The following is a 286,102-nucleotide window of genomic DNA, read 5'->3' on the forward strand; positions in this document are numbered from 1 at the left end:
AAAAAAAACAGCCTCATATCAATGGAGGTTCTGAGAAGACAATGGCCAAGCCAGTCAGCAGGACATCGATCCCCAACACCCAACAACCCTAATGGAGAAGAATTTCCCCGCCTCTCGCAGGGAAGCTGAGCAACATTGCCCAGTGGGAGAACAAAGGACTGGGAAGGTGTGAGGTGGAGGGTGGTGAAGCACTGGAATGGGTTCCCTAGGGAGGTGGTGGAATCTCCTTCCTTAGAGGTTTTTAAGGTCAGGCTTGACAAAGCCCTGGCTGGGATGATTTAGTTGGGGATTGGTCCTGCTTTGAGCAGGGGGTTGGACTAGATACCTCCTGAGGTCCCTTCCAACCCTGGTATTCTATGCTTCTAAGATAAGCGTTGGCTGCTGGAAGGAGTCGGGGCTCTCCTCTGGGAACTGACCAAGGGGGTCAGAAGAAGAAACAGACAGAACTGGAACAACGGGCGTCACTACAGCTTGGCTGGGCTGTGGGCTAACCAGAGTGGGCTTGGGCTATGCCTTAACCTGACGATCTCCGTGATAACCTACGGGCTTCCTAGGCTGGGTTCCTGCTGACAGCACTGGTTGAGTGTCACTGCAGTCCTGGGCGCATGAATCCCTGAAGAGCGGACAAGTCTCTGCCAGGAGTCTGGCTCAGTTGGACCCGCTGAACAGAGCTCGCAGTGTGAAAGGGGAGGGCTGGGGCCCCAGAGGATCAGTCTAAGGAGGTGGTGAGGGTGCATAACGCTCACCAGAGGAAGAGTGAGACCCCTTGGGGGTCTGGCACATTGCAGGGGCGCCTCCTAAAGACTGTTCCAAAGCTGGGATCATAGCACTGATCCTGTGGATCTGTGACACCTGTAATATTTCAATAGCCTGGTTTTTCTAGCACAAGGTCAGGCATCACTTTCATAGGCCAGAAGGGACCATTGTGATCCTCTAGTCTGACCTCCTGCGTAGCTCAGGCCAGAGACCTGCCCCCCGATAATTCCTAGAGCAGAGCTTTCAGATAAACAGCCGATCTCGATTTAAACATGCCGGTGATGGAGTATCCATCCCGGCCCTTGGTAAATGGTTCCAATGGCATGTAAGCCCTTGCTTAGAGGACAGTGCAATCCAACATCTAGGCAGGAGGCAAGCGGAGACAACTGCCTGGCGTACAACATGAACCTCTTTTACTTTTCCCGTGTCCTCCCCCCACCCCTCCCACTTCTCTGTTTCAAACACCCGTCACAAGAATGGCACTTACTGTAAAAAATCCGGCGATTTCAACATGGCGTGTTCAAACTCTGCGAAGGACAGCATGTTGTCATTGTCCAGGTCGGCCTCCTCCAGCACCTGTTGGGATGGGATGGGAGAGAGACAGACAAAGGACTTAGAGGAGAGAGAAGGATTAGCGCTGTTGTGTTTATTTTGACCCAGCGGGTGTTGTATAAGGTATGAGGCTCGAGATGAAACAATCCATCCCAGAAAGAGCGAGAACAGCACGATTGGTAACACCGTGAAACCACAGAGGATACCACGTGAACAAAGCAAATAGCAGGAACGTGGACACGTACATGGTTTGTCAGTGTGACGAGCTCTTCCTCCGGTAGGTCATCGCTGTTTAACAGTCGCTGGATGATGCTCTGCAGGTCTTCCTCGTCGATAAAGCCATTCTCGTTGAAATCTGCTGGCAAGAGCCATTTGAAAGTGTAGTGAGGAGACTAACTGGACCTGGGGTTTTGTTACGATTTGTGACGGCAGGAGGCCCGAGCTCCATGGGGCTAGGCGCTGCACAAACACGGGCCAAAACCATGTTCCCTGCCCCAAAGCGTCTAAACAGAATTTACAATGAAGATTGGTGGAAATTTTTCAATGGAAATTGTTTTTCAGTGGAAGATTGGGGCCTCATTAAATGCATTTATGTTTGAAAAGTGTCTTGCGTCTACAGAACATTTTGAATGTTCATTGAAAAACGGAATGTCCCCAAATCAAAATATCTCTATTTGGATATACTGCTGCAATGCCTCGTGGGAGTTGAAATTCAGGTGCTCGGGGACTCCATTCTCCTCTATGGGCTGGGCTCCTCTGCCAGCATACATCTCCCATGATGCAACACGTCCCCTCTCCAAGAGAAGAGGCTGTGGTGCATCATGGGAATTGTAGTCCAAACAGGGAGCCTGGCCTATAGAGAAGAAAGGGAGCATGAGGCTCCCAGGTACAGCTTCCACAAGGCATCACGGCAACATTTCAGAACTGCAATAATTTGGTCTTGAAATTTTTCACCAAAAAAATCAAAATTGATATGGGGAAAAAAATCCCATTTCCTGACCAGTCCTATTTATAGTCTAAATATTGTCCCTTTCTCTATGCTCCCTACCCCCTCCCTTTGTGGAACCTACCCTGGGCCCACCACGACTAAGAGCTCAGCGCTTGGCTGAAGTGGTGGGGCCCTGAGCAATTTCACAAGCAAAGGCAGGACTCATCCCTCCCCGCCTGTGGAATTGCTCCAGGTGGGGACCATTTTAGGAGGAGTCCGAGGTTGTGGAATTGTGGGCCTGGGCTCCAAAGATGGGGTAGAAATAGCCCTGCTGAAGCGGGAATGTGCAGGCTGGTAGCCATCCTTCCTCTCGTAACTGCTGCCCGTTGGAAATGGAAACAAGGAAGACATGCTCCTGGTCAGCACAAGGGCGCCTCTTCAGAGCCATCGGCGGCATGCGTGCGGAGGTAGTGCACTCCCCTCAGAAGGAGGCGGGGTCTGACTACAAGTGGGTGACGAGGACACAGCCAAACACCGTCAGAAAAAGATGGGTGGGGAGGAACGTTTCTGAGTCTAAGTTCCCGCCATTCTTTGCTGGAGCAACTTGTGCGTAGCGGAATCAACGTACGTTAGGCACAGAAGGCTTGCGTAGTGGATCAGGTGCTGGACTTGGTCTCGGGACACCTGCGTTTAATTCCGGGCTCAGCCACAGACATCCCGTGTGACCTTGGACAAGTCATTTAGGCTGAGATTTTTAAAAGGATTAGGCGTTGCAACGCTGAACATAGCAACTCCTAAACGCCTTTAAAAAACTGGGCCATCATCTACCCAGGGCATCAGCTCCCCATCTGTGAGGTGGTGATCACAGTCCTTCCCTACTTCACAGGAGAAAGCAAAATCCATGAATAAGTGCAAGGTGAGTAGATACAGTGGTGATGACAATATAATTAGACAGAAGTCAGTGATTTACACCCTCTAAGGATCTGGCCTAGTCCATATAGTCATAATGGCAACATCGGTGTATTTTTTTCCCTCCATCTACCACCCATGCCTAGAAATGTTGGGGCACCACTTAGGTGATACGTCATTTGGTTCACAGACAAGCCTGTTTCACACCATTTTAATGATCACAATGCCTGGTGAATATTATCTGGCATTGGTTGAAAGTGCTTTGATGTTGGCAACGGCTGGGCCGTGAATTCCACTGGGACTCCCAGGTGCTCCAGTAATACAGATAATAAATAATAATTTAGGCTAAGATTTTCCAAAGTGACAGGTAATTCTGGGTGCCTGCATGCTTACATACCCAACTGAAGACGCCGGGGTGCCCCAAGAACCTCTTAACGCCACCTGTCCAAGGGGTGCAGAGGAGTTGTAGGAATCTACAGCGGAGTCCAGCGAAGGGCAACAAAAATGATTAGGGGGCAGGAGCACATGACTTACGAGGAGAGACTGAGGGAACTGGGATAGTTTAGTCTGCGGAAGAGAAGAATGAGGGGGGGATTTGATAGCTGCTTTCAACTACCTGAAAGGGGGTTCCAAAGAGGATGGATCTAGACTGTTCTCAGTGGTACCAGATGACAGAACAAGGAGTAATGGTCTCAAGTTGAAGTGGGGGAGGTCCAGGTTGGATATTAGGAAACACTATTTCACTAGGAGGGTGGTGAAGCACTGGAATGGGTTACCTAGGGAGGTGGTGGAATCTCCTTCCTTAGAGGTTTTTAAGGTCAGGCTTGACAAAGCCCTGTCTGGGATGATTTAGTTAGGGATTAGGTCCTGCTTTGAGCAGGGGGTTGGACTAGATACCTCCTGAGGTCCCTTCCAACCCTGATATTCTATGATTCTATGAATCTCCTAATTCTGGTTGTACATTAAGGTGCATCAAAGAACATCATGTGAGGTCTCAAATGGAAGCTGGTGTCACGCTAGCCATTGATATCACTGTGCAATGTGTGTACAGATCCTATATAAGGAGCTATGTACATAGAGTGAAAATATGTTCTTAAAGTCTGCATCGAGGTATTAGGCATCAGCCAAGGTGACAAAGAGGTGATGAAAGAGGCAGTGTCTGCCATCCCATCTATCTGTTTTCATGTAAATTGAGTATTGGCTCCTTCCCAATGGGTTCCCCATAACCAGTCTGGACTGAATGCAAATGAGTGAGTGTAAGAAAGAACTCCAGAAAGAATAACAGGAAGAGAAACCCGACTGGGGAAGAGAACCTGATCTTGAGGTGCATATCAAAGGTTTGCTTGAGTATATATGGGGGGCCAAAGGAGAGGCCCAGGCACCCTTCACTGAGGGGAAAAAAGGACAGCGATTTTGCTTCATGAGAAAGGGTCTCTGTCAGATGTGGCGAGAACTTTGCATGAGAAAAGCTTCTTTAGACAAGAGTGTGACTTGTTAGTCAAGTCTGGTGTCTAGAAAGCATGGTCGGATTTTGTTTCACATGTAGCCATTTGTTTCCCATATCCTCATTCACTATCCCTTGGATCGCCAGTCTTTGATAATAAGCCTGTTTTTCTTTACACTATCAATCTATCTCAGGGCTGTGGTGAGAAGCAAAGTGCTGATCCTGAGTTGGACCTTACAGGCCAGTGTGCCCTGTTCTGCTGGCAGTTCTGTGAGTGTCCAGAGACGCTCTGAGGCCTCGAGACCCGGAGGGCACCGTTTGCGCTGCCAGAGGCTGTTGGTTTCAGGGACCTGATCCATAGCGGGCACAGAGAAGCCTGCCTCACGCGAAGGGCAGGGAGTGGGGAGGAGCTGGGGCATGTCACTGCCTGCATTTCAAAGGGCTGCTCAGCCCTGACTGAAAACCCGACCCCTTGGAGGTGGCGCACGTCGGGCACCCGAAATCACTCATTACATTTTAAAATCTTGGCCTATTTGTTCCAATGTATAAAATAGTGGCTGCTGCAGGCTTTAAGCACATGGGTTATTAAAACGCACACGTCAAAAGCTAACTCATCTGTCCCAACACCGGCGCAGTAAAACCCTGTGTCCCGGGAGCCCAGATGAAACCCTGCACGAGCTCGCCACGCACCCCGGGGACAGCTTGGCGCTTTGTTGGCTGGTTAAATCTTGCTGCTGGTGGAGTGGGACCTCTTACCGTAAATATAAAAGGCATATTCTATTTTTAGACGGGGACTAGCTTTGTCGCTGAAGACAGAGGCCATGCCTAAGACATCCTCGAACGTAAAGGTGCCGTCCGTGGAGAACACTCGGCAAATTCTGTCCCTAAAGGGATTCACCTGTGTAAAAAGAAGCGGGATTTGTTTAAATATACCCTGTTTATATATATATATATAATATACTGCAGACAATCCCCTGTCCCAGCCAACCCCTCTTTTAAAAGAATTCTTGACAGGTAGGAAACGCCAGAATTAAGGCTTCGTGGACAACTGTAATGGACTAGGTGGTACCGAGACAGTATTTTCCATACCTTTCTGCTCCTGTTTTTTTGTCCTGCACCTCAGCTTGACCCTTTGCTGAATCACAGGCCAGAGTCTGTCTTTCCAGGACTTTCCAGAAACCATTACACACAGTTAAACCTCACGGCTACTGCATGCAAAACCCTGAATGTCGGTGATTCTAGTTCCCAGTCAGCTTCAAAGGGAGAAAGACAACTTCTTAGTAACCATTTAATACACACCCAGCCCTGTAAATGGTCTTTGGAATACTTCTGGCTAACTCTTAAAGAAAAGCTATTAGATTGTAAACCTCCTGGTGTCACTCACCCAGATAGCAGCACTTTCCTGTCTTACATATATTTCAGGGCATCGTTTCAACAGAACACACTTTATCACACACACATACAGACCCATTTCTCTCTGATCTTCTCTCAGAGATGATTTATCAGTCTCTATAGTGTGGCCATAGTAGGTGCTGTGTTCTTCAGAGCTTAACTCTTTGCTGAAGCATTGGCCAGACTGCTGTCTGTTCAGAAGGCATTACACAGTGTTAAACTTCAGAGCTATTGTGTGTAAAACCATGAGAAATGGAGGGTCATAGTTCCCAGTCATTTCTTGGAGAAGCAGCAGCCACTTTCTTAGTAAATGCTCACAAAACACCTTGTAAATAAGATGAAATATGGAATACTATCAATAACTTGTAAACAAAAGCTTTCAGACAGTAAGTCTACTGGTGTTGCTTGTATCAATTCTCCCCCTTTTGTTTCTGTTTCAAACATTGACATCTAAGGTTTCCACATAACATTTTCTGTCCATCAGCTCACACGTCAAAACACATTCCCTTCTGATCTTCTTTGCAGTGTGACCGGAGTAGTGTGAACTTGAGTCACCTGGACTCGTCAGAGCTGGAGAAACGGCAGCGTCTCTCAGTCCTGTCAAACACCTCAGACCCTGGCAGCAAACCAACACTCTGGGGAGCTCCCCAGCTAGCAGCTTCCAGCCCTTGGGGCAGTAGCTGACTGGTCCTCTCAGTTGCTGGTGAAACACACGTCTGTAGCCTGTATCCAAGGTGGTGCAATGATTGGGATCAGCCTATAAAATATTGCCTGAGCATCCCTGGCCCCTCCCATGACCCAGAGTACCAAATGCTGTGGTATAAAGCATGTGGATTGCATAACCTTAACTCTGTCCACTTGTGCATTATGCTATAATCTTTGATTACATGACCACATACCATTTTTCCCACAGGAGCCCTGCCCCATTCCATGCACGGGCCGGATGAATGAAATCAGGGCTGTATAGTGAAGGAGGCTGTTGTTTGTAGGCTCCCTGACTCTCGCTGCAAAAATGGTAGATACCTCCTGAGGTCCCTTCCAACCCTGATATTCTATGATTCTATAAGACCAGCACTGTTCTTACAAAGAGAAGAGCTGTAAGACATTATCCCTCCTGGGGGGAGGGATAGCTCAGTGGTTTGAGCATTGGCCTGCTAAACCCAGCGTTGTGAGTTTAATCCTTCAGGGGGCCACTTAGGGATCTGGGGCAAAATCAGTACTTGGTCCTGCTAGTGAAGGCAGGGGGCTGGACTCGATGACCTTTCAAGGTCCCTTCCAGTTCTAGGAGATGGGATATCTCCATTAATTTAAAAAATGATGAGTTGATCATTTGTTCTGTGTCTGAACAGCACTCTGGGGCCCTGGAACCATGACTGGGCTTCCTCTAGTGTTGCCAAATTAAAACATCATGATTTCTAAGCCAAGTCTCATGAGTTTGAGGAGCCTGGTTCATGGAGGCAGAGGTGCGAGGTGCACTAGTTCTTTTAGAGCAAAACGAAGAAATGCAAAGGACAAGTGATGCTCTACTGCCATCTAGAGGGGGGAGGGACTCCCCTTTTTCAGACCAAGGAACTGCAATGGAAATCGAAACGCACATATGGTTTACAGCAATAAACATTTAATTCCCTTTTTAAGCAACAATAAAAATAGGGTTATGGTTTTCTTCCACCGGCTATACAGATAGAAGTGCTCACAAAAATGGAAAGAACTTGCTAGACCCAGAGTACTCTTGTACTGGGCCAGCAAGGTGGTCACAGCAAATAATTCAACCCCAAGTGGTAGCAGTAGGTCAAGTTACAAATCGAGCATGTCAAAAACAGTAAAAATGTTTAATGCCAGGGGATCTCTCTCACACACACAACTAGGGTTGCCAGCTTTCTGATTGCAGACAACCGAACACCCTTGCCCCGCCCCCCTGCCTGAGGCCCCGCTCCTGCCCCACTCCTTCTCTGAGGCCCCATTCCCGGTCACTCCATCCCTCCTCCCTCCGTTGCTCGCTCTCTCCCACCCTCGCTCACTCACTCATTTTCACCAGGCTGGGGCAGGGGTGTGGGAAGGGGTGAGGGCTGCGGCTGGGGGTGTGGGCTCTGGGGCGGGGCCAGGGATGAGGGGTTTGGGGTGCAGGAAGGGGCTCTGGGCTGGGAGGTGGAGCCGAGGGGTTTGGAGAGTGGGAGGGAGCTCCAGGCTGGGCAGAGGATTGTGGTACGGGAGGAGGTGTGGGGTGTGGGCTCTATGAGGGAATTGGGGTGTGGGAGGGGGCTCAGGAGTGGGGGAGGAGGTTCAGGGTGTGGGTCGGACTCTGAGTGCGGGGCGGGCTCCAAGCAGTGCTTACCTGAGGTGGCTCCCAGAAGTGATGACATGTCCCTGCGGCCCCTATGGGCCAAAGAGGATTCACATGCTGCCCTTGCCCGAAGGCACCGCCCCCACAGCTCCCATTGGCCGCAGTTCCCGGCCAATGGCAGCTGTGGAGCTGGCGCTCAGGGCAGGAGCAGCGCGTGGAGTCTCCTGGCCACTCCTGCGCCTAGGAGCTGCAGGGACATGTCGCTGCTCCCAGGAGGTGCGCAGAGCCAGGGCAGGCAGGGAGCCTGCCTTAGCCCCGCTGTGGCGCCAATCGGACTTTTAATGGCCCGGTCAGCGGTGCTGACTGGAGCCACCAGGGTCCCTTTTCGACCAGGCGTTCCGGTCGAAAACTGGAGACCTGGCAACCCTAACCCCAGGGATGAAAGTAATATTAAATTCTTACGCGGGAGCAGTGGCGGCCGGAGCCCTGGGCCCTTTTAAATCGCCAGCCCCGGGGCAGCGGCCCCTTTTGCCCTCCCCTGTCGGCGGCACGGGGAGGCAAAAGGAGGCAATGACATTAAAGCTCCAACATGGGCTGCGTACGGGCTGGTACCGGTTTCTTACCAGTGTGCCATACCGGCTCGGACCGGCTCACTTTCACCCCTGCCTAACACACACACAAATACAGTTGGGGTTTGGAGCCTATAAAATGTGTTAGATTAAGAAATAAGCAGATGTTAGGGTTTGACCTAAGATAGACTAAGAAAAGAGGAGGATGGGAAATTGTGCTTGTTAGTGGGAGCAAAAGTTAAAGCTAAGCTGGAGACAGTAACATGGGAAAACTGATGTTAGCAAGGACACGGCCCAGTTACACTATATTTGGTTGTAACTGGTTTTAGCAGGGTTTGTAATAAGTGGTTGAGGATGTGGAATGTTTTATTGAAATGCTACCTATAGTGACAGCATGGGGAGAGCCTTCGTACAGATGTTAATTTAAATAGTGTGTGATGTAAACAGCCACTAAAGAGGTGTCTGAAATGTGAATATGGTAATGGGTGGGTTTAATATGAGTTTATAATGGAGAATAAAATAAGTGGCCTTGCTAAATTAAGAGAGCTCCAATTAACATCCAAGGGTACTGTTAGGTTAGCGGGTAATAAGGCTGGTCATGCTGTTGTCAGTGGATCACCCCCTGATACTCCATTCCATCGTTCTGTGTGTGTATCATGGTAACACCAGTGGCAATGGTAACCGTAGGCCTGTTTGCTTAACTCGTCATTTTTCTTTTGAATAAAGTTGGGCTCTGCCATTCAAAGCATCATCCAGGGTCTTGCAGTCCATTCAACTGTCTGTAGCTGAGCTGAAAACCAAGTGTGGTTTATTGGGAGTGCTTAGCTTTAGCCATGTGATATTACTTGGGAACACTTAAAATGCAAGATCACAGGTTCCATCCTACAACTGCTCACGCAGGCAAAGTACATTGACTTAGAGGAGCAGCCCCACTGAGTTCAGCGGGATTACTCATGGGAGTGAAGTTACCTTCTTAAGTGTCTGCAGGGTCAGACCCTTCATTTGTAGGTAAGAACTAGGCTCTCTATCAATCCCCTCAATTGCTGGGACAACAGAGCATTTGAAATAGCAGCGATCCCAAGACCTTGTCTAGAGTGGAAAGGGTTTGCTGGCATAGCTGTCATAGAATCATAGAATATCAGGGTTGGAAGGGACCTCAGGAGATATCTAGTCCAACCCCCTGCTCAAAGCAGGACCAACACCAACTAAATCATCCCAGCCAGGGCTTTGTCAAGCCTGACCTTAAAAACCTCTAAGGAAGGAGATTCCACCACCTCCCTAGGGAACCCATTCCAGTGCTTCACCACCCTCCTAGTGAAAAGTTTTTCCTAATATCCAACCTAGACCTCCCCCACTGCAACTTGAGACCATTACTCCTTGTTCTGTCATCTGGTACCACTGAGAACAGTCTAGATCCATCCTCTTTGGAACCCCCTTTCAGGTAGTTGAAAGCAGCTATCAAATCCCCCCTCACTCTTTTCGTCTGCAGACTAAACTATCCCAGTTCCCTCAGCCTCTCCTCATAAGTCATGTGCTCCAGCCCTCTGATCATTTTTGTTGCCCTCCGCTGGACTCTTTCCAATTTTTCCACATCCTTCTTGTAGTGTGGGGCCCAAAACTGGACACAGTACTCCAGATGAGACCTCACCAATGTCAAATAGAGGGGAATGATCACATCCCTCAATCTGCTGGCAATGCCTCTACTTATACAGCCCAAAATGCCGTTAGCCTTCTTGGCAACAAGGGCACACTGTCAGCTCATATCCAGCTTCTCGTCCACTGTGACCCCTAGGTCCTTTTCTGCAGAACTGCTGCCTAGCCATTCGGTCCCTAGTCTGTAGCAGTGAATGGGAAGCTTCCTACTGGAGAGACAGTTTATATCAATTCCCCAGATTTAATATGCTCTCCTGCCAGCACCACACTTTTGCTGCTCTGTGTCTACACTAGGGCTTTTGCTGGCGTCGCTCTGTCGGTTAGGGGTGAGATTTCCAAACGGATGGAGTTATGCCAGCAAAACGTTTAAGTATAGACCAGGCATCCATCCCATTGGTCAGATTTCAAAGAGAACTCAACACAGTCTAGAAAGTGCAGCCCCAGTGGTGAGCATTTGAAAACCGGGCCCAGAAGGAAGTCCCTTTGACACTCCTTGCGGGTCCATTACCAGAATCAACCTAGTTTCTTCTGTGGTCAAATAAATCCACACCTGTCTCTTCCTTGTGCTCAGTACCTACCTCTCCAAAAGCTCGTAACTAACACGGGAACCTACATACCTAGGCAGCCTCTGTGCAATTTTGGGTGGGACTAGGGACAGCCCAGAGATGGAGCCAACCCTCTACTCAGCACTACAAACAGGATGTCTGCAAGCGGCCGGCCCTCCCAAGGGAACCTTCAGATTAGCAGCAGCAGTGCTTGGACCCTTGGGAATGCTCCCTCTCCTTCGCCTACGGGAAAAGGAGCTTAAGTCATGTTGGACTAGCCCGCACGGCAGTTCTGACCACCACTCTCAGTGGAGCAAACAAAGTCACCTGCTTTTCTCGGCCTCATTCCTGCTCTGGACTTAAAACCGTTCACTTGGCTTTCAACCCCAAACAGGTCCAAACCGAGCCAGGAGCTCCAGCTGCCGCTCAAGCCACGTCTGCCACAGCTCTGGCCATCCACCGAATGAGTTGGAGTCGGGCTGAGTTAAAGCAGAGCACGTGAGGCAGCATGGGTTAGCAGTTAGTGCAGGGGTCAGAAGATATGGGGTCTATTCCCAGTTCTGCCTGAGACTGACCCGCTGTGTGACCTTGGGCAAGTCACTTTTCCTCGGTGCCTCAGTTTCCTCCTTTGTGTCCGTCTTGCCCATTTAGACTGTAAGGGCAGGAAGTGCCTCTCACTATGCATCTGCACAGCACCTTGCACAATGGGGCCCCGATCTTGGTGCTACCAGGATAATAATAATGGGCAAGTTAAAGATAATCCATGTCTGTAATGCACAGTCCAACCTGAGCAGCGAACACATAGAGTTTAAGACCAGAAGGGACCATTGTGATCATCTGGTCTGACCTCCTGCACATCGCAGGCCACAGAACCTCGCCCACCCACTCCTGTAACAGACCCAGAACCTCTGGCTGAGTCACTGAAGTCCTCAAAACATGATTTAAAGACTTCAAGTTACAGAGAATCCATTTGCACTAGTTTAAACCTGCACGTGACCCATGCCCCATGCTGCAGAGAAAGGTGAACCCGCTCCCCCTCGTCCAAGGTCTCTGCCAATCTTACCTGGGGGAAAATTCCTTCCTGACCCTAAACATGGTGATCAGTCCCACCCTGAGCATGTGGGCAAGACTCACCAGCCGGACACCCAGGAAGGAATGCATTGTGGTAACTCAGAGCCCTCCCCATCGAGTGTCCCATCACCGGCCATTGGGGATATTTGCTGCTAGCAGTCGCAGATCGGCTCCATGCCATTGTAGGCCGTCTCATCGTACCATCCCCTCCATAAACTTATCAAGCTCAGTCTTGAATGCAGTTCGGTGTTTTGCCCCCACTGCTCCGCTTGAGAGGCTGTTCCGGAACTTCACTCCACTGATGGCTAGAAACCTTCATCTAATTTCAAGCCTAATCTTGTTGGTGGCCAGTTTATATCCATTTGTTCGTGTGCCAACACACGCACTTAATTTAAACAACTCCTCTCCCTGCCTGGTGTTTATCCCTTTGACGTATTTATAGAGAGCAGAGCTAGCGGCATCATGGAAGCACTTATTCCCTGGGGAGAAGAAAGCCAAGATGTTCAGGGATCTGAAAAGGCTTTCACACATTTTCGGCGGTGGCCCCTGTTGTGATAATTGGGCCTACAAATGTAGCCTCATTGTGAGCTGTAAGAAGTGAGAGAACGTCCATAAGATGTCACCGTAACCTATAACGACAAGTGGTGATGGCCAAGGGTACAAAAGAGAGACAGACTGAATTAGGCCAAGCAAAAAGGCCTCAAGGGTTAGAACTCAAGGGTTGTGTTACCTGGTGAACAAGAAGAGTGTGAGACCTGAAATCATGAACCAAAATGGGTGTGTTGGAAAACAGGCCTAATTGGTAGACAAAATAATGAGGGTCTGGGCTAATCCATCCATCAGTCTATTTTGGGGTCCTTAAGGATAGACAGTAGGAGAAAAATGGGCTCCTGGAGCAAGCGTCACCATCATGGGTGCCACCCTCCCACTATCTCCTGGGACCCCAGACCTCCTTCTTCCTCATCCTGAGAGATGTCTTGGCCAGGCCAGAGGGACCCAGGTGGCAATGCCACCTCCATCAGGTCCAGCAGAATCCCACCTGCTACCTGAGCTGTGAGACTGACTCGCTTGTCCCCCTCCCCGCCATGCATAGGCCCTGACTTTTAGTTTTCCCTGGGGGTGTTCCACTCCTGCCCCCACCCCGCCCCTAGCCCTGAGGCCCCACCCTCACTGCATCTCTTCCAACCCTGCTCCACCCTCTCTTCCGAGGTCCCTGCCAGCTCGCTGCTCTCCGCCCTCGCTAGGCACCTCTCCCAGCCACCAAACACCTGGTCGGTGGCATCACCAAAGAGCCGTGGCTGATGGGTGCTGAGTACCCCCTATGTTTTTTCTGGGGGTGCTTGAGCCCTGGAGCACCCGCGGAGTCAGCACCTATGCCCCCATGTGTCCTTTATCTGCCCTACTTTATTTTCCCACTTTCCTATCTTAGAAGAATCATAGAAGATTAGGGTTGGAAGACATCTCAGGAAGTCATCTAGTCCAACCCCCTGCTCAAAGCAGGACCAATTCCCAACAAAATCATCCCAGCCAGGGCTTTGTCAAGCCAGGCCTTAAAAACCTCTAAGGATGGAGATTCCACCACCTCCCTAGGTAACCCATTCCAGTGCTTCACCACCCTCCTAGTGACAAAGTTTTTCCTAATATCCAACCTAGACCTTCCCCACTGCAACTTGAGACCATTATTCCTTGTTCTGTCACCTGCTACAACTGAGAACAGCCGAGCTCCATCCTCTTTGGAACCCCCCCTTCAGGTAGTTGAAGACTGCTATCAAATCCCCCCTCACTCTCCTCTTCTGCAGACTAAATAATCCCAGTTCCCTCAGCCTCTCCTCGTAAATCATGTGCCCCAGACCCCATAATCATTTTCATTGCCCTCTGCTGGACTCTGTCCAATTTGTCCACATCCCTTCTGTAGTGGGGGGCCCAAAACTGGACGCAATACTCCAGATGTGGCCTCACCAGTGCTGAATAGAGGGGAATAAAGCACACTATTGACTCATATCCAGCTTCTCATCCACTGTGATCCCCTGGTCCTTTTCTGCAGAACTGCCGCTTAGCCAGTCGGTCCCCAGCCTGTATGGGTGCACGGGATTCTTCCATCCTATGTGCAGGACTCTGCACTTGTCCTTGTTGAACCTCATCAGATTGGCCCAGTCCTCCAGTTTGTCTAGGTCACTCTGGACCCTATCCCTACCCTCCAGCGTATCTACCTCTCCCCCCCAGTTAGTGTCATCTGCGAACTTGCTGAGAGTGCAGTCCATCCCATCATCCAGATTATTAATGAAGATGTTGAACAAAACCGGCCCCAGGACCGACCCTTGGGGCACTCCGCTTGAAACCGGCTGCCAACTAGACATGGAGCCATTGATCACTACCCGTTGAGCCCGACGATCTAGCCAGCTTTCTATCCACCTGATAGTCCATTCATCCAAGCCATACCTTTTTAACTTGCTGGCAAGAATACTGTGGGAGACCGTATCAAAAGCTTTGCTAAAGTCAAGGTATATCACTTCCACTGCTTTCTCCATATCCACAGAGCCAGTTATCTCATCCTAGAAGGCAATCAGACTGGTCAGGCATGACTTGCCCTTGGTGAATCCATGTTAACCGTTCCTAATCTGGTTTAGCCAGACAAGCCTGCATATTTTGCAGCACTGCTGTAAGCCTGTGAGCAGAGAGGCAGCTAAAAGCACTGCCCTAACCAGCCCGATGCTGGTAGAAGTTTGCCAGGATTCAGAGTGGCTGATAGAAGCCTGTGGGCTGTGTCTGTGTTTTGGCAGCAGGGAGGTTGCAGGGACAGTGCCAGAGACAGAAACGGCCTTTTCTGTCTTTGCTGTTCTTTTCTCTCCCCTTTTGTCGGTGGCTGTCTTGCTTTTCGTTTTTTGGAAATGGGATTGAACTTTACCACCGCCACCACTTTCAGCCCGTCTCAGCTAACTTCTTCCACGTTCCCCAGGCAGGACCGCTCTCTTCGGTACCTTCTAAGAGACTGTCACACAAGGGCGGGGGGTTGCTTCTAAAAGTGGGCTCCGGCTAAAGGGGAAGGGAACAAGGGATGTAGTTAACATGAAAACCTTATTTAATACTTTACATTTCAAACGCTTGAACTCTTTCTCCTTCTTTTCCTGTGTCTTTAATTAAATGGTCAAAGGCTTTTCGGTGGCATCAGGTCAGTGTGTACCAAACCGTGTTTAACGCTGTGGAATATTGGTGCGTGGCTGGGACATCTTGGACTCTGTGGGCCCCTGTATTCCATTTCTATTAGTAACACACCCCATTGTCCTGAAGAGGGCAGTGTTCCTCCTGCAAGGAACCTTTCCCGGAACTCTGCCGTAAAGACGGCATCCAAATGCTTACCCGAAAAGGGAGTGCTGCGAGCTTTTAACGGGGCAGAGGGGGGAGAAGCAACAGCCCAGCTCCCTAGCAGCATGGCTCCACTAAAGCAGATACTCCTGCTGGCTGCAGTACCCCCAGGATTCCTGTAGGGGGTGGTAGTGGAACGTTCAGCGGAAGACAATGGCGTTGTTAACAGTTTGAACCCAGGTTCGGTTCCTGGCTGAGCTACAGATTCCCGGCATGACCTTGGCCAGGTCACTAACTTTACCCTTCCCCGCAGGTCCCCATTGGTTAAGGTGTAGAACAGCACTTCCCGGTCTCAAAGGGATGGGGGCAGGGGGGATAAAATCCACGAATGAGGAGGAGATGCTCAGATATCACAGCACTGAGGGCCATATAAGCAGATAATTGACACTAATAAGAGATTGCATATAACTAAGAAATTGCGAGGCGCTCCCATACTAGGGCAATGGGGGCCCTATCGACACCGGCCAGACAGAACATTGGCTGCTACCGCAGAGGGCTGGAAGGCTGCAAGGGCTCTATCTGTTGAAAAGGCTGGAGGGGTAATCCTGGTAATTAAAACTTGTCTGTACGGAGATTTAGTGCGTGGCCAGCTGGGGTGTGAACCTGCTGTGCACTAGCCTTCCATACACGAAGGAGAAACAAACCCGGGTTCCGGACCCTCCCTTCTGACCAGGTTACAGAGCCTGGGCTCCAGCCCGAGCCCAAACGTCTGCCCGCTGCTATTTTTAACCTGGCAGTCTGAGCCCTGCGAGCCCAAGTCAGCCGCCCCGGCTCGGAGCCGTGCCACCCCTAAGTGGCCACGTTGGCCCTGCGGTCATGCACTGAAAGTGCCCTAACGTGCTTTGACGGGCTGCTGTCACGTAAATTGGTGGAAACAATTCGAAAGAGAATTACAAGACACCTAAAGGATCACAATACAAGACAACAATGAGGAGTCCGGTGGCACTTTAAAGACTAACAGACTTGGACACATGCCCAAATAAAGCTGTTAGTCTTTACGGTGCCACCGGACTCCTCGTTGTTTTTGTGGATACAGACTAACACGGCGCCCCCCTGATTCTTGATACAAGAGAGACAATAGTGTGGCTGCTGCAAGGGAAATTCTTACCTCCCTGATCTGTTAGAAGACGTTGAGCTTATCATGAAAGTAGAGGATAAAGGACAACTGGCTGATGCAATTTCTTCTATTGCGTTTGAGATAGGGTTACCATATCTAATAAATAAAAAAAGAGGACCCTCCGCGGGCCCTGGCCCCGCCCATTTCCCCACCCCTAGCCCCGCCCCAACTCCGCCCCTTCCCCGCCCTAACTCCGCCCCCTCCTCCCTCCCACTCCCAGCCACAGGAAAAGGGCTGCCCGAGCGCTACCGGCTTCACGGTTTGCCGGGCAGCCCCCAGACCCTGCGCCCCCGGCCGGCGCTTCCCCAGCACAGCTGGAGCCCGGGAGCCGAAGAGTTGGGGAGTAGCAGAGCCGCCGCGGCTGGAGGCTATGCTCCTCTTCGGCTCTGTTTAAGAGCCGGGCTGCCTGAGCGCTACCGGCTTCGGGCAGCCCCCGTGCCTCCAGACCCTGCGCCGCCGGAGCCCGGGAGGGGAAGTGTCCGGCTGGCGGCTGGGGTCCGGAGGCAAGGGGGCTGCCTGAAGCCCATAGCGCTCGGGCAGCTCCGCTCTTAAACAGAGCCGAAGAGTCAGGGGAGGAGCAGAGCCGCCATTTTCCCGGACATGTTCGGCTTTTTGGCAATTCCCCCCGGACGGGGGTTTGACTGCCGAAAAGCCGGACATGTCCGGGAAAAAGCGGACCTATGGTAACTCTAGTTTGAGAGTCTCTGACAAAGTCCCTCACAAGAGGCAAGTAAGAAAATTTAATGGTCCTGGGATGAGAGGCAAAGTATTGTCCAGGAGCAGAAACTGTCTAAGAGACAGGAAATAAAATGGTGGATTTTCCTCATGGCGAAAGGTTAGCAGCAGGGGGCTGGAAGGTTCTGTATTAGGAGCAATGATGTTTCATATGTTGTTATGCTGAAAGGTGCTAATAGCTGCTATAGGTGTGAGGGCTTGGATCCAAAGACAATCACAGACCTCATTAAAGCTAATGTATGTTTGCCAGAAGGATCAATTATGCCTCTTTCTAAGTAGCTGTAAAACCAGCTGCAAACAATCTGAGACGCCAAGCTGCGTGGGCTGAGGGGTTTCCCTGGTTGCAAACATAGGGATTGGAGGCAGGTTTGTGTGACCGTGTGTTGGAGTAAAAAGCCTGGAGAAGGAAATGTAAGCATGACTGTGAGAAGATGCAAAGAGATGGAACTTCTTGGGCACAGAGCTTGCCAGAGTGGCAGACTTGGTGATTTCTGAGTTAGGCAAAGAATGGTTACTTGCTTGACCATAACTGTGGTTCTTTGAGATGTGGTGTCCACCTGGATTCCATCCTTGGTGCACATGTGTCCCATGCTTCTGAGATCAGACTTTTTTGGTCTGCTGGGGCCAGGCCTGTGGCTTAGATGTCCTCACATCACCCTACCTTTCCTCCTCCACCAACTTCAGGGCATGAAGGGTAGAGCAGGCCCAACTATCCCTCAATTCCTTCTTACCACCCATGGCTACATAGCATGGCCTAACCACTCAAGTAGCTATCTAAGATCCTTGGCGGGGATGTACTTGGGAGGCTAGTCCATGCAACTGCCCCTGCTACCTTGGCTATGCTGCTACTGTTACTTGAGCTAATTTTGATCAAAGTTGTCTTGGAAAAGCCTACATGAGCTGCAGTCATGCCTCTTGATTCCAGTGTAGGCGTACCCTTTGGATCCGTCCTTTGTAAACAGACCGATTATGCCAAGAATACACCAGTCTCATATCACCAATGTCTCCTCCTAACAGAAACAACCCTTCAAGACTCTGACTTTTGGCTAATGGCTTGGCCAAAGGGGCAACAGTATTTATTAATGATCTGGAACAGGGAGTGAGCAGTGAAAAATGCCAGATGAACCAGTGTTATTTAAACTAGCTAAGGCTACAGAAGGCCATGAAATGCCCCAGAAGGACTGAACAGCATCAGGATATGGCTGATGAGTTTCAGAGTTGGCAAAAGGTGATGTGCATTGGAAGGAATAAATCTGAACAATTCATACAGATTAATGGGCTCTAAATTACATATAACCACTCAAAGGAAAGACCTGGGTATCGTTACAGACAGTTCAATGAAAACATCTGCTCAGCGCATGGGTGTGGTTAAAGCAGAGCAAACAAAACGTTAGTGTGAACAAAGAATGAGATAGAATGTTTTCAGTCTTCTTTCCTAACCCAATTAGAGACACGAATGAGGCGCCCTCCCGGGAAATGCCGTGTTCGCTTCTCAAACAGGACCGAGTAGTAAGCGAACGGGGGTCTAGAAACAGGTGGTAGGAGAATGACTGAAAGGCCTGGAGAGCGATCGGAAAAAGTAGAACAGTTTAGCAGACATAAGAAACATGACTGAGATAGAGCAACCGACCAATGGGGTTTGGAGTAAAGGGGTTCGGGTTCGCATTTACCACAGAACTCCTCTCCACAGAGCAAACAAAGCAGAAATGTTCAAATGCACAGAATTGAAAAGTGAAATGGGTCTTCGTTCTCACAGGGGTTGGAGGCCGTGTTGAGTCACTCCCGCTCCCCAAAGAGCACTTTCCATCCCAACAAGAAATGTTGACATGGTTTCCCCCTTTGAAGAACTGTAATGTACAGAAATGAAAAGGACTCCTAGAAGAATCATAGAAGGGTAGGATTGGGAGGGACCTCAATAGGTCGTCTAGTCCAGGCCCCTGCACTCAAGGCAGGACTACATAATAACTCGAGGAACACAGACCAGTTCAGACTAGAATGAAGGCATGCGTGTTTTTTAACAGCAAGGGTAATTAACCATTGGAACAACTTACCTAGGGCCAGGATGGATTCTCCATCACTTGAAGTCTTTGGGCACGTCTACACTTACAATGCTGCACCGATGCAGCTACACCGCTGTGGTGCTTCAATGAAACTCTCTCCCATTGGCGTAGTGAATCCACCTCCCCAGGAGGTGGTAGCTGTGCTGATGGGGGACGCAATCCCGCCAACATAGCAGTGTCGACACTGTTAGGTGGGTATAACAATGTTGCTCTGGGGTGTGAATTTTTCACGCCCCTGAGTGACGTATTTATACCAATATGGGTGTGACACTGGACCTCAAACGCACCCTGAAACCCCCATATTCACCGCTGTGATAGGATTACAATATGTTCTGGACAAAGTACATGCTGTGAGATGTCACTCAAAAAGTCTTGATCTGTTGACCGTTACTATCCTGGCAAATTGCGTGTTCTGCCATTGTATGTGACGGTATGAAGTATCGCTGCGTGTTTGTGGCTGAAACACGTGGTCAGCGGGAAACACCCAGAGCCAGCCTTTCAGTGGCAACAAAGCAGCAACTGACAAGACAGATTTACATCTAGATTGGCCAGACAGGCGTTGATGGCCCATTAAGAGGAATCCACTCTCCCAATGGCCCTCCCAGAGACTCCTCAGGGGGCACGGACGTGATGGAGGGGGGCCTCACTCCTGTGACACAGCAAGGATCTTTCTAGCAGCTGGAGGAAAGTATAAAAGAGGGACAGTGATTTGGCCTCTCTCCTCCCCCATCTCAACACCTGGAAGATTGTCGGGAAGACAAAGACTTTGAACTGGGGAGATTGGTCCCAGGCTGAGAAGGGAATTCAGCCTGCGTATTAAGAACTGAAAACGGCCTGGAACATCCAGTGGGGTGAGAAAAGCTGTTTGATTCAAATCTTGCTATTTAGACTGTGATTCTATTTTTATTTCTTATGTACCCAACTTTGACCTCTGTGCCTAACACCTCTAATCACTTAACATCTCTCTTTCTGTAGTTAAAAAACTTAGTTTAAGGTTTTATCCTTACCTGTGAGTTTGTCTAAAGTGCTTGGGGAAATTGCTCAGATTACAAAGACTGGTGCATGTCCACTTCCCTTTGCCGAAGTGGCGAACGAATGAATGAGCTCACACTGTCCAGGAGAAGGTCATGAGCTGGGTAAGATGGGACATCACTGGGGTGCAAGGCTTGGGGAGATTTGCTGGTGTCGTTCTCTGTATAATTCATGAGCGGCTTAAGAGCATTCATGCAATTTAGCCAGGGGTGTCCCTGCCTGTTGGCTGCGGGATCACAGCACCCGGATGGGGTTTTGCTGCTTGTCACTAGCACAGCATTGAGAGACAGCCCAGGTTGAAGCGTTTAAGGGGGACTCAGCGGTCTCACAGTCTAGGTTGCACTCTGGGGATCCCATCACAATAGGTCTGTAGTGTAGACCGGACCTTTCAATCTCTTTCTAAAAGATTTACTGTAGCGCAACGGGAAGTTCTGGGCTTGACACCGAATGAACGGCTGAGGTTCTCTGGCCTGTGTACTGCAGGAGGTCAGACTAGATCAGTGGTTCTCAAACGTTTGTACTGGTGCCCCCTTTCACACAGCAAGCCTCTGAGTGCGACCCCCCCCCCTTATAAACTAAAAACACTTTTTTATACATTTAACCCCATTATAAATGCTGGAGGCAAAGCGGGGCTTGGGGTGGAGGCTGACAGCTCGCAACCCCCCATGTAGGAACCTTGCAACCCTCGGAGGGGTCCCGACCCCCAGTTTGAGATCCCCTGGCCTGGATGATCGCGGTATTGCTGTTGAGGTTACCCCTGTTCTTTCGACAGACACACGTAAGAGAGGGAAAGGGAGGGGGAAGCAATGAGACAACGAGAAGCACTGTTTGCAGCAAAGCAGCTGTGAACTGTCGCTGAGGTCGGAAATGTAGCGGAGTGTGCCAGCCTCAGCCCTGCTCTCTCTCTCTCATGCTAACACTAGCATTGCCCTTGGAACGAGTTTCCCCCAGGATTGTCCTGGAGTCTCTCCAGGAATGAAAGATTAACCTTTAATGAAAGCTTATGTCATGTGATGACACCTCCAGGAAAGCGTCCAACCAAAACTGGAAACCCTATTTCCCCCTCATGGGTGGCGGGTATAACGCCTCCCCGGGCGCTGCCGCTAGAACTGGATGCGGGTTTGGCGGGGGAAGTTTTTGCTTTATTATGCCCCATGCAGGTTCCAAGGCGGCGGCGGTATGTGCTATTCAGCTTCCTGGGTTCCTCAGTCATCTCCCTGGACTCCAGAGAGATGATTGATGAACCCAGGAAGCTGAGTAGCAGATACTGCCTCTTCCGCCGCCCTGGAACCTGCATGGGGCATATCAAAAGCTCAGGTGGAGACGCTGTGATGGTGCAACTTTCCCCAGGCGGCTTGGGGGCTGGGGGAGACTCATTGCTCCAGCCGCGGGGGGGGGGGTCTCAGGTCTCTAACGGCGAGAGGGGTGGGGGGCTGGAGGTTCACACGGGGGGATCAAAGGTGGAAGGGGCAGAGGTGGAGGCCAGCCTCCCCAAAGGGGGGCTCCACCTGCCACCCATCTTCCCCCTCCTGCAATTTGTGCTTGCTTTTTTATTAGCAACATTATATGTCATGACTGTCCCCTCTTACTCACTTCATTTAGCCAGGCGTTTGCCGATCAGGCACACTCAGCCCAGGCAAAATCTCACCATTCATGACCACAAAGCCAAACGTGGTTTTATTTTAGCTTCCATTGTAGGTTGATCTTTCCCTTGAACGATTACATCTGCCCCAGATCGAAGCAACTGAAGCTAGTGGGGCTGTTCCTGGTAGCAAGCGCTGGGTCTGACACTCAGTGTTTGCAGGATTGGGTTATCAGCATTAGCAACGGAGAGAGGCAGGGGGATTTTGTGGGTATGGCACTGGGCAGAAATGTGGGTGTGATTCTTGGCTGGACCATTGACTTTTCCGACGACCTTGGGCAATTCATTTGATCTTTCAGTGCCTTAGATCTACGTGGAGAACTGGAGCCAAGGATACTAGGGACCGCAAGGGTCATCTAGCCTAACCCCCTTCAAAGATGCAGGATACTTCCTCTCTCCCACATGTTTCGGTTTAGACAATAAGCTCTTCAGGGCAGGAAATGTCACATCCTGATCTGTCCTGCACCTAGCACAAGGAGACACTGATCTCCGCTGGGAGGCCAGCCTCACAAATAAAGTGCACCATATTGTCAAACTTCAGCAGCAAAAACCAGGCAAAAGCTGAAAGTGCAGCGGCAGAAGCCTGTCTGTTTTCTGTGCACCTCTATAAAAAGCACTTTCCTACAAAGGAGAATAATTGGCCATTTCTTGACAGCACAGATATTTATGCAGAGAGCTCTGCGCTGAGTAACACAGGCTGAGAGCTGCTAGAGCCCTTGCCGTGTCTGGTGGAGAACGCCGCTTCTCCATTCTGCACACCTGCATGGTTGCTTCTTTAGTGTCTTTGCAGCAAGGGTAATGCCTGCAGCGGCAGCCTTGTGAATGGCTTACATGGAGCTTTTACCAAATACAAAATGTTCATCGGAAATGATCCATTAAAGACACTGGGTGAGACGGCCCTTGTCTCTCGTGTACTCTGAGCAGAGGCCAGGAGAAAGGCAGGAAACACGGCCCCCGGCATTTCCAGCACCCGAAATGAGTTTGTTTTGTTCCAGGGAGAGTTTTGTGCCACGCCTGACTGCTCAGGGATCTGCTGAGCACGACACAGCAAACCCTTCATGACATGTCCCTTTTGCTATCATTGTAATTAGAAAGGACTGAGTCATTCGATGTGACGCAAAGAGACGATCTGGAGTTGTTTAGTGACTGTCGCCTGAGCAAAAAAGCCACAGTATTGCAGGGACCTGTCTATACCTCAGACATCCCTTTAAAAGGCAATTAAGCAGATATTAACTAGGAGATTCACTCCTCTGGTCTGCATAAGAGGATATAAACCTACTACAAGGGCTTAAGGAGTTGCTCCTGTGTTCAATCCCTGATGGTGATGCATGTTGGGGACTAGCTCTGAACACACAACTCAGTAGCTCTGTAAGAGCTAAAGTCGGTTAACGCACCTCCCCTAGCCAGAGGGGGAGGCTAGCAAAAGCAAAGGAGACCAGTGGCTCCCACTTCGCTGCTTTGCACTCCCCTGATGGCTACTGCCTGCCAGCCCCTGGCTACATTCTGCCAAGTGCCCGAGGTGGGGGGGTCGCAGGGTGTGCAGGGCAGTTCATGGGGTTCAGGCAGCGTTAACCTGCCACCACTTTTACACAGCTCCTGCTGGTGGCTTTGCTCCCCTCCGTGTTGCGCTGTGGGAAGCCCGGGGACTGCGATATACAAAACTGGACGATATCCCTGTAAATGCTCTTCTCTCAGACAGGAGAATGAACAGCTCTGAGCTGCACACGTCTGCAGGCAGGTTGGGGGGACCTGGGTATTTCAGCCAGTGTAAAAACCCAGAGAGCGCAGTCGGGAGCTTGTCTTGTACCCATCAGAGAGAGGGTCACATGGCACACCAGAGAGAAAAAGCCAAGTCCTAAACAACCGTGCGGCATTGAGATATCCTGAAACCAGCAGCCAAAGGAATCTATCGAGTGAGAGGACAGATGTGCTGAGAGTCGGAGGAATATTCCGACCTCAGGCTGATCAATATTTTGGAGACCAGGAAACCGACCCTTTCTCTCTGACTCCAGAGTCCTGCTTGGAGTCACTTCTGTTGGAGAAATGACCCCTGCCAAACAGTAACAAAATAGAACCGATGATGTCTGGCAGAGGGAGAGGCGGGGCGGTGCCAGGGTTTACTTCAGAGAGCCAAGTTCAGTTCCCCACTCTGCCACTGACACCCTGGGTGCCCTTTGGCATGGTCCTTAGGATCTGTCTTCACTGCAGTTAGTCTGGCCTTTGACCTGGGAATTCCCTTTAACTCCTTCCCATCCACACACAAAACCCTCTGGCCTGAGTTTAGTGGGGCATTCAACCCAGGCTAGCTGGCCTGGCCAGGGGTGCCTAAGCCAGGTTCTGCTTTCATTGCGGTTGCTAACTAGGGTTGCCAATTTTGGTTGGACATATTCCTGGAGGTTTCATCACATGACAATCTTTAATTAAAGATTAATCTTTAATTCCTGGAGATTCCAGGACAATCCTGGAGGGTTGGCAACCCTATGTAACCCACCCACTTTGCAGTGAGGACAGGAAAAAATCCCAGTCCTTCCCTGGTGCCCAGAGGGGCCAGCAAGTTCTCCCACAATTCGCTCAGAACGAATCGGAGCAGCACAAAGAACCACAGGACGTTGTCCCAGGGGTCCTACCAGCACACACAGGGGAGCGCAGGGCCAGTGAGGATGCAGTCATTGGGGTAGGGCTTTGCAGTGTGTCTGTTCACCCCCAGGCTAGGCTAAGGCAGGTGCCCGGCCCCTGGGCTCACTCTGCAGTGAAGCCTATCGGTGCCTCAGTTCCCCATCTGTACAATGGGATAGTGGCACCGCGCTACCTCCCGAGGGGCTGTGAGGATAACGACAGTGCAGGGTGTGAGGGGCTGAGGTACTATGGTAACCGGGGCCAGACAAGTACCGAGATTGGGGTAACAGGGTGGTTTGCACCTCTGAGACCTACAGCCCTGGGGCCAGCCAACCTAGTTACTACGGAGGCGGCTCACCTGAGCGGGGAGCGGCTCAATCCCCTGCAAAGAGCAGCAGGGAGGGAGTCCAAAAGAAGAACAGAGCAGAGACTGAGCAGGAGGCTACCAGAGCCCCAGGGGGCTGAAGATGGCCAAGGACAGAAGACATCACATAAGGATCTGAGGGTGCAGATCTAGAACCCAGGTCTGCAGGGGCCCCGGGTCTCAAGCTCCCTCATACCACCAAGGGAGACAGACAGAGCAGCACCCCTCCAGCCCCAGAAGGTTGGGCCCCACACGACGTCCTGTTAGAATGCCCCAGGCAGGTAGGCGCCTGAGTGGCTCACACCCACTACCTAAGCCTGCAGGGTGGGCTGTGCGAGCCACCCCACAGACTCTGGGGTTGCCCTCCATCGGACCCCGCTCTTAGCCTGTCTCCTGTGATCTGCATTCAATCCCTGGTCCTGCATCCTGCTCTGCCCTGCTCCTGGTTTCTGCCTCACTCCTGGGAGCTTGCCCTCAGTTCCTGCCTCATGCCTGATCCCCACCTCCTCTCTGACTCCTGCGCCTACGCTCTGCCCTGACCACTGGCTTCCAGTCCTGGCTCATCCTCTGGCTTCTGACTCCAACTCGACTCCCGGTTCCGACCCTCAGCTTGACACCTGGCTCCGGCTCGGACCACTAGGCCTGACCGACTACGCCCCACTTCTTACCACTCCGCAGGAGCAGAAAGAGACTCAGCCAGATGGCAGGCCACTCGCAGCCCGCCAAGGCAGGGAAGAGCTACAGAGAGCAGACTCGGGGGGAGAAGAGAAGCTCCAGGACTAAGTTTTGGTTTGTGTCTTCAGTCAATAAATTAGACCCCGGGGAAAGGGGCCTTATTGGACAAAATAATAATAATAATAACAATAAAAATAATCCTGTGTGGAGTTTATTTAAGAAGCCCCTTGAAGGCAGAAACTGAGGTGGGCGGCCTACAGCACAACCTCAGGCCATGAGGTGTGTAGGTGAAGACCTGCCTGAGGACAGCTAGAAAGAGAGACCGTGGCCTTGTCTATACTTGAAGCTTTCCACTAACTATGCTGAGGGGAGGGGTTCTCCTGTTGGCATGGATAATCCGCCTCCCGGATGGGTGGTAGGTTGGCCAAGGAAAGAATTCTTCCATTGACCTAGCGCAGTCTACACCGGGGGCTAGGTCGGCAGAGCTACGTCTTTCAGGACTATGGATCCCTGAGAGATGTATCTACGCTGATGTAAGTTTTCAGGGCAGACCAGCCCCAAGACACGCTAATTCCTGCTGCTTCCCAGAGAGAAATGGGAAGGCTCACCAAGTCAAGCGACAAAGCATGTACACGGAGCTGTAAGACATCTCGGGCCGGATCCAAAACCCGGTGAGGTCAATGGAGTCTTTCCGGGGAGCACATTGGACTTTGGATCAGATCTCTAGGGAAAGAGGAGCTGAAAAAGTAATAGGAAGGAGGAAAGATCTCTCAGCCAACACTGGACAGACCATAAAGCAAACTATCACGGATGGCTGGTCTACACTGGGGTCTTACAATGGCATAGCTCTGTCTTCCAGGGGCTTGGGAGATGTAGCTAACCCCCAGTGTAGACAGTGCTAGATCAAAGGACGAATTCTTCCACTGCCTTAGCGACCTCCTCTCGGGGACACGGATCGCCTGCACCTACAGGAGAACCCTGCCCGTTGCCATAGGTTGTGTCTACACTGACACGCTACAGCTACAGCTTTTTAAGGGCAGACAAGCTCTCAGATCAGCCCCAGGACCACTGAATATGCAGCTAGAAACAGAATCCAGAGACAGACACCACGGACCCAAGCTGACTTTAAATTTCATCTCTGAAAGAGCTTGTGATCCAGATAACGATAATCACGGTTCCTACCGAGAGTAGCATTCTTCTGACACTGTGTGGGGATAACAAAGACATTTGCTGAGAATTATGTTGCATTGCAAACACCTGTACAGTCGTTTAAATCCTTGGATTTGAGGTAAATTTTGCATTCCCAGTCTCAAGGAAACGGCTTAGTAATTGAAACACGAGGACTATGTGAAATAGTCACATAAGACCTCGCTGAGTTTTTTGCCCTTTGCACAAAAAAGCCCCAAACAACCAAAAAAAACCCTCCCCTCAAACTATACATTGTGGAAAGTCAGTCAAAAAGAGGAGCTTTTTTGGGTGGGGATGGTATAATTTTCATCCCATAGTCGCCTTTTTAACAAACCCCTTAACTTCCTGAACGTATATGCCTTGCCAACTTTCTAAATAAAGATCCTTTGAATATGTTGGGCTCTACTAACAGATGAAGTTGTCAAGGAAAGAAATGCTGGTGCATAACAAATGGTGAAAATATGTCAGATGATTAATTTTGCGCCAGTTGTGAATGTTCAGTTAACAAAACTGAACTAATGATTCAATTAACAAAAACCTAGCTAGCAAACATGTGCTCTGTTTTGTGGGAAATGCTCCAGGTGTTGCAGGAAATAATACATTGAAAAGAGCATTACCAGTTTCTGAGTTATTGACAATTTGGAAGATGAGCTTGAATGCTTATGGGTCAGCGTCCTAATAGATAAAGCACAAGATTGGGTATTGGGTATAGTGGTGTCTGCTTCAGACCACCAAATCAGACTAGGGAACAGGATGGCAGGTGCATAAGGAGCTGGTCATAATACAATTTTTAGGGAACAAAATCTGCATGATCAAGGGGGACTTCAGTCTGAGCGACAGATGCTGCAGGTCTCATGCTGCCAGTACTAAGCCATCCTAGGGGGGAGCTCAGGGCTTCTGCCCTGCGGCAGGGTGGTGGGGCTAGGGCTTCTGCCCTGCAGGGATGGGGGGCGTCTCGTGGCTTCAGCCCCATGGCAGGCACCTGCTGGTGCTCGGGGCTACAGCAGGAAAGGGGAGAAGCCCAGAGCCCCAGCAGGTGTGCCCCGCAGGGCTGAAGCCCCAAGCCCTGGCAGATGCCCTTGGCTCTCAAACTTCTGAAGATTATCGTATGTGTCTTGGAGGGTCAGCAAGTTTGGTGACCCCTGATATAGAACAAATGGAGGAAAAGGGAAGTTGACAGTAACAAATATAAATCAGAAGCTAGGAATTATAGAAATTGATAAGGGAAGCAAAGGGACACATGGTGAGTTTGATGGCCAGCAGAGTTAAAGACAACAAGGAGTTTAAATATATGAGGAACAAAAAGAATCCTGACAATGGTACTGATCCATTACTAAGTGGAAATGGTAGTACTATCAATAATACTTCAGAAAAGGCAGAAATGTCCAGGACATATTTCTGTTCTGTATTTGGAAAAAGAACAGATGACGTAGTCAGATCATCTGATGATAACCCTCATTCCATTCTACTAGTATCTTGACGGAGTGTTAAACAGAAGCTAATAAAGGTAGAAATTTTTAAATCAGCAGGTCCAGATAACTTGCCTCCAAGAGTTTTCAAAGAGCTGGCTGAGACACTCCCAGACCATTGATGTTGATTTTCATTAAGTCTTGGAACACCAGGGAAGTTTCAGAAGACTGGAAGAAAGCTAATGTGCCAATATCTAAAGAGGATAAATGGGATGACCCAGACAATTATAGGCCTGTTGGTCTGACATTGACTTCGGCAAGATAATGGAGCAGCTGATACAGGACTCTATTAACAAAGAATTAAACAAAGGTAATATAATTAATGCCAATCAACATGGGTTTATAGAACATATATATTGTCAAATAGCTCAATATCTTTTTTTTTTTTTTGAGATTACAAGATAATAGTAGCAGTGTTGGTGTAATAGACATAGAGTTTGGTAAGGCATTGGACTTGGTACCACATGACATTTTGATTAAAAAACTAGAATGATACAAAAGCCACATGGCAAACTATTAAATGGGATTTAAAATTGGCTGATAGGTCTCAACATGTAATTGTGAAACAGGGAATCATCATAGAGTGGGTGTATTTCTAATAGGGACCTGCAGAGTTTTGTCCTTGGCCCTACGCAATGTAACATTTTTATCCATGATCCCGAAAGAAAAGAAAACCACCACCAAGAAGGTTTGCAGAGAACGCAAAAATTGGGGGAGTGGTAAATAATGGAGAAGACAGGTCACTGCTACAGAGCAGTGGGGGAGGGATAGCTCAGTGGTTTGAGCATTGGCCTGCTAAACCCAGGATGGTGAATTCAATCCTTGAGGGGGCCATTTAGGGATCCGGGGCAAAAAAAACTGCCTGATAGGTCCTGCTTTGAGCAGGGGGTTGGACTAGATGACCTCCTGAGGTCCCTTCTAACCCTGAGATTTTATGATTGGTACAAGCCAACAATATGTGTTTTAATATGGCTATATGTAAACATATGCATCTAGGAACAAAGACTGCAGGCCATAGCTACACCATGGGGGACTCTAACCTGGGAAGCAGTAACTCTGGAAAAAGATGTGGGCGGCCTTGTGGCTAGGCACCTGACCATGAGCTCCCAGGGCGATGCTGTCTTCAAAAGGGCTAATGCCATCCCTGGATGCATTAACAGGGGAATCTCGAGTAAGAGGAGAGAAGTTATTTTACCTCTGTATTTGGCACTGCTGTGACCGCTGTTGGAATCCTGTGTCCCATTCTGGTGTCCACCATTTAAGAAGGGTGTTGATAAATTGGAGAAGGTTCAGAGACGAGCCACAAGAATGATTAAAGGATTAGAAAACCTGCCTTCTAGTGAGACACGCAAGGAGCTCGATCTATTTAGTGTAACAAAGACGGTTAAAGGAGTGACTTGATCCCAGTCTGTAAGTACCCACTGGGGAACAAATATTTAATAATGGGCTCTTCAGTCTAGGGCATAAATTAACAGTGAGGGTAATTAAAATACCATTGGAACAAAATACCAGAGATCATGGTGGAGTCTCCATCACAGACTATTTTAAAATCAAGACTGGGTGTTTTTCTAAGGGACTTATTTTAGGGAAATTCTCTGGCCTGTGTGATACAGGAGGTCCGTCTAGATGATCACAGTGGTCCCTGGAGGCCATGGAATCTATACCCCAGAGCACAGCCTTGCAAAATCAAAATGTACCAGCCCAGACACAAAATCTATTTGCCCACCTTTACTGTAATGATGGCACCAAGGAGTTCTTTTCACAGCTGGCTGAATTTTTCAGCCTGTTGAGTAATGATTTTTTTGTATTGAAAATACAATTTTTTTATTGGAGCCTCCCTGAAAACCTTTGTCAACGTTTCTTGGGTTTTTCAGCTGGCTGGATTTGTTTGGCAATCAAAAGGTTTCTCATAAAACATCCACTCCAGGTGCTGGCAGAGCAGAGCTGTTACTCGACTCAATGAATACACACAGTCACAGTGTGCAGCCCTCCATGCAGATGACTTTAATTAAACATGTAAAAACAAAACCCACAGCAAGTACGCGACCGTGTATCTAAATACATTTATTTCTTGAATTTTAATCAAACCCGCCCAAGCAGTCATTTGATTCTTTAAGTACAACTCACTTCGTTTTTTTTTTTTACTCTCTATTCTCTGGGAAAGAGAAAAGTATTTCCTATGCCATGGACAAATGTGGGCAGTAAAGACATGTGTGTTGATATAATTAAGCATTATTGGGGTTGGGAATTCAAGATGGAGCCTTGCCATCCTGGAAGTACATCTGGGTGGGTCCTAGCAAGTGTATTTTCTGACATACTGATTTGGCCAGGTGAAAATTGCTCACCGGTTGTATTACAAAGGATATAATTTTGTTAGCATTAAAACACCTGAAGAATACAGCATCAGCCTTGAAACAAAGAAACCACAGCAGTAATTTTAAGTAGTGCTTAGCTATGCCCCAGGGGGCACTATGGACCAATTACAGATTGACCTGCCATATACTCCCGGCTCGCTCAGTGGTGGGGATTGAACCCAGAACCTTTAGTGTTAAATGCATAAGCCACCAATGCCTGAGCTAGAGAGCTCCTTCTAGGCAAGTTTTAAGGCCAGAATGTACCAGCCCAGACACAAAATCTTGTCACATTACGCTTGTCACATCTTACCTCCTGTATAACACAGGCCAGAGAGACTCACCCAGTAATTTTTGTATCAAGCCCATAACTTCTGCTTGAGCCAGAGTCAGGGCCGGCTCCAGGCACCAGCCTGGCAAGCAGGTGCTTGGGATGGCAGGTCCAGCTATTCGGCAGCAATTCGGCGGACGGTCCCTCACTCCCACTCAGAGCGAAGGATCTCCCGCCGAATTGCCGCCGCAATTCGCGATCGTGGCCTTTTTTTTTGGCTGCTTGGGGCGGCCAAAGCCCTGGAGCCGGCCCTGGCCAAAGTGTATCTTTTAGAAAGCCACCCAGCCTTGCTCTAGAGACTCCAAGCGATGGAGAATCGACGGCAGCCCTGTGCCAAGGGTTAATTAATCTCGCTGCTGAAAATTTGCACTTTTTTCTCTAGTCTGAATTTGTCTAGTTTCAGCTTCCAGAACTGGCTTTTGTTCTGCCTTTTTGGGTAGCTGACAGAGCTGCCTAGAGTCAGAAATCTCTTCCCCATTCAGGTACTTGCAGACTGTCGGGGGGGGGGGGGGGGGAAATCACCTGTTCCCCTTCTCTTGGTGAAACTAACCAGATAGAGCTTCTTAAGTCTCCCACTATGAGGTGTGATTTCCAGACTGCAGGTCATTCTTGTGGCTCTTTCCTGAATCCTTTCCAATTTCTCAAGACCCTGGTTGAAGTGTGGATAGCAGAACTGGATGCAGCGTTCCCGAACCTGGTCTCACTAAGTCCCGATCCAGAGGGAATCCCGCCTCCCTACTCCTGCTTGGAATCCCCCCGCTTATACAAGAGGAAATTCAGTCTCTCATTTAAATTAGCTTGAAGCTTTTAGCTTCTAGACTCAACCACAATTTAAACCCCATTCAGGTAGTGCAGAAGAGTCATTAATAGAGCCCTGCATGGATACAAAATTGGTATCTGCATCCAAGCCGCGACCTGCAAAAACTGTCCGCGGATGCGGATCTCTGTGGCTATAAAGTGGATATCCAGAGATTTGCAGGGCTCTACTAACAGCTCCACAGGTCGCCACACAGCAGTGCCAAGGGTTCTTATACATGTCCCAAGGTTCTTCTACAGTTCCAGCAGCCTTTTGGCCTGAGAAAACAATAGGCTGTACCAAGCCCCTGACCCCCAACTACCCCCCACTTCTCCCCAGAGACCTCCTGACCTGCCACCCGCTCCACCCCCCACCATACCTCCTTCCCTGCTCCGGGCAGGGAGGCTACAATCCTGGGCCCTCACATGCAGCGCTACCCTCCAGTTGTGCTACCTTCTGGGAGCTGAAGTTTACCTCCTCTGTCCGGTCCAAGCAAGCTGGGGACTACACCTCCCAGAATGCCCAGGGGTTTTGTCCCATATTGCAGCCTGCTGTTGTGTGATTGAGAGCACCAAGCTGCAGCCTGAGGGCCAGGTGACTCCATTCGGCTGAGTGTGTGCTGCAGAGCCCTGCGCGGATACAAACTCTGTATCTGCATCCGAGCTGCAAAAATGGCCCGCGGCTATAAAGCAGATAGCCACAGATTTGCTGTGCTCTAGTCGCTCGCTCGGAGGAGGAGCAGATGGAAGTGTCTTTACGTGGTCCAGTCATTAGAAGGAGACACAGATCCACACTGCTATTAATATGGGTTACAGATAAACAAGATGATGGATAAGTAGAGACAAGCATGAGAACACCGCCCACATGGGCTTTACTAACTACCCACGACCAATCATGATGGAAAAAAACGAAGCTATTTCCCGCATACTTCCACGTGCTGGAAACATAGGGCCATCTTCCAATCTATTTACAGTGGTAAAATTCCATTGACGCTAACCCTGATTTGCAATACCACTAAACAGTTCCTCCCTCCCCCAGGGAAGCCCACCCCCATAGTTAAGGAAGAGCCACAAAGGTGTCATGCCCTAAAAGTTGCCAGACCCTCCAAAGCCAAGAATCCTCCATTTCAGCCTGGGACTGATGGGATGATTTAGTTGGGAATTGGTCCTGCTTTGAGCAGGGGGTTGGACTAGATACCTCCTGAGGTCCCTTCCAACCCTGATATTCTATGAAAGGGTGCACCAGTGACTGGAATCAAGAGGGGGGCCTCTACTCTGGGGGGTCCGGGGAAGGAGAAGGAGGCAGTCTGAGATAGCCAGAAGGCTGTGCATTCCCCCAGTGCAGAAGGTGAAGGCTGCCGGAGAAGAGAAGAGAAAGCAGCCGCAATAGAACTGACCCACGTCTGCACTGGCGAGTCCAGCCCCCAACATAGCTCATGTGGACAAGATGAGCCGCGATTTGCATCTCTGGAACTGACTCCTGCTGGAAGCTGGCACCTTGTCTACACTAGGAAGTGGCACAGGTTGAATCAGGGCAAGTCTTCATGGCAGACGAGGTCAAGCGTGTGGCCTGGGTGGTCAGCTGGAGAAGAGGGCAGCCGATCCGGCTTCAACCCTGAGCATTTCTACTCGGTCTGTGTCTTTCTGCCCTATTCCTAGAGTGCTCAGAGCGGCTGTAGCAAAGTTGCTGGGTTGGTCAAAATGGTGACTGTCCCCCCAATGCATCCTCATTTTTCTAATTAGTATAAATCCATGTAATTAGGACATGTAAATTAGCAACCGTAATTGCTAGACAATTAGAGCAATGTCCTAGCCCGGCTGAAAGTTTAGCTCATTGTTACCCCCGGGTGGCGTGTCTAGAGGGAAAGCAGAAATCATCTTTTTCTCGTCCAATGGTCCTCCTGGGAGCCCAGCTCAGAGCCCAAGGTACCAGCCTCCCTCTTGAGCCGGGGCTCAGAACGAACAGCTGCTTCCCCGCCAGCCCCTAGCTTTGTCTAAGCCACGGAGAGAATGTAATGATCGGAGATCGTTATTACAGTGATCTGGACGTATTGTGTCCAGCACAGGCTGCTGATAATGAAGGTGTCTAGTTACACACTGGAGTGTGTGTGTGTGGCGGGGGGGAGGGGAAATCACTGGCAGCTGTTGGACAAAACCACACACACACACACACACACACACACACACACTTGGCAGGCGATGTAAAATCTCCAGCGCTCTGCTCCTGGCATGGATGCATTGCTGGGCTTACCCGGCCTCTGCACAGCTCTGATGGATGACAGCAAATGTAGGAAAGTGACCGTAAAGGTCAGAGCCAAGATTTAAGCCAGTCAATTTGAGCTGGCCAAAAAAACCCCAGGAACCTTTTCAATGACAAATGGCCTCCACTGTTAAAATAATGGGGGTTTTGTTGTTCCTTTTGCCGCTCTCTAACTTCCCTGCTTTTTTTCCTTTTCAATGACAAATGGCCTCCACTGTTAAAATAATGGGGGTTTTGTTGTTCCTTTTGCCGCTCTCTAACTTCCCTGCTTTTTTTCCTTTTCTTTTTCCCACTCTGTAACTCTTCAAAACGTTGCCAGCTTTGGGGGACACCCCTATACTGGACATGATTCTACTGAATTTAGTAGCAAGAGGGGATGGGGGGAAGTTTTGGACTTTAAAACATTTTCCAGTTGTTGAAAAGCAAAGCCAAGCCTGCAATTCTGCACAAATACTGTTCCACTTCCTCACTTCCTGTCAAAGAGTTCAAAGGTGACATTTTCCTCAAAAATTTTTTTCCTCATTTTTCAACCAAACCATTTCTGCCAGCTCCACTGGGGATTTTTTTGAGTGTCTGACCTGGGACACCTTAAATGGAAAGAAAGCTGTTCCATTCCCCCCCCCCCATCCCAAAAACATCAAACCTCCTCAAGGTGTCGCAAGCCAGACACCCAAAGATTGAGGCCTCCAAAATCATTAGGAACTAGGGGTGACATTTTCAAAAGCACCAAAGTCACTTCGCAGTCAAATTCCCAGTTTCCAAAGCCACTTAGGTACCTACGGTTATGTCTATGCTGCCACCACAGGGTGGGACTGGCCGACATCCCGAGCTAGCATTAATCACTTATTTTTAGCCAACTGCCTCCTGAGCACCCCCTTGCAGTCTGAAGTCGACTGCAGGCACCCTGCCTCAGTTTCCCTCCTCCTCAACTCAAGGCCCCTTAAATCAAACTACCAAAACAAACTCTTCTCTGGTTCAGTCTCACTCCTCTTCGGGGCTGGATTTATTAAAGTCACAAAATCAATCCCCAGATAAAGCCCACCCTCCCGGTCTTTCCAGCAGGGGTCTCCCCACCCTTCCCTACCTGAAGCCTTCCCCCTCAAGGCTCAGGGCTCCCTATGAGAGCCACTCACTCCCAGCCGCCATTCCCAGGCCTCTGCTGAGGTCACTCACTTCATCTTCACTTTGGTTGTTTCACTCCCTGACCATTCCCCTGAATCAGCCCCTCCATACCCAGCTGGTTCTACTGATTAACCTGCACGTCCCATCGCAGGGACCGCAACTGGGCTAATTGTACAGGGCTGGCCTCTAGCCCTTAAAGGGGCAGATCATCTCGTTAGAAGCCCCAAGCCTGACGTGGGCCCCCCAGGTACTATCATAATAAAGAACCGAGCCTGCTTTCTTTTTAATCATTTTGAAAATAAATATTGCCCCTGGGCTGGCATCTCAGGTGACCTCTTTGAGCACAGAGCCAGTTTTGATGTCCAAGTTAGAGAAAGGTGGGTGGGTGTTGGAAACAGCCGTGGAATAGTAGCTATCGCACAGAGATTGGAGGCTACGTGCCTGCATTGTGCCAGGCGGCAGCTCAGACAAGAAGGGGAGTAAATAGCTATATTAGTTCTCTCCTTGTCATCAAAGGCAACTCCTGGGGTCTCCCAAGCAGAGGAACAAGCCACCCCTAAAGGATCAGAGACCTGAGGTGGAGCTAGCAGTGCAAAGAGGGGGAGCGAAGGGGCATGACGTTCGTGCACTCCCACTGCACACCTTGATGCTTCCGGAGGGACCGTGCCTGCCAACTCTCTGCCTGGGGTTGTGTGGCTCTGTGCAGGGCCCGCTGCAGGTCTGTGCCGCGCCAGTGTGAACGAGCCCACCATGCGGTGTATTTCTATAGCACCAGCCATCCGACGAGCCCCACATGCTTTACAAACATCACTGAGATTAGCCTGACAACAGCCCTCTGAGGCAGGTCTCATTATCCCCCTTTTTCCAGAAGGGGAAACTGAGGCACAGAGCAGCGACATGACCCACTCATGGTCACATGAGACGTTTGTGACAGAGCCAGGAAGAGAACCCAGATTTTCCAACTCCCAGGCTCTGTTATAACTACAAGAGCCACTCGCTGCAAGGGATAGACCAGGGGTCAGCAACCTTTCAGAAGTGGTGTGCCGAGTTTTCATTTATTCACTCTAATTCAAGTTTTCGCGTGCCAGTAATACATTTTAACATTTTTAGAAGGTCTCTTTCTATAAGTCGATAATATATAACTAAACTATTGTTGTATGTAAAGTAAATAAGGTTTTTAAAATGTTTAAGAAGCTTAATTTAAAATTAAATTAAAATGCAGAGCCCCCCAGACCGGTGGCCAGGACCCGGGCAGTGTGAGTGCCACTGAAAATCAGCTCGTGTGCCACCTTTGGCACGCGTGCCATAGGTTGCCTTTCCCCTGGGATAGACCATCCCAAACTCCCATTGACCTCTGGAGGTTCTATAGATGGAGGTTCTGATGCTACTTTCCCAATGTTGGTTGCAAGTTGTTTTCTGTTCCTCATGTTTTAAAGCCAGTATGAATGGACACTCTGCAGGCTTACCTTTAATTCTGGCCAGGTGCACATCTGCTCCAATGTCAGTTTCTCCTCTCTAGGATCTTTCAGTTCTGGACACAAACTCCTGAAAGTGTTATGAATGCTGAAAAAGAAGACAGCAAATTAGAGAGAGTGACCTGGTATCCACTGAAATTAATGCTGGGTATGGCTCTGAAATGAACCGTCTCCCGTCTATGAATTGAGTCAAAAGACCCTGACGCTGGTGAGATGAGGAGTGTTAATATTTAATAAAACAGTTTGCAGTTGTCAGTGAAAGTGACAGAGCTATCTTTGAGCTCATGGTGAGGAAAGCCAGTCTAGAATCAAGATTCGGATGTTTAATGTATCATGCATTTACCTCCGTTTTAATATCTGGTGTCCCTATAAATATGATCTCTCACAATGGGGACCAGGACAAGTGACAACTGGCAATGAGCTACAGTCTTTTACCTCTGAGGCATTAGTTTGAATCCAACACTGGTCAGCAATGACCAAAAGAAGTCACCATCTCATGGCTCTTCCATGGTGCCATGGGGCGTGGCTGCCTCATCCCCCCCGCTAAGGGATCTGTGACACTGCCAGCAGTCCCTGCCTCAGTTTCCTTCACCAACATCTCCCCAGACTGGTCTGAGCTGGAGATGTGGCTTAGCCTTCCAACCAAGACAGAACAAAAAATACCTCCTTCCAGGGCAGCAAAAGTCCAAACAACAAAAAGATTCTTCTGCCCTTCGGGGCTTCTCCTAAGCCCATCCCATAGGCCCTGTTCCCAGATCCAGGCTCACAGCCTTCCCCCAAGACCCTGCCCATGCCCTATGGCTCCAGTCTCCACACCGAGCTTTTTCAGCCCTCTTTTAAGGCCCAGGCATCCATTATCTCTCATCTGACTCTCCTTAGTCTCACCCCCTTAGGCTGGGAAGCAGTGAATTAATTACGGCACAGGGGTGGCTGGCCCCATCTCCTCTCCAAGGGGCCAGTCACCCAGTAACAGAGGGCCTAGGTGAAATGAATTTGATGGGTCTTAATCCACCATACAAGTGTCCATATCCCCAAACCCACCACTGTGATTGCCATTAATTAGCAAGAGAGGCCAAGGATTAGATGGGCATGCAACCAATGAACTGCAGACCATCAGGGTAAAGTGCACAGTCAACCTGGGGAACTCCTTGCCTGAGGAGGTTGTGAAGGCTAGGACTATAACAGGGTTCAAAAGAAAACTAGATAAATTCATGGAGGTTAAGTCCATTACTGGCTATTAGCTAGGATGGGTAAGGAATGGTGTCCCTAGCTTCTGTTTATCAGAGGGTGGAGATGGATGGCAGGAGAGAGATCACTTGATCATTGCCTGTTAGGTTCACTCCCTCTGGGGCATCTGGCATTGGCCACTGTTGGCAGACAGGATGCTGGGTTGGATGGTCCCTTGGTCTCACCCAGTATGGCCATTCTTATGTTCTCAAAGCTCCTCTGTGTGGCAGGCAGCACCCACTCGGGAGCCAGTCCCAGACTGTGAAACAAACTCCCTTGGAAATGAAGGACCACTCCAAACCGGCCCATCTTCCCCTCCAAGCAGCAGGCACCTTTCTTCTCTCGTGTAACTCAGAGCAATGAGTGCTTTGAATAAAATAATCCCCCTCCCCACAAACAAACCAAACCACGGCACACAGTTCTCCCTGTGCGGGAAGAGGAGCAGATGTTAGTTGTGTCATTTAATGTATGCATGAAATGGGCTCGGATACTGGTAGTGAGGGCAGGATAAGAACCTATATTGTTACATTTGTTTCTGTGCTACCTATCCATAGTATCTAAGGGCATACGTGCAGTCGGGGGGTGCTCGGCACCAGGCCGGCCCACACTCCTCCCTTTCCCCCATGCCCTGACCCTACCCCGCCCCGCCTCTTCCTGCCCATGCTCCACCCTGTTCCGTCCTGTAGCCCATAAGCCCAGTTTGCTAGCTTGCTATATTGCATGATGTGTTTTCCTATTGGTTTGATTTACATTATTTTGTTATCATATCCTATTATTAGAATTGGGTTTGTTTAGTATGGAAAAGAGAAGACTGAGGCTAGGTCTACACTACCCGCCTGAATCGGCGGGTAGAAATCGACCTCTCAGGGATCGATTTATCGCATCCCGTCGGGACGCGACAATCGATCCCCGAATCAACGCTCTTACTCCACCAGCGGAGGTGGGAGTAAGCGCCGTCGACAGAAAGCCGCAGAAGTCGATTTTGCCGCCGTCCTCACAGCGGGGTAAGTCGGCTGCGATACGTCGAATTCAGCTACGCTATTCACGTAGCTGAATTTGCGTATCTTAAATCGACTTCCCCTTGTAGTGTAGATGTACCCTGAGAGGGGACATGATAGCAGTTTTCAGGTATCTAAAAGGGTGTCATAAGGAGGAGGGAGAAAACTTGTTCACCTTAGCCTCTAAGGATAGAACAAGAAGCAATGGGCTTAAACTGCAGCAAGGGAGGTCTAGGTTGGACATTAGGAAAAAGTTCCTAACTGTCAGGGTGGTTAAACACTGGAATAAATTGCCTAGGGAGGTTGTGGAATCTCCATCTCTGGAGATATTTAAGAGTAGGTTAGATAAATGTCTATCAGGGATGGTCTAGACAGTATTTGGTCCTGCCATGCGGGCAGGGGACTGGACTTGATGACCTCTCGAGGTCCCTTCCAGTCCTAGAATCTATGAATCTATGAATTAGTGAATCATAGTATTTCCTTGGGTTTTATATGGAATTCCAGTTTATGGTATTCATAAGAGTTATTTATGGTTATTCATAATAGTTGGCTGTAATGCAAGTAACCTACAGGCCTGTATCCTGTATGATTAGCTAGAGCAAGTTAACATAAGTGTTTGTTACCTTTGGTATAGATAAATGGCCTACTGGTCCCCTTAAATTTGGGGAATTGAATGGGGAACCAAACAAAGAACTGAATCTGTTTACCTGAGGTCTAGAGCAGACCAGTAACTGGAAGGCACAGCGCAGAACATGGAAGTCATGAGTTAGGCCAAGGGTAACAGTTTCGGGAATGAGATAATCAATACTAATACGTATGGACATATGTCATAACATGTTAAACTATAGGGTAAGTGCACCCGAAGATTTATATGGGGGAGGAAATAAGATTTGGGCATTGTAGGTTGGGCCTAGATTCCGGCAGTGGGCAGTACCGGGACCCTATGAGAGGGCAAACAATCATGCAAAGAGGTCGCTTTTTCCTATCTTCTATCAAGCGACCAGCTCAGCTTCTCAATACAGCCTAGCTACTTAACACTCGAACCTAATCCCTACCAACTTGGGAAGCCTGGACCATCAGTTCCTTGGGCCTGCCAGAGATGAGGCTGGTCCTCTGTCTCTCACTACCAGGTCTCCACGGAAGGGTGTGAGTGTGCTAGCTTAAGCAGTCTTTTAGAATAGAGCTGTTACCACCAGGGGTCATAGAATTGTATCACTACTTTGTGACTCTGTGTTTTGTAACGTTTATTCTTCTTTCATTTGTTTTAATAAAGATCTTAACAAGTTGGTATTGTCCTCAGGATAAGTGTCCTTGCCATGCACCCCGAGAGTCCTTTCACGGTATTGAACTTGCTGTGTTCTCTATCCCTGTAGTCCGAATTGGGACAAGAACCTAAAATATCTTCTGATCAGATCAGTGAGGAGCCATAATAAACTATCCCATAAATTCAGGTCAATAGTTGGCGAGCCAGCCAGGAGTCTTGAGGTGTGTGTGGCAAGAACTTTAAAAGCTCACTGAAGTAATAAAAGTCAAAGAACAAAGACTCTGTATCACAGGGCATAGCATGCTTGCGGGCATGTTAGTTCTCTCTTGACTGACTGTTTCTTGGCAGCGGTCCTGGTGGTACTTCCTCCTTTTCTTCTCTTGCAGCTTGAATGTGTAGTTAACTGTTAAATGTCTGTTTTAGTGGCTAGATATTGGGAATGTAATCTTGCAAGATAAAAAGTGATTTTAGTGGTGTTATATGCACAATAGGGGCTTTTTCGGGTTGATTATTGATTATTGATAAAGCAGTTGCATTGGGTCCAATGACCCACCCAAAATGGTGGCGGCGGAGTTGATTTATTTGCCTTGAGAGGCCACAGTAGCTCAGAACTTATACAGTTCGAGTTACCCTTTTGTCCCCTCAACTCCCCCGGGCTGCACCCTGATCCGTCTATCGTCAGTAATGCCCCACTGTTCGGTAGGTCCCTACAGGGTTTTGCCTCTCGATCAGCTAACATACGTTAGCCATCGAGGGATCTTTCCCCCACCCCTCTGGTTTTGGGACTTGTTTGAAGTTGTGTTGAGACCGGTCTTGGGTATTATTATTTTTGTAATGAAGGGATGCCTTCAGATTTAGAGTTAAGAAATAGTGTTTGTTGTTATCATGTTAAGTATTGCTTTTTTTTCTATTTTAGAGGTTAAGTAAGGTTATTCAGTGTAAAAATGAGTGAGACAGAGGTGGCAGAGCTGTAGGGGCTGCCCGCAGGATGGTTTTAGAGAACTTTGCCAAGAAGTATATTAAGGAACACGGAGGAGGTTTAGAGCAATTGAAATACAGAAAGGCTCTCTCTGAGCATTGTAACCCATGGGGTCTTGTGAGCCAGATGTTTGAGACTGAAGCAGAGAGGATGAAAAGAAAGGCTAGAGAGGTGAAAGGGGGTGGACAAAACGGTTCAACGTCTCTTAACTGTGGGATGGTGGCCGCTCCTTAGACTGGATGTACAACAGTACTGTGACAGTTGTTTGGCTTGTGCACAACCCAACCCAACTCCATGCAAAAGGAATGCACCGTTGCAATCTCAGGTGTATGAAGGACCATGGAAGGACCCTGGATGGTTTTGCAGATTGATTTCATAGGCCCTCTACTGAGGACCCAAAGAAGCAACCAATACCTCTTGGTGATTGTCAATCCTTTCTCAAAATGGGTGGAGGCCTTTCCCCTGAAAGCCAATACTGCAAAAGCCACAGCCAAGGCCCTGGTAGAACAAGTCTTCTCTCATTGGGGGATCCCTGCAAAAGTGGAATCAGACCCGGGATCGCATTTTACATGATAGTTCTTCAAAGACTGTCTTAAATTGATGGGAGTCCTGCAAAGACTACACATCCCATATAGACTACAGTCATCTGGGATGGTGGAACGAACAAATAGGTGATGTTGAGGAAACTGGATGATGCCAATGGATGCAATTGGGATTCCCTCATGCCTCTGATTCTCATGGCATTAAGGGCAACTCCTGCTGCATCCACTGATAAAACACCCTTTGAGGTTATGACAGGCAGAAATATGAGATTGCCAAAACTCTTGATCTGGCACACCAGTGGCACTCAATTGGAGGGAATCAAAATGGACACCTACCTGCAAAATCTGCAAGAACATTTCAATCAGGTCCATCTGCAGGTAGCCGCTAAATTGGGGGAATCCCGGCTTAAGGCTCAGGCCCACTTTGGCAAAAACCAAAGAGAGAATATTTGGGAGGTTGGAGATCAAGGGATGTTGTTATCTGACAAAGCGCCAGAACATGGGTTATGCAATCGATGGATCGGATACTTCCGAATCCTCGATAAACTCAGTTTGGCAGTGTACAGGATTAGAGTAACAGGAGGCAAGCGTAATAGAAATAAAATCGGCCACGCTAATAAGTTACAGCTGTAGCGATCAGCCAGGTCCCAGGAGCAGCTTGCTTCTCAGGAGCTAGGTGAACCGCCTACAAGTGGAGTGTGGCGAATTGCAACCATGAAATAGCCATTGAGATTGCTGATCTCCTATTCCTTCGTCCTGGCTCTGAGGGTAGGACTGAGCCAAAATCAAGAATTTGGGACTCGAATTTTACAAAGGATACACCAAGCTGCACAGGACCATGGTGGTCGGCGACGTTCAAACTGGCAGGTGCTCGAACATTTAAAACGCAACGCACCTCCCAAAGGAGCGGCACGAACCATCATCACCAATCAAAGCAATGAACTTACTTTAGAACTATATGCAGATTAATTGGCAAATTGTTCTGTGGACTCATTTCCATATCTTGTAAATACCACAAGTGCTAATGTGATGGTGGCTACTGTTTGGGGTTGGAAAGGAGAGGCAAAAGCCAAACCTTCACCTTCACTTGATCCAAGGTCAGAAGGGTATGAGGTAATTATGAGTTGGAGATATATACCAAGACAGGGAAAATTGGTAACAACAGTAAAACGGCGGACCAAACTAATGAACTAATGAAACAACATTGAGGATGCATGATATACCCTTACATATGACAGGCAGATATAGAGCAGAGATCTGTACAGCCTCCCATCAATTCGCTGATAATTGTATCAGGTGGAAATATATTAGGTTAATTGTTCGACCATTGAACACAGATGATCTCTTAGAAATTGTGAATTTAGGTCCTAATCTTGAGTTCACCCACCATCCCATCCAATCTGTTAAGGGAATTAGAGGGGAAGAGGTCACCTTTAAATACCAATTGGCAGGGTAATATCACTGGTTCCTTAAAGTGTCAGGTCACAGATCCGAATTTCTGTTTTACTCCAAAGCAGTTTACTTCAATTGGACATCAAGTGATTTCCCCTATTCCTGCCTTTGAAAACACTACCGTTATTTTATCTAATCCCTTTTATCAGGACTTAACTGTCCAAAACACTCCAGCATTTTTGGTATATATTCCCCCTCTGGGACTACAATTAAAACAATTATTAATTTGAAGGAAACCCCCCTCATTCAAATTACGAATGACATGGATAAGGTTAAACAAGCTATTGTCCAATTATTAGATGGGGGAGATCATGCAGTAAATGCGCCCTGGGAAGAAGCTGGATTAAAGGGATGGATTATTGTCCAAGGTATTGCAACAGGAATGATTTTCATCACTTTAGCATACATGCAACATAAGATCAACAAGTTAAAGGAAAAAGAGTAATTGTCCGTACAGCCAACAAATATCCATGCTGGTAAATATGTATCCATAATGCCTATGGTAAAAATATATCAGGAGATAGAACATTATGATGTCCTGCCTTCACCCCAAGGGGTGGAAAGTAATGTAAAACCTGTTTCCACACATCTGCTATCCACTCCCTCTTCTATGTAATGGGGGTTTTATGCAATCACCGCATCAAAGGGGGAATTTGTAGCCCATAAGGCCACTTTGCTAGCTTGCTATATTGCATAATGTGTTTTCCTATTGGTTTGATTCATATTATTTTGTTATTATATCCTATTATTAGTGAATCATAGTATTTTCTTGGGTTTTGTTTATGTGGAATTCAAGTTTATGGTATTCATAAGAGTTACTCATGGTTTTTCATAATAATTGGCTGTAATGCAAGTAACCTACAGGCAGGGGTGGATCTATGTATTTTGCCACCCCAAGCACGGCAGTCAGGCAGCCTTCAGAGGCATGCCTGCGGGAGGTCCGCCAGTCCCGCGCCTTTGGCATACCCGCTGCCGAAACCGCGGGATTGGCAGACCTCCCGCAGGCATGCCGCCGAAGGCAGCCTGACTGCCGCCCTCATGGCGACCGGCAGGCCGCCCCCCGTGGCTTGCCGCCCCAGGCATGTGCTTGGTGCGCTGGTGCCTGGAGCCGCCCCTGCCTACAGGCCTGTATCCTGTATGATTAGCTAGAGCAAGTCAGTATGAGTGTTTGTAACCTTTGGCACAGATAAATGGCTACCGGTCACCCCACTTAACTTTGAGGAATTGAATGGGGAACCGAACAAAGAACTGAATCTGTTTACCTGAGGTCTGGAGCAGACCGGTAACCGCAGGGCACACCGCAGAACATGGAAGTTGTGAGTTAGGCCAAGGGTAAGTGTTTCGGGAATGAGATAATCAATACTAATATGTATCGATATATGTCATAATATGTTAACCTATAGTGTAAGTGCACCCGAAGATTTATGTGGGTGAGGAAATAAGATTTGGGCATGGTAGGCTGGGCCTAGATTCCGGCATTGGGCAGTCCTGGGACCCTATAAGAGGGCAAAGAACCATGCAAAGAGGTCGCTTTTCCCTATCTTCTATCAAGCGACCAGCTCAGCTTCGCAATACAGCCTAGCTACTCAACACTCGAACCTAATCCCTACCAACTTGGGAGCCTGGACCATCAGTTCCTCGGGCCTGCCAGAGACAAGGCTGGTCCTCGGTCTCTCACTACCAGGTCTCCAGGGAAGGGTGTGAGTGTGCTAGCAGAAGTAGTCTTTTAGAGTAGAGATGTTACCACCAGGGGTCATAGAATTGTATCACTTCTTTGTGACTCTGTGTTTTGTAACGTTCATTCTTCTTTCATTCATTTTAATAAAGATCTTAACAAGTTGGTATTGTCCTCAGTATAAGTGTCCTTGCCATGCACCCCATAAATTCAGATCAACAGTCCCCTCCCCTGAGCGCACCCCCCTTGCTCCTCCCCCTCCCCCCAGCGCCTCCTGCATACCACTGAACAGCTGATCCGCAGTGGGCATGAGGTGCTGGGGGGAGGGGGAGGCGCTGATCTGTGGGGCTGCTGGTGGGTGCTGAGCACCCACTATTTTTTCCATGGGTGCTCCAGCCCCAGAGCACCCACGGAGTTGGCGCCTATGTCTAAGGGCTTGATCCAAAGCCCACTGAAGTCAATGGATACCCCTAAATGGAGACCCCTAAATGGTCCTAATACTTTTAATATTCTTCTCGGAGTGTCTGCCTGGTGAAGATTGAGACAAGTTCACGAGGGGTGCAGCCGCTGTCTGTGCAGACCCCACGTCTGGCTAAGGCCCCGGTTTCATTCTACAGGGCTGCGAATCCACTTTCATCACCACGAAATTCACTCCGAAGACATGACATCCACAGTCTGCCAGCAGTGATGGAGTGAAAGGAAAAAGCCTAAAGCTTCACTGACCGTACAATTTCCTCCCTTGTCAGGAACGTGAGTGCCTGCAATAAATTAGAGCTGTGTGAGGCCGGGGTACAAACCTGCGCCCTGCCTTTCATCTCCTGCACAGCAAGCTGCTGTGGGGATGCATTAGTCACCTCCAATGGGAACACTGGCACCAGGGGGACGTCAGCGAAGGCACCGGATAGTCCATGGAAAAGTGGATAGTGCCGGGAGTTGAATTAAAGGCTTAATACATTAATGGACACACAGGCACAGTCTTGACTCTCAGAAAAATCAGGGCATACAAAGCTAGAGATCCCAACGTAGCTGTAATCTAAGCCCCCTGCGTGTATAGACACGGTGCTAAACTGGGGTCACTGGCTAGACGGGAGGTCATCTTGTGGGTTACGGCACTGGACTTGGACTCAAAAGAGCTTGGGTCAATTCTTGGCTCTGCTACAGGCTTCCTGCAAGACCCTGGGCAAGTCACTTACCCGCTCTGTGCCTCAGTTTCCCCTCTGGACAACAGGGATGACAGTACTTTCCTTCCTGCTCTTTGTCTGGCTTATCTATTTAGAGCATGAGCTGTTTAGGGCAGAGGCTGTCTCTCACTATGTGACTGTTCGGAGCCCAGCGCTAGGGGGCCCCAATCTCAGCCGGCACCTCTGGGTGCGACTAGAACTCAAAAAGTAACTAACCCATTTAAATGTCCTCCTACAATAGCCTGTATGTGGGCTCACACCGCTGGGCCTTAGGCTATCCATGGGTCAGTGGGCGTTTTGCCTGAGTGAAGCCTGAATATAAGAACATAAGTAGTTGAAAGATGGTGTCACATGCCATAGTGACATTGCAAAGGGAGCCGGGTAATTTTCTGCCTCGCAGTAATTGCTGTAATCACACAGAGACATTGTAATATTTGCAGTCATCTGTAGTGGGGTTGGGGTCATCAACTCTCAAGCTTCAGGGCACAGAGTGATCAGGAAGGGGACTTTCCTTCCCCATCCCATCTACAGCATTTCACAATGGGTCAGGTGCATTATGGGAGGGGATTATTTTTTCTTTTTGCCTTTCTCTGATGCTTCATACACAGAAGATGGGACAGTGAAAATGATGGGCCACAGGCTTGGTCCAGCGCGACTGATCCTGTGTCCCTACAGTATCATACAAACACGAGTGCCTGAGTCTCTCCCCAATGCCACTGGGATGTGACGGGTGCTTTCCTGGGACGCCTGGAATGTGCAGGCAGGGGGTTTTCCTACGCAGCGATTGGAGCTCAGAGAGCGTGTGGTTCTCCCCAGATGCCCTCTGGCCCCACCCCACTCACAGGTACGCTATTCCACAGGCTTCTGGGGTCTCGGAGCCCACACTGTCGGGATCCGGGAAGAGAAAGTATTACAGCAATGATTGAATTCCCACCCTGAGGACCAAGGCTCCTGTTTCTTCCCAGGCACCGCAGCGGGACAACTGCCTCCCGCCCTGCTCCCAATCCCTCTCCCCTGCGCTCCTACCGGGATGGCAGCCTCAATCTCTTTGCCCTCGGCCCCCTGGCTGCCAGCCTGAACTCTCTACCCCCCCTCCCCAGGTTCCCTCTGTCCCGGGCCTTATTGTGCTATACCGGAGATCTCTCTCCGCAAGTTCTCAGCCTGCCAAGGCCTGTTCATTTCAGCCAGAGAACCAGGAACAGAAGACGTAGGCTGCGGGAGCGGTCCCTGGCATGGAGGAAGCTGGATGAGGCTTGGAGACCCCTACCTAAAGTGGATGGACTCCCCCCTGACACACAGCACCCTCTTGTGGCTCCATCCTTTGAGGGGTCAAACCTCAAAGGACACAGGCGCCTAACCCCCACTGAAATCAATGGGAGCGAGGCAAGGGGAGTTCGGTGCCTAAATCCCTTGGAGAATCTGGGCTTAGAGTCACTGGGGGAAGAGGACTGTGCTGAAACGGGGCACTTGGCTAAGCTCCCATTGCTGAGATTTCTGGGAGGGTCGTGAGTGTGGCCGGGGAGGGACGCTCACACTCAGCCCCGTGTCCCACATCGCCGTGGTCTGGCACGGTGGCGTCTGTGCCGGGGCCACCATGGCAGGGTGCATGGGTTGGTCCCATCAGACACTACGTCTGTGCTGCATGGAACGTGGCTTCTTGGCACTGAGATGCATCTCATCAGATGGACACTGGGGCGGTGGCCGGGCTGACGGTGCCCCACACAACAGCTGCCCTTGAAGAGAGGTGGGTGGCGCAAGGCAGAGAGCGCGAACCCCCCTGACCTGGTACTCCTCCAGCTCCTCGCGCCGCATGGACGTGCTCCAGCTCTGGCCCATGTCGCTGCCTGGGGTACAGGCGGCTTGTGTGACTGTTGGTAACCTTGGCAACCACAAAAACGAGGCCTGATTTCATGCAGTGGTTGCAGAATTGATTGGGAAGGGGCAGAGGGGATAATGGGACAGAGGGGACGGGATTAATTTGGGGGCAGAATTAATTGCTGGGCAGGGAGCCATGCAGGGGTGGGGTGATAACAGACCCCCACTTTTTTCAGACTACTTTAAACACTAACAACCCCCCCACACACTGCCTATGTAAATATCCCCCCTCTGTGGTGTGTATAAATGGCCTCTTCCAATGAGATGTGCATGTGTAATGACCCCTATAATGAAGTGTCACAGACAGACAACCCTGTATAATATATAGCCCTCTATAGTCTCTAATAACCCAGTGCAATAGATGAGATCCTCATACAGCCAGCTCTGTAATGTGTGTGTGCATTTGCATTACCGGGCCCTTGGAGAGAGTCCAGCAGCAGGACGTTTGGGTCACATTCAGTCAATGAAAAACGCCGTCCTGCTCATGAATTACAGATTCCTGGAAAAAACGAGGCTTCTCCTGAAAGCAGCAACCATTTATTGAGTCTGAACCACAGAGCCGAGGGACGTGACACCAAATACTAGCTCCTGGAGTAATCTTACTTGAAGACTGAATGCGCAAATAGATGCACCCATGGGTGGTGCATGAACCCCGAAGCCCCCCAGTCCAGCCCCTTCCACTCCCCCACCTGCCAGAGGCCTGAGTGCCCGCCCCCATGGCCAGAGGAGCCCCGGCCAAACAGCCCGCCCGCCCCTGCTGCCCTGAGTCCCAGGCCACCGGCTGGCCCGAGCACCAGCCCAATCCCCAGGCTGGCCCGAGCCGCCCCGGGCTGTTAGCTGGCCAAGCTCCGAGCTCCAGGCCTCTGGCCCGAGCTGAGCTCCTGCTGGCTTCTGGGGGAGAGTGGGAGTGAGGGTGGGGCCTCCAAATGCAGTGAGGGGGGCATGGCCTGTGTTGGGGGGGGGGGGGGACTCAGCCTCCCCTGGCCTATTATACTCACCGGCCATGGATGCACCGACTCCTAGAGTGATGGTGGATTCTCCATCAGTGACAGTTTTTAACTCGAGATTGGCTGTTTTTCTAAAAGCTCTGCTCTGGGAATTATTGTGGGGCAGGTCTCTGGTCTGTGTTATACAGGGTGTCAGACTAGACGACCACAAGGGCCCCTTCTGGCCTTGGGATCTATGAACAGGTTTGAAGAGCACAGAATGGGCCAGAGATTCCTCATGGAGCCCAGTGACTTTGGCTAAAGCCTTCAGGAAGCCCTCCAATTGTCACTTAAAATGCCAAGTGCGGGAGAATCCGCCCCATCCCTGGGTGATCTAGCCCAATGGTTAGCTACCCTCACAGTCAAACGTGTATCTAATTTCTAGTTTGAACTTTGCTCACGTCAATTCGCAGCCATTGGATCTTGTTCTGCCTTTGCCTGCTAAATCAAAGAGCCCTCTCCTCTCACATACATTCTCCCGGGATAGGTAATTATAGATTGGGATAAAGTTGCCTCTTAATCTTCTGTTCAATAAATTAAGTGGATTGAGCTTCTGTTGTCTCTCAGCACTGAAGTGCTACAAAGTACTTGTGCATCACGCCGTCGAAACCACAGATTTCAGAGTAACAGCCGTGTTAGTCTGTATCCGCAAAAAGAAGAACAGGAGTACTTGTGGCACCTTAGAGACTAACAAATTTATTAGAGCATAAGCTTTCGTGGACTACAGCCCACTTCTTCGGATGCATATAGAATGGAACATATATTGAGGAGATATATATACACACATACAGAGAGCATAAACAGGTGGGAGTTGTCTTACCAACAGAGTTGGTAAGACAACTCCCACCTGTTTATGCTCTCTGTATGTGTGTATATATATCTCCTCAATATATGTTCCATTCTATATGCATCCGAAGAAGTGGGCTGTAGTCCACGAAAGCTTATGCTCTAATAAATTTGTTAGTCTCTAAGGTGCCACAAGTACTCCTGTTCTTCTTTTTGCGAAACCACAGATGTTTTCCAGTCGGGCGGGTCTGTCTGTGACGGTGCTACTGACTGTGCTCACTTGCCCTAGCGTTGTCATTGCAATCAACGCATTGACTGCTTGCCAAGGCTCGAATGTGCTGTTCTGAAAGACCTTGCTGGTCAGTCGTATGGTGTCCAGAGATCCTCAGATGGCAGGGGCATTGGTGCTTACACCCTTTCTGCTCCTTAGCCTTTGCAACAAGGACTCTGCGAGGTGGAAGGGTCCCAGAGCTCAGGCTCCAGCCCAAACCTGACTGTCTACACGGCAGTTAAACAGCCCCTTAGCCCAAGCCCTACGAGCCTGTCAGCTGGTACGGGCCAGTCTTGGCTGTTTACTGCAGTGTAGATGTGCCCTGTGGAAAATCACAGCAGCAAGATGGAGTTTGGAGCCACATGGGCAAGTCACATGTCCATGCATGACTCAGTTTGCAGGCGGCAGCCACTGCTCACGTGCCACCTTGAACGTTCCCAGGAAGGTTCCTCAGATGTGGATTGGAGTCTCCCAAGGTCCACTGTCAGTTAAGTGTTCCTTGATTGGGCATTTACTCAGAATAGTCTCTTCTCTAGAGGCTGACCAAATGCTTCACTGAGGCTACTCAAACACATTGAGATACAAATCCATCGCCAATAGTCATAACTTCAAATACAAAAATGATACACACATACAGACAGCATATTCATAACCCGGAAATTACAACCTTTTCATAGACACCGCCCTTGACCTCCTTTGTACAAGTTTTGGTGCAACCATAGGACCTTGGTTGCAACAAGGATCTATCCAGTCACAGTTCACGTCAATAACGTCACACACCCTAAGCAGTCAGCTTGCAGTGCACGGGCTGTAACTGGCACGTGGATGCAGTAATAGGGCAAAGGGACATACGGGAGGGCAGGATTCAAACCTAGTGCTCTTCTTTGGGCAGTGGGACCATGGCAGGGGCGTGGCCTCCAGGGCTCACACACCCCGCAATGACTCTATAGCTCACCCCCTTCTCCTTGGCATCTCCCCCTGGCTAGCTTTATGGGCATCTAAAAGCTAGCCATGGGGACGCTGCGTGTCCCAAGGCCCAGCTCCTTTTGTGCATTCAGGCCGGAGGGGGCGTCGACGCTAGAAAGGCTTCCGCTGCGTGGCACCGGCATAGCGCTGTAGTGTAGACGCTCCCTGCGGTGACGCAAGCGGTTTTTCCATTGACGCCATTAATCCGCCTCTCCGAGAGGTGGGGAGCAAGGTAGACAGAAGAATTTTTCCAGCAACCGATCCCCATCTACACTGGGGAGGAGGCAGACCTAATTGCAGGGTTCAAGCTGCACCATTTTCCCCAGCCGTGAATGCCTTAGCTAAGTCGATCTAATTTTTAAGGGTAGACCAGGCCTTAGGACTTCTTACAGCACAGGAGCGCCAGAATGGGGGGGCTAGGGCCCACCACTTTTTACCAGCCATAAGGGCAAGCAGGGGAGGGGGGGTTGAGAAGAGCAAGTGGTGGGTGGGGTCTTGGGGGGAAGAGGCGCACGGGAACAGGTCCTCAGGAGAAGGTATGGTGTGAGGGTGGGGGCTCAGGGAGAAGTGCCAGTGTGGGGCGGAGCTCTGGGGCGAAGGGGCAGGGTAGAGGCAAGGCCTCGGGGGAGGGGAGGGAAGGGGTGGGGACTTGGGCAGAAAGGACGGTTCAGGGGGCGGGGCCATGGTTCGCACGCCGGTGCTTCCCCTCACTTTTAGAAAGCTTCCACCACCCCTGCTACAGCGTCCATCGCTTTAATATCCAAAGGCCTGATCCAGATTCCCCTGGAGTCAACACAACACCATGTACGGACCCCCTGATTCCATCCTATGCGCATCCCCGCCCAGAGCTCTCCCTAGGAACCTCCTTGCCAATATCACCTGTGCTGCAGATGCGGAGAACCGTGCGTTTCCAGGCACACCGGATAAGAAATCGATGTCACAAATGGAGAATGGAAAACCAAACGTTGTCCTGAATAGAGTCGATGCCATCTGAGAGGAACTGATGAATGGAGCTTTAGGGCCACCGATATCCTAACACAGAAATCATGACACGCAATTATGTGTACTGGAGCTAAGAGGGACTAGCCATCCAAACGGTCATCGGGAAGAACTGCACGGAAAACAGCCCAATTTGAAGGGGATGGATAGGATTCAGAGAGCTTAGCGAGGGGGCAGATGGCTTTGTCTCTGGACGTAGGGAAACATTTGCACTCTTAAAGGGCTAGATCACCTCTAGCAGGGAGAAAATTAAGGTGGGGGCAGACAATAACATTTGCGAGGCTCCCTTTGCCGAGCTTCAGCCTTCAGGGAGCAGGGAGGGGCAGGGTTTGCAGCCCCCTCCTCCAATTGGAATGACCAGGGGGGCTGATCCCCAGAAGCCTGGATCTCAGCAGGGGAGCCACAGGTGCCAAAGACCACGCATGCTGAGATCACATGACTCCACGGCCCATGCTGGGCACTTCCACAGCGGGGCAACTCTGCTGGCCAACCAGCCGCTGCCCTGGGAACCTGCTTGGAGGGCCACACACGTCGGCTGCCCTTGAGCAAAGGAAGGCATCGCTCTATCAAATCCGTCCACCGCCCCCATCATTGCGTAGCTCAGTGCAGGTTGGGAAGAGGATCTGCAGACCACTTTGCCCCTTTCCTTGTAACCTTCCTTCCAGAGACAAATGCACCTGGCCTGCTGGGCCTCAGTGTTTCCTGCTTCCCTGGATCCTTGAAAATCTCCTTCACCATTTACCTTCAGAGACGCTCTTCCTGTGCCCCGCCCCGTCACGAGACCCTGGCCTCAGCTCCGATGTTACAGAGCTTCCATCCCAGACCCGGATCATCCAGCTTCCCTCCAGAGCTAACGCAGAGCAGAAGTTTTCCATGCATTAAGCCCCTCGAGGGATTAGTTGTTGCTCTCTGTTTCATGTTCAAAGGTAGGGTTACCATATCTATTAAATAAAAAAAGAGGACCCTCCACGGGCCCTGGCCCTGCCCATTTCCCCAGCCCCAGTCCCGCCCCAACTCCGCCCCTTCCCCGCCCTAACTCCGCCCCCTCCTCCCTCCCACTCCTAGCCACGGGGAAAGGGCTGCCCGAGCGCTACCGGCTTCACGGTTTGCCGGGCAGCCCCCAAACCCTGCGCCCCCGGCCGGCGCTTCCCCAGCGCAGCTGGAGCCCGGGAGGGGAAGCGCCCAGCTGGGGGCGAAGGGTCTGGAGGCTGCCCGGCAAACCGTGAAGCCGGTAGCGCTTGGGCTTCAGGCAGCCCCCTTGCCTCCGGACCCTGCGCCCCCCAGCCGGGCACTTCCCCTCCCGGGCTCCGGCGGCGTAGGGTCCAGAGGTATGGGGGCTGCCCAAAGCCCGTAGCGCTCGGCTCTTAAACAGAGCCGAAGAGTCGGGGAGGAGCAGAGCCGCCGCGGCTGGAGGCTCTGCTCCTCCCCTGACTCTTCGGCTCTGTTTAAGAGCCGAGCTGCCCCAGCGCTACTGGCTTCGGGCAGCCCCCATGCCTCCGGACCCTGCGCCGCCGGAGCCCGGGAGGGGAAGTGCCCGGCCGGTGGCTGGGGTCCGAAGGCAAGGGGGCTGCTTGAAGCCGGTAGCGCTGGGGCAGCTCGGCTCTTAAACAGAGCCGAAGAGTCAGGGGAGGAGCAGAGCCGCCATTTTCCCGACATGTTCGGCTTTTTGGCAATTCCCCCCGGACGGAGGTTTGAGTGCCGAAAAGCCAGACATGTCCGGGAAAAAGAGGACATATGGTAACCCTATTCAAAGGGCAGGTCTCTCCGTTCCTCTGTGTCCATCTCCTTTCAGGACTCTTCAGCTCTGAACCGACTGTTCCCTTCTCTGGCGGCAAGCCCCTGCCTTCGGCTTCACACAGAGAGGTCGTTTGGTAGAGGAAGGCAACGTCTGTTGATTGTCACATGCCGGGCTGTCCACGAGGCAGTGTGAGGAACACCAGCTGACCCGTGGGAATGGGAATTGGGAACAGTGGAGGGCCATTAAAAAAACGAAAGGGGTGATTTCTTCTACTCTTGGAAATATCCTTGCTTTCCAGTAGGTGGCCCCCCCGAGACACTCTTTGGGGATGGTGCTGGTATTTATTCAGTCCTGTCCTTCTTTCTGTCCAGTATAGGTTTGGGGTGGGGGGTGGGACGGACCATTCATGCAGCTGTTCACACCCACCTAAATGCCCTGGGCTCGGCCCTTTGCTGTGAACTTGAACATTACTGGGTTGATGTTCCAGTTAGCAGGGGCCTTGAGAGATGGGAACGGAGGAGAAATATCCCATGAAAAACCTTGAGTGAGAAGTGGAGACTGAGGGATCGTGCGAAAGAAGAAGAGGGAAACTGAAAAAAAGGAGCATGGGGCTTGGGGGAGAGGAGAGAAAAATCCAAAGGGTGCAAAGAGAATGGCAAAAGGAGCAGACAGATTTTTTCCTCTCTCCCTCTAAGGGAACAGCAGCAATAGAGGAATCCTGATTCACCTCCCTTGAAGTCACCGGTGCTTCCCCCAGGATGAAGTTAGTGCACTGTACATGGCATATACAGGGTTTGGGAGAACGACAGAATAGATGATCCAGTAGTTTGGGACTCGAGAGAGCTGGGTTCAAGTCTCTGCTCTTCCATAGACTTCCTGTGTGACCCTGGAAAAGTCTCCCAGGCATTCTATGCCTCAGTTTCCCCATGTGTACAATGAGGCTGATTGCCCTGCCTCATAGGGGGGCTGTGAGGCTAAATACATTAAAAAAGGTAAGGTGTTTAGATGCTACAGTGATCAGGGGCCATAGATCTTGTCCACACAACATAAGATCTAGCTAGTCTCATTTGTTTTTAAATTTGGGAGAGGAGATGGGTTTACACTACAGAAAAGACAGGTTTGCAGATTTGCATTAGCTTTGTCCATTTGTCTGTCTATGTAACTTAGGCATGTCTACAGCAGCCATCAACACAGGCCTCCAGAAACCATGGCGATGGACACTACATGGGAGCCTGGATGAAGAAATGTAACAACCCATCACCACAGGTCATCAGCGAGCTTGGAAGGACCATCAGCACCGCACCACAGACCTCCATTACTTGAGTTGTTAAAGGAGTAATTCCATTAATTGGTAGCAGTAGTAGGTTGTTATCCACTATCTGGTTCAGCCACTAGAAGAGGCACAGCACTGTCCCGTAACTCCAGAAGACAGTAGTTTAGATTCCCATAGGCGACATCATAGGCAAAGCTGGGGCTACAGGTTTAGTGACCCCAGGGCAGAGTTAGGTGCTTCACAGCATCCTGCACCCTGTCCTTTTAAAACAGCCCCACAAATGAACAATGTTTTTTTAAAGCAGGGAGAAAGAATCCAACACTGCCTGGTCGCGGCAGGATGGGACAGGGAGCCTGGGCATTGCCCGACCCTCCAGCTCACGGCTGCGCTGCTGCGCTGGCCATCTGCATCCCAGCAAGCGGGCGGCAGGGACATAAGGAGCATTTTGCTAGAGCGGGCACGCTGGCCGGAGGGATCTGCAGGGTAGCAGGGATGGACCCAGCTGCACATTCCCAGGGGACTTGTTTGCCCCCGAGCCCAGCAGTGCGTGCCAATTCTTCATGCCCACCGGCGGGATCATCGTCCACCCGCCCGGCACACCTAAGCCCTGGCACACAGTGCGAGGCGGTGGAGAGGTGAGTGTGGCAATGTGGTAGGGAAGAAGGCGCTCGGAGGTGGGGTTTCCATTACATACCCCTGGCCTTTGGCGGAGGGAAGCCCGACTACCTTTGCTTTTTGGCTCTTAGCGCAGCAGGATGTTCTTGGCCTGTCCTGTCCTGTTTGGTAACGAAGCTCAGAGCTGGGGGGTTTAAAGTCCGCAAAGGTGTGCGGTTCCTTGGGGTGAGTCACACCTTCATCGCCTCTTGGCCGGACTACAGCGACACCACAGACCGGCGCACAAAGACTTCAGCCCTAAAACTTGTCTCCTCAGCAACACAGGGCTAACGCCCGCACATCACACCTGTCCTCTGCTCTCTAGGCCGGCTTCCCAGAGAAGAGCGAACCAGGGTCTCAGTCCTTCTCTTCGAGCTGTTCCGTGGTCTGGGCCCAGAGTATCTACAACAGCCTAAAGCTCCAGGCTGAAGCATGTGGTCAATAGCTCCGCTCATCTGGCATAACTGGTCTCTCAGCAATCAGGGTAAAGCTCGTTTGTGCAGGAGACAGAATTTCCTCAAGGGCTAGCCCAAGTCTGCGGAATAAAAATCCCAAAACGTGATCATCCACAGTCCACCACATATCCTCTCCTCAGGGGGAGAAGTGCAAGAGAACAAAGAGAACAAACACGAGACAGATGTTGGTCACGTTATTTAATGCCCTGCTGGAAGGCACTCAGTTACCAGTGATGAGTGTGGTATAAGAACCTATATAGAATATAACATAAAACAGTACAATCCTTTCTGGCTTAGATTGGCCTGTCACAGCTGTTACCTGAACTCTGGATGTTGTCATGACATATGGAATAACTGTCCAACTCAAACAACTACAAACTATAGCCACACACAAACAGGCTTCTACACAGCTTGAGTCCCAACTTTGTCTGTGTTGTTTACCAAGAACCACACCCTCCCTGAAGCTTTGTACACAGAGACCCCTAGTGACTGAATAATGTACTGCAAGTGAATATATTACACATGTACTGCACCTGGGCAAAATTTATGTCTACAGTGTGCTTGTCAGGGGAGCTGGGTGGGGAATTTAGACTCCATCCTAGGACAATGCTCAGAGCCTGCTGGATGCATCTCTCCAGTCTCTTTGGTTCTAATCTAGCCCGCCTGCATCATCACAATTACAAGACATGAATAGCTGGTGAAATTGTCATTAACAACAACAACAACAACAACAAAAATCACTCCCTGGGAAGCCCAAGTTCAAATCCTGCCTGAGACCAAAGCTAAAATGAATGGGATCCCAAAAGGACCCCCTCACAGAGCCATCCCCAAATTGAATAGGGCTCACAGCCTGGAGTCAAGAGAGGCCCTAGACAGGCCAAAGGGAATGTTTCAGGCCAGAGCTAAACGATAGGAAAAGCCCTATTGAATTATCCAGTCCCTCTGCCTGGCCAATGCAGAATTGTCCCCTGCAGTGTGGGCGTCAACATCTCAGATGCATTGGCGGAGCTGTGGAGTCCTGTTGCAGGGTGGCCACTTATTGCCTCTCAAGCGCCCCCTTGTGGATGGAGGTTGCTCTACAGCACCCTGCCTCTGTGGCCATCCCATCTCTTTGGGGGCCCTTTAAGGGCTCACAGTTCCCCAAGTTAATCAAACAACCCCCAGAAGGGATCCCATGTATTCAGTCCTCAGGAGGCCGGGGTCAGTCTCTGGCTCCCAGCAGCCTTTCAACACAAAACACAAACGTATACAGTCTTCACTCCAGGTTCAGCTGGGCATGGCCCCCTCCTCCCTGAGAATCTGTCTGTCTGTCTGTCAATCTCTCTCCTGCTTCTTGGGCAGGGTCTCCCCCAGGCCCTGCTGCCTGGAGTGCTTTCTCCTGCATTCTGCAGTCTCAGCTACTCTCCCCTCCCCTTGGCCTGGGATCACTTGATTCCCTTGAGGTGGGGCTCCTCATGCAATCCGGGCTGGCTTAGCCCCAAACTCTCCAGCCAAAGGACAAGCTACCCTGGTAAGGTCCTAAGGAGTGCAGTGATGGGACACGGGGTGCCGGTGGAATTGAGGTTCATCAGCTGTGGCAGAAGGGGCTAGTTACTGTCTTTCTCCCTTGCCAGTTCTGCTGATGGTGCCATTCATGGGAAAAGAAACTTGGAATGGATCAGATATGTTGAGCTGGCCAGCTAGCATGGCCCTCACTTACATCCAGTACAAAGCATGGATGGAGAAAGGTACAGTGAGCGTTGTCCATCTCAGAGGCGGCTGACACATTATAATTCTGCATGGCTTTTTCACTGAGCCTCCATGCGTGAAGGGATCTGAAAATTCTCCTGATTAGATTTTTTGTTGTACAGATATACAGAAACTGAAACCATATGGCAGAGCGGAAAGAAATGACAGCTTCCCCGAGATGTTTTCATCCAGGAGACGAAAACAGTTTGGATCTATTTCCCCTCCCTCCTCCAATTTAGTAATAAAGCAATTAGAGTTTTCTCTTTATGAAAGAGGCACTTGAGGAAGTGGCAGAGAGAAGAGGCCATTCATGCCTGTAGACACTCATATTTAGATGCTGTTGTTGCTTTTAGAGCTAGGTAAATTGCAAGAGAATAAAAGGAAAACATGCAAGATGCATTTCTTTTCTCAATGATTGCTATGAATTCATCCAACAGAGAAACATTAAAAACTGGCTTGATTTTCCCCAGGTGCGGAGGGAGGTATGGGAGCTCAGAATCTCTGAAAAAATCGGATCAAATAATGACTCATTGCTTCAGTGATCACCAGAAATGACTCAATGCTTCTCATTGTTTGGGTCTCCCCACGGGGGCCGCTGTTTTTCCTGGGCGGCTGCTCTGCCGTATTTCACTGGGATAAACCCCGATTCCAAGTAGCAGACTGGGGGGTCTGTTTTCATTGCCCAGTTGTTGAAGAAGCCAGCTCTCCAAAGAGAAAGAACTAAGCATGTTATCCACCTACCCCAGCAGGTCCAAAGGCAAGTCAACCAAACTGCACAGCCAGTGGGTATGGAAGGGTGCTGGTAAGATGCTTGCAGAGGCGGATTTACAGTGAAACACAGGGTGCCCTGGCACAGGGCCCCCCAACGACAGGGAGCCTCAGGGTCTGGCAGCTGTGGGGGCAGAAGCTTGGTCCTACCGTCTCCTGGGGCTCCTGCTATAGGCTCCGCCCACACTAGGGCCGGCTCTAGGCACCAGCAAAACAAGCTGGTGCTTGGGGCGGCACATTTTTAGGGGCGGCATGGCCGGCGCCAGAAGGCTGCCCCTAAAAATGTGCCCCGGCCGCCCTAGCTCACCTCCACCGCTGCTGCTGCCACAGCGCGCGAAATAGCTGATTCCCGCGCCGCTACTCGCCCTCCCTCCCAGGCTCTCAAACCTGGGAGGGAGGGGGAGATCCCGAGCGGCCGCGGCGCGCGAAACGGCTGTTTCGCACGCCGCTGCTCCCCCTCCCTCCCAGACTTGAGAGCCTGGGGGGAGGAGGCAGGGCTAGGGATTTGGGGAAGGGGCGGAGTTGAGGCGGGGCAGGGGGTGGGGTAATTAAAGAAGGGGGGGGGCGGCCAAAATTGTTTTTGCTTTGGGCGGCAAAAATCCTAGAGCCGGCCCTGGCCCACACCCACCTCTTCCCCGAGCGCGCCACGTTCCCGCCCCTCCCAGCACTTCCCCCACTGCCAAACAGCTGTTTGCCAGCGCTCCGGTCGCTCCGGGAGGGATGGGGAGGGGCTGGGACGCAGCGTGCTCACGGGAGGAGGTGGCGAAGAGGTGGGGGCGGGGCCTTGGGGAAGAGGGTGGAAATGGGGCAGGGCAGAGCAAAGGCGGGGCCCCCTCACTCCCCCTACACATGCCCCCTCCTGCCGTGAGCCGCTCAGGGCAGCGGCTGGGAGCACCCCCACAACCCCAGCCCCCTATCCTGACTCCTGCACCGCCCTCACACGCCCCCAGCCCCCTGCCCTCCCTGACTCATGCACTCCCCACATCCCCCCCACCCTGAGCACCAAATGGGAGCTCCTGCACCCCCGCCCCACATTCCCACCTGCACCCTTCGCACCAACAGGAGCTGCCCCAGGTAAGCGCTCCACATCTTCAACCAACTGCCCCAACCCCGAGCCCCCTCCTGCATCCTAAGTCCTGGCCAGACCCTGCACCCCAACCCCCAGCCTGCTCCTGCACCCTAACTTCCTCCCAGACCCCGCACCCCAATGTTTTTTTACATTTTTTTTATAAAGCGCTCTTATCCAAAGTGCTTTGCAATAGTTAGCTAATGGTACAAACGATATTTGGAAAGATCTTTAAGTGGTCCACCGAGACCCTCAGCGATTTGCATGTGGTCTGTGGAAAAATCAGTTAGACGACAAGAACAATCAAGGTACCTCACTTCATTTTCATTTACTTCCTATTACTTATAGCAGGAGGAGGAAGAAAAAAGAATGAAAAAAGGGGCGGGGGGGGGGAGATAAGAGAACATTCTTTTTCTTGGCTGGGTCCCAAGGAGGGGCCCCAAAAATGAAGCTGAGTATAGGGCCCCACTAACTCTAAATCCGCCACTGGATGCTTGACTGGCATCTGTCACTCAAAGGAGGTTAAAAGTCACTGATGTAGCACAGAACAGGTCACTCAGCTACTCTGCAGTTCTGGGGGGAGTGGGGCAGTGTGGATCAAGCTGTAGAAACACGACACACACCCCCCCACTCGCTGCCTTCTATGTATTTTGGTTCCAGTCCTGCTGGAGATTAATCTGTTCGCTTCCTGCGTCCGTTGCAAAATCGGGTTATGAAATGTCACCGCAGTGTCGTCCCTTCTTTTACATTATTATGATTTCAAAACTCACCGGCATGAGATCCCTTAATCCACTCGCTACCGCAGCGAGCCGGATTAATGACGTCTCAGGCAGATGTTCCTTGCCAGTCCTGCCGGAGGGTTTATTAAACCTCTGTCATAGCAGAGTTTGGTTTTTCCCCTTTTTCTTGGCAATCAGCCCCTGACATTCTGGCTGGCTCACTGCTCCCTTGACATGACGAGAGGCAGGGGCTAATGATCTGGGAATTCCCAAATTCTAATCCCAGCTCCTCCGCCACTAACTCGGCCACGGGCAAGTCACTTTGCTCACAAGTTTCAAAAGCTGCTGCTCATTTTGTATGCCTGCTTGTTTGGGTGGCCCCAGGGCCTGGCGTGCAAAGCGGCTAAAGCCAATGGGATCTGCAAGCAGGTTGGGATGGAAGGTGCTGACTTTATTCTTTATGGGCCAGATTTTCAGCAGAGCTCTACATGCTGGGCGGAGCAGCAGGGATGGCACGGACCAGTTCTGCCAGCTCTCAATCAGCCAGATATTGCCCCAGGCCAGCACTGGCCAGTTAAGGCAGCATTAAGTCCCTTTTGCCCCATGGGAGCGTGAGGAGAGGGAGCAAGGAGACCTGCCCTCTCGCACGGCCCATGTAACCCAGCCATGGCTGCATTCCCTATGCTCAGCGGGAGTGCAGGAGGCATTCTGCTGCTCCCCGCTCTTTGCCCTGGAGCAAGGGGGCCCCGCACTGCAGGGCGGTGCAGTCTACTCCTTGCGCAGTGCTTCGAGGCTGCCGTGACAGCTGCTTTAGAAAGACCCTTCTGCAGCCAGGCAGAGATCTTGGCGCTGTTTGGATCCCACCGCTGGCTACTGCAGCTGCGCCCCTCCTCCCTGCAAGCTAACGGCGCTTTCCGACCGCGCGAACGCACAGTCTTTGTGGATCATTCAGAGCGACCCATATTAGCTGGGCGAAAAATAACTGCCCAGTGTGGAAATGCTTTTCTAGGCCTCCCCTTTCTGCTTGGCTAGCGCCACGCGGCGTCCAAAAGCAGCGTCACTCGGGCTCTGCCTGACCCACGCTGTATTGGAAACTGCTGTCCCAGGAGCAGACTAGCGGTGCCATGGTGACTCCCAGGGGATGTCTACACTGTGATCAGACACCCGCGGCTGGCCCGGGCCAGCTGACTCGGGCTCATGGGCCTCGGGCTAAGGGGCTGTGTAATTGCGGGGTAGACGTTTGGACTCAGGCTGGACCCCGCAAGGTGGGAGGGTCCCAGAGCTCGGGCTGCAACCGGAGCTTGAATGTCAATGCTGCAATTAACCAGCCCCTTAGCCCAACCCGCACAAGTCAGCTGGCACGGGCCAGCCGCGGGTTGGTTTTCAACTGCAGTGTGAACATCCCCTGAGAGTCACACTTCATTCCCTGTTTACGGGGCACCAAAGATCCACTTTGCTGTCCCCTTGTACCGGGGCCAATCAACGCGCCTGCATTCTCCCCACCTGTGAGGTGACAGGGCTTCTCCGCGCTGAGAAATGCAGATTGGAGAAAACAATCCCAACGACACAGACGCCGTGACCGGGGCTCAATGAGCTGTCACCATTTACGAAAGAGATCTTGGCGTCATTGTGGATGGAAGGGGACTGTTGCCCCCTTACTAACACTCAGGGGGGGTGTTTTGGTGGCTAGCTCCCAGCACTAAAAGGGGAGGGGTCGATGGGAAATCAGGAGCCTGAGACTGACTGTCCCCAGGAACAATGGGGAGAGGCCAATGCTCCAGATCAGCCTGATTGACAGGATGGGCAGCTAATCAGGGAGTCAGGAGGCCGGGGGGGTCCCGTCCATGTGAACTGGAATGGCCTGGGTCAGACAGAGTGGGGCCGAGCTAAGGAGAGAGCAGGGGCCCGAGCTGGGCTGGGGAGCAGAGCTGCAGCCCCAAAGCCAGAGCACGGCCCAGAGAGAGCAGAGCTGCCCTGGGGGCAGAGCTGCAGCAACCGGAGCCAGAGGGGCCAGACAAGCAGCCCAGGGAGCTGGAGGCAGAGCAGTAGCAGCTGTGCTGAGGCCGAGTGGAGCTGGAGCTGGAGCCGGAGCTGGGGCTGGAGCCGTCCGGAGCCGGGTGCGGTGAGCAGCTGGGGAGAGGAGGGGGACCCTGGGCAGTGGGCCCAGCGCAGGGAGACACCTCAGCCAAGAGGCTCTGCAGGCCAGACTCGGAGGGGGATTGTAACCCTGTCAGGGCGGGGGCGACGCTGGGAAGAAGGGTCCTGCCACCTAGAGCCTGAGAGCGTGTGACCACCACCCGAGCAAGTGTCCAACCCGCAGCATACCTGCAGCACAGCCAGGGCCTGAGAAGGAGCCTGGGACCTACAAGGAACAGACTGCGAAGTGCCCTGACGTTCCAGAGACACTGGTTATGATGTTCCCTGCCACAGAGCAGGGTGACGTGTTTTCCTTTAACTTTTCCCATTTTTCCTTATTCTTTTTTTAAATTAATTGTTAATTAAACAACTTGTATTTGCTTTAAATTGTATGAAATGATCCGTGGGTCAGGGAGGTGCCCAGTGCAGAGAGAGTACCCCGGAGTGGGGACACTCTAGCCCCTGTCCTGGGTGACCACAGCAGGGTTGGGGGTCGAGCCCCTCAGGAATCCTGGGCCCAGCCTTGTCGGGGTTTACGAGGACTCTGCCAGACAGGAGAGTGGAAGGGGAGCCCTCAAGGGCAGGGAGGCCTCTGGGTAAAGGAAGTGGGAGCGAGGACTCGGATCCTTTCGCTAGCCCACTTCACCGGGGTAGTGCAGAAGCCAGGAAAGTTCCCCACAATAGCGGGACCATTCCCCCGCTTACATGGATAGTTCTCTGCAAACAGCTGCTCGATGTGCAGCGGCAGGCAAAAAAATGAACAGAATGTTAGGAAAGGGATAGAGAATAAGACAGAAAAATATCACAGTGCCACTATATAAATCCTTCCTGCACCCACACCTTGATTACTGTGTCCAGGTCTGGTTGCCCATCTCCAGAAGGATATAATGAAACCAGAAAAGGTTCAGAGAAGGGCAACAAAGATAATCAAGGATACGGAGTGGCTTCCATCTCAGGAGAGACTAAAAAGATGAGGGTTGTTCTGCTTAGAAAAAAAAATGACAAAGGGGGTATCTGATTGAATCATGAACGTTGTGGAAAAAGTGAATAGAGAAGTGTTATTTACCCTTTCCCATCATACAAAAACTAGGACAAAATTAAGAGGCAGCAGGTTTAATACAAACAAGAGGAGGTGTTTTTTCACACCAGTTAACCTGTGGAACTCATTGCCTTGGGATGTTGTGATGGCCAAAAGTATATCTGGGTTAAAAAGAGAAGTGGGTAAGTTCCTGGAGGATAGGTCTGTCAGTGGCTATCAGCAAGGTGGTCAGGGATGTAAGCCTATGCTCAGGGAGACCTTAAACCTCTCTTTGCAAGAAGCCAGGAGGGGAAGACAGAGGTGAGACTTTCCAAAATTGCCGTGTTCTGTGCACTCTCCTGGAAGCTCTGGCACCGGCCACTGTCGGCAGACAGGATACTGGGCTAGATGGACCATTGGTCTGACCCAATCTGGCGGCTCTTGTGTTCCCCCCAGCTCAACAAGCGCTCACTGCCATGGCTAGTTGCTTTTAAGTAGGTTATTTGTCCAAACATAAGCACATAAACAGACAAAACCAGTTCCTCGGCTCACCCTTTGTCCTAGGATTCCCCGGCCAGGGGTCTCCGGTAATCCTGCTTCTTGCAGTATCCCTGTGCCAGCCAGCTCCCTTCTCACAGCCGGTTCTCATGCAGCCAGCTCTGTTCCCCTTCCAGGGCACAGGCCCCAGAGCTACGGCTCTGAGCCCCTAGCCCCTCGTTCCAGGGAACTCCTCACCAGAGTGAGCTCCATGCCTCTGAGGTTCCTCTCCCCTGGCATAGCCTGCCTCGATCACGCCTCCTCTTCCTGCCCTTTCAGAGGCCTTTAGAGCCCCAGGGGCACCCCGCCTCTTAAATTGGCTCAGTTGGGCCCACTTGCTGTGACCCAGAAGAGCTGGTCCTGCTCCCCTGTGACAGTCATGACATCAAGCATTGTACCAGGCTGCTATTAACGCCTTCAGTCCCTTCAGCCCGCCCGTGCTCAGACAGCACCTCCTCTGGTCAGCGGGGTTCGCTGCAGCCCTGGGAGGAACTACAAGCCCCAGCGTGACCGTTCTTAAAGGGTCCCAGCCTTAGCATGGGACTGGCTGACCCCGGGCTGCAAGGGGTATACTCTGTGTTTCTTCTTCTTTGCTTTTTGCGGCTTGTTTCCTTGAAAATCAAAGCTTGGTTTATTGCAACTCCAGTTCGCTCCCAGAAGTCCTCCTCTGCAGTTCTGCCTAACACACAGGAGGGGCAGGGTTTTTTTTAAAGACGAGCTGATGCATTGTGGAAAACACTGCAACTTTCTAGGCGCAAATACCCCCCCTTTCTGCCCTGTGTGTTACTCAGACAAACCCACTGACACCTGCTACATTTTCCTCCCCACAGATAGCGCTTGGGGCAGGAGCAGCATAACCAGCCGGCACAGGGTTGAGGCATCATCAGATGTGAGATATGCCGCAGGAGATGGAGGCTTTAAGGAAACAAAGGATCAGATCCCGGTCCCAGCCACACAGCGGGGTAAATCCAGGAAAGTACAACGTTATTGCTATTTGCACTTGTGTTAGAGGCTCACGCAGAGGCCGGCGAGGCCGCGGCTGAAATCGGGGGCCCGTTGTGTTAGGCGCTGTACAGGCCTGGGCTACACGTAAAAGCTTTGCTGGCATAGTGATGTCGGTGAGGGGTGTGAAAAAATCACACCCCTCACTGACATAGCTGGGCACATGACAGCCCTAGTGAGGACACAGTTATCCCAGCTAGAAAGTCCTTTTGCCAGTAGAGCTTATTACCTTTGGGGGACTGGGACAAGCAACGTCTCCATTAGGTGGGTTTGCTGGTTGCGCTAGACTGATGTATTTATACTGGCAAATCCTTTCTAGTGTCAACACAGCCTGGGACAGTCCCTGGCCCAAAGCACTGACAATCTAAAGCAGTGGTCCTCAGCCTGTTTGCCATTGTGAGTCGCAGATGCAGCTCTCTATGTGTGGTGTGGGTCGCATCCACACAATATACATACTACCTGTATGGCCCTGAGGATGGCAGGTGGGCCGCAAGTGGCCTGCGGGCCCCGGGTTGAGAACCCCTGATCTAAAGTGACAAGACAAAGGAGGAAAGAGGAAACAGACAGCGAGAGGGATTTGAAGGGCCCAAGGTCACAAACAGGTCACTGGAGAGCACCCAGGTCTCCTGGATCCCAGTCCAGTGCCTTACCCATGAGCTCAGACTGCCTCCCTTGATATCAACAGAGCTGTTCTGAGTCTACTCCAGTGTCCCTAGGGTCAGACTCTGGCCCAGTGACACAATGCAGTAACCTCCCTTTGCACAGAGTCACAACGTGCTCTCCAGGGGGGATCAAGTTGTGAATTAAGGAAGAGAGAAAAGTTTTGGGGTGAGGTTTCCAGTACGTCTACACTGCAATAAAAGACCCGCGGCAGCGAGTCTCAGAGCCCAGGTCTGCTGACTCGGGCTAATCATATCCATGTAGACATTTGGGTTCAGGCTGGATCCTGGGCTCTGAGACCCTTCCCCCACCCCCAGGTTTCAGAACGTGGGCTCCAGGCTGAGCCCAAATATGCACACTGCTCTTTAACCCTGTAGCAGGGGCCTCAGTCGGTTGACCCAGGCTCTGAGACTCGCTGCTGTGGGTTTGTTATTGCGTGTAGACCTGCCCTTAGTGGTACCGTCGGGAGTGTGACACCGGGTGTGAGGTGGGATGCGTGAGCAGAGGCGGTAACTCTGAGGGCAGCGATGCGGACTGAGGCCTGAGTGACCCCTGTGGCGCTGGGATGGGAGGTCAGAGGGATGGGGCAGGGACGTGAGCTGGGCGGTGAAGTCAGTGCGTGGGGTGAGCAGGCTGCAGCAGGTTACAAGGGGTGAGAGAGCAGAGAGGCGGGGTGCAGATCGGAGCAGCAAAGTGAGTGGATGGATGGGACAGGTGATCGGAGCCCAGGGTGATGGGCACGGGACCAGAGTCAGCACAGCAGGTCAGAGGAGTCGATCCTGTTGCAAACACCCTTCATGCAACTGGAGGAGAGAAATACAGCAGCTGATGCATCTCCCTTGTTTTCCATGGAGTGTCGCCCACCTACTCCGTCACCAGTGGGGGACCTGGCCCAGCCCGGCTGCCCTCCACACAGCCCTGCTTGTCATCCGGAAGCAGCCCAGCCCGGTCCTTGCAAGGTGAAGAGGGCAGGGCCGGTGCAACCCATTAGGTGACCTAGGCAGTCGCCTAGGGCACTCGCATTTGGGGGGCAGCATTTCGGGTCCTTTGGCAGCGACCGCAGCGGCCGGATCTTCGGCCACCTCGGTCGTCATCAGCATTTAGGCGGAGGGAGCTGGGGCAGGGGGGTGCGGGGAGAGCCACCTGCAGCAAGTACGGGGGGGGGGCGGCACGCAGGGGAACTCCCCGCCGCAGCTCACCTCTGCTCCGCCTCCTCCCCTGAGCACGCCGCCCCCGCTCGGCTTCTCTCCCTCCCAGACTTGCGGCGCCAAACAGCTGATTGGCACCGCAAGCCTAGGAGGCGGGAGAAGTGGAGCGGCAACGGTGTGCTCGGGGAGGAAGCGGAGCAGAGGTGAGCTGGAGTGGGGAGCTGCTGCACGGTTCCCCGGGCCGGGGGAAGCTGCCGCGAGGGGGACGCCTCAGGGCGGAGGGGGGGAGCTGCTGCAGGGGGGGCGACCTAGGGCGGAGGGGGGGGCGGAGAGCTGCCACAGGGCTCGAGGGGGGGGCGCAAGGTGGAAGTTTCGTCTAGGGTGTGAAACATCCTTGCACCCACCCTGGAAGAGGGTACTTCAAAAGTTCATTGTTCGAGTCTCCCCGAGAGCCGACTCCTTAGCAGGGCTGCCCTCTTCAGCTCTCCAGGTGTTAACAAGATCTCACTTCCAGAAATCAGCCGCAGTGTGACAATATCTCTGGATGGTGCCACTGGAGGAGACGTTAGCGTCACAGCAGGAGGCATTACTAGATATAAAAACACCCCTTTCCAGGAACGCCTCGGCAGCAGACTTTCCACCAGCCAAGGCGAAAACCTACGCTCATTAACGCTCAGTGCACTCCTCTATGCAGGGGGCCCCGACACATGCCCAGTACAATCTTCCCCAGGCATCGTTCGCTCTTTCTAGCTGTCAAGTGCATGACTCCGATGGCCTGCCCAGAACCCTGGCCTGGATTCAGACCAGTAAGGCAAAGCACTGAAAAGCTGCCCAGCCTGTTGTCAATTTCCTAAGCTAGTCAATTGGGCTCAGAGCCGTCCCTTGGGGAGGGCAAAACGGGATGACTGCCCCGGGCCCCGCGCTTTGGGTGCTCCCGCGCTTTGATAAAATCAGGACTGTCCCGATATTTACCCCTTTGTCCCGCGTCCCGACTGATGTACAATCGGGACGCCATTTGTCCCGATATTCAGAGGAGGAGGCGGGAGGGCAAGCGGGGTGAGGCGGCGAATGGGGAGGCGAGCAGCAGGCGGGAGGGGGGTGAGGAGGCAGACAGGTGGGAAGACGGCGAGCAGGAGAGCGGTGGTCGGGCGGATGGGGGGAAGCATGCCAGACAGACGGTGCAGAGACTAGTGGGGAGACAAGCGGCGGGCAGGTAGGTGGGGTGAGGAGGTGAGCGGCGGTCGGGCGGCCGGGGTGAGGAGGTCAGCGGCGGCTGGACGGGCGGGTAGGCGAGGTGAGGAGGTGAGTGGCGGCCGAGCGGGTAAGTGGGGTGAGGAGGTGAGCGGCGGCCGGCTGGGCGGGAGCTCTGGGCAGACAGTGAGGAGACTAGCGGGGAGGTGAATGGCGGCTGGGCAGTTCCCCCGCTTTGCCCCAGGCCCCCTGAATCCTCTGGGCGGCCCTGCCCTCTAGGGACGGCCCAGGGCCTACTCCGCTTTTGCTATGAGGATGCCTAGAAAGTGCAATCAAGGGCACTGAGTTACCTACTACTCTTGAGTTATATGCTGCCCTTACATGGTCACTTTGAATAGTGCTGGAAAGAGGATGCATAGCTTGCTCCTATACCTGCCTGCTTGCCTGCACTTCAAAGTGGAATGCACAAGCAGGGGTGCTGCTAAGGATATAGCTTGCACTTGATAGATGCCTTCCCCAATGGCAGATCCTGTTCCCCAGAAGTTACTCAGACTCGTATCAGCCATACCCCTGTACATCATTCAAGAAGCGTGTCTCGGCCTGGCCGCAGGTGCACAGCGTCCAGCCACTTTGGAAATATTCCCAGAGAGATTTCTCTGCTCGAGCGGCTTCTCTCGCCTGTTTCATTGCTGTCACCCTGTATCCTACGGGGAGAGCGGTGCGGGTGGAGATCAAGGAACTAAGCTTAAACTCTCCTGCCAGTGTAATTCAATTAAGCTTCTTAATAAAGCCGGGTGTTGTTTTTCTAATTCCCCTCCAGACTCTCTAATGCTATTACCCCAAACACAGCCCCGTTTAAATAGCTTATTATTGATTGGCTTGGAAAGCCAGTTCACTGCATACAGCAGACACACCGCGCCGGCTCGGAAGGAACGAGAGGATGGTGGCTGGCATCTTGTACATACAGAGATTCGATTCAAAGCGGCTTTTGAAACTGCGAGGGGCCGACTCCAGCTCCCATCGATATCACGGACATCTTCAGCGGCTCTCAGATCAGGCCCTAAGAGAGGTCAAGGCCACGTTTACACTGAGATTTTAGCCAACAGTGCAAAGGCCAAGCGTACAGACGGTTTACCCCAGTGCAACGTCTCCCGGTGGAAACTGCTCTGCCCTCGTGTAAATCGTGTCTGCGCTAGGTGGCAAACATCCCAGTGCAGACAGGGCCTGAGGGATGGTTCAGTTCTAGCTTCAGGTCAGTGGGGCGACCTGTGTCACTGTCTGAACAAAGGGGTCGCAGGCACAGGAGGGGTGGAGCATTGGCATCGCTCAGCGTAATCATCCACCTGGCCCAGTGCCCTGTCTCTGAGAGTGGCAGCACCAGCTGCTTCGAATGAAGATGCAAAAACTCTGCAGCAGACAGATGGGGGATAATCTGCCCTCCAACATTGCACTGGAAGGGACCTCAAGAGGTCATTTCCTCCAGTCCCCTGCCCTCAAGGCAGGACTGAATATTATCTAGACCAGGGGTAGGCAAACTACGGCCCGTGGGACCATCCTGCCTGGCCTCTGAGCTCCTGGCCTGGAAGGCTAGCCCCCGGCCTCTCCCCCGCAGCCTCAGCTCGCTCCACCGCCGGCGCAATGCTCTGGGCGGCGGGCCTGTGAGCTCCTGGGGCAGCGCAGCTGCAGAGCCCGGCCTGACCCAGTGCTCTGTGCTGTGCGGTGGCGGGGCCCGGCTCCAGCCGCCACCAGTCACCGGTGTGCCAGGCAGCGCAGTAAAGGGGCATGGAGCGGGGGGGGGGTTGGATAGAGGGCAGGGGAGTTCGGGGTGGTGGTGAGGAGGCGGGGGTGTGGATGGGGGCGGGGCGGTTGGGGGGAGGGAACAGGGGGTTGAATGGGGGCAGGGGTCCAAAGGGGGAAGTCAGGAAGGAGGGGGGGTTGGATGGGGCAGCAGGGGGCAGTCAGGGCAGGGGTTCCGGGGGCAGTCAGGGGACAGGGAGAAGGGGTGGTTGGATGGGGCAGGGGCACTGGGGGGACCGTCAGGAATGAGAGGAGGGGTTGGATGGGGCGGCGGAGTCCGGGGGCGGTCAGGGGACAGGGAGTGGGGGAGTGGGGATGGGGCAGGGAACCGGGGGGTGGGAGCATCAGGGAACAAGGGGGTTGGATGGGGCAGGAGTCCGGAGAGGGGCAGATAGGAGGTGGGGGCTGGGCCACAACCCACTCCCCTAACCGGCCCTCCATACAATTTCCAAAACCCAATGCAGCCCTCAGGCCAAAAAGTTTGCCCGCCCCTGATCTAGACCATCCCTGACAGCTGTTTGTCCAACCTGTTCTTAAAGACCCTCCGACGCCATAGATTCCACAAGCTCCCTAAGTAATGTGTTCCACGACTCCCTGCATCACCTTCTCAGTGGGGTTTTGAACCAGTGGATCTCTGGCCCTCTGACGATGCCTCCACGCACAGTGCCCCAAGGAACACCTGCAGCCCGCCCCGGCACAGCAGGAACGTGGCATTTTGGCTGTATTTTACGTCTCACGCATTAGTTGCTTTCTTGCTATTTTTAGCAGTCTTGTCGATGGCAGCCTCTGTATTGCTGGTGAGTTTGGGGTCATCTTCGGCTTAGGTATAAAAGCAGGAAACTACCCCAGAAAAACTACCAAAAAACAGGCCCTGCTAAGCATGGGATCTGTCCTCCCTTGGGTATTTGCATTCCTAGGGGGTTTGTGCCAACGGCTGCTCCATGAACACACAGACCCCTTGTCTAGAGACAAGCACACAGTATATAAGGGGCACAAAATTTGCAATGCCAAGTGCCACGCAACTTTTGCATATAAGTGGATTATTTGTAATCTAATAGGAACTTTGTACACAACCATAATAGCTGCCTGGACTTGTATCTGGCTTGACAAAGCCCTGGTTGGGATGATTTAGTTGGGGCTGGTCCTGCTTTGAGCAGGGGGTTGGACTAGATACCTCCTGAGGTCTCTTCCAACCCTGATATTCTATGATTCTATGATCTCCGACAGAGCTTGAAATCACCAGCTCTAAAAGCCAGCAAGTGGGCCGCGTTGTCCTCGCTCTAATCCCAGGGAGAGAGCCAGCAGAGGAGACATTCTAGGACTTTGCAGGAAACACATGGGCCTCAGGTTGCACTTTTGTATCTCTCGATATGTAGACAGGGCCAAATGTATCACTGGGGTAAGCAGCCAACTCCATTGATATCAATGCAGTTACACTTGGTGACCTCAGCCAGAAATTTGCCCCACTATGTTCGGAGTACAGAGATGGCAGCGGGAAAAACCCACTAAAACAGCAACAAAAATCAATGACTCCAAAGTAATAAAATGAATTCTAAATTGCTGATTGACATTTTCACCCCAGCGTCTTCAATTCAGCCATAGGCCTCGCGTCTAGATGAAAGCTTTGACTATAAAGCAACCGTGTCTCCCCCTGATCCCTGATGACTTGGCTCAAGCCTTGAAGCATGACGCTGGAAATCCTCTAGTTAGTTAGCATTAACTATTACCGCTCAGTGTGGATAGTTCTGTGATGGGGTGTCGATCCCACCCTGGATTGACAGGGGTTAAGGTGTCCAGGTAGCCAATTAACTCCACAGGCTGCACCTGGAGGAGGAGCCAGCGAGCAGGCAGTTAATTAAAAGCAGGCTTAGCTGGGCAGGAACAGGTGGGGCCTATAAAGCCAGGGAGCTGGTGACAGAAAGAGGCTGCTGCTAGGACAGGCAACAGGAAGGCAGGCAGCAGTCACTCCCCAGGAAGAGGGAGGACAGTTTGGAGCTGATACGCCCAGAGAAAGCGCGTGGGGAGCAGAAGTGCAAGAAGCATCCAGGGAAGGAGCGGTGAGGGTGGAGAGAGGAAAGTTCAGAACTGCTGAGTTGAGGGTCCTTGGACAGGAACCCAGAGATGCGGGTGGGCAGCCGAGGCGTGGCGTAGACGTGAGGCAGTGAATGGGAAGACTGGCTAGGACAGCTGCTAGACTATCTCAGGGACGGGGAACGCTGAGGGGCCCAGCTGCCGGGCTAAGTCACAAAGGAGATGCTGAGAGTCCTGGAGCAAGAGAGGAGCTGCAGACCAAAGGGTGAGGCGCAGTGAGAGCATGCAACCCGTGGACGGGGGTATCTACCTCAGGAGCTAATCCCCAGAGTGACCAGGAGGAGGCACCAGACCAGCGATGAGTGGTGCGCCCCATGACAAGTCCCTTTATGAATCTTGCAAAGCTTTTGGCCTCAACAGGCGGCCTCGGAGGACCAGCCCCACATGAGAGCGGGTGGCAGGGGGGCTCGGAGGACCAGCCCCGCACACGGAGGCAGAAGGGGGGGCTCAGACCAGCCCCACGCGCAGAGTGGGAAGGGGGCTGCTGGGTGGGCTTCGAGGACCAGCCCCACACATGGGGGGCTCGGACCAGCCCTGCGCGTGGGGGGGAAGCAGGTCAAGGGGAGGAGAGGAGTCGCAGGAGAGCAGAAGGAGGGGGGGCTTGGAGGACCAGCCCCCCATGGGGCAGTGGGGGTCACGGACCAGCCCCACGCGTGGCGGGGCGGGGAGCACAGGCGGCGGTGGGGGACTCAGGCAGGCCCCGGGTGCCAGTGGGGAGGGGGACCTCAGTCTGGCCCTGCATGGGCAGCAGGATCTCCAGTGGAGTGTGTGGTATCCTACATTCCCCGTTGGCTGGCAGAAGGGAGACGAGGGGCATGGCCAGGTGCTCCTGGCTGTGCCAATCCCCAGCTGTGGTTTTGGCTGCAGGCGGCAAGGACAGCAGAGAGCAGTGCCAGGCCCCAGCTGGGAGCGGGGGGGCGGGGGGGAAACACCCAAAATCCTCCCTTAGCTAGGGTGACCAGACAGCAAATGTGAACAATCAGGACGGGTGGGGAGTAATAGGAGCCTATATAAAAAAAAAAAAAAAGACCCAAAAACCGGGACTGTCCCTATAAAATCGGGACATCTGGTCACCCTACCCTTAGCTTCCCTAAGTGACCGCGTCGACCTCGACGGGGAGAAGGTCAGCGTGTGGCCCCGTCCCAGCTCCCTCCCCAAGGGGCGAGGCTGGGGCGGGGGTCGGCTCAGCGCCGTTGTTAGGATCTAGAACTTGCCGTTACAGGGGCCTGGGCCACTGATGGCTCCACGTCGCCGCCGGGCAGCCAGCGGAGACAGCAGCCAACAACTCCCGGGGGTGGCCAAGCCCCACAGGAAGTCCTGCCCGAAGACCCCGGAGCGACAGAGCCCTGCGGCCAGATGGCTATTTAAACCAGGACGTTGGCCCGGGCCATGGCACTGTCTGGGCAAGAGCAAACTCCGGCTTGCTACAGACTGTCTTGCTCCAGGCTCCTGCCTTTGACCCAGACCTGGCTTGACCTTGGTACCTGTCTCCTGACTCGGCTTGGTAACCAGTTCCGACTTCAGCCCAGGGGATGCTACTCGCCCCCTGCTGGGACCCGCTCCCTTCCACAGGGACCTGGTTGGCTTGGCTTAGCCTCCGGCGTTCCTGTGTCTCTGGACCATGGTGACAGAGATGAAACCGTGTGGGAAGCGGCAGGCCGTGCCGCCTCAGGCCGGCTGCTCTCCCCCGGGGAATGGGGGTGGGGGAGGTGCTGCAGAGCTTGGATGCACCACGCTGAGAGGGCTGGTTCTGTGACTCAGTGCTCCGGCGTGGCACTGCTAACTCGGAGATCTCCTCCTCCAGCTCCGGGGGCTCCCCCCACATGACAACGGACTCTCTTGTGCACCGGCGGAGCTTCCCAGCCACATCCTGCCACTGCGCCGTTCACCTTCAAACCCCTCCTTTCCACACCTCTGCTGTGGGGCCCGCCAAACACTCGGCCACGGCCCGGCGGCCGGGCGCTGAGACGGCTGCTTTATTGCACGGTTCCTCATGGCCACTGGTACCTCAGGACCCCAGGCCGAAGTGCATCTCTGATGCTGGCCAACACCAGCTGCTTCAGAGGCATGTGCAAGAAATTGTGCAATAGCAGATGTGGGATATGCTCTTTGGGGCTTATAGGGCCTGCGACAATGGGGTCCTGACCTCATAGGGCTGCCTAGGTGCTGCTGCAGCATGAGGCTAAAATAACCCCCACATACACCCAACATGGGGTGTCATTACACCAGCCCTCGTTCTGGAGCAGCGGGGCAATATATGTCATCTCTGCAAGGATGCTGCTTATCCCAGAATCTGAACGCGGGCAGGGGAAACCTGACACTTCAGAGGAAGATCGATCTATCTATCTATTCAGGGCTGGAGCACCCAGGGGGGAAAAATGGTGGGCACTGAGCACCCACCGGCAGCACCCCTATCAGCACATTCCCCCAGCGCCTCCTGCCCGCCGCCGGCCCCTGCCGATCAGCGCCTCCCAGTGCCTCCCACCCACTGCAGTCAGCTGTTTCGCGGCGTGCAGGAGGCTGGGAGGGAGGGGGAGGAGCAGGGATGTAGCATGCGCTCGGGGGAGGGGGCAGAACTGGGTAGGAAGTGGCAGGGGCCTTGGGGGAAGGGGTGGAGTGGGGTTGTGGCCTGGGGCAGAGCCGGGGATCGAGCTCACTCCCGGCACTTTGGAAAGTCGGTGCCTGTGTAAGAAGGCACTGCTATCTGGAATCTTAGACTAAAAGAGGAAAATTCACAAAGAAATCGCTGGGCCTAGGGCCCCTCTCCCCCCCCTTCCGACTTTCTAACACAATCTACTAGCTTCTGAGGACAATTAAACAGTCTTTTATTTTATTTATTGAAAGAACACAGCACATGCTCTGCTTAAGTGATTACACATCTTGTGAACACAACTGAGCCAGCCAAATGTCTTGATTACAAATTGGGAAGCAAGATTTTGCTAAGCACGGTCGATAAGATAATGAGTGACAAAGGGGGTAAGAGATGCTCAGATGCAAAGTCTCTCTGTGATTTTGGGATTCCTAGGAGTCAGCAATGATGGTGCATATGTCACTAATAGTGATGAATATGGCATGGTTAATAAGTGCTTGAATACTTATGGATCAATGTCCTATCAGCTAAAGCACAAGATGGGATACTGGTTTCTGCTACACTAGTGAACAGAAAGATAAGCTCCTTATTCACCTGTCTATAATGTACAGGGAATAAAGCCTGCATGATCAAGGGGGACTTCAGTCTGAGCGACAGATGCCGTAGATTTCATGTTGCCAGTACTAAAATATCCTTGCAATTTCTACCCATATAGATGACAATTTCCTAACTCAAAAAATGTTGCAGTCAAATGGGGGAATTCTATATTAGACCTTATCCTAACAGATAAAGAGGCACTGATCACAGAACTAAAAGTTACTGGTAGCTTAGGTACAAGTGATCATGATTTGATCACATTTATAATGTGCAAGCGGAATAAAGTCCAGACCAGTAATATATATACCTGGTGCTTTATTCAGCCAGTTTTATAAAAGTGAAAATAATTTAGCCAAATCAGTTAGGAGGAACAACTTAATCAGAAAAAAATGTGAATGATAACTGGGAATATTTAAGAACACCTTCCTAGATGCCAAAAACACCACAATCCCATAACTGAGGAAGAAATCTGTACTGGTTAAAAAACCAACCTGTTTAGAGGAGAAGTGAAGGCAGCTGTAAAAAAAAAAATTAGATATATAATATAACAAATGGAAGACAGGGAAAGTTGATAGTAATTAATATAAATCAGAAGCTAGGAATTGTAGGAAGTTGATAAGGGAAGCAAAATGACACAAGGAGAACTTTATGGACAGCAGAGTTAAGGACAATAAAAAGGAGTATTTAAAATATATGAGACAAAAAGAATGCTGACAAAGGTACTGGTCCACTACTAGATGGAAATGATAGGATTATCAATAATAATGCAGATTAGGCAAAACTGTTCATTAAATATTTGTTTTCTATCTGGGGGAAAAAACACATAATGCAGTCTTGTCATATGGTGATTGGTAACAACTCTTTCTATTCCACTAGTATATCTGGAGATGGTTAAACAGTAGCTACTAAAGTTAGACATTTTAAAATCAACAGTTCCAGATAACTTGAATCCAAGAATTTTTAAAGAGCTGGCTGGGGAGCTCACTGGACTATTAATGTTGATTTTTCAATAAGTCTTGCAGCACTGGGGAAGTTCCAGAAGACTGGAAGAAAGCTAATGTTGTGCCAATTTTTAGTCAGCCTGACATCACTCCCAGACAAAATAATGGAGCAGCTGATATGGGACTCGATTAATAAAGAACTAAAGGAGGTAATGTAATTACTGCAAATCAACATGGGTTTATGGAAAATAGATCCTGTCAAAATAACTTTGTCTTTCTTTTATGAGATTACAAGGTTGGTTGAATAGTAATAGTGTTGAATTGATATAATATACTGAGACTTCAGTAAGGTGTTTAATGTGGTACTGCACAACACTAATTTAAAAACCTAGAATGATATTCAATTAATATGGCACACATTAAATGCATTCAAAACTGACTAACTGATAGGGGAATTGCCATCAAGCAGGTCTGCTTCCAGTGGGGTCCTGCAGGGAACAGTCTTTTGGCCCTGTGCTATTTAACATCTTTATCAATGATGTGGAAGAAAACATAAAATCACCACTGATGAAGTTTGCAGACGACCCAAAACTTGGAGGGGTGGTAAGTAAAGAAGAGGACAGGGCACTGATTCAGAGTGAGCTAGATCGCTTAAAAAGCAACAGAGGGTCCTGTGGCACCTTTGAGACTAACAGAAGTATTGGGAGCATAAGCTTTCGTGGGTAAGAACCTCATTTCTTCAGATGCAAGTAATGGAAATCTCCAGAGGCAGGTATAAATCAGTGTGGAGATAACGAGGTTAGTTCAACCAGGGAGGGTGAGGTGCTCTGCTAGCAGTTGAAGTGTGAACACCAAGGGAGGAGAAACTGTTTCTGTAGTTGGATAGCCATTCACAGTCTTTGTTTAATCCTGAACTAGATCGCTTAGTTAACTGCGCACAAGCGAGCAAACAATATGCATTTTAATATGGCTACATGTAAATGTATACATCTGGGAACAAAGAATGCAGGTCATACTTACACGATGGGAGACACGCAAGCTCAGCTCTGTTCTCTAGTGCCCATGTATCATTAAACAGGGCCTGAGTCTACACTGCCCCATGCCTGGTGTTGTCATTTACCCCGGCGCCAATTGGATGTAAAGCACGACTGGATCCGAGTTCTCCGCTCGCACCAATGGCACCATGTAACACCCACATTGGACTGGCCAAGCTAAAAGGCAGATAAGAATGAGGCCCTTTGAATGCCACAGCTCAGCTGTGATGCAGAGCTCCATCCTTAAATCGATTCGTTTGTTCGCAGCTGCCTTGGCTTACATGGAAGCCCCGCAGTATAAAATCCTGTATCGCTCTCAGCTCATGCTGAGATGGCTCCTCCACATGAAACGCCTTGATTAGGATTCTGTTTGCCATAATTGTAATGCTGCGGGTGATTTCCTCAGATGTGGTGGACATATCCTATTACTGTTAATTACCAGAAGGATATCCGCCAACACACTGAACAGACAGCAGGTTTGTCTCCAGCCTGGGAGGTACAAATTGGAGAGAGTCCAGTGGAGGGCAACAAAAATTATTAGGGGCCTGGGGCACATGACTTCTGAGGAGAGGAGGAGGGAACTGGGCTTATTTGGTCTGCAGAAGAGAAGAATGAGACGGGATTTGATAGCAGCCTTCAACGACCTGAAGGGGGGTCCCAAAGTGGATGGAGCTCGGCTGTTCTCAGTGGTGGCAGATTACAGAACAAGGAGCAATGGTCTCAAGTTGCAGTGGGGGAGGTCTAGGTTGGATATTAGGAAACACTATTTCACTAGGAGGGTGGTGAAGCACTGGAATGGGTTCCCTAGGGAGGTGGTGGAATCTCCTTCCTTAGCGGTTTTTAAGGCCCGGCTTGACAAAGCCCTGGCTGGGTTCTGCTTTGAGCAGGGGGTTGGACTAAATGACCCCCTGAGGTCTCTTCCAACCCTAATCTTCTATGATTCCATGAAATGCTTGTATTTGGTGTCTGATTCAGTGAGCAGAGCCTGTTTGCACTAACCCAATAAGTCACTTGCTGACAGCAAGACTGGTACGAGCAGCTGATTGGAAATCCACATGACATTTAGAACATCCTTGTTATGGAAAAACGGACTCCCTTTAAAAGATCATTACCTTGCAATCCGGCGCATTTTGGGGTCATGCTGAGAAAGATGACAGAGGCAAATTCATCTGGGGCCTGTTCTAAACCCTAGTGAAGTCAGTGAAAAGATTCCTGTTGACTTTGATGGGCGTTAGTTAACTGGGAAGAAATAAAACCTGATTTGGGACTGGCTTCACAAATTAAAACAGCCAGTTTGGTTTGCTATGATCCAGAGGGCCATGATGTGTTTTTGCAAACACATTTGGTTGGCTGCCAAGTTAAAATATATGTAATCTGTGTTCGACCCCAGTGGTTAGTCAGTTTTAGGGTCTTGCAGGTTGTTTCCATTCAGGGGAGAAACTGGTGATGGAGTCACGTATCTGATGCAATCCGGTTTATTTTCAAAGAATGTACAAAGTCCTGTTTCCCTGAACACAGGAGGAATCAAGCAGCAGGAGACAGTTTCTTTGTTCCTAATCCAAGCCTCTTTCAGCTAGCACTCTGCTCAAAAACTCCCTCTCAGCTTTTTTCTCAGACTCATACTACCTGGGCTCCTTTTCTCCTTCTCCATGTGCTTTGGTGTTTCTGCTCCTTCTCGTTCATGCGTAGCTCCTCTCAAATCAAGCCCTGGCCTTGGCTTTTCCTTCAGCCCACAGAATTCAGACTCCTGGGTGACCTTGCGTGTGGCCTGTGTATCGAGTGGTGGCTTTTACTGTTTCAGCTATCTCTGAATCAAGGGGCATTCGACTGCTCCCTCATTTACCCTGAACGAAAGGCGGCTCTTACACCCACCATCTTCAGCGAGGTTTCTCCCTCCTCCCCCAGCTTAACACTACAGATAAATAAATGGTAGCACCCAGGGGTCCTGGTCTGGATTGAGCTACGTTGTGCTAGGGGCTGTACAAACATGCAGGAAGACACGGTCCCTTCCCCCACTAGCCCACAATCGAATTCACAGATGTGAATTCCAAAAGTTGCTCAGATTTTCCACACAGATGTTTACTGGTCTGAAAGTTGAGGCTGCAAAGAGGACTTGAGGGGTTAGTCTCTTTGTTCTTCCTCTTTTTTTTTTAAGTCCATTTAGGGAGCAGAAACCTCCCCAAAGGGAGGTGCGCCCTGGCCTGCTGCCTTTGGAGCACCACCTCCGAAAAGGCGCCCAGGCCACGGCCCCTCCCAACTCTGCCCCGAGGCCCCACTCCTGGGTTCCGCTCTTCCCCCCGTGGCCCCGCCCAACCTGCTCCTCTTCCTGTCCCTGCCCCTTCCCCCCCCCGCCCTCCCGCCCACCTCTCACGCTTCTCCACCACTTCCAACGTCGCCCCACCCGCTGGCCGCTTGCGCCCCTTTGTCCCTTGAGAGGCCTCTTGGGGGAGGAGCAAAGAGGCGCGAGCAGCAGGCGGGGGGACCTCAGGGGAGGGGGCTGAGTGGCAGCGGGCCCTGGGGCAGAGTGGGGGTGGAGTGTAGGCATGGCCTCATGGTGGGCGGGAGGAGGCCAAGCGGGGGGGGGGGGGGGGTCTCGAAGCAGAGCAGAGGGCGGGGCCAAGGTCTGGGCAGCAGTGCCCTCCCCCCCCCCCCCCGCCTACTTCTAGGGAGTTTCCGGCACTCAGGCCCAGCCTGCTCAAATGCAGGCTGGTTCCATGCGGTTGCAAACCCCTCCCCTGGTGGACACAAAATGGAGCTCACCCCCCTAAAGTCTGTTAAGTTTTGTTGGTGGGATCGTTTCTTTATCTAAAAAGAGACCTCTCCTGTTTTAGCCGCTGCTCTACCAGAGTAAGGGCAGTATTAGGGATAGATAGATGGGTGTGTCTCAGGACAGAGAGATAGACTGCAGAAGAGAAGAGTGAGGGGGGATTTGCTAGCAGCCTTCAACTACCTGAAGCGGGGTTCCAAAGAGGATGGAGCTCGGCTGTTCTCAGTGGTGGCAGATGACAGAACAAGGAGCAATGGTCTCAAGTTGCAGTGGGGGAGGTCTAGGTTGGATTTTAGGAAACACTATTTCACTAGCAGGGTGGTGAAGCACTGGAATGGGTTACCTAGGGAGGTGGTGGAATCTCCATCCTTAGAGGTTTTTAAGGCCCGGCTTGACAAAGCCCTGGCTGGGATGATTTAGTTGGGGATTGGTCCTGCTTTGAGCAGGGGGTTGGACTAGATACCTCCTGAGGTCCCTTCCAACCCTGATATTCTGTGATTCTATGATAGTCAACCCACAGATCTCTATTTGCCAGCACCCTGCCTTTGGGCTTGACTCAGCATGGAGCCCATGTACAGATGCAGCCTTCCTCCTTTCCAACGTTCCCCAGGCCGGTTTGCACAGCCCGCGCTCAGCTCATTTTGGAGCACAGCCCCAGAGGTTCTCGGGTAGCCAGTGTGCTGGGACAGCCGGTGGGATTAGCACTTCCTGGCCGTGCGGTCCGCTCTGCACACACAGGCCAGCCCATGCCCACACACCGCTGAAGAAGCTAGGCTGAGGAGCCGGTGAGCGGGGTTGCGTTGTTTTCACTGCAGCGGCTGTGCCCGAGTCCCAGCGGTGCCACAGTACATCACACTGCAGTACGGCCGTGTCACACTGAAATCCTTCCCCCCAGTCACCGAGATGCCTGGCTAAAGCCTAAATAAACAGACTTGCGCTTGGTCGAGCCACAACAAGAAGCGGATTCTTACATCGAGGGCCCTCTCCCCTGAATGTCCTGCCCCAGCCCCTGGAGTCTGGATTACCCAGCTGGTCTCGCTTGTTGTTACCAAGGCAGCAGGATTGAGTTCAGGGGAAATGCTAGTAAAGGGGGCTGTGTGCGGGAGTGTAGGCCAGATTCATGTGATGTCTGGGGCCCTTCTCCTTTCACTAACTGGAACTCTCTCTCTCACCACTGACTTCAGTGGAATTGCTCCTGATTCACGGCAGGGTGAGTGAGAGGAGAATTGGGCCCCTTCACTAGGGAATGTGCTCCTTTCCATTGGGAGGGTGCATATATTTTGCGGGGGCAGCAGGGATGTGTTTGGTATTTGAGCATTTTGGTGTGGGGCTCTTTGTGCAGGCGGGTGTTGCAGAATCCCTGGGAACATCATTGACAGCATTCACCCAGCCCCTCTCCCAGCCGCCATTATCCCAGTGACAGCTGGTCGTTGGTGCCCTCTGGCCCGCCCACCAGGCGCCAGCCATGCAATGGCAAGACAGGCACGATGGTACAGAAAAGCCCCCCACCAGTTTCCAAAAAACCCTACGAAATGTGACCCTCCTTTCCACTTTTAAGAGAGGCTTGAAGTCACTTTGAGCTTCCTAAGGCTGTTAGCATGGCATTACGATACTTTAGATCACATTTTAATGCCTCGCCGACTGGTTTAGTGCACTGTGGGATGTGAAACATCCCAGCAGATAAGTGCCACATGAAAATAATTTATTATTATCATTACTATTAATTATCTTCATTAAAATGCAAATGACCTTAACTCTAGTGGCAAATGGGGCCTGTTAGATTTCTGCTAGATGATTAACATGCAGACAAAGGTATTAACTATTCTTCATTTTGTATGATATATTATTCCCCATTATAGAGACGTAGGACTGGAAGGGACCTCGAGAGGTCATCTAGTCCAACCCCCTGCACTCATGGCAGGACTAAGTATTATCTAGACCTCTTTAAGAAGTTTCTGTTGTCCACACAGTGAATGGCAACAAACGCATGTGACATAAGTGACCAATCACACACCGCGTACAGCCAGAGAGTTCACCAACAGCCCATAGGCTAGGATTAGTTTTCATAAACCATTGTCCTCATAGAGAGTAAGCACTTTGGAGCAAGGACTGGGTATCTGTCCAGCACCTCCTGCAATGCAACCCAGATCCCAAGGGGTTGCCTCCACAGAGCCCTGCGCGGATACAAAATTTGGACCCGCATCCATCTGCGATTCGCAAACATGGTCCGCGGATATCTCTGATTGCAGGGCTTTCTGCCTCTGGGAATTACAACTGTACAGATGATAAATATCAACAGTACTTACAAATAACAATGCCATTCCCACAAAGCAGCACAGGTTGGTGAACAGAAGAAAGGGCTAAATTCACAGGGGAGTTTTGTTGCACTGAATATGTGATCAGCAGCAGTTCTGGAGAGGAGGGCAGGACTTGTGGTTAACGCAGCGGCATGGGATTTATGGGAAGCAGATTCAATTCCTGCTTTCCTCACAGACTTGCTGGGTAATGTTGGATAAGTCCCCCAGCCATTGGTGGTTTGATTTAGTGGGTGTGTATTGGGGGCCTGCAATACAGAGGAAGTCAGACTAGGTGATAAGAACATCCCTTCTGGCCTTAAACTCTACAGTCCCGATTCAGGAAAGCCTTATTCTGGTGAAACACAGCCCTAAACTGGGGTCTCTTTGACTGATGTGAGAAATAGAGACAGGGACCCCTCGAGCTTCTGCTTATGTAACACCAACTGACCCCAGTTGGCGGCCGGCAGGATCAAACCGGGGACCTCAGTGCAGGAGCCGCTACCACACAAGCTAAGAGCCACCGGCTGCAGCAGACTCATTTTAACTCTCTCTTTAAGTGGTCTCGGTGCCACTAGCTGGGACAGGACACCACCCCCAGCAGGTGTGTGGGTCACACTTACAGCACAGGCGCTGTCTCTCCCTCCGTCTCTGTGCCCGGGGGGCCCTGATCTCCATTAGACCTGTTCGGTTCTACTGAAATGCAAATAACAGTAATAATGCCCATCTGCGTTTCTTTCACTGCTCCACCTCCCAGGCCTCTGCAGACGAGGCGTTCGCTATTATGTTATGACTCACAGAGCAGGTGCTGGAGTTAAAGCTCTGATTGTTAACGCTACTTCTCTTGGTAATTGCAGCCGGTATAAGTGCTGTCTCTGATTTCTGACTCTTCGCTGTCTCTTTCTCTGCTGATTCAAACGGGGCCATTTACCTCGTCTCTTTCCCTCTCACCATTGCAGGAAGGCTGTCTGGGCTGATACTACCCTATCTGAAATAGGTCTTTCTTTCCATGGCCGCCGATTACCAAAACAACCGTCAGCTGACACAGCTAGGGCTGCCGCGTTTCTGGAGCCTGCAGCTGTGCTATGATCCTGTCAGCTCTCATGAGGAAACAGGGTCGGGCTGGGATTGTGCTTGGATGGGGAACTGCCACTGGGAACCTATTAATTGCAGGGAGTGGTGCTGGTGACTCAGCGATGGTGCTGTTCCCGCTCCGTCCGTACTGCCCTGCTATGGTGCAAGGCGGTGCTGTGCTGCAGAGCGGGCTGTGGGTGACTCAGGAGCTGTCAGTTTTCCCTCTGAGTCGTTGCTGTTTCCAGTGTCCCAGCATGGAGCTAAGAGGTGCTGAGCTAATCCCCCATCCTACCATCACAGGGCGCTGTGTTGCTACAGGTGTGGCCTGTTGTATAACCGAGGTCATGGCCCACTTGTGGGGCACCCTTTGTACGCAGAGGGGTGTTAATTCTGGCCTCCTGGCTAAATTCGACACTGGGTAATTACATTCTACTCCCCCTGTGGTTTCAGTTGAATAAGGACTTCCTCGTCCCTTCCTGTCTGAAATCCCTCCGTGGTGTGGCTGGATGCCATCAAACAGCTGCTGCATTTCAGCCCAGAGGTGGCTGCATTTCAGTAGGCCCAGGACAGCTCGCGAAGCACTGGGGAGTCTTTGAGATGGAAGGTGGCGCAGAAGTTTACTATCCTTAAAACTCGGCAGCGTATGTCACTCGTTTTAGACTCAACCTGTTGTTTCCAGCAGAAATGCTGGAGCCTGGAAGTGTAGCCATGGGCAGCGCTGGTCAGTATATTCCTGTGATGCTGTTACCAACCCTAGATCATTCTGTTTTCAATGGAATGAGATTCCCAGCTGGTCTCTCCTGTTATGCCATCAGCCTTCGTCATTACAGTCCTCCCAGCGAATTTAGGGCATAGATTTCTGTCTACTCTCTTTACTGCCAAAATCCCAATCTTCGATGTGGGCGTCCTCGGCATCCTGCAGTGCACCATCAAAGGGTACTAGGTCCATCACGCACTGAGCCTGGCAGGGAAATATATTGCCAAGTAGAATAACAACATCTGAGGCCAGAAATGTTATTGGGACTGAGCGTGGCTTTATTATGCACGGTTGTTGTTTAATCCTTCCCCAGCGCAGGAGGCAGACGCTGTGTCCGAACTTCGTGACCTGCCGCACGCGGGGGTTGAAGCCGATTTCCACACTGTCGGGGTTTTATTTCCAAACAGAGCTTTACGGGGGACCTGGTTTATTGGGTACAAACTCAGACCGACGGTAGCCGCCACAAAAACATTGTTGGGCTTTAAATAAACCCATGTAGCGCTTGCAGTCCGACGTTGCTCAGATGCAGAGATACCCTGGCTTGTCAGGCCGTCTGGTGTCTGATTGCACCGCCAAGAATGGACCAAATGTATTAAAGAAATGAACAATGCGACATTTCAAACTTCCACCTTTTCCATAAGAACATAAGAACGGCCATACTGGGTCAGACCAATGGTCGATCTAGCCAGTATCCTGTCTTCTGAAAGTGGCCAATGCCAGGTGCTTCAGAGGTAATTAACAGAACAAGGGAATTATTGAGTGATCCATCCCCTGTCACCCACTCCCAGCTTCAGGCAAACAGAGGCTAGGGACACCATCCCTGCCCATCCTGGCTAATAGCCACTGATGGACCTATCCTCCATGAACTTATCTAGTTCTTTTTTGAACCCTGTTATGTTTTTGGCCATTCTTTCTTCCGTTCTTCCGTGGGGCTCTTTGTTACGCATAGAAACTCAAATTAAACCTCAGCCAACACAATGGCGTCTTAGTTACGCTTAATGGATATTTACGAGCTGGGTGACAGTCCCCTGACAGATTATAATATTTTAATGTAATTTTCACAGACTCCTGACACTGTCCCTTTAAATGGTGACATGCCGCTCTAACTCCCAGGATGCCTTTGCCAAGGGGCCCCCACCTGTCCTTACATTTGCTTACAGACGGGTCTGTTTGTGGAATGAGCCAGGAGTCCTGCGGACAAACGTTATGCATGACCATATAATTAGAGACTGACTCGTAATTCATACAGCCAAGGGGGCAGAATTAAGGTTTCCCGGTCACCCTTAATTCTGGCATTTCTTAAATGTTGAACACTTTGCTTTGCAACCTTGATCATGTACTTTTAATGTTGAACTTTGTTATCGTGTCGTGCCAGCAGTACAGAATTATGTAGTGTAATATTGTCACCCTGTTGCCAAATTGATTTGGGGGCCTTGGAGGCCAGTTTCCCATTGGAGGAGAAATCAGTGATGCCAACTTAGGGTATTTTCTTAGTGAACCTTGTTTATCGGCACTATATGCACCAGACCTTCAACAGAGGTGATACAAACAGCCTGCAGGCAATCCCCTCTGTCAGCAATCGCAGGCCAGACACCAGTGCCTGGTTCCCAGGAAGCAACTCTGCCCCAAGAGTTGGCTTTAGTTAGAGAGACTGAGGCAAATAGCAAACTCTCATGCAACATCTCCCCAACCAGAATCTGCTTCACAAAACCAACAACAGTCCAGATGTCAGCAAAGACTGTACATTGTTTGAATGCTCAAGAGCTTGCAAGGATATGTAACATCGGCATCTGCTGGCCCATGCCATAACTATCTTACATCTATCTAGCAGATTTTTTCCTTTACAAGCCAAGGCCCAGATCCTGCAAACACTCACCGCCATGCATTGCACTTCCCATTGTAAGCAGCTTCACTGAGATCCATGGATTAGGAATCACCTTACCCACAACTTAAACACGGACACTTCTTGAGTGGAACAGAGGCAGCTGTTTAACAGTAGACAGCACCGTGGCATGATGGTTTCAGACAGGAAATGATCATAGAATATCAGGGTTGGAAGGGACCTCAGGAGGTCATCTAGTCCAACCCCCTGCTTAAAACAGGACCAATCAATCCCCTGACAGATTTTTGCCCCAGATCCCTAAACGGCCCCCCTCAAAGATTGAACTCACAATCCTAGGATTAGTGGGCCAATGCTCAAACCACTGAGCTATCCCTCCCCCCGATGTAAATTCTATATTCACAGAGGTACATAGAGAGGCAGAATATAATTATTCTGTCTTGGAATTTGCCAAGATTTATGGGAAAGTGCTGTGGAATTTAATAAAGTTCTATGGAGGAAACCACTTTAAAAACCTGCTCTGTTCTTAAGGGAATGAGATCCTGTCTATGGGGTATTTTGAACCATCTTATAAAACTCTATCTCCAGATCTCTATTAAACTCCACAGAATGGTTCACCTCTACTCCTGCAGAAAATGCCACCAGCCCTTTAATGAGCGCAAAGTAGACACGTTTTCCATCCAGTGCAGACAGCCCTTCCAATGACATTGTGCCCCTGGCGCCAGGCTGGGGTATTCACCCAGAACTGACTCCAAGAGAAGAGCGCCACCCACTGAAGAACCAACACCCCTTCCTAGGGTTTGTCGTTTGAACGCCAGCCACCGCTCCACATTTTGTCTGCTTTTGTTTTGGTTTACACTGCTAAGGGGGTGTACGGCACAAAGGCAGTAGACGTGTCCTCCAAAACATTAACAAGATGCCGTTCACTTAAACCACCATGGAGGGCTATGGCTGATTAAAACCACCTGCTGCACACAAGGTGGACAGTGGTTCCAAGCAAGCAAGATCTACGAGAAGACTCGCCTGCCTCCAGAAGAAAACAACTACACCTGCAGCTCCCACTGAGTTGTTGCCACAAATGACTTTGCAGCACCCCTTTGCGGCAGCTGTTCATGCATTCATGTCCAGTGCTGCTGGCTTGGTGCCAGTCTCAGACGATCGACAGCATACCAGGGCTGACAGCTATGTCCTCAGAGAGGGACAGCAGCTCTGGGATGCAGAGACAGGCATGCTGATGAATTTCAGAAGCCCTCACTTACATCCACCTGTTTGTAACCTGGGATGCAGATTCTGCAGTAGACTAGAGAAGGCTGCTGACTGCCGCAACGCCGAGATTTGGCTTAGTGCGATCTTCCTAGTGCGACTGCGGGGCAGCAACGCAGATGGTCGAACACGTGGCGGAGGAGTGCACAATGAGAAGATTGGGGGGTGCACCTTGCTACCCTCCCCGAGCAATCTAGATAGCAAGTTGCAACTCCTCAAAAGTCTGTCATCCAAGCTTTGATCTAGTCACATCCTACTTCGCTTGGGGCAGCAACCAGCAAGGCGTCTTTTCACTGCATGTACACAAGACGAGGAGTGTTTGGGTTTGATTTCATGCCACTGCTGTCATGGTGAGACAATGTAAGGGTGGGTGCCGTACGGGGCAATGGAAGCTTTTTCTCCCTCCGCAGTGGCAGACCACAGGCCCCACATAATAAAATGAAGCTGACTGGTGTGAGCCGTAACTGGGACCTTTTTGCTTTGATCCTAATAATCTTGAAGAGGAAAAACTGCGCCCCCTGCTTGGGAAGATTGGCAACAGCAAGTGCATCCGTTTCACCTGGACTCAGTGGAGCCGGCTTCCGCTGGGAGATAATTTGTACAAAGAAAATCACAACACCATCCTCCCCCCACCCAACATACCCACACTCGCTAACGAGAGAGTCTGAAGAGGCAGCCAGGAGGCTAGCTCTCTGGTGCTGTGAAGTTTCTTGTCTGGGCTTCACAGCACATTACTGTAACAGCAAAGAAAATAATAATTCATTAGGATCGTTTGATTCCTGGAGGCATTTCTGATGCTTGTTTATGTTGCCATAGGAATAACACAGACATGACTGCGGTGGGTGAGGGACATGGGAGTGATGAACATCTCCTGTTGCTTCTCAGAGGCCGGGAAAGCACGGGGCCCTGCACCGAGCACAGTCTGTTGCACCAGTACAATGTCTGTGCCAAACGGTACCACTCTGGTTTAATTTTGCACCTAGGGTATGCACGTATGGAGGTGGCTAGCGTCAGCCACCACCTCCAGGCTGCTCTTTTGAAGCCTGCTCAACTGAGCAGACTACCTCTGTCTACCCATGCTGGCTGTGGCCAGCGGCTGTGTAGATGTACCTTAGTCTGGGAGGAAAGTCTGCAGGGTCAGGTCCAGTATCTAGAGTCAGCCAAGTCACCTAGAAGCCTGAGATTTTAACACTGAGGATTCAATTCAAGGTTCCATCTGTTCCCCTTTTAAAAGTCCCGTCACCTTCTTTGGGGCCCATGTCCACAGACCTCCCCGTGACCAACCCCGCACTGGGCCCACGGGGCCTGACCAATCACTGCAGGCCCAGGAGACCACGCCCTGTTGCCCCTGCTCCACCTGTGCCAGATGGAAGGGACAGATAAAAGGAGGCAGCCCGGCTCAGTCTGTGCTGGCTGACGAGGAGGAAGGACGTGTGCTGCCGGCTCCCCGGTGACGTGCTGCAACTCTCCAGATGGTGGGAACCATGGGTCCGGACTATGGAGGCCGAGGAGATGCCTGAGATGAGCCTTGCGGTAGGAAGTGACCCAGGGAATGTATTAGAAGCTGATGCTTGAACCCTTAACTGGGAATTTCCCGGCTTCATAGGGCCCTGGGTTGGAACCCAGCAGAGTAGGGTGGGCCCGGGTTCCCCTACCCCACACCCCGCACTTGCCACTAGTTGTGGCTATTGGGGGCTACAGCCATAGACTGATTGTTTGCTCTGCCTGGCCCAGAGGGTCAGAGCCCCCCATCGGTTATTGTCTGTCCCAGCCAGGAGGCTCAGGAGGCACAGACTGAGTGTTTGCTGGATCCTCCACGGGCCCTGAGTCCCCCTCATTGAAATTGCCCCATGACACTGCCCTCCCTGTTTTGTGTGGAGGTGCATGCTGATTCGCTGCTGCCCTCCTCCCCAGAGGTGGCTGCATTTCTGTGGGGCTGTAGCTGTGTAGCTTGCAAGGCATCTGGAATCCCTTGAGATGAAAGGCAGCTCTGGAGAGGGACAGTGTGAGGTTCTCCTGCCCTGCTGTCTGTGATAAATGCCCTGTTCCTCCCCAGAGGCTGGCAGCCCTCCTAGCATAGGGTAGGGTGACCAGATAGCAAGTGTGAAAAATTGGGCCACTTTTTTTCCCGGGGGGGAATAGTTGCGTGTATAAGACAAAGCCCCTAATATTGGGGCATCTGGTCATGCTACTATCGCGATCCAGTCTGACACTGCCTAGGGCTCTCTTCCCCTGCCCCTGTCCAACCCGCTCTGGCTCCCGACCTGTGTTTACACGTCACAGGGCGGCGATTCTCCTCTGGCCAGGAGAACTGAGCGGAGTTCCTTTTGGAGCCTCATTCATGTCGCTCCTTGCAAGAGCGATTATTCAAAATAAATATCTTCCTTTCCATTCGGGCTCCAGAGCCCCCGGCACGGAAACCGAGAGACAGCAGCTGGAGTCCAACCTCTGACTGGCAGCAGCAACATGCACCAGATCTCAAAGCACTTGGCACCCAGCATCACCATTAGATGGGGAAACTGAGACGGAGACGGGCTTGCCACTGGCCATACAGGAAGTCAAAGCTGATGAATGGACCCAGCTCTCCCGACTCCCTGTGCTCGGCCCCGTTCACTGGATCACACCTGCTTCACATCCTGCTCCCTTGGCTCTGTAACTCTCTCTGCGTGCAGCCCCCTGGAAGCCACGACAGCAAATGTCAGCGGCTCCTTGGCTGTCGCAGATGGAGTCTGCAACGTTTCCCCATCCACGCCTGCCTGCCTGCAAGGAGCCTGGTATTTAAAGGACACGCCGGCTGGTCTTCGCAAAGTTCAGCCGCGCTCCGGCGCTGGCGAGCTCCCGTCAGAAAGTTTGGGGCACCTTCTCCACCAGCAGAACTCCCGCAGCGCTGGTTTACCCCACCAGCCGAGGATCTGGACCGTCAGCACAGGGCGTGGAGGAGGAGATGGAAATAGATCAGTATTCCAGCTGCGAGTGACACAGGCAAATCGGTGCCTCGTGCAAATGGGGCCTGGGATTGCAGGCAAAGGCAGGCATGATTGGCAGCTTGATTGGTTTCTTCGCAGCTCTCTGAGGTGGCACAGGCCTGTCAGGAAAGAACAGGGGGAGGGGAGGATCTGCAGCATGGGGTGGGTAGCTTCAAAGCCACTGTCGATTATTCACCGTGCAGGAGTCAGACCTTGTCAGCAGCTGTCTCCAGGGGATCAGAGTTTCCACCGAAAACATTTCTTTCCCCCCACTGTTAATGGCACCGCTCCTGAAAAGCTGCGCTCTCGCATCACCGTGATGCACATGTAGCGCCAGCCGCCTGCTCCCAGCTCCCAGCTCGTCAGCAGCACAGCGACGGAGGCAGAGCACAGGCAGTGGGGGGTGTTTTTGCAAAGCTCCAGCTTGGACGAGCCCATGACATCCCTTGCTGGTTCCCACCCCAGCCGTGGGGCCGTCAGCACCATCAGACGCTGGTCGCGGATAATTCCATCGATCACAGGAGGGTCAAACCGTGATTCGTAACAATAGCCCCCATGCTGGCTGACGGCTCTGTCCACTTAGCGCTGTGCCAGGGTCACACGGTTCCCCACACACTCTAAGGCACCCCACCTTTACCCTGCTGGTGAATCTAGGCACCCCCACCTTTTCCCAGGTCCTAGGGCTCAGAGCGTGATCTTCGGTGGGTTTGTGGGGCCTTTTACCAGTGAAAGAGCCTTACACAGTAATAGCCATAACATCGATTTATTAACAATTTCCAACACAGAATGCGCACGCTACGCATGCAATGCTCCCCACTCCCCATAAGGCAGATGAACTTTTCCTGGTGGCCAGTCAGGATCAGCTCGTCTGGGGACGCCGGCTTTTGCACGGTGTGGTTGGCAGGGTGTTGAGGTCTGGCCGCTCTGATCTTGGGGCTGTGTCCTGGAGTTGGTTCCCAAAGAACTTCCTTTTGGAGCCCAGTTTATACAGTGAAACTTGAGTCCTGCTTAGCTGTACCTTAATCAGTCATTTTAAACGAAAGTGCTACCAAACAGTGGGTTTTTAACCAATCCTAGCCCATCCTGAAACAATTCTTTAACCAATCCGACCCCACCACCTTAGTTGATTTAAATCTTGCAAAATTAGTTATGCAACAGGCAGAACCAATCAAAGAACCAGACAGAAACCCTACGGGTAAACAATAGAGAAGTAGGGACCATAAAGGCAAAACAATAAAGAAGTAGGGATTTCACACTAACCGCTGTTGCAGGCAATAAACAAAAATTTATGGAAGCCCACGACCTGTCCCTGACTTTTACTAAAAATACCCCGGAGGAGGAGGGGTGACAAACAGAGCTGCCAGGGCTGGCAGCTGCTCCAGCCCCATAGAATCATAGAATCTCAGGGTTGGAAGGGACCTCAGGAGGTTCTAGTCCAACCCCCTGCTCAAAGCAGGACCAGCCCCAACTAAATCATCCCAGCCAGGGCTTTGTCAAGCCGGGCCTTAAAAACCTCCAAGGAAGGAGATTCCACCACCTCCCTAGGGAACCCATTCCAGTGCTTCACCACCCTCCTAGTGAAATAGTAACAGAGAGTCCTGTGGCACCTTTAAGACTAACAGATGTATTGGAGAATAAGCTTTCGTGGGTGAATGCCCACTTCGTCAGACGCATGTATTCACCCACGAAAGCTTATGCTCTAATACATCTGTTAGTCTTATAGGTGCCACAGGACTCTTTGCTGCTTTTTACAGATCCAGACTAACACGGCTACCCCTCTGAGACTAGTGAAACAGTGTTTCCTAATATCCAACCTAGACCTCCCGCACTGCAACTTGAGACCATTGCTTCTTGTTCTGTCATCTGCCACCACTGAGAACAGCCGAGCTCCATCCTCTTTGGAATCCCCCTTCAGGTAGTTGAAGGCTGCTATCAAATGCTGCCCCTCTCTCATCTCTTCTACGGACTAAACAATCCCAGTTCCCTCAGCCTTTCCTCGTAAGTCATGTGCTCCAGCCCCCTAATCATTTTCGTTGCCCTCCACTGGACTGTCTCCAATTTATCCACATCCCTTCCGTAGTGGGTGGCCCAAAACTGGACGCAATACTCCAGATGTGGCCTCACCAGTGCCAAATAGAGGGGAATAATCACTTCCCTCAATCTGCTGGCAATGTTCCTACTAATGCAGCCCAATATGCCGTTAGCCTTCTTGGCAACAAGGGCACACTATTGACTCATATCCAGCTTCTTGTCCATTGTAATCCCCAGGTCCTTTTCTGCAGAACTGCCACTTAGCCAGTCAGTCCCCAGCCTGTAGCAGTGCATGGGATCCTTCCATCCTAAGTGCAGGATTCGGTACTTGTCCTTGTTGAACTTCATCAGATTCGTTTTGGTCCAATCCTCTAATTTGTCTAGGTCACTCTGGACCCTATCCCTACCCTCCAGCGTATCTACCTCTCCCCCCAGCTTAGTGTCATCCGTGAATTTGCTGAGGGTGCAATTAATTCCACCACTCAGATCATTAATGAAGACGTTGAACAAAACCGGCCCCAGGACCGACCCCTGCGGCACTCCGCTTGATAACGGCTGCCAACTAGATATGGAGCTGTTGATCACTACCTGTTAAACCCGACGATCTAGTCAGCTTTCTATCCACCTTATAGTCCATTCAGCCAATCCATACTTCTTTAACTTGCTGGCAAGAATACTGTGGGAGACCATATCAAAAGCTTTGCTAAAGTCAAGATATATCACATCCACTGCTTTCCCCATATTCACAGAGCCACTTATTTCATCATAGAAGGCAATCAGGTTGGTCAAGCATGACTTGCCCTTAGTGAATCCATGCTGACTGTTCCTGATCACTTTCCTCTCCTCCAAGTGCTTCCAAATGGATTCCTTGAGGACCTGCTCCATTATTTTTCCAGGGACTGAGGCGAGGCTGACCGGTCTGTAGTTCCCCAGGTTCTCTTTCTTCCCTTTTTTAAAGATGGGCACTACATTTGCCTTTTTCCAACTGTCCGTGACCTCCCCGATTGCCATGAGTTTTCAAAGATAATGCCTGTGAATCCTGCAGTGGACGGGGCTTGCTGCAAACTGACGCCGAGGCCGGGGGAGCAGTCATGGTCTGGATGCTGATTAATTATTGCTAATTAGTGATTTACTGTGCCTTGTAACTTGCGGCACAGTAGTGATCATGTCACACATTTGTAAAGTGTGTGTCCTGTTCCTGTCTAATGACTGGTTCACATCGCGGATAACAGCCTCCTACTGCCGCCTGCTGACAAGGTTAGTTGATGGGGGAGACGTCTGTGCTGGAGCGCTGGCGTGCTCAGGCTCAAATCCAACTGATGACCCCAAGGGTGGTTGTTACCATTAGAAGCTCTTTAATGTTATATGACAGCTTCTTGGCTGGCTGTGGTTGCAAACATAACTGAAGTTCATCTTATATATGTTAGATTGAAACTGTTGACTTTGATGCAGATTCCCCCTGGTTTGATGTGGGATAACTGAGGTGAACTGGCCTTGCCGTTCTTTATGGCTCAGCTCAGGACAAACGGGTGACAGGTTGCTTTGTCAATCACTGGGTTTGTTTTCCACCCTCCCTGGATATATCCCTGTGGAATTGCGTGCTGGGAGGTGTCAGTTGCAAACAGCCTTCAGCCCAAGCAGAGAATCGGCCTTAAGGGAGGCATATTGCAGCAAAGAAGAAGCCAGGTCTCTGGTGCTTTCTGTTTGTTTATTTTGCTTCTCTCCAAACGTCTGGAACGCTTCCAACACAGACTTTTATTAGAGTGCGCCTGTAAACGCACTAGGAATACTGTGGAAAATCACCAGCTGATTATCTGTGCACCACATTACTGTAAAACAAAACCAGGCTTCCTCCCCCTCGCCCCCGCCTGAAAGGGCAGGCTGAAACCTGGCTGTGAGCAGGCAGGCGAGTCTCTCTGAAATTAGAAAGGTGTGAGCTAAGGGTTCTCGCAGGCTTCTGGGAAGCAGGACGCCGGGGTTCTATTCTGGGTTTGGCCACTGATTCACAGCGTGACGTTGGACATGTTCAAATGTCTCATCTTCCCCATCTGTAAACCACAGGATGGCACTGAGACATCATAAGTAGGCACTGTTAATATTTAATATATTACATTTGCTAGATCATCTGTGTGGTGACAGAGAGGTGAATGTTTATTCACCTTGGAGGGAGGGGTGTGTGTGTGTGTGTGTGTGTGTGTGTGTGTGTAGGTAGCCAGGTGGGGAGGTTTGTGTTATAGTCCCATACACAAAAGTAAAACATGCACCTTGTCTAATGACATTTATTTTTAGATTGGGGGAGGGAGGGAACCAAGAAAGAACAAAAGTAAAGTTTCCATGGGAGAGCCGGGTGGCCTGAACAACCCCAGCTGGGACAGAACGTAGGAGCCCACCTTCTCAGCAGCATGTCACTTCTGTGTAAGACAGAGGCCAGGTCAGGGCTCTGTCCTGACGTACAAAACCAGAACGATAGAATCATCCACCAGTGGCGGGGCGCGTGAGTGGGCCAAACCTGTGGAACTCATTGCCACAAGAGAGGGAAACAGGCCCGGGCCTGAGAACCAAATGCAAAGCCCATCTCTTCGACTCAGCTGTCCCTCAGTGTCTTCACACACAGATCCCCAGGACACATTCACTCACTTCACACAATCATCAGGCGAACAACCCCCCGCTAAGCCAGGTGAGCTACTGCTCCTCCGTGCTGGGAAGCAGACTGGGAATGGTTGTTGCTGTTTCTATTATTAAATACTTGCGAGATGCCTGGAGGCTATTGTGGGGAGGTGGATCTGGGAAGTGGCTGAATCTCAGTGCGTATAGTTTTTCCTAAATTGGGCAACTGGGATTGTTTTCAGTTGAGCCAATGCGCTCTATGGAGTTGAAACTCTATGGAGTTTGGCAGAACCTTTGGGTTTTTTTGTGCATTATCCTGCTTTCCTTAAAATAGCCCGTTTGTGTTATTATTCCAATGCTTTCCATCCGACCAGCCAATAAAATACCCTTTCAGGGGAGGATGACACTGCAAAAGTCCCTTATGCGGATTCATTCGGGCGGACGTTAATTGTTTATAGGCTGCCTCCGTGCGACGGTTCAGACCATTTTATGTCTCTTGGCAAGCTACATAATAAAAAAAGGTAATTATTGTAGACAGGAGGAAAGCAATGATGTCATTGGAATAACTGCAGAGCAATTAAAATGAAATTAAGTCCTCTGACAAGTCAGCGGCAATACTGGCTGTGGAAGATGGCATTTACCTGACGGAGGAGCTGGCTGAGTTTGGCTTTTAAGAAACATTTCATGAGAAAACTTTCCATTTTCGTGCTTCTTCGCAGCTGGGGCTGCGTGGCTGAAGATGGTATTTATCTAGGCTGGGTTGGAGCACAGGCTGTACCTTTCAGAATCAGGCCCCTTGGTTTGTAACAGTGCGGCTGGGCTCCCCAGGTGACTCTGGAGAAGTGGCATCACGGGGCCATCTTAGTCCCCCTCCATATCAAGGGTTGCTTGAGTTTCCAAGCAAAGCCCTGGTCTCTCCACTAGCCTGCCCTAGGATCCGACTCACTGGACTCTTTCTAGCTCACCCATAGTAAAGGCACTGCAGGGGACTTCCCAGGAGCTCTGTCCATCTCCCCCAGCGGAGAATCCGGCCCAGTGTCTCCAGGATGTCACACAGTTCTCCGAGCGTCTCATTCCCGGAGCGCCAGGCGAACGGTGGCAGAGCGAGGCACATTATGAAGTGGCCGGGAAGAATTGATTTGTGGGGCTAGATTAAAAGCACTCCGCTCTCGGCGGGCGAAACAATTCCTGATGGGGACGTGATAAGCGCCTGCGAGCGTTTGAAGAGGGCGAGCACCCAGGGATAACATCCAGACCTAGCATTTAAATAACCCTTGCTAATTTTCAAAGTGCTTTGCAGCCGTTCATTAAAGACTCTGGGCTGCGTCCCTGCTGGGCAGCCTGTCAGAATGATTACTGCTCTTTCAGAGAGGAGGGAAAGCAAGACAGCGCTAAGGGGCTCCCTGCTGCCAGGCATTGCCACAGCCAGGATTAGATGGGAGGCAGGGCTCCCTTGCCCGGTGGTCCTCAGCCTTTGCCATACTGGGACTCCAGAGCACAGGCACAGGCCCCTGACACGTCCCTTCCCCCATCACTGCACCCTGCGCCCCCGTGCCATTTGGAGTCGCAGGGGCTGCAAGGCCTTCCTCTCCTCCCACAGAGCGGGGGAAGTGCCAAGAGAGGCTAGGGAGAGGGCAGGGGGCTCCCCAATATTTACCCCAGCTCTCATCTCTGGCTGCCACACCCAGAGCCGTCTGTGGGGGCGGTGTCAGAGCGGCGGCTGGTGCAGTTTACACCCTGTGGAGCTGCCTGTTTTCCTGGGCTGTCTGCAGCCTCAGGCAGACGTTACCATTTTGGTTGCCTTTGGAAGCTTTTCTTCACAACCACATGCACTAGAAACAAACAAAAAAAGACAGCTACAAGTCTCATGCAATCATGTGACTCCCGGAGATGAGGTCCTATACATGGGCCTATAGTATCTATGCCTTAATCTGGCCACACTGGGACCACTTTTTCTACCACAGGACCCCCACTGGGCCTCACTCCCATCTGCAAGGGACTCCTGGCACTGAGACCGCTTAGACATTAATGAGTCTGCTACAGCTTTAGCTAAGGGTCACATGGCTCATGGCTCACGCACTAGAGGCTCATGGTCCCTTTTTAAAAGTCCCGTCACCTTCTGTGCAAAAGACCAAGGGCTGCCACGCATTTAATTAGCACATCTCAGCCAACTAAATGAGAAGCAGGTGAGCATCCCCAGTTCCTCTGAGGACAGAGTGAAGCAATGACACTGATGGAATAGTCTGAGCTGCCTATCTTAGTGTTCAGGGACATGGGATGATGAGAATGATGATATACTAGCAGTATTTTAGGAGGCTGAAGTACGTTCCAATGCATTAGTAACTAAGGAGGATGTTAAACAACAGCTACTAGGAACAAACATCTTTAAATCAGCAGGCCCAGATAATCTGCACTCAAGAGTCATAAAAGAGTTGGCTGAGGAGATCTCTGGCCCACCGATACTAATTTTTAATACATGTTGGAAAACCAGGGAAATTCCAGAAGACTAGACAAGTGCTGATATTGTGCAAAGTCAAAAAGAGCAGAGTGGGATGACCCAGGTAACTATAGACCAGTCCACCTGACATCAGTCCCACGCAAAATAATGAGAAGCTGATACAGGATTCACCTGATAAAGAATTAAATGTTAGGAATATAATTAATAGCAATCCACCTGGGCTTACAATAAACAGACCCGATTTCAGTCCATGCTGAGATTACAAGTTTGGTTGATAAAGGTAACTGCATAGCTGTGATATACTCAGGCCTGGTCTACACTACAAAGTTTTACGGGATAAATGGGCCCTCTGACAGCACAGCTCTGTTTTCAGTCCTGCTGACAAAACCCTGAACTTCAGGTGAAGTTAAAACAGTTCCAAGAGGGGCATAAGCCCTTTGCTGGCACCCTTCTACCAGCACTGTGCTTGTGTCGATGCTGAATTATTTGCACTAGTACAAAGAGTCCTCCAGCAACAATCCCACAGTGCAACTGTCCCTGCGATAGGGACTGCTCTGGTTGAAGTTTTGACCTCTCCTGCCCAGGGGTCACAGTGACCCGAATCCTGCTTCCCCTCCTGCCTTTAAAATCTCCAGCGTGTTTTGGAGCGTTTCACTTCTTGGGAGCCCACCTTTGCTAGCGTAGGGAAAGTCACCTGCTTAACAGCCTTTTAGATGGTATTACTTGTCCTTTGTGAGGAAAAAACAAGAAGTGAGTGGAGATGGTCTGAAGCTGTTCTTGCTGAAGTTTGATCCACTTTTCTTAAGACAAACGCACCCAAAGAGTGAGAGACATCTACGTACCTTCAAGGATCTAGGCCACAGTGCCTCTCAAGGGAAGGCACGCATGTCCTTTAAAAGGATAGATTTTAAGTGATTATAAGTGTTAGCAAACAGATCAGAGCAGATTACCTTAGTAAATAAACAACAACTGCAAACTGAGCTTAGGTAGGATACACATTAGCAAATTCTCACCCTGAGTGATAAACAGGCTGGCAGATTCTTAAGACACAAGTTGCCTTGGCTTTCCCACGTTTTCATACACAGGCTAAAGATTTTTCTAGCTTGGGACCACGACTTCCCACAGTTCAGTCCTTGCCCCTCAGGTGTTTCCAGGTGTGTTGTTGCAAGGAGAGTGAAGTCCTCCCATGATGTCATTTCCCCCCTTTTTATATCTTCTCCCCAGTTGCTGGAAAGCTCTTTTGCTGTGACCTGGGTCAAACAATTCCCATTGTGTAGAGCTAGCTCTGCGAGGTTTCTATTGTACACAGTTCCTGGGTAACCCTTGTGCTCGAGTGCATTTCCTCAATGAGACATTAACATTGTTTGGCCTTTTTACTCTTGTACCTGAAAGGCTGCTTGTGGGTGTTTTCAACCTCACTGCATGTTTCAGTAACACCTACATAGCCCAACTTCATAACTTCCCATATGACGAGAGCACATACAATCCAACGAGATATTTATGTCTAGCAGATCAAGACTTTTAGAATGACACCTCACAAGACAGACTTTGTACAGAACATAACCTAATTACATGACAGTGGTGAATATTGGGGTGTCAGGGTGTCACAGTCAGGAACTGTCCTTTTCATGGGTGGCACATGAACTGCCTCTTCGGAGAAGCTAGCCTGCTGGCCTCGCCCCTTCCGCCCAAGGCCCTGCCCCTTCCGCCCCCCTCGCTTGCCAGAACCCGGAGCCTCCCACCACAGCAGGAGGAGCTGTGGCCAAACCAGCCCAATCCCCGGGCAGCTGTCTGGCCCACCCCAACTGTGCCAGCCAGCCCAACCCCCAAGTCACCAGCCAGCCACGAGTTGCCCTGGCCCGCTGGCCGAGCCCCAGCTCCAGGCTGCTGGCCAGACCTGAGCCTCCATTGGCTTCAGGGGAGAGGGGTGGCCTTGGGGTGGAGTGTAGGTGGGGCCACGCCTGGGTTAGGGGAGGTTTAGCCTCCCTGGCCTTTGATACCCGCTGCCCATTGTCCTTTTGTTCTGTGTTTATACAGCTCCTAGCACACCAGGGTCCTGGTCCACGATTGCAGCTCCTTGGCACGAGGGTAATAGGAATAATATGTAATAATAAAAGTGAGCAGAGTGTCACTGCCTGCAAGAAAGGGAAGGAAATAAATCCTGACAGTCTCGCACATTCACGAATAAAGAAACCTGAGCCCATATTGCTCCGTTTCCTGTTCTCTAAGGCTTGGCAATGAGACACTAATGCCGCTGCTTGCCTGTCTCTGCAGCCTGGGGAGAGACGGGGCTGAGTGACAGTCCAACGTCACTCCCACTGACACAGATGGTCACACGGTGCCGTAGAACTGAGTTTTCCTTTTGTATTTTAGAAGACCCTGGGAATTACCAGCTGGGAACAAATCAATGGGCCATCTCGTCTGCTAGCTCCTGGCCTATAATAAAGGTTTCAAAGAAAGTTGTAAACCCCCTCACCCTGCCCCCTACAATAAAACTAATTATGGACAGGGAAGTGAAATTTCTTCCTGTCCGCCAGCTGTGTTTGCCCCTGAAGCATGGGGGTGAAAAGCCCTTGTGAATTTATCCTCACTAGACTAATTGCAGATGCTGTTTGGGCCTGCTCCACTGGCTGATCCAATCTTTCTATTGATTTCAGTGGACTTTAAATGAGGCCGCGTATGAGCAAGAAGAGCAGCCAGTCTCTTGTTGTGCTTTGAATTTTACTAATTTAGGTCTGAGGCCTACAACAGGATCCCTGCAGAGCCCTGCACCCATGCAGCGCCCCAGTGGGCTAGTTCAGAAAGTTGCATTATGGGTATGTGTTTCTTTTTGGGAGGCCACCCAAGAATTAAGTAGCAAAATCACGAGGCTTTAGGTGCAAATTTCCCCTTGCTATGAAACCCGTCCTGGCATTTCTGGTGCCTGGAGGGGATGGTTCTATGGTCTGTCCATCTTAATTCCCAGGAACTCAAATTCAGCATCCCATCAAGGTCAACTCAGCTTTTCCTCCGGTCCAGGGACAAGGCATTTCACTGGTAACCAATCTCCCACATGGGGGAGTAGCACGGGTTGAACCTTAGCACAGACTTCTGCCTCTTGAGCTAAAGGACTAACTCCACCAGCTGGCAGGAGAGTGTTATTCTCCAAGTGCTGCAGCTGCTGGCAGGTGATGTAATATACACTTGGCCAGTATGTTACACTTGCCCTTTATTCCATGTTTATCCCATGGGGTGGGCATTAACGATCTGTAAGGGTCCAACACAAGGCATCACACCAGGGTTAGGGGAAGTAGTACTCGCCCAAGCCCTGCCCACAAACCAAGCCCCACCCACTAAAACATATATTGTGCAGATCTTCATAACGGGACGGCACCCTCTTCCTTTTCACAGGCTCTGTGTGCAGTGACATCTGGTTGTCATTACCCACTTCTTTCTTGCACGCTTCGACCGGCAATGAAATAGGTTACCAATGCTGACATGAACGTGCTCCTCAGACATTCTTAGATCTTTAGGCCACCAGGGGCCAGTATTCCCAGCCAGTCTGACCTTCTACAAAGCACAGGCCACAGACCTCGTGCCGTGACTTCTGGACCAAGCCCAGAACTTCTGTTTCAGCGAGAGCAGATACTATAGAAAGACACATCCCATCTTGATTTTAAAGACGTCAAATGATGGGGAATTCACCCCATCCCTGGATAAGTTCTTCCTATGGTTAATCACGCAGACTGTAAAAATAATGGCACCTTATTTCTAGTCTGAATTTATAAAACTGCACCTTTCAGCCCACAGACCTTGGTCCGCCTTGGTCACTAACTCCAAGAACCTTCTCCTATCAGAAATCTTCTCTCCGTTTACACTGATCGACTTTAAGGCCAGAAGGGACCATGTCTAGACAATCCATAATCTCCACCCCATCCTCAGTGCTTAGCAGTCCCACTTCTTCTTCTCTTGTTTTCTTTTTATTTATATGGCTACAGAATCTTTTACTATTGTTTTTAATTTCCTTTGCAAGGTCCAACTCTGCTTGGCTTTGGGCAGTTCTCACTTTACCCCTACACTTTCTGACTTCTAAGAGGTAACTTTCCTTGCTGATCTTTCCCATCTTCCATTCCTTGTAGGCTTTCTGCTTTCTTTTCATCACCTCTTTGAGATGCTTGATCATCCAGTTTGGTGTGCAACCTTTCCCTACAAATTTATTCCCTTTGCTTGGGATGCAGGCTTCACAGAGCTTCTGTAACTTTGACTTCGAGTAATTCCAAGCCTCCTCCACATTCAGATCCTTGAGTTCTTCAGTCCAGCCCACTTCCCTAACTAGTTCCCTTAATTTTTTTAAGTTTGCCTTCTGAAATCAAGGACCCTAGCTACAGATATCCCATCCCATCTCCTAGAACTGGAAGGGACCTTGAAAGGTCATCAAGTCCAGCCCCCTGCCTTCACTAGCAGGACCAAGTACTGATTTTTGCCCCAGATCCCCAAGTGGCCCCCTCAAGGATTGAACTCACAACCCTGGGTTTAGCAGGCCAGTGCTCAAACCACTGAGCTATCCCTCCCCCCAAGATCTGTTGTTGTTTATCCTTCCATTTAGTTTTAACTGAATTAGCTCATGATCACTCGAACCAAGGTTGTCCCCTACAACAAGTTTTTCTACGAGGTCCTCACTACTCACCAATACCAAATCTAAAGAAGCCTCACCTCTTGTTGGTGTGGTGACTATCTGGTGAAGAAATCTGTCAGCTTATCACATCTAGGAAAATCTGGATCCTACCATTATTAGTAGCACTTGTCTCCAATCTATAGCTGGGAAATTGAAGTCTCCCATAATCACACAATTCCCAGTAGCATTTATTTAATTAAAGACATTAAAGAGGTCTCTTTCCATACCCAGATTGGATCCTGGGGGTCTGCAGCAGACCCCCAGCACTGTCCCAGTGCAGCCTCTGGTGGATTTCTTCCCCAAAGTGACTTTGACCCAAACAGATTCTGTTTTATCCATTCCATCATGTCTCATTTCTTTGCAGTCTGCCACATCATTAATATACAAGGCTGCTCCACCACCTTTACCTGTAGTCCTGTCTTTCCTGAACAGCACGTACCCTTCAATACCTGCACTCTAGTTGTGACTACAGTTCCACCGTGTTTCTGTTATCCCGATAGTATCTGGTTTCACTTCCTGCACCAGGAATTCTAGCTCCCCCATTTTGTTATCCAGGCTCCTTGTATTGGTCTGCAGACTTCTTAGTTGTTTCTGCTCAGCTTTGCCTGGACTCCTCCCCGATTAGGTCCAGTCATTCCCCTGCCAGTATCTCGCACCAGCCTGTTAGTGTCACTGGTATTGGCACTACCTTTCCTCTTGTCCATTCGCCTACCCTCTGCTGGTCCTTTCTCCACTGCTGTGCCCTCTCTTACTTGATTTGCCTCCCGCTCACTATTAGAATCAGGTGTGGAGATTACATGAGCATCTCCCAACCATCTCCCCGAGTTCCTGGTTTAAAGCTCTTTTAATCACTTGTGCCAACCTCCATCCCAGAAGTCAATTTCCCTCCCTACTCAGGGGGAATCCATCCCCAGGGAACAGTTCTCTGTCGTGAATGCCTCCCTGTAGTCAAACATCCCAAAACCCTCCTGATAGCACCACTGCCTGAGCCATCTGTTGATCATCACAATCTTGTCTTGCCTTCGTTAGCCTCCTCCAGGGACAGGTAAAATCCCACTGATGATCACCTGAGCCTCCATTTCTTTAAGCATCTTCCCCAGCCTGGCACAGTCTCCCTTGATGCCTTCCAGCGAGAATCTAGCCATATCGTTTGTTCCCACGTGAAGGACAATCCGTGGCTTCTTTCTGGCTCCCATTAGGATCCTCTTCAGCCTCAGGTTCACATCCCGTATCTTAGCTCTTGTCAGACAGCACAGTCCTCTGTTCTCCGGATCAGCTCTGGTGACAGGCCTGTCCATTCTTCTTAGGAGAGAGTCCTCAGTCACATAGACCTGCCTCTTCCTGGTGGTGGTGCAATTCTCCAGCCTTCCTCCTGTTTTTCTGGCTGCAAGTCTTCTTGTCCTTTGTTCTCCCTTGCCATCTTCTGTGAGTCATCCTCTATTCTCATAGGGCTCCGAACTGTGGCTATCTCCATTGACTCTTCCCCTCTTCTTACAGGACTAGCCACTCTTCTCTTCTTCTTGGCCCTCACACCTTCAGTTACAGCCTGCTATGCCTTTTCCTCATTCTCCAAATCAGCAAACCTGTTCCTGAGCTCTATTTCTCCTTCACTCACAGGTCTTGTCCTCTGCCTGGTTCTCGTAGTCACATGCTTCCGTTGGCCACTTTCTTTGCCCAGCAATCTACCTCACAGTTCTCCAGTCCAGCTTGTAACTACAAGTCTTGACTTTTCCCTTCTGCCTCCTCTCACCTTCTCTCCATCATCCGCTCAAATCCCCTTTGAAATTCAACCTAATTTCTATCTGCATCTCCAACCTCGGAACTTCTGTTCCATCAGCTCTAGCAGGTGGCACTTCATACAAACAAAGCTCTTTTCGGGTACCCACCCTAGGATCATGTACATCTCGTAGCTTCCACATCTGGTCATCTTCCTTGTCTCTTCCATTCCTTGGGTCACTACCACTGCTGCCTCTGTATCTGTCATAACCTTCCCACCTAAGCTCCTGTCAGGAAAAACACAGGCTCACACAAAACAAAAACAGAACACCACACCCTTTCCTCCATGGTGGTCATTAGACTTCAGAGTTAACAAGCCATCAAGTTGAATGGGGGTTGTCAATCAGTCTCAGAGAGAGACTGTCCCCTCTAGCTCTCCGGATAGTGAAGTCCTCAGTGGGAGTTGCGACAAAGATGTACCTGTGACTGGATTTACGGTAAGACCAGCACTTCTCTGAAATGAATGGGAGTCTTTCCATTGGCTTCAATGGGTTTTAGATCAGGTCCTATTGACGTCAATGGATAGAATCCCATTTGTTTCACTGAGCCCAGGATCAGTCCCTTTGTTTCTGATGGGTGAATAACTTACAGCAAGATGGTGTATTTATAGCAGCCAACCCATGAGTTTTTAATTAAAATTCCATTTTCTTGTGCTCCAGATGTCATGAATAATGCTGCTCTCGGTGTTCTGTTTGCTTTTTAAAGAAGCACTAAATGTTCTGGGTGATTTTTTTTTTTCCCTGCACAACAGGTCGACTCTCTTTATGTGAGTGAGGCATGCGGTGAGTTTTGTTTGGAAAGGAAGAACCCGGAATGTGGCTCTGTTCATTACTGACCCCTGGCCCCGTTGAGACAACAGCGTGTTCTCACAGGTGTCGGTCATCCAATCCGAAGAGGAGGAGCACGACGATTTCAGAGCAGGAAATCAGATCAGGAAACCATGCCATTTCCCAGAGCTAAATCGAGTTGGCTGGAGAGGGCATTGAATTACAGGGCCCGATGGTGGCCGAATAACCAACAGCGGCTGCCGCCTGCATGCTGAGTTGGGACATGGGTTGAAGTTTGCACAGAGCCTAGGGAATGCTGGGATTGTGGGGGTGGCAGGAAAGAGGAATTCTGAGATGGTGGGGGTCACTCACTACTTTATTTATTCCTACTGCTATCCCTTGCTTTAGCCTTCTGCTTTGCTCTGTCCAGCTCAGTGGCTCTCAACCTTTCCCAAAACCATGGACCTGGGATCTCGCCGGCACCTCCCTCCAATTTAGCAATAGACAGGAACATGGGCATTGCCCCAAAGTCCAGCTAGTCCAGTGTCCTGTCTCCGATGCTGGCCAGAAGCTAGTGTTTAGTTATAACCTCACTGGATACTCCTGTCTTCCCACCCAGCCAGCTCCACTCAGGTACATCCAGACTACCTCGAACGGGCTCCCATCGACTCCGGAACTCCACCGGAGCGAGCGGCAGTAGGGGAGTCGATGGGGGAGCCGTGGCCGTCGATCCCGCACCATGAGGATGGGAGGTAAGTCGAAATAAGATACGTCGACTTCAGCTACGCTATTCCCGTAGCTGAAGTTGCGTATCTTACATCGAGCCCCCCTCTCCCCCGCAGTGTAGCCCAGCCCTCAGTCCCACTCATCATTAGCCTTTGCTTGGGATCCGTCAGCCCGCCTGCTGTCTGCCTGACAAGCCAATTTGAATGCATCTTTCCCAGGCAGGTTCCAAGATGCTTCCTCCAACACTTCTCTGAAATCCAGATCAGCTGCTATCCCTTCATCCACGAACGGCGCAGAATCTCTGCCGGGAAATGATCAGGTTTGCCTGGCAGGCTTTGTTCATTATAAACTCAGCCCCTGGGACCATTCCCCGCTGGAAGGGCTCTTTCAGGTTGATCCCCGCTTTGCAACCAGCCCCTAAGGCCTCGCCCATGCTCACGTCAGTTTAGCTAACGCTGTTGTAAAACGGATTTAGCTAAACTCGGAGGTACAGGGTCGGGGAGGTAATACCTGTTATTGGACCAGCTTCTGTGGGTGAAAGAGACGAGCCTTGGCGCTTACACAGAGCTCTTCTTCCGGGCTGTGTGGCCCAAAGACTTGTCTATTTCACCCCAAGAAGCTGGTCCAATACCTGACCCACCTTGTCTCTGTAATATCCTGGGACCAGCACAGCTACAACGATGGGTCACTTACTGGAGGATTCTCTGCACCTTGAGGTCTTTAAACCACGATCTGAGGACTTCAGTAACTCAGACGTAGGTCAGGGGTTGGATACAGGAGTGGGTGGGGGAGATTCTGTGGCCTGCGTTGTGCAGATCAGACTAGACGATCATAATGATCCCTTCTGACCTTAAAGTCTATAAGTCTATGATTCGATGAACAACACTTCAAACATCAAGTAGTTAAACTCATGCAGGTCTGTGCTGGATGTCTAGTCCCCTGGTATCTCAGCCCAGACGGACAGTATCTGAGGACCAGGACGTGGGGGTTACTTCTTTTGCAGAATGTGCTACAGGAACATCCCTTTGGATCGTCTCTGAATGACTCTGCTGTGTAACTCTTGCCAAGCAATGCCTTACTGGGGCAGCGTTAAGGACGAGTCCTCATTGGCGGACTTCGTCGATGATCTGCTAACAGAGAAGCAAGAGCGCTACCGATCCAGTCGAAGGAACTCGTGGGCGGCTTTGAGCTTACACCCGAGGCCGTGATGGATAATTCAGCCCTGTGGTTACGGCACCAGACTGGGACTCAGAAAATCTCTTTTTCGCTTTCTCTTAGGGCTTTAGACTGCTGCCCATCCCCATAGCATCTGGACAACGTCCATGTAAAATGACTAGCAACAGCAAAGTCCTGAGTGGACTTTGTGGGGTCTCTGGCCCATCTGCCCCTGCCCCAACTGTCCCTTTAAGGAAAGAGGAACTGGGCTGGCAGGGGTCCCAGTTATTCCCTTCCAAGTTGCCCCAACCATACAAAAACTCTAGGGATAGCAGGGGCAGATTCAGAGAGAGAAGAAGTGGTCCTGGGTTAGAAATGAGTCTCAGCAAGAAGAGGTGACCGTTGCTTTAAGACCCCCGGGGCAAGAAACTTTCTAGTGAAGTGTGGGGGGGGGGGTGGGCAGGGGCTCCCCTCCAGTCAATCTCCCACCCAGTCAGACCAAACCCCTGGAGGACGACCAGCATATGTAAGCCCCCCTAATCTCACTGAGATGGGATGAGTTGGGTTCTCCTGTCCAGGCTGGGAGGTGGAGTCAGAGGCCACCCCACCCAGAAGGAACACGGGACGGCGGAAGGACCTTTGATATTCACATAAGAATATAACGTAAGATCATAAGAATGGCCATATTGGGTCAGACCAAAGGTCCAGTCAGCCCAGTATCCTGTCTACCGACAGTGGCCAATGCCAGGTGCCCCAGAGGGAATGAACCTAACAGGTAATGATCAAGTGATCTCTCTCCTGCCATCCATCTCCACCCTCAGACAAACAGAGGCTAGGGACACCATTCCTTACCCATCCTGGCTAATAGCCATTAATGGACTTAACGTCCATGAATTTATCTAGTTCTCTTTTAAACCCTGTTATAGTCCTAGCCTTCACAACCTCCTCAGGCAAGGAGTTCCACGGGTTGGCTGTGCACTGTGTGAAGAAGAACTTCCTTTTATTTGTTTTAAACCTGCTGCCTATTAATTTCATTTGGTGGCCCCTAGTTTTTATATTATGGAAACAAGTAAATAACTTTTCCTTATTCACTTTCTCCACACCACTCATGATTTTATATGCCTCTATCATATCCCCCCTTAGTCTCCTCTTTGCCAAGCTGAAGAGTCCTAGCCTCTTTAATCTCTCCTCATATGGGACCCGTTCCAAACCCCTAATCATTTTAGTTGCCCTTCTCTGAACCTTTTCTAGTGCCAGTATATCTTTTTTGAGATGAGGAGATCACATCTGTACACAGGATTCAAGATGTGGGCGTACCATGGATTTATAGAAGGGCAATAAGATATTCTCCGTCTTATTCTCTATCCCCTTTTTAATGACTCCTAACATCCTGTTTGCTTTTTTGACTGCCGCTGCACACTGCGTGGACATCTTCAGAGAACTATCCACAATGACTCCAAGATCTCTTTCCTGATTAGTTGTAGCTAAATTAGCCCCCATCATATTGTATGTGTAGTTGGGGTAATTTTTTCCAATATTCTAGGTTTGAGTTTCAAGTCATTTTTGATCTGGAAAGGCTGGCAGCCAAGGCAGGTGGAGCTGGGGCCAGGAAATTGAAAGGGCCCACCAAGAAATAGAGTGGGTCCGGGCGGTAAGCCCATCATCGGGGCCAAAACTCTGCAGGGGGTAGGGCGGTGGGTTAGGAGTATTTTAGATTTCACCCATTTTCTTATGGTCTTGGTTGGGATTTTTGAGGAGAAGGGGGGTGCTCAATCTTGGGAGGGTCCCAGGGGGAAGGCTTGTCAAAGACAGAGGGGTTTTGCAGGGTTTCCTAAGTATGGCCGCACTTGGGATGTGCCCTATTTCTGGAAGTCCATTCCACAGCCTGAACCCCTCGACGGAGGACGCTTTGTCCCCAGCTGTCCCGTGCTTCGTCCTAGGCTCTGTGGCCTGCAAAGTCCCAGAGGAGCGCAGCTGTCACAGTGCTTCATCGAGCAACATTGGGGGGGTTTAGCCATTAGTTGCTTTGAAGATTAGGACCAAAGAATTTAACATGCATTGGAAGCTAGGAGCTAAGGGAGGGACTTGAGCACAGGCCTAACATGCTCTCAGCAGCCTGAGGCAGGAAGAAGGCGGGCAGCCATGTACTGGCTGGACCCTTTGCATCTTCTTCACATTCAGCGTCAGAGCCAGTGAATTACAATGGTCCAGCCTGGATGGGACACGTGCATGGATTGCTGTGGCCAGGACCTTCTCCAGGAGGAAGGGACAAAGTTTCCTAGAGATCTGGAGGTGAAAGGAGGCATTTTGGAGACTGATACTCCCTGGTCATCCAAGGATAGTGAGGAGTCAAATAGGAACCCAAAGATTTGCATGACAGTGGCCTAAGCACCTCTTTATGCCAACAGGCAAGGGGGTGCTGGGATCTCCTGCGTCTGATGTGTACATTCTGGTGCACCGAGGAATGCCATGTGACACCTCTAATGAAAGCCGGTGTCTCACTGCTCATCGATACTATTTTGAAATATACGCACAGATGCTATGTAAGGAGTTGAGGACGTATACCGAAAATATTATTGAAGTCTGCATCAAAGTCACCAGCAAAGGTGACAAACAGGTTTTCTGTCACATGGGAGATGTCCATCCATCTACCTGTTTGCATGTAAATGGACTATTGTCTGGTTCGCCATGGGGCCCCTTATCACCAGCTTGAACTGACTGCAAATGAAAGAGCGTGAGGACTTCAGAAAGAAATTAACCGGATGGGAAAAGCAGATAGGGGGGAAGCCCTATGTGGAGAGTAATCAACGGTTTGCTCGAGTATATTTGGGGGAACGAAAGGGAGACCCAGGCAGCCTTCACCGAGGAAGTAAAAGGGCAGTGATTTTGCTTAATGAAAAAGGGCTCTCAGCCAGGAGAACTTTGGGTGAGATAAGCTTCTATAGACCAGAGTGTGACTTGTTAGTTAAGTCTGGTGTCTAGAAAGCATAGTCGGATTTTGTTTCACATGTAGCCATTTGTTTCCAATATCCTTATTCACTGTCCCTCGGATCTCCAGTCTTTAAAAATAAACCTGTTCTTCTTTCCACTATCAATCTATCTCAGTGCTGTGGTGTGAGGCAAAGTGCTGACTTGGATCTTAGAAGCTGGTGAGTCCTGGTCTGTGGGTATCAGCAGGCCTGGCAGTTCCGTGAGTGTCCAGTGGAGAAGGACTTGGGGCCTGGTGGGTGCCTGTTGCTACCCATACAGAGGACAAGGCCTGGAGGGCAGTGCTTATGCTGCCAGAGGCTCTGGTTTCAGGCAGATGGTCCACACACAGCAGGCATAGACAAGCCTGCTTCATGTTAAGGGAGGTGACCCCTGGGGAGTGTCACAACCTCTTTAACGAATGGGGACTGTGTGCCTTCAGTAGAAGGTGGAGCCAGCTCTGCCCAGCTTTTCCCCTCTCCAACCAGCATCACTTCGGTCTTGCCTGGCTGCTGCTTGAGCAATCTGCACTTCAGCCATGAGCCAATCTCCCCTAGGCAGTCTGACATTTGAGGAGCGGCAGAAAATGAGCCGTCGAGTTGAGTGCCATCAGCCTCCTGTTGGCAGGTAAGCCCTTGGCCTCTCAGGATCCAATCTCATAGACGTTGAAGAGAAGCGGGATAGCATGGAGCCATGTGGGGCATGGAGGAGCAGATACCCATCGTCACTCATTGAGTTCTGCTAGAGGGGCACGATTGGAGCCCCCGTAACGCTGGCCCACCTACTCCTGCTGTGCCATGTAGGTGGGTTAGCTGGGCCTTGTCATGTACTGTCAATTGCTGCAGAGAGGCCCAGCAGTGGGAGCATGGAGATCTCACCTGTGTCCCTGGCTGTAAGGAGTTCGGGTTTTAGTGCCACTAGGGTGGTCTCTGTGCTGTGCCCTGGTCTGGACCCTGGTTCTAAGGCAGGATGTTGGCTGCTGTGACATGTTATTGGCACTTAGTGGTTGCTACTTTCTCAATTATTTTGCACAGGAGTAAGAGGTTTGAGATGGGCCAGTAGTCGGAGACGGCTTCGGGGAGACCTGGGTTTGATTCCTGGCTCTGCCACAGACTTCCTGGGTGACCTTGGGCAAGTCACTTAATCTCTCCTGGCCTCAATTCCCGGTCTGTAATACAGTGATAATGCTTCCCTACCTCCCAGCAGTGGTGCGAGTTGCTCAGATACTAAGGTGACTGGGGCCATGCAGGTACCTAGAGAGGAGGCCCGAGCTGGGAGAGAAAACACTTTCTCTATCTTGCCACTCAGATTTCTCTCCAGGGGTCTTGCTACTCAGTTACTGCTGATGGTGCCAGCTGTGCCCAGGTGGAACCGTGCCACTCTGGAGCCAGCTGTGCCACAGAGATTGCACCTGCTCAGATGCTGACAGCACCAGATCACACACGCTGGGCTGCCCGTTGCACCAGGGACAACCGCATACGCTGGGCGTGCTGTGCTGCCACAGGTGCTGGGTGCCCGCAGACAGAAAACCCCAGGGCTGCGGCCAGCATATCCCCATTAACACCCCATCGGTTCCAGCCTCTTCATCTTCCGAGCCATGGGGAATGCAAAGCCCATGGTTGCGCTGCTGACCTGGTGCAGACACAGAACTCCGCCTCCGTAATTCCGGGACGAAAGGTCCGTTCTGAGCACTATTCCGCCTAAACACCACCACGGCCGCCCCCTTTCCAAAGTGGCCTTGTTCTCTTTGCTGGGCCCGCCTCCCGTTTGCAGAGAAACACACGCCTGGCCTGGCGATCCTTGCAGTTTGCTGGCAGGCGCTCTGTGCTCAGCTGTTCCCGGAAAAGACAGCGATGTAAATAGCCCATCCAGGGAGTGTGACACTCCCAGGACCTGCCAACTACCTGGGCATAAAATAACCGGCTGCTTTTTTGACTTTCCCTGCTCTAGCCAATGCTCATAAGCTAAGCAGGGTCGGGCTGGTTCAGAACATGGATGGGAGACCTCCTGGGGCTGCTGGAAAAGGGGGAGCCGGCCCTCCAAGGGAATGCCCCAGTGTGGTGTTAGGGGGTGCCGTGCTATAGGAGGGAAGTCTTTCAAATGCAACCACCTCTGGTCATTAAGGTCCAGATCCTTATGGGTACCTAACTCCTATTGGAGTCACTGGGTGTTAGGTGCACAGTGGTTCTTAACCTTTACCGCAGCCTGCATCCCTTTGGGTCTCAAAAAATACATTCTCGCAGGCCTAGTCAAAAATGGTTGACGTAGGTCAGGTCAGTTCTTTAAACCTAGATATATCATAACTATAGAATGGAAGAGAGAGATTTATATCTTTATTTTAATTTCGCAGTTAAAATGTAACGCCGTAATCATTAAAACATGTATAATGTTAATAAATACATAGGTTTGATGAAACAAAGTAATTGTACTTACGTGCCTGTGGTTAATTTGTGTTTTCGATGATTTAGCATCTAAAAAAATCTGGCATTTCTCGCACCCCCAGAAAGGGCATCTCGCACCCCCAAGGAGGGCGTGATTCCCAGGTTAAGAACCACCTCCTTAGAAGATTTGGGCCTATGCCCTTTTAATTGGGATAGGGGTGTTAAATGTGGGGTGCTGGCCATGTTCCAGCTCAGAGAATGACATTCTGCCACTTTCCATACCCCCTGCCGTTTTAACTCCACACCTCCTGTCCGGCAGCGTTGCTGTGCACCGTGCTACAGCCGCTGTGTCCCACCCCAGCCGCGGTGGCTGCATCTCGGAGGCGGCTGAGCCAACCGGGCCGGGTAGTTTGTTGAGCTCGTCTGGCGTTGTGAGGTCCTGTGGGCTGAGAAGCACAGGATTGCCCGTCTGCAACATGGCTATAATGGGGAGATCGTCCTGGTTCACCCCCAATTCAGGCCCCCTCTGGATTTCCCAGCCCACTCTCTGGCTCTAGCATGAGTGTCGGGTCCTCAGGGCTGGGCTGCTTTGAACTGTGTTTCCTTGGCATCTCGCTCGACTCCCCTCCTGCACCTGCCATCATCACATGGGAGACTCCCCGACCTGCTCTCCCCTGCAGACCCCTCTCCCTCTGGCCTGACCCCCTGTCAAGGCTGCTTCTCCACTCTGAACTTTAGGGTACAGATGTGGGGGCCTGCATGAAAACTTCTAAGCTTAACTACCAGCTTAGATCTGGTCCACTGCCACCACTCCCAAATGTGCTAATTCCCTTCCCTGGGTAGCCTTGAGAGACTCTTCACCAATTCCCTGGTGAATACAGATCCAAACCCCTTGGATCTTAAAACAAGGAGAAATTAACCATCCCCCCCTCCTTCCTCCCACCAACTCCTGGTGGATCAAGATCCAACCCCCTTGGATCTAAAACCAAGGAAAAATCAATCAGGTTCTTAAAAAGAAGGCTTTTAATTAAAGAAAAAGGTAAAAATCATCTCTGTAAAATCAGGAGGGAAAATAACTTTACAGGGTAATCAAACTTAAAGAGCCCAGAGGAATCCCCTCTAGCCTTAGATTCAAAGTTACAGCAAACAGAGATAAACACTCCAGTAAAAGGTACATTTACAAGTTGAGAAAACAAAGTAAAACTAAGACACCTTGCCTGGCTGTTTACTTACAAGTTTGAAATATGAGAGACTTGTTCAGAAAGATTTGGAGAGCCTGGATTGATGTCTGGTCCCTCTCAGTCCCAAGAGCGAACAACCCCCAAAAACAAAGAGCACAAACAAAAGCCTTCCCCCCCCCCAAGATTTGAAAGTATCTTGTCCCCTTATTGGTCCTTTGGGTCAGATGCCAGCCAGGTTACCTGAGCTTCTTAACCCTTTACAGGTAAAAGGATTTTGGAGTCTCTGGCCAGGAGGGATTTTATAGTATTGTACACAGGACAGCTGTTACCCTTCCCTTTATAGTTATGACACCCCCCACCTGGCCTGTCTCCCTGCCGTCTCTGCCAGCCTGGCCGACACTGAACTCCTCCACTTCCCTTCCTGGCTGGAAGCTCTGGGAAGAAGGATAGCTCAGTGGTTTGAGCATTGGCCTGCTGAACTCAGGATTGTGAGTTCAAGCCTTGAGGGGGCCATTTAGTGATCTGGGGCAAAAATCTGTCAGGGGATTGGTCCCCCTTTGAGCAGGGGGTTGGACTATATACCTGCTGAGGTCTCTTCCAGCCCTGATATTCTATGATATCTCTTAAAAAAAAAAAAATCCTTGCCGCCACCCTGCAAACCAAATCCAAATGCTGCCCTGTCTTCCTTCGTGACAATGCTACGATCTGCTCTGCTCTGTTCCATACCCATTGTTATCCCGTCCTCATCAATGTGGTGTCTTGGTGCCTTCCTGAGTGACATGATGACACTTGTCCTGGGTGGTCCTCTATTGCCCCCCCTCCATCCTCAAGCTGCTGAGAAACAGGGCAGAACCACCCCAAAACTGGTGGGTATTCTTCTATAAGATATACCCAACCAGCAACAAAAGCAAATGTCTGTCCCCGCACTGGCTAACAAGAAGTCAGAAATGCAGCCTCCTTAGGTATTCCAGTCCTGAATTCAGCACCCAGCCACTAGACTTGATGATGAGCAGTTATTGAAACCAATTTCATCAACCAAAGGGTTCTTCTGATCCCAAAGGCCCAGCCACAAAGCCAGGTCAATATATAACTCAGATCTTACCCAATAATCACGCTGTTGCCAATCCCTTTTGGTTTATAGCTAAAGGTTTATTTATAAAAAGAAAGAAAGAAAGGTTAGAGTTTAAATTGGTTAAAAGAATCAAATACACACAATTACTTGCAAAGTTCTTGGATCAGGCTTGAAGCAGTGATGAAATAAACTGCTGGCTTGTTATGTCTCTGGTTGCTTCCAAATGATCTGGAAGGTCTTCAGGCCCTTGGTTAGATGCTCCAATTAGTAAAAATCCATAATCCAGAGATCAGAGCAGGAAAGGGGCAAAATGGACATTTTTCCAGGGCCTTTTATAGCATCTGCCCTGTGGAGGGAAACCCATTGCTCTAGCTTGTGGAAAATTACAGGTAACAAGATGGAGTTGGGGGTCACATGGACTAGTCACATGCCCTTGCATGCTTCGCTGGGTCATAGCCATATTCTAGCTAGAATGTCCACAGCTCATCAGGTGTGGATAGGCGTCTTCCGTGGCCCATTGTGAGTGACGTGTTCTTTGATGAGCCATGCCGCTTGACTAATCCCTTCACAACATGCTGGCTAAATAACTCGCGGGTGTTACCCAGAAGCAAACACATTTGAAATACAGGAATAGAGCCAATCTCCATAACTTTAGATAAAAATGATGCACGCATACCAATAGGATAATCATATTCAGCAAATCATAACTTTCCCATTGACACCTTACTTGACACACGTTGAACAAGACTTGGTGCGAGGGTATAACCGTGGTAGCAACAATGATCCGCATGGTCATATTTTAACCATATAAAGTCATAGGGGGTTCTTTGGAGCTCTTGCATTTTGTCTTGTTTTTCTGGCTGTTGCGCTTTGTGCGATGGACGGCACCTGGGGCTCGGAGCGGAAGGTGGGGAGGTCAGGACGGTCCTTCGTTTCTGGGGAAGTTCGTTCCACAGGCTCGGACCAGCCCCCGAGGAAGTTGTGCCCAAATGAACTTTCCCCAGTCGGCAGAAAGCTCCCTGAGGCCTGAGAAGCGGAACTGTCGCCCACAGCCGCCTCTGGACGCTCCGGTCTCTTTTCGGTACCCTGAGCATCATCAGAGCCGTCTGCACTCTTATCCCTAACCGCGCTGCCCACTATGTCTGCTCCTCCCTCCGCTCTGCTCCTGGGGCACGGAGCACCACGCCTGTCCTTCGGCGGGTCCCTTGAGGTGATGGCTGCCTTGCAATCGCTGCTCGGCAAAGGCTTGGAAAAGGGGCGTGCATCAAAGAGGTGCCGTTGCCCAGTGGCCGGGGCCCTGGACTGGGGTTCAGGAGCACTGGGTTCTGTTCCTGCCCCTGCCATGATCTCTTACGTGACCTCGGGCAATCGCCTCCCCTCTCGGTGCCTGTTTCCCCTCCTACTCTTTCTCTGTGTCGACCGTGAGTTCCCCAGGACAGCGAGTGTCTCTCAGGATGCATTTGGGCAGCGCCCAGAACAATGGGGGCCCGCGACTGGGCTACACATAACAATAAAAGGGGCCCAACCTGAGACACCTGGGGTTTGATTTTTCCCAGGTGCCCAGAGCCAGCGATTTCAAACCAAGTCAGTGGGCGTTACGGATGCTCAGAAATCCCAAGGCGGGTACTGAAAGGTCCAAAATCCACAGTGCCTTTAAAAGCACCAGGGCTCCGATCCTCTACAACATATCGACACCGAACTCCCTTTGAGCAATGTGCCTTAGCGCCCTGTGTCTGAAGTGTGATTTGGATGACACAAGATGGATTCATTGTGGCCAGTCCTTTTAGACTTCCATGTTCCTGCAGCTTCCTGGTAACATGTACCAACTCCCTTTTTTGAGCAAAATCTAGGGTAACTAGGGGGCCATCTGATATAGTCCAAGAGTCATGGGCGACTTTACTTCTGCCAACTTGCTTAAGCCAATGTCTTGCAGGATACAGGCCTGCAGGTTCCTTCTGTTACTGCTAAGAACAATAAAAGATGAAGCTAGCTCTATGGGCTACAAGTCACCCCTCTACCCATCCCCCCATTCCTTGGCCTAGAAATCGCACGAGCAGCTCACAACTGGAGTCCGTGTGGGTGTGTTAAAAATGGCACCAACTAACCTGGGCATTCCCGCTGTACGCTCTGCTTGCATTTCTGCACACGTCCTGGTGCCTCAGGGACTGTTACTCTAAACACCTACTCCCCACTTGAGAGGTGTAAGGCCGAGATCTTCACCACTTGTGCTCATTAAAAACCCCATGGCCCATTTCCTCAGAGCAGTGGTGCGTTAACCCCAGTGTCTTGGCTTAATTCCACTGTGACCAATTGCATTCTGCCGCCCTACGCTGCACCAGCAGTCTCAGCTGGACCCAGGAGTCTTCTTCACTTCCATTCCTGAACTGTTCCTGCGTGCCGTGAAACAGCTGCCGTGTTTCTCCACAGAGGTGGCTGCATTTCCAGGGGCGGGCAAACTGATTTCTGCCTGTCTGTGGCGAAAAGCGCTTTGGCATCTGTCGGGAAGCAACAGAAGTGGATAAGCATCATTAATGAGTCTTGCACGTTGCAAATCAGCGTGGCCCTCAGTCATGAGAATGGCATTGCCTATTCGTGTCCAGTGTGAATTGTGATTCATGGATTGAAACTGCCTTACGCTGACGCAGCTCGCCTGGGATAAAGAGCTTGAAGAAGCAGTGCAGAGAGTGGGAGGAAGAGGAACATTTTGGGGGAATAAATTGCCTTGCTTGAGTGCAAATACATTGGTGGCTTTCAAGCTGCAGCCGTACCTGGATCGGGATTGGGAGCACTGTGCTGGCTGGCACCGCATTCGGAGGGCTCCCACACATCAGTCACGCACGTCTGGGCTGGGACAGGCATGCGTTCTGAGCAGGAATGACGGGACGGGGAGACGCTGCAAAGCTCTAAGAGCTGTGTAAAATATTGGGGGGGAACGATGTTTGCAATCATAGCAGATCAAATGCACTTTGTTCCATGGGGGTGGGGCAGGCAGACTAGGGACTGGGAGGGGAGCTGGTGGCTGGGATGGGGGGTGGACGTAGGCAATGGAGGGGGAAGCTTTCTGAGCAGATCCCTCGCTTGCATCCTTCCGCCTGAGTGAACCCCTCCAACCCTGAGCCTGCATGAGCACCTCAGTGGCTGAACGAGCCACCATCTCCTCTCCCACCTGTTTGGAGCAGCAGCAGGAGATCGGGGGACAGCACCGGGCGCTAACGCCGGCAGGAGATTTTGCTGAGTCAATGCCCCTGCTCCTTGCTCCCCCTTAACCCAAAATGCTGACGCACCGGAGCTCCGTGCCCTGCTCTCTGACAACGGGCCCATGGACACTGACGGGCATTTTGCCTGAGCGAGGACTGAGCGGGGAGCTATAGCGAGGCCCCGGGAGGTAGGTTTTAGAGCTGGGTAAACTGAGGCCCAAGATGGTTGAGCCACACAGCGACTCAGTGGCAGTCGGACTGGTGCAGCCCCTGGCTCGACCCCATGCAGGTGTCTGGCGGAGAGACACGTGCTGGAATTCCTGTCTCCGTTCCCTTCGAGGGCTGCCGTGGGGTCGGTGTTTCCCCCTTGCTCTGCCCTGGACTGCAGCCTCCTCTTAGACAGCAACAGGAGCAGGGACCCTCCAGCCCTGCAAGGTGTAACCCAGATCAGCTGCCACCCGCCCCGTTACTGCTCCAGTCTCTCCACAGCTGGGCCCCCTGATTGCACTGAGTCCTAAGGCCTCAGCCAGTCCCACCAGGCAGGAAAGGGGAGGCGTCAGCAGAGCTGTAGGGGGCAGCGGAAGCCCAGGACTGGGAGAGCAGGGGGCTGTGGGTCGGGACTGGGGGGCATCGGCAGAGCTGTAGGGGGTGGGGGAAGCCCAGGACTGGGAGAGCAGGGGGCTGTGGGTCGGGATTGGGGGGCATCGGCAGAGCTGTAGGGGGTGGGGGAAGCCCAGGACTGGGATAGCAGGGGGCTGTGGGTCAGGACTGGGGGGCATCGGCAGAGCTGTAGGGGGTGGGGGAAGCCCAGGACTGGGAGAGCAGGGGGCTGTGGGTCAGGATTGAGGGGCATCGGCAGAGCTGTAGGGGGCAGCGGAAGCCCAGGACTGGGATAGCAGGGGGCTGTGGGTCGGGACTGGGGGGCATCGGCAGAGCTGTAGGGGGCAGCGGAAGCCCAGGATTGGGAGAGCAGGGGGCTGTGGGTCAGGATTGAGGGGCATCGGCAGAGCTATAGGGGGCAGCGGAAGCCCAGGACTGGGAGAGCAGGGGGCTGTGGGTCGGGACTGGGGGGCATCGGCAGAGCTGTAGGGGGTGGGGGAAGCCCAGGACTGGGATAGCAGGGGGCTGTGGGTCAGACCTGAGCTGTGTCATCATGCAGAAGCCTGGCTTGGTGGCATCAAAGCCCCATCAGGTTTTGATTTAGCTTATGAAGAGACTATTTGCCACAAACACATGAAGCTGGACTTCCTCAGCTCACTGGGCTGAGACTTCCCAGCCGGGGCCTTGTACTGGCCTTTCATTACATGGGTGCCGGAGTAACAGAACACAGCAGAGCCTGAGGTCGGCCTGCCCAGCACCATAACTCTGCCTGTGGGGTTGCGCTGCCTTGTGCCGGATGGAGCAGGATCCTAAACACCTGCATCCTTACCCACCTTGACGCTGGGCCCTCTGTCGGAGGAAGCATCTGAAGAAACATATAGATCTCAATACCTAGATGGAGAGAGAAATCGATTAAATGCAGGCAGTGTCTGTTCAAAATATCAGACCTGGTTCTGACCTTTGGGATAGTTCATTTCCTTGTTTCATTGCAGCAGCTACATCTATGAAATTATTTCAGTCTGAGAGCGCGAGACCAAGGCAGCAGGTATTTAGGTGACTAACTCGTAGCATCTACATACTTTTGAGAACCTGGGCCAAACTGGCTCCTGGTGATAATGCTTAGCTTCTAATCAGAACTGCACCACAGCTGACAATAAGCATCTCTCCAAGATCTAGCTGTCTATACAGTCAGATAAAGAACAGTGTCTGTAATAGCATTGCCTTGTGACTCCCAGTAATGTTACATCACTGTGCTCAGAAGATAAGAAATTGTCATCAGCTCCAGCTGTTCACTCAGTGTTAGCGCCCTGCAATAAGAATAGGAGCTTACATGCTTATGTTTATGAGTACCTTCTATCCCAAAGGAACTCCAGACGTGGACTCAGGAGACCTGGGTTCTATCCCTGACTCAGCCACTGGCCTGCTGGGTGAGCTCAGGCAAGTCTCGGCGCCACTCTGTGCCTCAGTTTCCCCATCTGCAAAGTGGAGATAATGATTCTGACCTCCTTTGTAGAGTGCTTTGAGCTCTATGGATGTACAGTGCTAGATGTTATTCATGTAGCTCACACTCAAATGAGCAGTCTTAGCTGCTAGATTAACCCTGTGGAGAAGTGGGAATTTTGGGTAATAGTTTAATGAGGCCTATGTGTGCCTCAGTTTCCCCTATATGCTGCATTGTTACCCAGTGGGGTGGGAAAGGACTATTTGCTTTCAGGGCAGGCTAAGACAGATGTGAATGGCACGTAGCTGTCGGGGACTAAGTGGGTCATTGGAAAAGGACAGTTGAGGCCGGCCCCATAGCAATGGAGAATCCATGAAGATGAGGGCAAATCCAATCACCTAGCAACCAATGGCCATAGATTGCTCCACCTCTCTGCAGGAAGCCGAGCAGCGTGTCCCCAGCTGGAGAACAAAGGACTGGGAAGGCGGGAGGTGGGGGAGAAGCGTTGGCTGCTGGAAGGAGTCAGGGCTCCCACCTGGCATGTGGTCAGGAGGTCAGATGGACGGAGAGATGAAGCTCGAACCAAGGGGTTCCCTGCAGCTTGGCTGGGTTTTGGGTCACCAGAACAGACAAGGCTTTAGCCGTCAGTTCTCTGGTCTACCCAAAGCACTGCCTGGGCTGTGTGCCAGTTAACGAACAGTCCCTGAGGAGCAGACATGGCTCCATCAGGTCTCTGCGTCAGTGGGACATGTACAGTGGAGCTCACGGGGGAAACAGGGGTGCTGAAGGCCCAGAGGTCCCATCTCATGAGGCGGTGAAGCCGCGTGGCTTAGCCTGGAGGAAGAAATTGCCCCTGGAGTCTGGCAGGCTGGAGACGTTCCTCCTCTGAGCCTTCAGCTCCCCTGCATCCCCCCATGGGTTCCACTCGGCGGGTCCAACTGAGACAGACCCTGATGGAGACTTGGCCGCTCTGCAGGGACTAACGCACCTTGCCCAGCATTTGCAGTGACCCTCACACAGCATTGTCAAAGCAGCCAGGTTTATTCGTTACGGGGAACAGCCGCTTGGCTTCCTGCAGAGAGGTGGCTGGGGCGTGCCAGGGAGCCGGGGAGTGGGTTTGGGCAGCGTGATCGCTGGGTATGGAGGCGGCCTTAGCTGTTGGTTTCCTTGGCCCAGTTCTGCTCTCACTTGCCGCGGTGTAAATCAGTCACGATTCCCTCCAAGGCGGTGGCTAACTCCAGGTGCACCGTGCTGTGGCTCGGAGCCGAATCTGGCCCCTCGGGTTTTCGTGACTGTGCTGGTGACATTGAGAGGCTGAGGCTGGGGCCTTTACCTCACTGCCGTAACACCCATTGTGAGCCCCGAAGTCCTCACCTGTTTCCTACTTTGGCAAAACCATCACGGCGTGAATGGGGTTTTGCCCAGGTGAGGACTGAGTGAAAGCCGTGGCGGGAGAGGGAGTGGTGTGCCAGGCCGAGAGTGGGTCCCGGGTCTGAAAGAATAACCAATTGCTCCCCAGGTCAGGGTGTGGGGATGATCTCGGGCCGGGAGGCTGGGTCCCCAGCAAGGTGGTTAAGCGTCTCATTGCTGTTCACTCAGGAGCTCGGCTCAGAGCAGGTTTTGGCCCCACGCAGCTCTGTTTTTGCTTACCACAAACACCTTGCTGTTTGCCAGACGGTGCCGGGCAGTGTTACAGAACAGAATGCATCACCATCTGTCCCTGCCAGCTTCCACCGCCCCCGGTGCCGCGGCTCTGGGGCTGGTTTAGGAACAAGCAGCCAGGAGCCCAAGCCGCAGCCTGGGGTCCTCTGCTCAGCAGAACGCTCATTGAGTTCAGCGGGAGTCTCTGCTAGGGAAATACGTGGCCTAACACGCCGTTACCCTGCTCCTATGCTGGCAACAGGGGCAGGCTGGGTGGAGGCTTTAAGCCATCTGGAGGCAGTGTGGCCTAGTGGGTAGTGGATTATCTACAAATCTAGGGGGGAAATCCAGGGACAGAGGAAACCGTTTCCCCCATAGAGTTGTAGATAATAAAGCCAGAAGGGACCACTTTGATCATTTAGTCTGAACCAGGGCCATAGGGCTGCCCTGGAATTAATTCCAGTTTGAACCAGAGCAGATCTTGTAGAAAAAAACATCCCGTCTTTATTTGAAAAGTTTCGGGGATGGAGGATCCACCATGTCTCTTGGTAAATTGCTCCAATGGTTAATGATCCTCCCTGTTAAATATTTGCCCCTTATTTTAAGAGCGGCCAGACTGGGTCAGATCAAGGGTGCATCTACCCCAGGATCCTGTCTTCCGACAGTGGCCAATGCCAGGTGCCCCAGAGGGAGTGAACAGAACAGGGAATGATCAAGTGACCCATCCCCTGTCACCCATTCCCAGCTTCTGGCAAACAGAGGCTGGGGACACCCTCCCTGCCCAGCCTGCCTAATTTTCAATCTGAATTTGTCTAGCTTCAACTTCCAGCCATTTGAGCTTGTTAGATCTTTGTCTGCTAGATTGAAGAGCGCTATATTATCTAGTGTTTGTAGGTACAGATAAACGGTGATCAAGCCACCATTCAACTTTCTTCATGTAAAGCTAAAAGGAATGAGCTCCATGTGTCTATCACTACCAGGCAGGTTTCTAATCCTTTAATCATTCTCCTGGCTCTTCTCTGACACCTCTCCAATGTATCAACATCCTTCTTGAACGGTGGGCACCAGACATGGACACAGGATTCCAGCAGCGGTCGCACCAGTGCCAAAAACAGAGGTCAAATAACCACCCTCCCAGGATCTATTCCCACCTCTGCTGCTGGGTGACCTACAGCAAGTCACATCCCTCCCCGTGCCTCAGTTTCCCTATTTGTAAATTGGCAGTAATGATACCAACCTCCCTTTGAGATCTACAGATGAAAAGTGCTGTATCAGAGCTAGGTATTATTATTAGTCGTCCTGGCTGTCTCTGTACTCTAGAACAATTCAAGACCCTGCTTGGCCCCTGGTGTAATTTAGAGCAGCCTCACAGCTGCTCTAATGTATGTTCTGCCTCTCACAGCCACTGGGAAGCAGAGAACAGCTGCAGTGCAGCACACGCTGGCCATGCCCCTGATCTTCTCCCTACATCGAGGGGCACGCCTGGCAAGGGCGCTCTCTGCCGCTGTCTATTGGTGAACTGGCAGAGTTCCCCCAACTCAGACCTGGTTTGCATGTTTCAAATGTGGACCCTCTGGTTAGGTTTTGTGTAAGCGCTGGGTCACCCAATGCTGTTTTCCCTAGAGTGTGACAATGGGGCTAAAGACCTGGGGCCGTGGGCCCTTCGCCTGGCAGTGCGGAGCTGAAATCACCACCTGGCGTCGTAGGGAGGGGCAGCAGTGTGGCGAGGGACAGGACAGAGGTGGCAGCCGGGGGCTGTTCATGGAAGCCACGCAGCGCGTCCCATGAGTGCAGTGGGTGGGGTGGGGGGAGTGGAGTGTTAAAGGGATATTTGTCCATTGGACATTCACACCGGCAGCTGGGGAAACTGAGGCAGGGGGGGGTCACTGGCGGATTTATTGGTGCTGAGTTTTCCAAAATTAGAGCAGTGTCCCTTTCCCCGTTACTAGGCGTCATTGTTTCCTGGCCAGACTCTGTGCACGTGGCAGAGGGGAAGCCCTACCCCCAGGAGAGGTGCCTAGGTCTTTCCCCGGCTTCTGGGTTGGGGCTCGAACCAGCGTGCTTGCAACATTTAAGGGGATCCCCTAGAGATTTGAACCGCACCCTTGCTGCTGCCAACTGCACTGGGCAGAAGACCTGGGGGCCACCTCCCAGCTCCTGCGGGCTAAGGCAGAGGACCCTGTGCCAGGCTGGGGTTAGGGGCACGTGGGGGGACACACTTCCCGGCCAGCTGAGCCTGCCAGGGAGAGAGGGATCAGGCCGCTCCCGTGCGATCGTCATCGGCCCTGTAACAGCATTAAACCCACTCCCGGCCCGGCCTTAAGCTCCTCGCTGCCCATCTGTCACGGCCCCGCCAGGAGCAGGCTGGCTGTCTGCGCAGAGCGGAGCGGGCTGGGGTGGTGCCGATGGCAGAGACACCTGGCCAGGAGCGCGGCCTGTCCCAGGGAGCCGATGGAGGGGCTGGTAGTGGCTCCATAGCAACAGGTGCCCTCGAAGCACCTCCAAAAATCCCGGTTTCTCGCTTTAAGGATTGAATTTCCCCTCCCCACACCCTGCTGGGTCCAGCAAGTCGGGGACAGGGGCTTTGAGCCGCCTCAGTGCGCTTCTGCCGGCAGCTGGGACCGATACTGCCACATGGTGCAAATCAGGGTCGCCTGCAGGTGGCTCTGCCTTGTGCCAAGCTGCCCGAGGGGAGGCTGGGAGGAGCCGGCCGGGGCACGACGGGGAATGGGGGTTCGTGGCCACTTGCATTTTCTGCCATGTGTTTTTCCCCTCCCTAGCTGTGTCAGAGAAACCATTGAGAGAGGAGACCCTGGGCAGCCAGTGGGGGGGACTGGGCAGTGGGGAGAGGGGGTCTGTGTGGGGCCACTGGGAACAGATACACAGACACAGATGGTCCTTTTCCCAACGCATTCACCATCCGGCTAGAAGAGGCCCAGAAACTCACCTGAGGTTAGTGCTGGAGCCGGGATTCGAACCCACTGATTCAATGGGCCGCCCTTGATAACAAAAGCAACTTGCCCAGAGCGGTACATTTACATGGGCTTGTTCAGGTGCGGGGCTCAGGCTCACATCCATCCAAGTCAACAGCCACTTGGCCATCGGCTTGACCGGTTAGATCCTTAGCTTGTCGCGCTTGCAGAGCTCCTAGTGTGACTCAGAGCAGCCCCGAGGCCCATCCCATTCCCATTCCCCAGCCCCCGGAGCTGGGTTCAGGGCCGACAAGGAGGGGGGGAAGTCGGTACAAATTACTGGGGCCCGGCGGTCCGGAAGGTTTCAAGAACCCACCCTTTAGCCGGCATCTGCTTCCTCAGCCAGCAACCTCCAGCCCCACGGCGCCTCAGCCCCCTTATGCAGGCTCTAGCTCTCCCCCTTCCACGGCCCAACCCATTTTGCCCCATTGACTCTGAGCCGGTGTGACTCACTCGTGTGAATGGAGGGGGGCGGAGGAAAGGTCCTAACCGGAGGGCGTGGGAAGGCGAGCGTTAAATCTGGGCGTGCCCCGCGGGAGCCTGCCCCAGCTCACACACCCGCCTCTTGCCCTTGGGGCGTGAGTTATGCCCACAAACGTCCTCAGATGGACAGTGCTGCCCGCCCCAGGCCGGCCTGGCGACCCATGGGGCAGCGCTCTGATGTGCCAGCAGGGGGGGCTGTCTTTGCTCTTTGATGGGAGCGTGGCCATGATGGGATCACCCGGCGCCATTGCTAAGCAGGGTGGGAAGAGGTGGAGTGGATGCAGGGTATCACCTCTCAAAAGGCACAGATGCCCTGACTGGGCCTCAGATATGTTAGTTCAGAGGTTCCCAGCCCTGGCCAGGGCTGCATACCCCTCAAGCCAGCCCTGGCCATCATCTAGGACTAGCCTAGGAGAATGCTGTCTTCTGCCCTGCTTGAGACTTGGAAGCCCAGGGATACCGAGGGTCCCAGCAGGCATGTGGAGGGCAGGACAAGGTGCCCCCCAGCTGGCAGGGCTGGGAGCAAAGCATGGGACCTGCTAGGGAGAGCAGGCAACCCCCAACCAGCCATTTCCCCTGCTGCAAAGCGCCTTCGTTCCTCTGATCCTGCTGATCGAGGTGCTCGCTGCATGGCTAGGGGAAGGGGCGCAGCCCCACCATCTCCCTGGGGACACAGTGGGCTGCGCCCCGACAAATCCGTTTGGAGCATTTGAGCAGACAGGGGCCAGCGGTTTGCTGTGAGCTGCCCTTCATCCATTCTGCCTCGCGCTGCTTGTAACCACTTTGCAAACAGCCGGCTGCCCCGACGGGGGCAAGTATCTTGCAGTGGCGCAGATCAGGTTAGAATGGGCCCCCCAGTCACTGGCTTCTGCAGGCTGGAACATTCAGCATCATGTTATTGCAGCCGGTCGGCTGTTGTCCCGGGGTGTAACTAACCCCTTGCTCACCGGAGCTCTGTGTGCATCGCACAGGCCCAGACTGAGTCCTCAAAATAGGGTGGTCAACGGACTTAGGCTCTCACTGCAGCTTAGCTCATTGGGCTTGGCGCCTGGCCATGAAACCCGGCGAAGGGGGAGGGTCTCGGACCCCGAATGTCAACACTGCCAGTTTAGCCCTGCGGCATGAGCAGTGAGTCGACCCGGGCTCTGAGACTCACTGCCATGGGGGGCTTGTTTGCTGTGTAGATGTGCCCTTTGTTAAGCTAGCAGGGGTCGGCAACCTTTCAGAAGTGGTGTGCCGAGTCTTCATTTATTCACTCTGATTCAAGTTTTCGCGTGCCAGTAATACATTTTAACCTTTTTAGAAGGTCTCTTTCTATAAGTCGATAATATATAACTAAACTATTGTTGTATGTAAAGGAAATAAGGTTTTTAAAATGTTTAAGAAACTTCATTTAAAATTAAATTAAAATGCAGAGCCCCCCCGGACCAGTGTGAGTCCCACTGAAAATCAGCTCGCGTGCCGCCTTCGGCATGCGTGCCATAGGTTGCCTACCCCTCAGCTAAAGATTCAGCTCCTTGAGTCTGTCACGACAAGGCAGGTTTCTAATCATTCTTCTGGCTCTTCTCTGGCCTCTCTCCAATTTATCAACATCCTTCTTGAACGGTGGGCACCAGCACTGGTCACCGGATGCCAGCAGCGGTCGCACCAGTGCCAAATAGCGAGGTCAAATAGCCTCTCTGCTCCTACTCCAGATTCCCCTGTTTATACATCCCAGGGTCCCATTAGCCCACGGGGAGCTCATCTTCAGCTGATTATCCACAGTCCCGGCTGCCCAGGATCCGTCCCCCACCCTGTAAGTGCCGCCTGCAGTCTTTGTTCCCAGGTGCACACGATTACATTTAGCCATATTGAAATGTCTGATGCTTTGGGCTCGTGACGAACCCTCTCTACAGGGGCAAATTTCAATTCAGCTAGACACAGCGCAGGCAGCATCTCTAGTGCAACCCTGATAGTAACAGGCCTCTTCTGCTGCCCCCCAGAGTCAGTAGCTGGATGGCCAGGGAGCTCACTGAGATAGCTAGAAGCTGGGGAGTGGCCGAGAAGAGAATCCCTTTCTGTTACATTCCGATTTATTCCATTTATTAAGTATTAATAGTCAATTATTGCTGCATTTCACAGTTTCAATACGTCCCTCAGGTACATCTGCAGCTCACTTCCTAGAGTATGCATAGCCCTCGTTAGTGCTAACGAAGGCTGGCTTCCTTGATCCATTGATGTTAGGAGTCTGGCAGCCATGCAGAAGTGCCATAATTGCTCACCTGTGTGTCATAGCTCCTGTACCGGCAGCAGCCTGGGGGAGAGTCTCCTGTCGGGCAAGCAGGTGGCAGCAGCTTTTGGAGCAAGAGGACCTGGATCCTATCCCCACTGGCGACGGGGAAGCCCTGAGCGATTGCAGTGTGTAGCGTGGTGACGGCTCAGAACTCCTGGGTCCCTGCAGTAATGCGTTCCCTCGGCGTTTCCGTAGCAAGAGCAGGCTATTGATAATCCTCGGTGGCTGGCAGCCACAGCCAGATGAATGAAGGTGGGGAATAAGGTGCGAATGTTTAACTATGAGGGCGATTAACCTTTGGAACAGCTCAGTATGTGGGGGCGGTGGTGGGGGTGGGGGTACATTCTCCATCACCGGCCCTGTCAGCTCACAGTTGAAGGGCGTGCTAAAAGATATGCTCTAGATCGAAGTGGGATGGCGTGGAAGCAAACCAGGGTGGTGTGTCGGTCCAGGACTCCAGATGTCTGGGAATGGATCTGGCTTCCTCCGGACATGGGAGGAGTTTGGTAAGTCTCCAGCCTGGATTTCTGTCCATCTCAGAACGCGGTGACCCTGAGGCAGCGCTGAGGGTGCCGCTGCCTACGGGGCATTAGCAGAGCGGCCGTCCTGTGCAGCGCTGGCCCATGCTGTGTGCCAGTCACCCCCCTGGCACCGAGTGGGGGCAAATCCCACCCATGGGGCATTCGCCTTGGTCCATGCTGGGCATCTCTGCATGCCCCTGTGCCAGGCTGCTCAGCTGTGCGCTGTTGAGACAGGCAGGCTCAGCGGCGGTGCCATGGCTGACAGCCCCTAGACATCAGTACCAGGAGGCTCAGGGGCCCCTCAGCTAGGCTCTGATCTCACTCACGTGGGGGTCAGTGACGTTGCGCCATATTTACACCAGTGTCCATGAGATCAGGATCAGGCCCTAGGGGGCAGCGAGGTGGCTGGCGGCCGGGGAGCTCTGCGGCTGTTTCAGGGCGGGGAATCCATTTGGGTTGATTTGGTTCCGGTGCCGCCTAACACGTTTCATTCTTTACCCGAGGCCAGATCCCCAACCGGGGTAAATCAGCAGCGCTCCGTCGGCACCCAGTGCTGCTACACCGCTCTGTGCCAGCTGGGGAGCCGGCCAGGCGTGCCTGCATCATGTCAGACGCGTGGATTTCACATGTCCAAAAAGAAATATATTTTTAAAAGTGAGATGTAAAAGCCAATTGTTCCTTCTGCGGGCCAGGGAAGCTCCCCGAGGAGGGACAGCTCCCGGTTAATTTACTGTGACCGGGTAGACCTACCCGTTGGTGCCCTGTTGTGGTCCTGGAGCGAGTGTGGCATTAAATCGTTCTCCTGCTTTCCCATCCCCATGAGCCCTGGTCGCATCTGTTCAGGAGCATTTTCACGCTCGGCATTATTTGCATTCAAACCATGTTCAAGCAATGTTTAAATGTGGTTTAAAAGGGAGCTGCTTGTCTGGCTGTGGAGTTGCCTGGTGAGTGGAGCAGAACCTTAGGCACCTTGGGTTCTGTTCCCAATATTTCCCCACTCTGTGGGTGATAATGCTAGTCTGAGTTACGTATGTTCAGGTATTTAAAGTATTGCTATATACGTGCTGTACAATTGTCATTAATTTCTGGTGTTAGCAGCTGATTGCCTATGTGCTTAGGCCCAAGATTTATAATTTATCCTTCTCTTCGTTCACGATGTTTGGCTGTTAATAAAATTCCTTCCAGTTTGAACAAAGAATGTTTTCATTTCCGATCATGCGACGTTGTCGAGAATACCAATCCGCTCGTCTGTATTATGATGAAGAGACACCGACACCGTAGCTTTCTTAGACCTGGCTATTTATATATAGAAATGACACACAAAAACCCCAACAGTAAGAGAACGTTCAGGTTGCAAAGTCAAGCACTCAAAAGTTGGGAAAGGTTCCCCCTGCCTCGCCCCCCCCCCCACTGATCTGATCTCCTCCGCTACCAACTGATTCCTGGTCCCCTCCCCAGCTTCCAGTCTTAGCCTCCATCCCTAATCCCAGTCTCCTTGCCCTACGAGTTCCAGTCTCCACCCCAAACCCTGGCTCACTGGCCCAGTTTACCTTTTCCTTCCCCCATTCCACTCTCACCAGGCCCCTTGTCCCAATCTATTCTTTTCCCGCCCACCCCAGGCTGGCTCTTTTCCTCTCTGTATTCAGCTCAGGTGACTTCCGCCTCCACACTGCCTGGACACCGGGGAGTGGAGCGGGGCGGGGCAGGGACCTGGGAGCACTGGAGAGAGCGCTCCTGGCCTGGATCACGCTCAGCCACCCTATGAGGATGGCATATGCACAGTGTCCTCAGCACTAGGGCTGGGAGAGGACGGAGCTCCTTGAAAACAGAATCGTCAGAGATGTTAGCGGTGAAATTCTAAGAAGTCTCTGCCGAGCATGTGTGAACTTGCAATTTTCGGAAGGCTTCTATTGCTCTGATTGTAATGGATTTTCACAGGGATGGCAAAAGGCACGTTCCTGACACAAAGGCCAAATGTCAAGTCCCTGCTCCAAAGGAGGGGGGTGCTACAGCATGTTAAAGACAAGGTGGCCAGGACATTTTTTGCAATGGCACAAAGGCATGTTGTGTTGCTGCCCTTGTTCTCAAAAGTAACTGATCTATTTTGGCTGAAAAATTCCAGAAAAATTCAGCCCAAGGCAGGCACCCAGCCTGGCAAATTTCAGCCCAGCGAAAGTTTGGCAAAATTACAATATAAGCAACACAAGGTGTTAAGCTGGGAAGAGTTGAACAACCGTAATTATAGGTAGTGCTACCAGATCCTCCTCTAATAACCAGAGTTTTTTCAGCCTAGCTCTGGAGCTACATTGGTTTACACCACCGGGGAATTAGGGTCAGATCTGTTAGTGTAATCCCAACAATGTCTATTTTTTTCTTCAGAGGAGGCTGTCCTATACCAATAACTCAGATCCAAATGCCCTTCGCACTCTGGGAGATTTCAGCTCCTGATCTGGTTCTGGACTTTGCAAGAGGTGCCCATTTCCAGTCTAAACAGGCCTAAATGATTGTGGTTTGCTTGCCAGTGACAATGGGTGTGATGCTGTACACGGAACAGATCTGAAAGACAAGTAGAGTCCCAAAGAATGTACCATCCGTAGCCTGGTCTGTGCTAGGAGAATGATGCACTGCCGAGGATGGGGGCTGACTGCAAGAGGAGAGAGCCAGACTGATCTGCACCAGTGCAGGACCTGTGTGCAACATGAGGGAGTGTGAAAAGAGCCCAGCCCAGCAGCCCTCACTCTTACACAAATCCCATTAAAGTCAGTGGGAGCTGAGCGTGAGAGAGGACTGGAGACCGGCTTTTGCTCTCACATAAGCTGCTGTAAAACGATATGATTCCAGTTTTCTATCCATGTAGGTGCTTGTCTGGCCCCTTACCTCAGTAGCTGAGCCCCCTACTGTCTTTAATGTATGTATCCTGACAACACCCCTGCAAGGCAGGGCACTGCTGTTATCACCATTCTACAGATGGGAAACTGAGGCACACTCTGTGGCTGAGCCAGAAACAGAGCCCAGATCCCCAAGCCAGTGCCCTGGGCGCTAGCCCCTTCCTCCCACCCCTGCTGCTTTGGTGAATCTGACCCAACGCTTCCCGGCCAGAGCCCAGGAACCAAACTGCTTCCAAACCAAATCTGTGCTGGCAGCCAGTCTTCCAAAGCGCCAGCTCCTCCTGCCGGGCTCCCTGCCAGGCCCCTCCCCGGAGCAGCTCCCGCTGCCCTCACCCGCTTCTCTGCCCTGCCCTGCCCACTTTCCGCCCCCAGCCTGCTGGCTGCGCTGGGACTGGAGTCACACTCCCCTGGGGGGCTCTGCACCCAGTGACAGCCAGGGCCCCACACCACACCCAGGCCAGAGGCAGTGTGTGTGTGTGGGGGGGGGGGGGGGGGTTAGATGCATGTAATAGACACTTAACTCCCGTGGCATCCCCCTCTACCCCCCACCCCCGTGTGCGTGTCCTTGTGTGCGATCTCCTCATCTCTGTGTGTGTCTTTGTGTGTGTGATCGCCCCCTCATGTGTGATCTCCGCCCTGGTGTGTCTCCTTGTGTGTGTGAGATCTCCCCCTCATGTGTGATCTCTGCCCTGGTGTGTCTCGTGTGTGTATGTGTGTGTGTGTGTGTGTGCGATCTCCCCGACTCCATGTGTGTGAGATCTCCACCTGTGTGATCTCTGCCCTGGTGTGTCTCTTTGTGTGTGTGTGTGATCTTCCCCTCATGTGTGATCTCCCCCCTGGTGTGTGTCCTTGTGTGTGTGTGATCTCCCCCCCACGTGTGATCTCCCCCTCCCTGTGTGTGTGATCTCCCCCTACCTGTATGTGTGATCTCCCCCCCTCCCTTTGTGTGTTCTTGTGTGTGTGATCTCCCCCTCCCTGTGTGTGTGTGTGATCTCCCCCCTCTGTGTGTGTGTTCTTGTGTGTGTGATCTCCCCACTCTGTGGGTGTGTCTCTCCCTGTCTGTGTGTGTGATCTCCATGCTCTGTGTGTGCATCTGTGTGTGTCTCTGTGTGTGTGTGTCTCCCCATTCTGTATGTGTCTGTGTGTGATCTCCCTGCTGTGTGTGTGTCTCCCAGTGTGTGTTCACTCCCCACTCTTTGAGTGTGATCTGCCTGCTCTGTGTGTGTGTGTATGTTCTCTCCTCACTCTGTATGTGTGTATCTCTCCCCACTCCCTCTGTGTGTGTCTCTCCCTGCTCTCTGTGTGTGTCTGTATGTGTGTCTCTCTCCACTTCTGTGTGTGTGTGCTCTCGCCTCTCTCTCTGTGTCTCTCCCTGCTCACTGTGTATGTGTGTGTGTGTGTATGTGCCTCTCCCCGCTCTCTCTGTGTGTCTGTGTGTGTGTCTCTCCCCATTGTGTGTGTGTGTCTGTGTGTGTGTTCTCTCCCTGCTCTGTGTGTGTGTGTCTCCTCGTTCTATGTGTGTGTGTGTCTGTGTGTCTCTCTCCCCGCTCTGTGTGTGTGTATGTCTGTGTGTCTCTGTGTGTGTCTTTCCCTGTTCTGTTTGTGTGTGCGTGTTGTTCTCTGCTCTGCGTGTGTGTCTCCTGGCTCTGTGTGTGTGTGTGTGTGTGTCTCTTCCCTCTCTGTGTGTGTCTGTTGTGTGTCTCTCCCCTGTGTGTGTGTCTGTCTGTGTGTGTTCTCTCCCTGCTCTGTCTGTGTGTGTTCTCTCCCCGCTCTGTGTGTGTGTGTGTCTGTGTGTGTGTCTTTCCCCACTCGGTGTGTGTGTGTGACTCTCCCCGCTTGGTGTGTGTGTGTGTGTGTGTCCCCGCTCGGTGTGTGTGTGTGTGTGTGTCTCCCTGCTCGGTGTGTGTGTGTCTGTGTGTGTGTGTCTCTCCCTGCTCGGTGTGTGTGTGTGACTCTCCCTGCTCGGTGTGTGTGTGGCTGTATGTGTGTGTGTGTGTCTCCCCGCTCGGTGTGTCTGTGTGTGTGTGTCTCCCCACTTGGTGTGTGTGTGTCTCCCGGCTCAGTGTGTGTGTGTGTGTGTCTCCTGGCTCGGTGTGTGTGTGTGTCTCCCCACTTGGTGTGTGTGTGTCTCCCGGCTCAGTGTGTCTGTGTGTGTGTCTCTCCCCGCTCGCTGTGTGTGTGTGTCTCCCCACTCGGTGTGTGTGTGTCTGTGTGTGTGTGTGTCTCCCTGCTCGGTGTGTGTGTGTCTGTGTGTGTGTGTCTCTCCCCGCTCGCTGTGTGTGTGTGTCTGTGTGTGTGTGTGTCTCCCCGCTCGGTGTGTGTGTGTCTGTGTGTGTGTCTCTCCCCGCTCACTGTTTGTGTGTGTGTCTGTGTGTGTCTGTCTGTGTGTGTGTGTGTCTCCCCACTTTGTGTGTGTGTCTCTCCCCGCTCGCTGTGTGTGTCTGTGTGTGTGTGTGTCTCCCCGCTCGGTGTGTGTGTGTGTGTCTCCCAGCTCGGTGTGTCTGTGTGTATGTCTCTCCCCACTTGCTGTGTCTGTGTGTGTGTGTCTTCCCGCTCGGTGTGTGTGTGTCTGTGTGTGTGTCTCTTCCCGCTCTGTGTGTGTGTGTCTGTGTGTCTCTCCCCGCCCGCTGTGTCTGTGTGTGTGTGTCTCTCCCCGCTCACTGTGTGTGTGTCTCCCCGCTCGCTGTGTGTGTCTGTGTGTGTGTGTGTGTCGCCTGCTCAGTGTGTGTGTCTGTGTATGTCTCCCCGATCGGTGTGTGTGTGTCTCCCTGCTCGGTGTCTGTGTGTCTCTCCCCGCTCGCTGTGTGTGTCCCTGCTCGCTGTGTGTGTGTGCCTCCCTGCTCGGTGTGTGTGTGTGTCTGTGTGTGTGTGTGTCTCCCCGCTCGCTGCGTGTGTCCTCGCTCGCTGTGTGTGTGTGTCTCCCCGCTTGGTGTGTGTGTCTGTGTGTGTCTCCCTGCTCGCTGTGTGTGTGTCTCCCTGCTCGGTGTGTGTGTGTGTGTGTGTCTCCCCGCTCGCTGTGTGTGTGTGTGTGTCTCCTCGCTCGCTGTGTGTGTGTGTGTGTCTCTCCCCGCTCGCTGTGTGTGTGTGTGTCTCTCTCTGCTTGGTGTGTGTGTGTCTCCCCGCTCGGTGTGTGTGTGTGTGTCTCCCCGCTCGGTGTGTGTGTGGGTCTGTGTGTGTGTGTGTCTCCTTGCTTGCTGCATGTGTCCTCGCTCGCTGTGTGTGTGTGTCTCCCCACTCGGTGTGTGTGTCTGTGTGTGTCTCCCCGCTCGCTGTGTGTGTGTGTGTGTCTCTCCCCGCTCGCTGCGTGTGTGTGTCTGTGTGTGTGTGTGTCTCCCTGCTCGGTGTGTGTGTCTGTGTGTCTCCCTGCTTGGTGTGTGTGTCTCTCCCCGCTCGCTGCGTGTGTGTGTCTGTGTGTGTGTGTGTCTCCCTGCTCGGTGTGTGTGTGTGTCTCTCCCCGTTCGCTGTGTGTGTGTCTCTCCCCGCTCGCTGTGTGTGTCCTCGCTCGCTGTGTGTCTCCCCGCGTGGCCCTGCCCTTATATGGCCGGCCGGGGAGCCGCGGCGGGCTCCCCCGGGGGTGGTGCTGAAGGAACAGCTCCCCGCGGCTCCCGCCCACCCCGCGCCAGTCGGCGGCGAGCTCAGCCCGGGCCCCCAGCGCCGCGGCTCGGGGGGGGTCTCGGCGCAGCCATGACCCAGGCCAGCTCCGCTCCAGCCGCCGCCGCCGCCGGATCGCGCTGCGCCCGGGGACCCCCGCCGGCCGCCCGCCGCGCCCCCGCCGCACCATGAAGCGGCAAAACGTGCGGACCTTGGCCCTCATCATCTGCACCTTCACCTACCTGCTGGTGGGCGCCGCCGTCTTCGACGCGCTGGAGTCGGAGGAGGAGACCTCGGAGCGGCGGCGGCTGGAGGAGAAGCGGCTGGAGCTGAAGAGCAAATACAACCTGAGCAGCGCCAGCTACAAGGAGCTGGAGTGGGTGGTGCTCAAGCTGAAGCCCCACAAGGCCGGCGTGCAGTGGAAATTCGCCGGCTCCTTCTACTTCGCCATCACCGTCATCACCACCATCGGTAAGGCCGCCGCGCCCATCCCCGTGGCGGCCGGGCGGCGGGCGGGCGCGGGTCCCCCCCTCCCCGGCTTTTATGGAGTGGGGGGTGAGGGCATTCGCTGGAGAAAGGAGGCTGCTACCGCTCCTTCGTGGTGGGACCCCCTGTGACACCCCGCTCCCCATCCCCTTTTAATTCGCTTGGCGCCGGGGGGTGGGGAATGATGGGACCACTCCGGAGTCAGTCCCAGTCCTGGGCTACTTCCGAATGCCCGGGCGTCTCCCCCACACGCCCCCTTGGCTGGCGCGGAGCAGGAGTGAAAGCGAGTTGATTGCAGGGAAGGCGCCGCGGGGTTTGGTTGATCTGGGTAATGAAAGGGGGTCGGGGGTGCTTAGCGGGGAAGAATTGGGGAGCGCCTGGCAGCCGGACTGTCCGCTGGTGGGGTGTGCTGAGGACATGGGGCAGGCGCTGGCTGGCCCGAGCCAGACTTGGAGGGTAACGGAATTGCCCTCCCCAAGAAGCTGTCGGGGGTCGGGGACCCCCTGGGAAACTCCACGTTGTGTTTTGCCCTGGGGCTGTTTGTTCTGCACCGTGACAACACACACAGATACACATACACACACGCAGATACACACACACACATACACACCCACACGCACATACACACACACACACACACACACGCAGATACACACACACATACACACACACGCACATACACACACACACACACACGCAGATACACACACACACGCACTTGCGAATCATTGTTTGTGCAATTTGCAAGCGTGCAAAAAAAGGGGGGGCGGATTGTTTGCAAGTCAGGCACTTGTTTTGCAATTCACCAAGGCATGAAAACAAAGCGGGGGGGTCCCACTCCCCGGGGCTTTGCTTTTGTTGTTGTTGCTGGGGCTGCGGAGGGTTCCTCCCTCGTGGGTATTTTTAAAAGGTGTCATGTGGAAGCAGAAGCGATTCCCAAAGCGAGCCCTCGCGCCCTCCCCCACCCGGGCATGGCTCTTTCCAGCCGGCGAAGTTAGCAGGCAAGACCCCCAAGCCGGCTCAGCACTAATTTGACCCCGTTGCTGCCGGACGGGTTTGAATCTGATCTCACGCCTGTTTTAGGCGTCTGTAGCGCCTTTTGACTCCGGTGCAGTTGCTCCTGATGTACCGCAGCGTCAGTCAGAACAGAATCAGGTGCAGGACCGCTTCTGAACCAGATGCAAATGGGTGCAGTTTGATGCAGCCAGGAAGGGCCAATTTCAGCGTCCTGATTCATTTCTGACCCCCATTTTTACACCGGCGTGACTCCAGTCGAGCCACTCCTGATTTACACCGCTGCAAAAACTGGAGTAGAATCAGGTGCAAGGTGCCTGGGGTGTTAGTGAGCAAACCGGATTCAGAGCAGTTAGCAAGTCCGGCTCTGGATTCCAAATTCGGTTGCTGCATCCCCTGGCTAGTGTAGTGTAAACAGCATATGTGTAAAGACTCCATTGACAGCTCTTTGTGATTTCCTGTGTGGAAGCAAATCTCCCTGTTGTGGGGCTTAGGACATTCCTATGGCCGAGGACGCTTTGTCTGCCCCCGGCGTCTTGGTCGCAGAACCTCATTAAGCGCCATCTGAAAATGACCTCACATTCTCTGCATTTGCCTTGTTCCGCCGTGGGGGTAACAAACGGCTCCAAGGAGTTTGAATAACGCCACCTTGGCTGTCACTCGCACAATGGTCTTGTTTCACTACCCAGCCCCGTAAAAAAACAACAACAACCCACTTCTGATGTTTTCCCTCCTACTGAGGTGGTCTTTGATCTTCCTTTGGTCCCAGGAAAGGGAGGGATTCGTGGCAGACACAGTGGCCCCGTCCGCACTAGGGAAGTTGCCTGAGCGTTCCCCACTTTGGCTACCCCCACCGAACTCCACCAGCATTAGCAGCCCCTGGTGTAGACAGGAGGCTGGTGTTTCCAAGCCTCTGTCATGGAATCCGGCTCAGAGCAGGATTCATGGGTGTGGTGTTAAACCCCCCGGAGGAGGCTGGTGGCTCCTAGCTCTGCTGACACCCGAGGAGGGGGGCTGGCAGGAAGCCACAGTGCAGACAGGGACAGTGAGGTCAGACGGGGGCAGGCCTCAATCAGGAGCTGGAATAGCACCTGCTCTGGCTTGAAAACAACCTGCCAGGGCACTTCAACCCTTAGCTGCAGCGCCCCCTGCTGGCCCAGTGCCAGCCTTCTGCGCCAATGCCCTGCAGTCCTGACCCGCAGCCCCCCACTGTTCCAGTCCTGTACTCCTCCAGGCACATGCCCTGCCGATGCCTCTTAGCCCTGCCCCAGCCTGCTTAGCGGGCAGCCAGTTGTCCCGAATCCGGCTAAGCTCTGTGGCGTTCTCCTCTGGAGCGTGAGCAGATGGGGATGGGCTCACACCAATTACCAGCCCCGCGTCTGGACTCCACGCTGCGGCTGCCTGAGCTGGTTCTTACCTTCTCCCACTCCCCCCTTTCCCCCTGCCAGCCCCTTCCCTGCCCTCTGCGTCCCTCTCCTCATTCACCCCTCTCGACTAACACACATGCCCTCTGGGGGGCCTTTCGGTCCTGGCTGTGCAGGGCTGGGGGCGGGGGGGCAGGGCAGGTGGAGAGCCAGGCTGGCTGATCTGTGGCTCAGCAGATAGACTGGCCCCACCACGCTGAAGTGTAGCAGCCGTGGGGCGGCTGGTGGCTTAGGGTGCCAGAGTGGCTGTGTTCCGATCCATGCAGTGGGGGCAGGATCCCTCCTGTAGCAAGCCTGGCTATTCAGGGCTGGGTTCCATGTCTACGCTAGACACCTTTCCCCCTAGCAATTTCCATCGTTACAGTATCTGGGGCACCCCAAGCCAAGGACTTCAATGCACAGACCCCGCAGGGCCATGACTTCCAGCCATGCACTTGCTCCTGCCCTCCGGAGGGCAACGGGAGCCAGGGCGCCAGCATTGTGCAGGGAGCACTGGCAGCGTGCAGCAAGGGGCCTGTCATTTGCATTAAACAGAGCAGGTGGCAGGTGGCCTCCTCTTGGATACGTAGGTGCAGGCCGCAGCATGCACAGCGTCGCCTGGATCCAAGTGGCCAGGCACGTCTCGGCTCCCGCTGGAGCATTGCGTGCTGGGAACCGTAGTCCTCGCCGGCTGCACATCTGTGTTGTTCATCTGTGTGGTTAACACCCAGGGGCTGTGTTTAGCTGCCCGTTGGCCTCCTCCTCTCCAGCCCAACCTGGAGATCTGGTGTCCTGCCATCCTCTCCCCGCACCCTCGGGACAGTATCTACACTGAGGTTTGACAAACCTGCCCATCTTCCCCCCACGACAGTCCTCGACTGTTTCCGCTTTCCTCTTTGGCCAGCTGGGAGTACGCTCCAGCAGCCTTTGACTGTTAGCAGGAGTCATCCGTGCAGCTGGGCGCTGCCGACGTCCCCTCCTCTAATTACCCTTTTCAATTGCTTATGTTTATTACCGTTACTGGTCTTGCAATCCGTTTCTCCCTACCAGGGACACTTGCCATAAACCCTCTGCTGACAGCGTCTGTTCCTTCCTATAGCAGATTTCTTTTGCCTGACACATTTCTCTCTGGACCAGCATTTCGTGTCCCTTGAAAATCAGCTTCCTGAAAGACTCAGCAGTAACTTGTGCGGCTTTGATAGGAACCGTCGGAAGGGAGCAGATCCCAGGTCCCTCAGCAATGGGTTGTTGGGGAGTAACCACTGGGAAAGTTTCTTCCTGACACACAATAGTGAGAGGTCCCAGCTTATGCCCTGAAGCAGGGAGGTTGATAACTCACCCTTCCAAATTCTTGGTTGTGTCTGAATTCTTCTTCTAACTCTAGATGTTCTCAGTACCTCTATAAATGCCCAGTCCCTTGTTTAAATCCTGCTCCGCATTTGGCCTTAATGCTCTCCTGTGGCAGTGGGTTGCACAGGCCAGCTCAGTGTTGTGCAAAAGGGTTTCTTTTGTTCTGTGTTGAATGTGACACATTTTGGTTACTTTGAGAGGCCCTTGTTTTTGTGTTATGAGCCAAGGCACCTGGCAGTATTCATTCACTTCTCCTGTCCCATTCATTATTTGGTATATATTATGTCTCCTCTTGTTCATCTCGGGTAAGATTTATGCTCACCCACCACTGAAATGCAGCCACCTCTGGGGTGGGGCGCAGCAGCTGTTCAACAGTCACACAGCTGTGCTGCACAGAGATCACTTGCCACCACTGAAATGCAGTCACCTCGGGTGGAGCACAGCCATTTTTTTAAAGGGCTAAAACCATTCATGTGGCCCAGTGGGTCTGACACCAGACTGGGAGTCTGGAGAACAGAGCGTTGCTTGGCTCTGCCACTGACTCACGGTGTGTCCTTCAGCAAGTCATGTTCCCCTTTCCGTGCCTCAGTTTCCCCTCTTGTAACATGGGGGTAATGACACTGAATAGAGCTTGTTGGAGGACAGGCGTTCTGCCATTTTGAAATTTGTTTTCTTTCCAAATTAGAACAAAACCAAAACATTTCAAAATTTCCCCCAAAATGGAATTTTCAGAAAAAGAATTCATGTCGAGATAACTGACACATTCTGTTCTGTAAAAATCAAACAGCTTTGGTCTGATTACGACATTTAAAAATTATATTATAATTTATAAACTAAAATCAAGTTTTAAATAAAAACCAGGGGCGAAGTTCCATTCTGATCAGCTTGAAACAGCACTGAAACATGCTTTTTCCATTTTTTTTTTCTTTTCAAAATGAAACTGACCCATTCCCCTGGAAAGTTTTGGCTGCGACAAAATGGCATTTCCTGATGGAAAAACTTCTATCAGAAAATTTCCTTCCAGCTCCAACACTTACCCTTCTTTGAAAAACACTTTGAGATCGAGGGATGAAAACTGTGCAGACGCTAAATTCTACCCAAGTGCCGTCCATTTACAATGTCCTCAAAGAGTTAAGAGTTGCATACTGGGACTTGTAGTCTCAGACCTTTAAGAATAATCATCGCCGTCAATGACCTTTGCAGCGGAAAATTCTCATGAAGTTTGGAACTAGCCAGCTGGTGCTTTTGAGTTACGTCCTTTTTCAGAATGAGGAGTTTTCAGTTGTTGAGGGATCTCGTTGCCACGTGTTTTGTGCTGTGCTGATTACAGAACAAATTCTGACCTTCTTTAGTACGTGTTCTTTCGGTCCTGCAGGGAAAGAATGTTTGGCCTTGATTAACGAAATCTGGCTTTCAAAGAACACATTTTTTTTAAATACCTCATATGCTGCTCATGCCTAGGCTGAGATGATTTAACATGGCTCGGTGGTGCGATGTTTATACTGGACCACATGGGGTGTCCTATGCTTCAGGATTGGCTCTGGTTTTTGCCAGTGTAGCTATCTGACTGTAACCTGTGGAGATGGATGAAACATGGCAGCGTTCCAGTCCTAGAGATCTGGATTTGTCTTACCACCCAATTCTAGCCCCTTTAAGGAACCGGTGCCTGTTCTAAGAGAGCACTACCCAACACCCCTTCTCCGGAAGCAATACCCCTCCTTGCCTTGTCTTTTGCCCTGTAGCATTGTAAAACGGAAGATCTAGCAAAATCAAGCAGAAGGGGAATCATTCCCTCCTGGGGCAGAGCAAATACCACCTTCCTAGTAGGTTGCAATTGACGAAGCAGTAGGTAGATAAGTATCAGCGACCGTGAAAAAGATTTGGGGGACGTGGTGGATAATCAGCTGAACCTCGGCTCCCCGTGTGATGCTGTGGCCAAAAATGTGAATGTGATCAGGGGATGCCTAAGCCGGGGAGTCTCAAGTAGGAGCAGAGAGGTTATTTGACCTCTGTATTTGGCACTGGTGCGACCACAGCTGGAATCCGGTGTCCAGTGCTGGGGCCCACAATTCAAGAAGGATGTTGAGAAATTGGAGACAGTTCAGAGAAGAGCCATAAGAATGATTAAAAGATTAGCAAACATACCGGATAGTGACAGACTCAAGGAGCTCATTCTATTTAGCTTAACAAGGAGAAGGGGAAGGGGTGACCTGATCACAGTTTTTAGGTACCTACATGGGGAACAAATATTTAATCGTGGGCTCTTCAGTCTAGCAGAGACAGGTCTAACAGGATCCAATGGCTGGAAGTTGAAGCTAGACAGATTCAGGAAATAAGGCATCCACTTTTAACAGTGAGAGCAATTAGCCATTGGAACAATTCACCAAGGGCTGTGGTGGATTCTCCGACACTGACGATGTTTAACTCAGGACTGGCTGTTTATCTGAAAGCTCTGCTCTAGGAATTGCTGTGTGGGAGGTCGCTGGTCTGTGTTCTACAGCAGGTCAGACTAGATGATCACCATGGTCCCTTCCAGCCTTGGAGTCTATTAACCTATTGCAAACTACTGCGCTAGTTCCCCATGCCTCTGCTGTTTTTAAAACAACGCCATGCTGAGCCAGGTCAGCATTTGGTTGGAAGACTCCAATGGTAAAGGAATAATTAGGATCAGTCTTTTGTGCATCGGGCTCTTACAGACAAAGCTGGCATCTCCTGGGGCAGGCTGGTGTTGGATAGTGAGGGCTCTCGTTCAATGAATGCTTTGTTGAGATGATGGAATCGGGACCCCCATCACGTTGACGCTTTGGGCTTTGCAGCTTGTGCAATACTCCACTCCTGCCAACAGAGGTGGCTGGGACAACACTTGTATTTTCAGTGGGTTATGGTTTGTAGTTGTCTCAAACCATTGCTCACTGGGGTGAGTTTTAGCCGTTTGGTCTACAGAGGTGCCATTTTCCTGGTGGCTTTCATTCAAGAATATGGAGGGGAGGCAAAATGTAAATGAAACGCGAGGGGTTATGAAGACTTGGAACATAAAAACATAGGAACGGCCGTACTGGGTCAGACCCATGGTCCACCTAGCCCAGCATCCTGTCTACCGACGGTGGCCAATGCCAGGTGCCCCAGAGGAAGTGAACAAAACAGGGCAATTTATCAAGTGATCCAACCCCTGTCCTCCACTCCCAGGTTCTGGCAATAAGAGGTTTAGGGACACCAAGAGGGTGAGGTTGCATCCCTGCCCATCCTGGCTAATAGCCATTGATGGACCCGTCCTCCATGAACTGCTCTAGTTTGTTTTTGAATCCAGTTATACTTTCACAACATCCCTTGGCAACAAGTTTCATGGGTTGACTGTGCGTTGTGTGAAGAAATAATCCCTTCTGTTTGTTTTCAACCTGCTGTCTACTCATTTCCCTGTGTGACCCCTGGTTCTTGTGTTCTGTGAAGGGGTAATAGCACTTCCTTATTCCCTTTCTCCCCACCAGTCATGATTTTATAGACCTCTATCCTATCCCCTCTTAGTCGTCTCTTTTCCAAGCAGAATAGTCCCAGTCTTTTTAACCACTCCTCATACGGAAGCCATTCCATGCCCTGATCATTTTCGTTGCCTTTTTCTGAACCTTTTCCAATTCCAATATATCTTTTTAGAGACATGGCAACAAGAACTGCACGCCGTATTCAAGATGTGGGCGTACCATGGATTTACATAGAGACAATATGATATTTTCTGTCTTATTATCTATCCCTTTCCTAATGATTTCCAACATTCTGTTTGCTTTTTGGACTGCCGCTGCACATTGAGTGGATGAATTCAGAGGACTATCCACAAGGACTCCAAGATCTCTCTCTTGAGTGGTAACAGCTAATTTAGACCCCATCACTTTATACGTATAGCTGGGATTATGTTTTCCAATGTTCATTCCTTTGCATTTGTCAACATTGAATTTCATCTGCTATTTTGTTGCCCAGTCACCCAGTTTCGAGAGATCCCTTTGTAACTCTTCGCAGTCTGCTTTGGACCTAACTAACTTGAGTAATTCTTTACCATCTGCAAACCTTTTTACCCCTTTTTCCAGATCATTTATGAATCTGTTGTACATTACTGGGCCCAGTACAGATCCCTGGGAAACTCCACTGTGAAAACTGATCATTTATTGCCATTCTGCGTTTCCTGTCTTTTAACCAGTAACTGATCCATGAGAGGACCTTCCCTCTTGTCCCAGGATGAGTGTTAAGAGGGGATCAGGTGGGTTGCATAAATGGGATGAACCGCAGTAAACCCGGATTGGGCCAGCCAGCATGGAAAAAGCTTTCACATTGATCTGACAACCTGGACTCTAAAGTCCCTGATCATCCTGCCATTAGCACAGCCAATCCGGGAGTCAGAAAAAAATTGAGAAAGAAGGGTTAAAAACATACCTTGTCTTAGAAAGGAAGTGAAAGCAGCTGTAAATATATACAACAAATGGAAAGAAGAAGAAGTTGGTAGCAGTTGTCCCGGACTGACAGGACACGTGCTCTCTTCTGGCTCTGTACGGTCCCTGGGAGGAACCCCCTTCAGTGCGACAGCACTTCTTGGGGATCCACTCTGTCTCGGGGGTTAAGCCATAGGCCCCTCCGCCTCCTGGAACGGCACCTCTCTGCGCCTTCAGCACACCTGTCTCTCACCGTGGGCCCTCGCTCTGAACCCCCGGGGCCTCCACGCCCAGAGGGAATAATGCAACCCTGATCTCTAGCCTGGAGCAACTCTCAGCCAGCGTAAACAGGAGGTTTATTGAGCATCTGAACCCAGCACAGGAAACTCGCAGGGCCTCAGGCCTGGCCTCCCTCAGCCCAGCCCATCTAAGTCTCCCCAGCCTCCAGGCGGGCTCTGGCTGCTGCCCCCGCCAGCCCAGAACCCCCTCCTTCTAGCTGGGCATCTGATATCACTGTCCCCCAAGCCCCGCCTCTGTCCTTTGTCTTCTGTCCCAGGTAAACAGGCCACCTGGGCCTCCTCTCCTCTGTTTTCCCTCTGGCTAGAACGGGCTGGTCAGGTCATGGGGTCCTCTCTCCACAGCCCATTGTCCTCCCACTGGCCAGAACCGTCTGTGACTCCCGAGCTGGACCTCCCAGTCACCAGAGCACCAGTCGCTGGGGTATCCATTCTCCAGGCCATTCGCTGGCCCTCTGTAACAACAAACTCCCTCTCCCACCACCTTGTTAAACCAGTAACACACAGGGAAACTGAGTCCCACGCCCTCTGCATGCAAACGGTTGAAAACAACAAGAAAGCCCCCTGCTTCGTCACAGCAATGAATACGCATTAGAAGCTAGGAACTGCAGAAAATTGATCAAGGAGTTTTTTAAAATATATTAGGAATAAAAGAAATCCCAACAATGGTATTAGTCCATTACTAGAAGGAAATGGTAGAATTGTCACTAATAATGCAGAAGAGGCAGAAGTGTTCACTAAATATTTCTGTCCTGTATTTGGGGGAAAAGGACGGTGTATTCAGAACAAATGACGATGAAATGTTTTCCATTACAACAGTAATTCAGGAGGATGTTAAAAAGCAGCTATTACAGTTCGACATTTTTTAATCATCAGCTCCAGACAACTTATACTGGAGAGTTTTAAAAGAGCTGGAGGTCTCTGGGCAGTTAATGTTGATTTTCAATCAGTCTTGGAGCACCGGGGAAGTTTCAAAAGACTGGAAGAAAGCTAATGTCGTGCTAATGTTTTAAAAGAGTATATGGGATGGCCCAGGTAATTATAGGCTTGTCAGCTTGATGTCAATCCTGGGCAAAACACTGATACAGGACTCAATAAAGAATTAAAATAGGGGACTATAGTGAATGCCAATCAACACGGGTTTATAGAAAATAGATCTTGTCAAGCTAACTTGATATCTCTTGGATGAGATGACAAGTTTGGTTGCTAAAGGTAGTAGTGCTGGTGTAATACGCTTAGACTTCCGTAAGGCATTTGACTTGGTACCACCCGACATTTTGATTAAGAAGCTAGAACAATGCACAGTCAACATGGTACATATTAAATGGATTAAAAGGCGCCTGACCGACAGGTCTCAAAATATAACTGTAAACTGGGAATCATGGTCGAATGGGTATGTTTCTAGTGCGGTCCCGCGTGGGTCAGTTCTTGGCCTTAGGCTATTTAACATTTTTATCAAAAATCATCACTGATAAAGTTTGCAGATGACCCAAAGGGTTGGGGGATGGTAAATAATGACAAGGACAGGTCACGGATACAGAGCAATCTGGGGGCAAGCAAACCACATGTGTTTGAAGATGGCCAAATGTAGAGTCCTGCAGCTCGGAACAAAGCCCGGAGCTGTGCTCACAGGATGGGGGACTATCATGAGCTCCCACTGCGATGCTGCAGTCAAGGGGGTTAATGCCATCCTGGGATGAACAGAAGAATATTGAGCGGGAGTAGAGAGGTTATCGTAACAGGGCAGCCTGCCCCTTTAATTCTCCATTGGCCCTCTCGATCACTACAAAATTTAAAACCAATAGCACGGCTCTTCTGAGAGCATTGCCTGGGGCCTGGGGCTGCCCGCGTACTGCCAGCTCCATCCCGAGTGTCACCACGCTGGCTTCAGCGGAGTTGCACCGCAAGTTCACCCGGCCACAGACGCCATTGCTCTAAAACTGTCGCACTCATCTCAAGTGCTGTGAGCTCTGAGCCCGAATGGCGAAATACCTGGTCCAATGTCTTTGCTCTTTCGCTGCTGGTCCTTTTCGCAGAACCTTTTGGCTGCCCTGGGATGGCAGCTGGAGCTGGGTAAAATATCACTGCTCCGTCCTTTCCCGCATCCAGCCACTGCTCCAAACTCTGCTCAGATGGGGGCTTAAGTTAACTGTATGGGGCCAGATCCCCAGCTGGTGCCAGGTGACTTCCCTCCAGTGATGTTGATTTAGGCCAGCTGAGGATCTGGCCGGTAAAGTCCAAGAAAGTTGAACAGAGCAGAAGTGCTCGAACGTCATCTCCCAAGCGCTTGCTGGTCTGCTGATTCTCTCTCTCCTGCGCACACGTGGAGGCGGGATTGGCTTCACGCTCTGTTTTCTCTGTCTACACGACATGGGCCTGATGCTGCTCTCAGGCTGGTTTTAGGCAGGTGGTACTGCACTCACGTGCATTGACGCCCGCGCTGAGTCCGCCCCAGGGGGTTTGGGGCATGGATCTGGGGTACCGTCACTTGTTCACACACCTCTGCCCCTTTGCCCAGCACCAGTCACAGCTGTGGCCCTGCACATCAGGGGGCTTGGTGAAGCCAAACTGCACTAGCAGCTATTTGTCTGACCGCGCTGCGGGGCAGGGGGGAAGGTTTGCACAGCATTGGGTGCGTCCGCACTGCCAGGTGCTGAGTCTCTGGTGCGTTGCAGGTCCATACAGCTTCAGTGCCCTGTACAGAATGTACGGCATTCCCGGTATCCCTGCGCCTGGCATTAGCAGAGCAGCTCTTCTCAATGCTGGCAATTACCCCGATCAAAGTCCTGGCTTTCCCGCAGGGCCACTCTTATCTCTGGAACCGCTTCCTAATCTACTTCTCCGGTGGCCCTGGAGATCTCTGTAATAGCTTCTAATGGGCACCTTATTACCCGGCTCGTGTTTGCTCCGAGCCCTGTCTGAACTGCCAGCGAACACGGAGATGTTTATTTTCGAAGCAGGAGGCATCGGTCCTGTGACAATGGCTCTGTCCCAAGGACTTTGTTTCCTGTCCCACCACAGGGCTCCTGGAAATTCAGCCATCCGACCTGGTGGCTTCATGCCCCCGCTCAAGTGACAGGATCTCGGATTTCCTCATTTGGATTGGTGCAGAGCGCAGTCTTGCTGGGTGTTTTCCTGCCAATCAGAGGAAGGCTGTTGATCTTAAAGGCAGTGTTACCTAGTGATCAGAGCGGGGGCGGAGGGGCGGGGATTCAGGACTCCTGGATTCTGTGCTGACTTTTCTGTGCCTCGGTTTCCCCATCTATAAAACAGGGATAATAATGGAGGAATTACCATTATTACTGGGCCAGCAGGGCTTAGGGAGAGCAAAGGGCTCCACTTGGAAAGCTCTTTGAATGGGGAAAAGGGCTAAAAACAATGGAAGACGAGGCCCTTTGCTGCATTTTAAAAGGCCCCCCCAGGGGATTATTCGGACATTCCCAATCTGCTGGTGAATAGCCGTCCAGCTGTGCCTCTCCCCACCGTGAAACCGATTCTTTGCCCACGATCACCGGGCGCTCTTCCAAATCAGCGTAACATGACGCTTCTCAGGTGAGTCGCTTGTGGGATGAGCCGCAGCGTCCCCGCCTGCGATGAATTTTAAAACCGAGATTCAATCTGGTTTCTCCCGAGTCCTGCATCTGAACACGGGTCTGCCGGAATGGCCTTGAATTTGGGTATGACTTTCTCTGCTGGCAACAAGCCCTGGGTGCAAAATGGCTTCGTTTGGGCGGTTCACAGACGGGCTTATAATGGAAATCAAGGGCCTGAGCCGTTACTGCGTCACTGCACCTGAATACCAGGACAACGGTGCTGAAATCAGTGGAAGGACCCCAGCGTACGACTGGTCTGATGCAGGGATGAATCCAGGCCCAGTTCTTGACCTTCCCCCAGCAGATGGGGCTTGTGGAATGTTCCCGTGATTGCCAAGCCCAGGTATTCAAAAATCATGAGTCAGACCCTCCCCCCGCCCCCCCAAAACCCCCCAGTGAGATCGGCTTTAAAAAACCATCCTGTTAAAAATAACACACCACAGGTTCGTCGTATTGATCTTCAGGCCTGGTACAACTCAGGAGTCAGATACTCAAACTGAGATTTTCACATACTCCGGAGCTGGGACTTTAAGGAAAACAGCGAAGAGCATGAGCTGTGCGATAACACAGAGAGATCTGGCAGCGCTGAGCCGCGTCACAGCCTGGCCACCACCAATGGTGTCCGTGTAGCTGGCAGTCAGTAGAACAGGGAGTTTTGCTGGCAGTTTTTGGAAAAGGGAATCTCTTCCTTCAGCCGCTTATTATTCAAGTGCGTTCGCAGCCAGGCTTCTTGCTGTCCAGATAACGGTTTGTTTTCAATGTATTTATTACATTGAACTTTGCTCCATTATTAAGGGGCATGTGACCGCCGCCCTTGTTCCAGCTGGGCAGGAAATCAGACGTGTGCACGGTGTATCCAGTGGAAGGGGATTTGATTCACGGGCTGGCTGTTTGAAATGCTTGCAGTGGGTTTTCCTGGGCTCTGCAAGGACAGACTTCCAGTTGGAATGGGGAGAGGGGGGTAAATGGGCAGCAGAGAGGGGCGATGGGGCTGACATATATTTAGTATCCCCCCCCGTGCTGCGCACGCTCACGGGCAAAGAGATTTGCAAGGTGCGCCTGGACAGTTTTCGCTGCCATTGCACCTGGTGAAAGCGGGACTGGGTTACATTGAACCGGATTCTGGTCTCATTTAATCTGGTGTCAGTCCAGAGCAAGCTTGTGAAAGTCCATGGAGCTGGGCAAGCCACTTGTGGGTGCCGCTGAGCGTCCCTGCACGGAAAAGGAAGAATGGCCAAGTGGTTAGAGCACTAGGCTGGGCGAAGGGAGCCCTGGGCTCAGCTCCCAGCTCTGCCACAGACTGATCCTGGGCAAGTCACTTAGCCTCTCTGTGCCTCAGTTTCCCCTCCTGTGCAATGGGGCTGGCAGCCAGGATAAATACAGTAAAGCCTGCGAGGTGCTCAGACGCGACGGCAGTGGGGACAGGTGATGCAGAAGGGTCCCCGAGCAGCCTTGGGAGGGAGGGCTGACCCCTCGCTCTGCGAAGTCTAAGATAGAACCGAGGCTGGTTATTCCCCCCCCCAGCTTGCAGTGGTGGAGAGGGGCTTTGCCTGCTAATAGCTCTGGGCTCCAGCCCTGAGAGAAGGGGAGCTTCTTGCCTCTGCCACCTTCCCCCCACAACTGCACCCTCCCCCCTGCCCATCTTCTCTGCTGCACAGAGGCAGAATCGACCTTTGTCCCAGCTCTGGTTCTCCACAGGGCCTAGCGTGCTACAGAGCTGGGATCCTCCCCGCTGCTGGACCAGATCTACGGGGTCCACGTCCCCTCTTCCCCTGAATGCACAGAGGCAGCAGAGCCCCTAGCCCTTGGAGGCAGGGAGCCGCCTGTAGCTGTCTGCCAGATGCTGGGTGCCCCGTGCAGCTGGAGCAGCCGGAAGGCACGGGCTGAATCAGACAGACGGGGCAGGGCTGAGCGCTTAGGGAGAAATTGGCTTGGCAGGAGACTCTCCCAAGAACCCCCGAGTGGGGGGAAATCCTCACCTGCCCCTAGCCAGGAGGGGCGAGGGAGGCAGCTCCGCCATGGGCAGGTTATTCATGAATTACTGGGAGGCTGTCGCACCTCGTGCCTCTGAAGCCGCTGATGACGGGCCACTGGGCTGTACAGGCCCCTGCTCCCATCCCGCCTGGCAGCCCCCTGTGAGCTCACGCTTGGGCTCGCGGTGCTGCAAACCGCTCCCAGCGTCTGACAGTCTCGCTGCCGTGCTCTTCTTTGGGGCAGGCGGCGGGTGGCTCCCGGCCTGTGGCAGGAGCAGGCAGTGGGTACTAACGGCAGCGTCACCTTCCCCAGCCAGTGGGTTCCTTACTGCCCTGGGTATTGCTTGCAAGGGGCCCGGGCTGCCTCTTCCACCAATCCTGGGCCACGGGGCTGCGTTCTGAGCAAAGGAATTAACTCCCTGTGTTCCAGGCTGTGGGAGGGATAGCTCAGTGGTTTGAGCGTTGGCCTGCTAAACCCAGGGTTGTGAGTTCAATCCTTGAGGGGGCCATTTAGGGATCTGGGGCAAAAAAAAATTGGATGGTTTAGTTGGGTATTGGTCAGCCCACCTTTGAGCAGGGGGTTGCCCTGATATTCTATGCTGTCTTGTGGTTTGATCTGGGTCGTGGCTAAGAGAAGGAGTTTTCTGAGACCTCTATGGGCCAGACACCTATGGGTAATGGCCCTGCGATGTGGCACGGCTGCCCCTTTGCTCTGCCTCGGGCCCCTGCGTCTCCAGGAGGTGTGCATGCATGGCGGGGGCATGTGCATATACAGAGGGGTTGCGTGCACTCGAGGGCGCCATCTCCCTGCATGTGCATGCGTGTGAGTTTATAGGTGCACGTGCCAGGGCATGAATGCACGACAAGTGTGTGCAAAGCAGCACGTGCCTGGGGCATGACAGCATGGCAGGGTCTGAACCCGGCACTGACTGCATGGCCACGTCCCACGTCTGTGCAGCCCCCTGTGAAGGGGGCGTGAGGTGTGATGGTGCTGCTCCAGGAGAGTGCCTGTGTTTCCTGCTGGGGGCGCGCGCCCGGGGCACAGCCTTAGTGAGCACAGCACCCACCCACCATGGACTCCCTGTGGCTGGCTCCGGGCGGGCGGGGTGACAAGCCTGTTCTCGGGCTGGCAGCCCCTCATGCTGCTGCAGCTGGAAGATGATGGGGGGAAGAGCAGGGAATCCAGCTGCAGACAGAATAACCACAAAGGGCATGAGATCCTCTTCTGTGGGTGGATCCCTCCCAGCCCCTGCAGTGCATGTTCCCCTCCCGGGAGGCTCCTTCACACAGGAGATCCCTTTGCCTCTGGGCACTTCGTGTGAAGTGCCCCCACCCCATCCATACTCTGCCCCCTCTTGCCACACCTCCAAAATGGCCCACCTCAGCTCCCATCCTCCCCCACCCCAGGTGGCTCTCCTGCTGCACCCCCTTCTCCTGCGTAGCTCACTCAGAGATGGGGGGGGGTCTCCTGGCTCTGCGCACTGTTTGGGAGTGGCCAGGTCCCTGCCCCAAGGCGCTTGCAGTTGGACCCGTTGGTGCCTGGGGGGGAGGTGCAGAGAGCTGGGAATCGGCCGTTGTGTGGGTGGGAGGCCGCCCGGGACCCAGCCGTGGGTCGCTCACTGCCCTGGCTGGCCATCGGCCCATCGGGGGAAGCCGGGCCCGGCTCTTTCTCTCTGCCTGGTTCTCCGCAGACATTCTGGAGCCGGGAGAACACGGGCCCCGGGTGCAAACCTGGCTTGTGGGGATCTGGCCCGGAAGAGCCAGGCTGGATGGAAGCTGAGTCCCTGCGAGACGGCCCTGCCGAGTAACCTCTGCTGAAGGGGATTTGGGAGCAGCTGTCCTCTCTGCAGCACGCCAGTGTTTATCATTCCAGGCTTGCTATTTGAGCTGGGCCACATGCCTGGATCTCGCTGGCCGAGCGTCATCAGTCCTTAATATCCCCAGCCTTGGGTCGTCTCCAGCCAGAGCCACATGTTCCTCTTTCTCGATTGCTTCTGAGCCCTGAGGGGCCAGCAGCTCCCTGGCATCTCCCCCTGGGTCACCCGCCCCCTTGTCTACCTCTCGGGGCAACTCCTCAGCCAGCAGCTACCCTGGTTTGCACCCGCTGGGGATCCGGCCCCTTATCCGACCCGCGAAGCCTGCAGCGAGATCGCAACTCTTGGGAGGCTGCAGAGCTGAGGTGTCGGTTCCAGCCCGTCGTCAATGGCTTCGCTTGCAAAGCACACGGCACGACACCCATAGCACCCGAAGGATAGCACCTGGTTGGGGTGAGTCCTTTCAGGCCTAGAGCCGCCCCCCTGCAGTCACTGAGTCTGTACAGCACGGCCCAGCCTCTGCGGCGACGGGTCTGATGTTCTTAGACTCCTACAGACAAGGCCGGCTTTAGGCCGATTCGGCTGAATCGGGCCCCGCGCCTAAGAGGGCCCCGCAGCTGTCCACCCCGCCCCCGCCCCCAGTTCACTTCCCCCTCCTCCCCTCCCCTGAACGCTCCGCCCCCTGCTCCTCCCCCTCCCCTGCTTCCCGTGAATCAGATGTTCGCGGGAAGTCTGAAAAGAAGCAGGGGCAGGCGGGAGGCAGCAGGTAAGCTGGGGCGGGGGGGCGCGAGGAGGGCTCCGGGGAGGCATGGCCCAGTCCGGCCCCGGCCCGACTCGGGCCCCGGGGCACCGGCCCCGGTTTTGGCCAAGCACGCCGGCCCGGCCCCGCGGCCCCAGACCGAGCACCCCCGGCCCGAGCGGCTCTGGCTCTGGCCCGGCTCCGGCCCTGGGGCACTGGCCCCAGTTCCGTCCAAGCACCCCTGACTCAGCCCCGCGGCTCCGGCCCCGGCTCGAGCACCTCCGGCCCTGGCCCCGGCGGCTCTGGCTCGGGCCCCAGGGCGCCATCCCAGTCCCCGGCCGAGCACGCCGGCCCCAGCTGAGCGACTCCGGCCGAGCACCCCCAGACCTGACCCCAGGGGCTCCGGCCCACGCCCAAACCCCGCGACCCCGGCTGGAGCATGGCCTGATTCCTGGGGGCGGGGCTTGCTGGCGGCAAGCGGCAAGCCCCACCCCCAGGAATCGGGCCCCACTCGCTAAGGCCAGCCCTGCCTACAGATTGGAGATGGAAAGCAGCCATGGTTCATCTCCGTGGCCATGCCCCTCCCCAGGCATCTGGGCAGCACTGTTCCCTACCTACTGCTCCCCAAGGATGTGGCCAATCTGTGGAGCTGTAAGGGAGAGGGGTCAGGTGAGGGCCGCATGGCGCAGGGAGATCACTGGATGGCGTGTGCATAGAGTTGTTTCGCCTGAGCGGGGGGTCAAGGGGGAAGGGTGTGGAGGAGTCTCCGTCTCACGTCCAGAGCATCTGTCATGTTGCAGACGCAACACAATCACCTGCCAGCTGTGTAGTGTTGTGTAAAACCAGCGCCCCTGCGGCTCTGAGCGCCGTCTGCCCCCCAGAGGGACTTGCTGGCTGAGGGGAGCCTCCCACACTCAGCCGGCAATCCGAACGCCCCTCTCCTCTGCTTCGCCAAATTTCCCTTTGCAAGGTTTGCTCCTGGCTTGACAGGCTTGTCACTCAAACAGGGCTTCCACCAGCCCCTCTCCCCTCCCCAGCTCCAGTCCAGCCCCCTAGTCGCATTCCCTGCTCCACGGGGCAAAGTAATGACACCACAAGCAAAGGATTTATCGTCCTAGTGCAATGGCATGCACACATGTGCACTGCACTATTTGTGTTTGTTTCCTGCACGGCTCTGCTGTGTTTCATAGTCACTATACTGAGCAGAGCTGATGGGGATTCTCCTTTCACTCAGCTGGCAGGAGCCTGTGCCGGTTGCAACAGGAGGAGTTAAATTCCATCCCTGCTGCAGTATAAGGGCAGCTGCAATGTCCTAGGTAATAATACCGTTCTGACACTGTTTATGTGGGACCCATCACGGTGGTATCTGGTCACGCTTCATACAGATCAGAGCAGTGCCAAGCAATGGGAGTTGTGACTTCATGTCCCTAAGGGGCAAAGGCCAAAAAGGAGGGGGAGATCTAGAGCAGTCTGGGGAAGGGGGTGTTAGCGACTCTGCCACTGACTCGCCGTGTGGCTTTGGACAAGTCCCTTCTCTGGATACTTCTCGCACAGGGACACTAGCGGTTGCTGAACAGTAAAGCACTTGGCCAGCCTTCGAGGCGAGGAGCTAGCAGAGGGCAGCGTTTCACTGGGGCATCCAAGGGTCAGGAAATAAAAACGTGCAAAGGCGTTTTCTGCCTTGAATGGGGGAAGAGTCGCCAAGGTGTAGGGTGGGGACCCCACCACTTGGGACTGGCCACCCCCCTGGAGAATGCAGCGTAGGGAACAGTGCTGCCCTGATGCCCGGGTGAGGGGCTTGGGCAAGGAGATGAACAATAGCTCCTTTCCATCTCTAGGCATCTAAGAACATCAGACCCACCTGGCTGCCTTGAGACACACACCCCCGCCCCCTCCAGGGGCTCCTGCTTCTTTCACCAGCCTCTTCCCTCTCTCAGTATCCCGGGTCCCAGAGCGAGAGGGAGGATGTTGCAGTGGGTAAGGCCAAGGCTCAGTGTGGCTGCAGCTGACTTGTTGTATGACCTCTGGGCACGGCTGTCCCACCTGGGTGCCTCCAGACAGGCCCCTACATTCACATTCAGGCTCCTAAACAAAGGACCTGATGTCCAGAGGTGCTGCTGGCTCCCCCAGTGTGACCTTGGGTGAGTGCCTGTGCCTCAGTTTCCCCATCTGTGGGAAGGGGCTCACAGTGCTCCCTAGGAGCCGTGAGGCTGAATTCCTGACTGTCTCTAACGGGCTTTGAACTTGGTGGGTGGTAGGGTCTAGGTTAGTTGCTAATTATGGAGGGCAGGGGGATCCAAGCGGGTCTAACTGGGGGCCAGGAGATTGGAGCTGAGAAGTGTGAGGCCGTGGAACTGTGTCCCAAGGGACCAGGCTAAAACCCTATCGCCTGGGCCGGTTTAAAGCTGCTTGGGCTAACAGACTGGAGGGAATGATCCCGCACTGGCCCCGGGGGCTGGACGAGATGGGACCCGGCAGAACTTTCTGGTTATTCTGATGCTCCCGGCCGGTTGGGCCGAGGTTCATGTTCAAGGCTGCGTCCCACATAGGCAGCAGTGAGGCTGAGAAATCCAACACAGCCAGAGAGTCCAGCCAAACACAGGTCTCCGTCCTGATTCCTGGCTGGCGCTCAGCGATTGAGCCTTAGCAAGCAGCCGAGAGGCAGCCGAGCTGTGCAAGGAAAGGCGGCTGTTATGGGTTTTGGCTCGTCTCCACCAGGCGGGGCAGGAACGGCCTTGCCTTGCGGAGGGAGAGAAGGGGCTGAACCGACCCCCGGCCCAGCCTGGGTAACAATCCCCCAACCTCAGTGCAGGTTCTAAACCTGGAGCCGCACTTCCCAGCCGGTACCTGCCCCACTTGGAGAGCTCCCTGAGCAGCGATCGTCAGGACCTTTGAAATCAAGCCCTCGGCATGAGCAGGGGCCTTCCTCTTCGCAGCTGGGAAGGGCTGTAAGGGAGACAGGTTGTACCCCACCCCAAGAGACAGCAATGGCAGAACCAGCGCTGTTCAGATGTGCCTTCTGCCAGCTGTGCGCATACACACACAGAGCCATTCACACGCATCCCACGTGTGCACACACACATTCACCCAGCTGTGATCGTATCCCCATATGTACCTGGGCTGCACGTGTCCCCTTCCCTCCATACCCATGTGCCCTGCGGCAAACTGAACCTAACTCCAGCTACTCCCCGGTGCAGCAGAGCAGGAATTCTGGGACAGACTCAGGTAATTGGAAAAGCTGGAGGGGTTTTTATTAAGTTAAATAAAATGAATAATACACTCGGCACAGCTCTCCTTGCGCGATTCATTTGACCCCTCAACTTCATTTATTTTACCCCTGCTCCTGCATTTTTCATCTGCCACTGACTTTTGTGTGGACCGCACAGAGCTGCGTTGTAGCAGCTGTCAGGGGAGCAAGCCGGTGCATTCTGGTAGCTTTGTTAAGGGGCAATGGGGCCAAGCAGCCTCAGATGGTGAGATAAAAGTGGAGGCTGGCTGCTTCCGCTAAAATGTTCAGTGGTGAAAGAGTGAACACTGGTGCCATTTAGCAGGACATCATTAGGTTTCAGAGTCAACGCCCTCCTGAGATGAATAGGGCGACTGTTCCAGCTTGGCTGCAGACTCAGTAATTTACATTTGGTGCATGGCTTTTAGGAGATTCTTCCTGCCCTTAGGGGCTGAAAACAGCCTTTATATTTGTGAAATTAAAGCTTGGACTCTGGAGCTAATTCTGTGGCCAAGGCCCCAGAAACAGAGGTGTGGTATGCACAGCGTCCTGGGCCGTTAGGTGTGGGAGCAGCCCTCTGAGTCTGTTATAGGCTAAGCAGGGACTGTGTGAGGTCAGCCCTTGGATGGGAGACCTTGGCTGGCGCTTCGGGAAGTGGTAGAAATGACTCCCTAGGTTGTGCTCTCCTTGGGAAGTCAGGCCTGAACCAGTGTCAGAGGAGCTGTTTTCCACTCGGCTGTGAGAGCGGAGGTCTGATTTCCTGGCGTCACTGAAATCCTGTTGCACGAAGAGGGTTCAGGTCACGTCTGACTGGTGGTAATTGCCTTGTGCCTCCCCACAATTCCCCTTGCCAGAGGGCCTTTCACTTCCAGCGGGTGGCCATTGCTGTGCACAGTTCGGCAGCTGCCATGCTCACCCCAGAGGTGGCTGCATTTCAGAGGCAGGTCAGGCGACCCTTACGTTTCCCTGTGTGCTTTGGGCTCCTTCGCGAGGAACAGAACCATGGAAACGTACAGCGTTATTATTTACACAGCAATGCCTAGCAGCCTCGGCGGAAATCGGGGCCCCATTGTGCTAGGCGCTGTCCCTGCAAGCTAAAGAGACAAAGGAAGCCCCATTATGCTCACGTTCCAGAGGGGGGTCTGGGGCACCGAGAGATTAAGTGGTTTGCCCTGTGGTTACGCTATGAGTCTGTGACGGGACAGGGACCAGCGCACAGTGCTCCTGTGACCCAGCCCAGCCCGCGATCCGCCAGGCCAGCCTCCCGGCTTGGTGCTGCTAAGCCGGGTATTAAACAAGAGCGCTTTCGGCTGCCATAGGATCCCAAGCAGTGCAATGCCCCACTGGCCACCTCTCTGCCTGCAGCTCTGCGCAGAAGCACATGGATGCAGACTGGACCACGCACACACATGCCAGAACGTACACGGATGCAGACTGAACCATGCACACACATGTTGGAACGCACATGGATGCAGACTGAACCATGCACACACATGTTGGAACGCACATGGATGCAGACTGGACCATGCACACACATGCCAGAACGCACACGGATGCAGACTGAACTATGCACACACATGTTGGAACGCACACGGATGCAGACTGGACCATGCACACACATGCCGTAACGTGCATGGATGCAGACTGGACCATGCACACACATGCCAGAACGCACACGGATGCAGACTGGACCATGCACACACATGCTGGAACGCACACGGATGCAGACTGGACCATGCACACACATGCCAGAACGCACACGGATGCAGACTGGACCGTGCACACACATGCTGGAACGCACACGGATGCAGACTGGACCATGCACACACATGCCGTAACGTGCATGGATGCAGACTGGACCATGCACACACATGCTGGAACGCACACGGATGCAGACTGGACCGTGCACACACATTTTGGAATGCACACGCATGTAGACTGGATCATGCACACACATGTTGGAACACACACGCATGTAGACTGGATCATGCACACACATGTTGGAACACACACGCATGTAGACTGGATCATGCACACACATGCTGGAACACACACGCATGTAGACTGGATCATGCACACACATGCTGGAACACACACGCATGTAGACTGGATCATGCACACACATGCCGGAACACACACAGATGCTCCCTCACTGCCTCTACCCGCTGCTGCAGACAGCTTGTCCCGCCCCCCTTAGCCACGCCAGACAGCTGGCGCTCTTAATCCCCCCAGCCCCAAGTGCTGATCTCCCTCCGTGGTGGCAGCGTCTCCTGGCGAGCACAGCCCCTGGCCTTGCCCCAGCACCATTCCAGGTGTCCAGCAGCAGCCTCCGGTGAGGGGAAGACTCCTGCCCTCCCTCCTCAGGGTGGACGGTGTGGCAGGTCCCCGTCCCGTGCCATCCCCAGCGGGCACATTCCCTGGCCTCGGGGTGCATCTGCACCCGTCAGCTGGAACCAGGGCTGGAATCGCAGGGATCGGGTCTCTCGCTCCCCCGCTGTCCAGGCTTGGGACGTTTTCTCTCCAGGCTCTTGTGCTGGGTTTTTTCCTCCAGCTCACGTCAAGCCCTTGGGGGGCTGCCCAGGGCAGGAGAAAGGTGGCCCACAAATCTGAGGATGGCCCAGGAAAGCTGCGGGGGAGGAGGGGTATCATCCCTGCGATATCCCATCACAAGCCTCTCCTGCAGAGCCGGGCTCTGGGAAACACTCCGAGGGCAGCCTGGCCCTGATCCACGCCCAAGCAGGGGAGAAACTGGCCTGTGTCACAGGCCCCTGGAGACGGGACTTCAGGGGAGCGGGTACCAGTGGAGGCTGCAGAGGGAGCGGGCAGGGACATAGAGGAGATGGGCACAGACGTGCAGGCCTGGATTGGGGGCAGGGAGCTCTACCTTGACAAACCTTTGCTTTGTTCGGGGCTTAGCTCCCAGCTGCAGGGCTCGCAATCCCTCTGAATTTGGGGCAACGGGGTTTCAGATCTGCCTTTGGCGTGAAGCTGTGATGGTGCTGCCCGTGGGAGCCCACTGAGGTCACTCAATCGGGGTGAACTGCAAATAGAACGGGGCAAACAAACCCCAAACACGGGTGCTTATTCCAATACTTAGATTTACCAACCAGCCCAAAACAGCCTCTGTATTGCCTCCTTGGTTACTCAGAAGTCCAAACAACGCAGTTCCCTTAAAGTGCCCAGCCTCAGGCCTCCGGCCAGACACACACGTCAGATAGGATGATGATTACTGAAAATCTGATCTCATCACATAAAAGAAAAGGTTCTTCCAACCCCAAAGAATCAGCCACACACCCAAGTCAATGTAAAACTTAGATCTTATCCCAAATACACACTTATAGCCAATTCTTGTTAACTAAACTAAAATGTATTAAAAAAGAAAAGAGAGAGAGTGTTGGTTAAAAGATCAATCTACAGACAGACTTGAATTCAATTCTTGAGGTTCAGGTACAGAGCAGAGATGAGCTTGTAGCTGCCAAAAGTCCTTTTAGAAATAGTCCAGAGGTTATAGTCCAATGTCCATATTCAGGGTGGCTCCAGTCAGTGACTGGGGATCTCAATTCTTATGGCTTAAGGTTTCCCCCTCTTGAAACCCAAAGCAGATCTGAGATGCAGCAGGATCATGTCCCAGGGTTCTTATACATTTCCAGCAGCCTTTCGGCCTGAGAAAACAATAGGCTCAACTCTCCTTCTTCCAAACATCCTGGCAATTAGCCCAGGATAATTTATCCATTAAACAGTTCAGATCCGGGTTACCACAACCTTCAAAGAGACATAGAGACAATAATACTATTTCCCTCAAGTGGCTTCCTAAATGTTAATATTCCTTTTTTGATCTTTGAATCAAAGCGATACCAATAGACAAGACTTGTTTGGTATCAGGGGGTAGCCGTATTAGTCTGTATCTCCAAAAACAACAAGAAGTCTGGTGGCATCTTAAAGACTAACAGATTTATCTGGGCATAAGCTTTTGTGGGTTTGCTTACATCACAAGACCTGAGCAAACACCTACCCTTCGATCTCTAACAATGCAGACTTGCATTTCAAAGCTCTGTTCATTTACAGATCTTCCTAACCAGTCTCTAAAGTTCGGCCATGGGTCAGGTCAGTCTGGGAGTTAATTAACTCTTTCTGGCCCTGTCACTTTTCAATGAGATCTTATATTACACTCATAACGTCACAGAAGCCTGCACTCCTCTTCCCCCCCACATGCCCCCTTGTGCCATGATCCTGGCTATTGCTGGCCTGCAGGCTGGGGACGTCATTTTTGTCTCAAGGAGGTGAAGGAGAAAGCCTGTCTGTGGCCGGGCTCCCTGCACCAGGCTGGGCCCTGGATCCACGCTCCAATGCAGCCCCACCCCCATACAGCCAGTGTGGATGCACCCCTGGGGTGCATGCGCGGGGGACAGGCAATGGGGACCGAAGACAGAAAAGGGGAGAGGGAGAGACATGAGGGGAACGAAGGCAAATGCCAGAGACGGACGATGAAACCTAGAGAGAAACGGCCACAAGACACTATGGAGGAGGCTGATGGCGAGGAAAGACAGTCCAGTGGTTAGAGGCTTCGGAGTCAGGTCCCTGCTCTGCTATAGACTCCATGTGAATAACTCACACCCCTGAGAGATGTCGTGAGCCCCACTATAGACAGTGCTGGGTCTTTTTCACACCCCGGAGCGACATAGCTGCAACAAGTTTAGACCATACCTCAGACAGCCGGCTCACCCCGCTAGCCTGGTCTAGATCACGGCCCCCTTGGTGACAAGGATGTTAACAGGAACTTCCCCACACCCCAAAGGTTCCACTCTTTGGTTCTGGAGCATTTCCCGGGCGAACGGCTTTGCCTGGTGTTCAGTTTTCTCGCTGCAACCTGCCAAACCTGGCCTGCGTTAAAAGGACCTTCTGGGAGCTGGTGTTTTGTTGCGAAGGTTTAGCTAGAAACGAGGATCCTGTTTGTGCAACCCTGCCAAATTTTACAGGTTGGGTCACCAGAGTTTGGCGAAATCAAAACGAAAGGTGCGAAACCCAGCTAGCGAGAGAGTCCCGTGTCCCTGATCTCCTGCAGTGAGGTGTGCAAAACACGGGCCAGGCCCTCCGTTAGCACCGCATTGTGGATCACAGTCTGCAAATGGGAAGTGGGAAACATGAGGCCCCATTGGAAGCCGAAATAGGACCGGCGCCAATTAACGAGAGGCAGTGTTGGCCTAGTGGATAGAGAGCTGGCGTGAGACTCAGGAGAACTGGTGTCTATTCCTGGATCGGCCACTAACCTGGTGGGTGACTTTGGGCAAGTCAATGCTGCGTGCCTCAGTTTCCCCCTCCCGACTTTGTCTAAACTCTTTGGGACAGGGACTGTGTCTATCAGCACTGAGAGGCCCCGACTGAGCTCAAGGCCCTGCTGTGTTAGGTGCTGTACAAACCCCACCCAGCTACTGATGTAATCCAGCCTGTCCGGCCTGCCACCAGATCAGAAATAGACCGTGATGGAGAGATGCGCTGCATCAGAGCCCGTTACTCTGCAGAAAGGCGTGTGAAGGTTGGGCTCCCTTGCCGTTCCTCTGAAGTTAGTGAAGCTGCATGTCTGGGGGGGGGCGGAGGGGGGAGGCGGCAGGGCATGCAACGCTCTCACCACCTCTGTCAACGGCAGCCTCTGCAGGGATCTGGGGATCTGTGACCCTGGCCAGCAGGGAGGAATTACTAATGGTAAAAAACTGACAGGATCAGAGCGAGCTGCCCCCTGCATTAAGTGACAGGGCCGTGTCCCATCCTCCAGGGAACCCAGCTATACTTTTGCCTTCACAACATCCCCCGGCAACATGTTCCACAGGCTGACTGTGCGTTGTGTGAAGAAATACTTCCTTATGCTTGTTTGAAACCAGCTGCCTATTCATTTCATTAGGTGGCCCCTCGTTCTTGTGTTATGAGGAGTAAATAACACTTCCTTATTCACTTTCTCCACACCAGTCATGATTTTACAGACCTCTGTCATATCCTTCCTTAGTCGTCTCTTTTCCAAGCTAAACAGTCCCAGGCTTTTTAATCTCTCCTCATATGGAAGCCGTTCCATGCCCCTGATCATTTTTGATGCCCTTCTCTGTACCTTTGCCAATGCCAATATATCTTTTTTGAGATAGGGCAACCAGATCAGCACGCAGTATTCGAGATGTGGGCGTGTGACGAACTGGGACTGTTCTCAATGTGGTCTTTGAATGCTGAGTGGGGAGTGTTGGCTGGGAAGGCAGGGGAGTGTGGCTAGGATGGTCTGCATTGGCGATGGTAGACTGGCCTTGAGAGAGAATACCTGAGCATGTAATGTGAGAAACCAGGAAGGGGTTAGAGGCCAGGTGACACCTTTGCCCGGGAAACTGAACAAAGGCTGGGGGAGGAGACACTGGGGGAGAGAGTTTTTCAGGAGCTGGCTGGTAATGGAGGGAGCCCAGACGGGGCTCTGCCCCCCCCCCAATGGGGCTGTGGTGCCCATGGGACCCCAAGATGGACCTACCTGGGGAGGGGGTCCTGTTGTCTGTGCCTGCAAGACCTGTCTTGGAGTGTGTTCCTGTCCTCTAAATAAACCTTCTGCTTTACTGGCTGGCTGAGAGTCATGGTGAATCGCAGGAAGCCGGGGGTGCAGGGCCTTGCGTCCCCCCCACACTCCGTGGCAGGGCGTACCGTGGATTTATATAGAGGCAACATGATATTTTCTGATCTATTATCTATCACTTTCCTAATGGCCCCTAATATTCTGTTCGCTTTTTGGACTGCCACTGCACATTGAGTGGATGTGTTCAGAGAACTATCCACAATGACGCCAAGTTCTGTTTCTTGAGTGGGAACAGCTAGTTTAGACCCCGTCATTGGGTATGTATAGTTAGATTCTGTTTTCCAATGTGCATCACCTTGCATTTGTCCACATTGAATTTCATCTGCCGTTTCACCTTCCCTAAAAGGATGAAGCTCCTGGTGTCTATCGCTGTAATGCAGCTTTTCGAATCCTTTAATCATTCTCGTGGCTCTTCTCTGAACTCCATCTATGACGCTGGCAGACCAGATGCCCACTCATGCCAAGGCCCCTCGGCTTCACTGAACTCTGACAAATGCAGAGCTGGAAACCAGTCTGGCTCGCTGGTGGGTTAGCATTGTTAAAACAGCTGTTAAGTTGGTCAGAATGGGTTGCTGAAATGCTTGTATGGTGCTGCATGTATTGATCTCACTTCTAACATCGGTAGCCCATGGTATAAAGTTATAATGAGGGTTTGCATTGGAAACCTCTGTAATTGTGTAGCTCACCAAAAAGGAAAGAAGCGGTAATTCATGGACAGTGCTTGGCCTGCCCCAAGAACTGCAGGGCCCCTGCACGGCGACCTGGCTATTGGGGTGTTTTTATTAGGTTAAATAACCAGGGTAGCTGGGAAAACAAGCAGGAAAAGGAGATAATGGCTCAAGACAAGCCCCTGTGTGGTGATTACTTAAGGGCCGTTACGGACAATGGCAGAGTCACTGGCTCAGGAGTCTGGCTCGATCGCCTGTGGAGCCGACCGAATTGGTCTGGACTAGCAGGGCTGGAGCCTGGGAACAGACAGGGACAAAGGCCCTTTGGCTGGATGGAGAGACCCTCTCTCTCCAGAGGGGAGGTGTCAGGAGTGAGGACGTCCCGCTGCACCTGGCCAGTCTTTGGGCAGCCGGTGAGCTCAGCAGGGCTGCCCGAGGGACTGGGCGGGTGTCAGCCAGCGTGATCGGGAGCCCATCAATAGCAACTGAGCTCTGGCTGCTCACGGTTCACACCCACAGCTGGGCTTGGTCCTGGGCCTGTCCTGCTCATACCCTCCTCCAGCTCTGTCCCTACCCTGCTCCTGCCTTTCTCCAGCCCTGCTCGCTACCCTGCCCCACCCCTGCTCCTGCCTTTCTCCAGACTGACAGGCGGTGACCGTCCTCTGCCCTGGTGCAGCGTCTTCAGCCCAAGGCTCCCAAAGCAGTTTAGAAACATTCAAGCCTCATAAACCTCCTGAGAGGGTCAGGCTACAGATGGGGAAACTGAGGCACGGGGAACGCAAAGTGACTTGCCCAAGGTCATCCACCAGGTCAGTGTCAGAGCTGGGAAGTCTTGTGATGCCTCCAACCACTAAGCCATGCTACCGCCATATTGTTCCAAGCGGATGGCTTGTAGATCTCACTAACGAAAGGGAGGGGGAGGGGTTAACGGGGGTCCCCAGGAGCAAAGGCAGCCTCCATGCCAGGGGAGCGGAGGAGGGGTTGGCGCGGCTCATGAATAATGAAAAGAGCACGGCTATACAGGAGGAAGATCAGGAGCACAGTGTGTCTGGCTCTGTCTGAGGGTCTAGATCTCGGTGTGTACGTAATCCCTCCAGGGACCTGTCTGAGTCTCCCAGTGCTTCTGTGCGCCTCCGCCCTGCAGTATCGGGGAGCCTGCCTCTCTCCGTCTAGCCAATCCCTCTCTCCTCCGTGCGGGCCTTTATCCCATTCTCCCCACCACGGTGTCCGCGCCTCCTACAGAAATAGGCAGACGCTCCCAGTAGCCTCATTGCAGCTGATACGTGCACCTTCAATCCTCCTCCTGCAGGTTGCATCACTCCGGGAGCTCGATGGGGGCTTCTTGTCACTTCTGCTCCCGGGGTCCCATGAACTTCATGCCCCCCACAGCCAGAGCCCCGACCAGCTGGTGAGCCGCACCCACCCCACAGCAGAGGTGTTCAGGGTTCGAAGGGTTTGCCGTGGTCCCTGCCTGCTCCCCCTGGTGGCGACTTCCAGCCGACACCTCAGCTGGTGACTTCCACCAGCACCCACAGCCCCGGAAAGGACGCTTTGCTGGGCCGTGACTGGTCACGCAGGTCACCCAAGGCTACCCCACCCCCTTGCCCTCTCTCAGTGCCTGGCGTGCGCCTCGTTAGCGGCTCCGTCAGGGTGACTGGTTCCGAGCAGGCCCAGGGCTGTTTGCTAGCCCTGTGCTACGCAGGAGATCAGATTAGATGATCACATTGGTCCCTTCCTCCGGAGCATCTTTGCCACATCTCTGTGCCTCCTCTAGCTCCAAACCTCCTCTCGTGACACAGCCCTGGCTGCGCCCCCCAGGCTGGGATCCGCTTTGCAGGAAAAATCCTTCCCGAAACAAAAGCCTCTAGGATTCGCTTTGAAACCTATCAGCGTTCCGGGCTTGTCCTGCCTGGACTATAAAATTTCTCCTCCTCTGTGTCCCAAAGAGATAACACCCATTAATAACAACAGAGACTCCAGCCTCCCACCCGCCTTGGCTTTCCAGGCCTTTGCCTCATTAAACTCGCCAGGGAAAGATGGACTAAGTGCAACGCATAAACAGCACATGCCCAGGGAACAGAAACGCCGAGGGGGTGTGATTTATTCGCCGATGTCAACTAAAAAAACAAGGGTCACTACGGATTCAGAGGGTTCTCGCGGCCGGGGCTGGCAGTGGAAACGCCCGGCACATTCCGGCGTGGCGATCGCTCCCCACTGCTCCCGCGCCCTGATTTATGCGGCCGATTAAATATTTATCAAGCGCCTTTCATGCTGAGGTGACGGCAGCTCACTGGATTTATAGCGGGCGCTGGCTCCACGAATAAATCCCTGTGCGCCTCATGGGAAGTTTAATGGCACAAACGGCAGATGAGAGCGTTCATTTTGTTTCCTGGGTTTGAATAAAAATTGGGCTTGGAGCGGGGGGAGGAGAGGAGTCTGTCGTGAAGGAGAAAAAGAAGAACACGGCCCATCTTGCTGACCAATATTGTTTCCTTGTCCTTGCCCCCCTGTCTGTCGCTATCCGTCGTTTCTTGTCTTATGCTTCAGTTCTCAGCTCTTCGGTGTCTTTTTGCGCTGTGTTTGTACAGCACCTAGCATGCCGGAGGCCTGATCCAGCCCTGGGCCTCTGGGGGCCGCAGTGATACAAAGCACAACAACAATAATGATAGACAAAGACACAATTGCCACCAAAGTATTCGTAACAACTGAGATCAGAGTGTGTTTGTGTTAGGTACTGTGGAGAAGGCAAATCCTAAGAGACAGTCCATACCCTTGACAACTCAGCATCTACATAGATAGCACAAGCCCAGGGTGGGAGAAAGAAAAGGTTATTATTCCCATTTCACAGATGGTGAAACTGAGGCAATCAAAAAAAACGTAAGGGGCAGATTCACAAAGGCACCCATGGGAGCGACCCCCTTTGAAAATCTCTGCCCTGTGTCCCTGGCCCATGGCGCAGCCAAGAACTGATTCCCAGTTCTCCTGCGTCCCAGCCTTCCTAAAAGAGACCAACCAAGGGAGAGGTGTGAGCAGGGCTGCCGATCCTAGACCTGGGAGATGGAACGCCTGCGTTCACTCCCTGGCTTTGCCACCGGCTTGCTGTGGGACCTCAGGCAGGTCATTTCCACTCTCTGTGCCTAAGGCTACGTCCACGCTGGAAACAGAGCAGCGCTATAGTGCTTACTGGAGACCCGTGCTCTGATTTGGGGATCATGATAACCACCATCTATAAAGTGCCTTGGGCCCTATTGGACCATGGTAGCCTCTGTGTAAGTCCCAGAAAATATTCTCCGTTTATTTAGCAGCAGTAAAATACAGGTTGGCAAGAGTCACTTACCCGGCTCTCGGGGAATAAATTAATTAATGAGGGATGTAAAACAATTAGAAACGCTGCGGATTGTTATTTTCTCTTCCCTTCTGTAACAAGAGTGATCATTTAAACCTGGTTGACCTACGTGTCTTGTACAGTGACTTACAGAGCTCAATCTATTTATCTATCAAAGAGAAGGTTGTGGGGGGGCAATTTGCTCTGGGTTTATAAGTACCCACGTGGAGGAGAGGGCTCTTCAGTCCAGCAGACAAAGGCGGAGCAAGGGCCAATGGCTGGAAAATGAAATGAGACAATTTCAGACTGGAAATAAGGTGCCATTTGTTATCAGGGTAATTAACCGTTGGCACAGCTCAGCGTGAAGTCTTTAAATCAAGACTGGCTGCCTTACTAAAAGGTGCCCGCTGGTTCCGCCAGCTATTACTGGGATAGATATAGGAATAAATGAAATTTCATGCCCAGTGTTATGCTGGAGTCACAGTAGATGATTGTAAAGGTCCCTCTCTCTGGCCTTAAGCCCTCGGGATAATATATGACAGGGGATGTTTGAAGTTCTTAATCTGAGGGCTGTGGCAGGCTTGTGCTCCTGGGATACAAACAGGAAATTAAAAAGTAACCAATTCATAAATGATAAATGAGATTCACGTAGTACGTTAACCTGTGGAACTCATTGCTTCATGATATAACTTAGCAATATTTTCTTAAAGGGTTGGGTCAGTTGGCTGAATGAGAGCAGACTCTCCCGAGGATCAAACTGCAAAGGCTGGAAATCCTTATTCTTCAGGGCACAAACAGGTCACCAACTGGGGTCAGGAAGTAAATTGATCTTATTGGTGCTGCATGATGGGGGTGTCACACTTCCCTCTGATGCAGCTGACATGGGTGACTCTTGGGGATAAGCTTTGAGACTACGGGTTTGTTCTGGAACTGGAAGGGTGATTGTCCGGTCTTCAGTTATTATTTCAGTTGCAGTAGCACGCAGAACTCCCAACCAGAGCTGGGTGCATAACGGATTGTTCCATTCACTGGCAATGCCAAAAAAATGGGGAGGGGGGTGGGAATCATTTCAGGTTGAACCAAAACCAAAATGTTCCAAAATGTTCCATGAATTGAAATGTAATATATATACATATTGGGTTGGACAAAACATTTTGTTCAGCGCAAAATGAAACATTTCCTTTTGATTTTGAGCATTGTTGAGCGATTTTTAAAAATCAAACTGAAATGGAAATTTGTTCTGAACCGAAAAATCCAACCATTTTGACTTTACGCTCAATCAAGACCAGTGTGCTGGCTGCTGTACGAACGCATCCATCCAGCCCTACAGTCTAACTAGACAAGATAGACACGGAGCAGAAGGGGAAACAGTGTCACAGAGCAAAGCGATGACTTCACTGAGGTCGTACAGCAGAGCCAGCAAGAGAACTCAGGTGTCCTGAATCCCGGGGGAGTGTCCTTGGCACCAGACTACGCTACCTGCCTGGAAAGGCAATGAAATAACCAGCCTGCTGATAGAGTCTGTGTCATTGTATCAGCGGGGCCATATGCTCCCCTGGCATGGGCTGTTCTCCCCTGAAACGCCCAGGTCTCCATCACTGGCTGGAAGTCCGTAATGGGCTTGTAAAAGGCAAGTGCTAATCACTGTGGCTTTATTACCATTCTAGCCTGGCTTCAGAGCAGGAGAGAGAGCTGCGCAGAGCAGACAATAAATGTGTCAATCCGCGCTCCGGGAATGTAAACAGACACCCAGCTCTGGGGGAGCGTGGGGTGAGAAGGGCCAGGAACGTAATGGGGGCAGGGAGGGGAGCACAGAGCAGAGGAGACTGATCAGAGACCCAACCTGTGCGGTTACATAACATCCCTCTCCTTGCCCTGAATCCGCCATCAATTAAAGCTCTCCAGCCATCTGGAGGTTCTTCTCGGGGCTTCCGAGACTCCTGGGATGACAGTTAATAGACCAGCACCTTCCATCCCTGCCGCCTGGCGCTGGGGGAACAATCGAAAAACGGGATTTCTGCCTTGCGGGGGTTTCCCATATTTCGACCTGAAATCTTGAAACCTCTTGCGGAACGAAAACATCTGAAAAATTGTGATCGTTTCGCTTTGACGTGAATCTCTGAATCCCGCTGAGCCTCCGTGGTGCCTCATGGGAGTTGTATTTCTGGGTTCCTCATGACCCCATTCTCTTCTAGGGGCTCAGTTCTCTGGCCGGACTACATCTCCCATGAGGCACCGTGGTTTCTCCCTGCCCCGGGATGTCCAGCCCTGATTAAGGCAGATGCAGAAATTCATGTCAACCTGAAACAGAATGCTTTGCGTCACTTGTCCGGCGGAATGTTTAGATTTTGACCAAATCTTGGGGAAACGTTTCATTCGGAGTGTTTCTACTGGTCCTAGAGAAATCAGAAGTGAACTCACTCTAAATATATAGGTGCTAGCAGCTGGGCCATTTGCAACCAAAGAGATAACAGAGAGGAAAGAGAGAGATAGAAATTGCTACGGGGCATCACACATGGGGCCCATCTAGCCCGGTATCCCATCTCTGACAGTGGCCAGCTTCAGAGGAAGGTACAAAAACCCTTGCCTCGGGCAAGTCTGGAATAGTCTGGCTATCGAGAAATTTCTTCCGGACCCCCTCAGCCCCACTCCTCATTTGTAGAGGTTAGTTGTGCCCTGACACAGGAGGATTTATAACCCTTCCTGTGTGTTTTCTATCTAATGGATCTGTAACTGTTCTCATTAGTCATGTAATGTCCAATCCTTTGTTATCACCTGCTAAGCACCAGGCCTCCATGGTATCTTGTGGCAATGAGTTCCACAGGCTCATTTGCAGTCAGCTCTCCAGTTCAGCATATCCTCCATTGGATTGTGTTACCCCAAAGAGCTGGGCATAAACTCCTTCTTGATTAGGAGGGGTCTTCAGGAGGGGTCTACGTTCATGAAGGTCCTTTGAAAGATGGTCTCAGATTTGACCTCTGGCCTTGTCACTCTCCTAAACGAGCTGTGGTGAGTCACAGCCTTTAGAATCAGGTTGTGTTCAGGGCCTGGCCTCTTACTCTGGGGTGCATCCCGAGTGCGCCATTGTTTAGTTTGCAGTTAGGCCCTGATTCTGTCTGCCCTGGCTTCCGCAAGGAGCCCTGACCCGGGAGAGGAAGCCCATTAATTTCAGTGGGACACTCAGGCTCTGCCTGGCTTCACAGTCTGGTTTTTAAAGCCCGCACTGGTTTACTGGATCTGCTTTGAGACCCAAGCCGCTTTAGCATTTACAAAGGCCTTTCCGGACCCCAGTTACTGTCAACGGGAGTCACGCAGGCATGACAGATTGGGGAACGAACCCCCAACCCTCTCAGCCCTAGGCAGCATGGCAGGCTCTGTGCTCTGCTAATTCAGTGTAAATCTAAGGGGGACTGACATCAGAATCTGACCCGCGCCCCCATGCTCCAAGCTGGTACCACATAGACATAGGCAGAGCAGATGATCAAGGGAGATTTCAGATCTGCGAGACCGTGGAGTCATTCCGCAAGGGCCGGGGGCTACTATCCAGCGTAGGGTCGGGGGTGAGGGGCCAGTCAGACCAGCCCCACGCAGCCCCATGGCTGATGAACTGTTAGGATCCAGGTGGTGGTTGTCAGAGGACGCAAGTGTTTGTCACCCAATGATTTATTTGCTGAGAGATGACAGTGTGGGACTGCTGGTGAGCGCGACCAAGAGACAACTAATTAAGTTTCTTTCTTTCGCTCTTTCTGTTTCTCTCATCCATCCACCCATCTCCTTCTCTTTCTCGTTCGCTCTCTCTCAGTCATCCATCTAGTTTTTCTTTCTTCTTTCTCTCTGTCTCTTTCTTTCTTTATCTGTCTCTCAGGGATGACTGAGCTCACACTTGGTCATGCAACCCCCATCCTTTCATCTATTTATACCTGCTCCTGTATTTCTCATCCACATCATTGTCGGGGCATTTGATGCACTGGGTGAGGTACACCACATGTTGGGATAGGCATGTGTAGGACCCATGGATCTTGAAAGGTGTGTGTGTGGGAAGGGGTGTTGATCATTGTAGCAATGGAGATGTGTCTGCACGTTTGCAGCTGTTCTGCCAGGGTTTGGTGCTGCTTTGAGTTGTTGCATCCTGGACTATAGGGAGCTTGCTTTGGACAACGAGCGTGGTGAGGTTTGGGGTTGTCTGAAGGCCAGAAGAGAGGGTTCAGGAAAGATTTCTTTCAAGATGTGTTCCCTATCAAGTATGGGTTGTAATTGTTTGCTGACTCCCCATATGGGCTCCGGTGTGGGGTAGTAGGTGTGAGCTAGGGTTGTGTGGTTGCTGGGATTTTTTTTACAGTGTTGAAGCAGGTTCTCTTAGGCTCCCTGATCTGATCTACTTCTCTGGTGGAGGATTCTACGTTAGCGAAGACAGTTCTAAGTGAGTTAAAGTGCATTTCCCTGATTTGCTCCTCGGATCATATTCTGTGGTATCTGAGCACCTCGTTGTAGATAACGGATTTCTTGGTGTGTTTGGGGTGGTTACTGGATCTATGAAGGTAGGTGTGATGATCCATGGGCTTCTTGTATATGGTTGTCTGTAGAGTTCCATTGTTGAAGCTGATCGTGGGGTCCAGGAAGTTGATTCTGGTGTGGGAGTGTTCCAGAGAGAGTTTGATGGGTGGGTGGTTGTTGTTGAAGTTGTGGAAATCTACGAGGGAGTTTAGGTTGTCTGTCCAGAGGATGAAAATACCATTGATGTATCTCAGGTATTTCACTGGTTTTATGGCGCATTTGTCCAGAAATTCTTCCTCAAGGTGGCCCATGAAGAGGTTGGTATATTGGGGAGCCATTGTAATACCCATGGCTGGTCCCATGGTTTGGACAAACTGCTTGTTGTTAAATGTAAAGTTGTGGTGGGTGAGGATGGAATGGATGAGTCTGGTGATGTATTTGAGATGGATTTCCGAGTGTTGTCCATTATCTTATCATGGAATCATAGAAATACAAGACTGGAAGGGACCTCAATAGGTCATCTAGTCCAGTCTCCTGCATTCAAGGCTGAACTACGTAATAACTAGACCATCCCCAACAGGTGTTTGTCTGACCTGTTCTTAAAAACCTCCAATGATGGAGATTCCACAACCTCCCTAGGCAATTTATTCCAGTGCTTACCCACTCAGCCAGTTAGGAAGTTTTTCCTAATGTCCAACCTAAACCTCCCTTGCTGCAATTTAAGCCCATTGCTTCTTGTCCTATCCTCAGAGATTAAGAAGAACAATTTTTCTTCCTCTTCCTTGTAACAATCTTTTATGTACTTGAAAACTGTTATCATATCCCCAGTTCAGTGTTCTCTTCTCCCGACTTGTAGATATTGGAGGCAGGCAGCGATGTTGTCATGGTGAGGGATGTTGGTGTATAGGGAGGTGATGTCCATGGTGGTGAGGATGGTGTTCTGAGGGAGGTTGTTAATGTTTTAGAGTTTCTGGAGGAAGTCGGTTGTGTGCTGGAGGAAACTGGCCCTTTGTGTGGTGAGTGATTTGAGGATGGTTTCTCTGAGTCCTGATATTCCTTCAGTAAGAGTGCAATGGCCAGATAGGATGGGTCTGTCTGGGTTCCCTCGCTTGTGTCTCTTGGGAGCATGTAGAAGATCCATGGGGGGGGGGGGGTTGTGGGGGATGAGGTTGTAGAGTTTCTTGGGGAGTTCTTTGGTGCAATCCTTAAATTCCTATGTGGATTGTGGCACGGGATCTTCTTTGCGTTCTGTAGAATAGGTGTTGTTGGAGAGTTGTCAGTTGGCCTAATTGATGTAGTTACTACAGTTGAGGTTCTCCTTTTGTCTGCTGATTTGATCACTCTCTGGAGGTTGGATTTCAGGGACTGTATGGTTGTCCTTTTGCTGGTGGAGAGATTGAGTGGATGTGACATTTGTTAAGGATTTCCAAGTCAATATTTTTCCTGAAGCAATCTATGTAACGGTCAAGTCGGTGGTTCCGGCTGCTGTGGGGTGTCCAGTCAGATGGTTCTCTTTTCTTACGACTGTTGGTGGGGACGGGATAGTTGTGGGTGGTGTCATCTTCATTCTGAACAAATTCTTTGAGAAAGAGTCAGCGAAAGAATTCTTTCTCCAGCTGTTAGCACGGGATCGTGTTCTGTGGTGGAGCAGACGTTCCGTCCCTTGGAGAGGACAGATAAGTCAGTCCAGTGAGGGATACTCTTGACAGGTTGATGACGTTGGAGTGTTGTGCAGTGTCCATGTGGTGGGTCCGGGTGCCCTGGTTTCTCATGGAGATGGTGCTCTGTGGCGTTCTTATAGCTGGTTCCACTTTTTGTCTTTGTGTTGGATGGGTGTCATCAGGTTTTTTTGATCCTTGTTTTGGGTTTCTTGCATCATCTCCAGGTAGGGTGGCCAGATAGCAAGTGTGAAAAATCGGGACCCTTTTTTTCGGGGGGCTAGGGAGGGGCGGGGGGAAATAGTAGCGTATATAAAACAAAGCCCCTAATATCAGGATGGTACCGATAATATCGAGACATCTGATCACCCTATCTCCACGTTGGTTTCCTGGTTTTTTTTCCCCTTACAGTGGGTGGGAGCATATGATGATTTCTTGTTTGAAGTCATTATCTAATCTAATCTATCTATCTGCCTGTGTGTCTATCTATCCCTATACACCCCCTCTATCTATCTATCTATCTATCTATCTATCTATCTATCTATCTATCTATCTATCTATCTTCATACACCACCACCACCACCCCCTCTCTCTGTGTCTGTCTGTCTACCCACACTCCTTAGGGAATGGGGACAGCCCTGGGTAGGCGTGTGAATTGAACCAGCCTACAGCCCCGTATTTCAGGGTGGGATATGCAGGGGGAGGGGGCAGGGGGTGGTCTCCCGGTGGCCATGGGGAGGAGTTCCAGCAAGGAAGGAGGCATGAAGACGAGAGCGGGAGGAGACGGGGAGCAGCTGCCTGGGTGCGAGGTGTTCGTGACCAGGTCCCAAGGTACAGCCCTGACTCCTGGCCTGCAGGGTGTCTGGGAGTGAGCAGAAAGCTGTGTGCCCAGGCGTGAAGGCAGAATAATAAAGAGCAGCTACCAGCCCTGCTCAGGCCGCACGGCTCTGCCCAGGTCCCTGACTCAGTAGCTCAGAAACAGGAGACGATCAGGCAGCGGAAGGTAGTTTGTGGGGCTGAGGCGGTTTAGACGCTCGTGTGTCTTGAGGAGGAGTTTGGATTGCTATTAGCGTAGCCAGAACAGGCCAAACTCTGGGAAGGAGCGTGCCAGGCCCCCAGGGCTGAAATGGGGCAATTTGGGGCCCTCGGCACAACCCTCATCCCCATGCTATGCCTCGCCCCTTTTTGGGGTGGTGGCAAGTTTCAGGATCACTACAAATGGGGCCACTCACACGGCTCAGAGCTCTTGTTTCAGGCTCTCTGCAGACTCAGGCAGACATGGGTTACCCTTGTGAAGTTTCCAAGCTTTTCTTTGCATCCATGAAGGCTAGAAACAGAATCTTTTAAAAGGGAAGTTAAGATTCTGACCTTGTCTCACTCCAGGAGCTGGCACCCAAGGTGTGGGGCTGGGACCCCTTTGTTTTACTCCAGCCCTGTGTGCCACCTATTTGGATCATCTGCATCCAGCTTCCAAGATCCAGAGAGCCCATCTCTGGGGTGAGGGCATGTCTCTGAGATGCTGCTGGATACTGAAAGAGCTAGGAGGCATCACAGTGCACTGGGAGAGTGACAGAAGGAGACCTGGGTTCTCTCTTTAGGTTCACCACTGAGCTGCTTGCTCAAGTCAGGTTCCCGTTCTGTGCCTCAGTTTCCCCATCTGTAAAACGGGGGTCATGCCGTGCTCGGGGATGTCTGGCTGGAAAGGGCACTCTCACTGTTGATGGGAGGCAGGCTGGGCTGGTGCGGTACCTGCGTAGCTGGAGGAGAAGGATCGCTTGGCTCCCCCATCCCAGGGGGTGTAGAACCCCAGGAGACACTCTTAGAGAAAAACACCCGTGTCCTCGGTGTGATGTCCCAGCCCGTTGAGTATGATGCCAGCTCCCTTTCAGCCATCCTGGAACTGAGCCGCAGAGCGAGCTGTGTCGCCACCTGTGAACCAGCCTGGCCCGGGGATTAACAAGGAAACGCCTGGCTCCCAGACCTGAGACGCACTCTCCTGCCCTGGCCCGGGAACGAACCACGCCCTTCCATGCCTTCGTCAGCGCTCCCCCGGCAGGCTGGCACAGCCTGGTTAATTAGCAGATAATTAGGTTGCTCACCAACTGCTCGTGTAAATAAGCAGCAGGAGGTCTATGACGAATGGCAGTTTCCTCCAGTCGCTCGGGTGAGAAAGCGGCATATTGGGCCCCAATTCTGCACTCACCTCCCCAAGGAGAACTGCCCTCCGGGCGAGGGGAAAAGCCGCTGCCAGCAACCAAACTTGGGACTCCCAGAGCTAAGAGCAGGAACCACTTGTGCTAAAGGCCTGGTCCTCCTGCCTGGCCACTGTCCCAGACCAGGGACGTGACACGCGCTGAGCGGTGAGCTACCCGGCTCGTGGCCCAGAGCGTTTCCAATGGGGATGCTGCACGTCAGGTGACAGGGGCCACTTTCACAAAAGCACTGGGGGCTCCCGGTCCAATGCCATCCCTGTTTCAGCGGGGTAGGCTCTTCTGTTCTTGGCCCTAAGCTGTTGCGTGTGCAGGTAAACAGCTGCCTCGTTGCAGCTCAGAGGTGGCGGCATGTCGGTGAGGGGTGAGTTTGCACCGGCTGTGGTTTGCTTGCTCCCCTCTCGGGATGAGGGGGGCTGTGTGATGGACTGTTGGCTGCCGAGGCACCCACCGCCCCCTGCCTTGCAAAGCTGCTTTCAATCCCTCGGGGGGGTCACCTGGATTTTCCCCATCCCCGGAGCTCTTCTCCAGGGTCAGGACCAAAGACACCGCCCGGCCCCCGTGTCAGAGGGGCCGGGCGGTGATGATCTGCTTTCCTGATCATTCCACAAGGAGCTGCCACCAGGCACCCACCCAGATGGGGGGGAGAGGGCCCCTGAGGGTGTGAAGGGGTGGATAACCAAGGGACAGAGAGGGGATGATGCCAGGAGGGCTGGGGGGTGGGGGACCGACTCAGAGGCGATGTAGGGAGCGGGAGATGCAGCTCAGGGTGCTGATGCGGGGGTTTCTGGGGACACGCTACCCACAAAACTCCTGGAATTTGGGGGCTGGGGGGTGTCTCGTGGCATTATTGGGCCAGGGGCATGGAGACAGGGGTGGCCCCAGGGTCAGGGGCCTGGAGTGAGGGGAGCCTGTTTTGGGAATGGGGGGGGTTCAGCCACAGCTGGGGTTGTCTTTAAATTGGGGGGGGGGGCTGCAGGAGGGCCAGCAGGTTCTATCCATCACAAGGTGACCACTCCCAGCAGCACAGCACCCCCACTGGCCGGGCAAGGGGAGAGCATGCACCCAGGGGTGTCACTGGTCTCCCACCCACGCACTCTCCCTGCTTTGCTCCTTTCTGGGCCCCCAGCACCCTCTAGCTCGATCTCCCCTGCGTGAGCACCCCCTAGCTTTACTGGCTTTCCAGCTCTGGCCCCTTTGGCCGGGCCATGACGTCGGCTGCTGGCCAGGAGCCCTTTCGGCCCGCGACCGCAGGCCAGAGCTGGCCTGAGCACAAGTGTCTTCAGCCGCTGGGTCAGTCATTATCTCCGGCTGTGGCTTAGCGGAGCCACGCAGGCAGTCACCCAATCCTGTCGAAATCCTCCCGCGGGGGTGGGGGGTGAGGTGGGGGCGGATTGTCACAGTTTCTATTATGTAACCCGCCGTCCCTGTCAGCTGGAGGGGGCGTGGCTGGTGGCAGGTTCGGGGCAAACGGCTGCGCACCCAGACGTGGGCACCCGCACCTGTGCAAATGCACATACGTGCAAACCTGGGGGGGGGGCGTAGGGCTCAACAGCCTCCAGGATCCCTTCTGGGCAGGGCTTAAATTCTTAAAGATTATTCCCCGGAGGCCCCCCATCCAATTCAGGGCTCTGGGCTTTAGCAGGGGAAGGGGGCTTGGGAATTTAGCCCCACGTGGGGGAAGGGGGTTTGGGGCTCTGAGCTTCAGCCCTGTGACACGTGCTGGGACTCGGGACTGAAGTCTCATAGCAAGTGCCGGGGCTGAATCCCCGAGTCCCGGCATCTCCCGTGGGGATGAAGTCCCGAGTCCCAGCACCTCCCTCGAATCTCATGCTTCAGGGTTTCAGCTCATTACTGGCAGGGGTCAGGAAGGACTCTCTGCCCCGCTCCCCTAAGCATTGTGTCTGTTCGTTTTTCTCCTTCTGAAGCATCAGGGATGTCCCTGGCTAGAGACGGGACATTGGCCGGGGAGGGTCAGGGCTGGGAGGTGGCACGGAGCGTTCTCTCGCTCAGAGGCTCAGCTGGCTGGTTCTTGCTCACAGGCTCAGGGTCCCCGTATGTGGAGTCAGGAAGGAATTTCCCCCCAGCTCTGATTGGCAGCAACCTTGGGGTGTTTTCGGCTTCCTCTGCAGCGTGAAGTGCGGGTTGCTTGCTGGGATCAGCTGGGTGGATCTCACGCCATTTCTCTGCTATCGTGGGGCCTCGGGCACTGCTGCACCCTCCTGTTCTCCCCCCGGGGCACGTCACGATCGAGTCTCTGGTGGGCCTCGTGCAGCGGGGCCAGCTCGGGCCCCCCGTTCTCTGCCTGTGGCCCTGAATCTCCTGAGCACTGACCTGCTTTGGTCTCCCTGGCATCTTTGGGCTCCAGTGAGGGGCATCTGCCCGTGCTAGCCCGGAGGTCAGGCTGGGGGGTCTCACGGCATCTTCTAGCATTAAACTCTGTGGACAGATGTTCTAACCCTGAAGGGGGAGGGAAGAATGGCAGAGCTTTTTGGGGGGTGCAGGGGGGGGAGGAGTAAAAGCCATCCTGGGTCTGGGAGACAGGCAGCTGGATGTGGGGGTTCGAGGCCGCTGACTTGCCACCCTTTTCTCATTTCATTGGGTGCATTTCCAATGTGCCCAGCCCCACGGTCTCCAGCCGAGCCCCCATGGCGCTCTCAACCCGGCTCCCCTTTGGAGCTGAAGTCCCCGCCCGGGCTCCTGGTGGCTGCGCAGAGCAAGCTGGCTCAGTGGAGAGCCATGGTCGCAGTGACCCCGCTGCATTAACAAGAGGGGGAGGCACCCCGCGAGCGAGGGGAGGGGTGTGTGAGGAATGTCTGCCTGGAGCTGGGGGGAAGGGCTTGGAACAAGACCCGCACAGGACAGACCTGGCCAGGCTCCCACACAAAGCGAAAAATTGCCAGTTTCTGTCGGCACAAACACTCCCCTTGGCTGCCGCTGGGATTTTCCATGACACCGGCCGCTCCCGTGTTTGCCTGGCTGGCCCCCAGCTCGCCGAGGGCTCCATCCCCCTAGCACCATGGGAGTGGGGGCTTGGAGCGGCCAGACGACGGCTCCGAGCTGACAGCGGGCGCGGGGCTGCAGGACAGACCCTGGAGGAACAGGGCGGGCGGACAAGAGAAGGAGGAGGAGGATGGGCAGGAGTGTCCCTGTGGACATGCACGCAGCCTGGTGCTGAGGGCGAGGCTGGGCCCGGGGAACCGATCCACCCACCCACATGTGAGACAAGGATCTGCCCACGCACCTCTGAGGCTGCCTGGCTCGCTGTCCACAGATCCCACCCAGACGCCCGCCCCGGGCCGTCCACGCAGCTCCCGGCGGCCGGTTGGTTCCCTTCCTACCCGGTCTGGCTCTCTCGCTCGCCAGACCCCTGGCTACGCGGGCAGCAGGTGGCGCTGGGCCCTGGCCATGGGGGGCGTTCCAAGCAATTGAAATGGAAAGTGCCAGTCCACGCCTGCATTCCCATTGGCCCTTCCCAAGGCCATTGAATAACACTGAGTTCCTGTATCTAAAGAGCCTCCTTTCGTGTAGGACAGGCGGGATTTTAGGGCTTCCACTTTTCTGAGGGCTGGGATCTCGCCAAATCTCCAAAGTGAAGCATGGTCAGGCCTGGCAGTGTTTGGCTAGGAGAGACGCAGGGTGGTGCAGTGAGTGGGCAGGCGCTACAGGGGGCGCTCTCCAGTGCTTAATTTGTAATGAAAGAGGTGCCGGGGCTCAGAACCGCCAGGCCCGGAGGTGCTGGGCTCTGAACAGGCAAATGAAGCACTGGCAGTCTCCCCTGACAGTCAGCGCTGCCCCTAATGCAGCACAAATGGGCCTGGTGTTTCAGGGCGTACGGTGGGTGACTGGATAGGATGTGCTCTTCCAGTGCAGTCAGTGTGGACTCACGTGCTTCGGCACCACGCTAAGGGGTGCTGTGCTGCCGACGGGTCACGCCGTTGGGGGCGCTCTCCTCTCGGAGCCTGATGCCCCCTAGGGGGTGCTGGGCTGCGGAGTGGAATCTTTCCAGCAAGGTGGAAAAATGAGTCCCTGATCATTTGTGGCCCTCTCCCGAGAGTCGGCGCGTTAGACCCCAGCGTCTCGGGCAAATTCCTACAAGGAGAATTACCTCCTGCCTGACAAGGGCTCCTGTCCTTCCTGTGCTACACCATTGTGCTAGGTCGCCATCGTGCTCCACCCCAGAGGTGGCTGCCTTTTGTGTGGCCAGTCTGTGGAGCCCTCTGGGACGGGAGACCTCGTCCAAATATCAGCTCATTATCGTTGCTATACCCAGCTCCGTGAGTTGCGAGTGGGGCAGCTCCCGGGGTCCTGGGAGGCGGGAGCAGAGGGCAGAATGGGGAAAGGCAGACGGCTGCTGGTTAGCTCTCCAGGGGCTAGCTGGCAATGTCTCTGCCTCTGAAGCTCCCCTCCTCCCCCCGCCCCATGTGTTATGAACTCAGCCCTCAGGCATGCGCTGAGACCAGCTGCTGGCCACGGCGTGGGCCTGTGTGAAGGAGAGCCTGGAGCACCCCCAAATCCCTCCAATGAGAACCCTGGCGTCCTGCCAGCACCTCGCAGGGAAATGGGGGGATTTCCAGGGAATCAGGCGTTCCAGGACTGGAGGATTACGAACGTTTCCAATTCCCCAGCCGCCCGTTGGGCCTCAGCAGCCCCCGCTTTCCCTCGCTCTGAGCCAACGCCTCAGCCCCTGGCCCTGCCCCCCCCAAGCCCCAGGCTCATCTGCTCCAGCCCTGCAACATGGCTTGTGCTGGGGGAAGCTGTCTGCCATGTCCTCACCCCCCCCCCACTCCCCAAGCTGTGTACCAGCCCCTACATCGCCCCCCTTGGGGGAGGGGGAGGAGTCACAGCCGGCCGCCAAATCCATAGCACAGACCCTCACTCCCGGGCACCTTCAGGGAGCGGAGGGTGAAGTTACAGTGGGGGCTTTCATTCCCAGGTAGGGGGTTCCCCGTTTTTGTGGTGGGGAGAGGGTCAGGTCTCATACCCATATGCCCTGATGTAAGGGGTGTTATGCCAGGTACCCGCAGCAGCCAGCACGGCATTACATTAGGTTCCCACGCGCCAGGGACCATGCAGACCCCTGCCCTCCCCCCTCCTTGCCAGTGTCCCCCACCCCCAGCATCTGAGCCAGCCGTGCGTCCCTCACCAGGTGGTGCCACTGGCCTGGACACAGACAGGCTGCTGAGCACTGGTGGTCGTGGGCCATGGGACCTTGGTCTAGGTCAGCGTGTTAGCCCAGGCGTGCCAGCTCCCCTCGCTTGCAGCTCTGGAACACCTGGGGGCTAAAACCCATCATTATAAGAACACCAATGATACTGCCAAGAATGACCTTGAGCGGGTCACTGCAGACTACGTGGCTCTGGGAAGAAGGATAAAGGAGTTTCAAGTGCAATTCGTGTTCTCGTCCATCCTCCCTGTTGAAGAGAAAAGCCCTGGTATGGACCATCGAATTGTGGAGGTAAATGTGTGATTGCGCAGGTGGTGTCAGGGAGATGGCTTTGGATTCTTCGACCATGGGATGCTGTTCCAGGAAGAAGGATTGCTAGGAAGAGATGGGATCCACCTAACGAAGAGAGGGAAGAGTATCTTCGCAGGCAGGCTTGCTAACCTAGTGAGGAGAGCTTTAAACTAGGTTCGCCAGGGGACGGTGACCTAAGCCCGGAGATAAGTGCAGAAGTGGGATACTGGAAGGAAACACAAGGAAGAGGATACAAGACAGGAAGCCTCCTGATTCATACTGAGAAAGCAGGGCAATCGGCTATCTTAGGTGCGTGCACACGAACGGAAGAAGCCTGGGAAACAAGCAGGAAGAATTGGAAGTCCTGGCACAGTCAAGGAACTATGATGTCATTGGAATAACAGAGACTTGGTGGGGTAACTCACATGACTGGAGCACTGTCCTGGATGGGTATAAATGGTTCAGGAAGGACAGGCGGGGGAGAAAAGGTGGAGGAGTTGCACTGTATGTAAGGGAGCAGTATGATTGCTCAGAGCTCCAGGATGAAACTGGAGAAAAGCCTATTGAGAGTCTCTGGGTTAAGTTTAGAGGCGAGAGCAACAAGGGTGATGTTGTGGTGGGCGACTGCTATAGACCACCAGACCAGGAGGATGAGGTAGACAAGGCTTTCTTCGGACAACTAACAAAAGTTTCCAGATGACAGACCTTGGTTCTCATGGGAGACTTCAATCACCCTAACATCTACTGGGAGAGCAATACAGGAGTGCACAGACAATCCAGGAAGGTTTTGGAGAGTGTTGGGGACAACTTCCTGGTACAAGTGCTGGAGGAACCAACTAGGGGCCGTGCTCCTCTTGACCTGCTGCTCACAAACAGGGAAGAATTGGTAGGGGAAGTAGAAGTAGGGGGCAACAAGGGCAGCAGTGACCATGAGATGGTCGAGTTCAGGATCCTGACAAAAGGAAGAAAGGAGAGCAGCAGAATATGGACCCTGGACTTCAGAAAAGCAGACTTTTACTCCCCCAGGGAACAGATGGGCAGGATCCCTTGGGAGGCTAATATGTGGGGGGAAAGGAGTCCAGGAGAGCTGGCTGTATTTTAAAGAAGCTTTATCGAGGGCGCAGGAACAAACCATCCCGATGTGCAGAAAGAATAGCAAATATGGCAGGCGACCAGCTTGGCTTAACAGTGAAATCTTCGGTGAGCTTAAACACAAAAAGGAAACTTACAAGAAGTGGAAATTTGGACAGATGACTAGGGAGGAGTATAAAAACATTGCTCGAGCATGCAGGGGTGTAATCAGGAGGGCCAAGGCATGAGTGGTGTTGCAGCTAGCAATGGATGTGAAAGGTAACAAGAAGGGTTTCTACAGGTATGTTAGCAACAAGAAGGTCAGGGAAAGTGTGGGACCCTTACTGAATGGGGGAGGCAACATAGTGACAGATAATGTGGAAAAAGCTGAAGTACTCAATGATTTTTTTGCCTTGTTCTTCACACACAAGGTCAGCTCCCAGACTGCTGCACTGGGCAACACCGTATGGGGAGGAGGCGAGCAGCCCTCAGTGGTAAAAGAACAGGTTAAGGACTATTTAGAAAAGCTGGACATGCACAAGTCCATGGGTCCAGATCTAATTAATCCGAGGGGGCTGAGGGAGTTGGCTGATATGATTGCAGAGCCATTGGCCTTTATCTCTGAAAACTCGTGATGATCGGGGGAGGTCCCCAACGATTGGAAAAAGGCAAGTATAGTGCCCATCTTTAAAAAAGGGAAGAACAAGAACCTGGGGAACTACAGACCGGTCAGCCTCACCTCAGTCCCAGGAAAACTCATGGAATAGGTCCTTAATAAATCCATTTTGAAGCACTTAGAGGAGAGGAAGGTGATCAGGAACAGTCAACGTGGATTCACCAAGGGCAAGTCATGCCTGACCAACCTGATTGCCTTCTATGATGAGATAACTGGCTCTGTGAATGAGGGGAAAACGGTGGACATGATATATCTTGACTTTAGCAAAGCTTTTGATACGGTCTCCCACAGTATTCTTATCAGCAAGTTAAAGAAGTATGGATTGGATGCATGAACTATAAGGTGGATAGAAAGCTGGCTAGATCGTTGGGCTCAATGGGTAGTGATCAACGGCTCGATGTCTAGTTGGCAGCCGGTATCAAGCGGAGTGCCCCAAGGGTCAGTCCTGGGGCCGGTTTTGTTCAACGTCTTCATTAGTGATCTGGATGATGGGATGGATTGCACCCTCAGCAAGATCGTGGATGACAGGAAGCTGTGGGGAGAGGTAGATAAGCTGCAGGGTAGGGATAGGGTCCAGCGTGACCTAGACAAATTGGAGGATTGGGCCAAAAGAAATCTGATGAGGTTCAACAAGGACAAGTGCAGAGTCCTGCACTTAGGATGGAAGAATCCCATGCACTGCTACAGGCTGGGGACTGACTGGCTAAGCAGCAGTTCTGCAGAAAAGGACCTGGGGATGACAGTGGACGAGAAGCTGGATATGAGTCAGCAGTGTGCCCTCGTTGCCAAGAAGGCTAACGGCATATTGGGCTGCATTAATAGGAACATTGCCAAAAAGATCGAGGGACGTGATTATGTCCCTCTATTCGGCACCGCTGAGGCCACATCTGGAGTTTTGTGTCCAGTTTTGGGGCCCCCACTACAGAAGGGATGTGGACAAATTGGAGAGAGTCCAGTGGAGGGCAACGAAAATTATTAGGGGGCTGGGGCACATGACTTACAAGGAGAAGCTGAGGGAACTGGTCTCATTTAATCTGCAGAAGAGAAGAGTGAGTGGGGATTTGATAGCAGCCTTCAACTACCTGAAGGGGGGTTCCAAAGAGGATGGAGCTCGGCTGTTCTCAGTGGTGGCAGATGACAGAACAAGAAGAAATGGTCTCAAGTTGCAGTGGGGGAGGTTTAGGTTGGATATTAGGAAAAACTTTTTCACTAGGAGGGTGGTGAAGCACTGGAATGGGTTACCCAGGGAGATGGTGGAATCTCCATCCTTAGAGGTTTTTAAGGCCCGGTTTGACAAAGCCCTGGCTGGGATGATTTAGTTGGGGTTGGTCCTGCTTTGAGCAGGGGGTTGGACTAGATACCTCCTGAGGTCTCTTCCAACCCTAATCTTCTATGGTTCTATGATAAGAACATAAGAGCATGATGGCTTCTAGCCTGCATGCTCCTGCCCATCAGGGGGTTGGGCCCAGGGAGAGGACTGGCGGCAGGGAGGTTTATAGAGGGAAAGTCAGGGCAAAGGCATTAGTGTTATAGGGGAGCCATGGGACTGACCTATCCGCCAGGAGCCAGCGTCGCAGCCCTGGGGGCTGAATGCCCTTGTGCCCAGAGCAGCAGGGCATGCGTCTTTACCCGGGGGGAGGGGAGCTCTGCCAGCCTTTGGCCTCTCCGCTGAGGCCACCCACAAGAGGGGGCTCATGACAGCCGAGGGGGAGTCGGTCTGATGAGGTTCACCCTTGTCCCACTGGGAACTGGGCTGAGACCTCCCTCCCTGCCTCATTTCACCCAGGCCACCAAACAAAAGCGAATACGTCTGGGCGCTGCTGACCTGGGCTGGAGCTGGGCCCGCAGACAGGTCTCTATGGGCCCCATTCCCTCTTTGCCCCAGGCCCAGCTCAGCTAGCTGCCAAGAGCACCCGAGTCACTGGCCATGCTGCAGCGATTAGCTGTCTAGCATTAGGTCTACCGCAGCAGCCTCGGCCGAGATTGGGCCTTCGTTGCGCCGGGCGCTGTACAAATGCTGAGAAGGCCGCTGCCCCGAGAGGCACTTCAGTAGCCTGCATTTGCAGCTGTGGAACAGTGAGGCGAAGGGATTGGCCCAAGGCCAGCCAGGGAGTTGGTGGCGGAGCTGAGGGCAGAACGCAGCCCTCCAGGATGGGCTGTCTGTCACCAGCCCAGCACCCATTACGTGCAGTGGGCAACCAGCCCCTGCATCCTCTCCGCCTCGAGCCCCGCTCAGCACATAGGACGCAGAGGAGACAAACTCCCTTGACCGCGCGTCTGCTCTCCAGAGGGCAGATCAATCGGAGTTTGATCTTCGTTTCCGCAGATAAACGGCTGCGTCTCAGTTCAGAGGGAGCTTCTTCCTTTCATCTCGGGTCCCACCGCGCCTTCGAGTGCATTCAGTCTCGTAAAGGACGTTGTTTGTATGAAAGAGACAGAAATCTGGCAGGAGCCGGGCCGGTTCCTCATGAGTTCGTCCCGAAGACGTGTGCTGCATGACGTTCAGAGCTTAACCCTCCGAGCGTCTAATCGGGGCTCTGCAGGGAGCCAGCTGGCACCGTGGGGCTCAGCGCTGCTAACATATCTCCCCCAATCCTTCTTTCCCCCCATCTTAGATCCTCACCCCAGACAGACTTCTCCTCCCAGCCTCACCCCAGAGCCTCCTTCCACTCCTGAGTCATTCATCTCCCCTTCCAAGCCCGGGTTAGGTCTAGCTAGAGCAGTGTTGGAAGTGGCAGACGGCTTGGTGCTGGCTAGGGTTGGCGCTAGAGATAGGTGGATGCATGGGATTAAATGAGCTAATTGGCATTTTTAATGCTTGATAAATGATTCTCCTCCCTCCCTTCCCTGGCCAGCCGCTCAGAGCGGTGATTAAAGCGACCCTAGCTGGATGCTGCCTGTGTCCCAGCACCCTGACCACAGCAGTGCCTGCTGGGTCCCTCTGCATGCAGGGCTGTCCCGCGGGTGCGTAGGCTGGGAGGGGGGGAGGCGCTCGGCTGTACCGACTCAGAAATGCCAAGCTCAGCCCAGCGAACGTGCCGGCACAGAAGGAATCTCAAGGTTACTCTGCAAGGCTTGGGCTTATTTTAGCCTTTGGGTTTTTGCCGGGGCCCAGCTGCACTTCACAGCTGGCTGCAGATCCGGAGGCCGTCCTTGCCTCCCCTCAGGGTGCCTCGCTGGGCCAGCACAAGAGGACTTCGTTAGCCCAGCACCCTAGGCCACTGGAGCAGAGTTGGCCCCAGATGGCCGTGGCATGAGGGGTGAGATGGGACAGCAGAGTCATTGGACCAAAAGGGCCGTTATATGAAGTGGTTGGACATGCTCACCTGGCTACTGTGTTTGTTCTGCTTGCTCGCCTTGCTTCAGACAGGAGACTGCAGATTCAGGCGTGGTTTAGAGATGGGCAACAAGATGGAGTCGAGACCTGAAGCACCATCCGTCCCATGGAAAGAGACTGAAAAGCCCTGGTCGGTTCGGTTCAGAGAAGAGGCGAATAACAAGGGATGTGACAGAGTGACACACAACAGTGAACGGTGGAGAGAAGGCCCAGGGGCTGCTCCTGTTTGCACTCTCATCATCACTAAGCCAGGGGTTGGCCAATGGAACACTGCAAGTGGTAAAAGGAAATGCTTTTTTTACTCAGTGCATAAGGAACCTGTGGAACTCATTGCCGGAAGACCGCGTTGGGACTAAGAGCTTAGCAGGATTCCAAAAAGGACAGGACATTGATAGAGAGAACATCCAGAGTTCTGTTAGAGGAATAGACCTGCATGCTTTTAGCTATGGTTGTATCTGGCCCCCAGCACTGAAGTAGCTTGTGAGACCCTGTTGGATAGATGGGGAACTGAAGCACATCAAGTCTAAGTAACTTGCCCAAGGTCACGAAGAACATCTGTAGCAGAGCAGGAAATGGAGCCCACATCTCCTGAGTCCAAGGTGAGTGCTGTAGCCACTGGACCATCTTGCTGCCACTTCAGAGTATTGACCAACCTCTCCCTGGTAGGGGTTAGAAGGAAATATTCCCTTGGTGCAGGTTATGCCGCACTGCAGGGTTCTTTTGCTTTCCTCTGCAAAGGCAAGGGGCTTGGCTAGATTCCTAGGGTTGCTGTTATTTTCTTTAGTAAAGCAGAGCAGAGTTTGACGTGGGTCACGTTGCCGTTTCTCAAAAGACCCCCTCCCCCTCCCCCAACCGTTCATTTTTAGAATCACTCATTCCGACGAGCTGTTTTTCCTCTCTATTTAGTGTCAAGTGACACCAAAACCTGACAACTTAGAGGGGAAAATAGCCCAGATGCTATTAATAGTCAGCCGAGGAAATGTACCATGTGTTAAAGATACAACTGAACAGAATCTGGTTATGTATTATTCAGCAGAGGCAGAATTTATAACCCAGAGCGGCATTTAATTCTCCTTCGCTGCCTGGCACGAGACGTTCATGATTCTGCTGGGTTGGTTGGTTGGTTTTAATTTTTGCACTGAAAATCAATGCCGCTAAATGGGCAGCTCACTGAAATAGCAGCTGGTTGGGTCAAAATGCATCCTGCGGGCCAGAGACAGCCCACGCCGCTGGTCTCACCTTTCACTAGGCGCCTGCAGGCCCTCCAGAGCCGAGCGTGCAATGCACCAGCTTCCCATAAGGAATCAACGGCCCCTATTCAGAGGGAGAATTCCTGCAGCTGCCCTTAGGACAGTGCTCACCGCACTGGGCTTTGTCCCGGGCACAGCTCCCACGGCTGCCTGAATTGCAGATCCGGCACTCCCTGTTAGTGCCGCGGGCTTGTTGTGTGCCATGCCTGGCACGTTTCACGAAGAGGCCTGCCGTGCTGAAAGGTGCAGCCCGCGAGAGCGGGGCTGGGACGGATCAGCCCCACCACGTTGTGCCCATCTTTGGTGGCAGTGCCCAAAGCCAGCAGCGGCTGCCCTTGGCAGAAGGACACCCCCGCCCATGCTGCTGATGCGGGTTGGATTAGCACCCATTAGCGCTGCAGCTCTGTCAATTTCAGGCCGAAGGTCACTGGGACATAATGCCACCGCCATATGATATGAAGCCTTTTGGCTACCAGGCTAAACCGGCTCCTAATTCCCCGCTGGCCGCCGAGCTCGCTGCACGAACCCTCACTAGCCCGAATCAGCATCTCGCGCCGGCCTCCCCTTGCGAAATGTGCTGTGGTAGGATTCCAGCTGGAACACAGGGGTTTCTACTCACCCTGCCCCATAGACAGCCTGGTCTCAGATTGGGCACGGCCTCGAACACCTCTGGAGCACCCAACCCACCTCCCAGCTGACCCACTGCCACCGAGAGTCTGTCTTCTCCATCCCCCCGGGTCGGCCCGAGTCAGGATCCCCAGCATGGCTCTCTGCACTGCCAAGACTCAGTGGGGAATTACCAACAGGATGAGAGATGGAAGAGACCTATTTAGTCACTGGGACATCAACCCTACCGTCTATTTTCCAGGCCTTTGCCGAGCCTGGCTTATTAACAGCTCAAGCAATGGGGTTTCCACCATGTCTGCCAGGAGAATGACACAGGCAACAGATTCTCCGGTCAATAGTGGCACAGGGAGTTGGGTTGCGGAATCCCAGAGGTCCTTTCTAACCTGACAGCCTAGGAGTTATTCTAGGCCATTAGCCAAATCAATGTTAGCCACCAGCTCCCAGAGAACAACGAGCCAATTTCTAAGCAGGTCCCAAAAAGGAGACAAGCCCAATGCCCCATTTAGCTTCTGGGGTATGTAGCTATGTAGTCTGTATATGCTTGCTTTGTGTTCTGCCCCTTTACATTTCTCGGGGTGCACGCAGACATGCCATGTTGTGAGGCAGAGCATGTGAAAGAGGAGATGTGCACACTGTGCTCTCACCCAGTGACTTTACTTTTGTTCTTTCTTGCTTTGCTGTTTTCCTGTGATCCTATAAGAAAGCCCCCGGTTGCTCTGAATAGGAAGTGTGCATCCAACGTGCTGAGCTGCCGGCAAAGCTAGCCCCACGTGTGAGCCCGGGCGGCCTCTGGCCTTCATGCCACACCCGGAGCAACAGGCACTTGGGGAGGGAGCTGGAGAGGAAGGACAACAGAGCAGCTAGAGAACAGGATGGGGGTAACGCAGAGCATGCTGGGAAGTTAGCTCAGCATGGCTGAAGCGTAGCCGTGGGAACAGGGCTGGCTCCAGGCACCAGCTTACCAAGCAGGTGCTTGGGGCGGCCACTCCGGAGAGGGGCAGCACGTCCAGCTGTTCGGCGGCAATTCGGTGGACAGTCCCTCACTCCCGCTCGGAGCGAAGGACCTCCCGCCGAATTGCCGCCGCAGATCGCGATCGCGGCTTTTTTTGGTTTTGTTTTTTGTTTGGCTGCTTGCGGCGGCCAAATTCCTAGAGCCGGCCCTGCGTGGGAAGTAGGCAGAGTGGAGAAACGCGTGGAGGTCAGGGGTCTCTGGGCAGCGAGCGCGTTCCGGGCTCTGCACACAGAACGAGAGCCCTGTCGTAAAAAGGGAAAACGCCGGCCAAAGAGTCTGACCTGAGGAATGCAACCTGGCCAAGGCAACTGTGAATCTATCAGGGGGATTCAGATATAAATCAGGCCACGGATGAAGCAAAGCCGTTCGTTTGGCTTGGCAGGGGAGGCGGCTTTCTCACATTCCTAGTAACTTCCCAGAAGCATGGAGGGGCCACGCAGAATGCGGCCAGCCTCTCCGTCACATCCCCAAAGCCATGTCAACTTTTTGAGAGTGGCTGGCTCTCCCCCTCCTCCAGCCCGTAATAACCTCTGGGCCTTGGATGCAAACACACTTCGGGACAGCTGCACACAGCCGGGCTGTGCCAGGCCCACTCACTCCCGCAGGGACTTCTATTCTGAGACAACACTCGGACGTCACGCCGGGCCTGCCCCTGGTGCTAGCAACAATCTCTTGTCGCACTCCTTGTGGTGCAGGAGAGACAGGACTGGGCTGCACTGAATCTAGAAGGAATTCTGGAGGGAGGCTGCCAGACACAGACCGACCCTGTGGTTCTCTCGAGCTCCCGAGCTGATTAACCCAGTACGAGGGTTCAAAGGTAGAACGTTGCTGGAATCTGACCCATACTGACGCCCCCTGTTCTGCCAAAAGTGCCAGGCGATGCACAAGCAGGTAGGACCCAGTAGAAGAGAAGAGTCTGTAGAAGAGAAGAATGAGGGGGGATTTGATAGCTGCTTTCAGGGCCGTCTCCAGGCACCAGCCCACCAAGCTTGTGCTTGGGGCGGCACCTGGAGGGGGGCAGCGCGGTGCAGCGCTCCGGCTCTGGCCGCCGGGGAGAGCGGAGCCCCGGCCGGGCACTCCGCCGTCCTCCCAGGGCTCCGGCCGCCCTCCCCCCCCCGGCGCCCTCTCCCCGGCCACCGGGGAGAGCAGAGCCCCGGCTGGGGCTCGCCGCCCTCCCCCCCCCCCCTCCCGCGCCCTCCCCTGCCACGCGGGGGGGGGGGGCAGGGGAGGTTTTTTTGCCTGGGGCAGCAAAAAAGCCAGAGCCGGCCCTGGCTGCTTTCAACTACCTGAAGGGGGGTTCCAAAGAGGATGGATCTAGACTGTTCTCAGTGGTGGCAGATGACAGAACAAGGAGCAATGGTCTCAAGTTGCAGTGGGGGAGATTTAGGTTGGATATTAGGAAACACTATTTCACTAGGAGGGTGGTGAAGCACTGGAACGGGTTCCCTAGGGAGGTGGTAGAATCTCCATCCTTAGGGGTTTTTAAGGCCCGGCTTGACAAAGCCCTGTCTGGGATGATTTAGTTGGGGCTGGTCCTGCTTTGGCGGGGGGTTGGACTAGATACCTCCTGAGGTCCCTTCCAACCCTGATATTCTATGATTCTATGAAAGGTGGCACCGAGCTAGGGACCGACTTGGGCCACTTCCTGCAGGCCCCTGGATTTTCCCCTCCAGGAGCTGACTGCCCCACCACTGCTCTGCTAGTGCAATCACCACGGCTGGTAGCTGCTCAGCTGTTCCCACAGCAGCGCTGGATCTGGCTTGGCGTTAAGGAAAGCTGTCAGCTCCCGTCTCACTGCCCAGAGGAGCTCCGTGCACAGGAGCGGACAGCGCAGCCCTGACGTTGTCCTGGCCAGCTGGGGCCAGGCTAGGGTGACCAGACAGCAAGTGTGAAAAATCGGGACGGGGGGTGGGGGGTAATAGGAGTCTATATAAGAAAAAGACCCAAAAATCGGGACTGTCCCTATAAAATCGGGACATCTGGTCACCCTAGGCCAGGCAGGCAGACTGTGCCTTGGGGGTGCACCATGGGCCACCGAGCAGTGCGCTGTTACATTGATCATTCGCCCAGTAGCAGGGAGTGAGTCCAGTCCGGTACCGCTGCACGTAGCCTGCTGGCTTTAGCCTGGTGTTCCACCCCACCCCATCTCTCCAGGCTGTCCATCAGATAACATCAGTGCTGCTGGTGCATTGGACAGTCAGTTGCTTGACCACACTTTGGTTCGTTCTGACGTATGCTCAAGAGACCAAATAGTCAATAACACGATGGTGCAGAAAACCGGTTCTGTCCGATACCAGCTGTGGGAAGCAGGCCCGGGCAGCGTTGTTACGTGCACCATACACTGCCGGTGTGCTCCCAGCGTCACCCATCGGCTAGGAGGAGTGACAGGATGATTTCACAAGCTACACAACTCTTTGCACATCAAATCCAACCCATCAGTTCGTCCCAGTTTCTTAACTTGTTGTTCTATGCCTTGTTTGGGGTACTGTACTAGCATTTCAGGGACTGGTCCGGGAAGGTCCCTCCCTAGCTTGTACTAAGACACAGAACGAATGGATCTTGGTTTTGACAAGTCTCCTATCGGCTTGTGCCGGCTGCCGAGTTGTAGAATCGCAGGGTATTGTGGGATGGCGTTTAGCAGGAGTGAACAGCATTCTGGGAAAAACCTAGGCCAGTTCGGTTCTTATCGCGGCCAGGCATTGGTAGAATGTGGTCTGTACTAGCCGAACTTATCTGTGGCAAACAATGAACCCACTTTACATCGTGTGCTTATGTAAGCGGGGGAATGGTCCCGCTATTGTGGGGAACTTTCCTGGCTTCTGCACTACCCCGGTGAAGTGGGCTAGCGAAAGGATCTGAGTCCTCGCTCCCACTTCCTTTACCCAGAGGCCTCCCTGCCCTTGAGGACTCCCCTTCCACTCTCCTGTCTGGCAGAGTCCTCGTAAACCCCGACAAGGCTGGGCCCAGGATTCCTGGGGGGCTCGACCCCCAACCCTGCTGTGGTCACCCAGGACAGGGGCTAGGGTGTCCCCACTCCGGGGTTCTCTCTCTGCACTGGGCACCTCCCTGACCACTGATCATTTCATACAATTTAAAGCAAATACAAGTTGTTTAATTAACAATTAATCTAAAGAAAAGAACAAGGAAAAATGGGAAAAGTTAAAGGAAAACACATCACCCTGCTCTGTGGCCGGGAACATCACAACCAGTGTCTCTGGACATCAGGGCAGGTCACAGTCTGTTCCTTGTAGGTCCCAGATTTCCTTCTCAGGCCCTGGCTGTGCTGCAGGGATGCTGCAGGTTGGACACTTGCAATGGTGGTGGCCACACACCTCCGGGCTTCGAGTGGTGGGACCCTTCTTCCCAGCGTCAGCCCCCCGTCAGGTTACGGTCCCCCCCGCGGTCTGGCCTGCAAGGGCCCTTGGCTAGGGGTGTCTTTCTGTGCTGGGCCCTTTGCCCAAGGTCCCCCCTTGGCTGGCCCCACTTGCTCACCACACCTGGCTCTGTGGCTGTAGCTCTGCTCCCAGCACCGGATCTGCTCTCCCTGGGCTGCGTCTCTGGCCCCTCTGGATCTGGCCCGGTTCTGCTCTCCAGCTCAGCTCGGGCCCCTGCTCTCTCCTTAGCTCGGCCCCACTCAGTCTGACCCAGGCAATTCCAATTCACATGGACGGGACCCCCCGGCCTCCTGACTCCCTGATTAGCTGCCCGTCCTGTCAATCAGGCTGATCTGGAGCATTGGCCTCTCCCCATTGTTCCTGGGGATTGTCAGTCTCAGGGCCCTGATTTGCCATCGACCCCGCCCCTTTTAGTGCTGGGAGCTAGCAACCAAAACACCCCCACTGAGTGTTAGTAAGGGGGCAACAGTCCCCTTACACTTAGTACATCGGAGGAACAGAGCAGGGGACAAAGTCCCGGACGCCTGGGTTCTGTCTGTTCTTACATGTGGCAGCGACTTGATGTGTGAGCTTGGTTGAGCCCTTCAGTCCAACCCTGATTTAAAGCCTCCAGGTGAAGGAGAAGTTCCAGGGGTTAACTTTCCAAAAGGATTTTGTTGCTTTTCTTTCAAGCCACTTTTTGGCCTTAGCGCCTCTGTGCCTCAGTTTACCCACCTGCCCAATGGGGATAATGCTCCTTACTCCCCAGGCGATCTATTTGTAGAGTCCTGTTAGGTGGCAGAAGAGGTCCCTAAACTAAATGGAGACGCCCCAACAGACAGTCCTGGGGGAGAACAGACTGCAGGCAACAACCTGGCATTGGCTGACTGTCAGACCGATGCCCTCGCGGGACTTTTCCACGCGCCTAGGAACTGCAGATGGAAGGAGCAGCCTGTCGGGCTGGCTCTAGTTCTGGCCCCAGCACACAGCGGTACTGGCCCTTTAACAAGCCCGGCTGAACTCAGCAGTAGTAGTTTCCCCACGCGCCGCTTTCCCATAAATAAGCCGGGCAAGCGGGCATCGGGGGAGTTGGCTGGGGGGGAGGGGATTAATTTAGACTCCTCGTCTATAAGAAATAAGTTGATTGGGGAGGGGGGGGAGCTGCTTCTTCTTCTTCTGAGCTTCTCCTGTTGGCCTCTGGCTCAGGATTTACGATGCTACAGTGCCCGGGTGCATGAGCAGAGTCTATTAAGAGGCTTAAGAATTCGGGAAGGAAAGCAGTTCCTTGGCTGCAGATTAAAGGCCCCGCCGTGGTCCCAGCTGGGGGCTCGGTGCATTCCAACAGCAGCCGCGTCCCATCCCCAGCAGCCTGACGAGGTTTTGCTGTCAAGGTACTGAGGAGAGCAGGCAGGCCGAGACCAGGAGGTGACTGGCCAGCGTGGCTGCAGAATATTTCAGCCCCAGAGACCTGGTTCCCTCTCTCCGCCCGGCTGCGAGGGAGCCAGAGAGATCTATGCAAACTCTAAGCAGCCGGCTCCTGGCCTGATTGCTGCAGCCGGACCCGCTCTGGCCTCCCAGCATGGGTTTAGCATTAAGCCACTGGGCTAGGACTCTGGGGTTGGCTTTGCCCGTTGTGACAAGCCAGTCACTTAGGTCGCAGCTCCTCGAAGGTATTTAGCCTCCTAACTCCCATTGAGTTCAATAGCAGTGAGGCCCCTAACTACCGCTGAGTTTCTGTACCTCAGTTTCCCCATCTGTAAAAGAGGGGTAACGACCCTTCCTTTCTCCCAGCCATTGTCCATCCTTCCCCAGCTCCGGCCTCGACACTTGCAAACCGACAGCCCTAGCGAGACAAATGCCCGTGAATGCTAACGAGCCGGATCCACATCAGTTTGGCTCAGACTTGCAGACGCGATTAGTGATTTTTGGGGTGGCTTCGGATCAGGCTGGATGGGTGGGAGGCAGGCTCGGTGGGTAAGGCACCGAACTGGGCCTGGATTCAGGAGAGGATCAGGTGTTCATGGGCACTGTGAGAACACCCACGATGGCGTGAGCAAGGATCAGAATTCAGGAGGGGACTCTTACCTCAGACCGGGGGCCTACCTCCCAGTGACGGGCCAGGGAGAGCTTTCCCCCTGCTACAGCCGCCCACGGCAGGGCTTTTCCACTGTCCTCAGCAGAGCCAGGACAGGGAGTAGATGATGCCCTGGTCTGATGCTCTCTGGCAATGCCCAGGTTCCTCTGCACAGGGCCGGCTGCAGCCGGGTTAGAGATTCAAGGGGCGGGGGGAGGCCATCTGTCCATAGATTCAGGGCTACTTTCGCCAAGAAAAAGGCTGAAGACTTAACTTTAACTGGAAGCTGAGATTTGTCTCCTGGGGGCCCTAGTAACAGGAGGCTCACATGACCCTCCTCTAGTGCCTCAGGGCTTTGGATCAGTCTACGTGGGTAGCAGTTTTGCCTAGTGGTTAGAGCACCGGACAGCCATTTGGCAGATATGAGCTCTATTCCCCACTCTGTGCCTCAGTTTCCCCACTCTGTGCCTCAGTTTCCCCCCTGTACCTCGGTTTCCCCCCTCTGTGCCTCAGTTCCCCCCTCGGTTTCCTACCTGCTCGGGAGGTGGGTTGGAGCCCAGGTCCCGCTGTGACGCAGGTCCAAAGCCAGTCAGTTTGAAGTGTGGACAGACTCAAGCTAGAAGGTCTGCATAGTGCAATGTGGACGCATGAGCATGGCTGTGAGACCTCGGGCCAGCAATTGTAAGCCCAGTTTTACAATGCAGTGTGGACGCTCAAACGTGGGCTTGCACGGGCTCCCGTGGACCCATGTTTACAATGCAGTGTAGACGCATCCATTGAGGCTGCCGGATTTACAGAGCAAGGGTTATTCAAAGCAGAGAAACGAGCATTGTCCCCTGGGTGTGTCTATTGAGGAACGAAAGCCTCCGGGTTAGATGCTAACCTAGGCTTGAGAGATCTGGGCTCAATTTGCTGCTCTGCAACAGAAGGTCCGGATGACCCTGGGCAAGTCACTTAGCCTCTCTGTGCCTCGGTTTCCCATCTGTACAAGGGGCATAATCGCCCTGCCCTGCCCCACAGGGCTGCTAGGAGGATAAACACACTGAAGATTGGGAGGTAGTCAGATACTGCAGCAACGGAGGCCATCCAAGTACAGAAGATAGACTGGCCAGATGGGAAACAGGATCTCTTCCAGGCTGGTCCCCCACACTAGCTACTCACAGAGCAGCTGGGGAGGGGGATCTGATCCCGAGTCAGAATCAATTCCCGGCACTCAGTAAAGACTCTAGTGCACCTCATTCAAACCAAGGCAGGCTGGGCCTTAGGGGTGGGAAAGGCTGGGGCAGGAAGAATCTCCCCCCTCGAGTGGCCCCTGGGCACATGTAGCCAGCCAAACAGGGGATGTGTTTGTGGGAGCCCCATGCAAGGGCCGGGCAGTCACCTCTGCAAAAAGAGGAGCGAGAAGCCCCTCGCGGTCTACCTCAGTCGCCTGCCTCCCTGGGGTCGGGAGCTCCACTGCCCCTGGGCGCTGGGGTCTGTGACACCGTCTCGATGGCCGGATGGTTCGTAGCCAGGGATTAGGGGCAGGGAGCAGCTGCTGGAGGGCTCCCGCCAGGGTGTTTTCAAAGGCTGCGTCTGCGAAGCTGTGCGGTTCTCAGTGGGGCTCGGCAGGGCTTCGGAATAGGGACTTGTCAACACGGGCGTAAGCCTCACGCCGCCGCGCGCCGGACGGGCAGGGACAGGGCTGGCAGAGAAGCAGCCACAGCGACGGGGTGAATGGGGCGGGCACAGCGAGCACTGGGGCCCGAGACTGGGGCGGGCACAAGCCAGAAAACTGGCCATGGGCAAGTGGAGATGATTGGCGTGGCCGAGGGGAGGTGGTACCCCTAGGTCCGTGGCACTAGGCCACCTCCTTGCCTGAGGGGGTCGTTCCCATGGCGCAGTACTTGCCAGGCCCGCCTCAGCCTCCCAGCAGAAGGGCTGGAAATTCAGTGCCGCCTGTGGAACAATCTGTCCCCCTCTGGCACAGACTGGCTGGGACCTTGGGGGGATCCGCCCTCTCTTTCCCCCCGGAAATGGCTCCTCCCACCCCCAGAGCTGGCATCACAGCAATCCCCCCAGCCACTGCCTGCGGGCTCAGTGCCAAACCTCTCACCTCGCAGCCCGTCTCTCATTAGAGCGAGGGGGATTAAGGGAGGAGAGAAAGTGACCCCAAGGCAGAGGACCAGCCGGGGGCCGAGCTGCTCCTGGAAGTGCAGCCCCCCACCTCCCCCCCACCCCCCCAGACGGGGCGGAAGGGAGAACACCGGATGGGAGGGGTGCGCCCCTAAAGCAAGCTGGCACCTCCTGCCCCTTCCCCACCCTGCGTCTCCTCCCACCCCCGGCCCAGAAAACAGAGTAGGGCTCACCTCCAAGCACCGTTCGGGTCCCATCTCTACCAGCTCCCCGGGGCTAGTGCAGCAGGGGGCCCTGTTCTCCAGGGCTCTGGCCAGGCTGGGTAGAAACGTCCCTGCATTTCCCCAGCTGAGGAGACTTGTCCACAGCCTCAGAGCTCTCGCTGGCAGGTGGCTTTTTGGGACTCTGTCCCATCCCTCAACCCTGGCTGGCAGGCACCGCCTCCAGGGCAAGATTGGTCTCCAGGGCCCATCCCACCTTTGGCCTGTCTGCTGAGGCTGGCCCATTAGTGCTGGTCCTGGTTGGCCAGGTCACCAGGGGTTAGGTGATGTGGGCACCAGCCCATTAGGAAATGGACAGAGCCCCACCACCACCAAACAGTACCCAGGACAGTAACAGCTGCTGGGTGCTACTCACCTGGGCTAGATTTGCACAGGCCCCCACCCGATTGAATCCGGTGGAGCAAAAGGGTGTACAACAGGCGGTCATGGGTTGTGTTATACAGGAGGTCAGACCAGATCTACTGGTCGCTTCTGGCCTTGGTCTCAAGGAATCTACCTGTGACCTTGATAAGTCAGAGAACTTCAGGTTTCCGGGACCCCACAATTCTTACTGAAGCTGGCAGTCCAGGCGGTGCTGTCCCCTTTCCTAAGTGTCTCAAAGGAAGGTTGATTTTATGGCTAAAGCAAGAGACCCGCGGGGCCTATTCCTGGCCCTGCCACCAATTCCCTGTACAACCTTAGACAAGTCACTTACGCCCAGAGTCACCATGATAGTTAGGTGCCTAACTCCCATTGATTTCAGGCACCTTAGGTGATTTAGGTGCCTTAATTGCTCCCTGCCTCAGTTTCCCCATATGCAAAATGGGGATTTCAGCTTGTTTGAGGCGGATTCTTTAACCTTAACGAAGACCTGCAAGATGTGCAGAGTATTGTCAAAACTGGGCAGCCGGGGTGATCGTAGGTTTCTTTTATAGTGCCCGAGAGCGAGCGAGAGTCCAGCTCTTTCGGGGTTAAATAAGATGACACAGTAGGCTGGGGAATATGGAACCCGGATAGACTGGGGTGGGGGAGTTACCTGTGCAGATTACAGTTCAAGAAAAAAGAGGCTGCTAAATTATCTCAGGGCCCTGGTTTGCAAATAACGATGTCACGTCAAAATGTTCTTCACACGTAGGTGAACGCGACTTCGTCTTTGATTCCGAACATATTTGTCGAAGTATTTAATAATTGAGCAACTCAGCACTATAAATAAAGTGGCAGGAAGCGCGCCAGACTGCATTCTCCGCTAACAGCTCACACTGGAATGGCCAGAGCCCTGCACAGCTGCAAGCACTCTGGGGAGGGACCGTTCCCCCGGCCAGGCAGCGGGGGAACTGGCCGAGGTGTGGGTGGGTTGGAGAAGAACGCTGCGTTCAGTATTGGGCAGACTGGGCATGGCCCAAAGTCAGACAGCTGGTCAGTGGCGGGGATAGAACCCAGGTCGCAGGAAAGCTAATCTGGTGTCTTAGCCACTGGACAATGCTACCTGTTAGTTGCACGGTGTATTATGTATTTTTCCTTGTAGCTCCCAGAGGGTCCAATGGAGATCAGAATCCTGTTGTGCTAGGTGCTGTACATACATAAAAGAGACAACAGTCCCTGCCCCAAAGAATTTACAATCTAATGATTTTAGAGTCCAACTTTCTTAGAGTCCAAGGCCAGAAGGAACCACTGTGATCATCTAGTCTGACCTTTATAGCATAGGCCAGAGACGTGCCCCACAATCATTCTAGAGCAGATCTTGTAGAAAAAGAGCTGATCTTGAATTAAAGGTAGCCAGTGATGGAGAATCCACCACAACCCTTGGTAAATGCAAGTCCCAGGCGGTGATAGTACCACTCTGCTCGGCGCTGGCCAGGCCTCAGCTGGAGAACTGTGTCCAGTTTTGGTCACCAATGTAGAGAAAGGATGGAGAGACACTGGAAAGGATCCAGAGGCGAGCGACAAAGATGATCAAAGGGATGCAATGCAAGGCATACGAGCAAAGGCTGAAGGAACTGGGTCTGTTTAGTTTGGAAAAGGGGAGATTAAGGAGGGACATGATAGCCGTCTTCAGATACCTGGAAAGTTGCCATTAAAAAGATAGAGAAAAGTTGTTCTCTCCTGCCACAGAGGGCAGGACAAGAGGCAGTGGGTTCAAACTCCAGCAGACCAGATTTAAATTAAATCTCAAGAAAAACTTCTTCACTGTGAGAACAGCAGGACAATGGAGCAGGCGCCTGGGGAGGTTGTGGAAGCGCCTTCACTGGAGGTTTTCAAAAGGAGGCTGGATAGCATCTGCCTTGGACGGTTTAGACGCAACAAATCCTGCGTCTTGGCAGGGGTTAGACTTGCGGTCCCTGCTAACCCGATGATAAATTGTTCTATAGATTAATTACCCTCCCTGTTACAAACCTAGCCCTTGTTTCCAGTCTGAATTTGTCTAGCTGCAACGTGTTGGATCGTGTTAGACCTGTGCTAGATTGAAGAGCCGATTAGCAGATATTTGTTCCCCACATAGATCCTTAGAGACTGATCAAGTCACCCCTTAAACTTCCCTTTGTTAAACTAAATAGATTGAGCTCCTTGAGTCTATCACCATATGGCAGGTTTTCTAATCCTTTAATCATTCTCACGGCTCTTCTCTGAACCCTCTGCAATTTGTCAACATCCTTCTTGAAAAAGCCAAGGCAGGTTTAGGATTTGAACCAGAACCCCTCACACCCAAAGCAAAAATCAGACCCTGAGAGCCTCCCCCAATGCCAGCTGCTGTGTAGGCTGGAAATAAAACCCAGGTCAGCTGGTTGGAAGGCAGTGATGTGCCCCACTAAGCCATCACCCCTTTGAGCCACAGGGGTAAGTTCAAACTTGAGGAGCCATACCCACGCTAGCTCTGATCAAGCTAATGTGCTAAAACAAGCCCGCAGCCCTGAGCGGCTAGCCACCCCGAGTGCTCCAGACCCATCGGGAGTGCCAGGTGCACACTCGGGTGGTGAGTCCCCCCGGCCACTCGCACCTCCATGGCTCCGCGTCTGTTGTTAGCACGCTAGCTCGCTGAGTGCCAGTGCCGGCAGTCCACGGCCAGCGTAGGCCTACCCCATGTGACCTGCCCAACGCCCCATGGGGAGCCAATAGCCAAGCTGGGAAACGGGCCCAGCTTTCGTGAGTGCAGAGTCTCAGCTCTGAGACCCTCCTTCCTCGCCACAGGAGACAGGCTTGTTTCTCCTCTTGAGTGTCCCTCCAACTCAACAGGACAAAGACTGGATTTCTCCTCCCAAAAGCCTCACGGCCCTCCCATTTCTCTGTCCAGAGCTCCAGCCTCCTCCCCTTCAACTCCTCTCTCCTCCCCACAGATTCGGTCACTAAACCCCACCCCTCGCTCTCCGGCGCCTCCTCTAGGCCTTCACCACCTTATGCCTCAGTTACGGCCACTTCTTCCTTTCCGGCCTGACCTACCCTCAGCTCCCTCCTCTCTGCCCAGCCAACACACCTCAGCAAACATCTCTATTTCACCTGATGCTGCAGCCACGGCCAGGCCTGCTTAAAACACCTTCGGTGGCTTCCTACCATCTCTGGAATCCCAAAGAAGGACCCTTGCACATCCCTGGCAGTGCCCAAGTGAGGAATGGCTCATGGTGGCGGGAGTCCTACCATGCAAAACGTTACAGAAGCAGCAGTTGGACGCCTGTGCCGTGGCGAGCGGTCCTGGACTGAAAACACCAACGGGAAAGGGAAGCAAGGCCTGCAAATATCCATAGAGATCCACCTTTTGGCTCTGAATTTTCCCCTGGTTGGTGGGTGCCCAGAGCTAGGATGTTGATTTATCCCATTAGCGAGAGAGGCAAACCAAGCCACAGAGCAGTACTTCCCCGGTGCTCTGGTGCAGAACCGGCCAACTCAGTGGTACGGAGCCCGTGGGAGTCTCTGCATCAGCTTCAACGGACCAGGCCCTGTTTACTAGCACCCAGAAGTCCAGATCAGGCCCCAGTGTGCTGGGTGCTGCACAGACACCTCAATCGAATCACCTTCAGGGCCACCCCGGGAGGGACGGGGAGCGAAAGGGGCAGTTTGACCCTGGCCCCCCTTTTCCAAGTGGCATTGTGACTTGGTTTGCCCCAGCGGCCCCTCTGTCACGACGGGGGGTGGCCAGGCCAGATTGGAGTGAGCCGTGCTGGCCCCCCTGGAGCAGGAAGCCAGGCCCAGCCCTGCAGTACAGGAGCCATCCCTGCAGAATGAGCATGGGCCGGGCTCGCTCTCCAAATCATCCCCCTCCCCACGGCAGACATTTTTTTGGAAGCGTGCGGGACTTGAATCAAGACTGGGGGGGCTCTTTCTAAAAGCTACGCTCCGGCTCAGCCAGAACTCCTGGGCGCAGTGCAGGAAGCGCATTCTGCAGGTCAGACTAGATGGGCGTACTGGTCCCTGCTGGCCTGCAGATGTAGGAATGAAAGGCAGCGCTTCCCTTTTGGAGAGCTTCCAGTCTCCCTGGAGACACAACTCAACTGGTGGGTGCAAAAGCACAAGGAGAAGGGGAGGGGACAGGGCGACAAGCGGTGCCAGGAAAAGGGACCCAGGGCTGGAGAGATTAACTTTGTGGATACGTTCCAGGCTGTTTTATTTCAGACCACAAAGAACTGAAGAATAGACCTTGAGGGACCCATAAGGGGCCCCTTGTGTAGCCGAGTTTGCTGGGGAAGTTAGGAAAGAAGCGAGGCTGTGATTGCCACCTGGTGTAGCAATGGTTTGTTGGAGGTTTAGCGGTGGGGGCGGTTGGGTTGTATCCCAGCTGTGATCCTTGCTGTTCAATTTCTCAGGGCTTTTTTTCACACAACGCACAGTCAACCTGTGGAACTCTTTGCCAGAGGATGTTGTGAAGGCCAAGACCATAACGGTGTTCAAAAAGAACTAGATAAATTCATGGAGAATAGGTCCATCCATGGCTATTAGCCAGGATGGACAGGGATGGTGTCCCTAGCCTCTGTTTGCCAGAAGCTGCGAATGGGCGACAGGGGATGGATCACTTGATGATTCCCTGTTCTGTTCATTCCCTCTGGGGCACCTGGCATTGGCCACTGTCTGAGGACAGGATAGTGGGCTAGATGGACCGCTGGTCTGACCCAGTATGCCTGCCCTAATGTTCTTATGTTAAATGTCACTGAGGTGTTCCCCTAACAACTTTGGGGGTCCGTTGAATGGGTGTTGAGCGCTGTGTGAACTCCAATGCTGTGGTATAGATGACAGGTTACCAGTGTTATTCTCATGGGAAAGTGTGGGGGGACAGGGATGGAAGTGCTGTTAACATCTGCAGGGCCCTGAAGAATTTATTTGGCCTCCTATTACACTCCCAAGGCCTGAGTCTGATTTAAGATACTGTTTTGTCCCCATATCCTGGGCCTTGCCTCGCTGTGCCCAACGCTTCGCCTTGTCAGCCACACGCTTCCCAGGAGCGACCAACCTCGGGCGAAGATCCCGGGGTGGAATTTCAAGCGAATCGGGTCCATGGTGGGGAAGTTAGTGAAGGGATTGGGGAAAAAAACCAGGGAAACTTTGATCCTAATTGGACTGAGACTAGAGCCGACTGGGAAATCCCCCACGGAAACGGTTTGCTGATGGAAAAGTGCTTTTTGACAGAGTGGCCATTTTGGCCAATAACCCCCCACATGCTTTCCTTGAGTAATTGTTGAGGTTGTGTCAAAAAGCCAAACTCAAAAATTGTCAATTCAGGGGACTTTGGCCCAAATTTTGGCAAAAGCAAAAAGATTCACCGAAAAAATCCTCCTTTCCCAACCAGTTCTGCGCAGCATCTTCACCTAACTTCGGCTGCAGGGTCGGGCTGGGATGAGGGCAGGGAACGAGGCAGCCCTATGGGGTGCAGGAGATTCCCCTTGCAGAGCGGGGCGCGACCTGCGCGGAGCGAGATGCTAGGCAGGCGTGGGCTGCTGGGGGGCTGCAGAGACCCGACGGGCCGACATGCAAAGTTTGGCTGGTTTTTAACCAGCCGTCTCTTTCGGAGACTGATGCGTTCCCTGCTTCTCGGCAGTTAAGCAAACTGACAGAGCTCCCTGCAGCCGGGGGACTAATGAGGACAAGCTGCCTATGGGAGGGGGAGGCGAGCACTGGCATTCACATCCCTTCCCTCCCCACTGCTTCCCCGCTCACTCGCTGGCAGGGTGATGCATCAGGACATGGCAGCTGGGAAGGGGGATGGGGAGAGGGGGAGTGCTGTGTGCGTCCGGGCAGTTGGGTTTGCAGAGTCTCCCTCCTGCAGGCCCGAGCCACAAGCGTCTGCCGGGGACCCCCGGGCTACACCGTGGGGACCCTGAGCTGAATCAGACCTCCTGAGAGCTGTGCCGGAGGGGCTGCCTGCAGAGCTCTCCCAGAGCCACGCTGCTGACAGCTGAGATTTCTAGGGACGGGGGGGTGTTCTTGTGTCTAACTCAGGCCTCCCTGGTGGCCTTGGAAGCCACTGCCACGGTGCGGGGGCATGCAGTGAGGAGGGCCCCCACCCAGCAGCAGCAGGCCAACGGGTCTGCCCACAGAGAGCTGAGGACGGCAGATGCAGCATCTGTTCCCCACACGCACAAGGCTCCTGCCACCTTCCCGTATAAGGATGGGGCAGGGTGGTGCCACCCACCCTCTGGCCGGCTGCACTGAAGGTGGCCCTCACACTCCGCCAAGAGGTGCAAGGAACAGGATTCAGTCAAAGGAGATTGAGAGGTGACTTGAGCAGTGTAGAAGGGCCTGCATGGGAAGGAAATGCGGGTTATAAAAAGGCTTTTTAGCCCAGCGGAGACAGGCAGAACAGAGGACCAAAGCTGGACATTAAAGCAGGACATTTGAATTAGGAAGAAGGCACAGATCTTTACCAGTGCAGGCGATTAGCCATGGGAACAAGGTACCAAGGGAAGCGGTGGATTCTCATCTCTTGCCGTCTGCAGATCCAGACGGGATACCTTTCTGCATGGGCGGCCAGGCCTACCCCTGGCCATGGCCCCCCCCATGCTGCACCCCGAGGCCCCACCCTCATTCCCCCATTCCCCCGAAGCCGGCCGAGGCTCAGCTTGTGCCTGGGGTTCGGGGTGGGTGCTCGGGGCGGTTCAGCCAGGGCTCCTCTGGCCACGGCAGGGGGCGGGAGGGCTCGGGGCTCCAGCGAGCGAGGGGAGGCAGAAGGGGCAGGGTATGGGCAGGGCCTCGGGTGGAAGGGGTGGGGCTGGGGGGCTAGCCTCCCCGAAGGGGGGGTTCATGTGCCGCTCTGGAAGACACTTTAGCCAAGCACAATCTGTTGGGCTCGATGAAGGGGTGACATTTGGTGAAATGGTATGGCTTGTGCCGTGCAGGTGATCAGACTAGATGAGCGACTGGTCCTTCCCTGCCGAAGAATCTAGGACCCAATAGACAATGGTGGGATCTGGATTTAGAGCAGAACTTGAGACTTTTGAGGTTCTAGCTCCTTTTGGCTCCAGGGAAATTGGGGCAGTGGGAGCAGTTCAGGGCAGATGCCAGATGCCAGGCTGTCGATGTCGCTTGAGGGCCAACCACTCACAGCAGCTCTGAGGTTGGCTTGGGTTCCACACTGCTGCCGTGGTTGTCCTGAAGCCCTGGCACGAAGGACTGTCAGGCTGGACTCTTCAAGGTTCACAAAGCTCAGGAAAAACAGCTTCTCCATTTGTTTGCCCTCCCGGTTCGCCCATCCTGCTAGAGCTGGGCCCAAGTCTAGAACCTCCCACCCGAACTCCGGAGCTTGGGCTATAAAATCGAGCCCAGCTACAAGCCAGCCCTTGCTTTGGTTCCACACACCAACATCCCTCTCTGCCCAGATCGGGTGGGGGGAAATGCGTCACCGAACGCCGTGGTTTGCAAAGATACAACTTCTTAGACGTTGCACAGAACTGGAGAGTCGGCTGCACCCTCCCCATCCCTGATCGTTGATAGTCCTGATCCAGAGGGGGACTGAACTGCCCACGCACCTCGTTCAGGTCAACAGGACCTGTGGGTGCTCAGCCCCTCTCCGGATCAGGCCCCGAGAGCGACTGAATGCCCAGCCATGACAAATCTCCTGCTGATTTCAACGGCAGTAGGATCAGAGCCCCGGGAGCTGCGGAAGCAGGAGGGGGTTAGTTTAGCCCTGGCCTAGATCTGCTGTAATGGATACACAATTCCATCCCCACACGTGGTGGGTCATTATTCTCACCACAAGACCTCACCAGATGGACAGGGTTTGTGCCCTGACCCATCACTGCCTGTCGTGAGTTTGGTGTGCTTCCACTGCTGGGGGAGAAGGGAAAATGAGTCCCTCCCTTCCCCTCCTGGGCTGCTGCCATGGGGTAGCTGTTGGGATCTGTGGTGACGCATTGCTGGTGGGTGTTCTGAAAGATTTCCGCACGGAAAGCGAAAGGGAACGGCCTTTTGATCTGGTTATCAACGCTCCATCTGCAGTTCCCGGAGCTTTGCAATCAACACAACGTTTTGAGGAGAGAAATCGGCGCGAGACAGGGTCTCGCTGCAGGGCTCATGTAGGTTTCAGGAGCCAGCTCCTCCGCTGGCGGATCTCAGCATAGCGCCGCTGAAGCCACGGGAGTGACACCCCCTAGATGTCAGCCGAGGTCCCAGGCCTCAAACCAGATCAGACTATCTGCTATCCCGCCCCTTGCAAAACTGCCTCAGATCATTGGCCCAGCCCATCCAGTCTTCTGGCATACTGGATCAGCTGATTGGCCCATCTGAACTGTCACACCAGATCTGATCATGGTCCCATCTAGTCTGGTATTGGGTCTTTGGTAGTGACGGAGCTACATGGGAGATACCAGCAAGGAGGGCAGCCCTGTCAGAGTGGGGAGAAGTTCTTCCTGATCTGAACTGGTTGCGATCTTATGCCCTGAGGCAGGTGAGCTGTAACCTGCCACCGTCGGACTGTTCCGTTAACGACACTTTAAAGGCACCTAGGGCCTGATTTTCAAACAGGTCCCGATTCCACTTGGAGTCAGTTTCAATGGGAGTTTGGGAGCTCAGCACCTCTGGTAATTCGCCCCATAGAACCTTCCATCTCGACACCACTCCGGAGCTACATATGCACAGCACCACTGAAACGCAGCCAACTCTGGGGTGGGAGACAACCGCTAGCCAACGGTAAACGAGTCCACTCACCACTAGCCACCCGCTCATGGCCAGGCATGGCATGGCAGCTCTATCCCTTCTGTAGGGCTGCCCCATGGACGGTTCCTCTGGTGCTGTGACTTCTGGTGACTCAGCCCCCCCAGTTGGGTCACCATCTCATGTCCTTCTCTTCAGGTTCACCCTCTACTCTGGGTCCCTCTACTGAACAGCTAGCTCCGCTCCTCCATCCCTTGCGGATGACAGTAAGCTGGGGGGAGAGGTAGATAGGCTGGGGGGTAGGGATAGGGTCCAGAGTGACCTAGACAAATTAGAGGATTGGGCCAAAAGAAATCTGATGAGGTTCAACAAGGACAAGTGCAGAGTCCTGCACTTAGGAAGGAAGAATCTCATTCATGTTACAGACTAGGGACCGAGTGGCTAAGCAGCAGTTCTGCAGAAAAGGACCTGGGGGTTACAGTGGACAAGAAGCTGGATATGAGTCAGCAGTGTGCCCTTGTTGCCAAGAAGGCTAACGGCATTTTGGGCTGTATTAGTAGGAGCGTTGCCAGCAGATTAAGGGAAGTGATTATTCCCCTCTATTCGGCACTGGTGAAGCCACATCTGGAGTATTGCGTCCAGTTTTGGTCCCCTCACTACAGAAGGGATGTGGACAAATCGGAGAGAGTCCAGCGGAGGGCAACGAAAATGATTAGGGGGCTGGAGCACATGACTTATGAGGAGAGGCTGAGGGAACTGGGATTGTTTAGTCTGCGGAAGAGAAGAATGAGGGGGGATTTGATAGTAGCTTTCAACTACCTGAAAGGGGGTTCCAAAGAGGATGGCTCTAGACTGTTCTCAGTGGTAGCAGATGACAGAACAAGGAGCAATGGTCTCAAGTTGCAGTGGGGGAGGTTTAGGTTGGATATTAGGAAACACTATTTCACTAGGAGGGTGGTGAAGCACTGGAATGGGTTCCCTAGGGAGGTGGTGGAATCTCCATCATTAGAGGTTTTTAAGGCCCGGCTTGACAAAGCCCTGGCTGGGATGATTTAGTTGGGGATTGATCCTGCTTTGAGCAGGGGGTTGGACTAGATACCTCCTGAGGTCCCTTCCAACCCTGATATTCTATGATTCTATGATTCCTCTACCTGTTCTGCAGTTCGCCCAGGCCCCTTTCTACCCAGACTCTCAGCTTCTTCCTCTTTCTCCTCCTTGCTTAGTCAGGGTCTCTCCCAGGGCTTCTGCCTGGAGACCTTGTCCTCACTCAGCTTGGAGTCCCCCCGCCTCCACCCCCAGCTCTCATTCTTGGGCTGAGCTTCTGCCTGGATAAGAACCTCCCTTCTGGGCTTCATCACCTCTCCCTCATTACTGCAGCCACCTGCTTCTCTTAATGGCCAAGTGCCCGATTCCCCTCAGGGTGGGGGGCTCATTCTGGACTCAGGTTGGCCTAGCCCCAGGCTGTCCAGCCCATGGGGCAAGCCACCTTGTGGTTCAAACCTGCAGCTCAGACCCTGAGCCGCCCCCTCCGCCTGCCCTTGCTAGCTCTGACGTAATGAGAAAGCCGAAAGGCCCTCAAGGCATGATATGGGCACAGGAAAACCCCTGTTCAGTTGCAGCTCCCTCTCTGTGTGCATGGTGCCCAGGCTGTTTGGGAACATTATAAACGGGGGGGGGGGTGCATCATGGGCTTCTGCAGAGACCAATGACCAGGGTACCCAGTCAGGAAGTCAAGCGCATTTCCCACAGAGGCTCTGCCGAGCCCACAGGCTCCATTAGATACGGATAATCGGGTGGCAGACATAAGGAATAAGGCCTTTTACCAGAATTTGGCACGTGGTTTGTACTGTGCAGAAAAGAGATTAATTGAAAACCAGATGGCTCCGGGGCTTTGCTTGAACATTATATCCCTGGGGGCACTGCGCGGGTGCCCCCGACTGCTCCAGATTCTCCCAGAGGCAGTGCCTAGGACCCCCAGCCCGGGGCAGAGCTCCCATGCGTTAGAGGCTGTGTGGGCAAGTAACAAAGGTGCCAGTCCCTGCTCCAGAGCGCTCCCTGTCAGAGGAATTGGTGGGCAGCTCAAGGGAGCCAGGATGCAGGCAGGAGAAGCGGGGATGGACAGAGATTGTGCTGGGCTAATGGAGTTTTTCCCCACCCTTGTCTTACCCCTTGCTTAGATTCAAGGACTCATAGACTTTAAGGTCAGAGGGGACCATCATGATCATCAGAAGTGACCATTAGCTGTCTCCTGCCTTCATCAGTTTAACCTTCTCTCTGGCTTTCCTGCCTGGCCACCCAGCCTGTTGGTGCCTTTCTCACCCTGCTACAACCCTGGACTCTTCGTCTCCAGCTCTTCAGCCTCACCTTGAAGACAGCCCCCCCCCCCCACGCTCTACGTCACCCATCTCATTTCCTCCCGCTCCTGCCCTTGCTTGGTCTGCACCTCGCCATCCCTTCCTCTCACAAACACTTTCACGCCTTCGCTCATGCCCGGGCGAAGTCTCCCTTTTCCCTTCGCGTTTGCCTTCAAACTCCACCTCCTCTCCTAGCCCTCCTCCCACCTCGTCAGAAACAGGCAACTCGATGGGCCGCTCAGTTCTTGGCTTTGTTCTGCCATGACTTATGGGCGTTGTAAGAATCTGGGGGGGACAGTGGATCATAAGCTGAACATGCACCAACCATGTGAGGCAGGTATGAAAAAGGCTCCATCTGGGGTGTATTAACAGTAGTGTTGTGTGTTAGACGAGGGCAGTAAGTGTCCTGCCCCATTCAGCACTGGGGAGAGCTCAGCTGCAGTACTGTGTCCAGTTCTGGGTGCTGCACTTTAGGAAAGATGTGGGCAAATTGGAGAGAGTCCAGAGGTGAGCAACAAAACTGATCCAAGGTTTAGCAAACCTGACCTTTGAGGAAAGGTTAAAAACACTGGGCCTGGTTAGTCTTGAGAAAAGAGGATTGGGGGGGACCTGATAACAGTCTTCACATATGTTCTGGGCTGTTCTAGAGAGGATGGCGATCAATTGTTCTCCATGTCCACTGAAGGTAGGGCAAGAAGTACATTAGAACGGCCATATTGGGGCAGACCTATGGCCCCTCTAGACCAGTATCCTGTCTTCTGAAAGTGGCCAATGCCAGATGCTATGGGGGGAATGAACAGAACAGGGTAATTAGCGAGTGATCCATCCCCAGTCATCCGGATGGGCCCGTCTCCAGAATTTGGGGGGACGTTTAGATCCAGGGGTTCAGTTCAGCATTAGATAAGGGGTGAAATGCCAAGTTCAGACCCAAATCTGGATCCAAGCTCCTGCTCGTCTTCACCAGAGAATAAGTTCATGACCTTCCAAAGTCATGTTACCTAAGAGGTTAAACATGACTTTGTTGTCAGTGTAGACAGGCACCGTGATGTTTAACACTGTGTCAGCTGCTCATGGGTAAAGCCTACTAGAATCATAGAGTTAATCTGACCACCACCCACTGACATGATGTTAAATGCCCTGGCACCCATCCACACTGAGTGCCAGTCGGGTGGGTGAAATTCTGGCCCTACTGAAGTCAGTGGGAGATCTGCTTTTGAGTTCAACCAGACCAGTGCTTCACCCCAGGTCAGAATCATAGAACCAGAGGGTTAGAAGGGACCACAGTCTAACCCCCTGCCGAGATGCAAGATGTGTTGTGTCTCAAGTTAGTTAACGTGATTTCTCAAGGTTGTGTTCTAAGACAAGCTAGTGTTCAAACAAAGGGTCGGGGACGACGGTGAGCTTCGAGGGTTTGGTCGTGTCTCAGACCAGGGCAACTGATTACTAGCAAGTCTTCTCCTCCAAGCCAGAGGCGGCAGTACAATCCGTAGAGGCCAGTGAAACTCTCAGAGCCCAGGTCTTGTGATCCTCTGCTGGCTTTTTGATCATGTCATAGGCTTTATATGTTCTTTCTTTTCCTTTTTTTTTTTCCCCCCCCCCATTTTCTTTGTTGAGGTCATGCTATCCTCTTAGTCTGTAAAGCCATCTGTAATTATTCCTTGTAACTGCAGGATGAAGATAAAGCTGATCAGCTGCGGGTTTTTATTGCTGTTGGACGCAGTTGACAAGCAATTTCTACAAAAACAACAAAGAGTCTGGTGGCACCTTAAAGACTAACAGATTTATTTGGGCATAAGCTTTCGTGAGTAAAAACCTCACTTCTTCGGATGCATAGAGTGAAAGCTACAGATGCAGGCATTATATACAGACACATGGAGAGCAGGGAGTTACTTCACAAGTGGCGAACCAGTGTTGACAAGGCCAATTCAATCAGGGTGGATGTAGTCCACTCCCAATAATAGATGAGGAGGTGTCAATTCCAGGAGAGGAAAAGCTGCTTCTGTAGTGAGCCAGCCACTCCCAATCCCTATTCAAGCCCAGATTAATGGTGTTGAATTTGCAAATGAATTTTAGTTCTGCTGTTTCTCTTTGAAGTCTGTTTCTGAAGTTTTTTTGTTCAATGACAGTGACTTTTAAATCTGTGATAGAATGACCAGGGAGATTGAAGTGTTCACTTACTGGCTTGTGTATGTTACCATTCCTGATGTCTGATTTGTGTCCATTTATTCTTTTGCGGAGGGACTGTCCGGTTTGGCCAATGTACATGGCAGAGGGGCATTGCTGGCACATGATGGCATATATGACATTAGTGGATGTGCAGGTGAATGAGCCCCTGATGGTGTGGCTGATGTGGTTGGGTCCTCTGATGCTGTTGCCAGAGTAGATATGGGGACAGAGTAGGCAACGAGGTTTGCTACAGGGATAGGTTCCTGGGTTGGTGTTTCTGTGGTGTGGTGTGTAGTTGCTGGTGAGTATTTGCTTCAGGTTGGGGGGTTGTCTGTAAGCAAGGACTGGCCTGCCTCCCAAGGTCTGTGAGAGTGAGGGATCATTTTCCAGGATAGGTTGTAGATCGTGGATAATGCGCTGGAGAGGTTTTAGCTGGGGGCTGTATGTGATGGCCAGTGGTGTTCTGTTATTGTCCTTGTTGGGCCTGTCCTGTAGTAGGTGATTTCTGGGTACCCGTCGTGCTCTGTCAATCTGTTTCCTCACTTCCCCAGGTGGGTATTGTAGTTTTACGAATGCTTGATAAAGATCTTGTAGGTGTTTGTCTCTGTCTGAGGGGTTGGAGCAAATTCGGTTGTATCTTAGGGCTTGGCTGTAGACAATGGATCGTATGATGTGTCTTGGATGGAAGCTGGAGGCATGTAGGTACGTATAGCGGTCAGTAGGTTTCCGGTATAGGGTGGTGTTTATGTGACCATCACTTATTTGTACTGTAGTGTCCAGGAAGTGGATCTCTTGTGTGGACTGGTCCAGGCTGAGGTTGATGGTGGGGTGGAAATTGTTGAAGTCCAGGTGGAATTCTTCAAGGGCCTCCTTTCCGTGGGTCCATATGATGAAGATGTCATCAATGTAGCGCAAGTAGAGGAGGGGCACTAGGGGACGAGAGCTGAGGAAGCGTTGTTCTAAGTCAGCCATAAAAATGTTGGCATACTGTGGGGCCATGCGGGTACCCATAGCAGTGCCACTGACTTGAAGGTATAAGTTGTCCCCAAATCTGAAGTGGTTGTGGGTGAGGACAAAGTCACAAAGCTCAGCCACCAGGCTTGCTGTGGCCTCATCAGGGATACTGTTCCTGACAGCTTGTAGTCCATCCTCATGTGGAATATTGGTATAAAGTGCTTCTACATCCATGGTGGCCAGGATGGTGTTTTCAGGAAGAACGTCAATGCACTGTAGTTTCCTCAGGAAGTCGGTGGTGTCTCGAAGATAGCTGAGAGTGCTGGTAGCATAGGGTCTGAGGAGAGTGTCCAAATAGCCAGATAATCCTGCTGTCAGAGTACCAATGCCTGAGATGATGGGGCGTCCAGGGTTTCCGGGTTTATGGATCTTGGGTAGTAGATAGAATACCCCTGGTCGGGGTTCTGGGGGTGTGTCCATGTAGATTTGTTCCCGTACTGTAGCTGGGAGTTTCTTGAGCAGATGGTGTAGTTTCTTTTGGTATTCCTCAGTAGGATCAGAGGATAGTGGCCTGTAGAATGTGGTCTTGGAGAGTTGCCTGGCAGCCTCCTGTTCATAATCTGACCTGTTCATTATGACTACAGCACCTCCTTTGTCAGCCCCTTTGATGATAATGTCAGAGTTGTTTCTGAGGCTGTGGATGGCATTGCGTTCTATACGGCTGAGGTTATGGGACAAGTGATGTTGTTTGTCCACAATTTCAGCCTGTGCACGTCTGCGGAAACACTCTATGTAGAGGTCCAGTCTGTCATTTCGACCATCAGGAGGAGTCCACGCAGAGTTCCTCTTCTTGTAGTGTTGGTAGGAAGGTTCCTGTGGGTCAGTGCACTGTTCAGTGGTGCGTTGAAAATATTCCTTGAGTCGGAGACGACGAAAGTAGGCTTCCAAATCACCGCAGAACTGTATCATGTTCGTGGGGATGGTGGGACAGAAAGAGAGTCCCCGAGATAGGACAGACTCTTCTGCTGGGCTAAGTGTGTGGTTGGAAAGATTGACAATGTTGTTAGATGAGTTGAGGGTACCATTGTTATAGCCCCCAGTGGCAGGTATTAGTTTAGATAGCTTACAGTCCTTTTTCCTCTGTAGAGAAGTGAAATGTGCATTGTAAATGGCTTGTCTCATTTTTGTAAAGTCCAGCCACGTTGAAGTTTGTGTAGAAGGCTGGTATTGTATGAGAGTCTCCAGTTCTGAGAGCTCATTCTTGATCTTCTCCTGTCTGCTGTACAGGATGCTGATCAGGTGGTTCCTTAGTTTCTTTGAGAGTGTGTGGCAGAGTCTCTCACCATACTCAGTGTAGTATGTTGATTGCAATGGATTTTTTACCTTCAGTCCTTTTGGTATGATGTCCATCTGTTTGCATTTGGAGAGGAAGATGATGTCTGTCTGTATCTGTGCAAGTTTTTTGTTGAGGTTGATGGATTTCCACTCCATACGGCTAAATTTAGTGCCTTGCATGTTGTCAAGTATCAGGGGGTAGCCGTGTTAGTCTGTATCTACAAAAACAACAAAGAGTCTGGTGGCACCTTAAAGACTAACAGATTTATTTGGGCATAAGCTTTCGTGAGTAAAAACCTCACTTCTTCGGATGCATAGAGTGAAAGCTACAGATGCAGGCATTATATACAGACACATGGAGAGCAGGGAGTTACTTCACAAGTGGCGAACCAGTGTTGACAAGGCCAATTCAATCAGGGTGGATGTAGTCCACTCCCAATAATAGATGAGGAGGTGTCAATTCCAGGAGAGGAAAAGCTGCTTCTGTAGTGAGCCAGCCACTCCCAATCCCTATTCAAGCCCAGATTAATGGTGTTGAATTTGCAAATGAATTTTAGTTCTGCTGTTTCTCTTTGAAGTCTGTTTCTGAAGTTTTTTTGTTCAATGACAGTGACTTTTAAATCTGTGATAGAATGACCAGGGAGATTGAAGTGTTCACTTACTGGCTTGTGTATGTTACCATTCCTGATGTCTGATTTGTGTCCATTTATTCTTTTGCGGAGGGACTGTCCGGTTTGGCCAATGTACATGGCAGAGGGGCATTGCTGGCACATGATGGCATATATGACATTAGTGGATGTGCAGGTGAATGAGCCCCTGATGGTGTGGCTGATGTGGTTGGGTCCTCTGATGCTGTTGCCAGAGTAGATATGGGGACAGAGTAGGCAACGAGGTTTGCTACAGGGATAGGTTCCTGGGTTGGTGTTTCTGTGGTGTGGTGTGTAGTTGCTGGTGAGTATTTGCTTCAGGTTGGGGGGTTGTCTGTAAGCAAGGACTGGCCTGCCTCCCAAGGTCTGTGAGAGTGAGGGATCATTTTCCAGGATAGGTTGTAGATCGTGGATAATGCGCTGGAGAGGTTTTAGCTGGGGGCTGTATGTGATGGCCAGTGGTGTTCTGTTATTGTCCTTGTTGGGCCTGTCCTGTAGTAGGTGATTTCTGGGTACCCGTCGTGCTCTGTCAATCTGTTTCCTCACTTCCCCAGGTGGGTATTGTAGTTTTACGAATGCTTGATAAAGATCTTGTAGGTGTTTGTCTCTGTCTGAGGGGTTGGAGCAAATTCGGTTGTATCTTAGGGCTTGGCTGTAGACAATGGATCGTATGATGTGTCTTGGATGGAAGCTGGAGGCATGTAGGTACGTATAGCGGTCAGTAGGTTTCCGGTATAGGGTGGTGTTTATGTGACCATCACTTATTTGTACTGTAGTGTCCAGGAAGTGGATCTCTTGTGTGGACTGGTCCAGGCTGAGGTTGATGGTGGGGTGGAAATTGTTGAAGTCCAGGTGGAATTCTTCAAGGGCCTCCTTTCCGTGGGTCCATATGATGAAGATGTCATCAATGTAGCGCAAGTAGAGGAGGGGCACTAGGGGACGAGAGCTGAGGAAGCGTTGTTCTAAGTCAGCCATAAAAATGTTGGCATACTGTGGGGCCATGCGGGTACCCATAGCAGTGCCACTGACTTGAAGGTATAAGTTGTCCCCAAATCTGAAGTGGTTGTGGGTGAGGACAAAGTCACAAAGCTCAGCCACCAGGCTTGCTGTGGCCTCATCAGGGATACTGTTCCTGACAGCTTGTAGTCCATCCTCATGTGGAATATTGGTATAAAGTGCTTCTACATCCATGGTGGCCAGGATGGTGTTTTCAGGAAGAACGTCAATGCACTGTAGTTTCCTCAGGAAGTCGGTGGTGTCTCGAAGATAGCTGAGAGTGCTGGTAGCATAGGGTCTGAGGAGAGTGTCCAAATAGCCAGATAATCCTGCTGTCAGAGTACCAATGCCTGAGATGATGGGGCGTCCAGGGTTTCCGGGTTTATGGATCTTGGGTAGTAGATAGAATACCCCTGGTCGGGGTTCTGGGGGTGTGTCCATGTAGATTTGTTCCCGTACTGTAGCTGGGAGTTTCTTGAGCAGATGGTGTAGTTTCTTTTGGTATTCCTCAGTAGGATCAGAGGATAGTGGCCTGTAGAATGTGGTCTTGGAGAGTTGCCTGGCAGCCTCCTGTTCATAATCTGACCTGTTCATTATGACTACAGCACCTCCTTTGTCAGCCCCTTTGATGATAATGTCAGAGTTGTTTCTGAGGCTGTGGATGGCATTGCGTTCTATACGGCTGAGGTTATGGGACAAGTGATGTTGTTTGTCCACAATTTCAGCCTGTGCACGTCTGCGGAAACACTCTATGTAGAGGTCCAGTCTGTCATTTCGACCATCAGGAGGAGTCCACGCAGAGTTCCTCTTCTTGTAGTGTTGGTAGGAAGGTTCCTGTGGGTCAGTGCACTGTTCAGTGGTGCGTTGAAAATATTCCTTGAGTCGGAGACGACGAAAGTAGGCTTCCAAATCACCGCAGAACTGTATCATGTTCGTGGGGATGGTGGGACAGAAAGAGAGTCCCCGAGATAGGACAGACTCTTCTGCTGGGCTAAGTGTGTGGTTGGAAAGATTGACAATGTTGTTAGATGAGTTGAGGGTACCATTGTTATAGCCCCCAGTGGCAGGTATTAGTTTAGATAGCTTACAGTCCTTTTTCCTCTGTAGAGAAGTGAAATGTGCATTGTAAATGGCTTGTCTCATTTTTGTAAAGTCCAGCCACGTTGAAGTTTGTGTAGAAGGCTGGTATTGTATGAGAGTCTCCAGTTCTGAGAGCTCATTCTTGATCTTCTCCTGTCTGCTGTACAGGATGCTGATCAGGTGGTTCCTCAGTTTCTTTGAGAGTGTGTGGCAGAGTCTCTCACCATACTCAGTGTAGTATGTTGATTGCAATGGATTTTTTACCTTCAGTCCTTTTGGTATGATGTCCATCTGTTTGCATTTGGAGAGGAAGATGATGTCTGTCTGTATCTGTGCAAGTTTTTTGTTGAGGTTGATGGATTTCCACTCCATACGGCTAAATTTAGTGCCTTGCATGTTGTCAAGTATCAGGGGGTAGCCGTGTTAGTCTGTATCTACAAAAACAACAAAGAGTCTGGTGGCACCTTAAAGACTAACAGATTTATTTGGGCATAAGCTTTCGTGAGTAAAAACCTCACTTCTTCGGATGCATAGAGTGAAAGCTACAGATGCAGGCATTATATACAGACACATGGAGAGCAGGGAGTTACTTCACAAGTGGCGAACCAGTGTTGACAAGGCCAATTCAATCAGGGTGGATGTAGTCCACTCCCAATAATAGATGAGGAGGTGTCAATTCCAGGAGAGGAAAAGCTGCTTCTGTAGTGAGCCAGCCACTCCCAATCCCTATTCAAGCCCAGATTAATGGTGTTGAATTTGCAAATGAATTTTAGTTCTGCTGTTTCTCTTTGAAGTCTGTTTCTGAAGTTTTTTTGTTCAATGACAGTGACTTTTAAATCTGTGATAGAATGACCAGGGAGATTGAAGTGTTCACTTACTGGCTTGTGTATGTTACCATTCCTGATGTCTGATTTGTGTCCATTTATTCTTTTGCGGAGGGACTGTCCGGTTTGGCCAATGTACATGGCAGAGGGGCATTGCTGGCACATGATGGCATATATGACATTAGTGGATGTGCAGGTGAATGAGCCCCTGATGGTGTGGCTGATGTGGTTGGGTCCTCTGATGCTGTTGCCAGAGTAGATATGGGGACAGAGTAGGCAACGAGGTTTGCTACAGGGATAGGTTCCTGGGTTGGTGTTTCTGTGGTGTGGTGTGTAGTTGCTGGTGAGTATTTGCTTCAGGTTGGGGGGTTGTCTGTAAGCAAGGACTGGCCTGCCTCCCAAGGTCTGTGAGAGTGAGGGATCATTTTCCAGGATAGGTTGTAGATCGTGGATAATGCGCTGGAGAGGTTTTAGCTGGGGGCTGTATGTGATGGCCAGTGGTGTTCTGTTATTGTCCTTGTTGGGCCTGTCCTGTAGTAGGTGATTTCTGGGTACCCGTCGTGCTCTGTCAATCTGTTTCCTCACTTCCCCAGGTGGGTATTGTAGTTTTACGAATGCTTGATAAAGATCTTGTAGGTGTTTGTCTCTGTCTGAGGGGTTGGAGCAAATTCGGTTGTATCTTAGGGCTTGGCTGTAGACAATGGATCGTATGATGTGTCTTGGATGGAAGCTGGAGGCATGTAGGTACGTATAGCGGTCAGTAGGTTTCCGGTATAGGGTGGTGTTTATGTGACCATCACTTATTTGTACTGTAGTGTCCAGGAAGTGGATCTCTTGTGTGGACTGGTCCAGGCTGAGGTTGATGGTGGGGTGGAAATTGTTGAAGTCCAGGTGGAATTCTTCAAGGGCCTCCTTTCCGTGGGTCCATATGATGAAGATGTCATCAATGTAGCGCAAGTAGAGGAGGGGCACTAGGGGACGAGAGCTGAGGAAGCGTTGTTCTAAGTCAGCCATAAAAATGTTGGCATACTGTGGGGCCATGCGGGTACCCATAGCAGTGCCACTGACTTGAAGGTATAAGTTGTCCCCAAATCTGAAGTGGTTGTGGGTGAGGACAAAGTCACAAAGCTCAGCCACCAGGCTTGCTGTGGCCTCATCAGGGATACTGTTCCTGACAGCTTGTAGTCCATCCTCATGTGGAATATTGGTATAAAGTGCTTCTACATCCATGGTGGCCAGGATGGTGTTTTCAGGAAGAACGTCAATGCACTGTAGTTTCCTCAGGAAGTCGGTGGTGTCTCGAAGATAGCTGAGAGTGCTGGTAGCATAGGGTCTGAGGAGAGTGTCCAAATAGCCAGATAATCCTGCTGTCAGAGTACCAATGCCTGAGATGATGGGGCGTCCAGGGTTTCCGGGTTTATGGATCTTGGGTAGTAGATAGAATACCCCTGGTCGGGGTTCTGGGGGTGTGTCCATGTAGATTTGTTCCCGTACTGTAGCTGGGAGTTTCTTGAGCAGATGGTGTAGTTTCTTTTGGTATTCCTCAGTAGGATCAGAGGATAGTGGCCTGTAGAATGTGGTCTTGGAGAGTTGCCTGGCAGCCTCCTGTTCATAATCTGACCTGTTCATTATGACTACAGCACCTCCTTTGTCAGCCCCTTTGATGATAATGTCAGAGTTGTTTCTGAGGCTGTGGATGGCATTGCGTTCTATACGGCTGAGGTTATGGGACAAGTGATGTTGTTTGTCCACAATTTCAGCCTGTGCACGTCTGCGGAAACACTCTATGTAGAGGTCCAGTCTGTCATTTCGACCATCAGGAGGAGTCCACGCAGAGTTCCTCTTCTTGTAGTGTTGGTAGGAAGGTTCCTGTGGGTCAGTGCACTGTTCAGTGGTGCGTTGAAAATATTCCTTGAGTCGGAGACGACGAAAGTAGGCTTCCAAATCACCGCAGAACTGTATCATGTTCGTGGGGATGGTGGGACAGAAAGAGAGTCCCCGAGATAGGACAGACTCTTCTGCTGGGCTAAGTGTGTGGTTGGAAAGATTGACAATGTTGTTAGATGAGTTGAGGGTACCATTGTTATAGCCCCCAGTGGCAGGTATTAGTTTAGATAGCTTACAGTCCTTTTTCCTCTGTAGAGAAGTGAAATGTGCATTGTAAATGGCTTGTCTCATTTTTGTAAAGTCCAGCCACGTTGAAGTTTGTGTAGAAGGCTGGTATTGTATGAGAGTCTCCAGTTCTGAGAGCTCATTCTTGATCTTCTCCTGTCTGCTGTACAGGATGCTGATCAGGTGGTTCCTCAGTTTCTTTGAGAGTGTGTGGCAGAGTCTCTCACCATACTCAGTGTAGTATGTTGATTGCAATGGATTTTTTACCTTCAGTCCTTTTGGTATGATGTCCATCTGTTTGCATTTGGAGAGGAAGATGATGTCTGTCTGTATCTGTGCAAGTTTTTTGTTGAGGTTGATGGATTTCCACTCCATACGGCTAAATTTAGTGCCTTGCATGTTGTCAAGTATCAGGGGGTAGCCGTGTTAGTCTGTATCTACAAAAACAACAAAGAGTCTGGTGGCACCTTAAAGACTAACAGATTTATTTGGGCATAAGCTTTCGTGAGTAAAAACCTCACTTCTTCGGATGCATAGAGTGAAAGCTACAGATGCAGGCATTATATACAGACACATGGAGAGCAGGGAGTTACTTCACAAGTGGCGAACCAGTGTTGACAAGGCCAATTCAATCAGGGTGGATGTAGTCCACTCCCAATAATAGATGAGGAGGTGTCAATTCCAGGAGAGGAAAAGCTGCTTCTGTAGTGAGCCAGCCACTCCCAATCCCTATTCAAGCCCAGATTAATGGTGTTGAATTTGCAAATGAATTTTAGTTCTGCTGTTTCTCTTTGAAGTCTGTTTCTGAAGTTTTTTTGTTCAATGACAGTGACTTTTAAATCTGTGATAGAATGACCAGGGAGATTGAAGTGTTCACTTACTGGCTTGTGTATGTTACCATTCCTGATGTCTGATTTGTGTCCATTTATTCTTTTGCGGAGGGACTGTCCGGTTTGGCCAATGTACATGGCAGAGGGGCATTGCTGGCACATGATGGCATATATGACATTAGTGGATGTGCAGGTGAATGAGCCCCTGATGGTGTGGCTGATGTGGTTGGGTCCTCTGATGCTGTTGCCAGAGTAGATATGGGGACAGAGTAGGCAACGAGGTTTGCTACAGGGATAGGTTCCTGGGTTGGTGTTTCTGTGGTGTGGTGTGTAGTTGCTGGTGAGTATTTGCTTCAGGTTGGGGGGTTGTCTGTAAGCAAGGACTGGCCTGCCTCCCAAGGTCTGTGAGAGTGAGGGATCATTTTCCAGGATAGGTTGTAGATCGTGGATAATGCGCTGGAGAGGTTTTAGCTGGGGGCTGTATGTGATGGCCAGTGGTGTTCTGTTATTGTCCTTGTTGGGCCTGTCCTGTAGTAGGTGATTTCTGGGTACCCGTCGTGCTCTGTCAATCTGTTTCCTCACTTCCCCAGGTGGGTATTGTAGTTTTACGAATGCTTGATAAAGATCTTGTAGGTGTTTGTCTCTGTCTGAGGGGTTGGAGCAAATTCGGTTGTATCTTAGGGCTTGGCTGTAGACAATGGATCGTATGATGTGTCTTGGATGGAAGCTGGAGGCATGTAGGTACGTATAGCGGTCAGTAGGTTTCCGGTATAGGGTGGTGTTTATGTGACCATCACTTATTTGTACTGTAGTGTCCAGGAAGTGGATCTCTTGTGTGGACTGGTCCAGGCTGAGGTTGATGGTGGGGTGGAAATTGTTGAAGTCCAGGTGGAATTCTTCAAGGGCCTCCTTTCCGTGGGTCCATATGATGAAGATGTCATCAATGTAGCGCAAGTAGAGGAGGGGCACTAGGGGACGAGAGCTGAGGAAGCGTTGTTCTAAGTCAGCCATAAAAATGTTGGCATACTGTGGGGCCATGCGGGTACCCATAGCAGTGCCACTGACTTGAAGGTATAAGTTGTCCCCAAATCTGAAGTGGTTGTGGGTGAGGACAAAGTCACAAAGCTCAGCCACCAGGCTTGCTGTGGCCTCATCAGGGATACTGTTCCTGACAGCTTGTAGTCCATCCTCATGTGGAATATTGGTATAAAGTGCTTCTACATCCATGGTGGCCAGGATGGTGTTTTCAGGAAGAACGTCAATGCACTGTAGTTTCCTCAGGAAGTCGGTGGTGTCTCGAAGATAGCTGAGAGTGCTGGTAGCATAGGGTCTGAGGAGAGTGTCCAAATAGCCAGATAATCCTGCTGTCAGAGTACCAATGCCTGAGATGATGGGGCGTCCAGGGTTTCCGGGTTTATGGATCTTGGGTAGTAGATAGAATACCCCTGGTCGGGGTTCTGGGGGTGTGTCCATGTAGATTTGTTCCCGTACTGTAGCTGGGAGTTTCTTGAGCAGATGGTGTAGTTTCTTTTGGTATTCCTCAGTAGGATCAGAGGATAGTGGCCTGTAGAATGTGGTCTTGGAGAGTTGCCTGGCAGCCTCCTGTTCATAATCTGACCTGTTCATTATGACTACAGCACCTCCTTTGTCAGCCCCTTTGATGATAATGTCAGAGTTGTTTCTGAGGCTGTGGATGGCATTGCGTTCTATACGGCTGAGGTTATGGGACAAGTGATGTTGTTTGTCCACAATTTCAGCCTGTGCACGTCTGCGGAAACACTCTATGTAGAGGTCCAGTCTGTCATTTCGACCATCAGGAGGAGTCCACGCAGAGTTCCTCTTCTTGTAGTGTTGGTAGGAAGGTTCCTGTGGGTCAGTGCACTGTTCAGTGGTGCGTTGAAAATATTCCTTGAGTCGGAGACGACGAAAGTAGGCTTCCAAATCACCGCAGAACTGTATCATGTTCGTGGGGATGGTGGGACAGAAAGAGAGTCCCCGAGATAGGACAGACTCTTCTGCTGGGCTAAGTGTGTGGTTGGAAAGATTGACAATGTTGTTAGATGAGTTGAGGGTACCATTGTTATAGCCCCCAGTGGCAGGTATTAGTTTAGATAGCTTACAGTCCTTTTTCCTCTGTAGAGAAGTGAAATGTGCATTGTAAATGGCTTGTCTCATTTTTGTAAAGTCCAGCCACGTTGAAGTTTGTGTAGAAGGCTGGTATTGTATGAGAGTCTCCAGTTCTGAGAGCTCATTCTTGATCTTCTCCTGTCTGCTGTACAGGATGCTGATCAGGTGGTTCCTCAGTTTCTTTGAGAGTGTGTGGCAGAGTCTCTCACCATACTCAGTGTAGTATGTTGATTGCAATGGATTTTTTACCTTCAGTCCTTTTGGTATGATGTCCATCTGTTTGCATTTGGAGAGGAAGATGATGTCTGTCTGTATCTGTGCAAGTTTTTTGTTGAGGTTGATGGATTTCCACTCCATACGGCTAAATTTAGTGCCTTGCATGTTGTCAAGTATCAGGGGGTAGCCGTGTTAGTCTGTATCTACAAAAACAACAAAGAGTCTGGTGGCACCTTAAAGACTAACAGATTTATTTGGGCATAAGCTTTCGTGAGTAAAAACCTCACTTCTTCGGATGCATAGAGTGAAAGCTACAGATGCAGGCATTATATACAGACACATGGAGAGCAGGGAGTTACTTCACAAGTGGCGAACCAGTGTTGACAAGGCCAATTCAATCAGGGTGGATGTAGTCCACTCCCAATAATAGATGAGGAGGTGTCAATTCCAGGAGAGGAAAAGCTGCTTCTGTAGTGAGCCAGCCACTCCCAATCCCTATTCAAGCCCAGATTAATGGTGTTGAATTTGCAAATGAATTTTAGTTCTGCTGTTTCTCTTTGAAGTCTGTTTCTGAAGTTTTTTTGTTCAATGACAGTGACTTTTAAATCTGTGATAGAATGACCAGGGAGATTGAAGTGTTCACTTACTGGCTTGTGTATGTTACCATTCCTGATGTCTGATTTGTGTCCATTTATTCTTTTGCGGAGGGACTGTCCGGTTTGGCCAATGTACATGGCAGAGGGGCATTGCTGGCACATGATGGCATATATGACATTAGTGGATGTGCAGGTGAATGAGCCCCTGATGGTGTGGCTGATGTGGTTGGGTCCTCTGATGCTGTTGCCAGAGTAGATATGGGGACAGAGTAGGCAACGAGGTTTGCTACAGGGATAGGTTCCTGGGTTGGTGTTTCTGTGGTGTGGTGTGTAGTTGCTGGTGAGTATTTGCTTCAGGTTGGGGGGTTGTCTGTAAGCAAGGACTGGCCTGCCTCCCAAGGTCTGTGAGAGTGAGGGATCATTTTCCAGGATAGGTTGTAGATCGTGGATAATGCGCTGGAGAGGTTTTAGCTGGGGGCTGTATGTGATGGCCAGTGGTGTTCTGTTATTGTCCTTGTTGGGCCTGTCCTGTAGTAGGTGATTTCTGGGTACCCGTCGTGCTCTGTCAATCTGTTTCCTCACTTCCCCAGGTGGGTATTGTAGTTTTACGAATGCTTGATAAAGATCTTGTAGGTGTTTGTCTCTGTCTGAGGGGTTGGAGCAAATTCGGTTGTATCTTAGGGCTTGGCTGTAGACAATGGATCGTATGATGTGTCTTGGATGGAAGCTGGAGGCATGTAGGTACGTATAGCGGTCAGTAGGTTTCCGGTATAGGGTGGTGTTTATGTGACCATCACTTATTTGTACTGTAGTGTCCAGGAAGTGGATCTCTTGTGTGGACTGGTCCAGGCTGAGGTTGATGGTGGGGTGGAAATTGTTGAAGTCCAGGTGGAATTCTTCAAGGGCCTCCTTTCCGTGGGTCCATATGATGAAGATGTCATCAATGTAGCGCAAGTAGAGGAGGGGCACTAGGGGACGAGAGCTGAGGAAGCGTTGTTCTAAGTCAGCCATAAAAATGTTGGCATACTGTGGGGCCATGCGGGTACCCATAGCAGTGCCACTGACTTGAAGGTATAAGTTGTCCCCAAATCTGAAGTGGTTGTGGGTGAGGACAAAGTCACAAAGCTCAGCCACCAGGCTTGCTGTGGCCTCATCAGGGATACTGTTCCTGACAGCTTGTAGTCCATCCTCATGTGGAATATTGGTATAAAGTGCTTCTACATCCATGGTGGCCAGGATGGTGTTTTCAGGAAGAACGTCAATGCACTGTAGTTTCCTCAGGAAGTCGGTGGTGTCTCGAAGATAGCTGAGAGTGCTGGTAGCATAGGGTCTGAGGAGAGTGTCCAAATAGCCAGATAATCCTGCTGTCAGAGTACCAATGCCTGAGATGATGGGGCGTCCAGGGTTTCCGGGTTTATGGATCTTGGGTAGTAGATAGAATACCCCTGGTCGGGGTTCTGGGGGTGTGTCCATGTAGATTTGTTCCCGTACTGTAGCTGGGAGTTTCTTGAGCAGATGGTGTAGTTTCTTTTGGTATTCCTCAGTAGGATCAGAGGATAGTGGCCTGTAGAATGTGGTCTTGGAGAGTTGCCTGGCAGCCTCCTGTTCATAATCTGACCTGTTCATTATGACTACAGCACCTCCTTTGTCAGCCCCTTTGATGATAATGTCAGAGTTGTTTCTGAGGCTGTGGATGGCATTGCGTTCTATACGGCTGAGGTTATGGGACAAGTGATGTTGTTTGTCCACAATTTCAGCCTGTGCACGTCTGCGGAAACACTCTATGTAGAGGTCCAGTCTGTCATTTCGACCATCAGGAGGAGTCCACGCAGAGTTCCTCTTCTTGTAGTGTTGGTAGGAAGGTTCCTGTGGGTCAGTGCACTGTTCAGTGGTGCGTTGAAAATATTCCTTGAGTCGGAGACGACGAAAGTAGGCTTCCAAATCACCGCAGAACTGTATCATGTTCGTGGGGATGGTGGGACAGAAAGAGAGTCCCCGAGATAGGACAGACTCTTCTGCTGGGCTAAGTGTGTGGTTGGAAAGATTGACAATGTTGTTAGATGAGTTGAGGGTACCATTGTTATAGCCCCCAGTGGCAGGTATTAGTTTAGATAGCTTACAGTCCTTTTTCCTCTGTAGAGAAGTGAAATGTGCATTGTAAATGGCTTGTCTCATTTTTGTAAAGTCCAGCCACGTTGAAGTTTGTGTAGAAGGCTGGTATTGTATGAGAGTCTCCAGTTCTGAGAGCTCATTCTTGATCTTCTCCTGTCTGCTGTACAGGATGCTGATCAGGTGGTTCCTCAGTTTCTTTGAGAGTGTGTGGCAGAGTCTCTCACCATACTCAGTGTAGTATGTTGATTGCAATGGATTTTTTACCTTCAGTCCTTTTGGTATGATGTCCATCTGTTTGCATTTGGAGAGGAAGATGATGTCTGTCTGTATCTGTGCAAGTTTTTTGTTGAGGTTGATGGATTTCCACTCCATACGGCTAAATTTAGTGCCTTGCATGTTGTCAAGTATCAGGGGGTAGCCGTGTTAGTCTGTATCTACAAAAACAACAAAGAGTCTGGTGGCACCTTAAAGACTAACAGATTTATTTGGGCATAAGCTTTCGTGAGTAAAAACCTCACTTCTTCGGATGCATAGAGTGAAAGCTACAGATGCAGGCATTATATACAGACACATGGAGAGCAGGGAGTTACTTCACAAGTGGCGAACCAGTGTTGACAAGGCCAATTCAATCAGGGTGGATGTAGTCCACTCCCAATAATAGATGAGGAGGTGTCAATTCCAGGAGAGGAAAAGCTGCTTCTGTAGTGAGCCAGCCACTCCCAATCCCTATTCAAGCCCAGATTAATGGTGTTGAATTTGCAAATGAATTTTAGTTCTGCTGTTTCTCTTTGAAGTCTGTTTCTGAAGTTTTTTTGTTCAATGACAGTGACTTTTAAATCTGTGATAGAATGACCAGGGAGATTGAAGTGTTCACTTACTGGCTTGTGTATGTTACCATTCCTGATGTCTGATTTGTGTCCATTTATTCTTTTGCGGAGGGACTGTCCGGTTTGGCCAATGTACATGGCAGAGGGGCATTGCTGGCACATGATGGCATATATGACATTAGTGGATGTGCAGGTGAATGAGCCCCTGATGGTGTGGCTGATGTGGTTGGGTCCTCTGATGCTGTTGCCAGAGTAGATATGGGGACAGAGTAGGCAACGAGGTTTGCTACAGGGATAGGTTCCTGGGTTGGTGTTTCTGTGGTGTGGTGTGTAGTTGCTGGTGAGTATTTGCTTCAGGTTGGGGGGTTGTCTGTAAGCAAGGACTGGCCTGCCTCCCAAGGTCTGTGAGAGTGAGGGATCATTTTCCAGGATAGGTTGTAGATCGTGGATAATGCGCTGGAGAGGTTTTAGCTGGGGGCTGTATGTGATGGCCAGTGGTGTTCTGTTATTGTCCTTGTTGGGCCTGTCCTGTAGTAGGTGATTTCTGGGTACCCGTCGTGCTCTGTCAATCTGTTTCCTCACTTCCCCAGGTGGGTATTGTAGTTTTACGAATGCTTGATAAAGATCTTGTAGGTGTTTGTCTCTGTCTGAGGGGTTGGAGCAAATTCGGTTGTATCTTAGGGCTTGGCTGTAGACAATGGATCGTATGATGTGTCTTGGATGGAAGCTGGAGGCATGTAGGTACGTATAGCGGTCAGTAGGTTTCCGGTATAGGGTGGTGTTTATGTGACCATCACTTATTTGTACTGTAGTGTCCAGGAAGTGGATCTCTTGTGTGGACTGGTCCAGGCTGAGGTTGATGGTGGGGTGGAAATTGTTGAAGTCCAGGTGGAATTCTTCAAGGGCCTCCTTTCCGTGGGTCCATATGATGAAGATGTCATCAATGTAGCGCAAGTAGAGGAGGGGCACTAGGGGACGAGAGCTGAGGAAGCGTTGTTCTAAGTCAGCCATAAAAATGTTGGCATACTGTGGGGCCATGCGGGTACCCATAGCAGTGCCACTGACTTGAAGGTATAAGTTGTCCCCAAATCTGAAGTGGTTGTGGGTGAGGACAAAGTCACAAAGCTCAGCCACCAGGCTTGCTGTGGCCTCATCAGGGATACTGTTCCTGACAGCTTGTAGTCCATCCTCATGTGGAATATTGGTATAAAGTGCTTCTACATCCATGGTGGCCAGGATGGTGTTTTCAGGAAGAACGTCAATGCACTGTAGTTTCCTCAGGAAGTCGGTGGTGTCTCGAAGATAGCTGAGAGTGCTGGTAGCATAGGGTCTGAGGAGAGTGTCCAAATAGCCAGATAATCCTGCTGTCAGAGTACCAATGCCTGAGATGATGGGGCGTCCAGGGTTTCCGGGTTTATGGATCTTGGGTAGTAGATAGAATACCCCTGGTCGGGGTTCTGGGGGTGTGTCCATGTAGATTTGTTCCCGTACTGTAGCTGGGAGTTTCTTGAGCAGATGGTGTAGTTTCTTTTGGTATTCCTCAGTAGGATCAGAGGATAGTGGCCTGTAGAATGTGGTCTTGGAGAGTTGCCTGGCAGCCTCCTGTTCATAATCTGACCTGTTCATTATGACTACAGCACCTCCTTTGTCAGCCCCTTTGATGATAATGTCAGAGTTGTTTCTGAGGCTGTGGATGGCATTGCGTTCTATACGGCTGAGGTTATGGGACAAGTGATGTTGTTTGTCCACAATTTCAGCCTGTGCACGTCTGCGGAAACACTCTATGTAGAGGTCCAGTCTGTCATTTCGACCATCAGGAGGAGTCCACGCAGAGTTCCTCTTCTTGTAGTGTTGGTAGGAAGGTTCCTGTGGGTCAGTGCACTGTTCAGTGGTGCGTTGAAAATATTCCTTGAGTCGGAGACGACGAAAGTAGGCTTCCAAATCACCGCAGAACTGTATCATGTTCGTGGGGATGGTGGGACAGAAAGAGAGTCCCCGAGATAGGACAGACTCTTCTGCTGGGCTAAGTGTGTGGTTGGAAAGATTGACAATGTTGTTAGATGAGTTGAGGGTACCATTGTTATAGCCCCCAGTGGCAGGTATTAGTTTAGATAGCTTACAGTCCTTTTTCCTCTGTAGAGAAGTGAAATGTGCATTGTAAATGGCTTGTCTCATTTTTGTAAAGTCCAGCCACGTTGAAGTTTGTGTAGAAGGCTGGTATTGTATGAGAGTCTCCAGTTCTGAGAGCTCATTCTTGATCTTCTCCTGTCTGCTGTACAGGATGCTGATCAGGTGGTTCCTCAGTTTCTTTGAGAGTGTGTGGCAGAGTCTCTCACCATACTCAGTGTAGTATGTTGATTGCAATGGATTTTTTACCTTCAGTCCTTTTGGTATGATGTCCATCTGTTTGCATTTGGAGAGGAAGATGATGTCTGTCTGTATCTGTGCAAGTTTTTTGTTGAGGTTGATGGATTTCCACTCCATACGGCTAAATTTAGTGCCTTGCATGTTGTCAAGTATCAGGGGGTAGCCGTGTTAGTCTGTATCTACAAAAACAACAAAGAGTCTGGTGGCACCTTAAAGACTAACAGATTTATTTGGGCATAAGCTTTCGTGAGTAAAAACCTCACTTCTTCGGATGCATAGAGTGAAAGCTACAGATGCAGGCATTATATACAGACACATGGAGAGCAGGGAGTTACTTCACAAGTGGCGAACCAGTGTTGACAAGGCCAATTCAATCAGGGTGGATGTAGTCCACTCCCAATAATAGATGAGGAGGTGTCAATTCCAGGAGAGGAAAAGCTGCTTCTGTAGTGAGCCAGCCACTCCCAATCCCTATTCAAGCCCAGATTAATGGTGTTGAATTTCTATTATTGGGAGTGGACTACATCCACCCTGATTGAATTGGCCTTGTCAACACTGGTTCGCCACTTGTGAAGTAACTCCCTGCTCTCCATGTGTCTGTATATAATGCCTGCATCTGTAGCTTTCACTCTATGCATCCGAAGAAGTGAGGTTTTTACTCACGAAAGCTTATGCCCAAATAAATCTGTTAGTCTTTAAGGTGCCACCAGACTCTTTGTTGTTTTTGTAGATACAGACTAACACGGCTACCCCCTGATACTTGACAACATGCAAGGCACTAAATTTAGCCGTATGGAGTGGAAATCCATCAACCTCAACAAAAAACTTGCACAGATACAGACAGACATCATCTTCCTCTCCAAATGCAAACAGATGGACATCATACCAAAAGGACTGAAGGTAAAAAATCCATTGCAATCAACATACTACACTGAGTATGGTGAGAGACTCTGCCACACACTCTCAAAGAAACTGAGGAACCACCTGATCAGCATCCTGTACAGCAGACAGGAGAAGATCAAGAATGAGCTCTCAGAACTGGAGACTCTCATACAATACCAGCCTTCTACACAAACTTCAACGTGGCTGGACTTTACAAAAATGAGACAAGCCATTTACAATGCACATTTCACTTCTCTACAGAGGAAAAAGGACTGTAAGCTATCTAAACTAATACCTGCCACTGGGGGCTATAACAATGGTACCCTCAACTCATCTAACAACATTGTCAATCTTTCCAACCACACACTTAGCCCAGCAGAAGAGTCTGTCCTATCTCGGGGACTCTCTTTCTGTCCCACCATCCCCACGAACATGATACAGTTCTGCGGTGATTTGGAAGCCTACTTTCGTCGTCTCCGACTCAAGGAATATTTTCAACGCACCACTGAACAGTGCACTGACCCACAGGAACCTTCCTACCAACACTACAAGAAGAGGAACTCTGCGTGGACTCCTCCTGATGGTCGAAATGACAGACTGGACCTCTACATAGAGTGTTTCCGCAGACGTGCACAGGCTGAAATTGTGGACAAACAACATCACTTGTCCCATAACCTCAGCCGTATAGAACGCAATGCCATCCACAGCCTCAGAAACAACTCTGACATTATCATCAAAGGGGCTGACAAAGGAGGTGCTGTAGTCATAATGAACAGGTCAGATTATGAACAGGAGGCTGCCAGGCAACTCTCCAAGACCACATTCTACAGGCCACTATCCTCTGATCCTACTGAGGAATACCAAAAGAAACTACACCATCTGCTCAAGAAACTCCCAGCTACAGTACGGGAACAAATCTACATGGACACACCCCCAGAACCCCGACCAGGGGTATTCTATCTACTACCCAAGATCCATAAACCCGGAAACCCTGGACGCCCCATCATCTCAGGCATTGGTACTCTGACAGCAGGATTATCTGGCTATTTGGACACTCTCCTCAGACCCTATGCTACCAGCACTCTCAGCTATCTTCGAGACACCACCGACTTCCTGAGGAAACTACAGTGCATTGACGTTCTTCCTGAAAACACCATCCTGGCCACCATGGATGTAGAAGCACTTTATACCAATATTCCACATGAGGATGGACTACAAGCTGTCAGGAACAGTATCCCTGATGAGGCCACAGCAAGCCTGGTGGCTGAGCTTTGTGACTTTGTCCTCACCCACAACCACTTCAGATTTGGGGACAACTTATACCTTCAAGTCAGTGGCACTGCTATGGGTACCCGCATGGCCCCACAGTATGCCAACATTTTTATGGCTGACTTAGAACAACGCTTCCTCAGCTCTCGTCCCCTAGTGCCCCTCCTCTACTTGCGCTACATTGATGACATCTTCATCATATGGACCCACGGAAAGGAGGCCCTTGAAGAATTCCACCTGGACTTCAACAATTTCCACCCCACCATCAACCTCAGCCTGGACCAGTCCACACAAGAGATCCACTTCCTGGACACTACAGTACAAATAAGTGATGGTCACATAAACACCACCCTATACCGGAAACCTACTGACCGCTATACGTACCTACATGCCTCCAGCTTCCATCCAAGACACATCATACGATCCATTGTCTACAGCCAAGCCCTAAGATACAACCGAATTTGCTCCAACCCCTCAGACAGAGACAAACACCTACAAGATCTTTATCAAGCATTCGTAAAACTACAATACCCACCTGGGGAAGTGAGGAAACAGATTGACAGAGCACGACGGGTACCCAGAAATCACCTACTACAGGACAGGCCCAACAAGGACAATAACAGAACACCACTGGCCATCACATACAGCCCCCAGCTAAAACCTCTCCAGCGCATTATCCACGATCTACAACCTATCCTGGAAAATGATCCCTCACTCTCACAGACCTTGGGAGGCAGGCCAGTCCTTGCTTACAGACAACCCCCCAACCTGAAGCAAATACTCACCAGCAACTACACACCACACCACAGAAACACCAACCCAGGAACCTATCCCTGTAGCAAACCTCGTTGCCTACTCTGTCCCCATATCTACTCTGGCAACAGCATCAGAGGACCCAACCACATCAGCCACACCATCAGGGGCTCATTCACCTGCACATCCACTAATGTCATATATGCCATCATGTGCCAGCAATGCCCCTCTGCCATGTACATTGGCCAAACCGGACAGTCCCTCCGCAAAAGAATAAATGGACACAAATCAGACATCAGGAATGGTAACATACACAAGCCAGTAAGTGAACACTTCAATCTCCCTGGTCATTCTATCACAGATTTAAAAGTCACTGTCATTGAACAAAAAAACTTCAGAAACAGACTTCAAAGAGAAACAGCAGAACTAAAATTCATTTGCAAATTCAACACCATTAATCTGGGCTTGAATAGGGATTGGGAGTGGCTGGCTCACTACAGAAGCAGCTTTTCCTCTCCTGGAATTGACACCTCCTCATCTATTATTGGGAGTGGACTACATCCACCCTGATTGAATTGGCCTTGTCAACACTGGTTCGCCACTTGTGAAGTAACTCCCTGCTCTCCATGTGTCTGTATATAATGCCTGCATCTGTAGCTTTCACTCTATGCATCCGAAGAAGTGAGGTTTTTACTCACGAAAGCTTATGCCCAAATAAATCTGTTAGTCTTTAAGGTGCCACCAGACTCTTTGTTGTTTTTGTAGATACAGACTAACACGGCTACCCCCTGATACTTGACAAGCAATTTCTAATCATCCCTTGACGAAGCTGCAAGTACCGCAGCAGCAGATGTCCTGGGCGCTGGGCGTTTGCCTTTTCTCCCACCCTTTGTCTTGTCCGTGCAGATTGTAATCTCTTTGGGAGAGGGACTGCCTCTTTCTGTGTATCTGTGCAGTGCCCAGCACAATGGGGTCCTGATCGTGGTTGGGGGTCTCTAGGAGCTATCATAATAAAGATAAATAATAGTAATATCCTGCAGAAAGGATTCATAGAGTCACAGAGTTTAAGTCCAGAAGGGACTGTTAGATCCGCTCGCCTGAGCTGTATATCAAGTCCAGAGAATTTCACCCAGTTACGTCTTCATTGAGCCCAGTAACTTGGGTTTGACTTACAGCATCTTTCAAAAAGGCAGCCATGAAGGCATCAAGAGATGGAGAATCCACCACTTCCATTGGTAGTTTGCTCCAATGCATTTAGGGGAACCCATTGGTATGGCCCATCTGGACACCCCTGAACAATAGCTAAGGAAGGGAAGATGGGACGAGAGTAGTGTTGGAGTGTACTAACCAGGCCATGTGCTTTGTATTTATGCTCCGTAGGGTACGGCCATGCGGCCCCAAGCACAGATGGCGGGAAAGTCTTCTGCATGTTCTACGCCCTGCTGGGGATCCCACTCACGCTCGTCATGTTCCAGAGCCTGGGGGAGAGGATCAACACCTTTGTCAAATACCTTCTGCACCGCATCAAGAAGTGCCTTGGCATGAGACGGACAGAGGTGTCCATGGCCAACATGGTCACTATTGGGTTCTTCTCCTGCATCAGCACCCTGTGCATTGGGGCCGCGGCGTTTTCCTACTACGAGCACTGGAGCTTCTTCCACGCCTACTACTACTGTTTCATTACCCTCACCACCATCGGCTTTGGGGACTACGTGGCACTCCAGAAGGATGAGGCACTGCAGACCAAACCCCAGTACGTGGCCTTCAGCTTCGTCTACATCCTGACAGGGCTGACCGTCATTGGGGCCTTCCTCAACCTGGTGGTGCTGCGGTTCATGACCATGAATGCCGAGGATGAGAAGCGGGATGCCGAGCACCGAGCGCTGCTCACCCACAACGGACAGGCCAGCAGCGTGCACACCACAGACACCACCTCGTCTACCACCGCGGTGGGCGGGTGCGGCGGGGGAGGGGGCGGGGGCGGATTCCGCAACGTGTACGCGGAGGTGCTCCACTTCCAGTCCATGTGCTCATGTCTGTGGTACAAGAGCCGGGAGAAGCTGCAGTACTCCATCCCTATGATCATCCCCAGGGACCTGTCCACCTCGGACACGTGCGTGGAGCAGAGCCACTCCTCGCCTAGCCGCTACCCCGACACCCCATCCAACAGATGCTTCTGCAACGCCCAGCGCTCGGCCATCAGCTCCGTCTCCACAGGACTCCACAGCCTCTCGGCCTTGCATGGCTTCATGAAGCGCCGCAGCTCTGTGTAACTCCCCCCACCAGTGCACACACAACACTGAGGACCCTTCTTTTTTTAATACAGAGAGGAACCGTATGGAGACCAGCAAAACCAGACGAAGAAAAACCTTCAGATTTTATTCACATTCAACAGACAAATACCAAAAGGGACAGCCCGATAGACTGGGAGTATGTTGGATGCACAAATGTACATGCAGACGAGTATGTCTGTGCGTGGGTATATGGACATATAGAGAGAGAGAGATACAGGGGTGTAAGCTGGTAAGCTGTCTCTAACGCTCCTTTCATTGAGAAACTCTTTTGCATCATTTTGCAACAACTCCATGAAATGTGAAACTTGAAGCGAATACACGGATAGCTTTTTCAACAGCCGCCGGAGAGGTGAGCACCTGAACGGCTCTGGTGCAGGCAGATCCCGTCTCCGTTTGCATCTCTCTATTTATACCTCTCTGGACTGACAGGTGGACTTAGTGTCCTCTTAGCACATCTCCCTGCCCACACCCTGCCCTAGATAAATACATGGGCTGTGCACCCCGCTGCGCTTCTAACCTCCCCCCACACTGTCCTGGTGAGCCAGACGCGCCGGGACATCAGACACATTGGGATTAGCTTTGCAGCTGCAATGGAGGTTAAGAGGCGCTTGTAAGAGTGTGGATGTGCGTGTGTGTTGGTGCGCACTCCCAACTTTGTACCTTCCATGCAGGTCGGTCAGTTACACACACAAAAGATTCCCAGCCAAAGACGCAAGCAGAATTCAAGATATGTCCTCGGGGGCCTTGGACAGGGGTCTTCTTCGTGTTTCCATCTCCTCCTCCCCAGGACCTTTGCTGTGTTTCTCTAAAAGATGCACTTCCAGTTTCCTAGCATCGGCCGCCTACCAGCTCCCAAAGTGGCTACATCGTAATGTCTGCCGCTTAACATCACGCCACGGCGTCAGCGCTTGGCTGCATCGTTGTTACATGTTGTGACGTCAATGGCATTGTGACATGATGCCCAATGTAATCCTTCTGTAATCCCATGGGCTGGTCTCAAATCCCATGGGATGCAGGACTCTGCTGCAACCTGTGGGGAGGTCTGGCAACATCCGTCTGTGCCAGGGACGAGTCCCTGCTCTTAGGCCAGCTGGAAAGGATTGTATGTTTTCTACTGGTGGATCAAAGCCAGAGGTGATATAAACGCTGGTACCATTGACACATTGATAAGGCAGAATGGGTCGTAACTTACCCGCCATAGGGGGAGACTTAGCTGATTCTATGTCTCCGACTAGAATGGCTGTTTTTCTCGCTGCCACCCTTCCACCCTATCCCGGGTAAGTTACATCAACTTACTCCCACTTCTTGATGGTTCCCACCTCTGACTTTCGGATCTAAGAGCATTAGTAGCCATGGCCCATCTGCTCATTCCTCCTCCAACATTAGTTCCTGTCCCCTCGACATCATTTGCTAACATCAGTTCAGAAAAAAAAAAAGGGGGATTCCAGGGCAGCAAAGCATCCTGGTTAAAAGTCATGGCTGTATCACCAAGCAAATCAGGCTAAGAGGGTCTTAGGCAGAAGCTTTTTCGATTCCTATGCACGTGATCCTGCCACTGTGTCTGAGACAACAAGCTGGGTGTCACGTAGCCAGCGCTCTGATTCAGGCAGGACTGGGATGGAAATCAGATCTGGGCCAAGAGGGGTCCTTTTTTAACTGTTTCTTATTCACCAAACTGCAGGTTTGTGGCTTCATCTAGATCGCAGCTGAGATCTGTTGAAAGCTACAACAAATCCTTGAAGATGAGGCGATAGGTACCTCCTCTTGCATTTGGGTCAGCACCCCCTAAACCAAACCAGTGTATCCATCCATGTCAGGAAAGCTTAGAGGCCCCCTAGCCAGTGCAAGACTAGCCTGGGAAATAAAAGCAACTGATCCTTCCTGTTTATTATTTAATATAAACCTGTTGTGTTCTGAACAAGGGTGTGTCTGCTCCATCGCTGACAGTGTCTAAGTCTCTTCCATGGTAAGCAATAATGAAATGGGAGTGGCTGTTGTGAACAAGTTTCTGTATCTAGCCCTTTACTCATGAATGGCCAAGTCTTAGCCACAAAGGGATGTGAATTGCACATTGCTGGGCTGGGGAGAATTCCCTCCTAAGATGCTCCGAAGAAGCGGCTGCCGTGGCCTCCCCTTACATTTGGTTCTGCTCTGAAAAGGGACTGTCCGAAAGCGCTCGCTTTGCCAACTGCAGTGGTGCTTTTCCTAATGGGATCCCGGGCGTCTGAGAGGCAAGCTGGGTTCTTTCCTTCCCCCACATTATAGGAACTTCAGTCGTTCGGTTCATGGTGAAAGAACAAACTCCGGGCCCCCCTCCTCTATAGCTGTATTAGTTCTGCTGGGCTCATGGGAATAAAACAAACATTATACAGCAGATAGGACTCTGGGCTACCCCGGTGGGGCAAAGCGGATGGGTAAGAAGGGGCTGTTTTTACAGCGCTACGCTCCTTTTCATGACCACAACTGCACTTCCATATGAAATCTGAGCAAGGGATCGGCAGGTCAGATCTGCTGCTACTTTGTGGCTGGCGGGGAAGAGTCAGGACTGGAGTGGATGGGGCTACCGCATTGCACAACCGTCACACAGAGGTGCCACGCCCCCTCTTCTCCTCCCATACCCCCATCGGGGGAGTACCTCCCCAGTGCCTTTTTCGGTACATCACCTCTCGATACGCAACTTGTGTGAGGAAGCGGCTGCTGCTGGGGCAGGCAGGGCTCTGCTAATTGTTTGTGGGCGCCCAATGGCATTGGTGCCTTTCTTCCCCTTTCACCAGAAGAAGAGTTGATTATAAATTCTGAACCGAGATCATTTCTTCAGTTCAGTTGCCGATCTCCTGTTCAGCTTTCGTCCCCGTTGCTCCATCCGTCGGTGGCAACGTGAGATGTCTGGGTAGTGGGGACAGCAATGGACAAACGCAGCACAGGGCATGGGAGGTGGGAACCAGAGATGGCTCCCAAACACGACCCCCAGATCTGATCCCCCCAGCGGATGGAAAGCTCCATCCAAGTGGCAAGGAGTGCGATGGTGGGGATGGGCGGGGTGAAGAGGAAGGACTGATTTGGTTACCGCCCATCTTCTGTGGCTAAGGGGTTAATTAAAGATAACCAGGCAGGTTCGCCCACCCTTCCCTCTCCTTTCTGCACTCTGATCTCGAGCGCATCTTCAGCATAACCCAGGAGAGATCTTAGCCTCAGGTGCTGCCCCTGCTGGGCTGGGGAGAGCCCAGAGCATGCTGAGAGGAACCCCGCAGGCGGGGGAAGGGAATCAGTCCTTACCAGGGACCGATTCTGGCATGGGATCAAAGGCCCCTGGCAGGACGGGAAGCTGTGGGGATGCCAGGAGCAGCCCACAGCCTCGCCCAGGATTTACCAGCCTCCTGCACATCTCAAAGCAAGGTGGGGACTGCGGTGACACCTCGCCCCTCCCCGTGAGCCGAGGGCTTAAAGAGGCAGCAGTAAAGACGGATGGGCCCAAAATTTGACCTGCCTTTCCCCCTTCCCCTTATTTGTTTCTCGCTTGGCACGTTTCTAGCGGCTGAGGATCTCAAAGAGCGTCCCAGACATTAAGGGGCTGAGCCTGCCGGCACCACTCCAGGGCGGGGAAGGGTCATTGGCCCCATTTGACAGAAGGGAAACACGAGGGGCAGAGCGAGGTTAGGTGGCTTGCCCAGGGCAGCAAGAGAAGTCAAGTAACAATGTGGAAAAATATCCCAGCAGAGCCACCTTCCTTCCGTCCCTGCCTAACCATGGCCCAGCATCCGTCCATGGGCCTTCGGCACACGGAGTGCCCATGAACATCTCTGTGTCAGCAGTGACGCTGGCTCAGGGACGGAGGGAAGGTGGCTCCCACTCTCCCAGGCCTGGGGCAGTTGTGGCCCCCAGTGCAGGCTAGGACAGCCCTGAGGGTGTGCCACCCTGTGCCCCTCTCTCAATGGCTCCTATCGCTCACAAAGTACTCACGACATAAGAATCCCCAGGCCAAACCTCCGCTTGCATTTGTCCGCCCCCTGCTGACCTGCTCCTATCCTGGGGCTCCCATGGAGGTGGTGTAGAGATGGTGGAACCGGCTCTGCACTGGGCATGGAGACCACTTGCATGGGGAATTCCCTGGGAGGCAGCTTGCCCCAGGCCTCCAGCCCCTGTATGCCAACCTAGCTGTTGGGCAGGTGTGACTACCGCCTCCAGGGTGCTGAGAACATGCAGGTCCCATGGCGCGTTTTGCCAGATCCGGGGAGTTCCTTCTTCCAGTTCCGTCGCTCAGCTTTTCACTCATGAAAACTGTGAAATAGACACGTCAAATCAGAGAAAGCGTCGGCTCCAGATAGGCCATTTTTGATACGTCGCACAAATGAGAAACGTTATTTTCCTCGATAAAAAAAAAAAAAAGTTCAGCAATACAAACGATCAGCCCCCACCCCCCCCCACCCCCGAGATAGGGATTGCTCATGAGATTCATTTCAAAATGCAACCAAATAATATGTCCCCAAAAGTTCCAGGGTGAAATCCTGACCCTCCTGACATCAGTGGGCGTTTTGCCGTTGATTTCAATGGTGCCAACATTTTACCCCACATTGGACCAGTCTTCATCTCTTCTTCTTTCGACACAGCTGCTTCCACTGAGGTTTCATCCCAGCGTGTGACTGTTTGTCCCATGTACTGCAACACAGGAGGCCAAAAGCAAAACAAATTCCCCAAGTTGTATGAAGGGGAGAAAGGCAAAGAGAAATCTGTCTCAGTTCTCTGCCGGGTGCTGCCCCAGTGCATCACAGAGATGTCTCTGTCCAGGATGTGCATTAAAGATCTATCAAGCCACGCTTCAGTGCACTTGCTAAACCAAAATTGACAACAAGGAGTCAAGTCCTAGCAACCCTACATCTGCAAACAAGTGTGCACAGCCCAGCACTCCCGTGCAACGCCAGTCTAAATGAGCATGCACGGCCCAGTGTTCAGGAGCAGCCCTGCAATAACAATCCCGATGGAGGGAAACAATCCTGCAAGGAAACAGGCTTCTGTTTCGTATTCCCTGTGCTGATGCATTATCCATGCATCTTGCTGCAGAGAAAAGGCCGGGGGAGATACCAAGTCCACAGCTGGGCCAGAAGTGCCCAGAGTTGAGGGTGGATTTAGACCTGAGGGGTGGTTCAGCCCATTCTAAACTTAGAGTTCAAGCACAAAGGTCAGACCCAGCTCTCAGGGCCGTTAGGATCCCGGGTTTTGGTCCAGACCATTAAGCAATGGGGGTGGCCTTTCAGGGTATGTCTATACTGCAATGTAAGCCCAGGCTGGAGCCCCGGCTCCAGGCTAAGCCCCTTTGGGTCTACACTGCAACTGTGCTAACCCAGGGCTCAGACCCAGGGTCCCAGGACTCTGCAGGGCTGGAGGGTCGGAGCTCAAGTCAAGCCAGGACCCAGAGTCCGAACCCTTTTGCTTTGCCCAGCGAGCTGATGGCTGCACTGCTGGGCGCGCTCTTCCAACACAGACAGGGCTTCCACATGCCCTCCGGAGCTGGAGCACCCACGGGAAAAAATGGTGGGTGCTGAGCACCCACCGGCAGCCCTCTCCCCATAGTGCCTCCTGCCCGCCGTGGGCCCCGCCGATCAGCACCTCCCCCTCCCTCCCTGTGCTACCGCCTGCCACGGATCAGCTGTTTCGCGGCGTCTGGAGGCTCTGGGGGGGAGGAGGGGAGGAGCAAGGGCACAGTGTGCTCGGGAGAGGAGGCAGAATTGGGCGGGGAAGGGGCAGGGTGGGAAGAGGCAGGGAAGAGGCGGAGTGGGGTGGGGTCTTGGGGGAAGGGGTGGAGTAGGGGCAGGGCCTGGGCGGGGCCAGGGGTAGCACCACCTGGCAGATTGGAAACTCAGTGCCGGCCCTGCGTGCCTAGGAGCCCTACAGACCCCTGGTGATTTAAAAGGGCCCAGAGCTCCCGCAGCCAGGGACCCCTGGGCCCTTTTAAATCGCCCGAGCCCCTGGGCAATTACCCCCCGTTGGCGGGCCTGGTTAACATACAGTGTAGCTACTCAAGCCCAGGGTCCCCTAACATGGGTCAGCTGGCTCGAGTCCCACTAACCCTGGACTTCCATTGCCATGTAGACATGCCCTCGGAGATGGAACATTTCATAGGCGGGGTTTTGGTGCCGCCCATTATAAAGACAGAGGCCAGCCACCCAGGGGTGTTTGAATCCGGTGGGGCCCCGTCTCTAGCAACTGTGGCCAAGGCCGGCTATATGTCTTCTTTGCATTTCAAGGGCCAATGGCACCCCTTTTGCTGATGCAGAGGCAGGAACGCCTGTCTTCTCTGTGTGCGTACTGTGTAGTCTCTCTCAAGAAGGTTGAGTTGGAAGAGGACTGCTCGATCCTCTCCTAGTGAGGGATCCACGGGGAAGCCTCAGGCTGGGTGGCTGGGGGAGGGCTTTGTTGCTCTTGGTGTTTAGAAGTGCAACTAGGGTGACCAGATGTCCCGATTTTATAGGGACAGTCTCAGTATTTGGGGCTTTTTCTTACAGAGGCTCCTATTACCCCTCACCCCCTGTCCTGATTTTTCACACTTGCTGTCTGGTCACCCTAAGTGCAACTTACCCACTGAGTCCCTGGCTCTGTGCATCTGTTTTCTGGGGTGTGTCCTATGGGACGCCTGGTGGAAGGAGGATGTATTGCATTCGCCTGTAGCGCACAGGCAATCTGCGAAAGTGAAGCTGTAGTTAGAACCAGATGGAGCCAAGCGGCAAAGCCTGAGGCTGGAGTCAGAGCCAACGTCTGGGCAGCTCAGATCCAGGGTTCTTTGGCTTCCTAAATGTTGGAGAGGTTGGATCTCGGGGCCTTTTGCTAACAACAACCTAAATACATTTCCCCATGAGGTTAGCTCATGCACTAACAGCACAGTGCATGATGGGGGATGTTACAGAACCAGTGCTAGCCAATCACAGTGGACGTGGGCATGCCAGCATCCCAACAAATGCAGATAGGATCAGCTTGTAGGGAAGAATGTACAGACTGGCCCTGGGATAGCCAGAGATCATCTAGCAATTGTAGGTGCTTCTAAGGCGTTTGTCATCTGTCTTTCTAGCTCAGCTCGATCTGGGCATTCGTCACAGATTGACAATGTCATAAGAAAAGCAAGGCTGGGCATTTAGCCCAACATCCTGTCTTCCGAGAGTGGCTGGTGCCAGACGCTTCACAGGAAGTGAACAAAACAGGGCAATTTATCAAGTGATCCATCCCCTGTCGTCCAGTCCCAGGTTCTGGCAGTCAGAGGTTTAGGGACACCCAGAGCACGGGGTTGTGTCCCTGACAATCTTGGCTAATAGCCATTGATGGACCCATCCTCCGTGAACTTATCTTGTGTCACTGAAATCTGGTATGCAGCTTGCTCTTAAAAGCAAGATGCAGTCAAACAGGCCGATGTACTGCATAGACCCTGACTCTAGGGGTGCGGTCGGAGGGGGGACAGCAGGCAGAGGTGGAAACCCTCATCGGGAAAGGTGCATATTTATGGAAAAGGTGAAGGAGGGGGAGGGAGATCAATTGCACTCAGCTTCCTGGGGGGAATTGGGGTTTGCCTAAAAAATGGAAACTACTGCTTTACACACACACACACACACACACACACACGGAGAGCACACACACACGGAGAGCACACATACACACACACACACACGGAGAGCACACACACACACACGGAGAGCACACACAAAGCTCGAATTATGGAGGGGGAAAGGGAAACATTTTGGACACAACTTTTTAACAACAAAAAAAGAAAAGAAAACTAGACTGGTTTTCACCAAACTAAGTGCAAAGCTGCCACTGGGAGAGCCCAGGTTCTGCCGGATAAGAGGGTCCATGGGCAATGAGACAAGGCAGAAGTAGTTTGTGCCCAGGGCTCCAGCCCCCAGTTGGGCGTACTGTGCGGGTGCACGTAACGAGCTGTCGTGTGTTTTGCAAGTCATGCCAAGTGTTTTGCAAAGCAAAAGCAAATCTCTTGTCCTCTCACCTTCCCTGACCCCTTCTTCCCAATCGGTAGACTCCCGAGTTCCATCCCTCCATGGCTCCATGCACACTGACATCAAAGCCATGAGCGGAGATCATATTCGGCACCTTCTGCACCCAAAGCACAGCGCTCCGTCTCCTTGAGCAAAAGGCGTCACTCTGCTAGCTGCGAATCCATAGCAGGCTCTTATAGGTGTCGGTGCTTCCAGGGGGGGACACGGTAACACGCACTAAGCAGTGCATTCTCCACCGAAGTCCACAATGGTGATTTTATAACCCACCCAACCCTTGATGTATTTGGGTTATTGGTGACCAACAATGGAACACAACTGTTCCCAGAGCAGCATTTTCAAAGCACGAGCCAAACCTGTGTCTCACCTTTTAATGAATGACAACGTGTTTCTAATACTTGATGACATGTACATACTGTTCGATATGAGAAGATATTTATTATAAATGAAGGTATATTCATCATATCTCTATAAATATATAAATTTCGATTGTAAAGGAGCATTTGGGGGGAATTTGGAACAGGGTTTTGATGACTCTGGGACGTTTTCTCTTAGCATCTTTCTCATCTTTAGACATGGAGAGAGTTAAACACCGTCAGACAAAGGTTCTCTGTGTCTCATGCCAAAGCATATCTGTACTGCTGTTTTACTTTCATTCTAGAGAGAAATAAAGTCTGATTCAAAGCTCAGAGTTGCCTCCACCTTTTCTTCTCAAGGGACAATCTGGAATATACTCAGATTACTTATGATTCTTTGCACTATTGTCGCAGCCCTAACTGAGATCACAGCCTCTTTGAGCTAGGTCGGGGTGGGCAAACTTTTTGGCCCGAGGGCCACATCTGGGTATGGAAATTGTATGGTGGGCCATGAAGGCTCATTAAATTGGGGGTTGGAGTGCGGGAGGGGGTGAGGGCTCTGGCTGGGGCTGTGGGCTCTGGGGTGGGGCCAGAAATGAGTTCAGTGTGTGGGAGGGGGCTTTGGGTTGGGACAGGGGTGCGTGGGGTGAGGGCTCCAGCTAGGGGTGCGGGCTCTGGGCTGGGACTGGGGATGAGGAGTTGGGGGTGCAGGAGGTTGCTCCGGGCTGGGACGAATGGGTTCGGAGGGTGGGAGGGGGATCAGGGCTTGGGCTGTGGCAGGGGGTTGGGGCACAGGAAGGGGGCAGGGGGGCAGGCTCCGGGTGGCCCTTACCTCAAGCAGCTTCCAGAAGCAACGGCATGTCCCCGCTTTGACTCCTATGCGGAGAGGCGGCCAGACGGCTCTGCACACTGCCCTGTCTGCAGGCGCCGCCCCTGCAGCTCCCATTAGCCACGGTTCCCGGCCAATGGGAGCTTTGGGGGCAGCGCCTGGGGTGGGGGCAGCATGTGGAGCCCCCTGGCTGCCCCTATGTGTAGGAGCTGGAGGGAGGACATGCTGCTGGTTTTGAGAGCCATGTGGAGTGGGGCAAGCCCCTAACCCCACTTCCCAGTTGGAGCACCAGAGCAGGGCAAGCCCCAGACCCTGCTCCCCGGCAGGCGCTCAAGGCAGGGCCGGCTCCAGGGTTTTGGCCGCCCCAAGCAGCCAAAAAAACCAACAAAAAACGCGATCGTGATCTGAGGCAGCAATTCGGCGGAAGGTCCTTCGCTCTGAGCGGGAGTGAGGGACCGTCCGCCGAATTGCCACCGAATAGCTGGACCTGCCGCCCCTCTCCGGAGTGGCCGCCCCAAGCACCTGCTTGCCAAGCTGGTGCCTGGAGCCGGCCCTGGCTCAGGGGCCAGATTGAAATGTCTGGAGGGCCGGATGTGGCCCCCAGGCCGTAGTTTGCCCACCCCTGTGCTAGGTGCTGTACATGTCATAGCGAGCGATAGCCCTTACCCCAAAGAGCTAAATAGACAAGGAAGAGAGGGACTTGCCCAAGGACCAGTAGACATGGGACTAGAAACCAGTTTCCTTCACTGTGCACATGCTGGCTTGTTGTTGCAGAGTTGCCTGCGAGGGATGGGCTGCACACGCTGCATGGGAGCAGAAACAGGGGCCAGGAGAGATGGGAATTCAGGGAGAGACTAGGAGCAGCTGGGTAGAGAAACTGGTGCAAAGAGAACGAATTGGGAGACAACGGGGACCCAGGAGCAACACCACTGGGGAGAGGGGGAGTCGGCAGAGCCGGGGGCCCCTCAGCAGTTAGAGAGAGGTCTGAGAGCAGAGAAAGAACCCTAGAAAAGAGCTGGCGAACGAAGGGGATGGGAGCAGAGGGGACTAAGGGTGTGGGAACGAAGCAAGCAAGGAGTGTGAGGGCCTGGGAACCTAGATCTCGGAGACTAGGGATCTAAACCATCTGTCTGCCAGTGGGCTCCATGGCATCGGCCATTTCTTTGCACTTGTATTTATATTTGCATCTCTGAAATGTGAAGGTTTATTAATAAGAAAAGCATGTTTTCCTGCCTCCTGACATTTCCCATGGAACAAGCTGCAGCCTTGTGTTTTTCCAGGACTTCTGCCTCGTTTGATCAGCCACTGGATCTTCTCAGAAAGTCTCGGGGCTGCTTGTGAAGGCAGAAGCCCTCAGAGTGATTTCCGTCATAGCCTGTCACCACCGTAACACTGCGACACAAGGGGACACGTGACGGCAGGGGCACAGTAGGCCATAGGATGAGGAACGTCATCCAGTCATCACTCTGATCACATCCCTCTAAGGAGCTGAGATCTAGCTAGCTAATGTCGTCTACTGGTGTCCATCAGTGGAGTATGTCAGCACTTATGATCTGATGAGAAATACCAGAATTTGCCAGATAAATTGGATCTCATCTTTCCTCCCCGCCTCTGCTTTGTTTGCAACAGCACTTTCTTATTATTATTATTATTTGTCTTACCATAGTGCCTTGGAATCATGAACCAGGACTCCATTGTGTCAGGTGCTGTACAAATAGAACAATAAGGCAATCCAGGTTGGCTCTTATTCTGTGTTAATAGCACAGCCTAGCTATCTATCTTCAGTACCTACACAGCACTTATTACCATTGTTTCTGAGCACCTCACAGTCTTTATCCTGATAACTCTGCTGTGAAGCAGGGCAGTGCTATACTCCCCATTGTGCAGATGGGAAACTGAGGCACAGGGTGGATTACTGACTTGCCCAGGGTCATGCAGGGGGCAGAACAGGGAACTGAACCCTCGATAGTGCCCTAATCACTCAGCCATCCTTCTCCTCCACCCTGTTCCTGACTTGGGCTTCTGCGTCTGGTTGTAACATGATTATTAATAAAGCACAATAGTATCTATGGGGCTGATGCAAAACCCACTGAAGTCAATGGAACAATACCAAGGACCCACTAAGTTCTCACTCCTGCTTCCTGGCAAAGATGCTGCAAGGTGCAGTGCCAGTGTCCCTGGACCTTCCAGCTACTGAACTCCAGCTCAGATCCCGTCATCTCCAAATCGACCAGAGAAAGCGAAAGACGGGCTGGAGCCCACCAAACAGGGAATGGACCAACGATGCTTAGGGCAGTGGCAGGCACCACTGAGGCAGGGAGAGCCTCTCTTGGGGACGTGGCTGGCAAAATGGGTCCAAGAGCCTTTTGGGGAGGAGGGGGAATAGCTGGGGACTGGCTGTCCTACAGCACTGCATGTGCTCCTCCACCAGGGCCACCTTCTCCGCCAAGCCGCCAAGTGGGGAATCCCTGCTCCTGCCCTCACTAAACATTGCCTCTTCTGGGCCACGTGGGGAGTCCCCAGTCAGCTGAGTCAACTTAGAGGGGAAAGAGGTGTCCAATTGCAGAGCAAAGCTCTAAGAACTTCCCACCCACCTTCTTCCTGCAGCCGCCCGGGTTGTCACCTCACCCTCCATGTCTGATCAATCCAAATGAACTGATGCAGTAAATCAATAACTTCCACAGATCCTTTGATACAACAGCCTTCCACTCAGTTCCTCAGCCACCCCCCAACAGCCACGAAACCTTCAGAGCCCCAATGTTCCTCCCAACAGTCCCAGGCCCCCAGCTCTCATGGACCCTTTGGGGCCCCTGCATTCCACCAGACAGACCCACAAACAACCTCAGCTGCCAAGAGCCTTGTGGGAAGGTCAGGGGGATCCCAGGCCTGTTGGGGAAGGGGGGGTGGGGACATGTGCCCCTGCCCATGCTGTACCTCTTCTGTGGCTGAAACAGACTGAACTTCTTTCAGAGAAGATTGTGCACAGGACCTCAGCAGGTCCACGCGGGGAGAAGTAAGTGGCAGCAAAGTCTCCTTGCTCCATGCCCTAATAGGCGCAGCTGTTGGATTGTTTGAGCCTACCCTCCGGAATTCATTGTCCAGCATGAAGTAACATTAGGAGATGGATATTTTTGCTTCAGTACCCGATCCCGGCTTAGGCATCCAGCTGTCAACTGGGAAGGTATGGAGGTGGTGCCACCCTGTTTCCGGAGTGGAGAGGGATACACATTAGGGGCAAGAAATCAAACGCATCCCGGGAGTGGGGGTGATTTTAATCTCTGTATTCCAAAGGCGGGGAGGGGAAGGAAAGGAAGGGAATTACCTGAGATGGGATTTGGCCAAGACCCGGAGGCTAACACCTCTGCTTGGAGAGCAAACAGCGCGAGCTCTGTAATGACCGTGTGTGGTCCAGAGCTCAGTTTTACAACGCATCCAAAAGGCAGCACCCCCCGCAGGCCCAGCGCAGCACCCCGTGAGTCATGTGCCCTATCGAGTGAACAGCAGCCACGCTTCCTACAGCATCCTGGGAGGTCTCCCACTCCAATACGGACCAAGACCCATCCTGTTTAACTAGTGAGCCCTGCTGGGCTCCCAGGCCATGGAGCCTGCCCACTGACTCTTGCCTTAGCCAGCTTTCAGAGCGTGCCGAGCCGCACACCAACACACCTGGCAATAATCTTTCAAATAATTGCCCTTTTCTGCCAGTTTCTCAACAGCTTTTCTTTTTTTTAAGTGGATAATACGGGCTCAGTTCACACCAAGTCAATAGCAGCCCTGAGACACCATCTAATTTAATAACATTAAACTCTGAAAGGAAGAAATCTGCCTTGGCTTACCCCGAGAGCTGCTTATCTCATGAGACGCCCCATCCCCAGTGCATACAGGAGTAAGGTGCTACTAGGCTCTGGTATCAAGGGGCGAGGGATAGCTCAGTGGTTTGAGCATGGGCCTGCTAAGCCCAGGGTTGTGAGTTCAATCCTTGCAGGAGCCATTTATGGATTTGGGGCAAAAATCTGTCTGGGGACTGGTTCTGCTTTGGGCAGGAGGTTGGACTAGATACCTCCTGAGGTCCCTTCCAACCCTGATATTCTATGATCAGACACTCCCTGAAAGTTATATGCCAGCAAAGGATTGTTCTCCCTTGTTACTCTCTGAATTGTAGCAACCCACCATCCACTCTGCCATAAGAATCCCCCCAATACATTCAGAGTGGGACACTGGAGGGCATCTTCAGTGCAGCTGTTGCTCCTTTTGCCCACCGCAGTAGCTCTTTTTGCAACAGAACATTGGATCCCAAGGTCCCAGCTCTCCTCTGAGCTGCCAAAGCCATAGCGCTCCTGTGACGCTGGCAGACCGGGTGCCAGCTCATGCCAGGGTCTCCGTGGGACACTGACAGATACCTAGCTAGACTCTGTCTAGCGCCCCTGTGTGTTAGTGCTGTTGAAGTGGGTATCAGAGTTATAAAAAGGTGTTTAGTGTTCAGACTTCGTTGAATACTTGGTGAGTTGCTCCATCTCGCTTATTGGCATCCCACCTTGTAAGGTCACATCTGAACGGGTGTATTGTGAGCCCAGACAGGAGAGAGATGTTAACTAGCAGGAAGGGTTGATCTTCAGCAGAAGGTGTGACGCCCTTCCCAAAAGGAAAGGTCCATTGATACCAGATGAACTATTGTGGATATTGCAACTGGGATTTCTCTACATACCATCAACAAGAGAACAACAGACCTTTGTTGTTGTTATTCTGCTTCCTCCCAGGATGATGCCGCACGCAGGGGACTGCTCCCATCAGCCAGAAGAGAATAAAACCCCTAAGAAGAAGGAATTGCTGAGCTCGCTGCTGCTTGGACTCCATGGGGCAAAGTTTTCTAGGCATAAATAAGAGATCCCTAGACACTTGGCCTGGGTGAGCCCTAAAGGACATAGAGCGCTTGCTTATTGTAGAAGCTTCTATTACCTTTTAAAACTTAAGGGTATAACTCATTTGTGTGTCTATTTTACCTGCTTTAACCTTGTAAATAACTCCCTGGTTTTCTTTTCAATCAATCTTTAGATAGTTGATTACAGGATTGGCTACAAGCCTTGGTGTGAGATCTAAAGTGCAATTGACCTGGGATAAGTGACTGGTTCTTTGGGACTGGGAGTAACCTGAATATAGCTGTGATTCTTGGTGTACGGGACCATCTATCACAAAGGCAGGTTCATCTGGGGGGCGAGACAGGTCGGTGTACCCGAGGGGACTGTCTGGGACTCCGTGTTAGGGCTTTTATAGTGCCTGGGGAGTTTACACTTGACTATTGGTTGGTGAGATCTAAGTGTAGAACTCACAGCCAACGTGGGGTTTGTGCCCTGGTTCCTACCTGTCTGACCTGAGGTAGGCACCCATGCTTTTGGGTCACTGCAGGCAGTGTCAGCAGTGCCTCTCTTCTATCTCTACAGCATCTTTCCATCCTAGGTCACTTTATAAACTCAATACATTGCAATTAAACATCCATGGCTGGCCCGGGACAACTGACTCAGACGTGTGAGGCTCAGGCTATGAGGCTCTTTGTGATGTAGGTGCGTGGGCTTAGGCTGGGGCCTGGGCTGTAGGGGGAGGGTCCCAGAGCGCAGGCTCCAGCCCGAGTCTGAACGTCTACAATTAAACAGCCCCGTAGCCCAAGTCAGCTGACACGGGCCAGCCACCAGGGTTTAACTGCGGGGCAGACATACCCTAAGACACTGTTGTGGTGAACACAGGTCTCGCCCCTCTCCCACTCAGCTTGCTGGCTTCTCCAAAGCCCTTTCCCAGGGCCTGTCTACACTTCAGTGTAGACACTACCTACGCCAAGGGGAGGGGCTCTCCTGTAGGCAATCCACCTCCCAAGACGCGGTAGCTAGGTCGATAGAAGAATTCCTCTGTCAACCTAGCACTAACACCGGAGGCTAGGTTGGCTTGGCTACCCTGCTCAGGGAGGTGGAGTTTTTATATCCCTGAGTGACGTAGCTTTTGAAGGTAGACCAGGCCTCCGGCACCGAGCTCTTCCATACAACACAAGGGGATTCCGAACCAACCCAATCCTGTTTTCCGGAGCAAGAGCATTGGTTTCTGATGTTCTTTTCACTCCGACATCACAGCAGGAAATCCAGCACAAGATCTAGGCATCCACTGAGTCCTATTTCAGCCCTATGGGCCGAAGTGGGACTTTAATGCTGCCTACGCATCATATTCAGTCCCTGGACAGGGATGAATTTCACCCTGCGAGCACTCCAATTTCCTTGTATACCACTGTACAAATATTTACAATCCACTGTAACTATTTAAAATTCTTCCCTGTGATTAGGGAGCACGGCAGACCTTCCCGCAGCGCATTAGCTACCTTATAGGAGAATTAGTGGTTATTTATGCCACGGGCTTAATTTGGGACTAAGATGCAAATGATCCCAAGGAAATAAGTGAGGAGAATTCTTGTCATCCACCTCTCCTGCTGGGGTAATTATCTGGTTGCCATCACCAGCTCTCGGTGCACAAGAAAATGCTGCTGAGAAACCTATGACGGCAACGAATCTAGTGGTGAATTGTTAACCAGAGACTCACAGCTGCAAGGGCTTGCGGCAAAGGGAGGGGGTGAGGAACATGCGTCACCCGCGATGGCCTCCTGCAGTGTGATTATGTCTTCATGCATCGTAAACCTGGGCTCAGACTCCAGTTCGAGACCAACACCCCCCACCATCCCCACACAAATCTGTTTGACTCAGGTCAGCAAGCACTCCGGACCTGGGGCCTAAGCCCCAGCCCAAGTCCTGTTGTGACTCGGAAGTGTGCCGTGGCATTTTGCAGTGTGGACACAGCCCAAGCCACAGACCCAAGTCAGAAAGGTAGTGCCGTATGGACGTGTTTGCAAGGCTGTGAGGCCCATGTCTAGCAATGTGTAAACCCAGGTTTACAAGGCAGTGTGGACAATCAAGTGCAAGCCCACGAGCCCATTCAAGTCCATAAGCACGGGTCCCACAGACCCAGGCTTACAATGCAATGAAGACATACCCTGTATCGCTAATCTAGTCTAGCTATGGGATTTCCCGAAGATTTGCCACTTGGGAATCTAAGCACTGGCCCTCCATTGAGAGAGAAAAGGTTGTCTAGTGACTACTGCACTGAACTGGGACACGGGAGATCTGTGTTCGGTTCCTGACTTAGCCACAGGCTCCTTGTCTGCCCTTCGGCCACTCACTTCACTGAGCCCCTGTCTGAAAAGGAGAGAACAACCTAACTTTGTATCTCTAGACTGCGAGCTTTTCAGGTCGAGACTATCTCCCACTATGCGTCCGTGCAGCGCCCAGGCGTTCTGCCGCTTCTGCCTTTGGGCATGGGCTTTAGGCAGTGCAGCTAGACTGGGTCACTTGCCCTTTCAGTTTTAACGGAGTTGCCCAAAAAACACCAAATTATTTGTGGGAGATTGGGGGGTGGGGATATTGGTTTATTTTTTAATTTCCTGGGTTGGGGGAGCAGGTTTTTTAAAATGAAAAAACAGACGTGAAAACCAAACATTCAAAGCAATTTCCAGTAAATATTTTAGGGGTTTGGGTTTTAAAAAAAGGCTTTTAATTGAAACTTTGGACCGAAACATTTTTGTTGAAAAGCCACTTTTTTGGTGAAAAAAATGATTTGATGAAAACATTTCTCCCAGTTCTGGTCAATTTCATTGCCAGCTTATCATGCATTGTTACACTCTGGTGGAAATTCTGATTTCTTAAAACCTACTTTTGTTAGGGGCTGGGGGGTGTTTAACACTCCTGGAAATCATGGAATCCTAGAAATGTATGGCTGGAAGGGACCTTAAGAGATCATATAGTCTGACTCTCTGTGCTGAGATAGGACCAAGTAAACCTAGACCGTCCCTGATAAGTGTGTTTGTCCAACCCAGGGCCGGCTCCAGGCACCAGGCACCCAAGCACATGCTTGGGGCGGCACCTGGTAAGGGGTGGCGGGGGGAGCGCGGCGCGGCATTCTGCGGGGGGGGCGCTCCGGCGGCGCGGCACTCAGCAGGGGGGTGGCACGGGGCTCAGCGCTCAGGGGGGGGGGGTTCCGGCGGTGCTCGGCGGGGGGGGGGGTCCGGTGGCGCGGCGCTCGGCGGGGGGGGCAGCGCGGGGGGCGGCGCTCGGGGGAGGTTCCAGTGGTGGGGGCGGGCTCCGGCGGCGCGGCGCTCGGCGGGGGGGCGGCGCGGGGCTCGGTGCTCCGGAGGGGGTTCCGATGGCGCTCGGCGGGGGGGGGGGGGGCGGGCTCTGGCGGCGTGGTGCTCGGCGGGGGGGCGGCGCGGGGCGCAGCGCTGGGGGACGTGGGGCACGGCGCTGGGGGGGTGGCGCAGCGCGGCGCTGGGGGGGGTGGCGCGGCGCGGCGCTCGGCGGGGTGCGGCGCTTTTTTTTGCTGCTTGGGGCAGCAAAAAAGTTAGAGCCGGCCCTGGTCCAACCTACTCTTGAAAAGCTCCAGTGACCGGAGTCCACAACCTCCCTTCAAAGCCTGTTCCAGAGCTTAACTCCCCTCAGAGTTAACAAGCTTTTCCTAATATCGAATCTAAATCTCCCTTGCTGCAGATTAAGTCCATTATTTCTCCTCCTCCCTTCAGCGGACATGGAGAACAACTGATCACCAGTCTCTTCATAACAGCCCTTGACACACCTGAAGACTGTTCTCGGGCCCCTCAGGTGTTTTGGGTTTTTTTTCCAAAACTAAACATGCCCAATGTTTCTACTGATCCTGAGTTTTGTAAAAGCAAGGTCAAATCACAACTACCTCAGTAACTAGATTTGAACTTGGAAACGTCACCACTACACAACAGATCACTACTATCCAAGGCTAAGGAAAAAGCTGTAATAGGCTGTTGTGTGTTGGTCCTAGGGTGACCAGATATCCCAATTTTATAGGGACAGTCCTGATATTTGGGGCTTTTTTTGTATGAGCTTCTATTACCCCCAAACCCCGTCCCGATTTTTCACACGTGCTGTCTGGTCACCCTAGTTGGTCCCTTAAAGGGCCAACACACAACACTGCCAAAAACAGTGGCTCTTTCATTAAAACTGTTGAAATTTGCTTGATTGTGGCATAGTCCCTTTAAGAAACATACTGGTGGTACAGATAGACATGTTCTGATCTTGTTCCCTAGGCTGTCTTGTAAGTTCATATTGGGTGAGGAAGATCATTAAAATACTCAAATACCTTTAATTAAGGAAGTTAATTGACTCTAAATCCTTCCACATGGCTGCAGAGAAGCCATCGCAGGAGGGGTAATTGATCAAGTTCGTTTTTAACCGGATGTGTCCATAAGGCTTAGCTAATAAAGAGAGGGTGACGTGAGGCCTGTGTGTTTTGGATGCCGCAGTCTCTCTGCCTGCAAACATTAATCTTTCATGGAGCCTTCGCTTTGCTGCTCTCGGCATAGCTGCTTATATATTGTGACATGTTTTGAAGCACTGCTCCCCTGGTGCACTTTCACAGCCCCTGTATAACAGAAATTCCTTTCAAAGCGCCAATCCCTTCACACTCCTGATCAGATCTTGTCCATTCCTCAATCTCTCTCTCTCTCTCACACACACACATAGAGTCTAAGTCGCACACACACACACACAGTCTAGGTCGGAGCTGGTGCTTTCAGTACATTTTCACCTATTTGTGCACAAACAAGCATGGGAATTTTGCAACTTTAAAAATAGCTGATTATTTAGGGTGCCCCTGTGACGTTATGAGTGTGATATAATGTCTCATTGGAAGGTGACAGGGCCAGAAAGAGTTAATTAACTCACAGACTGACCTGACCCGACCCATGGGTGAACCTTAAGGACTGGTTAAGAATATGTGTAAATGAATAGAGCTTTGAAATGCAAGTCTGCATTGTTAGAGATCTCAAGGGTAGGTGTTTGCTCAGGTCTTGTGATGTAAGCAAACAAGTCTTGTCTATTGCTATAACTTTAATTCAAAGATCAAAAAAGGAAGATTAACATTTGTGATGATACTTAAGTGAAATAGTATTATTGTCTCTATGTCTCTTTGAAGGTTGTGGTAACCTGTATCTGAACTGTTTAATGGATTGCCAGGATGTTTGGAAGGAGAGTTAAGTCTATTGTTTTCTCAGGCTGAAAGGCTGCTGGAAATGTATAAGAACCCTGGGACACGATCCTACTTCATCTCAGATCTGCTTTGGGTTTCAAGAGGGGGAAACTTTAAGCCATAAGGACTGAGATCCCCAGTCATTGACTGGAGCCACCCTGAATATGGACATTGGACTATAACCTATGGACTATTTCTAAAAGGACTTTTGGCAACTACAAGCTCATCTCTGCTCTGTATCTGAATCTCAAGAATTGAATTCAAGTCTGTCTGTATATTGATCTTTTAACCAACACTCTCTCTCTTTTCTTTTTTTAATAAATTTTAGCTTAGTTAATAAGAATTGGCTATTAACATGTATTTTGGATAAGATCTAAGTTGTAATTGAACCTGGATATGTGGCTGATCCTTTGGGATTGGAAGAACCTTTTCTTTTCTATGATGAGATCAGATTTTCAGTAATCATCATCATATCTGACATGTGTGTCTGGACAGAGGCCTGAGGCTGGGCACTTTAAGGGAACTGCGTTGTTTGGACTTCTGAGTAACCAGTGAGGTCCTATAGAAGCTGTTTTGGGCTGGTTGGTAAATCTAAGTTTTGGAATATCCACCAGCGTTTGGGGTTTGTCTGCCCCGTTCTGTTTGCAGTTCACCCTGACTGAGTGACCTCAGCTGGCTCCCACGGGCAGCACTGTCACAGCCCCGTACCACAGGAATCCTGAGGCCAAATGAATTTAAATATTTCTTAAGACTGTCAACCCTGGACCCTGACCTGACCTCTCACTTTTCAGGATGATCGGACTTTGGGAGCAGAATTTAGAGAGGGTGGAAAATTCAGCTTTCCACAGTTTCAGATTCATCTCTCGAGACGGTACCGTGTCTCCATAATAAAAGCAGCATAATCCTTAAGATGAGAACCTACTCTCAGAGCTGAGGAATGACATGATCTGTTCCCATCTCCCTGTCTTTCTTCCTTCAGTCTGTTTATGGCCCTAATTCGGGTCATCTTCCCTTTAGATTGTAAGCTCTGTATGTCTTGTACTTGTTAGCAATATAGAGCTTATGACACACACTACAGAGGTTCTGATTCCAATCACTAGAGTGCAGTGGTGTCTCCCCCCCATACATACACACACACACCCTAGTTCATTACAATCCCTTGCACTTCTGTAGCGCCTTCACCCCAGGATCTCAAAGCACTTTACAAGACCAAAAAAATGAGCTTTGCAATGAGCCTGTGCGCTAGGGCTCATTAGCGTCAGTTTATAGATGAGCAAAGCAAGCGGCTAAGTGATTTCCCCAAAGTCAGACAGGATATCAGCTGCAGAGATGGGAAACGAAACCCCATTTCCTGACACCCTCTCCTGCGTCTTAACCACAAAGCCATAATTCTGCCTGCCTGATTTTTCTCCTCCAGCTGAAGGCTTCAGAGACTTCAGCTTAACAGTTTGTGCCAGTGCAAAGTGATCTAGATGTTAGCATCTGAAGTAGCAGCCTCCCAGTCCCCGTTTCCAAAGCACAAATCTCCCATCTCCTTTTGAAGAGTCCTGAGAGCTGTTTGCAAAGCTCTCTGCACGCCGCCAACCTGCGGTGCATCATGCCAGACGCATCAGCTACCGAGATGTCATGGTGATGTGGTCTAATGGCTAACGGTGCTCAGGAAACAGCAGCTTGCCTCCATCCATATTGTCACCCATCCCAGAGAGCATCTATGTCATCGTCTTAGGAGTGAGTCAGGCTCGGGCGTCAGACGCAGGGATCCGTGTGCCGTATGGCGCCGTTTAAGCAGAGGTGATCCTCTGCCAGGCAGATCGGCCTGGGGACTGAATGCGTTTGCACAAGCAGAGTAGACAGCGTAGCTCACCCTTCCCGGATATGGCAACCGGAGGGTGGGAGCTGTCAGCAGGTGAGAAGCCAGCTTGCAATGTGACACGGCAGCTACAAGAAAAGCGAATGGTCCTGACTCATCCATTGAAGTCAATGGAGATGAATTGGGCCCAGTGCATTTTGGGCTACATAGAGCAGGGAAGTAATCGTCTCTCTACTGCCTTCCAGTGGCTGGAGGCTGAAGCTAGACACATTCAGCCTAGAAGCCAGGCATGGGTTTTTTTACACCAAGGGTAATTAATCACTGGCACAATTTACTTAAGGACAGGATGGATTTTCCCATCACTTGGAGTCTTTAAATCAAGACTGGGTGTCTCTTTCTAATCGAGTTGCTCTAGGGAACCCACAAGTGCTGGGTTTGATGCAGGAATCTCAGGGTGACATCTCCTGGCCTGAGCTAAGCCGGGATCAGGCTTAGTAGCAGAGTGGAAGGGAAACACAGGTAAAGAGTTTACTCCTTGGGGAATATGGCATTTTACCCACCTCTCCTTCAAGGAATACAGCGTTTACTCATTCCCACTCTGCTGTGACAAGCAAATCCGAGCTGCACAACCCCCGCAACTGACGGGCGTGTTACGTGCTGGCTGGTTACACTCAGCCAGAAATCTATTTTAACGGTACGTCTGGTTTTCGCCCCTGATGTCATCCTAGCCTAAACCCAATTCAGCATAAAGGCATCGCTGCACAACTTTCGTGACTACCATGCCACTGCCCTGAAACACCTAAAAGATTAGTTTGCCCTCTTCTTTGTTTATCGCTGCAGCCCTGCTCAGACTGGGTGGCCATGACCATCCCTTCTGGGCTTAACACCCATGGATCTGCTGAAGGCTCCAGTGAAACCAACTCTGCAGTCGTACCTGTGTGTTACGGGCAGAGACACACACGGGAGGGAAATCAAAGACAGAGAAGAGAAACAAAAAGGAGGAAGGAGGCGGCAGATAGTTCAGTGAGATGTTCATTGGGCAAAGAAGTCACATGATATTTTTTTTCTATTCACTGATTGGATGAGCAAAGTATGGTTCCAGTGTGATGGTTCTCAGGGTACTACAGACCATGAGTCACCTTGTTACCCCCGGCCTACACCAGGAGAGAATCTGGCTTGAGTTTAGCTAGCTGGCAACTTCCTAACACCCCCAGCCTGTCAGCCACCCAAGCACTCTCCTCTGGGCTTTGCCAGTCCTTACTCCGCCTTGCAGGTTAACAGTAGGTGCACCCCAATCCTGAGTCCCTTTGAAATGTTCAATATCCAGCCCCAACATTGGCTACTCGCAAAACTACCAGGTCTGCTTTTCCCAAAGGAACGGGACACGCCAGCTTGTAAGAGTCAGGTCAGGACCAGCACTTTGCTGAACACCACAGCACTGAGGTACATTGATAGTGACGTTTATTACCAAAGACTAGAGATAAGGGAGATAGTGAGTGAGGATATTGGAAACAAAGGGTTACATAGCGAAAAAAATCACAACACGCTTTCTAGAGACTAAACTTAACTACCAGGTTAACCTCCTGTCTAAAGAAGTTTCTCTCATGCAGCAAGGTTGAGTGAGAGCCTGTTGTCACGAATGTAAACGCATTGTCTGTTTTCTTCCTAGGTGCAGGATGCAAAGGGTCTTCTTTACCGCCTCAATTTCGTTGTCTTTGCTCACAAGCAGGATAACTACCTGTGGCTTGTTTTTCCTGTGTGCTGCTTTCCTGTTGCCGTCACATCTCTTCGTTAACATTTGATTTAGTATATAAAATGGGCATCCATTGTGCTAGCTTATGCTGCTTAATTTACATCCTGACAGATATACACATTTCTTACCTCCTGTCTGACAGAAAACCTGTTCTTCATCTCGGCTGGTGACTAATACCTTGATAGAGTTTAAAACGTATTTCCTGTATATATACACATGACATGAAGGACCAGTGAACCACCACCTTTCATTTGAGCCTCCATATGACATTCTTTCATGAACTAGAATGTACATACCAGAATCAGGCTATTCCTGTAACCCCCCCTTGCCAGTTGGCATTAAGGGGCTCTTGGGTCACATCAGGGTTTGGTGATCGAACCCATGAGCTAAGAGCATGAGCCTTTCTAGGTTGAGCTAAAGGACAAAATCTCCTAGCTGGGTGCTGTAGCTGATTTGCATCCTCTGTGGAGGAGACAGAGAGAGGGGTATGTGAGAGAGCACTTGGAAGGACAGGTGGCTTAGTAATTAGTGTATCTGTCCTCCAGCCCCTTGGCTCTCTGTCGGGGGGAGGTAGAGGTGCCTGGTTCCTGCCCCTGGATGGAAGTATTTTGGCCCCAACCTGCATCTGGACCTTTGCTCTTGCGTAGGGTGTGGTAGAGGGACCCAAAACCTCCCTCTTCACCAGATCCCAGCCAAGGGCCTTGCAGGAAGTAACACCAGCAGGGGTCCTTCCTGCTAGGGTGACCAGATGTTCCGATTTTATAGGGACAATCCCAATATCTGGGGCTTTTTCTTATATAAGCACCTATTAGCCCCCACCCCCTGTCCCGATTTTTCAATCTTGCTATCCGGTCACCCTACTTCCTGCAGAGAGTCTAAGTCTGCCCCACCCTGGGCTACTTCTTACCTGTGTGAACCTTCACTTACAGTCTAAAACAGCCAATAGTTTAACCAAACAAACAAAGGAGCAGGGCCCTGCAGGACCTGCTGGTTCTCAAAGCGGGTGGTGGTTGGAGAAGGCTCAGTCTGTGGGCCTCACCCACTCTGTGTTCCCCTCTTCAAGCTCAACCGTTTGTCTGGCTTTCCTGCAGCCTGTCCATCACTTTTGCCTGGGCTTCTGAGCTCCCTTTAGCCTGCTCCTCTAGCTGGAGCCCGCTCCTGAAGACCAGAGGGGCGGGGCTACCTGGGCCCAGTATTGCCCTTTAACCCCTTCAGGCCCAGTGCGGGGTCTGTATACCTCCTACCTCAGACTGTTAACACTTTGAGGCAGGGACTGTCTTTTTGTTCTGAGTTTGTACAGCACCTAGAACAATGTGGCCCTGCTCCATGACTGGGGCGCAAAGACAAGAATATTATAATAATACAAACTGAGCAGATATATATACAAGTACCTCTCACAATCCGTGTCCCCAGTACAAAGGTGAATTTGAATTTCACTTCCCATGAATATTCCCCACTCTTCATTCAGAACCCACTGCTTTCCCTGGCTCTCTTGACAGCGAACTCATTCAGCAGAAAGTTTATGGGGAATGAACACAAAAGGGGCAGGGACACAGGCAAAGCAAACTCATTTACAAATTCAAACCGAAGTTTGCAAACCATTTTTTTCTCCAACTGAGCTGGACTCACACCACATAGATGGGCTGGGTCAAAATGCTAATAGCAATGAGCATACATCAGTCAAGGCTATTATCCCCATTTCACACATGGGGAAACTGAGGGACAGGAAGAGGAAGTGAATTGTGCAAGGTAGCACAGCACGTTAATGACAGATCTTGAAATAAACCCCAGGCCTCCTAACCTCTGGGCCTCTGTTTTCTGGACCACACTGTCTCAGATAACACCCCACTAGGAAAGGAATTCATGAAGTGGTGTCTTTATTCCCAGCCTGCAACTGACCAATACGCTAGACCCCGGCCCTGATTCTGATCCCACATCAATTTTATCTACCTATCAAGGTTCTTATGTGGCCCTGATCGCTATAGTTAATTAGCACCTCACAAAACACCCCTTTGAGGTAGGGAAGTATTATCAGCCCCATTTCAGTGTAATACATTGGTCTAATTTTGGTTGTTGGGTTCCCTGTGTGGGTGTTATAGAATCATAGACTCATAGAATATCAGGGCTTGAAGGGACCTCAGGAGGTATCTAGTCCAACCCCCTGCTCAAAGCAGGACCAACCCCCAACTAAATCATCCCAGCCAGGGCTTTGAGTGGTGTTGGTGGCCTGTGATCTACAGGAGGTCAGACAAGATGTCCTGATGGTCCCTTCTGGCCTTAAACTCCATGACACACACATGGGGACTATGGGACCCAGGATGATTAAATAACTTGCTTAAGGCCACACAAGAAGTGTGTAGCAGAGCTGAGAATTTCCACCAGCTTTCCCAAGTCCCCCTTCCGCCCCATAAAATCAAGCCCATCATCTGTCCAATGGAACCCTACTAATTAGAGTGGAGTTAATCCTGATTCATCCTGAGGCATGTGAGTGGACAGTCAAACCGGGGTGCTTTTATGGTCACCTCCCAGAGTCCTTGCTCTCAGAACATCCCTCCTTGAGACTGCAGGGTTGTCCTGCTTGGAGGGGCTCTGTGGGAATGTCCTACTTCAGAGGCAGCTGTGAGAAAGGAGGGACCTTGCGATGGACAGGGCAATTCCCTGCAATATCCTTGAAACAACCTTAGCAAATTACATCTGTGTGTGGTCGGAGTCCACTGTATTCAATGCAATGGTCACATATGATGGTGAGCCTGGATGGTGAAAGGACTGTATTGACCAATGTGGCGGACAAGAACGGTCTTATGGGAGAACACGTGTGAAGTGGATTTCTTGGGAAATATCTAGTAGGAGAAACAACGAGGAGTCCTTGTGGCACCTTAGAGACTAAGTTAGTCTCTAAGGTGCCACAAGGACTTCTTGTTGTTTTTGCTGATACAGACTAGCACGGCTACCACTCTGAAATCTAGTGGGAGGTGACTGCAAATCCCACTCCCACCACCAGCGATGCAAAACCCCAGCCTTTTGAAGCTATGCCCTCAGGAGGGCACCATTGTCTGCTGATTACCTGTGCCCAGAATCTGCAGATCAAAAGCCCAGGCGGTATAAAGGAAACATTGAGCTATTTTGGGGGGTCCTGAGCTAAGGCTGTTATGGGCTTGTAATGACAGCAAAAGCCCCTTGGTGGGATTGGAAGGACCGACTCCTCCTAGAGCCCTTGTTGGAGCTGGGATGCTCTCTGGTAAACCTGTTAGCAGGCAGTGTAGGTTCTTTTATTGTGTTTAAGATGTTTTCTCTTGCATGCTTTCACCTTAAGAATAAATGTGCTTGCTTAGAAAGGGCTGGGTGGTAATTGACAACTGCTGGCAAGTGCAGCTGTTCACAGCCTTTGGAGAGAGCAAAGCGCAGACGCTGGCCTGTTTAGGCAGTCTGGCTTGCTGGGGATATCGCAGTGTAGACCAGGAAGTGGGAAGCCTGGGCAAACCCCGGTGAGGCGGGAGAGAGATGTGGGTCTCTACCCAAGAGAGGTGGTGGCAGAGGAGCCTGGGGTGTAGGGACCCTGGGCGGATCATGAGGGGGAAATACAGATGCAGTTACCCTGAGCAGGGACAGACTAGGCCGTGCAGGGTCTCTGGGGTTGCTCAGCCCTGAGGTACCTATAACACGACCACTGGGACTTGCATGGATCTTCTGTTCTGAAGGACTCTGTAGAAATCTTCTGCCTCCAGATGAGCCGCTGGAAAGCTGGAAAGCAGTCAGGGAATGCACCGCATAAGGGACCCTTGGCCCGGCAGGGAGGCTGTGAATTGAGGGGGTTTGGGGCATTACTCCCCATAGAAGGAACCACTGGGACCTTGTGGGATGTTCTGCTGTGAAGCACCCATGGGAGCGAAGGAAAGCTCCATACAAGGGCCCCATAGGAATTTCAAGAACACACTGAAGTGGGAGGTCCCCAGGGGCCGCCCAGCACCACGGGGACCTGCAGGAAAGCTTTGCAAGTTTGCAGCTGTCTCTGGAGTATAATCAGATGATTTTAAGCAACCGGGATCGAGCCAGTTTTGACATCTGCGGAAAAACCTCCCTTGATCTCCTGCCGCGTTTCTCCTCTCGGGCAGGGCGACAGGATGGATTTGAGTCCATTTGTCAGACGAGGACTCTGGCTTGTCAGGAGAGATAAATGTCTGGCTTGACCCACACGCTGCATACATGGGGAGGAGCTTGGACTGGAAAGGGCCCTGTTATTGCTAAGGCAGCTGTGTAACGTTTCCAAGTAACAGCTGGAATCTGCGCCCGGTCTCTGTATGGCGAAAAGATCGCTAGAAACTGGCACCTATAAAACGCTGGGTGCAAGTCACCCCGGTGCAGAGGGCTGGCAGTGCAGCTTAATCCGTGCCTGGGGTGAATTTCACCCTCTGAGACCCACCGCTATAACAACACATGCTTCATCTACTCCAACCGCAAATCCAGTGGGCTTCACGGCAAACTCCTTCAAGGCACCTGCATCTGCCCACGTGCTGCCCTCGCCCTCAGCCGCCCTTGGGCAATGATTGGCAATTAGGACAAACTGGGCCAGGCCGCGCACCCCTCTCATAATGGCAAAACATATGCGGTGTGCGCTGGTTTGTTAGCGTAGGATTGCTCGTAGCACTGGGCTAAGCACACCGGTTAGTTATTATAAGGTTGTTCACTGGAGGTGGGTTGTGTACGTTGGTTTGTTACTGAAGGCTTGCTCAGCTGGGACAACCTCCATACAGGGGATTGTTGTTGTAGGGTCTGAATGCATGGATTTGTTATAGGTTTGCTTATTTAGAGTGGGCCGAAGTCACCAATTTGTTATTATAGGGTTGCTCGATTAAAGTGGGCTGCGTACATTGGTTTGTTATTGTAGGGTTGCTCAGTTGGGGGACTACCTACATTGGTGTGTTATTGTAGGGTTGCTCAGTTGGGGGACTACCTACGTTGGTGTGTTATTGTAGGGCTGCCTGTGAACTCTGGCCTGCCTGCACATGAGTTCTATTGGTGTGATTTCTTTTCTTGTCTTTTTTTAAGAAATAAGCACTGATGCATTAAAGGAATTGGAATCAAAGAAATCGCACAGACTTTGCAAACAGACCGAAAATATGGAGGTGATATTCTGAGCCTTCCAACCTTGACTAAGGTCCTGGACCTTTAATTTACTACTTGTTTTGCTGCTTCAGACAAGAACCAGAAAATGCTGGCTTCGTTCTCCCTGGTTCTCCATCACCCAGCACAACTAGCAACTTTTAATTCACGCCGAGTGTCTTGGGGTGAGCCTGTGCAGAGCCGCAGGCTAAGGAAAAGCTCCAGCACCAAATGATCATGGAAACACCAGATTCTTTACCTCGTCTCCTCCCCCGTGGGTAGCAATGACAAAGCTGCCATTCATACAGTGCCCATTTACAGGCAAACAGCTGCACATGCAGCCACCTCTGGGGTGGAGCACAGCAGTGTAGAGCAGCATGTAGAACGATTCTCTCTCCAGCGGACAATGTGAAGGGAATTGTAGATAGGCAGTGTTATTACCCAAATGTGACTCTGGCCAGGACACCGGAGTTAACACCCCTACTCAGGAGATCTTTCAGCAGACCAACGGGGTCAGGACTTTGGTTTTAGTTGCCCTATGGGCATCGCCCGCTAACACCATCTTAGGGTTTGAGTTCATTGCGGACCCAGATTGGTTCACGGCTCAGTCCCTGCAGCAGTCTGCTGCGTTCCCTGTAGCAGTCTCTCATCCACACACTAATCCAACCTGACCCTGCTTTGCTTGTAAGATCTAAACCGATCCACATGACAGACGAGGACGCTGTAGCCTGACGTGGTCAGAGGCAGACCATTGCACTCTGGTGACCCTGCGGAGGTTAGACAGGCAGCTTTCAGACTCTGCTGCTGCCCCGTGCCCCGGCTCAGAGCTGCCCTTCCAGGCATGAGACCAACGTTTCACTTTCTAGCTGATCAGGTCCAGGGAAGACCGGCCGTTGGCGTCCTCGAAAGAGATGCTGACGGGCAAACAACCGAGCGATTCTGAAGAGGGAGCCTGATGCATTTATGACCAGCATTCTGTGCCTGCAATAGCAGGGGACTGGGTCTGATGACCTAGGAGGTGCCGTCTGGTGCAATGCTCATGGTCCCCGGCTGATCCCTTTCCCCTTCACGAAGCCAACATGCTTTCCAAGCTGGGAGCTGGACTTTTCAGCCCCATCCATGTATGGGTTCAGATGTTTGTAGGTTGGAGTCTGCCCCACTGTGACCATGCAGCTCTGCCCCCATGCCCTGTGTCCATCTCAGGGTCAAATCAACTGACTCCACGGACCAAAACAAGAGCTCGCTACCTTCTAGGCCTGCTGGCCCTGCACAGCTCGGGGAGAACAAGCCGGATTTCACTCTGGCCCGTGCATCAGCAACAGATTCCCTGGCCGAACTGCAAACGCAGAGCCAGATGGTGCCCTCGGCTACACCGGTGTGATTGAAACCAAGGGGATTGCCCGGGTATCATGGAAACCAATGGCTTCCCAGGGCAGCACTGGACCTGAAAAATCTCTATGACTGGGATGAGGCTTGAGAAGGAAAAAACCCAGCTTGACTCTCAGCCAGATCCTCAGCTGGGGCTGCAGCGTCTCCCTCTCCTCCCCGTCCTTTTACTGGTAAACCAAGCGAATTTGCTGTGGAGTCACTGACAGAACTAGGGGCGATTGGGAGTCCATTGAGGAGATCTGCTCTGCCCAGCCAGAGCTCAGCCCCCTCGCGCAACCACTCAGCGTCAGATAGGGTTACCATATTTCAGCAAGCAAAAAAGAGGACGGGAGGAGCCCCGCCCTAGCCCCGCCCACTTCCCGCCCCCCCAGAACCCCCAACCCTCCCCCCGTTCCTTGTCCCCTGACTGCCCCCTCCTGGGACCCCTGCCCCTAACTGCCCCCCAGGACTCCACTCCCTATCTAAGCCTCCCTGCCTCTTGTCCCCTGACTGCCCCAACCCTTATCCACACCCCTACCCCCAGACAGACCCCTGGGACTCCCACGCCCCATCCAACCACTCCCCACCCCCTGACAGCCCCCCCCGAACTCCCAACCCATCTAAACCCCTCTGCTCCCTGTCCCCTGACTGCTCCGATCCCTCTCCGCACTCCTGCCCCCTGACAGCCCCCCCCAGAACTCCCGACCCATCTAAACCTCTCTGCTCCCTGTCCCCTGACTGCTCCGATCCCTCTCCCCACTCCTGCCCCCTGACAGCCCCCCCCCAGAACTCCCAGCTCCCCACCCCCCTGCTCCTTGTCCCTTGACTGCCCCTTCCTGGGACCCCTGCTCCTAACTGCCCTCCAGAACCCCACCCCTAAGCCTCCCTGTTCCTTGTCCCCTAACTGCCCCCTCCTAAGACCCCCCCCAACTGCCCCCCAGGACCCTACCCCCTACCTGTACCCTGACTGCCCAAAACTTTCTCCACCCCCCCCCAAAAGCCCCCCCCCCGTTTCCTAACTGCCCCCTCCAGAACCTTCCTGCCCCCGGTCCCCCTTACCCTGCTGCTCAGAACAGAGTGTTGGGCTCTGTGCAGCCGAGCCGGACACGTGGCTGAGCTCCCCAGCACAACAAAACCCGGTCTGGCCCTGCACAACAAAACCCGGTCCCTGGCCCTGCACAGTGCTGCTGGACCGGGTTGTAGGAGAGGCCAACTCAGAATGCAGGGCGGCTCCGGCTCCTCTACAGCTGCTCAGGAGTCCAGCCCGGGATTTTTCTGCAGCCCTCCCAGCCACTCGCTCTGCTCTGCCGGGGGAGGGGGAAATCCCGGACATTGTGAGTGCTTTACAAATTCCCCCCGGACGCTATTTTTAGCACACAAAAGGAGGACATGTCCGGGTAAATCCGGACGAATGGTAACCCTAGCGTCAGAGAGGGCCTGAGTCTGGGGGAGAAGAGGACACCTGTTATCTGGGCCCCCCCGTCCATTGCCCACTCCCCTAGCCCCCAGAACATCCATGGCCAGCATCACACCTTGGGCTGCTGGATGGGCCTTGCCTTTGAAGGCCTCTCCTACAGGACGCTGGGGCTCCCGCCCGCCTACTGAGGGCTGTGCACGTTGTATTAGCACCACCACTTGGGGTGGGACGTGGGAATCTCCAGCCTGGCAAGGCACAGCACGGCCCCCCACGTCACTGTTCTGCCCACTGTCCTGCTTCTGAGCCTCTTCTCCCTCCTTGGGCCCATTTGTCTCCTCTTGGGATCACAGGGTAACTCCATCAGCTGACCAGCTCTTCAGCTCCAAACCTATGGGCAGGGCTTCATTTGTGCCAGGACTTGCCAGGGCTGAGCCCCGGCACCTCTGGGCCTGGCAGTTCGTAGCCCGGGCACCTCCGGGCCTGGCAGATCAGAGCCCGGCACCTCCAACCCTGGCAGTTCAGAGCCCCGGCACCTCCGAGCCTGGCGGTTCATAGTCCCGGCACCTCCGGGCCTGGCAGTTCAGAGCCCCGGCACCTCCAGGCCTGGCAGTTCAGAGCCCCGGCACCTCCGAGCCTGGCGGTTCATAGCCCCGGCACCTCCGAGCCTGGCGGTTCATAGCCCCGGCACCTATGAGGCTGGCACTTCAGAGCCCCGCCACCTCCAGGCCTGGCAGTTCAGAGCCCGGCACCTCCGGGCCTGGCAGTTACTAGCCCCGGCGCCTCTGGGCCTGGCAGTTCCTAGCCCCGGCGCCTCCGGGCCTGGCAGTTCAGAGCCCGGCACCTCCAGGCCTGGCAGTTCAGAGCCCGGCACCTCTGGGCCTGGCAGTTCAGAGCCCCGGCACCTCTGGACCTGGCAGTTCAGAGCCCGGCACCTCTGGGCCTGGCAGTTCAGAGCCCCGGCACCTCCGGGCCTGGCAGTTCAGAGCCCCGGCACCTCTGGACCTGGCAGTTCAGAGCCCGGCACCTCTGGGCCTGGCAGTTCAGAGCCCCGGCACCTCCGGGCCTGGCAGTTCAGAGCCCCGGCACCTCCGGGCCTGGCAGATCAGAGCCCGGCACCTCCGGGCCTGGCAGTTCAGAGCCCCGGCACCTCCGGGCCTGGCAGTTCAGAGCCCCGGCACCTCCGAGCCTGGCAGTTCAGAGCCCGGCACCTCTGGGCCTGGCAGTTCAGAGCCCCGGCACCTCCGGGCCTGGCAGTTCAGAGCCCGGCACCTCTGGATTTTCCACATTAGTTATGAAATTAAATAAAATTGCTTGTGCCCTAGCATCTCTTTCATGACAAATCAAGCCCTGCCTATGGGAAAGGGGGAGCCGACTCTCAGCAAGCTACTGGCAGCTGGGGTACACCAAGAAGGGGGTTTGGGGCAGGTAGAGGCAGTTCCCACTCCTCAGTGCCTTACAAGAGGTGAGGTGGCCCCTGGAAATCAGCAGAGCCGTGGCGTTGAGGGATATGTGATCAAGGTGCTGGAGATCCAGTAGGGGGCACTCTCCCTTCTGAGTCAACACCCCGGCATCCTGCTGGCTTTGGAATGAGATGTGAAACACAAGCCCTGTTCACTTGTGCTCGATAAAGAGTCCTCAGTGCTTTACAGGTGAGTAGAGGGGTTAACCTGGGTACTCAAAGTGAAATTTCAACTCTAGCACATCCATTCCGCAGCCCGACATGATCCCTCAAGTGTCAGTGTGACATGTTCTTCTTCACTTCCTGCCCTGAACTGTTGTGTGGTGTTGCTGTGAGCTGTTAAACAGGTGCTGCATCTCACCCCAGAGGTGGCTGCATTTCAGCCATGGCAAAGCGTTTCCTCTACAGGTGTGGTTTCCAGTCTGCGGAGCCTGGATCACAGTGGGGGTCTGCAGAGGTGGGGTCCACAGAGAGCTGGCTGGTCACATGGGGCTGGCACCTGCTTGTATCCAGCTGCCAATCACATGCAAAGAAGCAGAAAATACTAGCATCACTTTTCCATGCCAGCAGCCACTGTGGTAACCCCAGGATGTCATAGAATCAGGAACTGATGGGGAAGGTGGGTCCAGGGGAGAATCTCTCCATGGACAGGAGGTCAGCCCTAGGCAAAGGTTTGGGAAGCCCTGCTCTGGAGAGTAGCTTGCAACAAAATTTAGCATTTCTGTAGTGTTTTTCATCCCTAGATCTCAGAATATGTTAGAAAGGGAAAATCAGGATAATTATTCCTTAGTCACAGATGGGGAAACTGAGGCATGGGGAGGTTATGACCCAAATTTCCAAAAGTGGCCATTGATTTTTGGGTGCCTAACTTGAGACACAGCCCATATTTCTACTCATACACCCCAGAACAGGGGATTCATCAGGGCTGATGTGCTGAGCTCCTCTGACTCCAACTGCAGCAGCAGATGTGTGGCCTTCTGCAGATCAGACCCTACCAGAGAGAACAGGAGGAGAAAGGCTGGCGAATTGCACCAACAGCAAGAATAGCCAGGCCTACGTGACTGAGGACTCCATATTAAGAAGAACAGACGGGCCTGTCACCAGAGCTGACCCGGAGAACAGAAGGCTGTGCTGTCATAGATTCATAGATTCATAGATTCTAGGACTGGAAGGGACCTCGAGAGGTCATTGAGTCCATTCCACTGCCCGCATGGCAGGACCAAATACTGTCTAGACCATCCCTGATAGACATTTATCTAACCTACTCTTAAATATCTCCAGAGATGGAGATTCCACAACCTCCCTAGGCAATTTATTCCAGTGTTTAACCACCCTGACAGTTAGGAACTTTTTCCTAATGTCCAACCTAGACCTCCCTTGCTGCAGTTTAAGCCCATTGCTTCTGGTTCTATCCTTAGAGGCTAAGGTGAACAAGTTTTCTCCCTCCTCCTTATGACACCCTTTTAGATACCTGAAAACTGCTATCATGTCCCCTCTCAGTCTTCTCTTTTCCAAACTAAACAAACCCAATTCTTTCAGCCTTTCTTCATAGGTCATGTTCTCAAGACCTTTACTCATTCTTGTTGCTCTTCTCTGGACCCTCTCCAATTTCTCCACATCTTTCTTGAAATGCGGTGCCCAGAACTGGACACAATACTCCAGCTGAGGCCTAACCAGCGCAGAGTAGAGCGGAAGAAGGACTTCTCGTGTCTTGCTCACAACACACCTGTTAATACATCCCAGAATCATGTTTGCTTTTTTTGCAACAGCATCACACTGTTGACTCATATTTAGCTTGTGGTCCACTATAACCCCTAGATCCCTTTCTGCCGTACTCCTTCCTAGACAGTCTCTTCCCATTCTGTATGTGTGAAACTGATTTTTCCGTCCTAAGTGGAGCACTTTGCATTTGTCTTTGTTAAACTTCATCCTGTTTAACTCAGACCATTTCTCCAATTTGTCCAGATCATTTTGAATTATGACCCTGTCCTCCAAAGCAGTTGCAATCCCTCCCAGTTTGGTATCATCCGCAAACTTAATAAGCGTACTTTCTATGCCAATATCTAAGTCGTTAATGAAGATATTGATCAGAACCGGTCCCAAAACAGACCCCTGCGGTACCCCACTTGTTACGCCTTTCCAGCAGGATTGGGAACCATTAATAACAACTCTCTGAGTACGGTTATCCAGCCAGTTATGCACCCACCTTATAGTAGCCCCATCTAAGTTGTATTTGCCTAGTTTATCGATAAGAATAGCATGCGAGACTGTATCAAATGCCTTACTAAAGTCTAGGTATACCACATCCACAGCCTCACCCTTATCCACAAGACTCGTTATCCTAGCAAAGAAAGCTATCAGATTGGTTTGACATGATTTGTTCTTTACAAATCCATGCTGGCTGTTCCCTATCACCGTACCACCTTCCAAGTGTTTGCAGATGATTTCCTTAATTACTTGCTCCATTATCTTCCCTGGCCCAGAAGTTAAACTAACTGGTCTGTAGTTTCCTGCGTTGTTTTTATTTCCTGTCTGCCAGGAGCGATACCGGATGTGGACCTGAGGCTGAAGAGGATCCTAGCGGCGCACGAAAGAATCTGCTGATTGTCCTTCACGTGGAAACAAACGATACGGCTAGATTCTCACTGGAACATATCCAGGGAGACTGTGCCAGGCTGGGGAAGATGCTTTAAGAAATGGAGGCTCAGGTGATTGTCAGTGGGATTCTACCTGTCCCTGGAGGGGGAGAATGAAGGCGAGACAATGATGAACAGGAGAACTTTGGGATGATTGACCACGTGAGGCATTCACAGACAGAGAACTGTTCTCATGGGATAGACTCCACCTGAGTTGGGAGGGAAATTGACTTCTGGCATTGAGGTTGGCACAACTGATTAAAAGAGCTTTAAACTAGGAACTCGGGGGAGACGGTTGAGAAATGTTCATAATAGTGAGCGGGAGGCAAATCAAGTAAGAGAGGGCACAGCAGTGGAGAAAGGACCAGCAGAGGGTAGGCGAATGGACAAGAGGAAAGGTAGTGCCAATACCAGTGACACTAACAGGCTGGTGCGAGATACTGGCAGGGGAATGACTGGACCTAATCGGGGAGGAGTCCAGGCAAAGCCGACCAGAAACAACTAAGAAGTCTGCACACCAATACAAGGAGCCTGGATAACAAAATGGGGAAGCTAGAATTCCTGGTGCAGGAAGTGAAACCAGATACTATCGGGATAACAGAAACACGGTGGAACTGTAGTCATGACTGGAGTGCAGGTATTGAAGGGTACGTGCTGTTCAGGAAAGACAGAACTAAGGGTAAAGGTGGTGGAGCAGCCTTGTATATTAATGATGCGGCAGACTGCAAAGAAATGAGACATGATGGAATGGATAAAACAGAATCTGTTTGGGTCAAAATCACTTTGGGGAAGAAATCCACCAGAGGCTGCACTGGAACAGTGCTGGGGGTCTGCTGCAGACCCCAGGATCCAATCTGGGTATGGAAAGAGACCTCTTTAATGTCTTTAATTAAATAAATGCTACTGGGAATTGTGTGATTATGGGAGACTTCAATTCCCCAGCTATAGATTGGAGACAAGTGCTACTAATAATGGTAGGATCCAGATTTTCCTGGATGTGATAAGATGACAGATTTATTCACCAAATAGTCACCAAACCAACAAGAGATGATGACCTATTGGATTTGGTATTGGTGCATAGTGAGGCCTTCATAGAAGAACTGGTGGTAGAGGACAGCCTTGGTTCACGTAATCATGAGCTGATTCAGTTTAAACTAAACGCAGGGAAAACCAGAAATAAGTTTGCCACTAGGGTTCTTGATTTCAAAGGTGCAAACTTTAAAAAAATCAAGGAATTGGTTAGTGAAGTGGACTGGCCTGAAGAACTCAAGGATCTGAACATGGAGGGGGCTGGGAATGACTTGAAGGCAAAGTTGCAGAAGCTATCTGAACCCTGCATCCCAGCAAGGGGAATACATTCATCGGGAAGGGTTGCAGAGCAGGCTAGATGATCAAGCCTCTCAAGCCAGTTATTAAGAGGAAGCAGAAAGCCGACAAGGAATGGAAGAAGGGATCGATCAGTGTCATGAGGCCGGGTGGCCTCATTCTGGCACAGAGGGGGCTAAGTCACTCTGTTGGGCTCAGCGAATCCCGCCCCATCCCCCTGGCAGGAAGTGTGGGGGCAGGCCAGGAAGTATAAGAGCTTGGCCCTGCAGCTCAGTTGGATCCAGACCAGGGAAGGAGCCAGACGTTCTTCCAGGGAGCAGCCAAGCCACCAGCAGAGGCCACGCCCAGTTGTGGCAGGTGATGACTCTCATGAGCCGGCCTGGAGAGAAGGCCAGCCGCTGTCCCAGGAGACTGAACAACCCGAAAAGGGAGTGGAGAGCGAGCCACCCGGCCAGGAGACTGGGAATCAGGCCCCAGTGTCACTAAACTCTGGTAGGAAGAAGGCCAGGGAAACGAGACGTTGGTCTGGTTCCATTGCCAGGAGGCGAGGCTGTGACCTCACATTTCCCCGCCAACCCCATGGCGGGGTCACCTGTTGCATCTAGGGCCCTGGGCTGGGAACCGGTGGAGCAGGGTGGACCCAGGTCCCCCTACCCCTGGTCTCGCACTGTTACTTCTTCAGCTGCCTAGCCGCAGGCCAGGCCGCCCGATAGATTAATCCAGGTGAGTACTGACTCCCCGATGCCGCCGAAGCAGGGGAGCCCTGGCCTTGAGACGCAGGAACATTACAATCAGCAGGGAAAGCTGCCTTTTGGAGGTCAGAAAGTGAGAACTGCCCAAAACCAAGCAGAGCTAAGGACCTTGCAAAGGAAATTAAAACCAATAGTAAAAGGTAAATAGAAAGAAAACAAGAGAAGAAGGGGGACCGCTAAGCACTGAGGACAGAGTGGAGATTAAAGATAATCTAGGCATGGCCCAACACCTAAACAAATATTTGCCTCTGTTTTTTAATAAGGCTAATGAAGAGCTTAGAGGTAGTGGCAGGGTGGCTAATGGGAGTGGATACGGAGGTAGAAATTACCACATCCGAGATGGAAGTCAAACTCAAACAGCTTAATGGGGCCAAATCGGGGGCCTGGATAATCTCCATCCAAGAATATTAAAGGAACTGGCACATGACACTGTAAGACCAATAGCAAGAATGTGTAATGGATCTGTAAACTCAGGGGTTGTTCCCTAGGACTGGAGAATTGCTAATATTGTAGTACCCATTCTTGATTTTAAAAAATGATCCAGGCAACTATAGACCCGTTAGTTTGATCTCAACTGTGTGCAAGGTCTTGGAACAAACTTTGAAAGAGAAAGTAGCTAAGGACATTGAGGAAAATGGTAATTGGGATAAAATATAACATGGCTTTACAAAAAGTAGATCGTGCCAAACCAACCTGATCTCTTTCTTTGAGAAGATAATTGAGTTTTTAAACAAAGGAAATGCAGTAAATCCAATCTACCTGGATTTCAGTAAAGTATTTGATACAGTCCCACATGGGAAATTATTAATTAAATTGGAGAAGATGGGGATTAATAGGAGAATTGAAAGGTGGGTAAGGAACTGGTAAAAGGGGAGACGAAAGGTGAACTGTCAGGCTGGAGGGAGGTTATTAGTGGAGTTCCTCAGGGATTGATTTTGGGACCAATCTTATTTAACATTTTTATTACTGATCCTGGCACAAAAAGTGGAGTATGCTAATAAAATTTGCAGATGACACAAAGTTGGGCAGTATTGCCTATACGGAGGAGTACTAGAAATGAGATGAAATTTAACAGTGCAAAGTGCAAGGTCATTGCACTTAGGGACTAACAACAAGAATTTTTGCTAGAAGCTGAGGACGTATCAGTTGGAAGCAACAGAGGAGGAGAAAGACCTGGGCATATTGGTCCATCACAGGATAACTATGAGTCACCAACGTGATGCAGCCATGAAAAAGGCTAATGCAGTCCTAGGATGCATCAGGCGAGGTATTTCCAGTAGAGATAAGGAAGTGTTAGCACTGTTATACACGGCATTGGTGAGACCTCATCACTGTGTGCAACTCTGGTCTCCTATGTTTAAGAAAGATGAATTCAAACTGGCGCAGGTGCAGAGAAGGGCTACTAGGATGATCCAAGGAATGGAAAACCTACCTTACGAGAGGAGATTTCAGGAGCTTGGCTAACCAAATGAAGGCTCAGGGGAGATATGATTCCTTGCTATAAATACCTCAGAGGGATAAACACCAGGGAGGGAGAGGAATTATTTCAGTTAAGGGCCAATGTTGACACAAGAACAAATGGCTATAAACTGCCCATCAACAAGTTTAGGCTTGAAATTAGGCCAAGGTTTCTCACCATCAGAGGAGTGAAGTTCTTGAACAGCCTCCCAAGGGGAGCAGGGGGGCAAAACACTGAACTGGCTTCAAGACTGAGCTTGATAAATTTCTGGAGGGGATGATGAGATTATTTATAATGGCATATGGCCCATCTGTGACTGCTAATAGCAAATATTCTGAACAGCCAGTGATGGGACAGTAGATGGGTCGAGCTCTGAGTCGCTACAGAGAATTCTTTCCCAGGTGTCTCGCTGGTGGGTCTTGCCCACATGCTCAGGGTCTAACTGATCTCCAGATTTGGGGTCAGGAAGGAATGTTCCCTCTGATCAGATTGGCAGAGACCCTGGGGGATTTTTGCCTTCTGCAGCACGGGGCCCGGGTCGCTTGCTGGCTTGAAGTAGAGTAAATGGTGGAGTCTCTGTAACTTGAAGTCTTTCAATTGTGCTTTGAGGACATCAAAGCAAGTGCTATACAGGAGGTCAGACTATGATCACGATAATCGTTTCTGGCATTAAAGTCTACGGGTCTACGTTCTATTTCAGCTCAGCATGGCGATCGGAGCTTTAAAGAATAAAAATGGAGCCGTTCTCCCTGCAGCGAAGGAAGGGCCATAAAAATTACCAAGGAGGTGTCATGGAAAATCTCCAGCTCTCAGCTTCTCTCCCCAGCTGCGTGAGCCGCTCCGAGCTGGCAAATTAGATTAGTTAGCCGACCTGTTTCCTGGACCGGGAGAGGTAGAGAGATAAAAAGAATTGAATGTTCTATTAATGAAGAGCACAGGACACATGTCCTGATTAATTATGACAGAGCAGAGAGTGCCTCTCCGTACGATAAACAGCCCGGACATCAAGGCTGCGCCGATGCTTTTAACTGTAATTCCCCTTTGTGCTCAAGTACAAGCAGGTGTGTCGTAAGAGAGCCCGTTGTTATTGCCTGGAAATCTGGCGGGTGGAAAAATCGCTTCTTCTTAAGACAACAGAACAGAAGAAGAACATGCATGGAAAGTCCAGTGCCAGGAAATAACAGGCGAAAGGAGTCACGATTCAAGCAGCCTCCGGCACTGGTAGCCTTGTTTGTTCTCTCAGCAATTGGGGGTCGGAGCTTGGCAGGCTGAAAATCGGGAAATCGAGCTATTAGCCATTGGATCCGAAGTCCTGTTCACTCTCCAGCAAGGGCAACAGTGGGTCCACCAGGGGTCAGCCAGCAGGGTGAGAATGCAGGGACCTTCAGTCCCAAAGCACTGATCTCTACCACTGGAGCTAAAGGAGTAACTCCATTAGTTGGCAGCAATAGAAGGCTGTTACCTTCTATACAGTTCAGCCACAAGAGTAGGACAAGACACACACCTACTCCTGTTTAACAGGGGAAACTTGTCCAGGGCATCTGAGAACCACAGGATTTTGTTTAAGTTTCTCTTTGGGCATCACTTTTGTTATCACCTCCACAGTGGGTCATCAGCAGGGTTTGAACCTGGCATCTTCAGTACCAGAGCACAAAATTTGCTGGCAGCAGTAGCAGGCTGTTATCCTGTGTCCAAGTATGAACTACACACAGGGAGTTAACTCACACACAGACAGGACATTGCTGGAGGCTGAAGGTCCAATTACACCCTAGAGGGTGTCCAGGGAGTGCTAGATACCCACATCACCTGGTTATTGCGTTGCCTGGTAATCAGAATGGGGTGTGGCCTTTGATGGAGGCAGAGTGGCACATGCCATGGTCAGGGTACTGCCCAAATCGGGCCTCCCTGTTTGCGTCTATGTCTGACACCACAGCTTTGACCCAGAGGGGAAGTAATGCGTTAGAACCTCCTTGCCTTTCATTCATGAAGCTGGTGGTGCCTTTATTTTCTTTAAATGGTGCCTTTAAATGGCTGCCCACTGTCCCTGCATTCGGAGTCCATTCGGGGCTCTGAGTTGCTGCAGACTGTTACAGGGACGACACACATCCTGTGTGCTCTCCCAGAGAGTTGACTTTCAGCTCTTTTGTGCTTTCCCTGTATCTAAACCAACTACCATTTTAGATAGAAAGTGCACACTTTGCTTTCTGTGCGTGAACCGTTTGATCTAAGTGCTTTGGCATAACACACACCAGCCTCAATTTACTTGATTAGGATCTGGAGTGGCTTCCATACGAGGAGATGAAGTCTGTTCAGTTTAGAAGAGAGACAGCTAAGGGGTGATATGATAGAGGTCTGTGACATCGTGAAATGGTGTGGAAAAACTGTGTAGAGAAGTGTTATTTACCCTCTCTCACACTACGAAAAACAGGGGTCACCAGTGAAATTAATAGGCAGCAGGTTTAATATGAACAAGAGGAAATATTTTGCACAGAACTCACAGTTAACCTGTGGAACTCCTTGCCAGGGGATGCTGTGAAGGCCAAAAATGTAACTGGGCTCAAAAAAGAACTAGATAAGTTCATGGAGGATAGGTCGGTCAATGGCTATTAGCCAAGATGGGCAGGGACACAACTGCATGATCTGGATGATCCTAAACCTCTGACAGCCAGGAGCCAGGAGGGGAAGACAGGGGTGGATGCCTCCAAAATTGCCTTCTTCTATATACTCCCCCTGAAGCACCTGGCACTGGCCACTGTCAGAAGACAGGATACTGGGCTAGATCGACCATTGGTCTGACCCTGTATGTCAGCTCTTATGTGCTTATGCTCCTAGCTGAATGCAGGGAGTGACACAGTAACTGATAGCATAGAATCATAGGATATCAGGGTTGGAAGGGACCTCAGGAGGTATCTAGTCCAACCCCCTGCTCAAAGCAGGACCAGCCCCAACTAAATCATCCCAGCCAGGGCTTTGTCAAGCCGGGCCTTAAAAACCTCTAAGGAAGGAGACTCCACCACATGACGGTAGAGAGAACAGTCGATGCAGTGAGCTCGTTTGAGGTGGCTGAGTTTGTGGTGCGTGGAACTAGCCTGGAACTATCTCTCTGAGTCTCAGCCCAGTGGGAGGCCGGCATAGAGAAACAAAAACCCTTCTAGGTGATTCCTCTCTCTTGGACTAACTTCAAACAAAAATAGCACCAGCTTTGAGCATTCCCCTGTCCCCGCCCTCTCCACCCCTCCTGGGCCTCCTGTGTCCAGGCAGGAGGTGACCTGGTGACATGCATTGGGCGTGGGTGCTAAAGCTGGAGATCTCTTGCCCTAGGCAGTTCTCATGGTGTTGGTTCGGTCAAATGGTGCCGTTGCTGTTCCCCGCCTGGATCGCTTTCATAACTAGCCAGCAAGTCGTCCAATCAGAGTGCGACACAATGCCATGTGACATACGGCACTCACCACCGCTGTGTGTGTTTCAGTGCACGTCCCTGTTGGGACAGGATGTGAACTCGCATGTCGTGCTCACGTCGGTGTGATCACGTGTGTTCTCGGCTGTAAGTGCACATGGAATGGCCCCCCTCAGGGTGGCCAGCGGGGTTCAACCCCCAGACTTTCAGCACCAGTCTCTCCCGCTGGAATTTAAGGAGTATCTCCAGTCACTGTTGGCAGTAGCGGGCTATTATCCTCAAGGGGACCAGCCACTAGAGGTGGCTGTGGCACACTCTTTGCCAGGCTGTTGCACACACACCTTTATATAGCTGCACACACGTGCGCACTGTACGTGCCTGTACAGCACAGGGGTGTGCGCTCCCGTGTCTGCACACACCCCGCGCACCCCCTCATGCCCAGATCCACGTTTGCACACGTGCACACGGGCCGAAACCGCCCGCCGAGCGATGGGACCTGTGCTGGGGGCAAACTCCAGTTCGGAGCCAGCGATCGCCGGGGATGTGGAAATGAGACAATGCAGGACCGAAGCAGCCCCTCCGACAGTGGGAGGCTGCAGTTCGAACTTCCCTGAGCCTCCAGAGTCACTGGGATCAACTCCGACCGCTTGGCTCGGGGAGGGGAGTTAAATCCCACCCTGCAGCATCAGCATCGGTGTGCAACCCGGACACACTCCGCAGGACAGACACTACCAGGGCTGGCTGCTCCCTGCTGTATATACCAGGCTGCTCATGGGAGTGGTACCTGCACCATTAGGCTCAGCAGAGCTTTGATTCAAGGGGTGCTGGGCGCTCTAGCGAGCTCAGGGCCCCATTGTGCCTAGGTGCTACACAAACACAGCCCCAAACGGCTTACAGGCTAAACAGACAAGCCAGACAAAGGATGAGAAGGGAAACAGACGTGCCCCCGGGTCGCACAGCTGGTGAGTAGCGGAGCTGGGATTAGAACCAGATGTGTGACCTGGGAAGATGTGTTACGTCACTTGGGGCGCGTGTACCCCCCTGAACGACGTAACTTGCGTTGACTTAAGCGGTCGTATAGAGCTGCTCTGAGGTCTTGCTTCCTGGGCCCAGGAGTGGGGGCTGTGGACTCATAGAATCATAGACTATCAGGGTTGGAAGGGACCTCAGGAGGTATCTAGTCCAACCCCCTGCTCAAAGCAGCACCAATCTCCAACAAATGAGGGGAAGGGGAGATGGGGTGCGCTCGGGGCTCCATGGCAGGATGGAGGGAAGAAGGCTGGTTACCCCCTCCTCACTGTGTGACATGGAGACACGTTCCCTCTCGCGGGACATGAGGGATGGCCCAGGATACACTGAGGTGGGCTCAGACTTGCTTCCTGAGGAAGCAGCAATGGTTGAGTGGGCAGAGGACAAGTCTAGGAGAGCCAGGTCCCAGCCCCAGCTCTGCTGTGTGCCCTTAGGCAAGTCGCGGCTCTGCCTCAGTTTCCCCAGCTGGCGCTCACGATGCCGAGCCAGGAGGGAGCCAAGGAGGACAGGAGAGCAGCAGAAGGGGGACCTGTATTCTCCACTGGTCCCCGTCCCTGGCCAATGCAGGAGTACTCCCTTCTGGGCTTGCCCCAGTCCACTTTCCAAAGACCCAAGCAATGGGGCTCCCTGGGAAACTGTCCCCCCATCTAGTAGATTTCACCCTCAAGAGCCCTCAGCCTCTGGTCAGTGTCATCCCATCCCACCTACCTGGGCGCTGCCTGACATACATGGCTCCATCGGCCCAAAGGGAGGGCAGAGGAGAGGGAGCTTTGCCTTGGGTGAATCGACTCATCACAGCGCGATTTGGCCGAGAGAGGCCATCGGGATAACACGCGGCTGTCCCAGCCCACCCCACGGCCCTGCAAATCGGCAGCCCAAAGAGCCATTTCAATTGGGCTGAGTCACTCAAGCAGCTCTGGGAGGCGCCTGGGGGATCTGAAGTGTGAGGGCAGCAGGAGACCCCCAGATCCGTCCTTCCCTCCCACCGGGGCATTGTCCACCTGATTTGCTTTGCTCCCGTCTCCCCTATCCGCTCAGACCGTTTTCCCAGGGGACTGTCCGAGCACCGAACGGCAAGTCCCAACGCTCCTCAGGCCCCATACACACCTGGCGGCGCTGCTCACACTTCAGCCAAGTCATGTGTGCGTGCAGACACATGTTCACCGGCAACGCTGCCCATGTGGCATTGTAGGCGGGACGTTCAGCTCCTTGAGCTGGTAGCAATAGGAGGCCTTTTATCCGGCCTGGGGTCCCAGCCACTAGAGGGCGACATGGTCACTTGCTGAGCTAGGGCGTGACTACGCTCCTCATGCCAGGACAGACCCCACCAGGGAAACATCTCAGGCAGCCCCACATGATGCCAGTTTCTGGGGGCAGTGTGTCTGAGTCCTCCCTAACCCAGATGGCCATGTCCCCAGATGCCCCCCAATAAAGTCCCATTCCCCTTCCATGTGTTGGATTTTCTAGCCACCAGGGAAGACTCCTGAGCTGGGGAATCAGCTAAAGGCTATTTTTGGGGAACCCACAAAATGGCAGTGGTGATGAGGGGAGAATTGTGGGGAAGGAGTTACTGGGCACTTCTGCTTTTCTCCCTTTATACTCCCCTTCTCCTGTACCTCCAAGGTCCTAACCTGCTGGTGCTGCTCCCTCTGCCGGCAGGGGCAGTGGACTGGGACCCGGGAGATCTGGCTTCTGTCCCCACCTCTGCTGCTGGCCTGCTGGGGTGACCTCGGGCAAGTCACTTCCCTTCTCTGTGCCTCAGTTTACCCATCTGCAAAAGGGGGCTAATAAGCCTGACCTCCTCTGTGAAGCGCTTTGGGATTTGTGGATGAAATGCGCTAGATAAGAACCAGGGATGCTTTATTACTCTTTGGTGGTGCCACTCCAAGCATCAGCCAGACGAGGGTGTCAAAGAGCGATTGGACCTGCTCCCACCTCCATCAGGAGCCCATCAAAGCTGACGTCAACTGGTGTCAAAGCTAAAGGAACATAGTGCCCCCATGTGGCAGCGCCGAGCACCGCCATTGCCATAATCCTCCTGGGCTGGGCCCAGGGAATAGATGATCAATACTTTGTGCTTTGCTAGCCTCTCCCTTACGAGGCTAGTACTGGGGAACAGAGCCAAGGAAAATGCTTTCTACAGTAGTTAGGGTACAAGTGACAAATCCTCATGCTTCAGGGCATGAGCAGCCAGGGTCAGGAAGGATTTCCCCCATGCTCCCAGTGACCTGGGACACCAGCAGGACTGAGATAACCGGGAGTAGGCAATGGAGTAGCTTCCTTAGCAGCATTCTGCACTGGCCCCAGCTGGAGGCAGGGCCCCTAGCGAGACAGCTGGCCTGTGCCGACTCAGGGATAACTATGTCCCTTGCTGAAGTTCCAGCCCATGGCCCCCGTGACCCTGCTTCCAGCACCGTCTGGGGCAGCGGCTGGGACCCATGCGCCATGTGGGATGGCTTTTTTTTTTTTAATCAACAAATATCTAAATCCCTGGATAATCCGGAACATGAGCAAGCTGCAGCCGCCGGCTCACAGTGGCGGGGCTGATGGCTGACGCACAGAGAACTCACTTGTGGCCTTCATCTTGGTCTGCAGAAGAGAAGAGTGAGGGGGGATTTGATAGCTGCTTTCTGAAAGGGGGGTTCCAAAGAGGATGGAGCTCGGCTGTTCTCAGTGGTGGCAGATGACAGAACAAGGAGCAATGGTCTCAAGTTGCAGTGGGGGAGGTTTAGGTTGGATATTAGGAAAAAACTTTTTCACTAGGAGGGTGGTGAAGCACTGGAAGGGGTTACCTAGGGAGGTTGTGGAATCTCCTTCCTTGGAGGTTTTTAGGGCCCGGCTTGACAAAGCCCTGGCTGGGATGATTTAGTTGGGGTTGGTCCTGCTTTGAGCAGGGGGTTGGATTAGATACCTCCTGAGGTCTCTTCCAACCCTGAGATTCTATGATTCATCATCTGCCCCACCCCTCTGCCCCTTCCTCTCACACTGCCCCCAGCACCCCATCTCGCTTCCATCTGGCCCTAGGTGCCTGCCCGAGCCGTGTGCAGGTGACATCCGTGCCCTAGTCAGGACAGTTTGTCATGTGAGCAGGGCCGGCCGGTGCAGACTGTGGCTGGGCACCCGCTAAGCAGGGCAGGCCGCCCGGGGCAGGCTTGGCAAGGCAGGATTCAAGTGTGGAAGGGCTTAATGTGGGGGGATCCAGGTGTGGGTTGAGAGGGTTCTGTGTGGGGCAATCCGGATGTGAGCAGCTCAGTGGAGGAGCCAGGTGCAGGGGGGGATCTGGATGTACAGGGGCTTGTTGGGGGATTCTGGGTGCAACGGTAATGGGACTCTGCAGGGCGGTCCAGGTGAAGGTGGGTTGGGCTCAGCAGGGGGGATCTGGGTGTGGGGGGCTCAGTGAGGGGTCCAGATACTGGGGGAATGGGTCTCAGTGGAGTGGGGATCCGGGTGCAGGTGACTTGGGGTGGTCCAGGTGCAGGGGTGTGGGGCTCATCGAGGGGGTTCTCAGTGTGGGGGGGAGGTGAGGCTCAGTGGGAGGGTCTGGGGATGAGGGGGTCTGGATGCACGGGGGTTGGGCAGATGGGGGAGCAGCTCCCTGTACAGGGATCCCTCCCCCAGCAGCTGAGGAGCGATTGGTGCAGGAAGTGAGGGGGAGGGAGTTTGCAGAGTTACCTGCAGCAGGGGGAGAAATCTGGGGGTGGGTCTGACCCAGCCCTGGATGCCGTGCAGAGGAAGAGGAAATCCCGTCCTCCCCAGCCCAGCCGGGACTAGCAGCTAAACCCATCACAGGGTAGGAGCCACCAGCCGGGTGTTCCCCAGTCCCACCCCTTCCCTACAGTGATTTACCTCTCTGCCGGCTGCCCTGAGCACCCAAAACATACTGCTGGGGAGGGGCGCATGACCGCTCTTGTGACTTCCCTTTGCTTCCCCATCAGAAAGTCATTTTTCTGTGGGGAAGCAAAGAAATCTGTGGGGAACATAAATTCTGTGCATGCGCAGTAGCACAGAATTCCCCCAGGAGTACAGTATGGGGTACAGATGTTGTAAGTGAGAGGAATGCAGGCAGCACTGACAAGCATTCAATAAAGTCTAAACACTAAAAATGCTCTTATAATTCTACCATCTGTTTTAACACAAGTGAGCAGACTGACTTCAGCTAGGTATCTGTCAGTGTCCACTGAGCTTGTGGCATGAGCTGGCACCTGGTCTGCCAGCATCACAGTTACCAACAGTCAGAGATGTTAAGGTAAGTGACAGTGTTGACAAGCCCTAAGACTCAGTTGTCACTTTTTTGTCCCCTACTGTTGCCCCTTTGAACTTTCAGGCAGCAGCAGGGACCAGAACTCGCATCCTCCTGCCCCCAAAGCACATAGTTTAGAGGAAAATCTCTGTTCGCAGTATAGGGCATATGACACACAGCCGAACAGTGCAGAGTCTCTGTAGTAGAAGGAAGTGGTAACACACATGCAGGTGCCAGTCCATCAGGGTATTTTTAGCAGCTGCTTTTCCTCACAGATGGCTGCTCTGTATTTTTATAGCTCACACAAGACAAACAGTGGAAGCTATAAATAAACACCAGCAGCCGGGGTTACTGGAAAGCTGCTAACCATGTGGCGCAACTGCACACACATTCCTGTAGCTAACCAGACCATTGACCTTTCCGCCTCTCATTCCGGTCCGGCCCACCGGCTTCTTGCAAGCCACCATCCCTACGGGAGCTCTCTGCTCTGGTTTCTCCAGCTCAGCGGGTGCTGACTCAGGCAGGAATCTGTACAGGTGCCACAGTATGTGGTTAGGATACCAAAACCCAATCTGGACGGCTACCCAAGGTCTCCTACCTGGCACTGCCTCAGTGCCTATGATCACATCAACCCCTAGTGGCTCGGGCCAAAGATTTACATCTCCTAGCACGGGCTAGAACATAGCATCTAAGCATTGCGTTGGTTCTCCCACCCAGCCCCTATGCCCCCTCCCATCCCCGAGCTTTAGAAGGAGCAAAACTGAGCGCACCAGGTGACAGAGCACCCCACTCAGCGCTAGAACGGCAGCTCCTGGGTTCCTATATCATCCTCTGTTTATACCTTTTCTAAATAGAGCCACGCTGCCACTTCTGGGCTATAAAAACCAGCGCTTATGCAGTGCTTTCCACATTCAAAGCGCCCTGCAACCATCAGCATGACCCGCCTCCCCTCCCGGAGCGGGTCGTAATTAATTAACGCATTCAGGTTTTCATACGTGGTGGAAGTTCACCCCAACCTAAGAAAATTTATCTCCTGTTACAGTGAACGCCCTCCACTTCGTAGTCTCTAGCCAGACCGTGTGGCATAAACTGAGGCGAGTGTGTGTTACTATTGGAATAAATCAAATCTGCCCAGCCATGTTTCATATGCCCTGTACTGCTGATCCCAAGTCAGACCCTGAAGAAGGTACCAGACTTGGAGACTGGGATTGAGCTCTTGGCTTTGCCACTGACTGTGTGTGTGAGATGTAGGGTAAGGCCAGGCCTGGGTTTTCCCTCTGCAAAACAGGGATGCGAGCACCAACCTCCCTCAGCGGGGTGCTCTGCGGCTCAGTTCGTTACCGTTTGTGAGGAACGCAGATGCTGCGGTGACAGAGAGATGGATGCCCACGTGCCAGCAGGGTCTGTGCTTCTGAACAGGGGGGCCTGATCTCTCGCCGCAAAGTTCCACACACAGCAACGCGACAGCCGCGAAACTCCACCTGGCCACAGCTTTGGGATTTCCCCTGCCTTTCCCAGAGAAGACGAACCGGGGGCCCCGAGCCAGGCGGCTCGTGCCCCTTTGGTTGTCGATCAGGTCCAGCATCGGCTCTGCCCCAGATGCACGAAATCCCCCCCCTCTCACTGTCTGAGAAGCAGGTTTTAATCAAGTCGGAGCTAATGAAATCCCTGTGCAAACACGTCGCTAGCTCCACCTGGCACAGAGCAAACAGCCACGCTTTGCCTACCAGACCTCCCCTCTTCCTGAGCGCTTCATCCGCAGCCGGCTCCCCCCACCCCCCTGTGGATAGCGGAGGGACCAGAGCTGATCTTATCAGCTTGTTATTTTCCACTGGTTATAAATCTCTAAACCCGCTCGTCTGTGTGTTTGTCTTTCTGTCTCGAGTGAGGGATTATGAAAAATGAGCGTGCACTCGGTGTCACCAAAGAAGGAGAAATCAATGAGGCTACAGGGCCAGGGAGCAGCCGCGAGCTGGAGTGGGGGGAGGACACCATGCGTTTTGATTGTTTTTTATTTCATTTTCACTTTCCTTTAATCCACGCGCCGGGATGCAGCTGGCTCTGGGGGCAACTGTCAGAGCCCCATGCCTTGAGGGAAGCATAGAGTCAAGCTGGGCCTCGGAGCACCCCAGGGGCCTTGTAGATTGGATAGGGAGTTGAGAAAGGAGCGGAGAATGAGAGACCCCAGTTCGGCAGGAGAAAGGGGAACAGGTTCGTGGGGTTTGCCTAGAACACCCCCGCCCTGTTAGCAAAGGGTTTGGCCCAGTGGAAAAGGGTTAAATGGGTTCTGTTGACTCCCTGAGGCAAGTGGCCTAGAGATAAGGGAGAGGGGAGTGGGTCTCTGAGGGATAGAGGATCTAGGGTGTGGGCTGAGGCAGCCCACGTGAGGAGCAGTGCAACCCAAGGAGACAGTTTCAGCTGAACGTTATGTGATTGTTACTTTCTTGGTTAATAACACCAAACCCCAAGACCTGAGCACAAAGCGGGGCCCTACCTAGCACCTGGCTGCAGAGCAAACTGGGAAGAACGGGCACCACTCAAACCAAAGCCAGGCCACTCCCGGGTGATTTCGTGGCGCCGGCCTGGCAGAGCTCCACGGCTTCCCCCACAGCACTGGGGCTGGCCCATGAGAACCACAACCACGGGGGCTCTTTGCTGCTCACGCAGCTCCCTCGTTTAGTAGCATGACACCTGCTGGGGCTCTCGTTTTGGAAGGCACCTCGGCTTGGCGTGAGAGCTGGAGCTCCCAGCGTATTGGAAAAGGCAGTCAGGGCATTTAAGTGGGGCTGTGCAGTAGGGCCATTTAGTCTGGGAGTCCCCGGAGGCGTAGTTTCCTGTGAGTTTTGTACAGCGCTGAGCACCCTGCAATAAGTGGTGACTGGATGGCCGTGTGGGAACGTGTTGGTTCCGCATTGCACACACAGGATCACGGGGTCAAGCCAGGTCTGGACGGCAGCAGTACTGTGCCACTAAAGGCTGGTGTCACTGCAAACCCTGGAAGTGGAGCGAGAGACCTCCAATGAAAATCCAGGTGCTGCACTGGAGAGCCAGTAGGGGGCGCTCTTCACTCTGAACCAATCCCCCATCATGGTAGTAGGGGGCGCCGTGGTGTTGGAGGTGAGACATGAAACCAAAGCTGTGACTCTCTTCAGTTGTTAAAGAATAATCGTATTATTTAACATTTGGATTGCAGTGGCAGCTACAGGGCAGCAGCCAGGCTGGGCCGTGTTGTGCTAGGGGCTGTACAATGAAACCTGGGGCTTTTATCAGCACGTTAGCCCTGCGTCCTGGCTCAAGTCTGGTGTGGCCATTGCACGCTGCCCACCAAACCTTTGCTTTGAGGTTCACCTGTATACAGTATCCTTTTTCACGTCCTGTCTTACCCAGCGTTACTGTATGCGGGTAAACAGCTGCCATGCTCCACCCTAGAGGTGGCTGCATTTCAGTGGCCGGCAAAGCGATCTGTGTAAGTGAACAAAACCCTTTGGGTGATTACATTCTGCCTCCCTAAAATCTCCCCTTCACTTCCTGTCCTACACGGTCGCTGTGAGACAGCTGCGGTGTCCCAGCCCGGAGGTGCCGGATCCCGGGGCAGAAGCACGGCAGGCAGAGGGGGAACGCTGTGTCTCACTCGTGGGCCCGAACATGCCTGCTGCAGCGGGGAGCCTCGCTCAGAACCTGCCGCGCTGCCCTGCCAATCGCTCCTTTCGCCGCTGATGGAAGCCAGGGAATGAAAATAACCTTGGCAAAGGCCTTTTTAGTGTTTTTCCATGTTTTTCCCCCTGGCCTCCTGCAGGTCATGGCCCAGGGAGGCTGACGTTGGATGGAAAAACAATTTATCTCTGGGCTGGTGCTGCGGGGGGAGGTGGGGGAGAGTGTAAGACAGCAGCGCGGTTCCAGGGGGTTAGCTGCTTGGCTGGAAAAATCCACACCAGGTGCAAACGCAGCCTTCCCAGGCCCCGGCTCGTGAAATACTCCGGATCCCAGCGGGTGCTCCAGGGGGGTCTAGCTGGGAGCCAGGGGATGAGACTGAGCAGAGGAGACATCTACACGGACTCGGAGCAAATGTTTCCTGGCAGTGAAATCTACTGGGGGGGCAGGATGCTGTCCCGGGGCAAGGGGTGAGAGCCCCAGTGCACGGGACCTATAGAACCACACTGGGGGAGGATGAGCTGAGGGGGAACTTGGCTGTAAAAGGTGATCCTGCCCCCCCACCCCAGGGGAATAGGCTGGAGGGAGTGAGCCTGCCCCCCAGGACGAATAGGCTGGAGAAGGTGGCCCTGCCCCCTCCCCCAAGGAAATAGGCTGGAGGGGGTGATCCTGCCCCCCCCCCCAAGGGAATAGGCTGCAGGGGGTAATCCTGCTCTCCCATGGAATAGGCTGGAGGGGGTGATACTGCCCCCACCCCAGTGGAATAGGCTGGAGGGGGCTGTTCCCCGTGCTGGCATGGATGGCAGGGGATCGGGCTGTCCTCTGCGGGCAGAAATTCTCATGCAGCCACTTTGGTAGCGTGGGGCGTACAGGTGGGCTCGCCGGGGGTGCGATCCCAGCTTGCAGGTGCCAGACCCAGCGGCGTGGGTCAGTGTTCGGATGGGAGACCAAGGAGAGAGACGCTGGTGATGCCATGCGGGGTGGGGACGTTCCTGGCCACTCTGAATCGGTGTGGAATTGACACCCGGGGTGGTGCCATGCTGCAGAGATTTGTCCCAAAGGGGCCAACCTCAGAGCTGGCATCAGAGCGCCGTGATTCTCCCCCGCTGGAGAACTTCCCCGCCCCCCGACACAGCATCTGTGGAGCCCAGCCCAGCACGATGCACCGGTGCTGGTGTATCGCAAGCCTCCTGCTAGCCCGTGCATTGCTTTAAACCCCAGCTTCTGGAAGCCTGGGATTACGGTGGAATCTCAGCTTTCAGTTTAAAGCAAACATAAATTCCTAACCCAGCTGGTTGCACAGGGAAGCCCAGAAACACACACACACACACACACACACACACACACACACACACACACACACACACACACACACACACACACACACACACACACACACACACACACACACACACACACACACACACAGCGAAGAAACAGAACCAATGGTGATTATTTAAAAACACCCTCATGATTTCGAAGTCAATCTCATGATATTTTGGCAGCGGCAGGGAGCGGGGACGGGCTGATTTGTGGGTTGCGAATGCGATCCCGGTTACGCCTTTCCCTGGCAGCCCGGATCCCGAGCAGCCCCGCTCTGTAAAGCGAACGCGGCTTTGCTGCTGTCTGCTCTCCAGCCAGCAAGCGAGGGAATGATGACTTCACAGCCGCAGGAGAAAGAGCTCAGCTCCGGAACGCAGTGCCATCTGCTGGGGCAGAGAACCCCAGCGCGCAGAGAGCACAGGGGTGGAGGAGAAGCCAGCCAGGGCCTTAAAAACCTCTAAGGCTGGAGATTCCACCACCTCCCTAGGGAACCCGTTCCAGCGCTTCACCACCCTCCTAGTGAAATAGTGTTTCCTAATATCCAACCTAAACCTCCCCCACTGCAACTTGAGACCGTTGCTCCTTGTTCTGTCATCTGCCACCACTGAGAACAGCCGAGCTCCATCCTCTTTGGAACCCCCCTTCAGGTAGTTGAAGGCTGCTATCAAATCCCCCCTCATTCTTCTCTTCTGCAGACTAAATAACCCCAGTTCCCTCAGCCTCTCCTCTTAAGTCATGTGCCCTAGCCGCCTAATCATTTTCATTGCCCTCCGCTGGACTCTCTCCAATTTGTCCACATCCCTTCTGTAGTGGGGGGTCCAAAACTGGACACAATACTCCAGCTGTGGCCTCACCAGTGCTGAATAGAGGGGAATAATCACATCCCTTGATCTGCTGGCAACGCTCCTGCTAATGCAGGCCAATAGCCGTTAGCCTTCTTGGCAACAAGGGTACTCTCCATCTGGACACCCCTGCATTAAGCCCAAAGGGAGGCCAAGCTGTGTGTCACAGGCAGACAAGGGGGGCGACCAAGGGGGTACCAACACCCCGGTCCCCTGCAAGGGCAGGTGAGACATGCTGGGATCAGGTGATCCACGCTCCATGCTGTGTAGAGGAAGATGAACCCCCTCCATGACCCCAGCCAGTCTGGCCTGAGGGAAATTTCCTTCCTAGCTGCACGTGTGTTTTTAGCCCTGGAGCAGGTGAGTGAGATCCACCAGCCAGGCATCAAGAACTAGTGCCCAGCAGATGGCACAGAACTGGCCCGCTGACCAGGAGGGCAAATTGAGGATGAGATAACTGGCTCTGTGGATATGGGGAAAGTGGTGGATGTGATATATCTTGACTTTAGCAAAGCTTTTGATACCATCTCCCACAGTTTTCTTACCAGCAAGTTAAAGAAGTATGGGCTGGATGAATGGACTATAAGGTGGATAGAAAGCTGGCTAGATCGTCGGGCTCAATGAGTAGTGATCAATGGCTCCATGTCTAGCCGGTATCAAGTGGCGTGCCCCAAGGGTCAGTCCTGGGGCCGGTTTTGTTCACTATCTTCATTAATGATCTCAATGATGGGATGGACTGCACCCTCAGCAAGTTCGCAGGTGACACGAAGCTGGGGAGAGAGGTAGAAGCTGCATGGTGTGGTTAGCAGGGTGTTGAGCTCTGGGGCTGTGTCCTGGAGTTGGTTCCCAAGAACTTCCTTTTGGAGCCCAGTTTATATAGTGAAACTTGAGTCCTGCTTAACTCTACCTTAACCAATCTTTTTGCTAAAATATTACTCAACAACTTTCTAACCAATCCTAACATATTGTAAAGCAATTCTTTAACCAATCCGACCCCACCACTTTAATTAATTTACACCTAACAAAATTAATTATGTAACAGACAGAAACAATCAAAGAACCAGACAGATAAACAATAGAGAAGTGTGGGACCATACAGACAAAACAATAAAGAAATGAGGATGTCACAACCACAGCTATTGATAAGTGATTCCTTGCCCGACAGGATGCCGTCAAACTAAGTTTTCTTTAACTATCTTAAGACCGGTTTCTTTATCTGGTGCGGGTGGTGTGGCAAGACACCTTCTCGGTCTCACCAGCCTACGCGGTGTTTAGCCCTGGAGAGACAGGCTTGGGTAAAACAGTCCCTCTTGGCTGCACAGGGGAAGTCCAGTCCTTCTCTCCACCAGTCTTTTGGGCTTGTTTTTCTCCCTTATGGGAAGGAATGCAGCCTCCCCTCCTGGTGAGACTCACTGCACCTAACCTCCTGGCAGCATAACTCCTTCTCTCTCGCTCTCCCTCTCCCGCTCTTCACCCAACAGGGAAGGGTTTAAAAAGGTCTCAGGCGGCCCTTAGTTGGAATCAGCTGATCCTAATTGATTCTCTGGTAACCCCTTCTCAGCTGAACCTGATTGACCTGTCCTCAGTTGATCAGGAGGAGGACCTTTTAATCTTCTGGGACTGTTTTCTAACCCCCGCCCCTTGCAGCTGTCTGTCCTGAGTTTATCACAGTGGGTGCTATTAGGACAGGAGTGTCTCCATCATGGCCCAATATTACATTGTTTTAATGTAATTTAGATGGAATATGAGGATGTGACTTTCTGGTTCTTGCCTAATAGCTGCTGCTCTCTAATATGGCTGCAGACAAAGGCCTTAGGCCTTACAATCTGGCTACAGGAAAAGGCCTTACCCCTACAGTACCTAGGAGCTCTACTGGCAGATTCGGACCCCATTGTGCTAGGCACTGGCAGTGGAAGTATAAGACCAGAGGCATCAGCCGGAGACAGACAGATGGGGGAGTACAAGGAAGCAATGAGACACTATCGATCCCACGACAGGCCGTGATCAGGGCCCAGCAGCGGCCTGTCATGACGTTTTCTGCAGGCATCGCGGCCCAGGAGAGTTCTGCAGCGGCGGAGGAGAGCGAGGTCGTTTTGTGGGTGTTTGTGGGGAGCTTGTCCCAAAGGCGAGGAGCGGCAGGGGAGAGCACACAAAAGTGCTCGTATGGAAGGAACGGAGGAGGAGAAGGACCTCGGAGTCCTGGTTGATCGCAGGATGACTATGAGTCGGCAATGTGACGTGGCCGTGAAAAAAGCTAATGCGGTCTTGGGATGCATTAGGCGAGGTATTTCTAGCAGGGATAAGGAGGTGCTGCTTCCGTTATACAAGGCACTGGTGAGACCTCATTTGGAGTACTGTGTGCAGTTCTGGTCTCCCATGTTTAAAAAGGATGAACTCAAACTGGAACGGGTACAGAGAAGGGCCACTAGGATGATCCGAGGAATGGAAAACCTGTCGTATGAAAGGAGACTCGAGGAGCTCGGTTTGTTTACCCTAACCAAAAGGAGGCTGAGGGGGGACATGATTGCTCTCTTTAAATATATCAGAGGGATAAATACCAGGGAGGGAGAGGAATTATTTCAGCTCAGTACTAATGTGGACACTAGAAAGAATGGATATAAACTGGCCGTGGGGAAGTTTAGGCTTGAAATTAGACGACGGTTTCTAACCGTCAGAGGGGTGAAGTTCTGGAACAGCCTTCCGAGGGAAACAGTGGGGGCGAAAGACCTCTCTGGCTTTAAGATTAAGCTTGATAAGTTTATGGAGGGGATGGTTTGATGGGATAACGTGATTTTAGTCAATAGGTCAATAACGTGCCATCGCTGGTAATTAGTATCAATGGTCAATGCGGGTCTGGCTGGAGAATCTTGCCCACATGCTCGGGGTTCTACTGATTGCCATATTTGGGGTTGGGAAGGAATTTTCCTCCAGGGTAGATTGGCAGAGGCCCTGGAGGTTTTTCGCCTTCCTCCGCAGCATGGGGCAGGGGTCGCTTGCTGGAGGATTCTCTGCGACTTGAAGTCTTTAAATCATGATTTGGGGACTTCAACAGCTGAGTCAAGGGAGAGAATTATTCTAGGAGTGGGTGGGTCAGCTTTTGTGGCCTGCATCATGCGGGAGGTCAGACTAGATGATCATAATGGTCCCTTCTGACCTTAAAGTCTATGAGTCTATGAGTCTATAAAACTGAACAAGTGGGCGGTGGACCCTGGCATCATGGGCCAATCAGAGGGAAGAACATAAGAACGGCCACGCCAATGGTCCATCCAGCCCAGTATCCTGTCTTCCAACAGCGGCCAATGCCCAGTGCTTTAGAAGGAATTAACAGACAATCATCAAGTGATCCGTCCCCAGTCGTCCAGTCCCTGCTTTTGGTGAACAGAGGCTCAGGACACAGAGCATGGGGCTGCATCTCTGCCCATCCTGGCTAATAGCCATTGATGGTCCTATCATCCGTGAAGTGATTGTTAGGATATAGATATTCAAGCCCATCTGCAAAGGCCTATACTTTAAGAATGTAGGTGTATTCTTATCACTTAGCTAGTTATAGAGGTATAAAAGGAAGAATCAAAATCAC

At 52.2% G+C, this 286,102-nt stretch overlaps 2 protein-coding genes across 2 annotated transcripts; one reads left to right on the forward strand and one right to left on the reverse strand.

Moving 5' to 3' along the window:
* Positions 1 to 1,239: 1,239 nt before the first annotated feature.
* On the reverse strand, positions 1,240 to 47,849 carry CIB4 (calcium and integrin binding family member 4). The gene is made up of 4 exons (XM_054022914.1): positions 47,796 to 47,849; positions 5,346 to 5,487; positions 1,554 to 1,663; positions 1,240 to 1,332 (listed from the first exon to the last, which is right to left on the reverse strand). The coding sequence occupies exons 1-4, from the start codon at positions 47,847 to 47,849 to the stop codon at positions 1,240 to 1,242; spliced, it is 399 nt and encodes a 132-aa protein (XP_053878889.1).
* Positions 47,850 to 133,517: 85,668 nt separating this feature from the next.
* On the forward strand, positions 133,518 to 235,409 carry KCNK3 (potassium two pore domain channel subfamily K member 3). Its single transcript, XM_054024314.1, has 2 exons — positions 133,518 to 133,852; positions 228,794 to 235,409. The coding sequence occupies exons 1-2, from the start codon at positions 133,570 to 133,572 to the stop codon at positions 229,684 to 229,686; spliced, it is 1,176 nt and encodes a 391-aa protein (XP_053880289.1). The 5' UTR covers positions 133,518 to 133,569; the 3' UTR covers positions 229,687 to 235,409.
* The last annotated feature ends 50,693 nt before the right edge of the window (positions 235,410 to 286,102 follow it).

This window comes from Malaclemys terrapin, chromosome 3 (genome assembly GCF_027887155.1).
Source record: "Malaclemys terrapin pileata isolate rMalTer1 chromosome 3, rMalTer1.hap1, whole genome shotgun sequence".
NCBI lineage: Eukaryota > Metazoa > Chordata > Testudines > Emydidae > Malaclemys > Malaclemys terrapin.

Bases quoted from the DNA above. Each gene is read 5' to 3' on its own strand.
- KCNK3 (XM_054024314.1), top strand. From the start codon at position 133,570: ATGAAGCGGCAAAACGTGCGGACCTTGGCCCTCATCATCTGCACCTTC. The intron at 133,853-228,793 runs GTAAGGCCGCCG...TATGCTCCGTAG, and splicing joins CACCGTCATCACCACCATCG to GGTACGGCCATGCGGCCCCA.
- CIB4 (XM_054022914.1), bottom strand. From the start codon at position 47,849: ATGGGCCAGAGCTGGAGCACGTCCATGCGGCGCGAGGAGCTGGAGGAG. The intron at 1,664-5,345 runs GTAAGAGGTCCC...TCTTGCCAGCAG, and splicing joins ATATGCCTTTTATATTTACG to ATTTCAACGAGAATGGCTTT. The intron at 1,333-1,553 runs GTACGTGTCCAC...CCATCCCAACAG, and splicing joins TCGTCACACTGACAAACCAT to GTGCTGGAGGAGGCCGACCT.